This window comes from Nilaparvata lugens, chromosome 13, assembly GCF_014356525.2.
Source record: "Nilaparvata lugens isolate BPH chromosome 13, ASM1435652v1, whole genome shotgun sequence".
NCBI classification, from domain to species: Eukaryota; Metazoa; Arthropoda; class Insecta; order Hemiptera; family Delphacidae; genus Nilaparvata; species Nilaparvata lugens.
In genome coordinates this window covers 17,284,702-17,487,974 of record NC_052516.1, presented here as the reverse complement: position 1 = coordinate 17,487,974, position 203,273 = coordinate 17,284,702, and the positions used below count along the sequence as shown (strand labels likewise).

Sequence of the window (203,273 nt, the reverse complement as noted above, 5' to 3'; positions counted from 1 at the left end):
AACTCCACAAACTGAAAATCACAGGTGGACAGATCATGGGACCAGGAAACGCAGATGTTGCAGCGATCAATGAGGAATCGTCAACACAGATTTCAAGAGTGTATTCGTTCAGGAGGAAGCCATCTTGAAGAAGTAATTGTCAAAAAGTGATGAATGTTTTATCTATTTATTTATTCATTTTTATTATATGTTATGAATAATTCTCAAATTGCAAGTCTTGAGCTTCACATTATTTTGAACAAAATCATTTTTGCCCTTTCCACTAATGTTTTATGGCGTTTTCAAAAGTTCCCGTTATTCTGTGTCACTCTCTACATTCAATGTGCGGTGACAATTAAGTGTAAGTTTGACTTTGATTTGGTGTTACAATCTTACTAAATTCGAAATTTCTAGCTCGTATATATTTCTTAGACAAAAATTGAATGTGAACTTTCAAGCATAAATTATTTCTTGGACATGTTATTCATTATCTGGGAATAAAATAATTATTCATAAATTTGGGAATAGAATAGTATTGGGCCAAGCCTTTTGTTCGTTCAAGATCATATTTATATAATTCGTGATAGTTGTATCCACAAATAAATAAATTATAAAACAGGAAGATCTTTGCTTTGTAGCTCTGATATATGTTGTTTCGTGTGGAAATTGTGGAAACTTAATACTGTACACCTCTATCTCCTAAATAGAAAACTCAGAGTCACAGAGTGAGCAGTAGAGGGAAGTTTAGGTGTGTCATGATTCTGTGTCGATGACCTCGTCCTCAAAATAACTGAGAATAAATGAGATGAAAAACTAGGTTGAATATATCTTTATGGTTTATTTATTTATTCATTTAATCATTTAGGATTACACAACTTACAGAAAAGTAGCACCGGCTTATAAGCCCAAAACGGTTCCAATTCCAGTTTATACAAAAGTCCAAATGTAGCTAGGTTATGTGTCACTTAGCATTCTCCAATTACACACCTTTAACATAATTGTTGTTTCAGTTTGAGAGTTATTTAGTGAATTTCGAGAATCTCCGGCCACAATAACTCAAAAACATAATCATTTTATTCATCAGAATCATATCCATACAATGAATTATTGGGAGAGGACGACGACAACAGACTAATAATTAAAGAAGTATTCATATGTTGGATTTGAACTCTCATAACTGATGATTCTCAACTTTATAATTTGAGTTATGAAGAGTCGCATTTGCAGAATCCCTCCTCACAAACCGCGATGTTGCAGAATTCCCATTCCTCGCAGACATCATTGCTATCGCAGGCTGGAAAAAAACAAATTCCAAAGGTAGAAATCGAATGTGCAGAGAGAAATCCACGTCCAAATTATGAACACTCATCAAAATAGGAATAATGTAGCTTATTAATCAGAGTGGAGTCTAATTTTACTGCTAGAGGATGGAATTTATTAGAGTCTACTGTTTGTATAATAACATCAAAGTATTCTTTTTGAGAAGTTTTCAATATGGAATTTACTGATAAGAAAGTTGAAGAATTTTTTTCTAATATGACTTTTCTCGAAATCATGAGACTTTCCAATGCAGCTTTTAACATATTAATGCTGAATTATTGGGATGAATATTGTGACTCGATATGGCCACTCCATAATAGTTTACATTCGTGTCTTAGCCTCAACTTGTCCAAAACAAGATGATAAATTAACTATATATTGTCAATCATATATTTAGAATTGACCACATCCATTCTTCTTCATTATTTTTATTAATGCATTCTTATTCTGAAAGACGTAGCAAAACATGACTCTATTGCAACGCTGCATTCAAATGATCTTGCAAAGTTAGGAATAATACATTTTGTGCAGATCTCATGATAAATTTTCTATCGATTTTCTCTTTTTGAATAAGTATTTCCCACACACAGATATAAATAATTTATCTCTTCAAATCATTCATTGATAGAAGCTTTGGAAAGCTTGAAAACATTGCAGTGAAGATCAAGTCGTATGCTCTTATGAATCAATATGAGTTTGAAATGAGGAGATTCATGAGAATTATTTGTTGAAATTGAAATATAAAATGTGATATTTCTCCAAAAATGCATCAAGTTTTCACTCACGTGTGTTGCTAAGTATCTTCTCACGTGCTTGACTTGCAAGAGATGGAAGAGCATTTGTTGCATGCAATTGATGAGTCATCAGCCATATGAATATAAATAATTGTAGAAATGAGGATGATGATAGGAATGTCTGCAAGTACAAATAATTTTTCAGATTCTATTGGAAATCTCACCATCAATGATTCAATATCAGACGAACTACAAAAATTATATCATTTAGAAGGTTCTATATATTTTATTCTGTTACTACAGAATGTTTCATTTCATTCAAATTTATTATTTATTCATTGAATTCATCATTAATTCAAATTCATTCATCTTCCAAGAGAAATAATTTGAGAACTTACATCAACTATACTACTGTGAGTTTATTATTTATTAATTATTAATTATTTAGTGTCGTATGCCATTTTTATATTATTGCATTAATATAATTTATTGAATGTCAGATGATTTATTCACATGAATTTTCCCAATTCATTCAGGATTACTTCATTTTGAATTCTTCCAAACATAAAGTTTATTGACCGAGCGAAGTGAGGTCTAAGATTCAATTCGATGGTTTTGCATTCCTCTCCGTGTTTATATTTATGTTCATATGTTCCGCATTTACGGCAAAACGCAGCAATCGATTTTTATGAAATTTGATAGGCATGTTCCCTTTCAAATTGCACATCTTTGCATTGGAAATTTTGCATTTCAAGGATGATATAAAAGGAAAAGGAGACGCCTTCATACGCCAATATAAGAGTAAAAATTGGACTAAGGAATTATTAATCATAAATCAGCTGTCGAGTGGATTATAAATGTGATTCAATATCTCATTGTAACCTAATAAAAAAACAGCTGTTGTGTAGACTTTTAATTGCATGCAGTGAGGCATGCAATTGATAACTTAAAGTAGCGTAGTATTTTCTCCCGACTTTTCTCTGCTTTCAACTCGGTAAGCGTTTGATGATAGTAGCTGTTTACATCGAATTATTAGCATTGTCGATACAACAACCCAAACAGCCATTAGTCGTTCATACACCGATATCTAGCCGACACGACAGGATAGGACAGTATTTACTTCGATGGACAGTATTAGAGGAGACTGTAGTTTATAACTCCGCGAGGTCTACTGTTCACAGAGCTACTAGTCTATGAAAGTGACAAAAAAACATGTTTGAAAAAAGCCTTCCCATGATAAATACTCCATCCGTCATCCGCCATTCACCCATTGATATTGCTAAATTATATAGCCAATTCATTCTTCCAAAAATTATAAATCGATGTTGGAATGTCAACTCACCATTTTTAATAAACTTTTAAAAAAACTTTCTAGAAGGAGCAGTTTTCACATATGTTGACAGTTATTGCAATCTTCCAATGAATCTTCTCTCATTCAAATTTCTCTTGGAAGACTATTTCATTCAAGTGTGAAGAAAAATTGATTAAAAGTAAGATCTCAATTTTTCCTGTCAGTTGTTGCATAATACAAGTTGATGAGCTATTTGAAAGGAATGACATTTTACTGGAGTTTTCAATTACTTTTTGTAAAGCTCAATTTATTATCAGAGTTATTCGACCCAAGACTACAACCTTGTACATTCGATGTTCTAATTCAATTCTCCCCTCAAATCTTCAATTGAAAATTTTTTTTTAACTGTTTCATAAATCATTTTTTGAGTTTCACACGTGAATGGAACGACAAATTGTATGATTAAACAAATAAAATGGAATATTGAAGATTATGAATCACTATTCTTCCACATTTGATTGAAAATTTTATTTGACACAAATTGGAATGATGATGGTTTTCAATGTATTGTTAGTGTTATCATAAGTTGATAACCTTTTCAGAATGTGGTAAGAGATTATTGACATATACTCTTCAATTAAATTTCCTCCACACTTGATTGAAATCTTCTTTGTAGAGTAATTGGACTGAACAGGCTTATTGGCATATTTCCGCGGGACTGTCACCAGAAGTAAAAACTGCACATCCAAGTCTTATTCTGCTTATTTGGAACTTCATTAATAATGGTAAGTATACGTTCCATCATAAATCTATATTTCTTCAAGGAAAATAATTGACAGTATCACTTATCATGAATTAGTAATTGAAATCTTACTTTTAATCAATTTTCCTTCACACTTGACTGAAATGGTTTTCGAAGAGAAATTAAAATGAGAGAATACTCATTGGTAAATGATCACAATAACTGTCAACATAAGTGAAAACTGCTCCTTCAAGATAAGTATTTTTTGAAACTTTATTAAAAATGGTGAGTTGACATTCCATCATAGATTTATAATTTTTGAAAAAAATCAATTAATAATATGAATAGGTGGATGGCGAGTATTTATCAAGAGGTGGCTTTTTACAAACATTATTTATTTTTATCACTTTAATAGATAAACTTCACGTTTGGTAGAGTTTGAAATGAAGTAGTCCTGGATGAATAAATTAGAGAAATTCATGTGAATAAATCATCTGACATCCAATAAATTATAATAATGTAATAATATAAAAATGTCATACACTAAATGGATGAATAAATAATAGACTCACAGTAGTATAATTAAGCCCAGCACACACATAATGAGCTTTGTGCGTACGATATTTTGCGCATCATTATGAATATTATTCTATCAGATCAAACGAAGCTTGACAAAAAATCATCTGATTAACCTTATAGAATTTATAAGGACGGCAAAATACCGTACGAACAAAAATCAATGTCTGTGTGCGGGGTTTAAGCTGCGTTTACACCAATGTTATCAACAAAATGTTAATAACTTAATCCTTATAGATTCTATTGGATTCAACATAACTTATCATTTACATGATGATCATATGTGTTCGTCAAGTTCAGTTCAATCTAATAGAATCTGAAAGAATTAAGTTATTAACATTTTGTTAATAATTTTGGTATAAACGCAGCTTTATAAAATCTGGAAAATAACTTGTACTTTCAGATATTTCTATCATCATCCTCATTTCTACAATTATTCATATTCATATGGATGATGACTTATCAATTGCATGCAACAAATGCTCTTCCATCTCTTGCAAGCGAAGCACGTGAAAAAATATTTCGCAACATACGTGAGTCAAAACTTGTATTTTTTGAAGAACTATTACATTCTATATGTTAATCCCAATCAATAATTCTCATGAATCTTCTCAATTCGAAGTAATATTGGTTCTTAAGACCATACCACTCGATCATCACTGCAATGTTTTCAAGCTTTTCAAATCTTCTATCAATGGGTGATTTGAAGAAATAAATTATTTATATCTGTGTGTGGAAAATACTCATTCAAAAACAGAAAATCAATGGAAAATATTATCATGAGATCTGTACATCTGAACTTATATTAATTCATAAGAGCATACTACTTCATCTTTACTGTAATGTTTTCAAGCTTATCGAAACTTATATCAGTGGTTGGTTTGGAGAAATAAATTATTTAAATCTTTGAGTGTAGAATACACATTAAACATGAGAAAATCAATAAATGTAATCATGAGATCTGTACATCAAATGATAAATCATTCCTAATTTTGCAAGCTCATTTTGACTGCAGCGTTGGAATGCTACTCCTTTCAGAATGAAAATGGACAAATAAAAATAGATAATAAAAAAGAATGGATGTGGACAATGGTCAATCATATCAACAATATTTATATCATTTATCAATTTATTCTAAAAAAAAAACTTTGAAACATATAACTGAGGTCTGTCCTGTCAGGTTGTATCCCCATGCCGTTGAGGATTTTGTGAATGCTGTACCAGCAGCTCTTGAATGGTTGGCTGATTTGGACTTATAGCTTTATAATATGTCTAGTTTTATCTTTTGATAATTATGTTAATAGAACTACTGGTTCTCTCCATGTGCATAGTTTTATATTTTGACTTTTTTGAATTAATGACAATCAATTATTATAATTGAGCGCATAATTCATATTTGAGAGGTAAATGTGTCAAAATGCCATACGCTATATATAATTTATTCTGAACAAGGTTCATGAAAAGATGCAGATTTGGATTACAGTCCTCTTTTACTACTTCATCAGAATACAAAAAAATGGTTGAGAATGGATGTGGTAAATCAATTCTTAATGTATGATTGACAATATTAAGTTAACTTATCATCTTGTTTTGGACAAGGTGAGGCTAAGACATCAATGTTAATTATTATGGAGTGACCATATTGAGTCACAATATATATGCTCGCCGCAATGATTCAGAGTGTTTAAAGCTTCATTAATTTTTCATGAATCTGAGAAAATTGATACTCAGAAATAGTTATTTGTGCAACTAGTGCGCTGAGTGACACTTTCCTGCACGGAAATAAACGTTTACGCATGAACCGTAGGTGAGTGTGGAACAGTTTCTTGAGTGCAGCAAAAGAACTTTTCCTCTTTTTTATCAGTAAATTTTATCTTTCTACAGTAAAACTATACTTCACTCTGATTGATAAGTTATATTATTTCCATCTTGAACAACTTCAATTTCTATTTCTGAAATTTGTTTTTTTTCAGCCTGTGAAAGCAATGATTACTGCGAGGAATGGGAATTATGCCATGTCGCGGTTTGTGAGGAGGGATTCTGCAAATGCGACTCGCATTTATAGTCAGAACTAGAAATAATATAAAGTTGAAAATCATCAGCCAGTCTGTTATGAGAGTTCAAATACTACTTCACTTAGTCTGTTGTTCTCTCCCAATAATTGTATGGATATGATTTCAATTAATAAAATGATTATTTTGAAGAGTTATTGAAGCTAAAAAATGTTCTGTTCTCATAGATTGAACAGATCTCAAACTAGAATAACCATATAGATATATTCGATCAAGATTCCAAACTCATTAATTCTTAGCAATACTGAGGAGAAGGTCATCAACGCAGAACATACCTAAACTTTCCTTAACTGCTCAATCTGAGACTGTCTGATTTTTCATTTAGGAGGTAGAGGTGCTCAGTATCGAGTTTTCACCAATGTACCTAGAATGCATGTATTCTAGATACCTTGGTTTTCACAATTTACACAAGACACTAGATATACATACACATAGAGCTGCAGAGCAAAGATCTGCACTGTTTCATAATTTATTTATTTGTGGATACATTCATTACAAGTCTTATAAATATTATCGGGTACATAAAACACGCTTGGCCCAAAACTATCATATTCCCGAACTCTGGTAATAAATAACATGTCCAAAACATAGGTTATGTTTGAAAGTTGGAATTCAATTTTTGTCTGAAAAATATATACGAGCTAGAAATGTTGAATTCAGTAAGATCATAGAGAAACAATAGCATAAGTGGATATCCCATGGTATAGGGCGTTTATGTCGCAACTTTTACTGTTATCTCAAGCTGATAGTCCACGTAGTTCTTTCCTGTGAAGCTTTATGACGCTGGTAGTCTCTCATATTGTGCCGTTCATACACTCTTACCCAAACAAAACAGTAAAATCCGACAATAATCGACAGTAATCGGCTTGAGATAACAGTAAGAGTTGCGACATAAACGCCCTATACCATGGGATATCTACTTACGCTATTGTTTCTCTATGGTAAGATTGAAACACCAAATCATAGTCAATTATATATAATCACCAGAAATTTAATAAATTATGTAATTTGAAAAAAAATTAGGCCAAAAATACACACAACTTCTCACTAAACACCATAATCCAGTATTATTCCGAATCTGAAACAGTCACATTTTCTTAAACTGTCAGTAATAAGGATGAATAATGTGCACGCTTCTTTCTCAACTAATGCTGACAGTTATAAGTGAAATTCACTCTAGTAGATCATGAATATGTAGTGCAAGTTGCCTCACCAGCTCGCTGCAGTAATGGTTACTGTATCTTCTATCTATATAATTATAGCGAAATGGCACTCACTCACTGACTGACTGACTGACTCACTCACTCGCAGAACTAAAAATCTACCGGACGAAAAACGTTCAAATTTGGTAGGTATGTTTAGTTGACCCTTTAGACACGCACTAACAACGGAATTGGAAAAATTTCCAAAGATACGCCCAAAATCTGCGTTTTTCCAGCGTTTTTTATTGTTTTCTCAGAACAAATGATCAGAAAATGTTCAAATTTAGTACAGAAGCTCAGCTAGGTTGTATTAATGTTGTGTTAAAAGGAATTTGAAGTAACATCAAAGATACGCCCAAAATTAGCGTTTTTTGCTTTTTCTCAGATTTATCGAGAACAAATGAACAGAAATTGTTCAAATTTAGTACAGAAGCTAAGCTAGGGTGTTATAATGTTGTGTTAGAAGGAATTTGAAATAACGCCAAAGATACGCACAAAATTAGCGTTATCTTGCGTTTTCTTAGCTCTTTCATCAAGTAATAGACAGAAAATTTTCAAATTTGATACAAAGGTTTAGCTATGGTCTAAAAATTTTGTTATGAGGTAGGTGACTTTAATATTTCATCAAAGATACGCCCAAAATCAGCGTTTTTCCAACGTTTTTCTCAGGTTTTCTGCGCTTACTCAGTACTGTGACTTTCTGATGGAATGAAGCCTGCTTGAATGAAAAATGCAGGCGAGCGAAGCGAGCCCGCTGATCTCATTTTTGGACGATCCAGTCGGGGGTCAGGGGACCGAGCCCCCTGGCTAGACGGATATGGCGAGCGAAGCGAAGCGAGCCCGCTGATCTCATTTTTGGACGATCCAGTCGGGGGTCAGGGGACTGAGCCCCCTGGCTAAACGGATATGGCGAGCGAAGCGAAGCCTGACGGCTAGTTAACCTATATATTTGGAAAAGTGGCAATAATTGAGAGCTTTCATTCTTTTTAAATATTCCAATATAACTTTTTTTCCAGGGAACTGGTTATGCAACTAGTGCTACATAATCTGCAATTCTAAATGGCTTCAAAAAGACTATTAGAAACTATAAGAGACTCATGAGACTTCAATATAGAGACTATTAAGCTACTCTATGATTCTCAGTGAGTTTTCCAGTGGTTGTTCGAGCTTGAATATCCCGCACCATTTTGCATTCCTTCCCCTTCATTTGTTCACATGGATCTGTGCATTTATGAATGGAACAAGGCTTTCAAGTGGGACTGTGGCACCATATTTCGGATTGTGTTTTGACTGACAATACTATGAAAGATTTTCATGATTAAGTTGAAACCAAAAATTAGGTTTTCAGTTTTATTAGAATCATTGATACTCTAACTTGGAGGCTCCATATCAAGAAGCTGAAGCAGGTTCTCTTTCTGATGCTGCGGAAATTCACATAAGGCATCTGTTTCCCGGTAATGTTGTCTCTAATATGTACTATGCATTTGTGCAGTCCAGACTTGGGTATGGTATTTCGTGCTGGGCATCCACTTATATATCTCATTCCTTGCCTTTGATTAGGCTGCAGAAGGCAATTATCCGTGTTATTTGCGGTGAGGGTGGGCGGGTCCACTCATTCCCACTTTTTAAAGCAAGATCCATCCTGCCGTTGAGATATCTGTATGTCTTCAAGGTTCTGGCACTATTTTATAAGAAAAGTGGTAACCATGGACCTGATGTAGGCCTACCCTATTACACTAGGAATGCTGAGAGGGGGTTCATAACATTGCCTCGTTCTCATTGTACTTTGTTTCAGAAGAGCTTCGTTTTTTTGGGCCCGAAATTTTTCAACTGTCTTCCCACTGAAGTCAAAAATGTAGCTAGTATTGCTTCTTTCAAATCTAGATTAAGATTGTGGTTGATGAATCGTTCACCGGGAGAGATTGAGGATCTTTTTGGAATTTTAATCTGAACTTTATTCACTCGTTCTTCTTTTCTTTTTTTTTTGATACACCATTGGAAGGTGTAAGCTATGATTTAACAAAATCAGCTCCATGTTGTATGAGTGTGTGTGTGTGTGTGTGTGTGTGTGTGTGGTGTGTGTGTGTGTGTGTGTGTGTGTGTGTGTGTGTGTGTGTGTGTGTGTGTGTGTGTGTGTGTGGTTTTAATTATTTATTATATTTACTATTTGGTATCATTCATATTCATTATCATTATTATTTTATTCCCATTATTTTCAGTTTATAATATCTCATGTGTGTACGCTAAGCGAATTCCCTATTTTATTTTCAATTGTGAGATATGCTCCTGTTTGCAGACAAAGTTCACTCTTTAGCAAACAGTATTGTATTCATTGACTGTACACTAAGCATTTTTGTTGAATTCAATATTTGATTATTGTTATTCTGTAATGTACTTGTCATAGAATAAAGATTTATTTTATTTATATTTTCGAAATCAGACCAATTCAGGAATGAGAAATCAGACTCACAGCTACTATACCCGTTATGGCAGAATTTCTGAGACATAGATTAGACCTACTCGACAGGAAAACAGTTTTCAGGGGGGAGGTCATTTTTTACAAAATTCCCTAACGATTTAAGAATTTTGGAAGATATTTGAAAGTTTGCTATTGAATTGAAGTAATATTTGGTAGGCTTATCACTGTATTCGTTATAGGAAATTGAAAATCTGGTGTGGCATACTCACACAACTTTCCTTGCCGTTACAAAAATTGATTACCTGACGCTAGTGTTACCGCGCATCTAAAGTCTACTAATTCAAAGATCCAAGCCAGCTGGTGTCAGGACAATAACGCTGGAGACAAACGATGTCTGCTATCTCTCCATAGTGAATGATCAAAAATCGCGAAAAACCCTGTTTTTGAAGACATTTCCGCCTTTTTAGCCGCCATCTTCAATTGCATTTGATCGAGAATGTTCGTGTCGGATCCTTATAGTGTAAGGACCTTAAGTTCCAAATTCCAAGTCGTTCCGTTAATTGGGAGATGAGATATCGTGTACACAGACGCACATACACTCATACACACACATACACACACACATACAGACTAATACCTAAAAACCATTTTTTTTGGACTCAGGGGACCTTGAAACGTATAGAAATTTAGAAATTGGGGTACCTTAATTTTTTTCGGAAAGCAATACTTTCCTTACCTATGGTAATAGGGCAAGGAAAGTAAAAAAAAATTATGTGTATGACATTTGTTTGTAATTAGTATGCAGGCTACATAAAGTTCTGTGACACTATTCATTTGTATTTTTACATGTTTTATGAATAAATATTTTTTCAATTCACTGGGTAGTTTCTACATTTGCAGACTCCCTCCACACAAAACACGTCATCGCAGAATCCCACTTCCACGCCACAGTCATGATTGCTGTCGCAGGCTGAAAAAAGAAAAATCTATAACTAGAAATTGTATATTGTTCAAAGTGAAATCCTTGTCAAAGTTATGAACATGTATCGAAATAAAATTATAACTTGTCAATCAGAGTGAAATCTTTATTTGCTGTTGGAGGATTAAATCATTCAGAATTCACTGATGAAAAAGTAGAGACTTTTTTACTGAATATCACCTCTCTCAGAATCATGAGACTTCCCAATGAAACTTTGAACACACCAATGCTGAATGATTGGGGATAGCATGAAAATTGTGACTCAAAATGGACACTCTATAATAATTTACATTGGTATCTCAGCCTCTTTTCATAGACTTTGTCCAAAACAAGATATACATTTCAATTATATCTTTTGTCAATTATACATTTAAAATTGACAACATCCATTCTTATTCATTATATATTTTCATTAATCCATTACTATTCTGACAGAAGAAGCAAAAGATGACTGCATTCAAATGAGCTTCGGAAAATAGGAATGATTCATCATGTGGTCTATAAATCTCATAATTATATTTTTCATTGATTTTCTTTCTCATCTTAAATAAATATTCTTCCACCTACAGATATAAATTATTTATTTCTTCAAATCACCCACTAAGTTTCGGAAAGTTTGAAAACAGTGCAGTGAAGATTGAGTAGTATTTTCTTATGGATCAATCAAATTTTAATTTCAGAAGATTCATAAGAATTATTTGTTGAAATTAGTATATGAAATGTAATATTCAATAAATTCATCGAGTTTTAACTCACTTTTGTCGAGATCTTTCTCATGATATATACGTCTCGGAGATGGGAGAGCATTTGTCGCATACAATTGATGAGACATCAGCCATATAAATATGAATAGTTGTGGAAATGATGATGATGATGACAGGAATATCTGCAAGTACAAATAATTTTTCAAATTATATTAGAAATTCATCAATAATTCAATATCAGGCAAATTACCAAATTTTTATCACTCGAAAGGTTCTATACTTTTATCTTGTTACAATATGTTCTTTTCTATCATCTATTCAAATTCATTCATCTGTCTAGTGAAATTGATCAGGAGCATTAACATGAACTACTATAAAAGTCTATTATAAATGCATGTCAGATAATTCACGTGAATTTCTCTTATCTATCCAGACTTACTTCCTTATGGATCCTACCAAACGTGAAGTTTACATATGAAAGTGACAAAATAGGCGAAAAAACCTCCCCATGTAAAATATCTACTACTCGTCATTCACCCATTGATATTGCTAAATGATATTGTTGATTCATTCTTCTTGAGAAATTTTAAATCAATGATGAAATGACAACTTACCATTTTAAATGAACTTTTGAAAAAAAACTTTCTTGAAAGAAGCAGTTTTTACTTATGTTGACTGTTTTTTCGATTATATATACCAATAATCCTCCTAATCCAATCCCTCTGCAAAGAAAATTTCAATCAAGTGTGGAGGAAAATAAATTGAAAATGAGATTTTCATTTCTCCTTTCAACTCTTGCATAGCATAAGTGGAGGAGTTTTTTTTAAAGAGATATCATTTTACTAGAGTTTTCAATCACTATTTATAAACTATAATTATTAGAGCTATTCGACCCTAGATTACAACCTTGTATATTTTATGTTCTAGTTTAATTCTCTCCTTCAATTTTCAATTCGGTCAACTAACTCAACCAGAGATCTAGTTGGTTTGATTCTCCATTGAAAAAATAATTCAATTCAATTGAAATACTAATAAGCGTTACCATATCCCACTACTCTAAAGAGGAGTATTCAATCACTAGATACTCTTTCAACTGTCAAATCCATCAATTTTTTAACCATGCTGCTTGAGTAAAGAAATTAGAATACTATTTCGGATCAATAATATTGATTAAATAAGTTTATTGAAAGTTTTAATATTGCATCTTTTGGCGAGGCTAAGAATTTATACTGCGATGTTTATGGAATGATGGTTAGTATTCATTTATTGTCCCACTTGTCCCACAATTTCAGAATAATTCTTGATATCCTTTCTGGTCTCCTGTTTTTGGAAGATAATTCCAATTCACTTGAAAATACAAAAATGGTCATAACTCTGAATGAATTCTCATTCTTTGAATGATTTTTCACACTGAACGATGAGTCGCGAGTCTTCCAAAGCCATTGGAACAAGAATACGTTGAAACAATTCCAAAAATTAATATGCATGCTCGTCATCCTTCCATTATCGTGACTATACTGAAGTCCACGTTTTAATGGCACTGTTTGATTGGCAATGGTATTGCTATCCTTGTCTATCATTCACGAAAGCGGATAGCGCTATTAACAGAATATTTTATCTTAATTATGGAAATTCATTATGAAATTATTGAAAAATATAATATATTGTTTGATAAAATATAATTGATAATTTTAAACGAGAATGAACCGTTAATATTACATCAATAGACCTGTATTAGCGACCGTCTATAGAAGCATTGACAAGACATAGGATCGGCAACGTTTTTCTCCTATCTTTCTTTACTGTAATTATAACGTGGACCTCACTATAGGTGTTGCCAAGTGCACTGTTGAAAATATATATTATATTTAATATATTTTATATTATATTTTGTATATGGCACACTGTTGCCATATACATGCTGACAATAAGAACCTTTTAGAAGAAGTGGATGCATGACGGTCATAAAGAAATCAAATTCCATCATTAATTGATGGGACAAAAAATTATGGAAGATTGAATAATTATTATTCTTGAAAATTATTTTTAATAAACTTTTTTCAGGAAACAATAATTATGAATATCGACAACATGGTTACAACTATGGAGGAGGAAATGAAAATAATGGAGCCTATTCTCTTAGCGAAAACACAAAATTGGGACTTTTGGGTGGAGCTCTTCCAAAACTTAGTAAGTAGCGAGAGGAGGAGGAGGGGGAAAAGAAGGTGAACAAGGAGGTCAAACAGGGTTATCATTCTATTATTTTTAATTATTTAAAAGACTGTTGAGATAATTATCAGTTAATTCATTGACAACTATGAGATGTAAAAGTATGCAACAAATTTCTTGATGTTAAGCAATTTTCACTTTGGAATATTGTCAAAATAATTTCCATTATTTGAATTTCATATTATAATATCCGTCTAGCCAGGGGTCTCCGCCTCCTGGAACCCCGACTGGATTGTCCAAAAATGAGATCAGCAGGCTCACTTCGATCACCTGCATTTTTCATTTAAGCATGCTTCATTCCATCAGAAAGTCAAAGTACTGATTAAACGCAGAACAGCTGAGGAAAAACGTTGGAAAAAAGCAGATTTTGGGCGTATCTTTGATGAAATATTAAAGTCACCTCATCACAAAATTTTCAGACCCTACCTAAACCTCTGTACCAAATTTGAACATTTTCTGTCTATTACTTGATGAAAGAACTGAGAAAACGCAAAAATACCGCTAATTTTGGGCGTATCTTTGGCGTTATTTCAAATTCCTTCTAGCACAACATTATTACACCCTAGCTGAGCTTCTGTACTAAATTTGAACATTTTCTGTTCATTTGTTCTCGATAAAGCTGAGAAAACGCTAAAAAAACGATGGAAAAACGCTAATTTTGGGCGTATCTTTGGCGTTATTTCAAATTCCTTCTAGCACAACATTATTACACCCTAGCTGAGCTTCTGTAGTAAATTTGAACATTTTCTGTTCATTTGTTCTCGATAAAGCTGAGAAAACGCAAAAAAAAACCGCTGAAAACTCAGATTTTGGGCGTATCATTGGAAATTTTTCCAAATCCGTTCTCAGTGCGCTTCTTAAGGGCCAACTGAACAAACCTACCAAATTTAAACGTTTTTGGTCCGGTAGATTTTTAGTTCTGCGTGTGAGTGAGTCAGTCAGTCAGTGAGTGAGTGCCATTTCTCATTCATATATAGACTCAATACAATTCCTTTTTTTTATTGATAATGTTTCATTACTCGTCCTTGATTTTACTAATTCCATTATTATAAATGTGATAATTACATTTTGAAGGTATTACAGTAATTATTATTTGATCATTTATTAATTGATTGGTTGGTCATTTACACTACCTCAACTCGTAAAAATTACAGAAAATGGCTCAAATACATTGTCATTATCCGGTAATGATGTCGAATGCTTTGTTACTGCTATTATAACTTTATACCTTTCACCCACTGAAAACAATTTTATATAAAATAGTTTTATCTAATTTCACCCAAGCAATGAATGCTCAAAAAAGGGTTTGGAAGGAGAAGTTTGGAAGACAAGTTTCGACCCAGTAGTTCTGTTGAGGGCAGTGAGGAGTTGAGAGGTAAACATATCAAAAGTCTCCACCCCTACCCACTGTAATAAGGGGGTGGGTGTGGACCTATATTTCTATTTTGATAAGTGTTTATCGTTATGACTTGGATTTCACTCTCAATAATTTTTATAATTTTCAATTTTTCAGGCTGCAAAATGAGTGAAGACTGCAATGATGATAGAGTGTGCATGAACTTGTATTGTGAGGACCCATGCGAAGGCCATGATTGCGGCTTTCTTAGATGCAAAGTTGAAAATCATGAGTTAGATTGTGTTGACAGTTTCGATTAAACTATCTACAATAATTAATGAAAAGATAATGTTCATGATTTATTATTGAGGTCAAACATTTTTGTTTTCCTACATTAGTTTGTTTCCTAGTAGAAAGAATAATATGGAAATCTATATTAGTTTTGTTGTGTGAAAAACTGTTTCTGTTCATTTTTGTGGAGATTTTCCAAAAGCTTTGTAATCATACACTGTATGAAGCAATAAATAAATTCTTCTCTTTCATGTGATTGAAAAGTGTGACTGGCTATCGGCTATGATAATGTTCATAAGAAGAACTTGAGCTATTACAGTGACTGTAAATTGTAACCGCCCCCAGATGAGGGTTGAGATTGATTGATTGATTGAGTACTTTATGTAGATTACAATATATACTCGCCTATACACTTATATAAAATAGCTTACAATACAGCAAAATTATAGATGAATTTACATAATATAGACTGAGAAAATAATTATTGAACTGTACATGATACGAAAAAAGCAATTCGTAATAACTAAAGATAAGATTGTTATGCATCTACATAAATTGGCGGAGCTTTGGACATATCAATGTCCATTCTTCGGAAAGAATATTCAAGATATCCTTCCCACTAACTCTCTACCAAAACGTTAATTTCATCAATTCAACTGAAGATTTATTTATAAATGAAAATATTTTAAAAGTTTCAATTAATATGAATATTCAAGAGAAAGAAAAAGAGAAAATTAATAAAATAAAATAATTATATGAGAAGATAAGATCAAATCATTGATTAAGATTCAAGATTCAAGATTCAAGATTCAAGATTCAAGATTCAAGATTCAAGATTCAAGATTCAAGATTCAAGATAAGAGATAAGATGGGACGGTCGATAAATAACTTGTGTATAGGTGAAGACGTAGAGCTGGCATGCCAAACTGTTACTGAAATAATTCGAGAAGTAGGTCTATCTCTCGGTAACGGTCAAGGTCGAACAAAGTTCAAAAGAAAGCAAGAATGGTTCGACAATGATTGTTGGAGAGCCCGAAACAAAGTGTTATCTCTTTTGAGATTGTATAGGCGTATCAATAATGATCGTGCGAGAGAAATGTATATATGTGAGAAAAATAAATTCAAAAAATTGTGTGAAGAAAAGCGTCAAAGTTATCAGAAAGCTCTTTTGAACACTATCTCGTCAGCCTCAAACCCCAAAGTCTTTTGGCAGGCTATGAATAAATTAAAAAGAAGACCTAGAATATTGAATAACTCTATAAGTCCTAAGGATTGGGTGAATTATTTCAGAGACCTTCTTAACACTGAATTATTTGCGCTACCACGCTCATACGCAGAACATTACATTGTAAATAATCGCTTAGACTCAGATTTTATTATGGAAGAGGTGAAAAATGTATTGAGATCAGTTAAAGATAATAAAGCTCCAGGAGAAGATCAAATACCGTTCGAGTATTATAAGAATGCTCCAGACGTCATGCTAGATAAATTACTAGAGTTATTCAATATGATTTTCACATTGGGCAGAGTACCAAGTAGTTTCAAGTTCGCCATAATTTTTCCGTTGTTCAAGAAAGGTGCTAGCGATGAAGTGAGCAACTACAGAGGAATTAGTCTTCTTACAACTTTTTTTAAGATTTTCGCGGGTTTGATATTGAATAGACTCAATTAGTGGGTCGAAGAAAACAAGATTCTAAATGAGTTTCAGACGGGATTCCGTAAAGGCTACTCAACAATGGATAATATATTTTCATTGACATCTATCGCGAGTCTAAGATTAGCTAAAAAAAGAGGTAAATTGTATTGTTTCTTCGTCGATTACTCAGCGGCTTTCGATTCTATTGATAGGAAAGCATTATTTTACAAACTAAGTTGTTTAGGATTATCAACTAAAATGTTAAATATTATTAAAGCATTAAATGATAATAACTCGAGTACTTCAGCTGGCGTCTGGTGCTCTGAGAGGCTGACTCAAAGTTTTGAGACTAGGTCAGGCTTAAGACAGGGTTGTTTATTGAGTCCGTTGCTTTTTTCACTTTTTATGAATGACTTGCATGATGAGCTGGGGGGAGGGTTGTTAATCGCAGGTATGAAGATTCGAGTGTTGCTATAAGCGGATGATATTGCCATATTATCGGATTCTCCAACTGGCCTCCAATATATGATAAATAATCTGGAACGATATTGCGAAATGTGGAACTTGAAGGTCAATCTGAATAAATCAAAAATAATGGTTTTCAAAAACGGAGGAAAATTGAGCAGGTACGAAAAATGGTTCTACAAGGGAGAGAGAATCGAATGCGTGAAGGAATATAAATATTTGGGAGTAGTTCTGACACCCACCCTTAGTTTTGAAAAGCATCTGAGTGATAAACTGTCTAAAGCAAAATTAGGTTTGAATCTGGCTTGGGGAGGAATGCTGAATGGTAATGGGGTCGACTTTTCTTCTAAATGTAAATTATTTAAGGCATGCGCTAGGACAGTCTTATGTTATGGGGCTCAAGTATGGGGTTGTAAACAGTACGAAAATATTGAAAAACTGCAGCGCTTCTTCATCAAAAAAGTGTTTGCTCTACCCATAAATACGCCCAATTATTATATGCTCTTCATCGAAACAGGACTAACTCCTCTCTCTGAATACTGCCTCAGGTTGCATTTTAATTACATTTCACAAATCATGAAAATGGAAGATGAAAGACTACCAAAAATTTTAGCTCAGCAAGTAGTAAGAGATAAGTGCTTTTGGTTCAGGGAGTGGAAGGTCGTTTGTGATAGGGTAAACTTGAATATTAATCTTTCTTTGGAGAACGTGATAAGTTGGAGGGAGTCTTTCCAGAGCATACTGTCTGTTCTGCAAATGTTTCACAGAAATAAATTTATAGGTGAAGCACGAGCGGGACGGTTTCATGCGTTGTACAGGACTCTCGATTTTGAGCTAAGTGACAAGAAATACATTGGAAAGGACACCCAAATGTGGGTTATGAGGTGGATTTTCAAGGCAAGGGGTGAGCTAAATCCATTTGAACTATAAACCTTGGGTAGCTAATGGGAACTATATTTGCTCGATGTGCAATCTGAAGGAGGCTGAGGATGCATTCCATTTCATTGCTCGATGCCCTTGTTTGAAGGAATGGAGGAAGAAATGGTTTGGTGTTGTTGAACAATCAAGGGGAGAGTTTACTATGTACATGAACAGCAAAGATTGGAAGAAACTAGCCTCTTACTGTAGAGAAGCCTGGAATTACAGACATGTTCTCACCCAGGAATTTAATTGGTAGAGCTATCATTGGCTACTTTGTCGAGGCACTCACTACTTGATTTTTGGTATCACTTGTAATTGTTATTTTCTGCTCTCTTCAACATTCTGTTTATTTTAGTTCAAGCCTTGTTTTTTATTTTGAGTTGGTTTCAATTTGAGGATTCAACCTTTCTCATTGTATATTCACTCACGTTACTGACTAGATCATTACACTATACATTATATTGCTTACTGTGTGACTACTTGATTCATCATTATTTCGCATAATTTCTGTATTTTACTATACACTTGGATCATATTCATGTATTTTCCACAATCGCATGTTTTCCGACTTTCCGGCTGGCGATCGTGTGATCAAGCCGTAAATGTGTGTTTACTTATTGTATATTTATAGTTTAATGGAGAATAAAAGCATTTTTCTATTCTATTCTATTCTATTCTTGATTAATAAACTGGAGTAGGCTGAAAGTAGATCAGGGTAATCAACTTTTAGAAATATACAGCAGTAAGCAGTGAATAATTGAAATAACATGAGTTTATATAATATTTATATGTACAATTTATTCTATAACAGGTTTTTAGGTTTGTATTGGTGGGATGGTTGTCATGTGATCGTTCTAGGGCTGGACAGTTTCAGTCATTTGTTCCAAAAACAAGAGAGAGAGATCTCTAGAATATTAAAGTGCGAGACATGGGACTTTATTAATAAAAAAATTTTTGCATTCTAATCACTTCTAAATTTCATTAAATGAATCAATCCAATTTAAATTTGAAAAACAAATAATCTGTATCATTTCATTGCATCATTCTAAACTGTCTATAAGATTTTGCTAACTGTTTGTCTGGAATTCTAACTGTTTACGATGGTAGCGTGAACTTCATACATTTCTCTACTTCAAATAAATAATTGAGGACTCGGTCATTCGAGGGTTTTAAGCATGAGCTAGATAATATAATGGTACTAACAATCATACCGTACTCTGTGACTGCCCTTAAGGGTATGGGAATCACTCTCAATCGTCCGAAACGCTTTTAAATTAATAGTCAGTATGTCGACTATTATGAGAGGATAGAAAAGATTTTTCACAGACAGAGTCTGTAGAATAATATCGGGAAGACAACAGTCTGTCGTTGTCAGGGTAGGAAAGGAGTCTTCCCGGATGCAAAATAGCAAAATCTTAATGTGAGAAAATTCTGCTGAAAAGTAATTTTCCCACGATAGAAATTTACACACAAAATTCAGCTACAAGATCACTGAAGTCTCATCGTAAAGTCCTGATTCTACACTTTTTTTAATTAACCCAATAAATAGATTTATTTCAATATCATACCCATTACAAAATAAATGTTTCTATAGTCTCTGTACGAGCTATGAGCATATACTGCACTCTGTTGGATAATCATAGAAATTCAAGTCGTCAACAATAGGCCACAATAATTGAACACGTGAATTATTTATTTATTTATTTATCACATTGTGTACACATACTTAACATGAGGAAAGGCACTACAGGCTCATGCCCAAAACTGTCCCATTTCCAATTTATACTATGTACTGTCCAAATAAGAGCAAAGTACATAAAATCCCATTCATAATTTATAAATTCATTAGCAACCATGGATTTTTCATATATTCAGTGATTGAAGAATCAACTTCAGTATCTTAAATTGAAGTAAGCACATCTTAAAAAACATTTCTATAACTTAAAATTGAGGTTATTTAATCCATTTGACAGTTGTATTCCATATTATTTTGACCCCAAACTCAGATTATCTACGTATAATAATCTGATCTCTTCCTCCTCTATACTCCATGAAAATCTTCTTCAGACTCAGAGGAATTCGCGGCGCAGAGAAATGGAGAGAGATCAGCCAATTGCAGTGAAAGTTTGTGTCATAGGTGGAAGCGTAGTTGTCAATTTGTCCAATAGAGTCAGTCGAGTCTGTGATTGCAGAGAGGAAACTTCTTAAGCTTAAAATGAGCGCTTGAATACTCACTGGAAATTAGAGAACGCTGGCCGGTACACAACGGTAACATAGCCACCGTTGTATCCCTGCCGCTGTATGCCTTATCTGTTGCGCATGTCCATCCCAAGTCCGAAGTTTATTTGAACGGAGTATAGTGGGTATAGAATGTAACATACTATACTCATGTAATGTAAAGTAATATGTAACATACCATACTAATGAAATGTTTCATTCTATAGTCACTGGTAGCGACTAGTGAAGGACTCGGGGAAACGTAGCTGTATGCATGTGTTTCTTATGAAAATATCTTTCCATATATTCAAATACTAGCCGTCAGGCTCGCTTCGCTCGCCATATCGGGGCTCCGCCCCCTGGACCCCCGACTGGATCGTCCAAGAGGGAGATCAGCAGGCTCGCTTCGCTCGCCTGCATTTTTCATTTGAGGATTTTTATCATACATGCTAGGACGATCCAGTCGGGGGTCCAGACTAAACGTCTGGCTAAACGGATATGGCGATCGAAGCAAGCCTGACGGCTAGTAATATAATATTGAATTAATGCATTTTAATCTTCAACTTGGTGCCAACCTAACAAAGTCAACTCAACTTAATGCCAACCTGACAAAATTATTAATTTAGTTACCAGTTAACAACTGTTTCGAAGAGGTACTCTCTCTAGATTATAGTTCTATATTAACATATGGTATGGACATTTTTCAATTGTAATTAAGAGAATAAGATTAATATACATGCTAAAAGACGAACTTCAAACCCTTAAAAACCACACTTGGAGCTAAAATATTGCCAAAAGATTTCTTAGTGCGCCTCTAAAGGGCCAACTGAACATACCTACCAAATTTGAACGTTTTTGGTCCGGTAGATTTTTAGTTCTGCGAATGAGTGAGTCAGTCAGTCAGTCAGTGAGTGAGTGCCATTTCGCTTTTATATAAATTATAGATGAAAAATCAGATTGGCTTGCTTCGCATCAGCTGAGGAAAATCTCTCAGCAAGTGTTAGTGCGTGGAACCAGCGGTACTACCGCCTTCTAAGCGACCTCTGACCTGAATATAGCTGTTGATAAGACAGTGAGAGATTTTTGAAATATCGCGACGGTAGTGGAATCGATCTGACAAGGCCTTGGAGCATGGATTAAAGGTTGAGAAACAAACATAATATTATGCTTTGATGGATGGATTCCCGCTATCACTGCTATCATATTATTATTCGTAGATTTCTGATTTTGTATGAACAACCAGGCTGATTAAATAAACAGGGCAGAGCTTTGCTCTGATATTGGAAATTGTAGAAAGATGAACAAAGGTAATGATAATGGTTTCTTGATCCATTCCGAGCTGCGATGTAATTTAGCTATGTATTTCACACGACATGCAGTCAAATATTATAATTATTAATTATATTATATATTTATTATATCAAAAATAAATATTATATTATTAATATCTGACTGCATGTCGTGTTAGATACATAGAAATAGTGTTAACAGAATAATGTAGGTAGATTAATGTACAATATCGGGGACCGAGCTTCGATCTGGAGTACAAAAGCATAGAAAATTTATTACGAAAGAAGAAATTATAATAATCCTTTACTTAATATTATTATCAAACGAAAATCCCAATTTCCATCTGCAGACAAGCACTTGCTTGTTATTAATGATAACATTCATAGCTCATACAAAAATATTCTATCTAATCACAGTATATCGGGTTTCATTCCCAGAGGAATGCAAAATTTCCCACACAAAGGCCCGGTTGCACAAAATCCGGTTAAATTTTAATTCTGATTAATCTCGCGTGGACCAAATCAGAGAAGACCATTTCAAAAAGATGGATCTACTGGAATTAATCAGGATTGAAAATAACCCGGCTTTTTTGCAACCGGCACTAAGTACCTGATTGAATGATTACAAAAGTTCAACAGCTGAGTCATAATTTTGACACAGTCCCACACACATGAACTCGCTTACTCACTTCCAACAGACGACGAAATAATTATTATCACTTTTTGTGTAGTTGAGAAGTTGATATTGTGGTAATTATTCATATTGAATGAAAAAGACTAAGAAATTGTCAAAAAACCACTGATTTATTGATAATTAGAAAGACCGGTTTCGGTTATTACACCATTGTCAATCTCTGATAAACAGATCTCAATAAATCAGTGGTTTTTTGATAATTTCTTAGTCTTTTTCATTCAATAATTATTATCAGCTGTTTTTCCAAGGATGAATAATAATTATCCTTTTAGTGTCCTTCAGCGAGTTTTCCCAGGGATGAGGCCTAGTGCAATCTAATTTTTATATTATAAACCTACTATGCTCTGAATTTCGTGAGAATCGTTAGAGCCGTTTTTGAGATCCAAGATACAAACATATGAACATATAAACAGGAATTGCTCGTTTAATAGTATAGGATATAAACAGAAATTGCTCGTTTAATAGTATAGGATACACCTCTGGTTCTCAAATGGAAAAACAAGACAGTCTCTCTCAGAGTGAGCAGTTGGAGAAGCTTTGGTGTGTATGGTATTGATTCTCATGACCTCCCTCCAGCATTAGGTACTAAATGTAAATGAGTTGGGAATCTTGTTCAATAATATTAATATACTAGCATATATGGTTGTTTCAATTTGAGAGTTGTTTAATCTATAAGAACAATGTAAATTTTTGATCCTGATCACCCATGAAAATGATAATTTTATCAAGTGTATTTTAGTTCAGGATAGTAACACATTGGCTGATGATTTGTAGCTTTACTTTTTTGTTGGGCTTCGCCAAACGGTGTCCGGCAATTCATTAGTTGGTAGCTGCTTACAATACGATTGAATACACCATTCATCGTCTGCACATTCATCATCGATACGACACGCTGAAAAAAATCAAAATTCCAAAAATTTGTTGTCCACAGTGGAATCCATCTCAAAATGGTGAACACTTATTAACATGAAAATATAAGTTAGATTAGGTTAGGTTGGGTTAGGTTACGTTGATCTAACCCAGGTTTGAGACTACAGAATGAAGTCTGATTTTGTGATTGAAACATAAAATTTATCACACTTTCTTATAAAATTGTGAAAAATATTCTTTTTCTGAATATCACTTCTCTCAGAATCATGAGACTTCCCAATATAGAGGCACCATTTGATGACTGGAGCATGAAGCATGAATAATATTATGACTCAATATGGCCACTCCATAAAAATTAACATTGGTGATCTAAACTCTTTTCATAGACCTTGTCCACAACAAGATGATGAATCGGATATTATTTATTATTTTAAATTATACATGTAGAATTGACCACATCTATTTCTATTTTTATAACCTACTTTAATATTAATCTATTTCTATTCAGAATAAAGTAGCAGTAGGAAGGAGAAGTGCAGTCTAAAAGTATGAGCCAACTGCAAAGTTAATAATGATTCATTGTAATAGTTGGATCTCATATTTAATCTCTCATTTTTGAAAAGTATTTTTTCACAGAAAAAAATGTTTGATATGTGAGATTCTATATAAATTCCGGAAAGGTTGGTGACATCGCATTGGAGATCAAGTATATGCACTGATATAAATCTATACAGTTCAATTTTAGAAAATCCATGAGAATTATTTGTTGGAATAGGCTTTTTATAACAAAGATGAAGTATTTTGATATGGTTATGGTACCTACTTTGTCTAGAAAATGATAGTCATAGATAATAATCATAATATAATAATTAATATCGGAGCTCCGAGCTACGATCGTTATTTATTTTTCCTACAGTTACCTTGAAAAGTGGCAATTCCTGCACTGATTACAGAACGCAAAGAATCACTTTTCCGCTCTAGTGCGGGAAAAATTTCCCTGCACTCCACATTTGCAACATGGCAACACAAAATAGTTGGTGGGTTATATGGAGGATTAGTGCACGAAAACAAAAATTATGTTGGTAACAATGACTGTGGTTAGGTTACGTTGATCTAACCCAGGTTTGAGACTACAGAATGAAGTCTGATTTTGTGATTGAAACATAAAATTTATCACACTTTCTTATAAAATTGTGAAAAATATTCTTTTTCTGAATATCACTTCTCTCAGAATCATGAGACTTCCCAATATAGAGGCACCATTTGATGACTGGAGCATGAAGCATGAATAATATTATGACTCAATATGGCCACTCCATAAAAATTAACATTGGTGATCTAAACTCTTTTCATAGACCTTGTCCACAACAAGATGATGAATCGGATATTATTTATTATATCAAATTATACATGTAGAATTGACCACATCTATTTCTATTTTATAACCTACTTTAATATTAATCTATTTCTATTCAGAATAAAGTAGCAGTAGGAAGGAGAAGTGCAGTCTAAAAGTATGAGCCAACTGCAAAGTTAATAATGATTCATTGTAATAGTTGGATCTCATATTTAATCTCTCATTTTTGAAAAGTATTTTTTCACAGAAAAAAACTTTTTTGTTTGATATGTGAGATTCTATATAAACTCCGGAAAGGTTGGTGACATCGCATTGGAGATCAAGTATATGCACTGATATAAATCTATACAGTTCAATTTTAGAAAATCCATGAGAATTATTTGTTGGAATAGGCTTTTTTATAACAAAGATGAAGTATTTTGATATGGTTATGGTACCTACTTTGTCTAGAAAATGATAGTCATAGATAATAATCATAATATAATAATTAATATCGGAGCTCCGAGCTACGATCGTTATTTATTTTTCCTACAGTTACCTTGAAAAGTGGCCATTCCTGCACTGATTACAGAACGCAAAGAATCACTTTTCCGCTCTAGTGCGGGAAAAATTTTTCCTGCACTCCACATTTGCAACATGGCAACACAAAATAGTTGGTGGGTTATATGGAGGATTAGTGCACGAAAACAAAAATTATGTTGGTAACAATGACTGTGGTTAGATTTATATAAGAATCATTTCAATGGCTACCCTACATTTATGATAAGATCCCAATCTAGAAATCCAAAACAAGAATTCTGTTTATCTAAATCATAATTAAATAATAACTTATCATCATTTAATAATAAATAATGTTTATTTTCTATTGACAGTGATAATTATTTCAACTATAAGCAATGAGAAATGTAGCAAACACACATTATGAAATTCGAATTTTCAGGTTAAATAATTACCGTTCGAAATCCATGTCAATAAAATTAATAAAATAACATTAGAATAGACTACAATAGATATTTTCTGTTGTCTATGTTATTTAATGAATATTTTTTAGTTTACTTTATTATTTTTCGGTAATTTAGTATAAGTTAACCATGTCTAAATATCTGAATACTGTTTTTAGTTGGATGAAACGAAGTTAGGTACGATTCTTCCCGCTAGGTCGCGCGCTTGTCGGTTCAGCCATTCAGCCATGCTGTTGGCGTGTATTTTGAATGCAATTTTTTGTTTTATCTGTATTTTTTCTGATTCTTGAATGAATAAAGATGAGAACTTTGGCTGTGAATTTTCAACTTCAATTGGATTATTAATTTTTAAATTAATTTAGGTTGTTATTAATAACAGCATCACACACACACAAACATTTGATGGATTTCAGCCATCATTTTATCCATAATTACCCACTTTTCATATTCAATGGTAACTGTAGGAAAAATTAAATGTGAAATAGGTGCACAAAGTTCCTCTGCTGCACTCAAGAAACCAAGTAAACTTTTCTTTTGGTGCAGCAAACTGTCACTTTGCGCACTAGTTGCACAAATAACTATATTGATAAACAGAACTCAATTCTTCAAAATAATTGGGGAAGGACTAACAGGCACAGCCCAAAACTGTGTCTTCCCCGAATTTTTATTTATACACTAGACTATAAATAGGCCTATTCCAAAAAGTAGGTTATGTACCATACACTTGAATTCAGGTCAAATTTTCAGTCCAAATATTTGAAAACATAAAAGTTCTAATTTAGATTGTTTACAAACCAAATTGAATAACAAAATAACACTCACTAATCACTCAAAACTGTGAAATAATGATTGACTTTGAATGTTATGATATTCTCTAATTTAGAATGATTATCATGTCATGTCAACAAATCAGATTATTTTGATCAAGTCGATTAGAATTTCTAGATAATATTTCTCGCTGATTGATTACACAGCTGGAAATAATTCTGTTTCTCTCCCACACACGCATCTTCTGTTTCGACAGACGACGAAATTATCATATGTTTCTCCAAGGATGAATAATTGTTATCCTTTTCATGTCCTTCAGCGAGTTTTCCCAGGGATGAGACCTAGTGCAATCGAATTTTTTTATCATGAACCTACTACGTTCCAAATTTTGTGAAAATCGTTAAAGCCGTTTTTGAGATCCGTTGAGCATAAATAACCAGATATAAAAATATGAACTATAAACAGAAATTGCTCGCTTAATGTGATAGGATTATTATATTAATAATCATAGAAAATAACTGGTACCCTTGAAATTTTTGTCTAGTTTCGACTTGTATATCATTCTCAATTTCTTATTCTCATTTCATGATTTGAAAAGAGAACAGTTGAGAATGACAAGGATGTCGATAAGAGTTTTATTAATTTTGAAATATCTCTTAAATTATGTCATTAAATTTGAAAAATATCACTCTGACAAAATACTTTTTTAAATAGAAAATCAATTTCCAACTCACTTTTGTCAAGATTTTTCAGATCATCTTCAGGAGATGGAAGAGCATTTGTCGCAAACAATTGATAGGTCATCAGCCATATAAATATGAATAATTGCAGAAATGATGATGATGATGATAGGAATATCTGCAAGTACAAGGAAATTTTTCAAACTTAATTGAGACTCTCACCATCAAAGACTTATTATCAGTTGTGTTAGAATTTATATAATAGGAAAGGTTCAATGTTTCATTAGTTTAATCTCTTCTAATTCCTTCTCTTGCCAAGAAAAATACATTAAAAGCATTCAGCCTACATCAAGGGTGAATCTAGAGTTGAATATCGGAATTTACTTGAACTTCTCTCATCCATCAAAAATGACATCATTATTAATTTTTCGAAATGTAGAGTTTATCAATTGAAGTGACAAAAAAATGATTAGAAACAACAAATTGAAGAAAGAAATGGTCACTCCATGATCAATATTCTACTGCTCGTTATTGACCAATTGATATCGTCAATTCATTCTTCTTAAAAATTTTGAATCAATGATGTAATGTAAACTCACCATTATTTATCAATTTTCGGATAAACCTTCCTGAGAGGAGCACTGGGAAAACTTTCACTTATAGTGTTAGTTCTTGCAATTATATACCAAAATAAACCTTCCCATTCCAATTTCCCTCCATAGAAAATTATCAAATAAGTGTGGAGGAGAAATGCTTAAAAAGAAGATTTTAATTTTATTTTTCACATTTCACAAAGTTAATTCATTTATGATAACAGTGAAAATACACTTCGAAAAGCCTTTACATCCCAATTTAAGTCTAAACAAATTTTCAATCGAGTGAATCGAATGTGGGGAATTTTGATTTGATAGAGAATCCTTATTTCCCCTGTCAATTCTTGCAAAACACAAGTGGGGGGATAATTTTAAAGGAATCATATTTCAATACGCAATTGATTCAAGTTTTGAATTACTTCTTCATGAAGTTCAATCATTATAGTTATTCGACCCTAGATAACGACCTTTTATATTTGAAGATCCAATCTAATTATCTGCTTTAATTCGTAATTGAAAAATTTAATATTTTATTGCTATTTTTCAAATGTTCATTTTCTAGTACAAATTAAATTGGAAAATGAATCAAATAATATTCGTACACTTGAATGAAAATTTCTTCAGACTCAAATTGGAACAAAAAGGCTTGTAGATGTATTTTTAAAGTTATCAAAAATGAAATAACCATGAGGAATGTAGGGAGAAAATTGAAATCTTCTCTTCAATTGAAATCTTCTGTTCAATTTAATTTCCTCCACACTTGATTGAAATCTTGTTTAGAGAGAAATTGGGATGAGAAGGCTTATTGGTATATTTTTACAAGAGCTGTCACCATAAGTGAAAACTGCTGCTCGCTCCAGGAAGGTTTATCCAGAAATATTGATCAATAATGGTGAGTATACATTTTATCATATATTTATAAATTTAATGAAGTATAATTGGCAATATCATCCATCATGAGTTAACGATATCAACGGATAAATGACTAGCAGTTAAGTATTAATCATGAAGTTACGGTACCACTCTCTCATGAAGTTGTCGCTCTCACATGAAGATGCTGCTTTCTCATGAAGTAACCACTAACTCATGAAGGTAGCACTTTCTCATGAAGCTGCTGCTCTCTCATAAAGTTACCACTTTCTCATGAAGTTGCCACTCTCTCATGAAGTTACCACTATCTCATGAAGTAACCACTAACTCATGAAGGTACCACTCTCTCATGAAGCAACTACTCTCTCATAAAGTTGCCGTTCTCTCATGAAGTTACCACTAACTCATGAAGGTACCACTATCTCATGAAGTAACCACTAACTCATGAAGGTACCACTATCTCATGAAGTAACCACTAACTCATGAAGGTACCACTCTCCATGAAGCTACAACCCTCCCATGAAGTTAACATTCTCTCATGAAGTTACCATTCTCTCATGAAGTTACCACTCTCTCATGAAGCTTCATCTCTTTCATAAAGTTACCACTCTCTCATGAAGTTACAACTTTGCCATGAAGTTGTTGCTCTCTCATGAAGTTATCACTCTCTCATGAAGTTACCAATCTCTCATGAAGCTACCACTCTCTCATGAAGTTACCACTCTCTCATGAAGCTACCACCCTCTCATGGAGTTACCACTCACTCTTGTAAAGTTAACTCTCTCTCATGAGGTTAACACTCTCTCATGAAGCTACCACTCTCTCATGAATCTACCACACTCCAATGAATTTACCTCTCTCTCATGGAGTTACCACTCTCTCAAAAAGTTACCACTCTCGAATGAAGTTACCACTCTCTCTTGTAAATTTACAACTGTCTCATGAAGTTACCACTCTCTCATAAAGTTACCACTCTCTCATGAAGCTACCACTCTCTCATAAAGTTACCACTCACTCTTGTAAATTTACAACTCTCTCTTGAAGTTACCACTCTCTCATGACGTTACCACTCTGTAATGAAGTTACTACTCTCTGGTGAAGTTACCACTCTTTCATGAAGTTACTACTCTCTGGTGAAGTTAACACTCTCTTATGAATTTACCACTCCGTCATGAAGCTACCACTCTCTCACGAATTCGCGTCTCTCTCATGAAATTGTCGCTCCCTCATGAAGTTGACGCTCTTCTAGTGACAATTAATTTTCCCGGGGAAGGCTCAGTTGTTTGGAAGTCGTGCGAGACCCCTGACGTCTGCCAATTTCAATCTGGTCAATAATGTAGTTCTTATTCTTGTGTTCTAAGAGTTTTGGAAATGATAACATAGTTCGCGGTTGACTGTCTGCTCCTATAACGAAAGTTGAAATAATAAACTTTTCATTATGAAGCCTATCTTCACGTGTAAACTGGAATTAACCTGTCTTAAGTAATCAAACTTGTCTTCAAGGGACCAAAATTCATGGGGTCACATTTTTGATATCGTAGAGGAGGTATCAAGTAGCTATCCAGGATTTTTCGGCAATGAGTTGAGTGTTCAAAGGGGTGGTAGATGAGGATGAGGGATGATGACCTCCAGGCAGTGGTGATTATACTCTGTACAAAATAACCTCTGACTTGGGAGAGACATTAGCAGCAGAGAAGGCATACAGAGGTAGGGATACAACGGCGGCCAAGTTGCCGTTCAGCACCGGCCATCATTCTCTAATTTCTCGTGAGCATTCAAGCGCTCATATCAAACTTAGGGAGTTTTCTGTCTGGAAGCCTTCAGTCGACTGAGTCTAATCGACAAATTGGCATCTGCGCTTCTACCTATGACTGTATCCATCACAGTAATTGGCTGATCTCCCCTCCATTTCTCTGCACCGCATTTTCCTCCTAGTCAAATGGTATTTTGTATGGAGTATAGATTGGAGATAGTTTTTCGGTCACTCACGGAAGGTCAGCATCCGATATATCATGCCATATTGGTTGGAGAATTCATCAGCCCTTGTTCGACAGCAAAGCTTATTTACAACAAGAATACACGAAAACAAGGAATCTTCAACAACCACAGTGCAACAGAAGATAGAACTTCCATTGGATATTTGGAATAGTTATTATACAGTAGCCTAATAATATTCCAGTGTGATAAAATTACTTGGATAAGAATCGATATTGTAAAATTTCCCATAATTGAAAGAATACAGTTTTATTTTTGTCACATCCTCATTTATTAGAGTTGTACACAGGACTACAGTTTCGTGTTGATATCAACACATATCCAGCTGTAGATGAAAACAAACTACAGTTACTGGAGATGTGTTGATTTCAACACGTGACTGCAGTACTGTGTACAAGTCTAATAAATGTGGATGTGACAAAAATAAAACTTTGTTTTCTCAATATTCCAGCAGTTGGTAACTGCCATTTATAATGAATCTTCCATCTTGGATATGAATTGATGATACAAATAAAAAATTCTGTGAAAAATGAATAGCATAAAATCTTTCAAATCATTTATAATTTTGGTGATATTCCTGATATACTTGATGGAAAAAATACTTGTACTTGCAGATATTTCTATCATCATTATCATATCAACAATTATTTATATTCATATGGCTGCTAACTCATCAGTTGTATTCTACAACTGCTAAAACTGATGGAGATGATGAAACTGAGGAAACTGGAGCTGGAAAAAGTGAGTCAGAACTTTATTTTTATTTGAATAATTATATCCAATTTTACATATTATACAATAATAATGATAAAATGGCCTTTATTTAATTTCACAATACTGTAATTGCAATACAAAAGAAATCAATTATAAAATTCATTGTCAGTTTTTTTCTCCATGGCAAAGTGCCGTCTGCAGGAGGATATTATAGATTATATTCCAATTTTCATATAATTTATTTATTCTACATCCTCAAATACACAAATCATATACATAATCAGGAAAGGAACAACAGACCTAGCCGAAAACTCTAATATCTGGGCATTGAGCTGTAAAATACCTCGCTTAAGGAAAGTATCGTAATATTTATTTCAAAAAATATTTCTCATGAATCTTATGAAATCAAACTTTTATTGTTTCATAAGAGGATACTAAATTTTCACTGTAATGTTTTTTAAGATTTATATCAATCGGTGACTAAAAAAAAGAGTTTTTATATAATGTGTGTGGAAAAATACTGTTTGCAGATAAAAGAATAGGATATCTTAAGTTTAAAATATTGAATAATCAATCATTCCTAACTCTCTAAGTTAGCCTAGACTATTTGACTGCAGTGTTGGACTGCAGTCTCCTTATGCTACTTTTGTCTGAATGAAAATAAATCCATGAAAATAAATAATGGATGAAAATAGATTAGGACAATTCTACATGTATAATCACCAAAATCCATTCTGTTAACCACCTTGTTATGGACAAGGTCTATGGAGAGAGGCTAGGACACTAATGTTAATATTATGGACTGACCATATTGAGTCACAATTCTCAAGCTTCCGCAGTCGAAAAGCTTCAGTGAGTTCAAAGCTTTATTAGTGTTTCCCATGATTCTGAGAAAGTGATATCCGGAAGAAGAATAAGCAATTTTTCATTATTTTATCAGTAAGTTCTGTTAAATCTCATCTTCCAACCTTGAAATTACACTTCACTCTGAATTATTCAATTATGAATTACATCAATAAGAAAAATTACAACATATAGAGGCTTACACATAATAGGACACGACGCATTCACGTCAAGTATTCTGGAAGGTACAGTTGGACAGAGCAGTCGTGGGAGGCCCCAGCTACAGTATTTAAGACAAATGACGAAGGATCTGGGTGCTATGAGCTATTTACAATGGAAGAGAGTAGCAATGGACAGATTTAGATGGAAGGCTGCCAACCAAACAAACGATTCAGCTGAAAGAAGAACAAGAGACTTACAGCTTTATGCCAGAACAAGCCTCAGTGAAAATCAATTATTTACAAAACAGATATTTCTATTTTTTAAATTGTAATTTGCTATGTGTTTGTGAAGAGGAATCAATGAAAATTCCATTTCATATTTTTATTTCAATAAGTGTTCATAATTAAGACATGGATTTCACTGTGAACAACTTTCTATTTTTAGAATTTTCAATTTTCCAGGCTGTGTTAACAGTAACGAATGCGCGGAACATGAATGGTGCATGAACTCGGTATGTGAGGACGCATGCGGCAAACTCGACTGCACATCAGGAACGTTTCAATTCGAGTGTAAAGTTCAAAACCATATGCCAATCTGTCTGCTAGGGATATACTAGGCTATTGAATGGATTCATTTTAGGTTTAAATATGAACTGATCTGCTTGTTAAGAGCAAAGTGGACTTCAGAGTGGGAAAAAAGTATTCACGTATTCATATCTCCTCTGAAGTTTCATGAATTTGTCGATAAAAGATCATTAAAATGAATGAATGTGATAATTGACACATCAGAAAATAAACCAGGTTGCAATACTTGATTGATGATCCTTTCTTCCAGTCTATTATTAAAGGGTGAGGTTTTCTCAGGTTAGGATGATGAAACTTTGGAAACTGCAGGGCATTTCTAAACTGCTGTGGATTTTGATTTTCTCCTTCACAATTTACATTTTATATCGAAGCACTATTTTTCTGTTGAGATATTTTGGATTTGTATACTTTCAAATCAAATATATGAAAAACTAGGTTGTTCTTGATAAGCTAACTGTGATATCTTCAAAATAAAGATGGATTATCATACAACAGTATGATAAATCGTACATTATGATAAATACCTATAATTCTTACATAGATTGAATAAATGAGTACATGGATAATATAAAAGAATCCAAACTTTCAAATTTTACTTTTATAAGTGTTAGTTAACACTGAATTACAGTAGCATCCACCCACTTTGTACACAGCGATTTGATCTGTCAGTTTTTTAATGTTCTCATTTATTTCATTTTTGTATGATTTAACTTAATCGTACCCTATCTTTAAATGTGAATAACTTTGAAACGGTATGAAATTGTGATATGTGGTTTTCGCCATTCATTTTTTCGTGGAATTCTGCATCGAAATCATGTATTATAGGACCGACCACCTTCCGGGGAGTCCGGTCTCACAAGGTGTCTAACTATCAAACGATAAACCGAAAAACTTCAATAAATAACAACCAAAATGAACTTCTCATTCAATAAATGGAGTCGGATTTGATATGGCGGTTCCAAGAAGGCGGACCAAAATTTTTATGCGACAGAAAAGTAGTTTTTTCTACTCGAATAGGATTCTCAATGGACCCTATTGTCAAATATCCTTGTAAAGGAGATATTAAGCTGGTTCCATACTTTTAACCAACCTTGTATAAACATAATTTATTATGTAGTTCAATCCAATCAGAAGTGTCGTGTTGTCATGCACCTATCTTCTATTTGCATAGTACCATACTTTTATAATAGGAGTGAAAAAAGTCTTCACCGGATCAGCGAGATATGCCACTTTTGTGTGAATTGAGCTATAGCTCTCACGGCTTCGCAACAACACTACTGTTAAGGTGGGTTCATACAGATTTCTATTTAATCTTTGTTAAGAGCAAGCATTCAATCGTTTGATCTACAGTTACCATACAAATACCTATTACCTTTGAAGTAATAGTAAACCTACTTCTGAAGTGATAGTAGGTATTGACTATACTATAGTTAACCGCACGATAATATTCCAATATCGGGGACCGAACTTCGCTCTGGAGTACGAGAGCATAAAAAATTTATTACGAAAGAAGAAATTATAATAACATTCATAGTACATATAGAAATGTTCCATCTAATCACAGTTAATTGAGATTAATTCCCAGAGGAATGCAACAATTTCTCTCACAAAGGCCCGGTTGAACAAAACCCGGTTAAATTGTAATCCTGATTAATTTCACGTGAACCAAATCTGAGAAGACCATTATTTCAAAAAGATGGATCTACTGGAACTAATCTGGATTGGAAATAACCCGGCTTTTTTGCAACCGGCACTAAGTACTTGATGGAATGATTACAAAAGTTCAACAGCTGAGTCATAATTTTGACACAGTCCCACACACATGAACTCGCTCAATCACTTCCATCACCAACTGACGACGAAATAATTATTATCAGCTGTTTTTCCAAGGATGAATAATAATTATCCTTTAAATGTCCTTCAGCTAGTTTTCCCAGGGATGAGACCTAGTGCAATCAAATTTTTATATTATAAACCTACTATGCTCTGAATTTCGTAAGAATCGTTAGAGCCGTTTTTGAGATCCGGTGAAATATATACATAGAAACATCTAAACATATAAACAGAAATTGCTCGTTCGATATTATTTTTATATTATAAACCTACCATGCTCTGAATTTCGTAAGAATCGTTAGAGCCGTTTTTGAGATCCGGTGAAATATATGCATAGAAACATCTAAACATATAAACAGAAATTGCTCGTTCGATATTATAAGATTGGGAGTATATGAAACGATGCGAAACAGGAGTTGATCAACGTTGTCCACAGCTGCTGATTATAAATGAGAATCAATTAATAGTTTTCATAATACACCTGACGAATTGGCAATGTAACTTTTAGCATAGATAGCATAAGAACCACGTCTATGTTCCAAAATTCCACAAGCCGATTACTGTCGAATGTTGTCTATTATTACTGATTTGGCAGGAGGAGAGTGTAAAGGTGCTTACAGATATACGTGCCGCGAACATGAGCAATTCACTTTTAATCAGCTGATTATATCTGTATTTTTACAGAAACGGTAAGATACAGATATAAAAGCTTGGCATCAGCTGATTAAAAGCGAATTGCTCATGTTCGCGGCGCGTAAATATGTACGCACCTTTAAGATGGCACAGTATGACAGACTACAAGCGTCATTTATAGCTTCACAAAGAATAAAAATGGGACTATTGGCTTGAGTTAACAGTGAAATTTGTAACATAAACTCCCAATACCATAGAATCTTCTCATGCATTATATTAACTTTTCCCTATGGTACTATCTGTGGTGATTCTCAGTCAATCGTAGATCGTAGGAGATTCTAGGTGACATTTTCTTGATTGGTGGCTCTAAGGTGGCGACATTCTCTCCAGGTGACATTCTCCAAATGTCTTAGATACATTCTAGGACATTCTCGTAGTTTGTTAGAAAATAATCAGTGACCAGCTAGATAGTTATCAGCTATATTAATAGCTATATCAGTTATGTAGCTCAATGGCCAATACTGTAGCCAACAACTATATATCATCACGTACACCCTTAGTTCCTTCAGAGGTATGTGATTGATACCCAGGTGTTGCTCCTAGACGACTTAGCTCAGTCGTAATGTGGGCGGGGAAAGAAGGCAAGTCGAAGTTCTTCTTCTTTCTTCTCTGTAGCTTAGCTGGCGTAGACTGCACCTCCGGGTGCTTCTGACGGTGTGAAAGTCGCTCTCTGCTCTGATGGTACCAATTCGAGGTAATTTTGTATTGGCCTTACGGCCTCAGTTCCGCTCCAGTATAGTGGGAAAAGGAAGGATGAACGGCAGCCAACGGGCCGCTGTACCGGGAGAGGTTGGTCGGAAGGGACGGCAGCCAACGGGCTGTTTTGCCCAGAGAGGATGGACGGAAGGGACAGCAGCCAACGAGCCGCTGTACCGGGAGAGGATGGAAGGGAGGGACGGCAGCCAACGGGCCGCTGTGCCTGGAGAGGATGGCCAGAAGGGACGGCAGCCAACGAGTCGCTGTACCGGGAGAGGATGGAAGGGAGGGACGGCAGCCAATGGGCCGCTGTGCCTGGAGAGGATGGCCAGAAGGGACAGAAGCCAATGGGCCGCTGTGCCCTGAGAGGACGGACGAAAGGGACGGCAGCCAACGGGCTGCTGTACCGGGAGAGGATGGAAGAGAGGGACGGCAGCCAACGGGCCGCTGTGCCTGGAGAGGATGGCCAGAAGGGACGGCAGCCAACGGGCCGCTGTGCCCTGAGAGGATGGATGGAAGGGACGGCAGCCAACGGGCCGCTGTACCCGGAACGGATGGATGGAAGGGACGGCAGCCAACGGGCCGCTGTACCAGGAGCAGATGGATGGAAGGGACGGCAGCCACCGGGTCGCTGTGCCCTGAGAGGATGGATGGAAGCGACAAGGAGGTACAGGGAGGAGGAAGGTTGGGAGCAGAATGCTATGGTCTGGGGCTCGTCCGACATTTAAATACTCCCAAAGTAGAGAGGATTAAGATGCGCCGCCATCAGAGGCAGTGGGAATCCTCTCGATGCGCGGAAGATGGTGCGCCATCGGTACCTTCCTCATCTCCGCGGTCAGCTAGCTTGCTGATAGCCGAGCATCTTTTAATATTATCATTAATTATTTTTTCGTCACAATTTTACTTTGTGACAATATTCAAAAACAGTTTAAACTGCTCAAACTCCTTATTAATAACACAAACTATTCCCATTCAATCATTACTGACATTTCGACGTTAATCTCACAAAATAAATGTTAATTCACAAAATGATGAAGCTGACATTGAAAAGTCATGAATTTTCAATTCGAGAATTTTTCAATCCAAAGGATTCAAACTGGAACGTGAATAATATAGGGTCGTATATAACTTTAATAATTGAAAGTTAGAGAGAAGTAATTTGAAACTGTTGTGAAGTTTTGTTCCAATTGCATCTTGACTTGTGTTATGCAAGAATTGACAGGAAAATTAGAAAATCTCAATCAAATCAATATTCGTTCACACTCAATTAATAACTTCTTGAGAAACAAATTGGAATTGCAAGGTTTTCTTGATGTATTCTCTTAGAATGATGTATCATTGGAAACAATCATCATAAATGAAATAATCATGTTGATTGTGGAATTTTCTTACACAATTGGTTGAAATTATCTTCAGAGAGAAATTGGAGCCTTATTGGTGTATTTTCGCAAGAACTGTCAGCAACTGCTTCTTTGAGAGAGGTTTACAAATCAATATTTAAATGAAGTGAATATAGTGAATGAATAAATAAATATCTAAATATTGAAAAATTAATTGATGATGGTAAGTATAGATATATCATTTCTATAAGGGAAAGAATTGACAATGTTATTTACATTTTCCTAAAAGATTATTTCTTGGTAACCATAGATGAAAAGGGTGGACAGATACTGTAAGTAAAATAATGAAAATAATAAAATTATTTTGTAACAACAACAGTGCTACAGAAGATACAGCTTTCATTGGATATTTGAAATAATTATTATACCGTTATAATATTCGAGTGTGATAAACTTGTTGAATGAAATTTATATTGTAAATTTTCCATAATTGAAAAAAATACAGTTTTATTTTTGTCACATCCACATTAGACTTGTAGGCCTACTACAGGACTGCAGTTTCGTGTTGAAACTAATACATATTCAGCTCTAGATGCAATCAAACTACAATAATTACTGAAGATGTGTTGATTGCACACGAAACTGCAGTCCTGTGTACAAGTCTAATAAATGTGGATGTGACAGAAATAAAACTGTGTTTTCTCAATATTCCAGCATTTGGTAACTACAGTTTATAATGAATCTTTCATCTTGGATATGAATTGATGATACGAAAAACATACTGTGAAAAATGATAGCATAAAATCTTTCAAATCATTTATAATTTTGGTGATATTCCTGATATACTTGATGAAAAAAATACTTGTACTTGCAGATTTTTCTATCATCATCAACATATCAACAATTATTCATATTCATATGGTTGCTAAATCATCAGTTATATTCTACAACTGCTAACACTGTGGAAACTGGAGCTGGAAAAAGTGAGTCAGAACTTTCCTGTGTACAAGTCTAATAAATGTGGATGTGACAAAAATAAAACTGTGTTTTCTCAATATTCCAGCAGTTGGTAACTGCCATTTATAATGAATCTTTCATCTTGGATATGAATTATGATACAAAAAACATTCTGTGAAAAATGAATAGCATAAAATCTTTCAAATCATTCATAATTTTGGTGATATTTTCTGTTATACTTGATGAAAAAAATCCTTGTACTTGCAGATATTTCTATCATCATTATCATATCAACAATTATTTATATTTATATGGCTGCTAACTCTCAGTTGTATTCTACAATTGCTAAAACTGATGGAGATGATGAACTGAGGAAACTGGAGCTGGAAAAAGTGAGTCAGAACTTTATTTTTATTTGAATAAATATATTCAATTTTACATATTATATACTCCAATTTCCATAATCTTTATTCGTTCCACATCCCCAAATACACAAATCACATACGTGATCAGAAAAGGATCAACAGACCTAGCCCAAAACTTTAATATCTGGGCATTAAGCTGTAAAATACCTCACTAGAGGGAAGTATTGTAGGATATTTCAAAAAATATTTCTCATGAAATCAAACTTTAATTGTTTCATAAGAGGATACTAAATTTTCACTGTAATGTTTTCAACATTTTTCAAAATTTATATTAATGGATGATCGAAAGAAGGCATTTGTATAATATGTGGGTGGAAAAATACTGTTTGAAGATGATAGAATTGAATATAGAAATCATAAGTTACAAATATTGAATGAATGAATCATTCCTCACTCTCCAAGTTGGCCTAGACTATTTGACTGCAGTAATCTTATGCTGAATAGAAATAACTCCATAAAAATAAAAATGGATGGAAATAGATGAGGACAACTCTACATGTATAATCCACAAAATATTTATTAAAAATAATATCTATTCTATTAACCACCTTGTTATGGACAAGGTCTATGGAAGGAGGATAGAACACCAATGTTAATTGGGGAGTGATCATATTGAGTGACTACTCTCAAGCTTTCCGCAGTCAATAAGCGTCGGTGAGTTCAATGCTTTATTGGTGATTCCCATGATTCTGAGAAAGTTATTTCCAGAAGGAGAATGGGCTATTTTTCATCATTTTATAAGTAAGTTCTGATAAATTTCATCTTTCAACCTTGAATTGGACTTCATTCTGACCATTAACTTATATTTATTCATTACATCAATAGATAAACTACAACATATAGTGCCGGTTGCACAAAAGCCAGTTGAATTTCAATCGTGATTAGTTATCAATAATTCCGTTACAAACCATATTATTTTCCACAGTACATATTAATCATTGCTCACTTTTGTACATAGTGAAATGTAATGCATTTCATTCCCGATTAGAACCATATCATCGTAATTACTAATTCAGTGGTAGAGTAGTAATCCCTCAAGAACCAATCAGAGAAGCCGTCTTATGGAAAAGGCCTTCTCTGATTGGCTCTCGTGGAATTAATAAAGCTTAAGATTTAACCGGCTTTTGGGCAACCGGGCCATATAGGCTTACAGCTTTATGCCAGAACAAGCCTCAAATCGATTGTTTATACAAATCGATATTTATATTTTATTTTAATAAGTGTTCATAATATTAACATGGATTTTACTGTGAACTACTTCAATTTCAATTTTTTAGAATTTTCAATTTTCCAGGCTGTGTCAACAGTGAAGAATGCGCGGAACATGAATGGTGCATGTACTCTGTATGTGAGGACGCATGCGCGGAACTCGATTGCCTACGATTTTTGGATTCGAGTGTAAAGTTGAAATCATAAGCCAATGTGCCTGCTAATGCTAAAATATGATTGAATTCATTCTAGGTTTAAATATGAACTGAACTGCTTGTAGAGCAAAGTTGACTGTAGATGAGAAAAATGTATTCATTATCTCCTCTGAAGTTTCATGAATTTGTCGATAAAAGATTTTTAAAATAATGGATAATTGACACATCAAATAAACTAGGTTGCATAATTGATTGATGATCCTACCTTCTAGTCATGATTAAAGGGTGGGGTTGTCATAGGTTTGTATCATGAAATTTTGGAAACTGCAGGACATTTCTGAACTGCTGTAGATTTTGAACTTGTATATGTGATGAATTTTTCAAATAGATCTCATGAAAAGAGAGAAAAATTGTGATTACCTTTTAAAATGAAAGAATTTGCTAAAAGAATAGTTAGCGACCGAGCGATAAAGCTTACTTATCATAACTGTATATTTGATAAGAGTACCGTTCTGTACCGAATATTTTCTAGGAAAATTATTCAATAAAATTATAATTATTTTGCGAAAAGCACAATATTTACGAATGCTCACTGATTTTGAGGTTACACTTTGTTTACTATCGATCAGATGTTTTTAAAACAGTTCGAACGCAGCTGACTGATTCAAAGCATTGTCAAATATCATGCCGGTTTTCATGCAAGGTAAAATATCATCTCTAAAATTATAAAACTATCAATAAAGGATCAAGAATTTCAAATAAAAAAATAAATGTATGTATTATTGTTGAAATTATTTATTATTTAAGAAATGTATTATGCGTCAGGTCTTATTGTAACTAAATAGGTCATAGCATGAAATTCTATTATTGATAAAATGGCAGAAATTAATTATAATAATCTCAAACCTAATAAAAATTGTACAAGAATATTAATTTATTAATAATTTAATTCAACTGAACCACATGGTAATTAAATCTCTTTGGTAGGTCTAAACCAATCACAGTGCATAGAAGCTCACTGATTTTGAGGTTACACTTTGTTTACTATCGATCAGATGTTTTTAAAACAGTTCGAACGCAGCTGACTGATTCAAAGCATTGTCAAATATCATGCCGGTTTTCATGCAAGGTAAAATATCATCTCTAAAATTATAAAACTATCAATAAAGGATCAAGAATTTCAAATAAAAAAATAAATGTATGTATTATTGTTGAAATTATTTATTATTTAAGAAATTGTATTATGCGTCAGGTCTTATTGTAACTAAATAGGTCATAGCATGAAATTCTATTATTGATAAAATGGCAGAAATTAATTATAATAATCTCAAACCTAATAAAAATTGTACAAGAATATTAATTTATTAATAATTTAATTCAACTGAACCACATGGTAATTAAATCTCTTTGGTAGGTCTAAACCAATCACAGTGCATAGAATAGCACCAAGACGGTGTTCGTTTGAAAGCAACACATGTTAATCTATTATCAGACACCAACCCTGCCTTATCAGTTACACTAGCACGTGTACATTGTATGAGAGGAACTATGTCTATAAGATTAAGCAGTTTTAAGAATATACAAATTAAATTATTATTGTAATTAAAGGAATTGTATTCTACTACTTGCCACTGACGTCATGTTTACGTCACAAGCGTTCTACCAATGGCAAATTTTTATGCAAATTATTACATTGAGATTCCGAGAAGCAAGGTCTGGCCTAAAAGCTTAGAGAAAAGAGCAGCACTTCCCTTTTGAAATCCTTACCGTGTAGATCTCTTTCATAGTTACCAAAGACCTATTTGTAAAATTTCTTGTTCGATTTTTAAATGTTCTATTTGTGAGCCGATATTTTAGGCCAATTTATTTGTTATTCGTAAATTTCTGTTTTCATCAATCGATAAATTTAAAAGCTTAAAGTAAATTATCCCTTAATTAATTCGGTGAAGGAGATATTTAATTAAAATTCCCCACGTGCTGAAACTGAAGCCTGGATTGCCGCCGATCAAACGATTTTTGATCTAAAGAAGGAAACCACGACGACCAAGGAATTTCACGTGAGTTATAAGTCATAAGGGGCCCCAATCTACGCTTCGAAAATATTTCAGTGCAGAAAAACATAAATTTTTCTTCGTTAAATTATTGGCCACGCCGACAAGCGCTTTTAGTTATTAAGAGCCTAAATTTATTCATATTTAATTCCTAAGAATTTGTAGTTGATTAACTATCCTCCGCTGCCTGAACCACGACCCCGAACATTTTAAAATATTTATAATTCATTTTTCACTATTTTTCAAATTGTTCAATTTTATCAATTGTAAAATTCTGTTGAATCACGCAGGTATCATGCAGGCACAAGAAAATTTTTAACTATTCTATTAATGCTGAATTATTATCAACCTGTAAATCAAATTCTGAATCTGCACTGTATGATTGCATATTTTATTGTAATATATTTCAGTTTTGTTAATTCGCTTTCTGAGTTCGATTATTTCTTAAGCCTGTCAATTATTGTGTCTGATACGTTCTATATCATCAAGAACCAATCGAATACGATCATTGGAATAATTGAATTAAGCTGGATATGGAACAGGTCTAAGTGGATGTAGCGAGTGGGGTCAGATCAAGATATTTGTTCTTTGTCCTTACCTGCTCATATATCAGCTTTTATCTGTTACCTACCTCGACTTAGGAGCGAACTCATCAATTGTATAGCAGAGGCAGTCATAGATCATATAAATTCCTACAATAGAGCTTAAAACCCGACAAGACTCTGTTCTCGAAGTATATTCTGGACGATATTTGGTCCAAATACCGTATTTTAATCCTTCGGAATTTATTAGAGACGCAGTCCCGTAAATTATCTACATCGGGATTTTTGCTCGACCTGTATGATTTTGTATGCTCATTCTTCACAGGTAATAATAATTTTAAGGTATCCGTCTTCAGTGTTTAGCGATCGCTACACTACTATAAAAAATTTCATCCTATACATTTGTCACTAGAAGAATCAAGGGTGAGCGAGCGTTTAGGCCTCCCGCGATTCCGACAATTGTATTGAATCTTGTAGTGAATCAATCAGTCTGGTATACATTCAGCGTCCACGCACACGATTATAAAATTTATAGCCGCTACACCATTGACTCAGTACAAGATTCACTCTACATGTGTGAAGCCATTAAAAACGCACCACATGATTTGTCGGCCCAACGTGAGGCATTTAAATACAGCATTACATCACCCTACGTGTATTGTCCTATCCTTGGAGTGAGAGTGACTCCCCCAGGAAGAGCTTTACATGATTTGGCGCCCAACAGTGATAGGCATTGAAGAGGCGGATAATCGACTGCGAGGATTATTTAGTTGCTCAGTATACTATAGCGCTGACAACGGGAAAATTTGTGAAAAAATTCATGGTTGTGAATTTCTTCGAATTTAATATTAACTGTTCACTGTTATATAAAATAACAAGTCGTACCATACCCAATTTTTGAACAGAAAAGAAATTTATCGATTGATGAATTTTTAGAGAAAGAATCGAACTCAGAATTTTATTATCGTGTTATTCGAAAATTGGTCATATTATAAGTCATAGGTATAAGAAATACCATAAGAAAGGTCATATTATTTTAAGAATATTAGGTCTATATTGAAACAATTTATAAAAATTTACAGAAAAGAGGATTGAAGTTATTTATATTTTTAATTTTTAAACATAAAGAGGGAAGTAAAATTAAATCACGGATATATTGCGGAATAATTCAAACAGAACACTGCTGCTTTTATATAAAATTTTGCGAAGAATACTAGCCCTATATATAATTGCGGCAAGAAATTATAAGAATAAAATATTTATAATAATAATAATAATAAATTATAAGAGGCATACCTGTATTACTGCATAAGTGTTCATTGTGTATCCTTTATGTCATTTTCGTTTTATGTCAACGATATTGCTAATTTGATTCACTTCATCACTGAACATATTATTGAATCACACTTCTGTATTTCTTCATTGAACGAAGTTTTCACACTATTTCAATTTTTGATCATTCACTTATAATCATTTCACATAACCCCACATGTTTGCGGTCGTTTCAACACACTTGCATCTTTATATCATCCGATAAATTATGGAAGAACCACATCGCATCCTGGAGCCCACATCGGAGACTTCAAGGACGGAAGACGTCGCGCAGGAGAAACGCCCATGCACCGCCGTCCCAGAGGTCCAGACGTCTGTACTTCACACTACAGAATCCCCACCGCTGACCGAAGACCACACACTCATCCCGCTATATTGGGCAAACATCATCCTGGAAGTAGTAAAAAATTCATATGAAGGAAACACACGAGCAAATGAAAAAATAATTGAAGAAGTCCGACAGATGCGGATAGCAAGTGAACAAGGTTTCGAAAAACAGGAACAAAGGTTGAAGGAAGCAGCAGAGGAAAGCAGGATGGTAACACGGCAAATCGAGGGGATCATCAGACAATAAAAATCAATATTGGACCAGAGACTGAGCCCATGCATGCGAAGGCAGACACACCCAAGGAGGAGGTCATAAAACAGGCAAGCGAACATGACACATGTATGGAAACCAACCCACCGAGAATATCAAGACTGAAGTTGCACCGCACGCCGCCGAACGCCGAGAGGGACCGGACGACATCACCAGCCAAGCCGAGGACGTCATCCATGCATAGAGGGACAGCCCGCATCACCGCCCGCAGAATGCCAAGAGGAGCCGGACGACATCACCCGCCAAGCCGAGGACGTCATCCATCAGGTAGAGGGACAGCCCGTACCACCGCGCGCGGACACCAGGAGTCCAAGGACGTGCCCGCCAAGTGGAAGAGCAGCCCGGACCGCCGACCGCACGTATCTCCCATCCACCAAGGACAGCACTTGCAACACATCAAATCAGTATCCATCAAAAACAATCAGAAAACAACATTAGAACAATTAAAATCCGCATGAAGTCAAGACCACACACAAGCAGCAAAACAATTCAAGAAAGAAGAAGAATATCTAGGAGAACCTACAACCACCGCCGTCATGTTAGGCTAAAATCGTACATCAAGCTTCCTACCAGCATGCAAGAAAAAAGGAAGACGGTATCAGGAAGGACCTACAATCACCGCAGTCATGTCCGGTTGAAATCAAACAGGCTGTACACCGGCATGCAACAAGGAAAGGATTGTTTGAAAAAACCCACAGACACCACCGGCATGTAAGGTTTAAGGATATCAAACTGCATGTTACCGGCCAACAAAGAGGAAACGAGTTTGTAAGAATCGATCTACACCACCGGCACATTCGTTTTAAGCCAAGTTTTAATAAAACGGATAGTTGCAAATTGGATTGGAAACTTGAAACAAATACCGAAATCAAATTTAGATGGGGGCTTAAGGAAGAAATAATAATCTTTTAATCAACTGGAAGCTACGTTGTGAATTACACCAATTATCAAACACTTCATAATCACAGCCTACCCATTGAATCACATCTTTGCAGACTAGCATTTTTCTACTGCAGCCTAATCAACATAGCCTAAAATTCGCCGCATCTCAGCCAATAAGGAAATATTATTAATTCACTTCAAATGAAGAAAATCGAAATCAACTTTAATAACAGAAGAAATTAAAACTACGAAACAATTCTAAAAATTACCAACCTGATCAAGCCATCTGCATCATGTTACAGTCATCACAGAAGAAATCGCCTAGTACAATCCGCACAACTGAAAAACAGAAACAAGAGTTATATTATCAACGGAAAATAATTATAAATTAGAAATCAGATGAAGTTAGTAGTGAATAGGAAGAAAGAAAATAAACAAAGTTTATTTGAAAAAATGCGTAAATATAACCTCGAAATACAGAATCGATCAAGAAATCTATTCAGAACCAAAGCCTGTTCGATAATTTTCTTCGTCATCCCAGCCAATGTGTGCGAAATCACAGAATAAATCATTATGAATCAAAGCAATATCGTTAGTTAATTATTGTAACCTATTATTTAATGTGAAATTATAAGTAAAAAACGCAAACAAAAATATATATTTATGTTAATTTGCACGAAATGCGCATGTTCTGTGTTATATGAATGTATCTCTAAAAAACTCCAAAGAAAATGAAATTCTTACCTTCAAATGTGAAATTTATTACTGTTGCATCAAAAGATCATGAATTGTAATTCAAATTGATAAATATAATCTTAAGGACTTAATATTTGTAACCAACATTGATAAAAATCAAGAAAGCCATTTCAAGTGTAACCCTGTTTGTACGCAACGTACTAAGCGCAAATAAGAAATTGCTCGAGTCAAACGGTAGACGATTGTCAAGTCACCGAAGTAAAATCACACTCTCACCCAATTTATGTAAAAGCCAAATAAAGAGTCGAAACTTGTAATAACCATGAAAAATGATGAAAGTCTATATTTGTTGCAAATACTATTCAAATCTTAAGAAGTAATATGTGAAATCTTGTATATTTGTTATAGTTATGGGTCTGCTCATAAGCCACCCGTGAATGGAAGTTGTGGAGTTGTTTTAATGAAGGATCCAAAGAGACCTCATTAATTATTGTATTTCGATTGTATCCAATGAAAGGAACAATCAATTATTTATTTTTCGTAGCCAAAAGTGCACGATATATTGTTTTTAGTGTTAAGTGTTGAGTTTTCGTAGAAGTAAGGAGATGAAATAGTGTATTCATCACAATATCGGATTTTTCAAATAGTCATTGTTTCGACTCGTCTCCCAATTACCTATTTAAAATATCCTGGGGGCTTTTGTGTGATGAATTTTTCAAATAGATCTCATGAAAAGAGAGAAAAATTGTGATTACCTTTTAAAATGAAAGAATTTGCTAAAGAATAGTTAGCGACCGAGCGATAAAGCTTACTTATCAATAACTGTATATTAGATAAGAGTACCGTTCTGTACTGAATATTTTCTAGGAAAATTATTCAATAAAATTATAATTATTTTGCGAATAAAGCACAAATTATTTACGAATTGCTCACTGATTTTGAGGTTACACTTTGTTTACTATCGATCAGATGTTTTTAAAACAGTTCGAACGCAGCTGACTGATTCAAAGCATTGTCAAATATCATGCCGGTTTTCATGCAAGGTAAAATATCATCTCTAAAATTATAAAACTATCAATAAAGGATCAAGAATTTCAAATAAAAAATAAATGTATGTATTATTGTTGAAATTATTTATTATTTAAGAAATTGTATTATGCGTCAGGTCTTATTGTAACTAAATAGGTCATAGCATGAAATTCTATTATTGATAAAATGGCAGAAATTAATTATAATAATCTCAAACCTAATAAAAATTGTACAAGAATATTAATTTATTAATAATTTAATTCAACTGAACCACATGGTAATTAAATCTCTTTGGTAGGTCTAAACCAATCACAGTGCATAGAAATAGCACCAAGACGGTGATCGTTTGAAAGCAACACATGTTAATCTATTATCAGACACCAACCCTGCCTTATCAGTTACACTAGCACGTGTACATTGTATGAGAGGAACTATGTCTATAAGATTAAGCAGTTTTAAGAATTACATAAATTAAATTATTATTGTAATTAAAGGAATTGTATTCTACTACTTGCCACTGACGTCATGTTTACGTCACAAGCGTTCTACCAATGGCAAATTTTTATGCAAATTATTACATTGAGATTCCGAGAAGCAAGGTCTAGCCTAAAAGCTTAGAGAAAAGAGCAGCACTTCCCTTTTGAAATCCTTACCGTGTAGATCTCTTTCATAGTTACCAAAGACCTATTTGTAAAATTTCTTGTTCGATTTTTAAATGTTCTATTTGTGAGCCGATATTTTAGGCCAATTTATTTGTTATTCGTAAATTTCTGTTTTCATCAATCGATAAATTTAAAAGCTTAAAGTAAATTATCCCTTAATTAATTCGGTGAAGGAGATATTTAAATTAAAATTCCCCACGTGCTGAAACCGAAGCCTGGATTGCCGCCGATCAAACGATTTTTGATCTAAAGAAGAAACCACGACGACCAAGGAATTTCACGTGAGTTATAAGTCATAAGGGGCCCCAATCTACGCTTCGAAAAATATTTCAGTGCAGAAAAACATAAATTTTTCTTCGTTAAATTATTGGCCACGCCGACAAGCGCTTTTAGTTATTAAGAGCCTAAAATTTATTCATATTTAATTCCTAAGAATTTGTAGTTGATTAACTATCCTCCGCTGCCTGAACCACGACCCCGAACATTTTAAAATATTTTATAATTCATTTTTCACTATTTTTTCAAAATTGTTCAATTTTATCAATTGTAAAATTCTGTTGAATCACGCATGGTATCATGCAAGCACAAGAAAATTTTTAACTATTCTGTTAATGCCAAATTATTATCAACCTGTAAATCAAATTCTGAATCTGCACTGTATGATTGCATATTTTATTGTAATATATTTCAGTTTTGTTAATTCGCTTTCTGAGTTCGATTATTTCTTAAGCCTGTCAATTATTGTGTCTGATACGTTCTATATCATCAAGAACCGATCGAATACGATCATTAGAATAATTTAATTCAACTGAACCACATGGTAATTAAATCTCTTTGGTAGGTCTAAACCAATCACAGTGCATAGAAATAGCACCAAGACGGTGATCGTTTGAAAGCAACACATGTTAATCTATTATCAGACACCAACCCTGCCTTATCAGTTACACTAGCACGTGTACATTGTATGAGAGGAACTATGTCTATAAGATTAAGCAGTTTTAAGAATTATACAAATTAAATTACTATTGTAATTAAAGGAATTGTATTCTACTACTTGCCACTGACGTCATGTTTACGTCACAAGCGTTCTACCAATGGCAAATTTTTATGCAAATTATTACATTGAGATTCCGAGAAGCAAGGTCTGGCCTAAAAGCTTAGAGAAAAGAGCAGCACTTCCCTTTTGAAATCCTTACCGTGTAGATCTCTTTCATAGTTACCAAAGACCTATTTGTAAAATTTCTTGTTCGATTTTTTAAATGTTCTATTTGTGAGCCGATATTTTAGGCCAATTTATTTGTTATTCGTAAATTTCTGTTTTCATCAATCGATAAATTTTAAAAGCTTAAAGTAAATTATCCCTTAATTAATTCGGTGAAGGAGATATTTAAATTAAAATTCCCCACGTGCTGAAACTGAAGCCTGGATTGCCGCCGATCAAACGATTTTTTGATCTAAAGAAGGAAACCACGACGACCAAGGAATTTCACGTGAGTTATAAGTCATAAGGGGCCCCAATCTACGCTTCGAAAAATATTTCAGTGCAGAAAAACATAAATTTTTCTTCGTTAAATTATTGGCCACGCCGACAAGCGCTTTTAGTTATTAAGAGCCTAAAATTTATTCATATTTAATTCCTAAGAATTTGTAGTTGATTAACTATCCTCCGCTGCCTGAACCACGACCCCGAACATTTTAAAATATTTTCTATAATTCATTTTTCACTATTTTTTCAAAATTGTTCAATTTTATCAATTGTAAAATTCTGTTGAATCACGCATGGTATCATGCAGGCACAAGAAAATTTTTAACTATTCTATTAATGCTGAATTATTATCAACCTGTAAATCAAATTCTGAATCTGCACTGTATGATTGCATATTTTATTGTAATATATTTCAGTTTTGTTAATTCGCTTTCTGAGTTCGATTATTTCTTAAGCCTGTCAATTATTGTGTCTGATACGTTCTATATCATCAAGAACCAATCGAATACGATCATTAGAATAATTGAATTAAGCTGGATATTGGAACAGGTCTAAGTGGATGTAGCGAGTGGGGTCAGATCAAGATATTTGTTCTTTGTCCTTACCTGCTCATATATCAGCTTTTATCTGTTACCTACCTCGACTTAGGAGCGAACTCATCAATTGTATAGCAGAGGCAGTCATAGATCATATAAATTCCTACAATAGAGCTTAAAACCCGACAAGACTCTGTTCTCGAAGTATATTCTGGACGATATTTGGTCCAAATACCGTATTTTAATCCTTCGGAATTTATTAGAGACGCAGTCCCGTAAATTATCTACATCGGGATTTTTGCTCGACCTGTATGATTTTGTATGCTCATTCTTCACAGGTAATAATAATTTTAAGGTATCCGTCTTCAGTGTTTAGCGATCGCTACACTACCTATAAAAATTTCATCCCTATACAATTTGTCACTAGAAGAATCAAGGGTGAGCGAGCGTTTAGGCCTCCCGCGATTCCGACAATTGTATTGAATCTTGTAGTGAATCAATCAGTCTGGTATACATTCAGCGTCCACGCACGCAATTATAAAATTTATAGCCGCTACACCATTGACTCAGTACAAGATTCACTCTACATGTGTGAAGCCATTAAAAAACGCACCACATGATTTGTCGGCCCAACGTGAGGCATTTAAATACAGCATTACATCACCCTACGTGTATTGTCCTATCCTTGGAGGTGAGAGTGACTCCCCCAGGAAGAGCTTTACAATATATTTACTTGAATATTTTGGACTTGTATGCTTATAAATCAAGTAAATGGAAAACCAGGTTGTTTTTGATAAGCTAACTGTTATATCTTGAAAATAAAGCTGGATTATCATACAACAGTATGATAAATAGTATATTATGATAAATACTTATGAATCTTACAAAGATTAAATGAATGAGTGCATAGAGAATTATTCACATTTTACTTTTTTAAGTGTTAGTTAACACTTACAGTGACATCCACCCATTTTGTATAGAGTAATTTGATCTGTCAGATTTTTAATGTTCTCATATCTATTTAATTTTTGTATTATTTAATAGTAGGCCTACCCTATCTTCAAATGTGAATAACTTAGAAACGGTTGCAATTTCGATGTGCGGTTTTCGCCATTCATTTTTTCGTGAAATTCTGTATCGAAAACATCCGACCACCTTCCCATTCATAAAATGAAGTTGGATTTGATATGGCGGTTCCAAGAAGGTGGACTAAAATTTTTATGCGACAGAAAAGTAATTTTTTCTACTCGAATAGGATTCTCAATGGAACCTATTGACAAACTATCCTTGTAAAGGAGATGTTAAGCTGGTTCCATACTTTTCACCAACCTTGTATTAACATAATTAAGAATGTAGTTCAATATAATCAGTAGAGACCTGGTGCCATGTATCTTCTGTTTGCTTAGTACAATACCTTTATATAGGAGTGAAAAAAGTCTCCACCGGATCCACGAGATATGCCTCTTCTGTGTGAATTGAGCCATAGCTCTCTTGTCTTCAGAGTTGTTGAGGTGGGTTAATGCGGATTTCTATTTAATCTTTGTTAAGAGCAAGCATCCAATCGTTTGATCTAGAGTTACTATACCAATACCTACTATTATTTCTAAAGTAATAGTAAACCTCACTTCTAAAGTAATAGTAGGTATTGACTATACTATAAAGGTAGGCGCACACAGATCGCCATCGGACGGATCGGAAGATTAGATTTGATGCATTGTTCCCAATTGGAGTGCGCATACCTATCCGCATCGTACGCATCGTAGATCGGAAATGCCGTCAGGAATCCCGAGAGGAGCTTTGAAGCCGACGGCTCCGTTCGGATTTTTGTCCGGATTTTTGACTCAATGGCTCAATCGCACGGCGATAAGCTGTGTTCAGTTTAACTATTATGTTGTCTGAGGACATTCAAAAGCTCAAAAATCTGGTGTGGCGCACTCACACAACTTTCCTTGCCGTTATGAAAATTGATCACCTGACGCTAGTGTTCACGCACATCTCAAGTATACTTATAAAAAATATCTGAGTCAGCTGGTGACAGGACAATAACGCTGGAGACATACGAGGTCTGCTATCTCTTCATAGTGAATGATTTAATAGAATTAACAGTTGCCAACATTTTGTAATCACATTTTCTCGAATTTCGAGCTTATTTTCAATGTTAGATGAAAATGCTACTGAACATTAATTGTAGAGATTTTCATGCTCAATATTTTCCTCTTGAAATTTTTCGTTAAAATTGTATCTGAAGCCTGATAAAAATAGGAATCTAAATCAAACTTTGCATAGATGGGGTGAAGCTCCTGTGATTTTTACAAATATGGGACTTGTGGCAGTTGATAGAGCTTATCAATGTCTATTTTAGGTATGAATTTGATCACAATCGTTGGAGCCGTTTTTGAGAAAATCGCGAAAAAATTTTTTGACAATATTTTCTCCATTTTAGTTGCCATCTTGAAATGCATTTGATCGAAATTGTTCGTGTCGGATCCTTATATTGTAAGGACCTCAAGTTCCAAATTTCAAGTCATTCCGTTAATTGGGAGATGAGATATCGTGTACACAGACGCATACACACACACACACACCACACACACACACACACACACACACCACACACACACACACACACACACACACACACACACACCACACACACACATACAGACCAATACCCAAAAACCACTTTTTTGACGTCTGTGTACACGATATCTCATCTCCCAATTAACGGAATGACTTGAAATTTGGAACTTAAGGTCCTTACAATATAAGGATCCGACACGAACAATTTCGATCAAATGCAATTCAAGATGGCGGCTAAAATGGAGAAAATATTGTCAAAAACAGGGTTTTTCGCGATTTTCTCAAAAACGGCTCCAACGATTTCGATCAAATTCATAAGCTCTATCAACTGCCACAAGTCTCATATTTGTAAAAATTTCAGGAGCTCCGCCCCATCTATGCAAAGTTTGATTTTAGATTCCCAATTATCAGTCTTCAGATACAATTTAAAAAAAAACTTTTGAGTGGAAAAGATTGAGCATGAAAATCTCTACAATTAATATTCAGTAACATTTTCACCTAACATTGAAAATATAAGCTCGAAACTCAAGAAAATGTGATTATTCAATTGCAAACTGTTGGCAACTGTTAATGCTATTAAATCATTCACTATATGAAGAGATAGCAGACCTCGTATGTCTCCAGCGTTATTGTCCTGTCACCAGCTGGCTCAGATCTTTGTTTATAGGTAGACTTGAGATGCGCGTTACACTAGCGTCAGGTGATCAATTTTCATAACGGCAAGGAAAGTTGTGTGAGTGCACCACACCAGATTTTCATTGTTATAATAGGCCTACACCTGACGAATTGGCAACGTCTATTGGTACTGTTGGGGGGGGGGTTGAGTGAGGCTCAGCTCTTCCATTTTTCTGGGGACAATTTTCGTGCGGTTGACTAGAGTAGTTCTGTGAACAGTAGACGTTATCAAGGAACACATTCTCCTTATTAAGACCTCTACTATACGGGTGTCTCATTTTTTCGCTGGGTTAGTTGTCTTTTATAGGGTAAACTGAACGAGCAAAATAGACGACGCTTCCCGTGAGAAGTCATGCATTTTCTGAAGACGCACGACATAAGACTTCAAGCTTTCAAGTCTCATCGACATCTCCTACGATTCATACCAAATTTATCTCCATTAATTTTAGACGGCTGTATCTTCCAGAATGCTTGATTTTGAAGGCCATGCACATGGGATATCTATCTGTTGCTCTCTTATCGAAAAACCAACATATTTCTATAGGCTCTTTATTGAATCAATTTTCACATAATGATTAGAGTTTTGATAAAAACAATGCATTGATTAAAAAAATTGAAGGTGGGGACATAATTAAAATACTATAATTGGCCGAGCGAAGTGAGTTCTAAGATTCAAGTCGAGGGTTTTGGCATTTCTCTTAATGTTTACATCTTTATATGTTGCGCATTTACGGCGAAACACGGTAATAGATTTCCATTAAACTTGACAGGTATGTTCCTTTTTTAATTGCGCGTCGACGTATATACAAGGTTTTTGGAAATTTCTCATTCCAAGGATAATATAAAAGGAAAAAGGAGCCTCCTTCATACGTCAATATTAGAGTAAAAATCATACTATAGAATTATTCATCATAAATCAGCTGACAAGTGATTACACAGATGTGTGGAGAAACCAGTCTATTGCTGTATTTCCATAAGGTCTATAGTTTCAATCAGGTACTTGTGGATGAGAATACTGCGTGAGGTCTACTGTTCACAGAACTACTAGTAGTATTCTTCTGACCTTGGTATACTGTATTATAAGTACATTGGAAAATATCAAGTATATTGGAAAATACCAAGCAACTTTTAGCATAGAGGAGGGATAGCATAAGAAGATATCCTATGATATACCACGTCTATGTTTCAAAATTTCACAATCCCATTGATGTTGAGTTTTGTCTATTATTACTGCTTTGGCAGGATGAGACTGTAAGGACGGCACAGTATGACAGACTACAAGCGTCATTCATAGCTTCACGAAAAATAAAAATTGGGACTATTGGCTTGAGTTAACAGTGAAATTTGTAACATAAACTCCCAATACCATACAATATCTTCTTTTCATTATATTATCTTTTCCCTATAGTATTATTATATGTGGTGATTCTCAGTCAATTGTAGATGGTAGGAGATTCTAGTTGACATTTTCTTGATTGGTGGCTCTAAGGTGGCGACACTCTCTTAGGTGACGTTCTCTCAATGTCTTAGGAACATTCTAGGACATTCTCGTAGTTTATTAGAAAATAATCAGTGACCACCTTAATAGTTATCAGCTATATTTATAGCTAAATCAGTTATGTAGCTCAATGGCCAATACCGTAGTTAACAGCTATATTCGAATTCACTTTAAACTGCTCAAATTCCTTATTACTAACACAAACGATTCCCATTCAATCAATACTGACATTTCGACGTTAATCTCACAAAAAACTGTTAATTCACAAAATGATGAAGCTGACATTGAAAAGTCATAAATTTTCAATTCGAGAATTTTTAATCCAAAGGATTCAAACTGGAACGTGAATAATATAGGGTAGTATATATCTTTAATAATTGAAAGTTAGAGAGAAGTAATTTGAAACTGTTGTGAAGTTTTGTTCCAATTGCACCTTGACTTGCGTTATGCAAGAATTGACAGGGAAAATTAAAAATCTCAATCAAATCGATATTCGTTCACACTCAATTAATAATTTCTTGAGCAAAAAATTGGAAATGCAAGTTTTTTTATGTATTCTCTTGGAATGATGTATCATTGGAAACAATCATCATAAATGAAATAATCATGTTTATTGTGGAAATTTTCTTCCACAATTGGTTGAAATTATCTTCAGAGTGAAATTGGAGGCTTATTGGTGTATTTTCGCAAGAACTGTCAACAACTGCTTCTTTGAAAGAGGTTTACAAATCAATATTTGAATAAAGTGATTAAATAAATAGATAAATATCTAAATATTGGAGTATTAATTGATGATGGTAAGTATAGATATATTATTTCTATGAGGAAAAGAATTGACAATGTTATTAAATTTCTCCAAACGATTATTTTTTTGGTAACCATACGATGAAGTGGGTGGACAGATACTGTAAGTAAAATTGAAACAAATTGGTATATCAATATCAATACTTGTCATTCAGTTTCAATAGATTCACATTTCACGAATAACAGAGATTAGGAAACATTGTTTCAAGATTGAAAATATAAAACCTTTTGGATTAATCATTTTGTTAAATCTCTATATGAAATCCTTGATGGTGAGATTTCAAATTGCATTTAAGAGAATTGTTTGTACTTGCAGTTATTTCTACCATCATTTCAACAACTATTCATATTTTTATGGCTAATAATTCACCAATTATTCTCAACAAATGCTGTTCCATCTCCTGAAACTGTAGGAGGATTACTCGGAAAACGTGAGTCAAAACTTGAGTTATTTATTTGGAGATATATTAAAAGGTATTCAATATCAATTCCAGCAAGTATTCTCCATTAAACTTCTGAAATCAAAATAAATTGATTTTATACTGTAGTGCGGTATTTGATGGCTCGCCTCACATACGTAGAGAGATTTGCCAAATCATGTAGTGCTGTATCTAAATGCCTCACGTTGGGCCGGCAAATCATGTGGTGCGTTTTTTAACGGCTTCACACATGTAGAGTGAATCTTGTACTGAGTCAATGGTGTAGCGGCTATAAATTTTGCAATTGCGTGTGTGGACGCTGAGTGTACACCAGACTGATTGATTCACTACAAGATTCAATACAATTGTCGGAATCGCGGGAGGCCTAAACGCTCGCTCACCCTTGATTCTTCTAATGACAAATTGTATGGTGATGAAATTTTTATAAGTAGTGTAGCGATCGCTAAACACTGAATACGGATACCTTAAAATTATTACCTGTGAAGAATGAGCATACAAAATCATACAGGTCGAGCAAAAATCCCGATGTAGATAATTTACGGGACTGCGTCTCTAATAAGTTCTGAAGGATTAAAATACGGTATTTGAACCAAATATCGTTCAGAATATATTTCGAGAACAGAGTCTTGTCGGGTTTTAAGCTCTATTGTAGGAATTTATATGATCTCGGGCTGCATCTGCTGTACAATTGATGTGTTCGCTCCTAAGTCGAGGTAGGTAACAGATAAAAGCCGATATATGAGCAGGTAAGGACAAAGAATAAATATCTCGATCTGACCCCACTCGCTACATCCACTTAGACCTGTTCCAATATCCAGCTTAATTCAATTATTCCAATGATCGTATTCGATCGGTTCTTGATGATATAGAACGTATCAGACACAATAATTGACAGGCTTAAGAAATAATCGAACTCAGAAAGCGAATTAACAAAACTGAAATATATTATAATAAAATATGTAATCATACAGTGCAGGTTCAGAATTTGATTTACAGGTTGATAATAATTTAGCATTAACAGAATAGTTAAAAATTTTCTTGTGCTTGCATGATACCATGCGTGATTCAACAGAATTTTACGATTGATAAAATTGAACAGTTTTGAAAAAAATAGTGAAAAAAAAATGAATTATAAAAAAAATATTTTAAAATGCTCGGGGTCGTGGTTCAGGCAGCGGAGGATAGCTAATTAACTACAAGTTGTTATAAATTCAATAGGAATAAATTCTAGGCTCTTAAATGCTAAAAGCGCTTGTCGGCGTGGCCAATGATTTAACAAAGAAAAAATTTATGTTTCTGCACTGAAATATTTTTCGAAGCGTAGATTGGGGCCCCTTTTAAAACTTATAACTCACGTGAATTTCCTTGGCGGTCGTGGTTTTCTTCTTTAGATCAAAAATCGTTTGATCGGCAGCAATCCAGGCTTCGGTTTCAGCACGTGTGGAATTTTAGTTTAAATATCTCCTTCACCGAATTAATTAAGGGATAATTTACTTTAAACTTTTAATTTATCGATTGATGGAAACAAATTTACAAATAACAAACAGATTGGCCTAAAATATCGGCTCACAAATAGAACATATAAAAAATCAAACAAGAAATTTTACAAAATAGGTCTTGGTAACTATAAAAAGAGATCTGAACGGTGAGGATTTCAAAAGGGAAGTGCTGTCTTTTTTCTCTAAGCTTCTTAGCTAGACCTTTCTTCTGAGAATCTCGATGTAATAAATTTGCATAAAAATTTGCCATTGGTAGAACGATTGTGACGTAAACGTGACGTCAGTGGCAGGCAGTAGAATATAATTCCTTTAATTACAATAATAATTCAATTTATGTAATTCTTAAAACTGCTTAATCTTCTAGACATAGTTCCTCTCATACAATGTACATGTGCTAGCATATATGATAAGGCAGGTTTGTTGTCTGATAGTAGATTAACATGTGTTGCTTTCAAACGATCACCTTCTTGGTGCTATTTCTATGCACTATGATTGGCTTAGGCTTGCCAAAGAGATTTAATTACCATGTGGTTCAGTTGAATTAAATCATTAATAAATTAATATTCTTATACAATTTTTATTAGGTTTGAGACTGTTATAATTAATTTCTGCTGTTTTATCAATAATATAATTTCATGCTATGACCTATTTAGTTACAATAAGACCTGACATATAATATAATTTCTTAAATAATAAATAATTTCAACGATAATACATACATTTTATTTTTTATTTGAAATTCTTGGTCCTTTATTGATAGTTTTATAATTTTTAGAGATGGTATTATATCTTACGTCAAGCCAGCATGACATTTGACAATACTTTGAATCAGTCAGCTGTGTTCAGGCTGCTTTAAAACATCTGATCGATAGTAAACAAAGTGTAACCTCAAAATCAGTGAGCAATTCATAAACAATTTGTGCTTTATTTGCAAAATAATTATAATTTTATTGAATAATTTTCCTAGAAAATATTCGGTACAGAACGGTACTCTTATCTAATATACAGTTATTGATAAGTAAGCTTTATCGCTCGGTCGCTAACTATTCCTTTAGCAAATTCTTTCATTTTAAAAGGTAATCACAATTTTCTCTCTTCTCATGAGGTCTATTTGAAAGATTCATCACACAAAAGCCCCCAGGATATTTTAAATAGGTAATTGAGAGACGAGTCGAAACAATGACTATTTGAAAAATCCGATATTGTGATGAATACACTATTTCATCTCCTTACTTCTACGAAAACTCCACACTTAACACTAAAAACAATATATCGTGCACTTTTGGCTACGAGAAAATAAATAATTGATTGTTCCTTCCATTGGATACAATCGAAATACAATAATTAATGAGGTCTCTTTGGATCCTTCATTAAAACGACTCCACAACTTCCATTCATGGGTGGCTTATGAGCAGACCCATAACTATAACAAATATACAAAATTTCACATATTATCCTCTCAGGATTCAAACAGTATTTGCAACAATATAGATTTTCATCATTTTTCATAGTTATTACAGGTTTCGACTCTTTATTCTGGCTTTTACATAAATTGGGTGAGAGTGTGATTTTACTTCGGTGACTTGACAATCGTCTACCGTTTGACTCGAGCAATTCCTTATTTGTGCTTAGTACGTTGTGTACAAACAGGGTTACACTTGAAATGGCTTTCTTGATTTTTATCAATGCTGGTTACAAATATTGAGTCTTCAAGATTATATTTATCAATTTGAATTTCAATTCATGATCTTTTGATGCAACGATATAAATTTCACATTTAAAGGTAAGAATTTCATTTTCTTTTTTGCTTTTTCAGCAATACATTTATATGACATAGAACATGCGCATTCCGTGCAAATTAACATAAATATATATTTTTGGTTGCGTTTTTGCTTATAATTTCACATTAAATAATAGGTTATATTAATTGAATAACGATATTGCTTTGATTCCTATACATTGACTCTGTGATTTCGCACACATTGGTTGGTGGGACGAAGAAAATTATCGAACAGGCTTTGGTTCTGAATAGATTTTTCTATTGATTCTGTATTTCAAGGTTAGATTTACACATTTTTTCAAATAAACTTTGTTTATTTTCTTTCCTCCTATTCACTACTAACTTCATGTTATTTCTAATTTATAATTATTTTCTGTGGATAATATAATTCTTGTTTCTGTTTTTCAGTTGTGCAGATGATACCAGGCGATTTCTCCTGTGATGATTGTAACATGAGGCAGATGTTAGATGCTTGATCAGGTTGGTAATTTTTAGAGTTGTTTTGTAGTTTTATTCTCTTCTGTTATTAAAGTTGATTTCGATTTCTTCATCTGAAGTGAATTAATAATATTTCCTTATTAGCTGAGATGCGGCAAAGTTTAGGTTGTTGATTAGGCTGTAGTAGAAAGATGCTGGTCTGCAAAGATATGATTCGGTGGGTAGGCTGTGACTATGAAGTGTTTGATAATTGGTGTATTCCACAAATGTAGTTTCCAGTTAATTCAAATTTATTTCTTAAGCCCCCATCTAAATTTGATTCGGTGTCATTCAAGGTCCAATTCCGATTTGCAACTATCCGTTTTACTAAACTTTGCTTAAAACGGATGTGCCTACGAAGTAGGTAGATCTCTTCAGCCAGTGTTGTTCTTCCTTGTTGACCGGTGACATGCAGTTTGATATTTTTAAACCTTACATGCCGGTGGTGTCTGTGTGTTTTTCCGAGTAATGCTTTACTTTTCTGCATGCTGGTGTAATGTCTGTTTGATTTTAACCGGACATGACTGCGGTGATTGTAGGTCCTTTCTGATACCGTCTTCCTTTTTTCTTGCATGCTGGTAAAAGATTTGATGTCAGATTTTAGCCTAACATGACGGCGGTGTAGATAGGTTCTTCTTGACATTATTTTTCTTTTCCGTGGAGCTGCTATTTCACTTGGATGTTGTTTTGATTTGTAGGTTTTTACTTTCAGTTGTGACTTCGATTTGTTGTGGGTTTCTATTTGTCTTCTATTGTTTAGCGAATTATTCTCAGGAGTGCTGGGTTTATATGTTGCAGGTGCTGTTCTCGGTGGATGGACGGTGATGTGGGCAGTCGGCGGTCCGGGCTGCTCTTCAATGTGGTCGGCAACGTCCTTGGACTCCTGGTAGTCTGCGCGCGATGGTACGGGCTGTCCCTCTACCTGACGGATGTCATCCTCAGCTTGCAGTTTGATATTTTTAAACCTTACATGCCGGTGGTGTCTGTGTGTTTTTCCGAGTAATGCTTTACTTTTCTGCATGCTGGTGTAATGTCTGTTTGATTTTAACCGGACATGACTGCGGTGATTGTAGGTCCTTTCTGATACCGTCTTCCTTTTTTCTTGCATGCTGGTAAAAGATTTGATGTCAGATTTTAGCCTAACATGACGGCGGTGTAGATAGGTTCTTCTTGACATTATTTTTCTTTTCCGTGGAGCTGCTATTTCACTTGGATGTTGTTTTGATTTGTAGGTTTTTACTTTCAGTTGTGACTTCGATTTGTTGTGGGTTTCTATTTGTCTTCTATTGTTTAGCGAATTATTCTCAGGAGTGCTGGGTTTATATGTTGCAGGTGCTGTTCTCGGTGGATGGACGGTGATGTGGGCAGTCGGCGGTCCGGGCTGCTCTTCAATGTGGTCGGCAACGTCCTTGGACTCCTGGTAGTCTGCGCGCGATGGTACGGGCTGTCCCTCTACCTGACGGATGTCATCCTCAGCTTGCAGTTTGATATTTTTAAACCTTACATGCCGGTGGTGTCTGTGTGTTTTTCCGAGTAATGCTTTACTTTTCTGCATGCTGGTGTAATGTCTGTTTGATTTTAACCGGACATGACTGCGGTGATTGTAGGTCCTTTCTGATACCGTCTTCCTTTTTTCTTGCATGCTGGTAAAAGATTTGATGTCAGATTTTAGCCTAACATGACGGCGGTGTAGATAGGTTCTTCTTGACATTATTTTTCTTTTCCGTGGAGCTGCTATTTCACTTGGATGTTGTTTTGATTTGTAGGTTTTTACTTTCAGTTGTGACTTCGATTTGTTGTGGGTTTCTATTTGTCTTCTATTGTCTAGCGAATTATTCTCAGGAGTGCTGGGTTTATATGTTGCAGGTGCTGTTCTCGGTGGATGGACGGTGATGTGGGCAGTCGGCGGTCCGGGCTGCTCTTCAATGTGGTCGGCAACGTCCTTGGACTCCTGGTAGTCTGCGCGCGATGGTACGGGCTGTCCCTCTACCTGACGGATGTCATCCTCAGCTTGGCGGGCGATGTCGTCCGGCTCCTCTTGGCATTCTGCGGGCGGTGATACGGGCTGTCCCTCTACCTGATGGATGTCGTCCTCGGCCTGGTGGGCGATGTCGGCTGGTCCCTCTCGGCATTCTGCGGGGTGCGGCGCGACTTCAGTCCTGACATTCTCGGTAGGTTGGTCTCCCATACATGTGTCACGTTCGCTTAACTGTTTTATGTCCTCTCCTTCGATTATGTCCGCTTTCGCATGCATGGGCTCGATTACTGGTCCAATATTGACTCCCGTTGCATGACACTTCTCCTTAATTTGCCATCCTAATATCCTGCTTTCTTCCGCTTCCCTCAACTTTTGTTCTGGTTTCTTGAAACTCTGTTCACTTGTGTTCCGCATCTGTCGGATATCTTTAATTAGTTCTTCCCTTATTTGTTTATTGTCTTCTTTTAATTCTTCCTTCATTTGTTCGTTCATCTTGGTTATTGCTTTCAGGAGGGTGTCCATATCCATTGCGGGAGTGGGTGCATAGCTAATGGTCATCTGCTGGTTCTTCATCCGGGCAACGGTGCGAGAAATGGGAGTTCCTGTTTCTGGGGCGTCGTCGTCCGTATGCTCTCCCGATGTTTCGTCCTCCGGCTCTTGGGCTGCCGACGGATCTTCCACTAGGATGCAGCTCTCCTCCACCTGTGTCGAAGATAAATCATCCAGTACATTGGGATGGAAATCGGCGGATGCGGTGGCAGATGCGGATGGCGGCGAACAGTCGGGTGAGATGTCCTCGGTGTCTGACAGACTTGGGTTGACCTGGTCGTTTCCTGCCATGGTTTGTGAGAAAATAATGCGACGAACGTGTGCGGTGAATAAAAAACGTGAAAGTGTTGATGTGATATACAAAATAATTAATAAGAAATCCAATAGAAATTGTTATAGCTTCGTAGTGAGTGAAATACAGAAAAAGTGGTTTAGCAATGTGTTCAGTGATAAAATGAGTCAAGTTAGCAATATCGTTAACATAAAAATGACAAGAATATACAGGATACACAATGGACACTTATGCGGTAATACAGGTACGCCTCTTATAATTTATTATTGCTATTATTATAAATATTTTACTCTTACAATTTCTTGCCGCAATTCTATATATAGGGCTAGTATTCTTTGCAAAATTTTATATAAAAGCAGTGATACTCTGCTTGAATTATTCCGCAATATATCTGTGATTTAATTCTTCTTCCCTTTTTATGCTTTTAAAAAATTTTTTAAAATGTAGATAACTTCAATCCTCTTTTCCATAAATTTTTTATAAATTGTTTTAATATAGACCTAATATTCTTCAAATAATATCACCTTTCTTATGATATCTCTTATACCTATGACTTATAGTATGACCAATTTTCGAATAACACGATAATAAAATTCTGAGTTCGATTTTTTCTTTAAAAATTCATCAATCGATAAATTTCTTTTCTGTTCAAAAATTGGGTATGGTACTTCTTGTTATTTTATATAACAGTGAACAGTTAATATTAAAATTGAAGAAATTCACAACCATGAATTTTTCAAAAAATTTTCCCGTTGTCAGCGCTATAGTATACTGAGCAACTAAATAATCCTCGCAGTCGATTATCCACCTCTTCAATGCCTATCACTGTTGGGCGCCAAATCATGTGGTGCTGAATCTAAATGCCTCACGTTGGGCCGGCAAATCATGTGGTGCGTTTTTTAACGGCTTCACACATGTAGAGTGAATCTTGTACTGAGTCAATGGTGTAGCGGCTATAAATTTTGCAATTGCGTGTGTGGACGCTGAGTGTACACCAGACTGATTGATTCACTACAAGATTCAATACAATTGTCGGAATCGCGGGAGGCCTAAACGCTCGCTCACCCTTGATTCTTCTAATGACAAATTGTATGGTGATGAAATTTTTATAAGTAGTGTAGCGATCGCTAAACACTGAATACGGATACCTTAAAATTATTACCTGTGAAGAATGAGCATACAAAATCATACAGGTCGAGAAAAAATCCCGATGTAGATAATTTACGGGACTGCGTCTCTAATAAGTTCTGAAGGATTAAAATACGGTATTTGAACCAAATATCGTTCAGAATATATTTCGAGAACAGAGTCTTGTCGGGTTTTAAGCTCTATTGTAGGAATTTATATGATCTCGGGCTGCATCTGCTGTACAATTGATGTGTTCGCTCCTAAGTCGAGGTAGGTAACAGATAAAAGCCGATATATGAGCAGGTAAGGACAAAGAATAAATATCTCGATCTGACCCCACTCGCTACATCCACTTAGACCTGTTCCAATATCCAGCTTAATTCAATTATTCCAATGATCGTATTCGATCGGTTCTTGATGATATAGAACGTATCAGACACAATAATTGACAGGCTTAAGAAATAATCGAACTCAGAAAGCGAATTAACAAAACTGAAATATATTATAATAAAATATGTAATCATACAGTGCAGGTTCAGAATTTGATTTACAGGTTGATAATAATTTAGCATTAACAGAATAGTTAAAAATTTTCTTGTGCTTGCATGATACCATGCGTGATTCAACAGAATTTTACGATTGATAAAATTGAACAGTTTTGAAAAAAATAGTGAAAAAAAAATGAATTATAAAAAAAATATTTTAAAATGCTCGGGGTCGTGGTTCAGGCAGCGGAGGATAGCTAATTAACTACAAGTTGTTATAAATTCAATAGGAATAAATTCTAGGCTCTTAAATGCTAAAAGCGCTTGTCGGCATGGCCAATGATTTAACGAAGAAAAAATTTATGTTTCTGCACTGAAATATTTTTCGAAGCGTAGATTGGGGCCCCTTTTAAAACTTATAACTCACGTGAATTTCCTTGGCGGTCGTGGTTTTCTTCTTTAGATCAAAAATCGTTTGATCGGCAGCAATCCAGGCTTCGGTTTCAGCACGTGTGGAATTTTAGTTTAAATATCTCCTTCACCGAATTAATTAAGGGATAATTTACTTTAAACTTTTAATTTATCGATTGATGGAAACAAATTTACAAATAACAAACAGATTGGCCTAAAATATCGGCTCACAAATAGAACATATAAAAAATCGAACAAGAAATTTTACAAAATAGGTCTTGGTAACTATAAAAAGAGATCTGAACGGTGAGGATTTCAAAAGGGAAGTGCTGTCTTTTTTCTCTAAGCTTCTTAGCTAGACCTTTCTTCTGAGAATCTCGATGTAATAATTTGCATAAAAATTTGCCATTGGTAGAACGATTGTGACGTAAACGTGACGTCAGTGGCAGCAGTAGAATATAATTCCTTTAATTACAATAATAATTCAATTTATGTAATTCTTAAAACTGCTTAATCTTCTAGACATAGTTCCTCTCATACAATGTACATGTGCTAGCATATATGATAAGGCAGGTTTGTTGTCTGATAGTAGATTAACATGTGTTGCTTTCAAACGATCACCTTCTTGGTGCTATTTCTATGCACTATGATTGGCTTAGGCTTGCCAAAGAGATTTAATTACCATGTGGTTCAGTTGAATTAAATCATTAATAAATTAATATTCTTATACAATTTTTATTAGGTTTGAGACTGTTATAATTAATTTCTGCTGTTTTATCAATAATATAATTTCATGCTATGACCTATTTAGTTACAATAAGACCTGACATATAATATAATTTCTTAAATAATAAATAATTTCAACGATAATACATACATTTTATTTTTTATTTGAAATTCTTGGTCCTTTATTGATAGTTTTATAATTTTTAGAGATGGTATTATATCTTACGTCAAGCCAGCATGACATTTGACAATACTTTGAATCAGTCAGCTGTGTTCAGGCTGCTTTAAAACATCTGATCGATAGTAAACAAAGTGTAACCTCAAAATCAGTGAGCAATTCATAAACAATTTGTGCTTTATTTGCAAAATAATTATAATTTTATTGAATAATTTTCCTAGAAAATATTCGGTACAGAACGGTACTCTTATCTAATATACAGTTATTGATAAGTAAGCTTTATCGCTCGGTCGCTAACTATTCCTTTAGCAAATTCTTTCATTTTAAAAGGTAATCACAATTTTCTCTCTTCTCATGAGGTCTATTTGAAAGATTCATCACAATACAAAGAGCTACCAGTACCCTCTTTTCTATATTATTTTAGTCGCGACTTATATAGTTTATAGTCACGACTTATTATAGCGTTTGGCCGAATCTCTCGTCACAGATCAATATAGATTAAGGGCCGGTTTCCGAGCTCGGGATTTAGCTAAGTCCTAGACTTTAAACAGCTGGAGTCAGAAAATTAGCTTTCCAAAACTGGGCGTAGTTGCAGCTTTTATAACAGTAGTCGTAGTTTTCATTTTCACATTTCTAAAATTGGAAACGTTTTTCCTTGACGAAATTAGACAAAATAATTGCTAAATAATTGAAAATAGCTGAAACTTTACACTATTTTCTCTTTATTTTATTTTGTGTTCAATTTTCTAGTTTTTCGAAATTTAATTCAAACGTGACTATGACAATGACTGCGACTACGCCCCGTTTTGGAAAACCAATTTTCTGACTCCAGCTGTTTAAAGTCTAGGACTTAGCTAAATCCCGAGCTCGGAAACCGGCACTAAGTGTAGAAATGTTATATTTATTGATAAGAAGATAGTGAATTTTTACTGCGGTATTCTCAACCTTTTCAAAATTTGAGATTTTTTGGAAAATAATAATAATTGCGAGTTTTGAATATTGAATAATGAATCATTATTTGTAGCTGGCGAAACCGATTTGACTGTATTGAAATTTTGCCACTTTTGTCTTCTCAAGGTACAGTAATGGATGAAAATAGATACCAGTACAGTCGGCTATCGATATACAAAATCGAAACTCTTACCGATAATATGATAATACCAAAGAGAAAAGATAGTATAAAAAGATACCAAGTTTATGATCCAAATTTCACTGTTAACTCAAACCGATAGTCCTAGTTGTTATTTTTTGTGAAGCTATGTTACCCTGTTAGTCTCTCATACATGCCTTTCTCACACTTAAAAAGTGGGCTTGAATTTTGGAACATAAACGACCTATATACCATGCTATAATTTCATAATTTCTCCATGATAATAAGAAGGCCCCTAAGATAAATCAAAGAAAATCAATGTAATTTGATTCGCTTCTGTTCATAATATCAAAGACTAATAAATGAACAAGTCTATAGTCCGTATAAATTTACTTCAGACTTGGATGAACATGCAGCGCAAAGAAATGAAGGGAGATCAGCCAATTACAGTGATTAATAGTCATCGGTAGAAGCGCAGTTGCCAATTTCTCAGTTGTCTGACCGTTCAGACAGGAAACTTCGCATGTCTAGCATGAGCACATGAACAGTTACTAGAAATTGGAGATCGCTGGCCGCTTAAAAACTGCAACATCGCGTGTCTGTATCATAGATAGCATTATAGCATGTGTAGCATTAGCACATGAACAGTCACTAGAAGTTGGAGATCGCTGGCCGCTTAAAAACTGCAACATCGCGTGTCTGTATCATAGATAGCATTATAGCATGTCTAGCATTAGCACATGAACAGTCACTAGAAGTTGGAGATCGCTGGCCGCTTCAAAACGGCAACATCGCGCCTCTCTATCCCTCCCGCTGTATGCTTTCTCTGCTGTGCATGTCCATCCCAGGTCGGAAGTAATTATTCTGTACAGAGTATAATGTAAAAGCCTTGCATTTGTGATAATACCAAGTGAAATGCAGAATACTCAGCATGGTATTGTCAACAGTATAATAATTCATTCAAATATCCTATGAATGCTACATAAATAAAACTAAAGTGCGAGATAAATTACTTTTAACATGAAGAGGAGAAACCCATTTCTCCCTCCACAGTTTGTAGCGTAGACACAGACAGACATCCTGCACACAATTGGATGCGCTGTGTCATTTTGCTCCATGTTCTTGTGATGAAAACATCTCTGTAACATACACAAACCAATATACCTGCTGACCAGTACACTACTTGGAACATAGCCAGCAATAGATGGAGGGGAGTGTTGCCGCATCGCGTTACCTAGCTCTCTCACTCAGACACAAAAGAAGGAGAATGCTGCTAGGTTGTGGGAGTGATTAGTGGAGGATAGATCATCGGACCTCTCCATCTTCGATTAAGAGCCGTGTTAAAAGTAATTTATCTCACACTTTAGAAAAAGACTTTCAATCTTTGAAATCTACAGTATTTTATTCATCACATTGTTATAAAGTGTTTCCACAACATCCATGATTCCAGTGTTGCCTTTTTAGCATGTCACGGCAGCTTTGATTGCGAAATCGACCAATGGTGCTACGACAACCAATGCGACCTGCCCTGTCCCAGATTGCACTGTGCCGAGATCAAGCCACCAGATGGCGTTTGTGTCGTCAGAGACCACCAACCAGTCTGCAAAAGCCCAGCTGAGCTGGAGTTCGAGCAACAAGTACGAGAAAGTGGAGGTCTGGCAAGCAATACAAGTCATTATTGGCATAAGAGATGTATCGTTCAAATGGTTAATGTTCGAATGTTTTTGCTATGTTTAGTAGTGTCTTGAAGCTGTTGAAGGGGTAAATCGGCCCAGGAATCAAGTTATGAGTCCGTGAATTTTAAAGGCCTCATGTTCAATCTCGTTAAAAATAGCAAAAATAACAAGCATAACAGGCATAACAAGTTCCTTATTCAATCAATCAATAATCTTATTCGAATCAACACAATATATATGAAAGAGAACAAAAAAAATCACAATCAAAATTTTCTAATAAAATACAAAAAAAGGCTTCAAGGTGGGGTGTGCTGAAAATAAAGAAAGGAGGAAAAATACCTTGCCAACTAGGGTTTCCTATAAGGGAAGTATATGAGAAGAAAGTGGGAAAAAAGAGAAAAAAATGTGCATAAATTGTAAGCGAGTCCACTTTTAACAAAACGTATCTTAAAGAATTGGCCTTGCAAACAGTAGTTTGAGCAGAAATCTTGAGATTCATACGACAATCTTTTTGGAAGAAAAAGTTACTGTATGTCCAGGTTTTTATTTCTAGTTTAGTTTTTCGACTAATCTTGGAGTCAATGAGGAAGTGGATATTGAAATAATGGTTGATTAAATGTTTCTTCTATGCATAGTAGCGTCTTGGTGTAGTGAAAAGGGTAAATTGGTCCAGGAATCAACCCATGAGTCCGTGACTGTAATTGGGGTCTTGGTACTATCTCAGTTAAAACTGAGTTGGATTCCTTAGTGAATAGCTAAGCATGTAAAACACATTATGATAAATAATTAGTTTATCACTAAACCTCATGTAATCATCCTTATTTGAAGAGTTTGACAAATTTATGGAAAAAGAACGAAAAATTTAATCAAATCAGATCAGCGTTGACCCCTGCTAATTAACTTATATTTCTATCATCATATGACGATCAATTTGACTTGGATTTCACTGTGATTAATCACTACCTCCGTAAGCAAAGACATAGTGCATTCTCGTGACGTCAGCACAGGTAGGGCTACTCACCCATTGCCTTCTCTATACAGAGAGATGTATTATGGCAATGACTCACCACCTCCTCCTCAAATAAAAACACTAGCTGATATAGATCAGCTAAAATCAACAAATGTGAGTTAGGGTTTTTAATGGTGTAGGAGGTGGTGAGTAGCCCTACCTGTGCTGACGTCACCAGAATGCTCCATGGTTTACGGAGGTAGTGGATTGAGTCCAATTTATATTTTTAGAATTTGAAATTTTTAGGCTGCGTTAATAGTGATGATTGCGGGGAAAATGAATGGTGCATGTATGCAGTTTGTGAAGACGCATGCGCAAAGCTCAACTGTGCAGCTGAACAAGACGATTTTGACTGTAGAGTCCAAAATCATCATCCCAAGTGCTATTCGAAAGTGATTGAGGCTGGAGAAATTCCAGACGTATTAGTCACACAAGGTAAGAATCAAGACTTTTTGCCAAAAATTTTGTCTTTTTCTCCAAAAAACTTGACATTTTTTCAAAAAACACAACATTTTTCCCAAATGGGAATTATCTTTTTGGATGCAACATGTTGCTTTTGAGGAGATACAGAAGAGCATATGTTGCATATGGAAAGATAAAAATTTTCAATGTTTTTGAATCAATAGTATTATCAGGACATAATACTACCGGACCTGAGCCTAGAAAAAAAATGGCCGCCCTATGTGGTAGTCTTAGAAATTCCTACTGAGGAAAAACACTGATCAGCTGTTAAGCTACGTTTACACTATGTAGCTGGAGAGCTATATAAAATTTGAGCTACATATAGCTCTCTCAGCTACATCTAGCTCTGCTATAAACAAAAATTGACTTTCAGAATTTTTAAACTAGGTTGTGTTCATAGAATGCATGTAGTAACTACTTCAGCATAAGCAGGTGATGTTGTCTATTCCTCGATTATTTTTTCTAGATTATTATGACAAAAAGTAGTGTAAGTAACTTGGACGTGAATGTCTTTTGCAGTGCTCGAATGAAATTCTAGCCTCGGCTAACGCCTTGACTAGAAACATCATTCTCGCCTGCAAAAGGCCCCTTCCCATCCTTGCGACTTAAGATACTATTTTGTCATAGTCATTCAATGTCAGCTGTTTTTCATGCATGAAATCAAGCCGGTAAACAGCTGTTTGCAGAACAAATAAACATATGATTCTCATTACAGCATACTCTACTGTAATGAAATCATATGTTCTCTTTACAGTCGAGTATGTTCCCTAGTTCCGAATTGGGAACAGCAAAACTGGTACAAAAACCGCCTTTCAGCACTACAGGTGAGAGTTTTGTCAACTTCCACAAAATTCCTGATTCAGAATTTTCAAACCACGTTGTGTTCATAGAATGCATGTAGTAACTACTTCAGCATAAGCAGGTGATGTTTTCTGTTTCTCAATTATTCTTTTCTAGATTATTATGACTGAGAATAGGGTACGTTACTTGGATGTGAATGTCTTTTGGAGTGCTGGAATGAAATTCTAGTCACGGCTAACGCCTCTACTAGAAACATCATTTTCGCCTGTAAAAGGCCCCTTCCCGTCCATGTGAAGTAAAATACTATAAAGTTACTTTTTATATCATAATATGAGAGATGTTGCTGTTTTAGGAGGATACTGCAAGAGTAGTTTCCAATGTGAGAGCCACTTGAACTGCCTGAAAAACAAGTGCGAAGACCCATGTGAATCACTGGGTTGCTCCATATTCAAACTGGATGAGCCACCAGAAGACTTCACGGAGATACAGAAACTCTGGTTTCAGAGTCTCTGGTATATCTATTCCAGCAAGTACCTGTTTCCATGAATCTTTTGAAATCGGAATGAATTATTTTTCTACAAAGAACTATTATAGTAAGTAGGTACCCTCTTTTCTATTTTATTTTAGTCACGACTGGCAAAACATGTCAAGATATAGTTTCAGTCATTTTTGGCCATTATCAAGTGTTGTACTAGTGAATATTTACTACAATATTCTTAACCTTTTCAAAGTTTTATTATCCATATCTGTAGTAGGGAAAATGCTGTTTGAAGATGAGAAGATTGATTATGATCACGAGTATTGGATAATGAATCATTTGTAGCTGGTGCAACCTATTTGAATGTATTCTAATTCCACTACTTTTGTCTGCTCAAGGTGATGAAAAGTACTGTTTCAAATAAAACATGTAATGTCAACTTCAAATACACTGTTTGAGGATGAGGAAATTGATAGTAATCGCGAGTATTGAATAATGAATCATTTGAAGCTGGCATAACCTATTTAAATGTATTATTTTGCTACTTTTGTCTTCTCAAGGTGATGAATAAAAATACATACAGTTGACACTCGATAATACGAAGTTGATCCATCTGGCTCCTCCGATTAATCGAAGGAAATTGATCGATTGTATTTTGGTACGGTACTGTTGATAATACCATAGACTAATTAAACAAGTCCAAGAATGAGAAGAGATTGAAAAAATATACAGTCGACTCTCAATAATACAAACTCTCGATAGTACGAAGTAGATCCCTGGTGAATGTATAAAATCAATGTATTCTGGTACGGTACCTACTGTTGATAATATCATAGACTGAATAAAGAAGTCCAAGAATAAGTGGAAATTAAAATATATACAGTCAACTCTCAATAATACAAAACTCTCAATAATAGTTCGAAGTAGATCCCTGGTCCCTCTACATTTACTGGTACATTAGACTACCTACTGTTGATAATAATCATAGTCTAAATGAACAAGTCCAAGAATAAATCTAATAATAAGTTACCGTATTCAATTTTTAGGTGAGAGATGTAAAACAAATATAGTGGTATTGACAACATCAGGTCATCAACGTTTTATTCACTCAATCACTGTGAGGGTTACGTGTAATAGGCCGGCTGCGCCCTAACTTCGACCTCCCAGGATTTTAATAAAGGCAGCTAATCAATCAGTCAATCACTAATAATAAGTCTTGAATCTTTGTTAATACCAAGTAATGTGGAATGCATAGAACACTCAGCACGGTATTGTCAATATTGTAAGAGATTTTATTCGCCATCCCTGTTTCGGGAATGCTAGGTTTTAGTTAAAGGTCAAAAACAATAATTTGCAAACTTTTTAAAAGGAGGTTATGATGTCCGGAATCAAATTTATTTTTAAAATACAGGAAAATCTAATTAGGAAAATTGATATTATGTAGGATGATTGTGGATAGAAAGTAATTAGGTCTGGGAAGCATAGATTGAAGCTGGCAATGACAATTAATAAAATAATGTTTATCTTTGTACTCACCGAGAACGTTAATAATAGATTGCGTACATGCACACGGTTTTATCAGCGAACTTCATGTATTTGGATATTTTCGACAAAATGTGTTTTTTTTTTCGGCACGACACACGGCAACAGGAGAGACGATACGGCAACTCTCTACCGTAGATGAAGGATAAGTAAGTAAGTAAACTATATTATTCTTGTCTCTGTCTCTACCCAGCAGCTTCCGGGACCGCACTGTACACTTTCTCGTCACTGCCCATTTGTTTCTTGTACTTTTCTGTTATCATTTGCCAGTAAGGAATGGGGTAAAGGATAGAGGTGCCTAAATTGTTTTTTGAAATATTATCTCTTAGAGCTCGGCTACAGCTGCCTTATCTGCTACGGTAGTTGGCAGATAGCAGGGTTGCAACATTAGCTAAGATTTGAAAATTCGACTGTGACACTATTTTTATATTCACGAAAATGGATCGTTACAATATATACAGTAGGCCTATTTCCTCCATGACCTTGCTATGAAGTATTTCCACAAGATCTATGTTTCAAGTATTGACTTTTTCAGCATGTCGCGGCAGTTTTGATTGCGACATCGACCAATGGTGCCACGGCAACCATTGTGACCTGCCCTGTCCCAGGAAGAACTGTACCGAGATCAAGCCACCAGATGGAGAGTGTGTCGTCAGAGACCACCTTCCAGTCTGCAAAAGCCCAGCTGAGCTGGAATTCGAGCAAGAATTGCGAGACAGCGGAGGTCAGTCATTATTAGCCCTGCTTATTAATTTATAATATCGGGGCACAGAGCTTCGCTTGTTATTTTTATTTATTGATAAACAGAACCAGAGCCTACGATAGAGTAAGCCATGACAGAACACAATTCTCTCAAATGATCGAGTTTATATTTTACAGCTGGCTATATGTCAGCTTATTGAATTTCGGGGATGCGATTTTTTGATTTTCCACAGAATCACTCGCTCACTTTTTACTATCCACAGACGACGAAAGTCTCAGCTGTTTCAGCCAAGGATGAATTATCCTTTTAATGTCGATCAGCGAGTTTTCCCAAGGATGAGACTCTGTGCAATCGAATTTTTATATCATAAACCTACTATGTTCTAAATTTCGTGAAAATCGTTAGAGCCGTTTTCGAGATCCGTTGAACATAAATAACCAGATATAAAAATAACCAGATACGGTAGCCAGATATAAAAATATAAACAGATATACAGAAATTGCTCGCTTAATATAATAGGATTTCTATCGTCATATATGTTGATCGATTTGACTTTCGCTGTGAATAGCTTAAATTTCTATCTATAGAATTTGCAATTTTCAGGCTGCCTTAATAATGATGATTGCGAGGAAAATGAATGGTGCATGTACGCAGTTTGTGAGGACGCATGCGCACAACTCAACTGCGCAGCTCAACAAGACGATTTCGAATGTAAAGTGGAAAATCATCAACCAAAGTGTTACTCAACAGAGATCGAGGCTGGAGATATTCCAGACGAATTAGTTGGACTAGGTAAAAATCGAGACAATTGGGTCAATTGTCCAATTTCCAAAATTGGATCATTTCTTCGAAAATTGTGTCGCTTTTTCAGTAATCGCGACATTTTTCCAAAAATTGTGAAATTTTTCTCAATAGGTCGTGACATTTTTTCGAAAATTTGTAACATCTTCTCCAGAGATCGCGATATTTTTTCAAAAATCAGAAGTAGTGACATTTTTTCAAAAATCATCACATTTTTTCAAAAAACGATGGGTATGGAGTGGACTTTTCAGAAGCTTCATTACCATTCTAAAATTTTTGACAAGTCTTCAATACTCTAGTCATGGTACCGTACCCTACTTCGGGAACGCTAGAAACTCAAAAATTGAAGTGTTTTTGTTCAAATTTCCTATAACTTTTAAATATAAAAAAATGCTGAAAATTAAAAAAATATTTCAACAATTCTCCGACGTTGGTGCACGAAATGGCTCTTGGAGAGTTGAAACTAGAAGCGTTGCAATAAAATAAAGGGTACTTATTGATAGTTTCCATCATGATTTAACTCTATAATAATTATAATGATTACTCTTCATAACATAAATAACAGATTTTGCTGTTGTAGGAGGATCCTGCACTAGTAGTTTCCAATGCCAGGACCACTTGAACTGCCTGAAAAGCGAGTGCCAAAACCCGTGCGGAGCAGAGTGGTGTGACGAATTCAACCTGGACGAACCACCAGCTAACTTCACGGAAGGCCAAAAACTCTGGCTCAGCATGCACAAGGATGTCATATGGCAGTGCCTGGTGTGGATGCATCATGCCGAGTGTGTCATAAGAGACAATCCCGCCATTAGTGGTTTCAACCAAATTTAGCCACGCTGATTCACGTTGAATCCAGAGAGTACAGAATGTTACATAAAGTCTCCAGGCAATGAATGTTCAATGCTGTGCAAAGGCTAAAAGTAAACTTTGTACTCGTAATATTTTTCAAAGTTTTCCGATTTGAATATCATCAAGCATTCAAAATTAAAAAATTTTCTCAGGAAAACATTTTTTTTCGATCATTACTTTTTGAGATATAGCGCCTGAAGTTTAAAGTTTTGGGACAGAACATTTCAAATTCGGTAAGATATAAATCCATGAGATTTCGATGATGGATTCTTCATTGTATTGTTGATCTAGTAAAACGAAAATTTTCTGAAAATATCAATTTTTGAAAAAGTTATTCAATTTACCAAAAATAGCTCGACTAAAAGTTATTTTTGGTTATTTTTAGTAAATTGAATAACTATCTTAAAATTGATATTTTCAGAAAATATCTGATTTACTATATCAAAAATACGATGAAGAATCCATTCTCTAAATCTCATGGATTTATCTCTTACCGAATTTGAAATGTTCTGTCCCAAAAATTTAATCTTTAGGCGCTCATATCTCAAAAAGTAATGATCAGAAAAAAATTTCCTGAGAAAACTTTTTCATTTTGATAGCTTGATGATATACAAATCGAAAAACTTTGAAAAATATCACGAGTAGAAAATTTATTTTTAGCCTTTGCACAGCCTTATAAAAAGGTATAGCCTGGAAGGAAGAGTTTAGAACAGAATTTTTGACCCCGTAGTTCTGTTAAGGAAAGTAAGGCGGTGAACATATGGAAGTAAAGAATTGAAATATCAAATTGGAGATGTTCTATGAGCTACATATTGAAATTACTGAGATATTGCATTATTCAAATGCTAATGAATTAATAATTATCTATGAACTCATAATCAGTATGGATTTTTCCATCTATTTTCAAGAAATGATAAGAGCAAGAATAGTAAAAAATGGAGGCAAACGTTTTTTTTTTCAAAAATGTCATTCCTTCAAGAGATGATATCTCAAAAACTATAGAAGATATAGAAAATTTTGTGTAATGAACATTGTAGGAAATTATGTGAGCATCAATTTTGTATTAAAAGATACATAGTTTTCAAGTTATATGCGGGAAACCAAAAAACGGTACCTTTGAACTAACCTCAGCCCCTTAGCATAGGAGGTAGGGGTGGAAAGTTCTGTTATAACAGAACTAAACATAACTGCGGGGTCAAAAATTGTCCTCCAAGCTTTTCCCTCTATAACCCTTCCTTGACTGGACTACTAGAATGTACATTCTATACTTTCTGGTTGATTCACGTCATTGATTCACTTTCAAAATCCTGCTCAGTTCAGATCGCTAGATATAATAAGGTCAGAGACAAATTGGAGATATATAACCCATATTTTTGGACTACCTATTTATATTGTTTATTGTTATCTATTTATTCGACCCAACATATCACAATGTTGTAAAAAAACAGGCGCCAGCACAAAACTTCTTTTCTTCATTAATTTAGTATATCAATATTAGGTACCCAAAATAGAAAAAGGTATCAGTAGCTAAAACATGTGAAGAAATAATTTGAAAAGGGTACTTAGACACAAAGTAGAAGAAACCTTTCTTCTCTGTGACTTAGATCTATATTTTTATTTATATTCAAAAGTACGCCTGAAGAAAAAAGACAATACCCAAAATAGTGTTGTATATCAATTGCCATTTTTTATGTGCTCGAAGGAATAAAAGCATTCTTATTCTTATTCGTAATTGGAATAGGAAAATTTTTGGTTTTCAGCCTGTTGATCCTTTCTGCAAGTGAATTTACTTATTGTGATAAATTAATAAGATTCACACAAACATTCTTGTTTTAAAATAAAAATCAATTCAAATAAATGTTGTTTATAATAAATTAAAAGTTATATTATGTTAAATAAGACCCATACAAATAGGATATCTATATTTTTTAATACAGGTTTTATCTTTAGATAAAATTCATCAGACAAATTGAAGATCCATGCAAACATTATTATTGTTATGATAAATAATTTAATGAAAAGTCAATTATATTAGAGGTACAACTCTAAAATAAAGCAATATATAATATGAGGTTGAACAGAAGAAAACAATATACTAGCCTATAATGTAAAACAAAAGAGAACTAAAGAATCTAGATTGGTTATTTGTTTATTATTCCATAACTTGTTTTTTCTTTGTATTGCTAGGTTAGAGGTCATGATAATCAGTAAACAAACAATGGTTATCAGAGATTATGATAATCAGTAAACTAACCCATTTTGAAGTGTGTTTAGTTTTTTAAAATTTTTACATGAAATATGGAAGCACATATCAGCAAAGCAATTGAAAGATCTGCTCTGTTTCATTAAAATCAGCCACCTGCTGCTCTATAAATTATTAATTAATTTTTGTTGGACATATTTTTTCATCCCATCGTCATCATCACCAAGGCTTAAAATACTTCTAGAAAGTCGTCTTTGTAAAATAATAAATAATAAACACTATTTTATAGACGAAGTTCAAGAGACTTGTAATTTTTTCACCATCATTGATAAAAATATATTATTTTATTCGTTTCAGCACCATTTACTCATCCTATTCTATTTTTATTTTCTCCATAAATGTATATTAGTCCCATCTGGGAATAAATGTATTTGTTAATTTTATTAAAAACTCCTGCGTTGCTCTAGAGATTAATTAATTTTTTTAAATCCGTCATGAAAATATATTTTTTGTTTCAGCACCAATTACTCATTCTATTTTATTTTTATATTTATCCATTTTAGTCCTATTGGAGAATAAATAGAATTTTGTTCATATTTTATTACAGAATCCTCCTCTGCTTCAAAGACTTGTGAATCTTTTTTAGCATCATTAATAAAATCAAATTTGTTTTAGCACCATTGTATCATCCTATTATTTATTGATGTTTGTTCACACCCAATTGAAGAATTTTTTAGCGTATAGCAATTAAACACACATAAAAAACTCATGAGTTTTAAATACAGCTACATATACACTGTATATTTCCAAATTCTTTGAGATGTTGTGTAGTTTACACAACAATAAGCAATTACACACACATAAAAAGCTCATGAGTTTCAAATACCTACATATACAATGTATATTTCCAAATTCTTTGAGATGTTGTGTAGTTTTTGGTCAGGAGAACATAAAATTTGGCTGATCGCCATTATTTGCTATAGTGAGGTGCACGTTATAATGGCAGTGTTTGATTAGCAATGGTATTGCTATCCTTGTCTATCATTCAACAAAGCGGATACGCTATCTCTTTCTCGCTTTGGTCTGTTGCCAGATCGTCTCTTGACAATGTAGAATTAATAATTAACTAACAAAATATTTCATCTTAATTCTTTAAATTCATTACCTATGAAAATATTGAAAAAATATAATTCCTTCCCTAATCAAATATAAATTGATTACTTTAACTGAGAATCAACAGTTAATATATTACATCAATAAAGCTGTATCAGGTACCGTCTATAGAAGGCATTGACAAGACAAAGGATCGGCAACGTTGTATTCCTATCTTTCTTCACTGCCATTATAACGTGGACCACACTATGGTCCATTTAACGTTAACCAATGTGCACCATTTGGAGGCGAACTAGCGTTACACATATTTGAGATAAATATAAACTGAAACTGAAACAATTTTGAGGTTAAAGACGGTAAAATTTGGAGAATAAATACTGTAATAAACATTCATTCATTAGTGGTATGTTTATGTTTTTGGAGGGACGGATTCAAATATCCACACAAGTCAACCGAAGCTTATTGTGTAGTATCTCATTAGTGTTAGCTTTAAAATACTTGTGGTAGAATCGTAATCATTTTCTAATTTCACTAAAGACTCCTCCTCTGCTCGAGTGACTTGTGTATCCTCTTGAGTGCCCTGATAGTGGTATTCTCCTCATGCTCGCAGACATAGTGGAGCCTGGCCGAGCAGTCGGCGCCGTAATACTGGTAGAGCTTGCCGATGTTGTGGTAGGTCAGCTTGAGACAGCGGCCATTGCCCGAGCTGTGGACAACATCTGAAGGTCGGGACAGGTTGGGGTTTTTGGGCAGCACGGGCTGGGCGCTGTTTGACCAGATCCACAGCAGACCTGGGTTTAGGCCGCCTGTCCAGTATTCTCTGCCTGCGAATTAAAATCCAATTTGAAATTAAGTTATGTTATAGAATTGATTGATGTTGTGGAACTCCTTCATAATAAAAATAAGCTCTGTTTTTGTTGCAAATTATTGTCCGTCTGCAACCCAATTCAAGATTGAATTACGCTATAAAATTAATTGATAGATATTGATGTTGTGGAACTCCTTCATAATTAAAATAAGCACTGTTTTTGTTGCAAATCCACTTCATATCTTTCTTGCGGAACTGATATGTTCATATAAAATCAAATCAAAACCAAAATATAACTTTATTCCATAATGCACTCAACATAATATTATGAACTATATACTATTATACTATAATATTATGAACATAAAAGTCATGTAAAATACAGATTGAAGTGGACAAATATCACCTGCGTCGTATGCCACCAGCTCGTCTTCCACTACAAGCTTGGAAGCTGCAGTTGGATGGGAAAAGAGACGTCGGAAGACCGAGGAAGCGGTGGACACTGGAACAGGCTTTACGAGCCTAGTCCATGATGGATGATTATGAATATTATGAACATTAGGTACGGTACCGGAATAGCACTAAGACAAAGGCCAGTGTGTGAGGGAGGTTTCAAAACGAAACTGCAATTCTGCAAGCTGAATTATTATACGGTAGTGGATATTTGACAACAAAAACAGTGTCTCTCCACATATTTTAATTCAAAAGGATAATTATTTCTCAATTTTTTCATTACTTTATTTGTTATTGTTAAATTATTTTCCCTCACATTCAAAGACAAAATATTTGATAATTTAAAGATGTAATGAATCAAATCAAAATCATATTTTTATCCACAGCCACAAAGAGAATTCAGTGCTAAGAATAATAGAAATCGTAGTTAGCAATAATTTGTATTATTCTTCAATGTTGTTATCCATCACAAACTGCTTTCTATTGAATCACTTTTTTGTTACCAAATAGATCGTCTAGCAGTCAAATTTCTTCAATAAATTATTTTTCTATTGCCAAATACAAGAAATATTTTTACAAATTAAAATAATCATTAAAATAGAATAGTTTTTGGCTTGACTGGAAAAAGAAGCCTTGAGCTCCAGCCACGAGTTCTAAAAAATAAGAAATACATTTTTTAATCTAATAACAGCAGTACAAATGAAACAATTTTGTTAATGAATGATAATCTATGGATGTTGAATTTTATCAATAATCCAAGTACTTGATAAACAAAATATAAATGCACAGAAAAATAATATAAGAATTGCCGAGTTGTTGTAATTATTACACAATAATAATACTGCCAAAATTGGGTGATTTATTTAATTTATTAACTTATTACAGTGACAACGAGATCTAAAATTCATTTATTGAAGAATTTGACTGCTAGTTCTATTTGATAAAAATAATCATTTAATTTTCATAATTTGAAGTTGATAAATTAGTGGTTACCTGAATGAAAGTTGGTACGTTGGTTTCATCTTTTGATTTCTTGGAAGGTAAAAAAAGATCCTCTCATTTATGTACCACACACAAATAATTTCTGTATTATTCATATTCTATAAAATAATCTTCAGGGCAATTGATTATTAAATTAATACAATATTTATGCAAAAATAATTCATGTTGAAACATTCCTCTTAATAATTAATAGTTTTGGAAGGAATATTTTGAATTTGCGAAATAATTATAATCCTTCTACATCAAAAACACTTCATTCAATAACTTTCTCCAAGAAGATCCTTTATGAATTTTAGACTTTACCTGTTCCAAAAAATGGATGATTTGATAGCTTTTACATTGATCTATTACTGAATTAACGCCCCGACTGCTTTGTCCGACTAATACTGCGAACTTTCAAGTGATACACCGTAATAATAGAGATCAAAAGATGTATTCTTTGGTCTATAAAAAGTTATAAAAAGTAGATTATGCATACGTTATCATATTGGTATCAATAATCGTATCAATAATCATATCAATTAATTCTTTATTGATTCATACGATAAGTGATAAGTACATAATCAAAATGATAGGGAGAGAAAAAATAAGGTAACCTTGTGCTATTCATCTCTCAAATTTAGATAAGGTTACACATAGTCCGAAATGGTTTTCTTGTAGTTGTTTTAATTACCGTATTTCTTAATAGAGACGACAATCTAGATGTATAGATGCTCAAGAATAAAATAAAATAAAAAAGTATTTATTTATTTTTAAATCATTTGAAGATGGCATTAATGTCCGGAACATGTTGTGACAGAATAATTTAAAAAGGGTACTAAGATTTAGACCTCAGGCAGTATTCTCATCCATAAGATTAGTACCTGATTGAAACTGTAGACCTTATGGAAATACAGCAATAGACTGGCTTCTCCACACATCTGTGTAATCACTTGTCAACTGATTTATGATGAATAATATTCTATAGTCTGATTTTTACTCGGTTCCGTTCAATCTAATAAAACCTATATGGATTTAGTTATTAACAGTTTGGTTATAACTTAAATATAAACGCAGCTTTATATTGGCGTATGAAGGAGGCTCCTTTTTCCTTTTATATTATCCTTGAAATGCAAAATTTCAAAAAACCTTGTATATACGTCGACGCGCAATTAAAAAAGGAACATACCTGTCAAATTTCATGAAAATCTATTGCCGCGTTTCGCCGTAAATGGGCAACATATAAACATTTAAACACTCAAACATTAAAACATTAAGAGAAATGCCAAACCGTCGACTTAAATCTTAAGTCTTAAATCTAGTCGACTTGAACCTCACTTCGCTCGGTCAATTAAAAGTAGCCTTGAAGAAAAAAGAAAATGCTCAAGAATGTGTAAAAAAATGTATAATATGGAAGAATCTGGCTCTTGTTAATAGAAATATGTTTCATAATTGTTCCATGATTTATTTGAAATCTCACCTCTGAAATACGGATCGGATTGTATGTAGGTGACAAGATCTGTGTACTCCTCAGCAGTCTCCAACTCCATCAGATTGGAGCCCAGGCTTTTGCACATTGAAGACGCAGATTTCCAGTTGAATTGTCGGTCACTGAAGTGATAGCAGTTCTTCTGCACTCTCGTGAAGTTGGCTGGACATGGATCTGAAAATAGTTGTGAAATCATTTCATTTGAATTGGAAACAATCATCATATTTTTATTGAATGCATCACTTTTCTTTTGTTCGATTCTGGAATATTAGTAATTTTAATTTATTTTCCTTACATCTTCTGCAATTCCTCACATTTTTACACTAATATATTACTATGCATGTACCTTCTCTCTTCCTCTCAGTAGTGTGTTTACTTTAAGGTGAATAATATCGAAATTAATTTCCCCACAACTTGTTTGCAATTTGAAATGTTAATTTTTATTGATATTTCTCAAAATATTCTATTATATTTTATATTATGTTTTCTATCATTAAATCAATATTTTTCTATTGCGTAAATTCGCGTACAACACATCGCTGTTTTCTGTGTTGTGGATACCAGTAATTTCTATTTCTATTACTTTTTTAAAATTTTAAAATTTCTGTATTTTAACAGTCTGATTTAGTTCGACTCCTCCCTCCACACGGACAAATCATCCACGCAGGAGTATATTCTTTATATTTATTATTGTTACACTACTATTTTGTAAATATGTCTTTTTCGATGAATAAATTTGTAATTTGAATTTGGATATCCTTCTTTAGTATTGCTCATATTCCATGCAATTCTTCATATCTTTATTTATTCAGGTAAAAACAACAGGAATTTGCTCTAAAATGCTTTAAAACTTATTTATAATACACAGTCCAGAGTCTATGTAGCAATGATTACTTAATTTAAGCACAATTTTTAGTCAGAGTTTGAATTTGGATAACCTTGTTTTATATTGCTCATATTCTATGCAATTCTTCATATCTATTTTATTTATTCAGGTAAAAACAACAGGAATTTGCTCTAAACTGCTTTAAAACTTATTTATAATACACAGTCCAAAAATGTAACTATGTACTGAAATGTTGAATTTACAGATCAATATTAATGTTTAAAAATTAATACAAACAAAACAACTTTCATTATAATTGCAGAATCTAGGTATTGAAAATTTCACTTGAGAGCACGATAAAAATGTATTTTTGTCCTACTTATATTGTTCTTTTCAACGTTTAAATATTTTTAAAAAAATGATAGGTACCGTGAGGCTATGTTTTTCCACAGCTTACCTTCTCTCTGTGTGTTGACTGTGTTGTCCATAACATGATGGATAAGTTCCTCAGTTCTGCGCAGCCTCTTCTCCATCAGATCAACGCGGTACACAAGCTTCTCTATGGCACCTAGTAGATACAGATCCGTTTCTGATACCTAAATAACAACACTTTTAATATATTATTTGAATTATCATCGTGTAAAAACTTGATTCTTGATTTAGTCTGATATTATTCCAATATCAGGATAATTCAATCTTTTTTGAATTATTATTTGCTCAAACAATTGAATAATGCTATAATTGTAATATTCAAGACTATTTCAATACCGTATGTACCGTAAATATGTGATTATATCATTATTATATGACTCAAATTTTGTTTGTAAGAAATATAAAAGGATAAAAAAAATATAATTGGGATTTTCGTATAATAATAATTAAATATAAAAGCTTTTGATTCTGCTTGATTCTCCAAACATCATTATTCAGTCTAACATAATTTCTTTGAGTATATGAATAACTCTATATTTATAAAATAACATCATAGTACAATTTTTTTAAAGTTTTTAATATAAAATAAAAGATGACAAACCCTCAGTTCAGTAAAATAAAACCCTCAGTTTCGATGTTTCGCATCATCTTCAGGGTTTAAATGTAAGTTTCTAATCTGTTATTCTATATTAACAACTTTTCAAAAAAGGGTACTATGATGTTATTTTATAAATAAAAAATAAGTAACCCTGAATATATTCATTTTAAGAAGATATGGAATAACTCTTTATTAATATCTGAGAGCAGCTATATCACCTTTCAATAGTACTTCTTGTATAATTAAAAATATGAATCTCAGTACCGTACCCTTTTAAATTATGAAATTATTTTTAAATTGCCTGATAACATGAAAAGAAACATGTTGTGACAAAATAATTCAAAAGGGTACCTACTGAGATTTATATTAAACGTAGCCCTAAATAAAAAAGACAATACTTCTTGTATATTTGCTTGTTTTTGAAGAATAAAAATTATCAATTATAATAACATTCCCAGTACCTATGATTTTTTATCAAAATATTTGTCAACAAATGTAGAATTTATTCTAAAAAAAATGATCTTACCTCTTTATTATTGCTGACATGGTTGTGGTTGTTATTGTTGTTGTGATTGTTGTTTATGTTGTTGTTATTATTGTGTTGTGGAGGTTTGGTTTGAGTGACAACCCTTTCGGGTAGATTGATGGGTGTGATTGACCCATAGGCCTGAGGGTGCAGACCTAAGGGCATCTTGATGACTTTATTGTCTCTCAGCGAGATATCCTCCAGCATGGATGATAACCATGAGAGTTCTGGCATTTCGGGCATGAGGTCGTCATCTTAAACAGGAATATAATTAAAATTATTAAGTTTTATCAGGAAAAATACTATTATTGATCATGGAAATGATTGAAATTGTCAAGTTAAGATATTTATATGTCTTTAGAGTTTTAAGAATATTTTTCATTAGAGGAGGAAATGTTCAAAGTAATGCTAGAGTCTACTCTAGTCGTTTGAGATTTCAAAATAAGGTCATTCTGTTGAAGGCTAATGTTGAAGCTTTTCGTAGGTTTTTTACTTTTTGTGCTTTAAAGTTTTATAATTATCTACCTTTCCATGTGTCCTCTAGTTCAAATTTAAGAATTTTTCTCAAGGAATTGAAATCTTGGTTGTTTTCACTAGAAGATGTTGAGTTTCTGTTTAGATAGTATAGTTACTTTTATATTGTATTTTTGATATTATCATATTGCAGTGAATGATACATTTATGAAGGGACAGTTTATCTCTTAGTACTCTTCAACATATTTTTTTCTCTGTTTTATAAACATTTATCAAGTTTTTTTATATAATTTTAGCTAGGCTCTAAGCTACTCTTTCTTTATTTTCAGTGTGATGGTGCCTCAACACGTTTTTTCAAATGAGGTTACCTAACCACTTTATATTATTGTTTTGTAATGTTTTGTGTATTATTTATTATTGTAAATTGTAAAGTGTGTCAATAAATGAAAAAAAAAACTTTAAAAAGTTTCATCAGGGAAAATACTATTATTCATGATGGGAATGAATAAACTATCAGGAGAAATACTATTACTGTATTCATGATGGGAATAATCAAAACTATCAAGCTTCATCAGGAAAAATACTGATATTCACTATGGAAATGATCAAAATTATTGAGTTTCTTCAGGAAATATACTACAGTATTAACTACTATGGTTAATAGTTTTTTTATGAATCCAAATGTATAGTATTATCCTTAGTATTATTCAAAAATACAATGAACCCTGGTGATTTACAGCATTTTATTTGAGTTTTTGTTTATAATAATTGTTCAATTATTAGCAATTGAATAAATTCAACTTTCCACTAATCTCCATATGTACAATGAATCCATCATATTGAGTAAACGTGTTATTTTTGTAATAATAGACTGGAAGTATGCAGTTTTATCACTACGAATACCATAAAATATTATAGAATTCATCAATCTGAAGTATATTTCCATTTTACAGCAATGTGGAATGATATTAATTCATCCAAGCATGATAACGGCATTCATTCAAGCATAGACTGAAGGATTATTCAACAACTTGAACTTATACCCATAACTGATTTATGAGTTATAGGGAAGATGCATGTCAATTTTTTCCAAATGAATTTTTAAACGTAAAAAATGCATGCTTGCAGCATTGAGATTTTGATGAGCAGGCAGCTATGTAATACAATTACTATATTACTAGATAATTATCCTGACCAAAATTAATAGCTTACTATCTTCACTAGTAAGTAGGAGAGAACATGGAATAGAAGATATGTGAATAGACTTAGGATTAAAAAAATATAAGTTCATCAGCAAAGCAATAATTGTAGATATTTGAAAATATGCTTTCAAACGAGCAAGTTGTACTTTTGCTCGTGGTAATTTTCATTTTCATTGAATAGTTGATATTTATTCCCGTTCTAAGCGTATCATATCATGTATATTGTGTAAGGATGAAGAGTAAATTTGATTTGGTTTTGATTTGATGTGCTGCTATTCACATTAGAAAAAATTTCTTGCGTTCAAGAAAACTATTTTTACCTGAATTTTATGTATAATTCTATTTGAAATGGATAAATATATTCACCTGCACCGAGGGAATCAGACAGGACGTGGAGGAGAAGAAACGTCAACACAATCCATATTTTCATCATTTCTATTCAATGTTGAGTTTATTCCTGTCACATTCCAATCGTTTGTCTGTAAAATAGGACAATTATTTCCATAAATTTTAGATATCATTTCTCTTAATTGTATCATAGTTAAGTAGACTACATAAAAATATTCCCAATTAGCTAATTTCATGCTAAATTGTATTAGAATCATACCGTGCTAGTAGAACAATCACATTATAGATACATTTTACACAAAATCAACTTCTTCCATACTGTATACTTTTACAATTTCTCATTTCAGAAATTTGTTTCCAATTAAAAAATAAAACCAGATTTTGATGTTATTCTTTTACATTGATCCATTCTTATTCAATCATTTTTATTGTGAATATGTAATGCAAAAATGCTTATTGTTCAAAATGTAAAATATTAGAAGGTCTACATAGCACAAAAGTTTTATATCAATTTTTATATTGTATTATGATTTATTTATTGAGTTGCTTTTAATGATACGGTAATGATAATAATTATTATTGTCTTTCTTGATGAGAATGACATCTTGACTAAATTTCAAGCCTATACAATCAACAGAAATTATGAAATAAATAAATATCAGGAAATCCTTAAAATGTGCAGTAGTTCTTTCGAAATATTTGATGATTAATTAATGTGCTTCCTGCATACTCCTCAACGTATTTGTTTTAATTTTTTCCTGTCAATTAATGTTTATCCATGCATTTCGCTAATTAATTCATGTTTGTTACTGAAATTCCTTTTATATTCTACTGGAATTCCTCTTAGATTTACTTTAGATTACTTTTGATTAGGTACTTTTAGATTTCACTGAAATTCTTTTTAAATGATTCCTATTGTAATATCTCCTTCAGTAACCCGTCTTATGTATCCACTTGGTTTATACATCACTACTTATTACTGACTTGATTATTCATTTCTTTCTCAATTTCATATTTTAAAATACCTCTCTACACTAGAGAAAATAATATTTGTATATTTTCACTATTTTCCAACACAAATTCTTTCAGTTTCTTCAGATACTTTCTTCAACACGGAAATAATAAAAGAAACCCTCACTTCATTCAGAGTAAAATATAAGAATTATATCTAAATATATAAATTTTTCAAATTCTATCTTTTCCATCTTCAAAAATGAACATTTGTATCTTCTCACTATTTTTTAATAAAAATCCAGTCAGTTTATGAAAATATTTTTTCAAGTTCAGAATAGATAAAAGCCTACCTCCTAAAAATATATATTAATATGTATCCTCTTGCAGTTTTTTGAACTCTAATCCTGTCAATAGAAGTTATAGTGATTTCATTTCAAAAATATCTTCTCCATCTCCAAACATGACTATATTTGCACTCTCTTACCTTTTTTGAACACAAATCCTGTTAGAATTCCAGCCTACGAACCAAACTTTTTGGTTGTCAGAAAGCCTACCTACTGGAGGAAAGTGTCACACTTCTCAATGCTATGTCCGGTATCTCAAAATAAATGTCGCGTTTATTTTTCGCTGAAGATTTTCGCTTACCACAATAACTGTGCTATGAGATTTAATGCTCGAAATTATTTGAATAGATGAAACAATCCTGCTGGAAATTTTTTATTTGAACAAAATATTCAGGGATTTTTGAGAGAAATATTTTTGATGTTAACTCACAGACAGTCCGCAGACTACTGACTGACGAACGAAAGAGAAAGGATGGCAAAGATAGCGGCGATTGGAAAGTTGTCTCCTGGTGAGTCATCTCTTTTGGTGGGAGAGAGAGAGAGAGAGAGAGTGTGAGAGAGAGTATGTGTCTGTGTGTGTGAGAGAGTGAAAGAGAGAGAGAGTGAGGTTGTGTGTGTATGTGTGTATGTGTGTGAGAGACTGAGAGCGAGAGAGAGACAACCTTGCTATTGAAATCTCCGTCTTATCACCTGATAGTGATCTACTCTTCTCCCATTCATTCGGGGTTTTCCATACTGATTCTTAGAACTTGGCATACAAAAAAGTTGTTTAAAAAAATGTTCCTTACTCGACAAAACTGTTCAATAGATGCAGATTATTTATTTATTTATTCAGCTTCCAACGGTACAACACAAATTTTACAGGGAAATAACAGATACAAGCGAAAAAATATAAACAATATACCGTACAATATTATTTGAATATCAATATAAATCGTTTGATATCAATATAACTTGATATAGAATATCAAAACAATAATATTATTGGAGTAAAATATGATACAATTGATAATTTGATTGGATCAGTTGGGTACTACTTATTTATCCAATAATCAGAATCAATAACAATGAGCTGAACTTTAGTGTTTACAAGTTTGTGTTTCTTCAATAGTTCCAAATTTTCTTAACTCAATATTATTCGTTACAAATGGTGGAATATTCCTAATCAATTTATTAATTCTAGCCATATAAATTCAAAATGTAAAGTTCTCATATTCATTTTGGACTAAAATTTTATAAAAATTTTACACGTGAAATTCTAACCTTATCTTGGACTTTGTCACCTATAAATTTGAAGAAAAATAGCACAAGGACTACCTTATTATTTTATACCAATGTTATTACATTAGTGTCATTGGCACTGTGAATAAAAATAAATAAATAAAAACAAATATCATTTCCATTTCCGTCGATATGTATGGATAGGTTTATTATGAAGCTGTGATGCATCCTACATCCTTGTATGCTACATCCTATTTTGGAATCGACTATTTCTCAATATCAAGGAAACTCCAAATAAGCAAATTATTCTACTTTCTACTGTAGTGTTCTTGAATTGTATCAATGCCATTTTGTCTTGCATCTCTTTGTTTAAGACTAAACATTGAGACATGAATAATTGTGAATCTTGGTTTTACCAGATGAGTCAAAGCTCGAAGCTCTTGCAACACTCCATCTTCTTCTCTATCTTCAAAAGTCTTGGAGATCTCTTTGATTTGTAGCATTCCCTGCACTCTCAGCACCTTTTCAGCACTGAAACGTTTCTATTTATCACTTTTAAATTCAAAATTTTCACCTTACTCTTCATTATTTTTATTTATTCTCTTCAATTTCAAACTCTTCACACCTTGATCTTCTGCTCTCTTTCTCTTTACTCTAATTTTCTTATTTCACTTCTCTTTTTCTTCTCACAAATAAGTACCTTCTTCGCCTCTATAGGAACCTTCTTCTCCCTTCTACCTTCTTCGCCTATCCCTCTATGAGAAGGATTAAAGGATTTTCAAAGAAGAAGTGAAGTAATCCTTAAAAGAAGTTATCCTATAAGTGAGCCTACTTTGCTTTGAAATAATAAGTGATCTTCAAGAAGAATACCATTCTTACCACAACTAATAATATCTTTATTGTTTCCTCAATAAAAGTAACTATTTCTATTAGAGAATGGGATTGATGTGATAAAAAATATTGATAAGAAAAATAAGATTGATATAATGAGATTGATGAAGAATTTATGATTGATTAATAATAAATATCACTAATTGATTATTGATATAAACATCATTATACTCTCCCCACCTCTTCACCAATTTTCTAGTTTTTCAACCTTTTCTTTTAATTAGTAAATACATTAATACATTTTCAATTTTCTTTTCAGTAACTACATTTTAGCGCTATAGTTTTGTAATCAATTTTATATCACCATCTCAAACAGGTTTAGTACCTCGAGATGCAAATACTCAATTGGCATTGCATTTTATTTTGTAATAGTATTGACTCATGTTGTAGAATTTGTATTGCTTTTATTATGTATTTTCCAAGATGTTGTAATTTTATATTTCTGCCAATAAAACATTTTCATTTTCAATTCACATGAATTCCCATTTCTCTTTTTTAGAGCCTCTCAAATGAATTCACTTTCGATAGGCTATAGCAAGGTACCTAGAATATATGTATTTTAGGTACATTAGGCTTTAGCATACTAGACAGAGTTTTCCAACAAAATAGAGAATTTTAATAATGAAGGGTCACAATCACAATATCCCATGATCCCTTCCTCAAAATCCAGAAAACCTTTTATTATTTCTCAAACTGAACATTCCAATTTTCACAATCGTCAATAAAAGACATTATCACTTATAGTGACTGCATAGACAAGATTGTAGTCTACGACTATGATAGAGTGTCAAGTGGTGATCATACCACAATTATACTATTGTCACTATAATATCAACTGCCCATAAAGAAGACATTAGATTCTGTGGAGAATGGGCAGCGTAAAATTCTTCTCACGGCTGCAACTATTTTCTTTCTTCCTATTCTCTTTTTTGTCAATTTTCCTTTCATTTCTCTTTCTAGGTCAAGTGACTAGGTCAGCATGAAAGCGGATTCGGATATCAGACAGAGACAGTAATTGACAGACTTATTCATTTTAACGATCTGAGAACGAATTCAAATGTAATGTGAATTGGGAAACGCGAAATGGAATTGGGAATTCAATGATTTTTGGAGATAGTCGTTACTTTTTGAGTATCGCATTTGAAAATCCAACACATTCATGGGAATTGGAGCATCTGATTAGAGGAGAAACATTTTATGGATCAATAATAGATAATATGGTACTCGAATCTGATTGACAGGACCTTTTGTAACCTGTAAGTAGGTAGGTGTTAGTTTGCGTCAGTGAGTATAGAATGTACTCACTGTATGAAAGTATAGAATCACATTTGCGTGATGAACTGATGATCCTTCAATACTTTTATCGACCATTAGGCGACACCAGTCCACTACAGCTATAGTGAGTAGTGAGATACACTTTATAAAGTCACTAGCCGTCAGGCTCGCTTCGCTCGCCATATCCATCTAGCCAGGGGGCTCCGCCCCCTGGACCCCCGACTGGATCGTCCATGAGAGAGATTAGCAGGCTCGCTTCGCTCGCTTGCATTTTTATCATGTTAGGACAATCCAGTCGGGGGTCCAGACTAAACGTCTGGCTAAACGGATATGGCGAGCGAAGCGAGCCTGACGGCTTGTAATATAATATTCCCAGGATTGAAGTAGCAGTGCCCAATCAATTTTTCCGCGATAAATGCATTTAAATCTTCAACTTGGTGCCAACCTAACAAAGTCAACTCAACTTAATGCCAACCTGACAAAATTATTAATTTAGTTACCAGTTAACAACTGTTTCGAAGAGGTACTCTATCTAGATTATAGTTCTATAGTAACATATGATATGGAAATTTCAATTATAATTAAGAGATTGGGAGAAGAAGAATATACATGCTCAAAGACGAACTTTAAACCCTTAAAAACAACCCTTAGAGGTAAAATATTGCCAAAAGATTTCTTAGTGCGCCTCTAAAGGGCCAACTGAACATACCTACCAAATTTGAACGTTTTTGGTCCGGTAGATTTTTAGTTATGCGAGTGAGTGAGTGAGTGAGTCAGTCAGTCAGTCAGTCAGTCAGTCAGTCAGTCAGTGAGTGAGTGCCATTTCGCTTTTATATATTATATAGATAAGTCACTGAAAATCATAGGACGGCAGTTGTCTAGTTTCATTATCCACCGCCTTCTATTGTAGATAGTTGTAACCACGTCATCCCGGTATATCTGGTATGATATTTGAAACTGAAACTGATTGTCAGTTTGGTGTAAGGGTAAGCATGCCTGACTGGCAATTGGGAGGTACCGGGGTTCGATTCCCGGGCTGGCAACTAATTTTTGGATAGTAGTTCTCATCGAATTTCCATCTAGCTGTTAACCCTGTTGTCAATGTCTGCAGTAGCAGAAGTCTTCGGGGTGATAAATATACAGCATTTATTTAGGATTTTCGTTAAATAATAATTATATATTAATTAGCATTTGAATAAATGCATTCTCTATTTAATTCCATCTGGAATTACAATTATATCAACCAATAAAATATATTTCTCATTATTTAGTAACGAGTTTTCATTTCATTGTTGTTCATCACATTTCATGCCTCTAAGCAATTTGATAATAGAGCGTAGTTCCCTAGGAAAGAGAATAGAGCTCAAAAGGATGGATCTATCTTCTTAGTCTTATGACAGACAGAGATAGCAGACCAATGTTAATCAGTTGCTGACTTTGTAACGTGAATCTCATAACAAAAGAGTAAAACTGATGATAATAATTTTCTGTTGATATGTATAGAATTTACAATTTGATAATATATTCGGGACTCTTATATAATTTTCCCTCATCTATATCCATCATGTGGAGCTTATGTGAACATCATCAAGAGAAATTGCCCGGCCCGGGCAAGATATTTATCTCGGGCCACTCCCGTGTTTCGGATGGACACGTTAAGCCGTCGGTCCCGGCTGCCTAAGAAGCAGTCGTTAGGTCATGTCAGAGGCCCTGAAATTGATCAGTTGCGACCTGAAAACTCTTGACACCAGACCTGAGCCAGCCAGGTCACTCGATATTATTATATTAATATTATTTTCATCAAGAGAAATAAAAACGTATGGGAACATCAGAGCAAATAGAGACAGAGAGATAAAATAGACAGAGCAAATAGAGAGATAAAATGATTGAGATGTAATATGATTGAAAAGAATGTGATTCAAATAACAGATTCAAAGTGAATATCAGAGCGAGAACATAAAATAAATATGGAGAGTTCGCTGTGATTTAAAATCGATAACTTAAAAATAAATTGAAAAAGTGACATTATGATGTTCCAAGACTTCAAACATGCAAAACAAAACTGACGTCTCTCTAGGTTTTCCGTGATTTCTACCTTCTACGTAATTTTCTAAACCTCTTTTAGTCTAGGGTCTAGGTTACTGATTTTATATACAAAACAATTCATATAATTTATACTGTAGTCGGGACACTATGTGTGTGCAAATAACGTGTGTTCCGGGAAATGGGAACGTTCCAAGCTAAGTTAATGTTAACCGTCACTTTGCAACACACATCGAAATTTCGAGGTTTTGGAACACATTGTTTTGGAACTTTCAGGCATGGAAAAATCCATATTTCGTATAGATCGGTATAGGAATATTCATAATCTGATTGTAAATTTGGAATATTTCCTCCATGGTTCAGGTTTGCATTTTGAATTCAATTTGTCCAGTAGCTAGTTTACGAATTTAACACTTAATAATTCACTTACTTTAAACTTTCCTCTTTCAAAACTTACTAGAACTTCAGTGACGCTTGTAGTAAATCAGTAACCGCTACCTAATAACAGTTCCCGTTGAAGTAACGGTTACTGGCAGGTCGCAAATTTGAGGTTAGGAGCGCGATAATGGAGCGACGTAACGAGAGGCATCCGTCAAATATCGATTACTTAGTTCCCGGTTCCTCCGTTCACACCAGGCAACGACTTGAACTTAAGTTGCCCAGCCTGTGCTTAGTGCTTAGTGCTTGGTAAGTCCTAGTGCGTGTAAGCACGGCGGCAGCGAAGTATTGCTCCAGTATTCGGAGTAGTAGTCAATAGAGAAGTAATCGCCTCTCTAATGAGAAGTCTGTTGATCTAAGTTACAGCTCAGGGTAGAAATAGGTGCTTTTCTGTTGATATATAACATAAAACCGATTGCAGGTAAAATTCAAGTTAACTAGTGAATTCAGTTTTTCTTGATAGTGGTCTGTGTGGTTGAAGAAACGTTTGATAAGACATTTCTTAAATCGTTTTATACAGCTTCAAACAGGGATTTTATCACAGAGTCAAGGTAAGTCGGTGTGAAATTATATTACTCTAACATCTTTATTCTCATTCACAAATCAATCAATAAAATATGGAACTGCAGATTGAAATAAATTTTGGAAGATGCATTTGTTCAATAATGCTAATTAATGAATCCTATTATATTAAGCGAGCAATTTCTGTATTTATATATATCTGGTTATTTTTATATCAGGTTATTTATGTTCAACGGATCTCGAAAACGGCTCTAACGATTTTCACGAAATTTGGAACATAGTAGGTTTATGATATAAAGATTCGATTGCACTAGGTTTCATCCTTTGGAAAACTCGCTGAACCACATTAAAAGGATAATTCATCCTTGGCTGAAACTGCTGTGGTTAGTAAAAAAGTGAGTGAGCGAGAGAGTATGTGAAAAATCAAAATATCGCATCCCCGAAATTCATAAGATGACGTATAGCCAGCTGTGAAACACGATCATTTTAGAGAATTGTGTTCTGTTTATCAATAAATAAAAATAACGAGCGAAGCTCGGTTACCCGATATTAATATTATTATTAAACGAAAATCCCAATTAAATGCTGTAAATCACCCCGAAGACTTCTGCTACTGCAAATATTGACAACAGGGTAAACAGCTAGATGGAAATTCGATGAGCGCTACTATACAAAAATTATTTGTCAGCCCGGGAACTGAACCTAGTACCTCATAATTGCCGGTCAGGAATGCTTACCCTTACACCAAACTGACAATCTCTGGATAGCAGCGCTCATTTTATACAAAGCCATAGCGGCCTGCCAGTCAGCAGATGGAAATAAATTGAAAGTTTCATTTGTTCAAATGCTAATTAATGAATAATTTTTATTAAACGAAAATCCCAATTTAATGTTGTAAATGAATTTCCATCTAGCTTTTTACCCTGTTGTCAATATTTGCAGTAGCAGAAGTCTTTGGGGTGATTCACAGCATTTAATTGGGATTTTCGTTTAATAATAAATATGAAACTATTATCGCAGGCTATATATTTACAAGGGTAGAACAGTCAATTCAACGTATTGGAATTCTCAAGAAATTCAAATTAGTTATTCTAATTCACCAATGAGTCACGAGTCAATAAAATATGAAGCAATATTAGTATGGCAGGTAACATGTCGTTCTATGCTAGTTTAAAATAATTATTCAAGTCTCGACTATTGTCCAGAGCTACAAAAATGAAATTATATAAGGCACTAGTCAGGCCTGTAGTATGAGACTTGTAGCTCCGAGATTTAGGTACTCACAGCTGGGGACACAGAAAGGCTTCGAATCTTTGAAAGAAAGGTTATTAGGAGGATAGTGGGCCCTGTTTACGAAAATGGAATTTGGAGGAGGAGAAAAAATAGCGAAATCGAGCGCTTCCTGGGGAGTGAAGACATCGTCCGATTTATTAAAGCTGGCAGAATTAGGTGGATGGGGCATTTGGTGAGATTGGGTGATGAAAGGATTGCCAAATGTATATGGAGAGAAAGAATATATCATAGAAGAAGAAAAGGAAGGCCAAGGAAATAGATGGACAGATGACGTTGAGCATGATTTGAGAACGCTTGGAGTTCGAAACTGGAAAACGCAGGCAGTCGATCGGGAGAGGCTTTGTGAGGGAGGCCAAGGGTTGTAGCGACCTGTAGAGCTAAGGAGTAAGTAAGTATTATTCATAGTGAATAATAATGATATTATTCACAGTTTATAAGAAATTTATGCTTATAAGTGCTAATTATAATTATCTATATTACAATTAAGACGCTATATTTATTTACTATTAGGACTGAAAAATATTCATGCTAATATCTGGATATCATTGTCAAACTGGATACCTACAGTATCATTATCATTATCAATCAGGATATCATTCATTAGTGGATGGGTACCTTACTAACATCTGAAGGGAATTAATAGCCAATGTCACTGGAAACAAAACCTTCTTATCGTTTAGTTAATTGCTTAGTTCATTCTTAATTACGGTCGAATTTTGTTCCAATTTCCAATGTTGAATATTAATAGATAGTCGCATAGATCATAGTGACTGCAATAATGACGCGTGGATTTTCTCCATATATTTATGTATAATTTTTTTATGTATTATTATAATATAATAATATCCCTTGATATGTTTTTATGTATAAGTTTTTATGTATAATTTGGATTGTGAATACAAACGATAAACGAGTTATTATCGATCTACATGTAATCTATTACAAGTAAGCAATAATGTAAAATATGGCACTTGCGTCTCATATGTTTTGAGCAAGAGAGGAGATTTTATGATCTATAGATCTTGTAAATCACTTGATGAAACTTTAGTTATCTGAGATACAAATAAATAGAGCATTTTATTATAGCTATCCAATCTAGATCACAGTAGGATTCACAGAAGTATAACGTTATAACGTTGTAATCCTTAAAAAATACTTAGAGTATCAATACATTGTAATATCAAATCAAAGAGTGATTGATTTGAAAATTTTCGGACCTATAGTGAGGTCCACGTTATAATGGCAGTGGATAAAGATAGAAGAATAGCGATGCCGATTCTCTGCATTAATTAATTATATCTCTACACTGTCAAAAACATAATTGTCATCGTTGTGGACCTAGAAAAGGATAGTACCACCCGCTTTGTCGAATGATAGACAAGGATAGCAAAACCAAAGTTGATCAAATACTGTCATTATAACGTGGAACTCACTATAAGCAAGCAGGCTATCAATATCTAGTATATTGGAGGAGGATTCTTAGAGCTCATGCAGTATCTGTACTCAATAAAATACCGGATATGCTAGAATCTTTCTTGGAATATTTCAGTAGCTGATAGTTTGAGTTGGTATATAGTGAAATTCACTTTCAATTATCAGCATTCTTCGCAAATAACACTAACGCTTCCTATTCAATCAATGCTGACATTTTAAAGTGAATCTCACAGCTATATCTGATATTTATAATGAAAATGCTACGATTCTCTTAAAATATTCAACTACTTATCCAGTAGCTAGAATCTACCATGATGTTGTCCCATTTAGCAGCACAGGAAGAACGTCGATAATATTCCAATTTCTTATTCAAATGTATGCCATTATTCACACTATCACCCTTACTTCCTTCCTTCCTCCCAATTTCCATTTATAAACTAATGGAAACCACAGTTGCCGTTTTGAGACTATTAGCTGGCGTAAACCAAGTTTTGAACACAAACCTGGTTATAATGTTCATTCTATGCACGTTAAACGTAGTATTAGGCATATGGTCCTCAGAATCTAAGGGTCATATGCCTAACACTACGTTTAACGCAAAACCACGTTTACTTGTAGATATGGTTGCATTTATTATAATGTGTTTCATTCGGGGTTTAAACGAACAGCTGACGTTTCTCCATTGAAACCGAGTATCTGCATACGGGGCTTAGACAGATCTACAATCAAAATATAATATTGACAAAATTATCACACATTTTCAATAGAATAACTTGTTTGATTGTTCGATAAATTAAAATGAAATTATCTGTTGAAGTCACCCCATTAAAATAATTATGATAAACTACAAGTAAACGGGATTTAGCGTTAAACTTAGTGTTAGGCATATGGCCCTTAGAATGTATATACATAGAATGAACATTATAACCACGTTTGCGTTCAAAACTACTAGGTTTACGCCAGCTTATTGTGAGATTGTAATTTAATAAAAAACCAAAACCAAAAATTATTCAACTCGATTCCTCCACGAAGCTGTCATCTCTACTGTAATAAAGGAAAGAACTGTCTTATACACGTACAGGATAGGAAAATTATGTTTGACGTATCATCACGTCTCAACGTCTCGACTGATTAACGTGAAATTTTGCATTATTATAGTTTCTTAATTAACCGAGGATGGTTATAGGTATATTTTTCAAATCTTCAAGATTTCATTACAAGTTTTCAGTTTGTCAAGTTCCAAAATAGACCCTGGCGGAGCACGGGTTACCTGCTAGTCATGCATAGTAGTGTGATATGAGCTTTCTTAGCCTGAATACAATAAATAATATTCTCAATATGTACACCTCTTATCTAAACTCTGAGCTGTTCTCAAAGCGAACCCTGCTTTATAATGATTCCTATAAAAAATACGATACCACTAATTAGATTACATTAGAACACTTTTTCCGTGACAATACGAATTTATTTAAGTGTATAATTTTCAAGTTCACCGGCAAATATTTAAGGTGTACTTAACTAGAGCTATTGGAGTAGTAAGTATTACTCTTGTAGCATATAGCTCGTCTATGTCGATTTATTATTTGTTCAGATGTTCTTTCATTTATAAAAGTTGAAGGTCGCTTCGTCCCAGATTCGGATTCATAACTAGTTTTTATTCTAATCTAACCACAAAAGGCGGAAATTGTGCTGCATTGAAAAGTGAGATAATAACTACTACTATATTCGATTTTATACAAGCGTATTACATTATCTATACTACAATAAAGGAAAGAACTGGCTTATACACGTACGGGATATGAAATTAATGTTTGACGCATCATCACGTCTGAACTACTGGACTGATTAACTTGAAATTTTGCATATGGATTCTTGATTAACCGAGAATGGTTTCAGGCCTATTTTTAATTCTTCAAGATATCTTAACTCAAGTTTTCAGTTTGTCGAGTTTTAAAATGGACCCGTGCGGAGTTCACCTGCTATTTCGTAATAAGTAAATGGCATGTTTGAAAACGTAGACCAATTAGAAAAACCAATACATTTATATTCATTCAATTCATTACATTCAGTACATTCCATTACAGTGAGGAATTCTTTTTGCATTATGAAATGCAAAGATTGACGACTTATACGAATTATATTATAATTGACAAATCCTTATACCCCTTTCATAGGTGGTCAGTACATTCCATTACAGTGAGGAATTCTTTTCGCATTATGAAATGCAAAGATTGACGACTTATACGAATTATATTATAATTGACAAATCCTTATACCCCTTTCATAGGTGGTCAGTACATTCCAATACAGTGAAGAATTCTTTTTGCATTATGAAATGCAAAGATTGACGATTTATATTATAATTGACAAATCCTTATACCCCTTTCATAGGTGGTCAGTGAGATGAAAAATGAAAATGAAAAAAGAATTATGGGAATTGGATCATGTGAGAAACATTAATAAATCAATAATAGTTAATTTGTTACTCAGCTCTGATTGACAGGACCTTTTGCAACCTGTAAGTAGAAAGGTGATAATTTGTGTGGCTACCATACTGTATTATGGTAATACTACATTCAATGGGGAAGTTCTATGAATCTAATCACAGATTTGAGCCTAACATCTCAAATGTTTATGTAGTCTATATATATATATATAGAAAAGCGAAATGGCACTCACTCACTCACTGACTGACTAACTCACTCACTCGCAGAACTAAAAATCTACCCGACCAAAAACGTTCAAATTTGGTAGGTATTTTCAGTTGGCCCTTTAGAGGCGCACTAAGAAATATTTTTGCGATATTTCAACTCTAAGGGTGGTTTTTAAGGGTTTAAAGTTCTTTTAGCATGTATATTCTTCTTATTCCAATATCTTAAAATTTTATAATTGGAATGTCCATACCATATGTTAATATAAAACTATAATCCAGAGAGAGCACCTCTTCGAAACAGTTGTTCTGGTAACTAAATTAAAAATTTTCTCAGGTTGGCATTAAGTTGAGTTGACTTTGTTAGGTTGGCACCAAGTTGAAGATTGAAATGCATTTATCCAGGACTTCCTAAATACCAATATTTATCCAATTAGCCAAAATTAGCGTTTTCTCAGCTTTTCTGCGTTTCCTCACCTTTTTCAATAATTAATGGAAATATAATTAAAAAAATTCAGTACACAGGTTTAGCTGAGGTGGAAGAATTTTGTTCGCCAAAGATACGCCGATATAGTAACAGGTGTTTTTCGAGATCAAATTGACATAATAAGTTCAAATTCGGTACAGAGGTTCCGCTGAGGTCTACATGCAGGCCAGCGAAGCGAGCCCCGCTGATCTCATTTTTGGACGATTCAGTTGGGGGTCCAGGGGGCGGAGCCCCCTGGCTAGACGGATATGGCGAGCGAAGCGAGCCTGACGGCTAGTCTATGATATAATGCAGTGAAAATCGTAAGATGGATGAGGAGAAGAAGATGGGGAAGAAGAAGAAGAAGAAGAAGAAAAAAAAGAAGAAGACGAAGAATAAGAAGACGAAGAAGAAGAAGACTATTATTGATCTCCTATAGACAAATTCACAGAGCTGTCAGAATTTCTCATCGACATTATCAATGCTTTCCAATAATTCCATCCAACCAATGATGTCAGTTTGAAATGAATCCTACAGTAATATCAACAAACTATCACCCTTGAATGTAACACCACCATATATGACAATGAAAGGACTTGAGTCGGTTGTTGATCCAGGAATATAATTCAGGATTATAGGATCAGCCATGTCGGTTGGACGATTTACACCAGAGTCCCGGCGACAAGAGAGGGATCCACTCACTTTCAACTGACAGCATTATTTCAATGGTTAGCATTGAAGTTCCTTATAAGGAGTGGTGACAGTATGGAATGCACCTCATATATTGGGAGGTTCACTTAAAACTGTCAGCATTATTAGAATGGGAAAGCATTGATGCTATCCCTACGGGATGCTGACAGTTTCATAGCGAATCTCACTACACCCTGACATGACGGTCATGCTAAATTGCACCTGGGATTGGAGATCACGTGATTTGTATTCACAGAACGTCTCTTCACTCCCTCAGTTGCTATTCTGTACCACACTTGGCACAAGAGGGAAAACGAGCGTATTGAGGTGTATTCACACATTTTGTGGTCATGTACGAAATTTATCACTTGTAACGGCTCGGGTCCGTATGTTATCATTGGTACAAGAATTCTTGATGTACATAAAACCATGGATTGATTGAGTACTTTATTTATATGTAGATTACAATATATACTGGCTTATACACTTATATACAATAGCTTACAATACAGCAAAATTATAGATGAATTTACACAATATAGACTAAGAAAATAATTATTGAACTGTATATGATATGAAAAAGCAATGTGTAATAAGTATAATAACTATAGATAATTATATTGTTATGCATTTGCATAAATTGGCGGAGCTTTGGACATATCAATGTTAATTCTTCGGAAAGAATATTAAAAATATCCTCCCCACTAACTCTCTACCAAAACGATAGATAAAAGATAGCAAAAGAAGATATCCCGTGGTATAGATCGTTCATGTCGCAAATTCCAAATCGATTTTTTGTCAACTCTAAAACATTGTGGGCTGCAAGGTACCATAGAATGGTTGTTACAGGTCTGCTACAATTTTTATTTTCCTTGTTATGATTCTTCAATTTCAACCCTTACCTTTTGCTGTTCTTTCTACATACAAACGGATAGTCTTGTAGAAGATTCCACATATTACGTTCTATCATAGAAAAAATGTAGCATTAAACTTGAATTAAAAAAAAACCCCTTTTGGAGTGAAATGCACTTACTTTTGTAGTGACGATCGTTTCGACCTGTTGTTGGTCATCATCAGACTGTGGGAATTTACTCAGATGCCAAGGTTATGTGTGGTAAGGGATGAAGGTGGAGGAATAGGTTGTGGTGGGGGTTGGCGGATTCTTAGTGAGGCGGTAATTTTGAACTTTGGACTATTTTGTCAAAGACTCTTTGACAAAATAGTCCACAGCTCAAAACTACCGCCCCACTAAGTATCCACCAACCCCCACCACAACCTATTCCTCCACCTTCATCCCTTACCACACATAACCTTGGCATCTGAGTAAATTCCCACAGTCTGATGATGACCAACAACAGGTCGAAACGATCGTCACAACAAAAGTAAGTGCATTTCACTCCAAAAGTGTTTTTTTTTTTTTTTTAATTCAAGTTTAATTGCAACAGAGTAAATGTAGCATAAGAAGATATCCATAAGATTCTCAAGAAGATATAGGGCTTGTATGTTCTAAACTCAAGCGGATAGTTCCAGAAGTTATTTGTTGTGAAGCTATGTGACACTGGTACTCTCTTATACTGTTCCGTTCTTACACTCTCATCTTGCTAAAACAGTAATAATAGTCGACAGTAATCGGCTCGAGTTGACAAAAATTGGTTTGGAATTTGTAACATAAACGACCTATATCATGGGATATCTTCTTTTGCTATCTTTTATCTATGGTTTTATGTACGCCACATAAAGGGTCAAAATCAAAGTAGTATCCTTTTTAGATTTTTGACAACATGCAGATTAAAGCTGGGGTTACACCAAAGTTATTATCAAAATGTTAATAACATCATCCTTATAGATTCTATTAGATTGAACATAACTTATCATACACATGTTGAACATATGTGTTTGTCAAGTCCCGTTCAATCTAATAGAATCTATAAGGATTATGTTATTAACATTTTGTTAATAACTTTGGTGTAAACCCAGCTTAAGTACAAACAGAAAGGATACTTTTATTTCAAAGCTATATCATAGAGAAACAATAGCGTAAGTAGATATCCCACGGTATAGGGCGTTTATGTCGTAACTTTTAAAGTTATCTCAAGCTGATTATTGTCGATTTTAACTGTTTTGACCGGGTAAGAGTGTATGAACGGCAAAATATGAGAGACTACCAGCGTCATAAAGCTTCACAGGAAAGAACTACGTGAGCTATCAGCTTGAGATAACAGTAAAAGTTGCGACATAAACGCCCTATACCATGGGATATCTACTTATGATATTTTTATTTATTTATTTTATTTATTCATTTATTGTATAAAATACTATAATTATAATACAATTATTATGACATTGGAGGAAAAACTAGGCTGAGCCTGTACTATTTCTCTCCAAAGATTTTCATAAAATGTTAATGTTGTCCAAAAGATAAGGTTCTGTAATCACACACATCAGAATTTTAAATTTAATATTTTTGAAATTGTTTCTCTATGGTTATATGTAGGCCAAATATTAGTAGCCCTTAACATTCTTAACAAGAATGCATCCAGAAATTTCCCAAACTTAACTCATGTCAACTATTCACGAATGGAGTGAACCGTGGTCTAGTGGATAGAGTGCTTGCGTAGCAGCATAGAGATCCCGGGCTCAAACACTAAAAGTTTTTTAACCAGATCACTCCCGTGTTATCAGATGGGCACGTTAAACTTTCGGTCCCGGCTGAAGTATGACAGTCGTAAGGCTCATTGCCGGCTTAAATTATATATTCAGGCGGTGGACCTTCCCGCAAGGGACTCCCCACCAACAAAAGCCATACCAATTTACTATACTTTATTCACGAATGATATGAGAATACTAGAGAATTCAAATAGTTGTATTGACGGATGAAATTCTTTATTCTTTATTCTTTATTTATTCCATTGTCATTACAGATCATAATTATAATAAATATAATATGATTGGGAGAAGACAACAGGCATAGCCCAAAACTGTCTTCTCCCAAATTTTTACAAATAAGTTTCAAAAAAGAATAAGGTTAAGATTTCACTTTCACTTCAAAAAGTCCAATTTCCACTTCAAAACTAAAGACTAAACTAAAAATTTTTAAATTTGATATTTAAAAACTGATTAAAAAAAAAATATTTCACTCAAATCTCTACAGATTGGAAATTTTTGAGTAATTTTGCAAAATTATGAGCCAGAAAAGAAACACAACACTTCACTTAATTGACCAAGAAAATAATTTGAATTACAAACTAATGTCTACAATTACAAATTTCCAGATTCTACAAACTTTTGCTAAATACACGGATTGTAAAACGAAAAATTCTATTTGTCTAGTGCAAGAGTTCAATAGGAAGAAGAAGGTCTATTTTCCATTGTGTCAACCTGTCAACTTGACTATCATAAGGCATCATAGCGAACTCGTGCAAAGTCTATCATAAGTTAATAAGCATGGGAAAACTCCGTTCTGTTACAAGGAGTTGAGGACTGAACACCACGAGGCGACAAAATTATAAATAAGTCACTGAATACATAGAGGCGACGAACTTATGATTAAGAATATATTAGTCAGAAGACAACTTCGATTTTATCTCTTCTTCTTCTTCTTCTTCTTCTTCTTCTTCTTCTTTTCTTCTTCTTCTTCTTCTCTTCTTCTTCTTCTTCATCCTCCAACTCCTCCTCATTCTCCTCCCCCTCCTCATCATCATCGTCATCTCCCTCCATTTCCCTCTTCTCTTCCACTCCACCTCATCCACCCCTTCCACCATATTCATTCTCCTCCTCATCCACCTTCTCCTCCCACTCCTCCACCTACTCCTCCTCCTCCTCCTCCTCCTCCTTCTCCTCCTTCTCCTCACCCTCTTTCTCTTCATCCACTTCAACCTCCGTCACCTCCTCTTCATCCTCCTCCTTCTCCTCACCCTCTTTCTCTTCATCCACTTCAACCTCCGTCTCCTCCTCTTCGTCCTCCTTCTCCTCCCCCTTTGCCCATTCCTCCTCATCAGCTCCTCTTTGATCACTGTGGCATTTTTATTCGTTTCTATTTACCTTGTTGTTAAGCCTTGAAACGACAGTATATCTTGACAACTGTCTAAATAATCATTGCTATTCAAGTTCAATGACCTTCAAAGACACTAGAGAACAAGTAATTAAATCGTCTCAACTAGAAATTATTATATAGAACAATTTTTACAGCAAGAAATTTGTTTTTTGTAGAATCAATTGGACAATAATTTTGTCAGAGATGAAGAAACAACTGTTCCATAATGAAATACAGTCTATCCTTATTTTCTATGTTGTACAGATGGAAATAAATTGGAAATTGCATTTGTTCAAATGCTAATTAATGAATTATTTTTATTTACAGCATTTAATTGGGATTTTCGTTTAATAATAATAATTCCTGTGTTGTTGTGAAGGTGATGTTGTAGTAGATATCCATACTACATGGAAATGACTTGATCTTGTCAATATCAATTTAATACAAGCCTGAGTTACTACTACCAGTTGCTACACCATTATCAATCTCTAGTAAACTGAAACCTTAAACATTGGGAAACAGAATGATAGTATCATTTTGTGAAGCCCTCCGATTGACCATTAGCTGTCGACCAATCATGATTGAGCTTCACTGTAAACGTCTATTATGAACATATTAGGAATATGTGTGGGCATGTCTAGTCTTGACCAATCGCAGTAGAGCTCAACCTTCATTGGTTAATAGCTAATGGCGAATCGCAGGGCTTCACCCATGAATGATATCATTCTGCTGCTCAATATTGACTAAAGAATGATTGTTGATAGACGATAGTTGACTAATCCTACTTTCAATTGACTAGAGAACGATAATTTGTCTCAAATTACTTTGATAAATTCGTAGTTTTGAAAATATAGAGTCGTTCTTACTAAATAGAATCGCCTAGTTTCACAGAAAAAACTAAATATCATTAGAAAATTGAATTGTGGCATTGGATTCTCTGAAAATAATGGTTCTGATAAATTGAACTGTAATTAAGAGCATCCCTTATTACCCTAGTTATAGTCCGGGCGCAAATGTCATTCCGTGGTCATTTTTGAGTAACAGCCGTGGAAGATGTCTCAATTTCTTCGTTAGATCTAGCATAATAATGATCGTGATGATGATAAGTCGAAATCACAGGCAAAAACCTCGGAAACAAGATGGCCGCCAAAATTTCAGGGTTCTTCTATATCGCTTGTATTTCAATAACCGTTCAAGATATTCAACTGTTTTTTCAGACGAAAATATTGTTAAAATCTTCATCTACAATTTTTGTTCTATAAAATTTTCCTCTAAAACGCATATTTTCATAGTTATAACCTTCAAAAAACTTTTCCTAAATTTTTCAAATTTCATTGCATTATAACTTTTTTTGTACAAGAGATACAGATAAATTCTGAATCTATGAAATTTAGAGCGTTTTTTTAACATTCAAACGATATATCTTTATGCTAGATCCTTATTATGCTAGACCTAACAAGAAATTGAGACATCTTCCACGGCTGTTACTCAAAAATCTGGTGTGGTGCACTCACACAACTTACCTTGCCGTCATGAAAATTGATCAACTGACGCTAGTGTTCCCGCGCATCTCAAGTCTACTTTTCTAAGATCTCTAAGACACACAAAGTCTGCTATCTTTTCATAGTGAATGATTTGATAGAATCAACTGTTGCCAACAGTTTGCAATTGAATAATCTTATTTTCTCTAATTTCGAGCTTATTTTCAATTTTAGATGAAAATGCTACTGAACATTAATTGTAGACATTTTTATGCTCAATATTTTTCTCTTGAAATTTTTTGTTTAATTTGTATCTGAAGCCTGATAATTGGGAATCTAAAATCAAACTTTGCATAGATGGTGCAGTGCTCCTGAAATTTTTACAGATATTAGACTTGTGACAGTTGATAGAGCTTATCAATGACTTTTCTATGTATGAATTTGATCAAAATCGTTGGAGCCGTTTTCGAGAAAATCGCGAAAAACCCTGTCTTTGACAACATTTTCGCCATTTTAGCCGCCATCTTGAATTGTATTTGATCGAAATTGTTCGTGTCGGATCCTTATAGTGTAAGGACCTTAAGTTCCAAATTTCAAGTTTTTCCGTTAATTGGGAGATGAGATATCGTGTACACAGACGCACATAGACTCATACACACACACTCACACACACACACACCACACACACACACACACACACACACACACACACACACACACACACACACACACACACACACACACACACAACACACACACAACACACACACACACCACCACACACACACACACACACACACACACACCACACACACACACACACACACCACACACACACACACACACACACACACAACACACACACACACACACCACACCACACACACACAACACACACACACACACACACACACACACCACACACACACACACACACCACACACACACACACACCACCACACACACACACACCACACCACACACACACACACACACACACCACACACACACACACACACACACACCACACCACACACACACACACACCACACCACACACACACACACACACACACATACCTTAATTTTTTTCGGAAAGCAATACTTTCCTCACCTATGGTAATAGGGCAAGGAAAGTAAAAATGACCACGGAGTGCCTTATTCATGACATTTGTGCCCGGACTATTATTATCAAAGACCCTAAAATGTTAAACTGTCTGCTCTTCCGGTATCATTGAAATGGGGAAACATTCTGAATCCAAAACCCCACTCTCCAAACAACCCTTCTACCTTTAAACATAATTAAACGAGACCTTCTAGGTTATGTTGTGATGCCGAGATGAACTGAAACCTAGAGGAATTGGGACCCTCCCACATTACTATATGCGATCTCAAACGCAGTTCATGTAAAACAGCTCAGAGATTATGTAGATAGATAGATAGATAAATGCCTTCTTATTTACACTTTACAATATCAAAACAGATGTGGTCGAAGTTGAGTATGTAGAAGTTGAGTATGTAGAGCATGTGAGTGCAGGCTTCATGGAATATTAATATGTAGGTCAACGGGTCATGTATGCACCCCTGCAGTACACCACCATTCAAAGTAAGCGGGGTTTGTGGCCATTCTCACCCTCTCAAAGCAGCCTCAACTCGTTCAACACACAGTTAGTGCGTCAGGAGCTTACTTTCTGCAAATGTGTGTGGGAGTGCGTGATTTATGGTTCATGGTTTGACGCCAAATAGCGCGTGTTGAAAGGAATCTCCTCATGATACAATACACTGTGCTAGGATACAATAAGATTCGGCAACGTTGTACATGGTACAATTGATTTGCCATCCTCATGATAAAAAAGACTTTTGGATTCTCGTTTTGGAACTTGGATTTTCTCTTCAGTGATCAGTAGGGTTTAAGAAATCTTGTAACGGATTTGGACCCGGTTTCATAAGAGCCACTTGAATTTTAATTGTGATTAATTTGACGAGAACCAATCGAAGAAAGCTTTTATGAAAGCTTTTATAATAGCTCTCGTAAAATTAATCACGATTAAAATTTAACCGGCTTTTCTGCAACCAGCACTTTGACTGAGATGTTTGTATCACTACTGAACATTGAATCCTACTGGATAAAAATCTCATTTATTGGAGACTAGCAGGTAACCCGTGCTACGCAAGTATCTTTTCTTAAACTTGGCAAACTGAAAGCTTTACGTAATGAAATCTTGAGGAATATTGAAAACAGGCTATAACCATCCTCGGTTGATTGATAATCTATATGCAAACTTTCAAGTTAATCAGTCCAGTAGTTCAGATTCAGACGTGGTGATGCGTCTTCGAGAATTTCCTATCCCGTACGTGTATAAGCCAGTTCTTTACTTTATAGTATAAATGTCCTCCTGGAAACTGGATGGTACAACACCCTTGTATAATTCCCAGAAAATTTCTGATAATAGAAGTTAATCTGTAGGAGCAGTACATTGAAACAATGGGAGTGGCTTGAGTGCGATGTTTTCAGGTTGAAACAGCATATCAGGTAGATAGTACGAGCAGATTTCTCAAATCGAATTCAGAGATCCTCTATAAACTTTTCTCCATCTAGTTTTCTAATGAATCTGTTGTGTTCAATCGATTTATTTTGTAATTGGGGGAGGGAGAATGACAAAGTTGCTTTAGGTTCAGTCATCACGGGCAGATGTTTTCAGGTTGAAACAGCATATCAGGTAGATAGTACGACCAGATTTCTCAAATCCAATTCAGAGATCCTTTATAAACTTTTCTCCATCTAATTTTCAGAAGAATCTATTCTGTTCAATCGATTTATTTTGCAGTTAGATAAAAGAAGAATTTCGAAGTTGCTCATGTAGATTGAGTCACCCCAAGCTGAAAGCAGTTAAGTTTAAGTAGGGAGTCCAATACTGATTAAAATGTATTGTGTAAGGATTTTATGCTACGACTGATACAGGTAACTCCGGTTGACAAACCCACTTAGTAATATTGCTATTCCCCCTACAGAGCACGACATATAGGTGGCAATGTACCTAGAATAGGTACATTGATAGGTGCATTCTAGGTACAGAGATAGGTGGTTGTTGACCGAACTCAGTGAGGTCTATGTTCTATCTCGGATTTTCTTGCGTCTGTCTGTATGTATGTGAGGCATTAACTGCCAAACACGTTGATAAAATTCTATGAGATTTGGCTTTTCAGCTGCGCGTCGATGTATACACAAGGTTTTTTGAAATTTTTCATTTTAAGGATAATATGAAAGGAGAAGGAACTTCCTCCATACTCCGATATCACTTCATATATTATCATCCACTCTGAAGATAGGATTAATCAGACTATAGAATTATCCATAATCAATCAGCTGACAAGTGGATTATTCATTGCATGCATTACACAGATGTCTGGAGAAGCCAGTGAACAGGTGACACCAGATACTTGTGGAGGAGAAAACTGCGTGAGGTCTACTGTTTACAGAGCTACTAGTGATATTATAATTTTATCGTGCAACGCGTATCGTATTTTCTCTCCAGTTGCCTTCAGTAGCGTATCACATGAGCTTGCGATCCTGGTGTGCAGTTGGAAGTGGAATTAATAATAAAACGATTTTCCATCCGGCTAACATCTGGAAAATCCAAGGAAAACCCCTCTCCTGGAAAAGCAGTTGGCTAGAAGCCAATACAGACCGCGATTTCGCTATTTGGTTTCCACTGAAAGGAACTGTCAGTAGTTATATCTGCTCCAATAACTCTTGAGTATTCAATTTGATGCTTAGGCTTTAAGCACATCCTATAAGAATGAATCAATCTAGATTTGATTGTAGTTGTATATATAGGAAACTCCACAATAAAAAGGGCTATCAAGTACATTTAGGGCCGGTTGTTCAGTGAGAGCTCAAAATGAATTGATTCAGCTGGTGGTTTAATCTAAAAATGGAACACATAATAGAAATTGATTGATTTGATCGAATTCAAGCTGAGATTTCGTTTAAACCGCCACTCTGCAAACGGTCTTTGAACGGTCTTGTAATCATGGAATGAGAATGTATTTGTTATCTCAACATTGATTTGGTCCAGTCGAATCTGAGATTTCGTTTCAACTACCACTCTGTAAACGGTCCTGAGAATTATTTTAGCCTTATAATTATGAAACGAAAATGTACTTGTTATCATCGTATCAATAGCAATATAATTCTATTCCTGTCTCCATTGGGCTTCTAGTTCTGAAAAGACGGGGAGAAAGTATTTCAAGTGAGTTTCAACCAAGAGAAACTGTATTATTAAAGAATAATCATCATTTTTTAATGAGATTGGGTTTATCTAGCAGCATTTAAAATGCATTTTTAGATTCTCCTTAAATAACCACCTAATGACAGATCTGAGGTTCTTTGTTTTATGAAGTCCTGCTTCTCAATGATTACTAAATAAATGCTTCACTCTGTCTTTTTTTCTTTAGGGCTACTTTTAATAGAAATAGAAATACAGAGTGATTCTTAATTATGGTAAAATAATTTAATACGTGATAGTGGAGGTGAAAATAAGAAAAAAAATCTTATAAACATATATCCATAAACGCTTCATTAGCGAGCTATACAGAGTGAAAGTTTTCGCCCAGAATTCAGTTCCTCTGGTGAAATACACCGATGCTGAATTGTTTGGGGACTAGTTTTTGAAAAACGTATGCTAGATTCATATGCAAAAATATCTGAAAAATTGAATAAAACTAGTCTGGAAGCTGTAGTGTGAGTAGTATTTGAGAAAAAAGTTGAAATATGCAAAAACATCAAGTAGGAAAACACAGACTTCTACGTTTGATGCCCAATAACTCTCTTCAATGACCAGTAAACAAATAATTTTTCGCAATAAAAATTGTAGAGAATTCAATTCTGAAAAGAATTATGTAAGCAGTGTGAACTGAATTTCAATAAAAGTTTATGGATGTATGTTTATTAGAACTTTTTTCTTATTTTTACCTCTACTATCACGTATTAAATTATTTTACCATAATTATGAATCACTCTGTATAAATCTGAGTACCCTTTTTGAATTATTTCTTCACGACATGTTACAGCTACTAATGCCATTTTCAAGTTCTTGAAATTGAAAATATGTTCATTTTTGCTTCCCTCTGCTCTGCTGAAGAGCACCATTGGATCTTATGGAAGTGTTCATACATTAGCAGATTGAGTTTGTGTGAAAAATTCTATAAGAGCTAAAATGGTATTCCAGCATTCTCAGAGCAGAAATCCATAAGAAAGCAGTAAAACTATTGAATTTCATATCAGTTTTATAATTGCAATATCGGAGCACCGAACTTCGCTAGCTATTTTTATTTATTGATAAACAGAACACAATTCTCTAAAATGATCGTGTTTATATTCTACAGCTGGCTATACGTCAGCTTATGAATTTCGGGGATGCGATATTTTGATTTCCACAGAATCACTCGCTCACTTTTTACCATCCACAGACGACGAAAGTCTCAGCTGTTTCAGTCAAGGATGAATTATCCTTTAAAGTCGTTCAGCGAGTTTTCCCGAGGATGAGACCTAGTGCAATCAAATTTTTATATTATGAACCTACTATGTTCCAAATTTCGTGAAAATCGTTAGAGCCTTTCTCGAGATCCGTTGAACATAAATAACCAGATAACCAGACATAAAAATATAAACAGATGTACAGAAATTGCAAAGTTATCTTAATATAATAGGATATTCAGTTTTCATTAACTTCACTGTAAGTCATGTAGTTTTAAAAGTGTTGTATCAACTATTACTTGTTACCACCTGTCCCATTAGTTCAGTTTTGGATTTATATCGTTGAATTCAGCTATTCAATTCCCTAGAACTACTCTTCAAATATGAGGGTGCTTTTAACATTAGGATTCTTGATTTCAATTTAATAGAGATCTACTCTTGTACTTTGAATCCGCTTATACTGATTTGAGTGTAAATTCGTGAACACAATTTTCACGCCATCTATATTGGTTTCAACTAGTATTTCATTATTTTTATTTATTTTTTTTACAGAGAAGCACTGATTGGGAGAGAAAAACTAAGGATCCTCTTTGTACTATTTCTCTCCCAAATTTAAATAACATTTTAAAAGTCCAAAATAGGGTTATGATTTCACTTTACTAAAATTTAGTTCATTTTCACTCAAAAACAACGAGAACAAAGATGTTTAAATTTTGACGGGTGAAAACAGAATAAAATACAAAAATATCACACTGACAATCACCATTATCTCCTTGTATCGACCCAAACAGCATCCAATCAGCATTGAGCTAAATAACTACGACAGTAGCTAGCGTTACCTATACAGTTACATACAAATCTAAGGGTTTGAATAATAATAATACTGAGGGTGATGCCCACATAAGCTCTCAGGCTTGTGCATGGGTAATGAGTGAGAGGAATGATGATGAGAGATGACGACTACTTTTTAGGTAATCGGGACCGACGGCTTATCGTCTCCTCCGAAAAACGGGTTGGCCGTATTTATGTGATTGTGCTGTGGTCAAAAACTTTTGCCCTGGTCAAGATACAAACTCGGGTTCTATTCATTATTAGACCGGCGCGTTATCACTTACTCCAACGAGCCACCCTATAAACAATCTATGTATAGGTTTTTTCAGCTTCAGGGCTACCATATCAGACCATTGTTTCTTGAAATTTGTTTTGTTGGTAGTAAATTAAGGATACATTAAACGAGCCTTGAAATTGTTTTGGTTGATTTCAGTAAGTTGACAATTAGGAGAGGATATATTAAACAAGCTTGAGGTGTTTCATAATTGTTGTCCGAGAAAAGTGAGGTCTAAGATTCAAGTCGATGGTTTGGCATTTCTCTTAAATGTTTATATGTTTTTATGTTGCGCATTTACGGTGAAACGCGGTAATAGATTTTCATGAAATTTGACAGGTAGGCTATGTTCCTTTTTAAATTGCGCGTCGACGTATATACAAGGTTTTTGGAAATTTTGCATTTCAAGGACAATATGAAAGGAAAAAGGAGCCTCCTTCATACGCCAATATTACCGTAAAAATCAGACTATAGAATTATTCATCATAAATTAGCTGTCTAGTGGACTATAATACTACCCGTTCAAAAACATCGAACATCTTGAAAATGTATCTTTCCATCAACGTTAGTAGACAGTTGACTATTTATAATACTACCCGTTTAAAAACATCGAACATCTTGAAAATTTATTTTTCCATCAACGTTATAGACAGTTGCAGCCAGACCTGATAACAGCGCTCACACTCACATTCGGGGACGACACGTCACGGTACGATAGGACAGGAAGCTCTATATCTATTTAGGATTTTTTCTAGATATTCTAAATTGATAAATTATTCATTAATTTTTGAGAAAACATAACAACAGGTCAATGTGACTTACTGAGCGCGAGGTCTACTGTTCACAGAACTACTAGTTTAAGGTTGGCATCAAGGTAGAGACATATTGAACAAGCTCTATGAACAGATTACTTCTGCTTGGTTCTTCTTTTGATAATAAGCTCAACAATCTTTAGGACATATCAATCAAGCTTTAGGTATTTTATAGCTTTGTAAGGTTGCCACAGAAGTGAGAACATAAGTTTTTCCAAACAAATTTGAAAAATTATCTGGAATTCATTGGCCTCAAAATATTAGGCACAATCAGTGCTCTAGTCAGATTCACTGTGAATAGTCAGCATTCCTTGGAAACACCATTTAACCAATGCTGACAGTTTAAAGTGAATCTTCATATACCTCCAGTAAGCTCTGTTTAGAACAGTGCAGTTGGCAGCATGCTCTCACCTGTCTGGGTTATATTTCTCTGCCACTGACATAGTGACATGACGTGCTATCTATCAATCGGTTTTGAACGCTGTTAAGTTCGGGAAACTGCCGCCTAACAGCGCTAATGTCGCTTCACGCATGCGTCCTCACGCTGCAAGAAGAGGCGCGTTCCTCAGGAGGCATGCAATGGCGCATGCGTTGTTGGTATTGTACGAGATCCTTATCTGTAGCAACTATATTATCGATATTATATTTTTTTATTAAACATATAAACAAATTGAATACTGTCAATCACCTGGAAGACTTCTGCTACTGTAAATATTTACAATAGGGTGAACAGCTAGAAATTATATTTATCTTTCACTTCCTCCAGTATCTTATCCATCTAACTATTATAGTATAGTACTACCAACTTGCAAACTATCTATAAAGCTGGAAATTTGTTAGAAAGTAAGGGAGAAGAACAGAAGAAGAATGAGATGGAGAAGGTGGACGAGAAAGACTGAAAGAGAAAGGAAAGAGCTGGTGAAGAAGAAAGAGGAGGAGAAATCGAAGAGGGAGACTAATAAGGAGAAAGAGGAAGAGAAGGGAAATAAAATAAGGTGAACAATATGGAGAAAGAGGAAGAGAAGGGGAAGAGTTGGAGAGGGAGAAAGTGGAGGTGAAGGGGAATACGGTGAACAATAAGGAGAAGGAGGAAGAGAAGGAGAAGAGATGAAGAGAAAGAGAGAGGAGGAGGAGGAGAAAGGGAATAAGAAGAAATATGAAGAGAATGGTGAAAGCTGGAGAGGAAGCATTAGAAAGAGGAGAAGAATGAAGAAAAGAAGGAGGAATAGGCGGAGAAGGTGAAGAGGGAGAATAAGGAGGGAAAGTTTCCCAAATAGGTAATTGAGCGTAATCGTCCTGAATGATAATGTATTTTTTGTAAATTCTTCGTGTTATGTAAACAGTCTTTCAGCTTTATCGTCCTGAATTATAATGTAATATTTGTAAATTATTCTTGTTATGTAAACTTATGGGACAATGAAGAAGTTTCGACATTTAAAAATTATATAAGAAAAGAAGAAGAAAAAAAAGAAGGAGAAGAGGAGGAAGAAGAAGTAGAAGAAAATATATAAATAAAGAAGAATAAATTTTTTATATAAAAAAAGAAGAAGAAGAAAAAAAGAAGGAGAAGAGGAGGAGGAGGAAGAAGAAGAAGAAGAAGAAGGAAATAAGATGAAGGAAAAATTCTGATTCTGGAATTATTGTTTTTTTTTATACACTCTATACCCATGTCCAGTATCTATGAATATGTCTAATATCATCGGTATATTTAATCATCTCTTTGATGTGATCAACTTTAAATTGTTAGCATTCTTTATGAATACTGAACATCAATGCTCTCCATTGAACCAAGCTGGCAAGACACATAAATCCTCCAAAAATTGGACATCGTAAATCTCATCACTTCCTCACCCTCACACAGGTCTCATATTTATGAGGGAATCATCATCAGCAAATATTGAACGGAACTGTTGCACCCCAACAACGTGTAAACCTCGTTTGCAATAGCGCATGCAACAACTAGTTGAAAGCTGCAAGGCAGGTTGCAGGAGGCAAGCTGAAGGCGCTAGCTTTTGACCATGTATTGCAAACCCGTGGGATCAATAGACAGTTTCCAATTTTCTCCACCAGCTGCGCTAGTTGTCTGTAGTATCAGAAAATAATCTTCAGGGTGTCGGCGGAGTGATCAAGAACCGTATTTTCCTGGATTAGGTGTGAAAATTCATCTGAAACCTTTGTTAAATCTAAAACTTCAACAGTTTTCCCAATTTTCAAACTAGTTTTCCCCACAAATTTCATTCAAATTCTGACCTGAGTGTTGTAACATCTGAATAGTATCGAACCTCTACAAGGTAGGCTACCTTCAACTATTATACTACACAAATTATTTATAATAAATTATTCTCTCCCTAGATTTTCGTTTTCCATTGATAACTTACACTCTCACACGAAGGCTCCTCAAAAATCTACAGTCAACTCAATCGGAGATTAAGTAAAAGCTGTTGGGTTTAACTGGGGGTTAAGCTTACTGTGCTCTAATCCTGTGATTCGTGAGTGTGTCTTTTACTGATATGACGTATTGAATGGACTTCTGTAGACTGGGGGATGGGGAGTTTCCATTCAACATATTCTTGCAACTGTATTAGTACTAACATTGGAGAAAATTCTGGTGTTCCTTTCTGTTAAACTGATTAGTTTTAATGAAGTTGGATTGGAGAATTGATTTGATGGATTTTCAAGTTTATTGATTATTGAAAGTTACTAATAAAGGTGGGGATTCCCTTCAGTGTATCTTATAAAAGAGCTAGAGGAGTTTTGAAACAAAAAACTTAGATACAGAATAAACCGTTATAATAGAATAGATATAGCTAGAGAATTCTAATACACTGTAATCAACCATTATGAGATACAATATCTCACTACCAAGGGAGTTTAACTGGCTTATTCACGTACGGGATAGGAAAAGGACAAAATGTAATAAATAAATGTGTTGAAGAATCGTATAATTAATTCAAATTCAAATTCAAATTCAAATTCAATTTTTTTTATTTATTCAAGTAAGTTACAATACATTCTGGTTCATACACGAATCTACAATAAATTACAGTACAACAGCCAATTATGCAACAAATTTCACATATTATGAAAACTCATTAATTACAATGAAGATTGAATGCAACATTAGAATATTGATAATATAGTATTGTAATATAACTACATAAATCAGCGGTGTTTCAACAATGAATAAATGATAATTTCAATGAATAAATATACACCCCACTATATAAATTATATATTTAAAATTATAAATTATATATTTCAATGATTTTCTGAATTAATAATAGCAAATCTGAATTAATTGACTAGCTAATAATGTCACAGAGCTACTAGTATATATTTTTATTTACTTATTCACAAATTCTCACAGTAGCTGGAGAGAATTAGCAGTCGGCAACAACCAAATACATCGATTGTATCAAATGCGATCTTGTTCATCTATTTTTGTTCTAAATCGAGTGGATAATGTTTTAATCGGAGTTTCAATTATTGTAAAGAGAATTTTCAGTAAAATTCCTCACAAAGAAACTGAAATGAATAAACTCAACTTTCAAAAGATTGTTTTCGTCAGAAATTAATTTAAACTTCATATTTATATTTTTATTCACGAACTGGCAGGCAACCCGTGATTCACAAGGGTCTATTTTAAACTTCACATACTAGAAACTTGACTTAATGAAATCTTGGAAAATTGAAAATAGGCCTATAACCATCCTCGGTTAGTTAAGAATCTTTAGGCAAAATTTCAAGTTAATTATTCCAGTTGTTCAGACATGATGATGCGCCAAACATAATTTTCCTATCCCGTATGTGTATAAGCCAGTTATTTCCTTTTTTATAGTATAAATAATGAAATCTTTCAACTCCCTTGATAGTGAGATATTGTATCTCAGGATTGTTGATAATAGTGTATTAGAATTCTGAAGCTATTGCTATTCTACTATCACGGTTTATTCTGTATCTAAGTTTTTTGTTTTAAAACTCCTCTAGTTCTCTTATAAGATACACTCAAGAGAATCCCCACCTTTATCAGTAATTCCCAATAATCAATAAACTAAAAAATCCATCAAATCAATATTTTTCTTTCAATAATCTAAGCCAGTTCTTTCCTTTATTATAGCATAGATAACACTGAAAACGCTGATGTACCCTACAATACAATCTATAGAGAAACATCACATCGAATATTATGGAGTTATCCACCAATTTCTGAACAATAAAATGAATGGATGAGGGGCTCTTATTTTATTCATGGTGAATGTTTTACAAAACTGGAGTGAAAGGAACGGAATAAAAGAGAATCAAAACTCGATGTTTAGAAAATTATTCTCCGATACCGCTTCTCTTCTCTCAGTATTTACCGTACAACATATAATTTGCACTTATTATTCCATATAGGACCATAGAGAAAAGATAACAAACACATAAATGCTATCTTTCCTCTAAGTTAGTACTTGTTTGTGCTTTTATATAATATAATATATCATTATTATTATTATTATTATTATTATTATTATTATTATTATTATTATTATTATTATATTATTATTATTATATAAGTTATTATTTACATAACCTCTAGCTCCAGACCGTGTATTTCAAATTAAGGTTTAAAGCAGTTTTGGGCGAATGCCTGTTGTTTTTACCTGCATTGTATCTATTGTCTATGAATAAATGAAATGAAGTGGAATGAAATTATATGAAATACTACCAGATAATACAAAAGTTACAATAGAATTTCCCAGCCTAGGGAAAACAAGCGTATCATAATAGAGAGTTTCATTTTAAAATATCGGCAATGGTTGAATGGGAAGCATTGGTGTTAATCTAATGAATACTGAGGTTTTCAAATGAATATTATGAGAGCTTATTTGAATAGCGCATGAAGAGCTCTAATCGATACAACGTTATAAGCCACAAAAGAGCCCTTTACTGTGTATTAAGCCCCACGCACAATACAGCCTTTTGTAGCACTGGTGCAGAAGCGGTTTATAGAGTAGGATCACTGGGCTGAATACCATTCAGAATGTTTCAATACTTATAGCCTTGGGGATTATATGGTCAATGTTATTGAATAAAATATACTTACTAGAATAGATATAATTTAGCTTAGATAAGTTATTGAATAGCTTATTGAATAAAATATTAATACTAGAATATAATATAAATTAACTTGAATTGGTTATTGAATAGAGAGTTCACTCCACTATAGTAATTATCCCACTATACAAATATAGTAATCATTAATATAAGTAGCCATTTTGTGGCCGTACCGTTAAGTGGGAGGAGACTGTCTAGCTGGGCCAATGGCAGGTGTTCATGCCCTTGTCCAATATCAGTACTCGCCTACTAGTATAAATTCTGCTGCTCTTGCATTTAGTTTTAGTTTATCAGAGATTGACAATGGTGTAACAACCGAAACCGGTCTTTCTAAGTATCAATGAATCTGTGGTTTTTGACAATTTCTTAATATTTTCTTTTAATATAGTAATCGGTATGGTCGTACTTAATTTAGTGGTGTTCAAGAGGAAAATGAAGCTACTCTAATGCTCCTCTACAGAAATTGTTTGAATAAATTATCATTTAGGGTTAATTACATTCTGCATTACATCCTCAGTTTTACCCTATAAATTACATGTCGATCATTAGAGAAGAGTAAAATAGCATACTGAAAACAAATTCTAATATTTATTTATTTATACATTGATTGATTCATACCATATCATTCTCAATTATGAATGATTGGTGAAGAAAACAACAGGCTTTAAGCCCAAAACTGTTCCTTTCCCAAATTTAGATAGAAATTGTCCAAAAATAGGTTATGTTTACACTTAATGATTTTTGTCCAATTTTGAGACCACAATATACTATGAACTGGGAATATACGAATATAGTGAACTCCATCAAATGATTTTTATAATAATTACAATAAATTCATGACTAGGATAAAAATTAATGATACAGCATAACCAAAGTTACCAGGAGTGCAAGAATTTCTATGACGTTTTCGCTCTCCTGTTGGCACTGAGCACCCCTGAAGTTCATACATTCATCAATTGATTCAATTATACATTGTTATTATATATAAAAATGATTGGATGAGAACCAAGCTCGATTCAAAATGGTGAACACGCACAACTCAAGCTACGAATCACTCAATATTTTTATCATAATCTTAGTACAAACCTAAGGTAGGGTTTGGTAGTGTAAACTTTGGGAACTTCACAGCTCAGTGGAGCCCTCATTTGAAAAAATTGGGAAGTTATAATGTATCATTGAATCAAGTACCAAACCTATAATTATTGTTATGATAACAGCTCATTATTATTATTCCACTTACACTAAGATACCCGTAGCAAAACCATATACTAGGTACGGCTACGGAACTATTTACTGGAAGGTCTGTGACTTATAATTTGGCTCATCATTTATTAATGAATTCCATTGATAATAGCTGCCACGTAATAGATAGGCAGGTACCTATTATTCTATTTATGGTATTGCTACTGTTGGTGGAGATACCTAAACGTTTTTCAACCTCATCGTATAGTCTAAAAAGTGAAGTTCGAGATATTAAAAAAAAAATGTTTGTCGTAGGCCTATCTCATACAATGAGATGTTTGACGTTTCTTAGAGAATGACACATTTTTAGACAATGAGTGATAGATTTTTTTTTGGTAACACGAAGTAAGGAATGAAGAAAAATCCTTTTTCCATGGACTCAATAATCTAATATTACTAAGGTGAAACGACAGAAATGTTGGCAGTTCCACATAATTTATCTGAGCTAAACTATAGTTTCAATTCAAAGTCCAATAGTTTTAATAAATATAATCGAAAAGATGATGATGATGATGATGATGATGATGATGATGATGATGATGATGATGATGATGATGATGATGCCTTGAGTACATTTTTAAACAATAGTTTTGAATAAGCTATGTGGAACTGGCATTTCTTCCATTTCACCTTGATATTATGAAGAAATTATACAACCTCTCTATCTGTTCCTAGTGTAAAAAGCTATGATACCTCGACAGACAAATTTGGAAAATTATACTTTGGCACTCAGTTATGGTTTTGCAACCTCTTATATCGGTGAAAAATCTTATCAAATTATATTAGATGAGATGATCCAATTTAATTATTAATTAGAATAAGAGTTCAAGAGGAGAATACCTAGCAAGTTAAAGAATCAAGAGTATCATACAAAATAGAGGCAAATATCATTTTGGAGTGTATCAATGGCAAGAACAACAAGAACGGTCCGTTTATTTCATTCATCACTTCAATGACCAAAAAGTCTCCAAAAAAGTTTGTGAATTCAGCTGTAAACTTGCAGCCTGTAAGCTGAGTTTTAAGCTGAGAGAAGTATGCCACTTGTTATTCGTTCTATGCACTCAACCTTGGTAGCTCAAAGTTGTAAACTAAGTTTAGGAATTTCAAACTAACTTTCTACTGCAGAGCATAAATTAAAACAGTCTGTTTGTTCTATCCCAAGCGTTCGGTTCAAACGTGGAAATATTTGACGATTTGCTTCAAAGAAATGTATTTCGTGAAAAATGCTGTGTTTTTCCTCAAAGTATAGAAAATTTTGTCTGAATTTTTTGCAGAAAATTTTGTATTCTTTCTCAAACTATGAAGTTTTCTGTATTTTTCTCAAACTATTCGTCTATCTCAGTAAGTCTTTTGCAAACCACAGTTTTACCTTCGGACTATTTTAGCATGGGTTATTTTCGATTGAGGAACATTGAGATCGTATTCTTCCAGCCAATACTGAATTGAAAAATATAGGGAATGGAATTCTTTTGACATAAGCTAAGTTTCTTCTCAACACGAGTAAAAGCCTAGAAACCTCTTCCTATTCTACAATATTCTACTCTTGGTTTGAGTTTGTAATTCGCTACTTTGTGAAAATGAAACATCTGAATTAAAGAGTAGAATCACTGATTAATTTGATAAAGTTTATCGTCCAAAGTCACCAATGATAATGAAACTAGTTGTTGAAAACTAGTTGACAACTAGTTGAGAGTTTCTAGTTGATGGAAGAAAAGAGAATGATCGTCGATCAGAAGCAAAAAACGAAGAAGAAGAAGAGGGAAAAGAAAAAGGAGGAGAAGAAACGTAGAAGAGGTCTCTGCAACTTTCCAATTACTTCCTACACCGAAATTGGCAGACAGATTGGTGGAGAATAGTTCAATTAGTTTTAGAAGAACAGAGAGGGAGATATTGAGGATAAGAGTGATTATATATGGAGTGGAAGTAGAAAAGAATGAGATGGAAGAAAAAAGTTTGAGACAGAATGAAGGAACGATGAACCGACATTATTTATAAGGAAGAGGTGGTAATCACCAGAATTCTTTTTTCGCGCTTAATTCCATTCTAGCACAATTGAGAGAGAGAGAACATTGATCAGTTCCTCGAGAGTTTGATGAATTTCCTGATGGTTTATCAGTTTAGCAATCACTCATTCATAAAAGCATTTAAATATAGACTTGTATCATGGCCACCTCTAATACAAGGCCCTGGCCTACGATATTGCAACGTCGCAGTGTAGGCCTAGAATCTAATACATGATTCGTGAAAAAGATCAGCTGGTATTTTTTTTAATCTTTTCCACCAATCATGTATTAGATTCTAGGCCTACACTGCGACGTTGCAATATCATAGGCCAGGGCCTTGTATTAGAGGTGGCTATGCTTGTATACATTGGGCCAGGTGGGAAAAACGAGTAGGACTGATAAATTATCGATCTGCATCAAGAGAGTGAACGAGTACAATTTATGAAATTTCTCTTCATAGAGAAATCTCTTATCAAGAGTATAATCCAAACTGCTCACATGTATGTAAAATGTAATATTATGTGTAGTATTGGAAACATCAATTTATTATATTTAATTGAGGGATGATTGTAGCTACATGAATCGTACGTCATAATGATAAATGGAGACTTGATTATCATGTCTCTTATTATTGATTCTACATTATTTCAGCAAAATCATTACCAAAGAAACTCTCTTCTCTCTTGATTCTATCGCTCGATTCTTGAAGCTATCTTGAAGTAACTATATGCTATTTCAACTGAAATATCTTATCTTAGATCTGTTCTCAAAGCTGTATGGAATTACTTTCTATTTTTCATCTAACCCTGTTCACATAATTGGCTTTAGAAAGAGCAACCAAGTACTAGAGAACGCGACGGTAATTAGAGTGGACCTTTCAGAAGATACAATTTTTTTGTAGAGGAATTTATACAAATTTCCATCTGTAGACATTAAATTTGAATGGCGTTGCTCATAGTGAGGTGATAGCAATTCAACTATCGCAAAATATGTTGATTTTGTGTACTATGGACACAAAAAAGGTCAGGAATAGAGAGGAAAAAAGAAGATAAATAGAGAAAAGAAAAGAGAAACATTACATTTTTTTCAGTAATCCGTGCTAAGAAGTTACTCCAGTACAAGTTTCTATCTCGTTGTTATTACCCGATTGCTTCACTATGAAGCAAGTTCATGTAGAATAGAATAGAATGACTGTCTTCATTTTTGACCTAGGAGGGCGAAGTTAGGGCGCAGTTGGCCAACTCTTACACTTAATCCCCTATGTAAATAGTGTTGGAGAGAAAATAGAAAGAGACTTGATAAAGCATTGAGAACAGATTCGAGATATTTAAAATCTCGAAGATTGCTCTCTGTGCATAATTAGCTTTAATGTCTATTCCCATTCCAATATTTGACATTGTAAACACCAATAATTTATTATTATTTCTCGAATTTATAATGTATACTGTCTTAACAATTATATTATTTTTTATGTTGTAATATTTCCAGGGCTGACATGGATCCTGTAAGACACAATTCTATAAAACATATATTTTTGCAATTTTCTGATAATTTTTTTTACCATAGATTCGCTACCTAAATACTTCTTGCTGAGATTGATGCGTAACATATAGAAATTATACTGCTTTTCAATCAATATATTGTAGAAAATATGTTCAACATATAGCCTACTAGCTATGAAAATGATAACATAGCTGTATATAATTTGTATGCTGTAAGGTATAATAAAGTGACATAATATTCACATCCAAAGACCTTGAAGATATAATTATCTTGAAGGTCTTCGTTCAAATCACAAAGCCAATTTCATTAAAATACAAAATTATGCTTCAGCTGTAGCTAATGCAAAAGATTACAAGTAAAGTGTATCGCATAAAGTATTACATTTTAATAGCAGTACAAGATTTTTTTCTCAAATAAGTCTTCATTCAGCTTTCTAGATACCGTACTTAGACAAGGCTTTACAAAAGCATGTCAAATTTCACGAGAACCAATCAGATAAGGTTATTCTAAAGGTGCGTACAGATATACGCGCAGCGAACATGAGCAATTCACTTTTAATCAGCTGACTATATCTGTATTTCTACAGAAACGGTAAGATACAGATATGAAAATCTTGGCATCAGCTGATTAAAAGTGAATTGCTCATGTTCGCGGCGCGTATCTGTACGCACCTTAAGAAGAACGTTACTCTGATTGGCGCTCCTGACATTTAATAAGGAAAGTTAACAGACCTTTTGTCACCGGGTGTCAGTCTACAGAGTTTTTATACATTTTAAACTTTTGCTGAGCTATTAAAGTAGACTTCTTAAATTGAGTACCGTACATTTTTTCAATAGTAATTTTATTCTCAACAATGCAACATACCTGAAAGCATGATACGGTTTTGCATGACACCAATTTTATAACAAGGAACTTCACATTATACATAGACAATAGTAGGTACACAACTTTATTTAGGCATGATAAAAAGCTTCAAATTGAGAGAAATAATATATCTTCTACCTATCTATGCTGCAGCATAAAATATGTACAGATTTTACTTGAATTTTAGACATTTTATTTCTTTGCAAAATTAATTAGAGCTGCATTGAACAAGCTGAATGCTGCTAGATTCATTTAGCATCAAAATGTATTAAAGCTTTATCATGCCAATAATTAATATTATGAGATCTCATAATTTGAAAAAAATTACACCAATTATAATGTAGTCAAAGTTACTTTCAATGATGCAAAAAGTGAGTAAATTTTATCATGGCTGAACTGCACATATGTCAAAAGTTTTTTTTTTTAGAAAACAGTATTTAAAATATTGAATTGCAGAGTAACTTTGCCATTCAGCTTTCACATTCACAATAACGAGTTTAAATTTTGAAAAGAGAGTATTTTTATTATATTTTCTGAATACTTTGCATGTTATACAATTTAATTAACCCACATAAGTTTTGCATTGAAAATTCTATTTCGGTACATTTTATTTGAAAAGAATACTGGAAACTCAACTAGATTCGATTAAATTGATTCATTTGAGAACCCAATTATGAGTAGTCTAGATTACATTTTCATTGAAGTGCAGTTTCAGTACAAAACACAATAAAACTGAATTTTAAAAAATCAAACACACTCCTTGAGCTGCGTTTACACCAAAGTTATTGATAAAATGTTAATAGCTTAATCCTTATAGATTCTATTAGATTGAACATAACTTATCATACACATGATAAACATATGTGTTTGTCAAGTTCCGTTCAATCTAATAGAATCTATAAGGATTGAATGATCAATAACATTTTGTTGATAACTTTGGTGTAAACGTAGCTTTAATCATATCAAATCAGAGACGTCAATATTCCACAAATTTATTCAACTCTTAAAAAATAATACATCAACTCATGAATCTATCAGATCACTTTCAATTCAGTATTTCCTGAAAACATAATTTGCTCTTTGTCTTGTACGATTGTATTTGCTTCTAAGAACTTCTCTAACACACATAGGATCCGAATTATCACCAGAGTCTGAAATGGGATTTTTTAATTCTTCAATCAGTTTAAAATAATTCAGTTTCAATTTAGAGTATTCTTCAACTATTGTAACAACACTGGGACTGTTATCCTCATCCATTAAATCCAACTTCCATTTTATTTCGTCCAAAGTTTTATTCACTCTTTTGATGGAGTAGTCAAAGCTATTAAGTGCATCCTCCATTGATTATAACTGAACGTGTCCTCTTGGATAGTGAGCACTTAAAATAAAAGTAGTTGTAATATGAGTTACAATATTCAGATATATTCACCAGAGCAGATTACTAGAGAAAAGCTGGTTAAATATCAAAGATTTCTGTAAATTAACACAATAGGATACATTCAATCACAAACTCATTTGTTGATTCAGATATTCACATTATCACTACTTTTTACTATGATTGGTTGAGTTTAGTTTATTTGTCAGCTGTTCAGAAGCCATAACTGGATAATAAACATTGTAATTCAAAATTATTTATTTTCAAACAAAAATTAATAATGATATTTTGAAACCATTGATATTTCTAGTACCTGTTTCTGGACTTGAAAACACTATTTTCCATTAAATTATTAAACAGTTTAATGATAGATACTTACACCTGGCTGCACAACAGCCATTTAAATTTTAATCGTGATTAATTTCACGAGAACCAATCAGAGAAGGCGTTTGTGAAAAGATGACTTTTCTGATTGATTCTCGTGGAATTAATCACGGTTAGAATTGAACCGGCTTTTGTGCAACCGGCACTTACTATCATTCATATCAGTCAGAGAGCTTCAGAAGAATGAGATGCTGAATTAATAATTATAATGAACTTTTCACGATATGATAAACCTTTACTTATATGTGTACAGTATTTGGGGCGTATTTGTCTCATACCTTTTTCTAGATTAAAATGTCTCTCAACATTATAGTTTTCAATCTGTAATCTTCCTGAGTTACCCTAATCTTGGGCCAAGAGTTTTTCAATCTAGTTTTTTGAACCATAAATAAATTGTTGACTATGGAATTTGAGGCTTCTTTAATCCACCTATAAAATTGCTCAGTTAGGGCCAAGCTACACGAAGTGTTTATTCAGGCGTTTTCAGATGAGTCGGCAGGTCAGGAAGCTCTCCAACTGGATGATTAGGTTGGCGCTCGGGAATCAGCTGATAATCAACTAATCGGAGATCTTCCTGTCATGCCGATTTGTCCAAAAACTCCTGAAAAAACTCCTAATCTTGGGTCAAGAGTTTTTCAATTGAATGTTCTGATCTAATGTTGTTGAACAATATATTGTTGAATATGATACGGTTGAGAAGTTCTTAAAAATTATTTTTTCAAAATTAATAAAAATTAAAAATAAATGAAAAAGAAAATTTGAACTAAATTAACAATAGCCTTTATAATAATTTTTCAACTTGTTTTGCAGATGTCAGGAGCCACAGAACCGAAATGGCAGAAAGACGCTGCAGACCAGAACTTCGATTACATGTTCAAACTGCTGATCATTGGAAACAGCAGCGTTGGCAAAACTTCGTTTCTGTTTCGGTACGCCGACGACTCGTTCACGTCTGCATTCGTGTCGACGGTCGGCATCGACTTCAAAGTCAAAACAGTTTTCAGGCACGAAAAACGCGTCAAACTACAGATTTGGGTTAGTTCTTTTCCAAAACTTATTTCAAAAATACTCATGTAATTTTTGATTTAGTTTCAATAGTTGATATTTATTTCGATTCTGTTTTTCTGAGGGTGATGCCCACATGAGCTTTAGGCCCGCTGCAAAGTAGACCCACGCTAATCCACGAAAAGCAACACACGACTTGAGATGTTTTGTGAACCATTGCTAGGCTTCTCCAGACGTCTGTGTAATACATGCAATGAATAATCCACTTGTCAGCTGATTGATTATGAATAATCCTATAGCAATGGTTTACAAAACATCCCACGGCGTGGGTTGCTTTTTGTGGATCAGCGTGGGTAATGATGCGGATGATGATGAGAAGCTGTTAGACTCAACTTTACTCATACTTACGCGACTCAGGTCGAGAAGAGAATCGACTCTAGTCGAGAGCATAGTGTTTTCAAATGGTGACATCGCGGAGACTAGAATCGACTGGTCTGAGAGTCGAGTCTCTTCTCGACTTGAGTCGCGTAAGTGTGAGTTGAGCTTTACACTACTCATTGTAACTGTTACACTACTCGTTGTAACTGTTACACTACTCATTGTAACTGTTTCACTACTCTTTGTAACTGTTAAACTACTGATTGTAACTGTTTCACTACTCTCTGTAACTGTTAAACTACTCATTGTAACTGTTACACTCCTGTTAAGATGGAGACACATGTCATGCAGTGTTCCGATCTCGCAAAAATCTGGTGTGGCGCACTCACACAACTTTCCTTGCCGTTATAAAAATTAATCACCTGACGCAAGTGTTCCCGCGCATCTCAAGTCTACTTTTCTAAGATCTAGCCAGCTGGTGACAGGACAATAGCGCTGCAGACACACAAAGTCTGCTATCTCTTCATAGTGAATGATTTAATTGAATCAACAGTTGCCAACAGTTTGCAATTGAATAATCTTCTTTTCTCGAATTTCGAGCTTATTTCCAATTTTAGGTGAAAATGTCACTGAACATTAATTGTAGAGATTTTTATGCTCAATCTTTTCCACATAAATGTATTTGTAAAAATTGTATTTGAAGCCTGATAGTTGAGAATTTAAATCAAACTTTGCATAGATGGGATGGAGCTCCTGAATTTTTTACAAATATAAGTTAAGACTTGTGGCAGTTGATACAGCTTATCAATGACTATTTTAGGTATGAATTTGATCAAAATCGTTGGAGCCGTTTTTGAGAAAATCGCGAAAAACTCTGTTTTTGACAACATTTTCGCAATTTTAGCCGCCATCTTGAATTGGATTTGTTCGAAATTGTTCGTGTCGGATCCTTATAGGGGAAGGACCTTAAGTTCCAAATTTCTCATAAGTCATACCGTTAATTGGGTGATGAGATATCGTGTACACACACACACACACATACACACACACACACACACACACACACCACACACCACACACACACACACACACAACACACACACACACACACACACACACACACACACACACCACACACACACACACACACACCACCACACACACACACACACACACACACACACACACACACACACACACAACACACACACACACACACACACACACACCCACACACACACACACACACACACACACACACCACACACACACACAACACACACCACACACACACACACCACACCACACACACACACACACACACACACAACACACACACACACACACACACACACACACACACACACACACACACACAACACACCACACACACACACACACACACACACACACACACACCACACACACACACACACACACACACACACACACACCACCACACACACACACACACCACACACACACACACACACCACACACACACACACACACACACACACACACACCACACACACACACACACACACACCACACCACACACACACACACACACACACACACACACACCACACACACACACACACACACACCACACACACACACACACACACACACACACACACACACACACACACACACACACACACACACACACACACACACACACACACACACACACACACACACACACACACACACACACACACACCACCACACACACACACACACCACACACACACACACACACACACACACCACACACACACCCACACACACACACACACACACACACACACACACACACACACACACCACACACACACAACACACACACACACACACACACACACACACACACACACACACACAACACACACACACACACAACACACACACACACACACACACACACACACACACACACACACACACACACACATACATACCTTTTTTGTACTCAGGGTTGGTGATGGTGGGACAGATCACATGACGGACATGTGTGGCATGCACCATTTCACATTAGATATTGTCATCCGTGATAGGATCGGAGTGGGTACAGTAACTACCGTATATTGTGTAATGTAGTTACATTGTTAATTAGTTACATTTGAATGGGATACTTCAAAAACGTATGTGATCGGAACGATGCATTACTGGTACAGGTGTGTCCCCAGCTGTATATTTTCACAATATTTTAAATCTCTACAACGAATATGAATTTCGAAGATATAAGACAACGATGACAGTGTGAATGAAGTTGGGAGAGCATTTTCCAGAAGTATATCGAAAATTAACAGTTCTAGATGTAGAATCAGTGGTTCTAAAGTTCCTGATGAGTTGAAGGTCCAGGGTGATCTCTCCCTAGAACTCTTATTATTGAGTTTCTATAAGCATTTTCCGTGTTCTTCTGACGAAAATACATTATTTTTAGTAGAACCTTGAAAGAGCATTTTTGCAATTCCATTTATTTTGACATTTCTATGAATTTTTCTCATTCCTGTCAAGTAGACCATTTCGAAACAATTTTGCTCCAGAGAGTGAACTGTTCAAAATAGCTCAATGTGAATAATAAGTATTGTTATAACTTATCAGGAACTGTAGAACTAGGTACTGATTCTGCATCTAGAACTGTCAATTTTCAATGGATTACTTCTGGAAAATGCTCTTCAAAGTTCCAACCTTACACTAGCGATAGCATTCACTGCTCTGTGTGAATCATAGAGGTGTATTCATTATTAAAGTAATCATAAAACATTTCCCGGGCATCATTATTATTTTAGTGGATGTATCCTACAGCTACATGCAGAGTTCAAGTTGAGAGTATGTGCATTGAAGTCTCTCGGTTGGAAGATTACCGTTTTCCAAAATCATTTCAAATCAAAATCATTGATGGCCGTTTGTGGATTTGTATGTTCGATGATATTGAGAGAAAAATGTTCAGAAGAATTTGGAGACCAAATTGTGACGGAGGAGTGTAAAGGGAATCCCCTTCATGGCTACCATATCATGAACGAAAGTTGCCTGGCAGCCATTCACAGAAAAAGTTGTAACCTTGTTGGTATTTTCTTTATGTTTAGTCAGTATTGATTGAATTTCCATTCCTATACTTTCTTTTCCAGTAAAGCGTTGCTTTTATTCTGTAAATTTCATCTGTTTCCAATTAGATTTGTTTTGACTGGAGCTGTAAACTTCTATATCCGTTGTAAGATTGATTTTGCAGTTATTGTAAATCGTGATAATTTTTTTTTCAATTTGACAGGTAAATAACGTTTTTTTCCATATTTACAGGACACAGCAGGACAGGAAAGGTATCGAACAATAACGACGGCGTATTACAGAGGAGCAATGGGATTTATTCTAATGTATGATATCACAAATGAGGAATCATTTAATAGCGTTCAAGACTGGTAAGTTTGCTTCAAATCTGTTCCTAACAAACAAAGTTTCAGAGTCCCTAAAAATGGTGTAAATATTGAAAGGATTGAGAGGGTATTTCTTATATGTATATGCGAATTTTTCTCTAATTCATTTAATTGCAAGGTTTTGAATGTTGACCTAACTCTAATCTCTAACTCCCAATGATTCCTAATTTTAATTGCATAACTTAACTGACAAATTGAGTTTTAACAAACTAGAAATTCATTATATTTGTCAAAGATGTTGCTCGTATACTCAACAGTGCTTAATAAGCAGCAAAGATGCTTGGGAGTCTCTCACTTTCGTAGATCATACAGGTTCTGTCACTCCACCTCAACCTTAGTCTTATTCTTAGTATTACCATAGAGAAACAATAGCATAAGTAGATATCCCATGATATAGGGCGTTTATGTCGCAACTCTTACTGTTATCTCAAGCCGATAGTTCATGTAACTCTTTTCCGTGAAGCTGTGTGACACTGGTAGCATCTCATATTGTGCCGTTCATACACTCTTACCCCAACAAAATAGGTAGTAAAATTGGACAATAATCAACAGTAATCGGCTTGATATAACAGTAAAAGTTGCGACATAAACGCCTTATACCATGGGATATCTACTTATGCTATTGTTTCTCTATGGTATCACTCATCTCATACACCATGTAAGAAAGTTTATGTCTTGAATTATGAGTATTTCTAATGAAATTATAAATTATGAAGCGTTGAATCCTCGTTGAAACACTCAGTGTATTCTCCTAACATTTCTAGTCATTTCTCTAACAGTGTTGCTTTGTGTGTTCAGTCTATTTTCCTTCCTGTTAATTCCAAAATTATCCCTCTAAGGCCCGGTTGCACAAAATCCTGTCAAATTTCAACCGTGATTAATTTAACGAGAACCAGTCAGGGAAGCCGTCTTTTCTAAAAGGCCTTCTCTGATTGGTTCTCGTGTAATTAATCACTGTTAAAATTTAACCGGTTTCTGTGCAACCGGGCCTAAGAGTGTTCAGTTTTGTGTGTTCAGTACTATTGTTCTTCCTGTTCATTCAAAGGCATCAATCTAAAGGTGCGCACAGACTTCGGCGCCACGAACACGCACATTTCAATTTTCATCAGCTGATTATAACGCATATTATAACGGTTCTGTATTGTTTTTGTGCAAATGCAGATATAATCAGCTGATGAAAAGTGAAATTGGCGTGTTCGTGGTGCTTATTATTATTATTAGCGTATGGCTTTGAATGGTGGGAGACCCAAGGGTAGTTCCACCTCGCCGTATATAGTCCAAAGTTCCCTAATGGGAAACCGGACACTAAGGTTATAGTGAACACAATACTTTAAATTTACACTTTTCACTTCGGAATTAAGTTCATTTTGATATTAAAAAGTTCGTGGTGCCAAAGTCTGTACGCAGCTTAGGGTGTGATCACATTGAATGCGTTTATTATCTGCAAGTGCACGTCAGATCATGCATGAGCCGAAAATCAAAATCTGGAAAGTGCCATTGAAACACTTGAGGCTTGCATGTGCAAGTCTGAACGCAACCAGCAAGTGCACAAGGTTAAATTTTAACCGTTATTAATTTGTATTTTACAGAACATTGTATTTTGAAAAGTGAAAGTGACATAGCCAACATTTTGATTTGGCCAGTATAGTATAAATTGGAAATGGGACAGTTTTGGGTATGAGCCTGTTGTGCCTTTCCTAATGTCAAGTATTTTTACACAATGAATTAAATAAATAAATTCCACTAGAACCAACTAGAGAAGGCCTTTTTGATAAGACGGCTTCTCTGATTGGTTCTCGTGGAACGAATCACGATTAAAATTTAACCAGCTTTTGTGCAACCGGCTTTGCGTGTTACATTGCATGGCAACTTTGTATGTTCAGTGTAATCTCCTCTTGTTCATTCCGAATAAATAATTTCTTAGCAACAGTGTTGCTTGATGTGTTGTGTTGCGTTGCAGGGTAACACAAATCAAGACGTACTCGTGGGACAACGCGCAGGTGATCCTGGTAGGCAACAAATGTGACATGGAGGACGAGCGAGTCATCTCGTTCGAGCGAGGGAAGCAACTCGCCGAGCAGCTCGGCATTGAGTTCTTCGAGACCTCCGCCAAAGAAAACATTAATGTTAAGGTCAGTAATCTCACTGGCATTCAGGTGGTAATGGTGTATCACGAAAGATGTAACAGCCGAAGACCATAGATTCGACATTAAATTTGCAACAAAAAATATCCAGTGAAATTTGTTTATTTATCGACCTCAGTTTCCGAGATAAATCGATTTGAAAACTACAAGTTAAAATCCAATTCTAAGGATATGGTTGAAAGAGGTAGATATTTAACATTCATATAATTTGTTCCTTTGACGTTTTTGAACTTTTTATGAGCGCTCAAAGTTGGAAAATGTATATTCGTTGGATTCAAAACCTAATTTTACACAGTTTGGAATAGGTCGGCTGTTAACCTTTTTTGAGACATAATGTATATTTTCTTGATGACTAAAATATATTTTAAGGTATAATTGATGATTACTAGCATGGATCAATAACTAATATTAGATCTGGTATACCGAGATATCTTGAATCATAGCCAATTTCTATCAGAGACGAACAATTATTAATAGTACTGGTATAGTAATAAGAAAATAGTAAAATAATAGTAAATAGAGACAAATCTCTATTCTACTATACAATCTCTATTCTATTCCACATATCTCTATTCTACTATAAAAAGCTGAGGTAACATAAAACTACCTTATGGTAAACGTTCAGTGGGACGAAGGATGTCGTGGTTGAAAAAACTAGAGCAGCATTGAATTGCAAGACACATCAACTTTTTAGAGCAGCAGTGAGCCAAGCAAAAATTGCAATGATGATAGCTAATCTCCGCAATGGAGAAGGTACCTGAAGGGAGAGAATCGCCTTGAGAAACCCCTTGTTATAGAAAATGTAGGAACAAATGCTATATTTTTATTGATAGGCCTGTATTCGGGAAAATTTGGGAGAAAGACAGTTTTGGGCTATGCCTGTTGTCTTCTCCCAATCATATTATAATTATTGTAATAATGATTTTTGATTGTAAATAAATGAAATGAATATGGATAGGATAGAATAGAAGAAACGTTTATTGAATAAATAAGCTGGATACTTCAAGCGAACCTTGAAATAAATGAAATGAGTAATGATGAATGAAATGAATAATGATGAATGAAATGAATAATATTTCTTTTTTTGGTTTTGTGATGTTGTAGGCAGTATTCGAGCGACTGGTGGACATAATCTGTGACCGAATGTCGGAAAGTTTGGACTCTGACGCGAACAACATGTTGAGCGGCTCAAAGGGCACCCGACTCACCGAGCAGGGGGGACCGCAGGGGGCGAACAACCCCAACTGCAACTGCTAATACCCCTCATGGCCCCCCCACCACACCATCTCTCAATCTGCGGCCAATCTCATCGCTATTGCTGTATTGGTGTGCGCTCGGTGAGAATAAGAATAATTTTATTCCATTAAGACAATATACAATGCAATAGAAAACGTCAATAGCTATAACAAGAAGTCAAAAAACATCAATAAAACTATTACAAGAAAAAAATAACAAACATTATAAAAATATGAATTTGGGGATATGAAGAACTATGAGAATTAATAAAAACAGACCAAAAACAAGAGAAATTACATAACAATTCATAAATCTAAAAATAACCTAACACGGGCAGATGAATGAACTCAGAAAAGGAATAAATGGGATTCTTTAAAATGAGATTCTCCAATCTTTTTTTGAATGAAGCAAGTGGTAGTTCCCTAACGGAGGATATAGAAAAGTCTCAGATATAAGTGGCCAGGACTTGTCAATATTTTACTTAATCATGTGTAGGGCACGTCTATCCTGATCTTGTATTGTAGCTGTGAATGTCTTCTCTGCAATGATGAGTGTCAATATTCTTCCTTACATTCATTAGGAGTTTGAAAGCCACCATCCCATGAAAAGTGAATCCACTTATGAATAGTGGCTTACTGTGCTCTAGATAAGCTGCACCAGAATAATACGCAATGCCTTCTTCTGCAACAGTTGCACCCTTTGAACTTCTGGAGCACAACCCCACAAGACCAATCCTCAAGTGTAGACACTCTGTAATCTATTCACATTCAAATTAAAGCTATTTGCCAAAAATACATGGAATTTATTTGCAGATATGATGACCCAGCATCTGAGTGTGGTCTTATTTTTTGGAATTACTTTTTATGTTATCATAATCGCCTGATTGATTGCTCACATGTTACCTCTCGTAACAGAGGTTTCAAAAGGAATTTATAAGTAATCCTCAATTGTCTACCGTAGCCTATATATCTTATAGTCAAGTCAAGTTAAAATATTTTATTGCAGCACCTAATTGAGAACATCAATTGCATTACAAAAATGTCAATGATAGATCGAATCCTAATTACAAACAAGAAGTCATCACAATAAATTACAAACATAAAAATAGACTTATTTCTATAAAAATATAAAGCTGCGTTTACACCAAAGTTATTAACAAAAAGGTTAATAACTTAATCCTTATTAATTCTATTAGATTGAACGGAACTTGACAAACGCATATATGTTTATCATGTGTATGATAAGTTATGTTCAATCTAATAGAATCTATAAGGATTAAGCTATTAACATTTTGTTAATAGCTTTGGTGTAAACGCAGCTTAAGTATACCACACAGTCATAATACATAATCATATGACTGGTTCACTCATAAGAATAGATGCTGATCAAGCATATTGTTAACTCTATGACTAAAGAGCTCTTCTATTTCATAAATTGGATTCATCAACAGAAATTGTTTAACTCTATTCGTGAATATTTTTAATGGTATTTATTATATTAACAGGCAAGGCATTGAAAAGTTTCAGAGAAATGTGATAGAAAGTTTCCTGAGTATTTGCATAGGGGCAAAACTTCAAGACTAGTCTATTACTACCTACCTCTTGTGTTATAGTTGTGACCATACCCTGCTGAACATAGGAGTTATAATTTACCTTGACATGATTGACACATTGATAAACAAACACGGGGTCGGTCGAGACCGACGACAGTCGAGGCCTACGACCGTAGAGGACTGGAAAACAGTCCTACTGTCGTCTGGCGCAGGTGACATTTAAGGACTCTTTTTTAGGAGACCTCTGCGGTCGCAGATCTCAACTGTCGGGGCTGTTCAAAAATTAAAGAAACCTCAACTGTCGCCTGACACAGGCGACATTTGAGGACTCTTTTTCAGGAATCCTCTATGGTCGCTGGCCTCAAATGTCGCAGGTCTCTACCATTGCTGGCCTCGACTGTAGCAGACCTCTTTTGTCGTTTGCCTCGTTTGACATCGACCCAACAAACACAACAGGAAGTGTCATAATTTCAAATTTTCAATCAATTTGAAGCTATCCCTACAGTGGTCTCTATACGTGAATAATTGTGAATCATTTATTGTTAAACTCATATCTATTTGTTGCTCTTTTATTACAGTTTTCACTGGACAAGACTTCAAAGGACGAAGACTACCCACCTCTAACAGACGAATTTCTTAAAGATTTATTATGTAACAGATAATTAAGGAAATGAAATTATCACATCGATATAATTGATGTGATTTCAACGACATGTTACCAACATAATAGTTACTTCAACTTCCAATTTAATAATTTATTTTACTATCACATTTTATTGATAAGATCAAAATTCTTTGATCCTGTACAATCCTCAATACTTTATTTTAGTTCAAGTGTCTAGTCAACTGAATGTATCCGTACATGTTGTTATCAATAATCTTATCAATATTATCTATATGACTATTGTCAACCAGTAGTAATCTCTCTCAAAGAGGTATGAACTCCTCTTCCAAAAAAAAATATTTTTCACCAACAATTTCCCACTAAGACTTTTGATTAGTGATTCAATTATCAAGTTATTCGTGAATTTTTGAACAAATTGATAAACTATTCAAAAGAGGTTGCTAAACCATTTGAAGGGAAAGCTCTAGTATCCAACTTTGAGTGATACCTTTGACAAAACCCAAAAATACTCTAGATGATCTAAAACTCTGGGTACGGAACTTTCAAAAATCACTGATTAATGATCACAAATCATTGATGTATAAACAGAATAAATCGATTTCAAATCTTGATGAGTCAACAATGAAGTTTGCTGAAATATGCATAAAAAATGTGAGCGTACAGTCAATGATAGAGATTAAATAGTAAAACTATTTTTATTATTCGTAAGCGCAAAGCCCGTTCATTCACTAAGTTGTTGATGTACTTGAATAATGAATCAATTAATGTAGATGTGACTTATTTATATGAAAAATATACATACATTGTAAATCTTCTTGAATGCCTCACAATAATATAAAAACTTAGAACTAAGTGTGTTAAAAAATAATAGAAAAGAAATTATTATGAAAAAATTATATTGTAAATTGTAAATAAGGCTCTTGAAATAATAATGATATTAATTATTATTGTAAAATGAATGTAATTAACGTAACAGATAAAAATCTTCTAGTTTTGAAATCATTATAAATTTTTACTTTACAACTGAAACAGAAACTCTGTCAACATGAGACCTTTTTTTATCTTGGAACTTGATTAATAACTGTTATTACCGTACCATAAATAACTATATTATTTATTTGTAAATCTTGCTGGAAATATTTGTGTGCAGAATAATAATTATAAATGGTGTGTTAACAATCCTGTATGTTATATATGGATATATTATAAAAAATAGGGTAGAATGAATTTAATAAGTGTGTGAATTTAGAATGGATGACGAATGAGTGTTGTACATACCGGTCACCTATGAAAATCATGATAATTATATGTCAAGTAGATTTTGAATGTCTTAGTTGTGTTTTTACTTAGAAGAATGGTTCTTCTGTTTTTTTTTTTTGTACACTAATTTTCTCGTTAGTCGATAAAAACTTTTAAACTTCCTTGTCAGTCAGCTTGAAATAGTTATTATTTTGTGTACAATGTTACAATCGGTATTAATAAGGCAATAAGAAAAGAAATTTATTGCTTTCTAATTATTGTCTCTCACACTAATCATCCTTCTTTGATCATATTTTTATTGACTAACTTTCAACAATTCAACAATCAATATGAATAAATTCAAATAATGCAGGAAGCATTATTGTATCAAATTATGTAATTTCATAGACTAATAAATATTCTGGTTGCAAACTCATTGAAATGTAGACTAAAAATTGAAACGTTAATTTTGAAACTAATTGAAATCGAAAATGTAAATTTTTTATTTAATTTTAGTTTTAATGAAATCGAATGAGGGTTGTCTGATAGTGAATATTTTTAACAATACAAAATAAAAGACTATAAGAAATGTTTTCTAATAATAAAAACAGTCGACTAAACAAAGAAAACAGGATTAATCAGGTAAAACAGGCAAAAATCTTCTTTTTTCTATGATATTCGAACTAATATTTATATTTTCTCTTACATGTCCTGCAGCACAAAAATACAATACCTTTTCAATTGAAAGTGTGTGACCAATAGTATGTACTCAATTTATTTCCTTTTTCTTCTCTTAATTTTTAATTTACCTAAATGTACGGACGGCTCACTATTTAGACATTTCATAAGTATTTTGTAGACAAAACATTTCTCTAGCTCTATGAAGTCTTTTACACTGTCAAAATTATAAATTCTACAGAATCCATGAATTAAAAACTTGAATGGGTACCGTACCTAAACTTGAAAAGTTGAAATTGAAGTATTCAATTGTATCTCTACTTCAAATGAGAAGGAGGCTACAAAACCATTAAAGAATGTTGAATACGCTACTTAATATGGGTTATATGCTACATGCATAAAAATATAAGTTGCTTTGGTTATTGGTTTAAAATAAATGGATAATTTTACTGAAACTTTAAAGTGAAAATTGGAAGAGCCAGTTTGATAATTATTAATAATTGAGGAGAATAGATAACTCTTGAGCAGGTAACTATTTTTCATGTATTCACATAATAAGTACCTATAGGAATAAATGGGAATTTGTCTGATTTGTAAAATAAAAATCGAATTTAGAACCTGTCTTATGTTCATGATAGTATCGATGACTAATTTATTATAAAAATCATAATTATTTCAGTTTTAATCTATAAACTCAGTTTTGTGAATAGAATTGTGTTTCCACAAATAAAATTAACAAGCACTAACATTAGCTCCATTTTTTAGAAGTTAGTATTTTTCAAATGTATAAATAATAATTACGTTCGATACCAAAAACTCAGTTCTCCCACCATTTAGGGTGGGGGATTATTTTCCTAATCGTCTAACAATATAACAAATTGTCAATGTGTCAAAATTGGAGCTTACTCTGTGTTAAAAGGCATCTATCTCAATGTAGCTTATCTGTATCCAAATTGCAAAGCTGAGTAGCCTTAAAAGTAGGATAAATATATTTATCAATCCCTTCCTATATTTTCATCCCTCTCTGTCCAAAAATATATTGTCACCCGAGCTTTAAATATGTATTCAATACTTCCAAAACAGAATTATATTGTAATACATTACTTCAAATGTGTGACTTTTTTGAAACTATCATGTAAACCAATCTTCATGGCCTAAAATCTGAACCAAATAAATATTCTGCTATCTCAACTTCAGCTTTGCCTTTCTTCACTATTCTAGTCAAATTTCACTTCTGATTTTGCCGTGAATAGAATAAATTGTATGTAGTAGATAGGATAACGTAGGGTATTAGAAAATTGATAAATTTTAATAATAATTGAGAGCGAAATCTTCAGATTAAATGGACATGGAGTAAAATTGTGAGATCTACAATAAATTTGACAATACTTTCATTTCTCCTAAATTCTCATTTCGCTCGAAACAAACCAATGCACAGTTTTTATTAGAATTTTATAGTGTTTCAGGAATATCTGCATCAAAGTATTCAGCGCATGTGCTCTTTCATCATAATTGAGAAAAAAATAAAATAACTCAGGGTTATTATAAGCATTGTGGGTGTAGTGGCGGTCCCTTCAAAATTACTTGAAAAACTGAATTTTATAATTCAGTATTTCTATAAAAAAAATTGAAAAATGTTACTAGTTTGTTAGGTAAGTCAGTAATCTAATTACTGGAAGAAACTCAAAATTCAAATAAAATAGAATATAATTCAAAGTGAAAGCTTTGTGTCATAAGTTGAATTTTTCGTGAAGTACATAAAATTGGACCACAACCTTGTATTCACCTCAGACGTCTAGAAATCAATCTATCAGTGTACTGTATCTAGGAACTCCTAAATATTCTACTTCTAATATCTAAATGGTGGATGTTTGGAAATCTGCTAACAATATTATTTGAGCATCCCATTTAAAAATGCAATTGTAGAAAATTTCAAATTTGATTAAGAGATTAATGACAAAAATATTGTCAAATTCTCATATCATGAGTTGAGTATTGTAATGAGAATGATAGAGTCATAAATTCATAATTCATTTAAAATTCAATGATTCACAATAATAATTATTCATCAAGTCGAGTGGGAAAGGACCAACAGACACATCCAAAACTATATTCCTCCCCAAATTTCGATTCATAATACTGGTGCAAGAAAAAGGTTGATGTCATTGTATATTATCTCTCATGTCGTTTTTCACGAGAGACATGAGGTTTCCATAATATTTTATGAGACACATAAGCTCACTCAGTCTCGAAACACTCTGTATTTTTTTTTTTTTTTTTTTATTTGATAACTAAGCATATTATGTATCTATATTACGTATGGTGTAAAGTAAATAATCCGATTAGCTAGCTATATGTACATAAGTAACTAGGGTAATTTGCAAACAATATTATGATCTGTTTGTATTTTACATGCAAGTACTCGTATATGCAGTATGAATGTGTAAATAATGAGTAACTTAGATAAACAAACAAAAAGACAAAGAAATGAATACACGTCAGGTAGTTGTCATTGTTCACACTACACTAAATTGATCATTGTGTTTAAATATTATTAGTTTATATAAATGTTGATAGAGTTGTTTATATATATATTATAGAAATTGTTGTATCGATGGAATATCTGCAGAAATATCTACCAAAGCTCTGTTTAAATGTTTATGGAGCGCTGTAAAAATCTGTTGTATTTGTATAGAACTTTTCTTCGTTTACTTTCAAACTATAGATTCTTATTTATTTTTTATCTTCGACTAGAACTGATATTTGTTGTCAGTTGAATAGTTAATTGGTGAATTAAATATATCATTATGTATCTATGTAATTATTTTGTTGTACATTTTAAATAACCCTTCAATCACTGCATAATTAATAGAATACTGGTCTAAATGTGGTACCATCTTACATATTGAATAGTTTAAAACTTTCCCATAAGTGAGAAACACTGATTACTTTGTCAATTCCATTTCATTCAAAATAGAATTGGCAATTCCACTGAATTGTCTCTCAATTAGACCATTAGGTTGGGATATTGAAAGTTTTTAAAAACTTCAGCTTAATAAATTAAAAGCTATATCATTTTCTGCTTTGAAATACCGTAGTTGAATTTGTAAGATCTGTGGGAGGCCATAAATATGAACGTTACTTGAGGATAACTTGAACCACATATTATTTCTTGGTCAGCATAATTCTCAACTATATACTTTTATGCTATAATTTTATAGCAAACAACTCAAATCCAAGTAAGATTGATAAATACAGTCCTAGTTTTTGAATAACTAACTTCCAACAAATAGCTAGGTCTTTATTTATCCAAATGAATATCAAATTGCTAGGATACTAATTACAACAAGGAAATAAGAAGAAATTAATAGGAGAATGATAAAAAGAGGAATGAGGTGGGAGACAATCCAGAAAGAATTGAATTTGACGAGGAAATAATTAGAAAGAAACTGTGGAAGAAACACACTAATACAAAGTAGTGAAAAAATCAACAAGGATTGGAAATAATTGGAAACAACTATGTACGGTAGTTATATTATTAACAAAGAATTAATAAAACTTTATATCAAGAAGTTGAAACCTTTCCAATAGAATGGAAAAAAAATACTTTTTATAGATAAATTTTGTTTCTTTTGCACAAAGTTCAGATTTTGACGCTTAAAACATCAAGTTGAAGGTTGATTTGTTTGAGGGAAAACTTGTCACCTAATATTTGTAAGTTCTAGCTCAAAATAAAACCAATTTGTGAAGAGGAACAGAATATTTTTGTTCTTCCGTACCGTACATTTAAAAAAATTTACATGACAAACCATAAAAAAATCTACAGATGGAGATAGTTAGGAAATTTCATTTTTTCAAATGCTAATAAATGAATAATAATAATTATTATTATTATTATTGAACGGAAAACGAAAATCTAAATTATGAATAAATGCTGTCAAAGTTTGACAAGGGTTCGGGAGGTACAGTAGACAGCATTTAATTTGTTTTCTCATTTAATAATACCTAATTGAACAGTCTTACATCAACAACAGTAGGTAGTGTTGAACTCAATTTATGAGACAATCATCTCAAGACTTATTATCGAGAAATTGATGTCTTTCTCAAATGGGATTTTGATACTCCTCTTAATCAACAACATAATGAATTAATTCATAAATTATAGTGTCTATTCATATAGTGTTATTTTATAGTATTCGAATATTCTTATAGTGTCTCTGAGACAAATTCTAGTACATTTTCTCCCAAACAGCAGCCTTCAGTCCATATAGCTTGAAGTTAGTAGACTGTCTTCTAACGTTGCATAGGCCTATAGCCTACTACTTATAATATTACAATTTCGAAGCATCTCTTAAAACTACTTTTTTATGGATTCTAGGGATATTAAAAGATGACTTTGATAGTTTCCAGTTGTTTGAATAAATTCAACTGCCAATGTAAATGTGAAATACAATTCATCACTTATAAAATGACGCTGTGTAATTTTTATGGTTGAAGTCGCTCGCAGTCTATTAAAATTTGAATGAGTACCATGACACATTTGATACCTGATAATGAAAAAAAAAACTTCACAATTCAACTACGGTTCTAGAATTTTATATCAGGCCTAGTGAACCATTCGTCTAATTATATTGTGTTGGATGAACGAAAATGGTTGGCTGCAAGCTAAACATAGTTTCATTATTGTTGGAAAACTTAGTCGAAAAAAAATGAATAAAAATTTTAGAAATCATAGTGGAGTCACAAGATGAAATCTTTAAAACTAAACTATAAGATCTGGCTTCACAAAACATATATTTTTAATCATGCATAAATACCACGAGAATTGCCTAATCAGAGAAGGTTTTTTTGAGAAGAAGGCTTTTCTGGTTGGTTCTTGTGGCATTTAATCGAGATTAAAGGTTAACAGAATTATGTGCAACTGGCTATTTAGTAGTTAACTAGTTAGTAGTTGATTAATTCAACTAATCAGTCAGCCTACTTGGAAGTTATTTATTTATTTATTCAAAAATCAATACAAGTTTGGAAACAAAAAGACATGATAAGTTTAGCTCAAAACTGTTTTCTTCAAAGTAAAATTACGAGGAAGAAATTCTTATAGAAAAATACTGATAAAAGAATTAAGAATATACGGTAATAGAAAACCAAGAGAGCAATGACAATTGAGTTATGTAGGTAGTCAATTCTCTAATAGGGGAATATTCCAATTTTTGGGCAATATTCCTCAGTCAGTCCTCATGCATTGCTCATAAAACATTTTATTGAATTTATGTTCATCTCTAAATGATGTACGGTACGGTAGGTAAGTAAAATAGGTACACTGTGCACATACTACTTAGGTGAACGAAGCGATCTACCCAGATAATATTTGAAGAATTTACGACAGGAATTGAGCATGAAGTAACAGCAAATTGTAAGAGAAAAGTCGAAAAGATTTTGTAGGGTGGTAGTAGCATGATAATAAATTGCAGAAGAAAGAATAATATTACTTTTTTGATGAAGAAAAATTTTTATAACAAGCAATTTATTGAAAGTTCTGATTGAAATAACCGTAAACATGACAAAGTAGTTTGATCCTTCAAGTTGGATTCTTTAAAAAAAATACATTACATCCCCAGGAAGGAAAGCAATATATTATTATTAGAAAGTGGAAAGAATAAAAATTGTACTAACTTAGTAAAATACGTCGTAACTCACGGTCATATATTTTGGTAATTTTTTATATAAATCTACATTGAAGAAAAACATTTATAGAGATACCGGTATAGCTGAAAAACTTGAATTTGAATAGATTTTATAGAACTTCTATTATTTATGATTTTAATTAAATGTTAAATAATCTTAATTTTTAGTTGGTGGGCTACTATAATTATTATAATAGAAATAAATTACGGTATTATTAGATCATTTTTTTTAATAGGTAGGTACCGGTGTTTGTGGTACCTACCTACCCTACTTGTAAAGAATTAGCTACAATATCGTACTTTTTATTGGATGATTCTTGCTCAAAATATGTTCTTCATGTAATAAACCCAGTATATAGCTTGATTTTTTGATATTTTAATGCGAAAATAATTATAAACCCATAAAATAATTTATGCATCTAGGTAATGCTCAATTTTGAATTTGAATCGTGTACACAATTCTACAAAACCACTTCTCGGCTTTCTATTGGTAGATCGACTCCAAGCGTAGCCTTTCCATTGGTCAGTTTTTATGCGTTGGTAGGTTATGATTGGTGGAGACCAGCTACAGATGACAGAACGAACATTCTAGTTTGGAGGTGTGCGACGATCATCATTCGCTTTGTCAGTTTATCTGAAAGCATTTTGTTCTTTCGTTCGATAAAAATTAATTTACTCTTAATAATTGTTTAAAAACATTGTGTCTTGAACTTTTAGTGTATAGTAAAATGAGGTACAAGTGGATCCTGCTTTTAGGAGCCGTTCTGTGTTCAGGTCTGTATTCATTCCAAATCATAACCTAAAATAGCGGCTTGCTGTTCTGTTTCCCTTTAAATTTTTATAGTTTGCTGTAAAATATGAAAAAAATATTATCATAACATATTTTTCCAGTTTCTGTTTATCATAAAATGCCTTTTACAAAGTAGTTTAAAGTAAATCTTACAAAATTAATCATGATCAAACATCAACAAAACCATATATTTCTAATCTAACGGTACCTAACTAAAACTTTTTTTGTACAAAATAGTAGTAACTCATCAAGTATTAATTTATTGTTTCTAAAAATTCTTTCTTTTTGTTCTTCTCTTGAAAATATAAACAAATTTTGGGCTTTGCAATAGCCCAATTCTTTCTAGGCCTGTAACTTAGTTTTTGATTGAATTTGCCTGGTTGTAGCTTGTAGATCTTTTGTAAAATGAAATGTTTTTATAATAGGGGTGTGTCATAAGCTTTTCAGGATAAAAAATGCTTTTCGTTACATTATTTTATTTGCAGTCCAGTTTTATGTTAACTACCTACATGTCTTTTTTATGTTGACTATAGGTAGTAAATTATTTATTATTCTCAATCAATTCTACTATCTACTTACCGGCATTAAGTTAAATAAGATACCTATATAGGATTGACTAACAATCCTAAACTACTCTATAGAATTAATAAGATCAAGTTAAGTTAGTACGTTTCAATGAAAGTAACATAAGGCTACTCTATTTTTATTATCTCTCATATATTTTTTTTTTTGTCAAATCCTAAATATCTGCATTAGTTAATTTCCCTCCTACTTCTGTTTTGCTAGAGGGAAATGTCTACTTTTTTATGTTTGTGTTACTCAAAAATAAAATTATTTATTACTGGTACGGTAACGATCTTGTGATATCGCAAAAAATTTAGAACTTGTATCTATCTCAATTTGTTACCAATTACTGTCTAAATTTTATATAAGCAAAATTCTATACATATCACTTATATATGTAAGCTATAACTTTTTCTGTTTTCAACATGGGTCTATAAAAAAGTTCTTGGAAAGATTTTATTTTCCTCATGGTTTTCCTGTAATCTGTTTTTTGTTTTTGATTGTCATTATCGGTGCATTCTGTTTTTACTTGACGTAGTGAAACTGCATGCAAGATCTACTTATCACTTTTTCTTCAACCTTGGTGCTTCTTGTATTTATATATTTAGTAAATATAATATTTTTAGATGATCCGGTATTCTGAATTTCAAATTCTTTCTGAAGCTTAATGCTCAGTCATATGACAGAACAAAACTTACAAAAAAAATCATAAATAGACTAAGCGTTCTAAAATTGACTAAAACGTTTTTAGAAGAGGGTGATACCCACATGGCATGAGCTCTAGGCTTGTGTGTGGGTAAGGACTAATGAGGAAAAAAGTAAGTAGGTAATCAAGTAAGAGACGGATGATGATGAGAGATGATTGAACCCACAGCTGTATTTAAAAAAGATGGTTTCGAACCACCCGGAAGCGTTTTTTTTTTAACTCTGGAATAATGGTCTCTTAAATAGCAAGCGCAGGGTTCCCATCTTATTTTTACGATAACTTATAAGCCCTATCAACTAGCATAAGTCTCATTTCTGGGAAAATTTCAGGAGCTCCGTAATATTCTTGAAAAAAATGGCGGAAAATGACTAAAAAACATGTTTTTCACGGTTTTCTCGAAAACGGCTCCAACGATTCTCTTCAAATTTATACCATGGATAGCTATTTTTAAGCCCTATCAACTGGCATAAGTTTCATTTCTGGGAAAATTTCAGGAGCTCCGTAATATTCTTGAGAAAAATGGCGGATAATGACTAAAAATCCATGTTTTTCACCGTTTTCTCGAAAACTGCTCTAACGATTTACTTCAAATCATACCATGGATAGATATTCATAAGCACTATCAACTGGCATGAGTCTCATTTCTGGGAAAGTTCCATGAGCTCCGTAATATTCTTGAGAAAAATGGCGGATAATGACCAAAAACAGGTTTTTCACGGTTTTTCTCAAAAACGGCTCTAACGATTTTCTTCAAATTCAAGCCATGGGTAGCTATTCATAAGTCCTATCAAATGACATGAGTTTTTTCCTTGGAAAATTGCAGGAGCTCCGTAATATTCTTGAGAAAAATGGCTATAATTACTAAATAACCATGTTTTTCACGATTTTTTCAAAATAACTTGACCGATTTTTTCAATTTCATACTCACTATAGTTATTTATCAGCTCTATTAACTGGCATGAGTCTACTTTCTGGGAAACTAATGGGGGGTCCACCCCATCCTTGAGAAATGGACTTTGTAACTCCTTCTCGTGCATGAGGTAGGTAGGTAGAGCAGTTCATAAAAAAACAATAGTCGAGATATTTATCTGTAGAACAGCTGTTTTGACGACTTTAAAAAAATGACGACTAAAAAAATCATTGAATTTCACAATTTACACAAAGGAAAAGTACTCTGAAACAATTATATATACACATATACAAAAAGTGATCGTAGTTTCGAATATGAGCAAGGAAAGTTGTGTGAGTGTACCACACCAGATTTTTTATGTTTGTGTTACTCAAAAATAAAATTATTTATTACTGGTAACGATCTTGTGATATCGCAAAAAAATTAGAACTTGCTTCTATCTCAATTTGTTACCAATTACTGTCTAAATTTTATATAAGCAAAATTTCATACATATCACTTTTATATGTATATTTTTTCCGTTTTCAATATATGGGTCTATAAAAAAGTTCTTGGAAAGATTTTATTTTCCTCATGGATTTTTGTAATCTGTTTTTTTACTTTCCTTGCCCTACTACCATAGGTAAGGAAAGTATTGCTTTCCAAAAAAAATTAAGGTACCCCAATTTCAAGTTTTCTATACGTTTCAAGGTCCCCTGAGTCCAAAAACATGATTTTTGGGTATTGGTCTGTGTGTGTATGTGTGTGTGTGTGTGTGTATGTGTGTATGTCTGTGAACACGATAACTCCACTCCTAATTAACCGATTGACTTGAAATTTTAAACTTAAGGTCCTTTTACCATGAGGACCCGACAGTAAGAAATTCAATAAAATTCAATTCAAGATGGCGGAAAAAATGGCGGATAATTACTAAAAACCATGTTTTTCACGTTTTTCTCGAAAATGGCTCTAACGATTTTCTTCAAATTTATACCATGGATAGCTATTTATAAGCCCTATCAACTGACATAAGTCTCATTTCAGGGAAAATTTCAGGAGCTCCGTAATATTCTTGAGAAAAATGGCGGATAATGACTAAAAAACCATGTTTTTCACGATTTTCTCGAAAACGGCTCCATCGATTTTTTTCAAATTTATACCATGGATAGCTATTGATAAGCCCTATCAACTGACATGAGTCTCATTTCTGGGAAAATTTCAGGAGCTCCGTAATATTCTTGAGAAAAATGGCGGATAATGACTAAAAAGCCATGTTTTTCACGGTTTTCTCGAAAACGGCTCTAACGATTTTCTTCAAATTTATACCATGGATAGCTATTCATAAGCCCTATCAACTGACATGAGTCTCATTTCTGAGAAAATTGCAGGAGCTCCGTAATATTCTTGAGAAAAATGGCGGATAATCACTAAAAAACCATGTTTTTCACGATTTTCTCGAAAACGGCTTCGACGATTCTCTTCAAATTTATACCATGGATAGCTATTTATAAGCTCTATCAACTGACATGAGTCTCCTTTCTGGGGAACCAATGGGGTGTCCACCCCATCCTTGAGAAATGGACTTTGTAACCTCCTTCTCGTGCATGAGGTAGGTAGGTAGCGCAGTTATTAAAAAGAACACATAGTCGAGATATTTCATCTGTAGAACAGCTGTTTTGACGACTTTAAAAAATGAAGACTAAAAAATCAACGAATTTCACAATTTTCACAAAGGAAAAATTACTCTGAAACAATTATATATACAGAAATCTGATCGTAGTTTCAAATATGAGCAAGGAAAGTTGTGTGAGTGTACCACACCAGATTTTTCTTGATAGTCATTATCGGTGCATTCTACGGTGCAGTTTTTACTTGACATAAACTACATGCAAGATCTACTTATCACTTTTTCTTCAACCTTGGTGCTTCTTGTATTTATATATTTAGTAAATATATTATTTTTAGATGATCCGGTATTCTGAATTACAAGTTCTTTCTGAAGCTTAATGCTCAGTCATATGACAGAACAAAACTTACAAAAAAATCATAAATAGACTAAGCGTTCTAAAATTGACTAAAACGTTTTTAGAAGAGGGTGATACCTTCATGTCATGAGCTCTAGGCTTGTGTGTGGGTAAGGACTAATGAGGAAAAAAGTAAGTAGGTAATCAAGTAAGAGACGGATGATGATGAGAGATGATTGAACCCACAGCTGTATTTAAAAAAGATGGTTTCGAACCACCCGGAAGCGTTTTTTTAACTCTGGAATTATGGTCTCTTAAATAGCAAGCGCAGGGTTCCCAACTTATTTTTACGATAACTTATAAGCGCGATCATAGGACCAAATGCTTCCCTCAACAGGGAAATATTATATTTGTGAAAGCATTGTGATTGGATTAGAAAAAGTCAATTTTTCAGATTTTTGAATGCACTTTTGATTATTAAGTGACACATCATTTTACTTTCAAATTCCATTTTATTAATAATCTAAAATGTTCAAATAGGTATGGACTGATTAAATTATTCAAAGGATCAATTCAACCTTCTTCAATAATACATGATCCGACATTGTCCAGTATTTCAATGAACACTCCATACACAATCTTTTCACAAGTCTTATGTGGGGTTTCGGCCAATTTTGATCAAATCAATCATCTTTCTCTTAATATTTGAATAGGAAATGATCTATGCATAAAGAAAGAACTGTATTGGCCCATAATCTTCTACATTGTAAAGACACGTTGTAACATTGTAACACGTGTCAAATTCTTCTTAATCCAGTATTACGATTGTGAATTATTATTCTCAATTACGTGTTATATTTCCAATGCGTTACTAAAAAATAGGGCACTAAATTTACAATTCTATGCAAATTATTTGAGTCACTTATAATTTTTTACCTGCTCCATACATAGGCCTATGGTAGGTTGATAACGTACACAATTTATTCATAAACGTGACTTGGAAACTGAACAATTTATAATATACTGAGAAAATAATGTTCAAAAAACGTAAGCTTATTCACATCAAAGAAACCATGTCAATATTCCTAATTGGAAAATGTAGAAAACAATGTTTCATTACAACTAGTTAAATGTTATGAATTGAATTCTTTATTGCCATTAAACACATAGTGCAATAGACATAGTCATCAGGAACCATAAAACATACAATAGTCACACAGACTACAAAATGAAGCGTTTCACAGAAGTCAATAAGGAGTCGGTTGTAGAAAACAAAAAACTTGCCAAATGAAAATAAGTTGAGTAGAGTAGTTATTTCCCATGAATATTTCGGTCAAAAGATGCAGTTAATAATACATAATTTTCATAGCTTGGAGCTTTCCATCATAATTTTCAATATAATTTGAAAATATAAGTTACCTTCAATTAATTCGCTCAAAGTAGAACAGTCTTTCAATTTCAATGCTATATTCTTGCAGCATTCAATTTTTATCCAGGTCAATAACTACCGTACGCTAGTTAAAATTCAATCAAAACTGTTTACATAAGCAGAAACAATGCAGTAATTAATATAGATCACTTTTATGCTTTACAAACGATGAACCATCTTGTCCCTCTTTCAATAACTGTGTCAATTGTTTGCTATGTTATGACATTTTAAAATTATGAACTAGATATTTTTGGATATCTTGAAACTCCAAGCACAATTATTTTAGAGGGAAACAAGTTTAATTAGTGTAATGAAATGGCAAATTTTAGGCTAAACACATCAGATTGTTATATCCTTGTGAAGAAAAATTGTTTATTTATTCATATGCAAATACAATCAAGGTAAAAACTTGTTATATGAATGAATAATACGTCATTGATTCACGTTATTAAAACAAAAATATTATAGTTTTTTCAGTTATCGTATATGATGAGTTTTTAATAAAAAATGAGAATGCAAATACAATCAAGGTAAAAACTTGTTATATGAATGAATAATACGTCATTGATTCACGTTATTAAAACAGAAATATTATAGTTTTTTCAGTTATCGTATATGATGAGTTTTTAATAAAAAATGAGAATGAATGAGAAATAAAATGAAAAACTGTTTCTCTTAGAAAATCTGAAACAGGTCGTTCAGTGCCTGTTGGTTCTTCCCGAATAGTACATTTTGTCAATAAATAAATTAATATATAAATTAATCTTCTTGACAGCGTTTAACGAACCTTTCATTTCCCTATTATTTCAAAATATTTGTTGTTTGTTATCCCCTTGTGATTTTCTAGCTTGGTATCCTTTCTAATCCTTCAGCTTTTTCTTCTCTTTCAAAATTTGTTTGATCATTCTCCTGTATTTTAATGTTTTTGTAGTTTTCATTGTGTTTATAGTTAATTGTATTTTAAAATTAATTTTAATTTTTTGCCATTTTTCAGGTTGGGTTCAAGCTGACGCTGATGCCGACCCAGGTAGCGATTTTGTTGAAGCAACCGTAACGGATGATCTAGCTAGTGTGAAGAGAGGATCTAAGACTGGTCAGTATTTTTTTTTTTTTTTACTTCTGATTCCATTTTCAAATATTAATTGTAATTATACGGCCGGGGTATCCTATTAGAGGTGGCTGTGATTTAGCAGTTCTCGCAATTTCCAAATAAGTGCAAAGCTATATTCTATCAACCACCCGAAAGACTTTTTAGCTGTAATATTAACAACAGCAAGAAGGAAATTCGATTATGGCTACTATCCAAAAATGATTTTCCAGCTGGGAATCGAATCCGGTACCGCAGAATAGATACAGAATGGAAACTCGGCTAGTACCCTGGACACAAACATCCGCCATCTTGTTAGAAAGTTCAGCATTGTAATAGTATAGATGGGAAGTTCGGATCACTTTACTGATCCGGATCAATAGATCTCGTTCACTGCCACGAGCTAATCAAAAGACCAGGATTTTGATTTCTAACAAGATGGCGCAGTCACGTGACGTGTCTTGGTGCACTCAAGTATTTACGACATGTAAAAAGCATTGGTTGGATAGGCGTTTTATTGCTAGCTTCCATTCTGTATCTATTCTGTGCCGGTACCTTAATTGCCAGTTCGGCGTACTTTACCCAATAACACCAAACTAACAATCTCTGAATAGCAACACTCATCCTTTACTAAACCATAGCGGCCAGGTCAGTCTACAGATGAGGTTTCATATATTGGATATCAGCATTTGAACAAATGAAGTCTCCCAATTATAGAAAAAATTTAGTACTTACCCTTGAAATATTTTTAAAATAAACATATTTTTTGAAAAATGACTCTTGAGAATGACATAAATGTCGAAACTAGTGTGTTTAATTTGAAAACATTACAAAGGTACTAGTTATTTTCTTAATTGAACATTCAAGTAGCACTATTAAAATATTTTAATATCGGGGACCGAGCACAAAAGTTTTGCACTCTCGAGTACAAAAGCAAAAAAAAATTATTACTAAAGAAGAAATTATAATAACATTCATGCAGAAATGTTCTAATAACAGTAAATTTTTTAAAATATTTTATTAGCAATCTTTGAAATATTCACATCTGTCTTTACAGCAATCTTACATTCATCTATTTATTCTAAATTTCATAATACACAAATCATTTGCATGATCAGAAAAGGAGCATCAGGCCTAGCTCAAAACTGGTCCCTAAAAACACGATGGAATGTCATTTATATTATAAAATACAGTACAGTACCGTTGGGTAACTTATTGAAGATTTATTTATTTATTACAGAACAAAGAAGACTACAGGCATTGAGCCCAAAACCGTCCTCACTACAATTTACAATCGTATTAAGCAAATTATTTCTCTTTTTGCAGATGATGAGTTAGTAGCGCGCTCAGAGGAGGCGATTCTCCTCGACGAGTTGAATGTGTCTCAGATGAAGGAGCTGAGGGAGAAAGCCAAGGTGTTCGCTTTTGAGGCTGAGGTCAATCGCATGATGAAACTCATCATCAATTCGCTCTACAGGAATAAGGAGGTGATAATTATTCATTTATTATACAGTGAAAATGATAATTAATTTCTATTCTGTATAACAAATAGGTTTTACTCTTTATTTCTAGAAGTTATCTACTCATCTACATATTTATTTTCTGTTCTGAATATGTTAATTGTTCATTTGTTTCCATTATAATGTAGTGTTAGTATGCAATGGGTCTTGTAATACCTGGCAATACATTGTCATTTGTGATGAATCAATCAATCAATTTTGAAAAAAGGAAACTTGAAAATGGTCATTCATTTATTATTTAGGGAAAATAATAATTCATTTTGAAAAAAAGGATACTTGAGAATAGCTTCAAAGCTGAAACTAGTAGTGTTTATAAACTAGTAGTAAGGGTTCTATGTAATTATTTCTATGTTAATACACGTATTGGGGTTTATAATCTTGAAATCCCAATTTAGAAATGCCAAATACTACTTTGGCCTATGTTCTTTGGAATAAATTGAAATGGGTTCCATATTTTTAAATTTTATAAGGTTCATACTATTTCATGATTGCTCCGGATAACTCAATCTTTTAATAGGTCTGAGGTATGACATTATAAATAGGCTATTAATTCATACCATAATACTCAAATCATATGTATGATCAGCAAAGGACCAACATTTCTAGCTCAAAGCTGTTCCCTATCCGAATTTTGATAGAATTAGGTCATTATTACAAATTGTTGTTTATTTGTAAAAATAAGATTCATCGTTGAATTGGATGAGAAAATGAAGGCTGACAATCGGTTACTTATCTCCCCAATTTAGCTAAAAATCCAAAATTAATTGAAGTAACCTCTCTTATAAGTACGAATTGAAATGATTGGAATAGAAAATAAAGGCCAAGGTGAATGATCATTCTTTATTTGTGAAAATAACACTCTTCATTGAATTGGATGAGAAAATGAAGGCTAACCATGAGCTATATATCTCCGGAATATCTAAAACGATCAAAATATCTACGATTTATGCACTATCTTGGTTTAAACTGAGAAAGATCATTTATTTATTTATTTTATTCATTTACAATGGAGACAACGGGTTTACCCAAACATGTCTCCTTTACAAGAAAATGCAAAATCTTAAAATATAATTGATCATCTGTCAGTTTAAACCCAGAATGAAACACATCATAATAATGTAACCATCCCTTCATGTAATCGTAGATTAGCGTTGAAATTGTTTTATACTGCACTTTATAGAACAGAAGTGCAGTATGTGGGCTTTTACCAACTCTCGATTGCAAAACAAGTCATTGTTCAACTAGAAACTGTTCGCAAAACAGCTGATTCCTGCATACCGTGCGCAAAACATTTTGTGTTTTCCGCACGGTTCTAACCGATAACATCAATCTCAGTAGCCCTACAATTTCCAAAAAAGAATATCAAGGTTATAATAACTTGAGTGTTTGGAAAAATAGTGTGTGCTCATGAACAAGATTTATATCAATTTGTATTGATTTAAAAGTGTACTTTTCTTTATTTCAGATCTTCTTGAGAGAATTGATTTCAAACGCTTCTGATGCTCTGGATAAAATCAGAATCCTGTCACTAACAGATCCAAGTGTTCTATCAGCATTACCTGAGCTCGTCATCAGGATAAAGGTAAAATAACAACACAATTAATACCTCTTTTAGAGTTATTAATTTCCCCGTTTTATTCATGTTGATGTGTGACGGAGGGTGCAGGATTTATATCTGGGTGGCAGGAGGAGGCGGGGAAGGCCAAGGATGAGGTGAAGAGACAGAGTGGAGGCTGATCTGCGGGAGAGGGGTTGGAGACACGGGGAGGAGAAGGACAGGATTTTGTGGAGGGGACGGCTGAAGGGGGGAAATGCCGACCCCATATGATTCGGATAAGGCGTAGCCAAAGAAGAAGAAGAAGATTCATGTTGTGTAAATGAGTTGCAATGCATCTTATGGGAACTATCTTACTGTGTTGCAGTTTCTATTTTATTACTGTTTTGTCATAGGCATCTGCTGTAAACCTTCTGGTTCAAGACAACCCCCCATCATTTATTAATTTATTGATCTAGTTCCACAAAACTACTTTTTTTTAATCAGAAGATATAGTGTGATGATTGTAGGTGTGTTGAAATATGATTCATGCTAATGTAAGCAATAAAATTTGGTTGATTGATTGCTTGAATGATTGATAGATCACTTGATTGATTGATTTTTTATATTTATTGATTGATAAATTCGTATGGCTTCTGTTGGTGGGGAGTCCCTTTCGGGAAGGTTCCACCGCCTGAATATATAATTTAAGCCGTCAATGGGCCTTACGACTGTCATATTTCAGCCGGGACCGACAGTTAACAGTTTATTGATTGATTGTAGGTTGATAAGGAGAAGAAAATCCTGCACATTGCTGACTCCGGTATTGGTATGACGAAGAACGATCTGGTGGCGAATTTGGGAACTATCGCCAAATCGGGAACAGCCGAGTTTCTGAGCAAAATGCAGGAGGCTGGGTCCCAGGGCCAGGACACCAACGATATGATTGGCCAGTTCGGTGTTGGATTTTACTCGGCTTTTCTTGGTGAGTAGAATAAATGGGATAATTTTTAAATTAATTTTTGAACGATTTCGAAATGCAATTCAAGATGGCGGCTAAAATGGCGAAAATGTTGTCAAAAACAGGGTTTTTCGCGATTATCTCGAAAACGGCTCCAACGATTTTGATCAAATTCATACCTAAAAAAGTCATTGATATGATCCGACACAAACCATTTCAATCAAATGCAATCCAAGATGAGTCTAAAATGGTGAAAATGTTGTCAAAAACAGGGTTTTTCGCGATTTTCACGAAAACGGCTCCAACGTTTTTTATCAAATTCATACCTAAAATAGTCATTGATATGCTCTATCAACTGCCACAAGTCCCATATCTGTAAAAATTTCAGGAGCTCCGCCCCATCTATGTAAAGTTTGATTTTAGATCCCCAATTATCAGGCTTCAGATACTATTTAAACAAAAAATTTCAAGTGGAAAAGATTGAGCATAAAAATCTCTACAATTAATGTCCAATCACATTTTCACCTAAAATTGAAAATAAGCTCGAAATTCGAGAAAATAAGATTATTCAATTGCAAACTGTTGACAACTGTTGATTCTATTAAATCATTCACTATGAAGAGATAGCAGACTTCGTGTGTCTGCAGCGTTATTGTCCTGTCACCAGTTGGCTCAGATCTTAGAATAGTAGACTTGAGATGCGCGTGAACATTAGAGTCAGTTGATCAATTTTCATAACGGCAAGGAAAGTTGTGTGAGTGCGCCACACCAGATTTTTTTTGGTTTGAACCATTAGCTTTTCACTAAGCATTGAAAATATCGCTAAAATGAATTTTAATTTATTCTCCAGTGGCGGACAAAGTGGTGGTAACCACAAAGCATAATGATGACTCACAACTGATTTGGGAGTCTGACGCTGGCAGTTACTCTGTGGTCGAGGATCCCAGGGGAGACACTCTCAAACGAGGATCTGTTATCAGGTAAATCATTTCATCAAATAAGATTCGGCCATCTTTGAGATTGGATATTTTGTCAATTAATTATAGTTCTACTTTGTTATAAGATTCGGCCATCCTTGACATTAAATATTTTTCAGTTAATTTTAATTCTACATTGTTAAGAAACGAACTGACAACGTTTCAGAGGTAGAAAAGGATACCGCAATCTGCTTTGTCGAATAATAGACAAGGATAACAACTCCAATTTTAAAGCACCCAGTGACCTCCTATTAGAGGGGTATAAGGACTTGTCATGTCAATTTTAAAGTTGAGTCATTTTACTTTTTTATTGATAAAAGCATTGGAGGTTGAGTGATTGCCGTTGAAATGCTCATTAAACTCACGTATCGAATAGAAACAACTTTTAATTAGCTCTTTTTTTAATTCACTTCTAAGGGCCGGTTTCCGAGCTCGGGATTTAGCTAAGTCCTAGACTTTAAACAGCTGGAGTCAGAAAATTGGCTTTCCAAAACGGGGCGTAGTCGCAGTCATTCTCATAGTCACGTTTGAATTAAATTTCGAAAAACTAGAAAATTGAACACAAAATAATGAGAAAATAGAGTAAAGTTTCAGCTATTTTGAATTATTTAGGAATGTCTTATTTCGTCAAGGAAAAACGTTTCCAATTATAGAAATGAGAAAATAAAAACTACGACTACTGTTATAAAAGCTGCGACTACGCCCCGTTTTGGAAGGCAATTTTCTGACTCCAGCTGTTTAAAGTCTAGGACTTGGCTAAATCCCGAGCTCGGAAACCGGCCCTAAAAGTTATAAATTCTAAAATTGTTATATGCTCAGGCAAGGTTATAAAGACTGATGCCCAGACTCCTGCCCCTCTAGCGAAAAGAGTAGTTCGATGATGATCATCTCTAAGATGATGGCGTCTCCTTGTTTCATATAAACGTATTGCCGATCCTCTTGTCATATCGCTCTCATTTTTCTTATTCTTTATTGATTCATACGATAAGTACATCATAAAAATGATAGGGAGAGAAAAATAAGGTAACCTTGTGCTATAAGGAGAAACATTCATAAATGAAAAGACTGGGAGTAGGAAGAATTCTCAGCTCCTTGAAGAATGGCCGGCAGCTTGTTTTCACTGTTTTTTTTTTTAGATTTCTTCAATGATGCAGGGACTCCCCAACCATATGTTTCACCTACCATAACTCTAATAGCCCACTTTGAACTCTAAATATTTGAATAGATTCTGTAGAGTTCCCTCAGAATGCCACTCCATATGATACATGGGAATGAAACATAGTAGACGCTTTTTACTTTCCTTGCCCTATTACCATAGGTGAGGAATGTATTGCTTTCCAAAAAAAAATTAAGGTATCCCAATTTCTAAATTTCTATACGTTTCAAGGTCCCCTGAGTCCAAAAAAGTTGGTTTTGGGTATTGGTCCTTATGTGTGTGTGTGTGTGTGTGTACACGATATCTCATCTCCCAATTAACGGATTCACTTGAACTTTGGAAGGTCCTTACAATATAAGGATACGTCACGAACAATTTTGATCAAATGCAATTCAAGATGGCGGCTGAAATGACGAAAATGTCAAAAACAGGGGTTTTCGCGATTTTCTCGAAAACGGCTCCATCGATTCTCATCAAATTTATACCTAAAATAGTCATTGATAAGCTCTATCAACTGCCACAAGTCCCATATCTGTAAAAATTTCAGGAGCTCCGTCCCATCTATGCAAAGTTTGATTTTAGATTCTCAACTATTAGGCTTCAGATACCATTTTAACAAAAACATTTAAGTGGAAAAGATTGAGCATGATAATCTCTACAATAAATATCGAGTAACATTTCCACCTAAAATTGAAAATAAAATCGAAATTCGAGAAAATGTGATTATTCAATTGCAAACTGTTGGCAACTGTTGATTCTATTAAATCATTCACTATGGAGAGATATCAGATCTCGTGTGTATCCAGCGTTATTGTCCTGTCACCAGCTGGCTCAGATCGTTGAATAGTTGACTTGAGATGCGCGTGAACACTAGCGTCAGGTGATCAATTTTCATAACGGCAAGAAACGTTTTGTGAGTGCGCCACACCAGATTCTTAAATTCTGATTATTCAGAAACCTCTAACACTTCGAATTACGGAAACAGCAGAGTTCAGTCTCCTTCTCAAATAATCGATAAATCAAATACTGCGATTATAACGTGAACCTCACTATATGATAGAAATCAACTACTATTTATAGAATGTTTGCTAATCGATTGCAGCCTGCACCTGAAGGACGAAGCAACCGAATATTTTGGAAATCGATTCTCTGAAGGCGATTATCAAGAAGTACTCTCAGTTCATCAACTTCCCCATTTTCCTGTGGTCGAGTAAGACTGTCAAGGTCGAGGAGCCAATCGAGGAGGATGAAGCCAAATCCGAAGACGAGGACAAACCTGAAGAGGTATTCATTCATTTATATATTCATTTATTTATTCCTTATTCGTATAACGTATTCAGTCCAGTGAATATTCAATAATTATCAAATAACTTCAAATAGTCTCACTACAGATAGAGGATCACTGCTTCACGCCAATATAAACATGATAGAGAAAAGTTTGTTTTCAAAAGTAGCAAAGCTTTAGTAGGTTTCACGTTATCAAGTCAGTGGAAATGATAGAACATCAGTGTTGCCGATTCTCTTTTTCCAACGCCTACTATGTTAGATAGTTGTGATTCAAGTTATCTCATTACCTCTGATCTAATATTAATTGTTGATTCTTGTTAATAATAATCAAATTTCTTACTTTTATTCGTAAAAAATGTTTCCTAATGATTGATTATTGATGATTCTTATTGAGAGAGGACTACAGTGTTCCAAATATCTGTTACCGACGCCTTCTAGATTAGATAGCTGTGATTAAAGTTATTCCGGTATAGTATGATTCTCATTTATTTATTTATTTATTTATTCAATCATTCAGAATTATAGGCCTACAACGTACAGAAAAGTATCACATGCTAACTTACGCCCAAAACTGTTCCAATTCTAATTTTTACAACAGTCCAAATGTAGCTAGAGGTTATGTGTCACCTCTAAATTCTACAATTACACACTCAATTCACAATCCATAAACACAAAAATCATTTTTTAATCAAAAAAATACTTCTAAATTGAATTACATTGATTACAAATAATTGAAAAATTCCAAAATTTGAAAAAAATACAAAATTTTGGGACCGAAAAGACAAACACACTATTTAGAACTTATCACATGTTTGACCATGATCAGATCTATCTCGAATATATCTCGTCATCATACAGCAAGTCCATCATAAAAAATGATAGGGAGAGAAAAATAAGGTAACCCTGTGCTATTCCTCTCCCATATTTAGATAAAGTTAAATTATACGTATTTTATAATATTATGTATTGAGCTCAAAATTTATGTGTTTTTATAGAATTATTTTGTAAATTTGAAGTTTGTTTTTATATTTTTACGGGAGTTTTATTAATTATCTATCTAAATTTAAAATTGCTTGTTTTATTCTGATTTGTATATTCAGATTGATGATTTAGTGTATAAATTGAAATGGACATAACCTACATAGTATTTGGACAATTTAAGACAAAATTAGGAAATTGAAGAAGTTTTTGGCAATAGCCTGTTTTTTCTTTTCCGACTACTGTATTGTTTACTCTATCCAATAAATAAATATTTAGGCTATTAATTATCTATTTTCTCATTATTTTATAATACATTCTCATAACTGGGATAAACTTTATTGGTAGTTTATTAAATATTTCTTCATATCCAAAAAAAAATTGTCAACAGTGCGAAGGTAGAAAAGGATAGAGCTATCTATCTGATTTGTTTAATTACAGACAAGGATAGCAAATTAATTTTAATCAGGAGCTGACTTTATACCGTGAACCTCACTGAACACTGATTAAAGAATAGCAAGAAAATTGGTATGTTACAAAGCGTATTCGAACGTAATTTGAAAAGTAGATGAAATGTAATGTGAGGAAAATCTTTATTGATTGATGCAATAAGTACATCATCAAAATGATAGGGAGAGAAAAAATAAGGTAACCTTGTGCTATTCCTCTCCCAAATTTAGATAAGGTTACACATAGTCCGAAATAGGTTAAGTCTTGTAGTTGTTCACTTCACAAAATTTTCAGATTAGTGACTCACATAATCTATAAGCGTTAATCTCAATAGAAGAAGGCACAGTCAGTTCAATTTTGTATCGAATGTGATAATTCTATTGTAAAATTTAAATTTTATTGTGAAATTTATTTTAGGGTGATGAAGACGAGAAAGAGGATGCGGTGGAGGTGGAAGAAGACAAGGACAAAGAGGACAAACCGAAGAAGAGAGAAGTAGAGAAGACCGTCTGGGATTGGCAAGTGGTCAATGATAGCAAGCCTATATGGACTCGCAAGTAAGTACTCATTTTTATTGAGCGAGCGTAGCGAGATCCTACTTTTGATTTAAGGCTAGAGTTGTTGTTCGTTTGTGGGTATGCTCGTCGATTACTTGCTGAGAGCAATCGACTTCAAATTGATTACAGATTGATTTCGTTGGCCAAAGAAATTGAGTGTCTCACTCCGTCCTTTTAGAGGATAACATTGAAAGTGCATATGAAAAAAGTAGTACTTTATAATTACAAATCACAAATCTGACATCAGTTGGATCATTGATTGCATGCAATGACCCGGTTTCACAAAAGCCTGTTTAATCTCTATATATAGAAATTAATGTCTGTGTGTTAGTTGGTTTGTTTGATCCCTATAGACTCGAAAACTACTTGACAGAACGGCATGAATCTTCGGGAATGTGTTGTGTGAATATTGGGGATGGTTTCTGACCAGAAATTTTAATAGGGGGCCTAATGATAATTATATATTGATCCATTTTACAGACCTATGTTTTCGAAATTGTCGGCCGAGCGGATAACGTAGAACGGGAAGATCATCATGATTCAAGATCATGTTGTGATAATATGATTTAGCATCTAAACTTACCAGCTGTAATAAACACTCTGTGATAAAATTGTTTACTGGTATTAAAACGGTAGTTCTAAGCACATAGGAAGTCCGTATTGAGATGTGAATGAAAATATTGATTGTCAGATAAATTTCATGATTCACCAAAAAAGTCAAGTGTGACATGAGATACTTGACTTTTTGGCGGTACATAGTTCGCCGGGTAAGCTAGTCAATATTAAATATCACGAGAACCTATCAGAAAAGGCTTTTTCATAAAGAAGTATTCTCTTTTTGGTTTTTGTGGCATTCAACCATTATTAAAATTTAACACCATCAAAACTACTTAGAAAGTGAAACCATGGAGAAAAGATTGCATCAGAAGATATCCCATAATATATATATATCCCAAAACATATACATAATTGTTATATTATACATACAAAATTGTCATCATAATTAGAACTAAGTTTAGTATTAGCAATTTTGTATGTATAATATAACAATAATTATGTATATGTTTTGTCAATAAACTCCTCTAGTTGCAATTCAGTGGCAATCAGAGAAATTATTATTATTATATGTAGTTTATGCTCCAAATTTCAAGCCGATATTTTGTTAATTCAAATCGACTACTAATTGTCTATTAATACTGCTTTGGCCGGGCGAGAGTGTAAGAACGGCACAGAGACTACCAGCGTCACAAAGCTTCACTAAAGGAAAGTACTAGGACTATCAGATTGAGTTAACATTGAAAATTGGAAAATAAACGCCCTATACCATGGGTTTAATGCTGGTAGTCTCTCATACTGTGCCGTTCTTACACTCTCGCCCTATCAAAACAGGAATAACAGATAGTGCTTAACAGTAATCCGCTTGAAATTTGGAACATTAACTTCCATTATCATGGGATATCTTCTTATTGTGCTTTATTTTCTCTATGGTGGAATCATTTTCAGTTTGTTTCCACAACAGTCACTGTAAATTCCTGATTTAGTAATGAGTTGCTGAGGAGAAATAAAATACCTCTGGTTTCTATGTGATTATTCGCACAAGAATTGTCCTCATGATCGATTAATTGATTGATTGATTGCAGGCCAGCAGACGTTGTTGAGAAGGAATACAACGAGTTCTACGTGGCACTGACCAAGGACCACCAGACACCACTGGGCAAAATCCACTTTGTGGCCGAGGGAGAGGTGACTTTCAAGTCGCTGCTGTATGTGCCCCGGGTTCAGCCCAGTGATAGCTTCAACCGATACGGCACTAGCACTGACAATATCAAGGTACAATATCAAAACATAGTGGAGCTGAAACATTCAAGCATGCTACAACTATATAAAAATCACACACATTCAAATGAATTATACAGGAAATTCTACGTGGGAATTTACCTACCTAAGGCCCCGAGTATACTCTGCGTTTGTGGATGTTGTCTTACTCAAAAAAGCTGCAAATGCGCAGCCTCAGTGTATGTACAATGTATTAACATTGCCTAAGAATCAACACTACAAATCAAGGAACGAATTTCAATTGATTTTGCTACATAAAGAAATAGTCTATTTATTTTTCATTCATTCAAATTTGAGAGAAGCACCATTACTTAGTCGGCATAATATGATACTACATTTTTAAATGAGTAACTCCATTTATTTTTGCTTTCTTGGTGAATTTACACAAAATGTAGTAAATTTGTGTAAATTCACCAAGAAAGCAAAAATAAATGGAGTTATTCATTTAAAAACAGAGTAAGAAATGCTCTGTATCCTCTCTTATATGAATATTATAAAAATTTACGAATTATATTTTTTTATAATTCTTTACAATGAAAGTATAAATTGAAAAATTCTAATATTTTGTTGATAGATTTACGTCAGACACGTGTGGGACAACATAATTCTAACATTACAGACGAGTTAAATTGGGGTTTTCTTTCAATTTTTCAGAACGATTAACTATTGACACCATAGGTGTTGAACATATTTGAATTTTTCTCCAAATAAAGTTTATGCTAGCTGCTCTATAGCCCGGTTGCACAAGAGCCTGTTGAATTGTAATCATGATTAAATCCACAAGAACCAATCAGAAAAGGTTTTTTTTGAAAAGAAGGCTTCTCTGATTGGTTGTCTTGGAATTAATCACGGTTAAAATTCAACCAGCGTTTGTGTAACCGGGTCTCAGAGTTGTAAATTTGATGAGCATTTTTCTTATTATATCTATTCTTGGAAGTTTTTGTTGAGCATGAGACCTTGGTTTATGAAGAAAATTAAAAAATATTTCATCTGTTGATTCTAATCATTTTAGAAAAGTCTTCAATAGAGTTTAAAAGTCTGTGTTCTCTTGGAATTAATCTCGGTTGAAATTCAACAGGCTTTTGCGCAATTGGCATTTTGTAATTTCATTTGTATTATTACTTCTTAATTCTTTCGGAAGTTGTACGTTCGACGAGTGTTCATCAGAGACGAGTTGAATTGTATTGTTTTTTCTAATATTGATTTATTAGTTCATAACTATTGCCAATCTACTATTAATATTCTGTGCTATGTTGTTGGCAGTTGTACGTCCGACGCGTGTTCATCACAGACGAGTTCGCAGACATGTTGCCCAAGTACCTGGCGTTCATACGGGGTGTGGTCGACTCTGACGATCTGCCTCTGAACGTGTCTCGTGAGACGCTGCAGCAGCACAAACTGCTCAAGGTCATCAAGAAGAAGTTGGTGCGCAAGGTGCTCGACATGATCAAGAAGTTGGAAGACAAGGACATGGAGTCGTTCTGGGCTGAGTATTCTACCAAGTGAGTGTCTTCTATTACAAATCTAATCTTACTGCCGGTTGTACAAAAGCCGGTTGAATTTTAACCGTGATTAATTTAACGAGAACCAATCAGCGAAGGTTTTTTTGAAAAGACGGATTCTCTGATTGGTTCTCGTTAGATTAATCATTATTGAAATTTAACCGACTTTTGTACTACAAGCACTCAAAGTTGTAAACCTTCTCTGATTGGTTCTCGTTAGATTAATCACGGTTAAACTTTACCCGGCGTTTGTGCAACCGTGCCTCAGAGTTGTAAATTTGATGTACATTTTTCTTATTTTATCTATTCTTGAAAATTTTTCTTGAGCATGAGACCATGGCTTATAAAGAAAATTGAAAAATATTTCATCTTTTGATTCTAATTATTTTAGAAAAGTCTTCAGTAGAGTTTAAAAATCTGTTTTGTTAAGGATGTCACCTGGGTTTATGAAGGAAAATCATAACTTGAGAATCTTTCGATTCTAATTTATCCTAGAAAAGTCTTCAGTAGAGATTAAAAGCCAGTGTTGTTAAGGATGTGACCTGTGCTTATGAAGGAAAATCATTACTTGAGAAGTATCACCTTTCGATTCTAATTTATCCTAGAAAAGTCTTCAGTAGAGATTAAAAGTCTGTGTTGTTAAGGATGTGACCTGTGCTTATGAAGGAAAATCATTACTTGAGAAGAATCACCTTTCGATTCTAATTTACCCTAGAAAAGTCTTCAGTAGAGTTTAAAAGTCTGTGTTGTTAATCCATTCTTACCCACTATTAATTTCAACTTTGAATTAAAAACACTTAACTTTTTAGCAATGAAAACGTGTCGAGCTGTTGTTGGTGATCTTCAGACTGAGGAAACAGTCTGAAGGCTATTAATCAATAGAAAGGTCTTCACTGAAGGCTATTAATCAATAGAGAAGTCTTTACTGAAGGCTATTAATCAATAGAAAGGTCTTTACTGAAGGCTATTAATCAATAGAGAAGTCTTTACTGAAGGCTATTATCAATAGAGAATACTTTACTGAAGGCTATTAATCAATGAAGAAGTCTTTACTGAAGGCTATTAATCAATAGAGAAGTATTTTCTGTTAGAATGAATTTGATGCTATGAATTCAATTATGTTATTCTTTTATCAACTTCCACCTATGAAATTCTGCTGCAAAAAAAAAAATTGAACGAGATTACCGTGTTCCTTACTTTTGACTTGAGGCTCGAGTTATCCGTTTGTGGCTTTGATTGTATTTTTCAACGATATCTTTCTTATTCTTTCATCAATCAACTTTGAATTTTCAACTATCGTAAGATGAACTATTTTATTGAGAAACTTCATTAGTTTTTGAAGTAGATGAAGTTTAGTCAATAGTAGATGAAATTTATTGAAAAACTTCAATAAATATACAGATTTAGCTCGTTGGTCAACAAAATTGACTCACTCTGTTACATACAGAAGTTCTTCAATAAACTCAATCTACTATTGAGTAAACTTCATCTACTACAAAAACTATTGAAGTTTTTCAACTTGTAAAATAATAACATTGAAAGTTCAGTTCAGTTACTCCTTTAGATGCGTGTAGTATAGACTTGGGACCCGAATTCACCTGAAAATAAAACTAGGTTTAGGCTGCAATTGGGTCTAGTAAACTGATTTTAAACTCGTTTTGTAATATGATTTCTTGTTAGTTCAGAATTGACTGTCGCTCAAACCAAGTGTTTGTTTTGGTGAAATAAGGTCTTAGGCCCGCCGCAAAGTAGACCCACGCTAATCCACGAAAAGCAACCCACGCCGTGGGATGTTTTGTAAACCATTGCTAGGCTTCTCCAGAAATCTGTTTAATGATAATAATAATCCTATTATATTAAGCGAGCAATTTCTGTATTTATATATCTGGCTATTTTTATATCTGGTTCTTTATGTTAAACGGATCTCGAAAACGGCTCTAACGATTTTCACGAAATTTGGAACATAGTAGGTTTATGATATAAAGATTCGATTGCACTAGGTCTCATCCTTGAGAAAACTCGCTGAACGATATATTAAAAGGATAATTCATCCTTGGCTGAAACAGCTGTGGATAGTAAAAAAGCGAGTGAGTATGTAAAAAATAAAAATATCGCATCCCCGAAAATTCATAAGATAACGTATAGCCAGTTGTGAAATATAAACACGATCATTTTAGAGAATTGTGTTCTGTTTATCAATGAATGAAAATAACGAGCGAAGCTCGGTGCCCCGATATTAATACATTCAATGAATAATCCACTTGTCCACATCACTTTTATTGTAAAGTGTAAATAAAAGTCATTTATCTATCTATCTATCTATCTATCTATCTATCTATCTATCTTGTCAGCTGTTTGATTATGAATAATTCTATAGCAATGGTTTACAAAACATCCCACGGCGTGGGTTGCTTTTCGTGGATTAGCGTGGGTCTACTTTGCGGCGGGCCTTAGAAAAATCATGTGACTGAACATCGCTGTGCTTTTACCTGTGGAATCTTGTGGTAATGAAAACATTTTCACCAATTTTCAGTGTCAAACTGGGAGTTATCGAAGACCCCAGCAACCGATCTCGTCTCTCGAAACTGCTTCGCTTCCAGACATCGCACGGTGAGAAGTTGGTAACACTGTCAGACTACATTTCCCGTATGAAGCCCAAGCAGGACATCATCTACTACATTGCTGGTGCTAGTCGCCAAGAGGTAAAAACTAATTCTAATTGCAGTTCATTTGTTTTATGCATTATTCTACAGCCTCTTCTTATATTTTTATTCATTTTTTTCAATTAAAACTATGTGGATTTAGTTTGAAATGAATTTTAAACGAAATTCTAGATTAAATGCTTTTTATCTCCATCTGAATTTAATTTAATTTCATTTAATAAACGCAATACCCTTGAAAAAATGCAACGCTCCAAATAGTACTTTCAACTGATCAGCCCAAGTTGAGATGCAAAGTTTCTTTTTCCATCACTTTGAATAGTAGATAGCTGTGATTTACGTCACATGACTGATATAATATTAATAATTAATTTTTGTTAATAATGATAATTTTATATATATTATATTCATTAATAAATATATCTTTTCATGATTCAATAATACATTTTCATAATAGACTAAATATGATGGTAGCTCATTATATTATTGCTTCATAGCCTCACAATGATTTGGTAACGGTGCAGAGTTGGAAAAGGATAGAGGTATCTGCTTTGTCTAATGAAAGACAGTGATGAAACAGTGGTAGCAAACCAATGTTAATCACGTGCTGTCTTCATATTTATATAATAACTTCATAGTAGCATAGAGAAACAATAGCATAAGTAGATATCCCATGGTATAGGGCGTTTATGTCGCAACTTTTACTGTTATGTCAAGCCCATAGTCCACATAGTTCTATCCCGTGAAGCAGTGTGACGCTGGTAGTCTCTCATATTGTGCCGTTCGTACACTCTCACCCGGCCAAAACAGTAAAAATCGACAATAATCGACAGTAATTGGCTTGAGTTAATAGTAAAAGTTGCTACATAAACGCCCTATATCATGGGATATCTACTAACGCTATTTTTTCTATGATAGTAGTAAATTTCACTGTCAACTCAAGCTGATAGTCCTAGTAGTTATTTCTCGTGAAGTTATGTAACGCTGGTAGTCTCTCTTAACCAAGCTCCGCAGTGCAGGCTGGATGCTTGTCTGACTCGGACTACGCGCTGAGACAGCAAATAATAGCAGCGTTGTTGGGAATGCGAGCGGCCGCAGTAACGTCTTCCACCCAGCAATGGTCGGCGTAGTTCCGCCTAGCGGACAGACGAAAGATCAATCCAGTCGGTTATTTGATCCCTCCAGCCAGGCTCAGCCAAGCAGCCGAGACAATAGAACAATGGAGTGACGGTCTTATTCGCGTTCATCAGCAGTTTTCTTTCTCATGATTATTTTGATTTTTGTGTTATCTATAATCAATAATAACTCCTGTCACCAGTAAAAAGTTTCCAGATTACTACCATATTAATGACTTTTTATGATGATTTTTAATTATTTAAAAACATTATTGACATTCTGAGCCTTCAGGCTAAACTTGGGGTCGCTGAGAACGAATCTGCAATCAGAATTTCTCTACCCAGCTGTTGATCTTCCGGCAACCGTTAACAGTCATCCTGCAATGCGGCCGAAACACTTCCAAGCCAGACACCCATCTCAAATGACAACAACGCCAAGCTGTGAGAAACCATCTTGCACTGCGGCGCTAGGTTTACTGTGCCGTTCTTACACTCTTACCCAGCCAAAACAGTGATAATAGACAGTAATCAGCTTGAGTTAACAAAAAAATTGGAACATGAACGACCTATACCATGGGATGTCTACTTATGCTATCTCTTTTCTATGATATGACTGTTTAATTAGCTGATTTTCCCTCACCATAAGTTATTCGAAAATGACTGGTTGACGATTCTAACAATCTTTTTCTTGTTTGGTACAGGTGGAGAAATCGCCGTTCGTCGAGAGGCTGCTGAAGAAGAAGTACGAGGTGCTCTACCTGGTGGAAGCCATCGACGAGTACACCCTGAACGCCCTTCCCGAGTTCGAGGGCAAGAAGTTCCAGAACGTGGCCAAGGAAGGATTCAAGCTGGCCGAGGAAGAGAAGAAACTGGAAGCGCTCACCGACAAATTCGCGCCGCTCACAAAGTGGTTGAACGACAAGGGACTGAAGGACAAGATCTCGAAGGCCGAGGTTTCAATGCGGTTGACAGATTCGCCCTGTGCTTTGGTGGCGTCCATGTTTGGATGGACTGGTAACATGGAGAGGCTGGCGGTCTCCAACGCCCACCAGAAAACTGACGATCCTCAGAGGAAGTTCTACCTCAACCAGAAGAAAACACTCGAGATCAACCCCAGACATCCTCTCATTAAGGAACTGCAGAAACGTGTTGCCGACAACCCTGAAGATCCTCAAGCAACGGAGATCGCTTTAATGATGTTCCGCACAGCTACACTGCGGTCAGGGTATCTGTTACAGGACACTGCAGAGTTTGCTCAGAGTGTGGAGAAGATGATGAAGCAGACGTTGGGAGTGGGTGAGGATGAGGAGGTGGAGGAGGAGGAAGAGGATGAGGCGGACGAGGGGGAGATGGAGAAGGCGGAGGAGGTGGATGCCAATGAGGAGGAGGAAGAGAAGGAGCATGATGAGCTATAGAGAGGGAGAGAGGAGAGGGGCACTATAGAAGATGATGATGATAGTGTGGAGTAGATGAGGAGGAGGAGGAGGAGGAGAGGAAGGAATATGAAAAGCTATAGAGAGAGAGAGGGAAAAGAGAAAAAGAGGAGTATAATAATGTGTAGTAGGAAGGAAGAGAAGAATGGTTGAATGAGGAAGTAAGCAATTGGAAATGAAAGAAAAGGGTGAAAAAGAGGATAAGTAGTAGAAGAAGTGTTGAATATTGAAGTAATATGAGTAAGTAATGAATAGAAAATAGAAAAAGAGAAGTATAATAATGTGTAGCAGGTAGGAAGAGAAGAATGGTTGAATGAGGAGGTGAGATAGAATAAGAAATGAAAGAGAAGGTTGAGAAAGAGAAGTGTGGAAAATTATTCAAGTAATATGAGTAAGTAATAAAGAGGAGACACAAAGAGAAGAAGATGAGTAGCTGAAGAATGGAGATGAGAGGAAAATGAGTATAAATAGGAAGAAAAGAGAAAGGGGAAAGAGGTGAAGTGTATGAGAAATTCATGATGATTATAAATGTGTGTAGGAGAAGGAAAATAAATGTAAACGAATTAAATCGAATTTGTATTGCTGAAGAATGATAGAGAGAAGAATATAGATGAATTTAAGATAAGGTGTGCCCAGGAGAATGTATGTATCTGAACTTATATGTGAATTTGTGTATTTTGTATGATTGAAAACTAGTGGTGAACTATTACTACTAATTATGAAAGACTCACTCGCTTTGTGATATTGTTTGTGTGTGTGTGTGTGTAAGTGTGTGAATGAGTGTAAAAGTCACTTGAGTGACACCAGTCACTTATAAGTGATCACTTCAATAAGTGACACCAAATACGTTGAGTACAATAATTACACCAGGTGATTACAATTTTGAGAGACTATTGTTTTGCTAAAATAGTTATGTGTGTTCTATTATGTCGATAGCCTTGAACCAGAATGTAACCATTAGGAATTTAATGTTACAATAATTCTATTATTTGTTGAGAGCTTTATATTATACCTATAAAATCATCAAATGATTAAATGATAAATACTAAAGTAAGTTCATACTGTATTAATAACAGTCTGATTTCAACATAGATTATTCCTAAAATATGAATTCTATTATTAACAACAAAAATCTTAGAAAGTTTCACTGTTTATAAACCTGTCATATCAGTAGTACATAATTCTTCTGTTTCTAAAGGTAAAAAATACCTAAAATTTCAAGATGCATAGCTTTAATTTCATGTCAATTCAATTTATAGTAAGTTTATTTCATTTGAACATAAGTAACAGTTCATAACTAATTTTTTGTTACATTCTGGTTGATAGTTATTGATAATCTTGTCAATTCGATTTACAAAGAATTACAAGTAGCGCTCCCTGCGGCTTGTATTAATTTTTATCGGTGTCTTTAAATATTGATTCATTTATTATAATTTTGAGAACTGTTATTTATTGATGAATTTCCTTCTTTGTCCATGCATGTCTGGAATTCTAAAAAGTTTCGATAGAATCTCTTGGAGAGTAATTTGTAAAATTCCAGACTCATTCCATGTAAATGTGTGTGCTTGCTAGCACAGTAAATGTTTTGATTAATAAATTTGAAATTTGAATAGTTCTTAGTTTTCTTTTGGCTACATTCTAGTTTTAGGTGTTTTCGACATTTGAAGAGTGCTATGGCTAACATTGATAAAATCTTGGTGCTTGAAAATAGAGAGGATACTTCGAAACCTTCCAAAATATTGAAGGAATACTCAAACCTGAAGCCTTCAGGGTATTTTATTACTTTTTGTACCAGGGAAAATAATAATTGGAATGTGGTAACTGGATCATTGTTAGCGCCTTGCAACATGATGATAGGCAACCCGCAATACTGATCAATCTACCTCTTCAATACTTCTGCTGCCCTGGTAGAAGAAATTCAGCTGGTTAAACGTTTTGTACCAGGGAGTCAGAACTCATTAAGAGGTAGCTGAATAGTTTGCGCCTTGCAACATCATGATAGGCAACCCGCAATACTGATCAATCTACCTCTTCAATACTTCTGCTGCCCCAGTAGAATTTGGGTTGGTTAAACTTTTAGTACCAGGGAGTCAGAACTAATTAAGAGGTAGCTGAATAGTTTGCGCCTTGCAACATCATGATAGGCAACCCTCAATACTACTGATCAATCTACCTCTTCAATACTTCTGCTGCCCTGGTAGCACTTTAGTTGTTAAACGTTTTGTACCAGGGAGTCAGAACTCATTAAGAGGTAGCTGAATAGTTTGCGCCTTGCAACATCATGATAGGCAACCTGCAATACTGATCAATCTACCTCTTCAATACTTCTGCTGCCCTGGTAGCATTTGGGTTGGGGTTAAACTTTTAGTACCAGGGAGTCAGAACTCATTGAGAGGTAGCTGAATAGTTTGCGCCTTGCAACATCATGATAGGCAACCCGCAATACTGATCAATCTACCTCTGTATTGTAGCAAAACGTCTCATATAAAGTGTAGTTTATTTCACAACACCTTCTAGGTGTCTATCCATAGCCCTAATATCAATCAAATCTGGGAGATTTGCATTTTTCATGAAATCCATGAATAAAAACAATCATCATAAACATAATAAAAAACCATCATCTTATAGAAATCGCATAACTTTATTAGGTACTGAATGCATTTTACAAGAATAGGCCTATAGAATACAATTTTCTTGTCATATATTTTACAAAACATTCAAGATGTGAAATTTATCAGAACAATAAAAATCAACTGAATATTGAGCATGATTCAAATGCAATTTGATATGAATTTTTTATGTAAAGTAACGTCAGAATACATGACAGTATACAGCACACATTAAACTCAACTTAAATCACACAACTATGACAAAAATAATTTTGTATTTTATATAATTTATAGAACATTTACATTGCATCGAACTAATATGAAAGCAAAAAATTAGGGTAAATAATATTGTCGTTAAGTCATCAGTAAAATTAAAACAATATCAGAATTACAATACTTAAGTAATAATTATAATTATATAACAAGGTGATTAATAAGTTATATAAATCGTAATGAGAGAGAGACAACAGTCTAATATAGAATGACAGAAGTGTATAAAAAATATCTAAAAAGTAAATCAAAGAAAAAATATTACAGTAAAAAGTTGTGCAGACTAAAAGGAATGATAGTATAATTATGACAAAATGTAAATAGTGTTTAAAATAATGCAAAGAACACTTTGGTCAATTTGAACAAATTTTGAAACTATTTGAATTTTGAACTCTACTACCGAACACAATTTATAAGTATTGTTTTACTTTAGAGTATTTAAGGACTTGGAAAAATAATTTATTTGTTACATGATCAGTAATTTCAGAGTTGATAAAACATACTTTTTTTAATAATCCTGTGGTAGGGATACAGGAGACAATAGTTTTAACACGAATATTTTGTACTAATAGTACACGATGACAAGTCTTATAAAAAACCAATGAAATCAAAAAGCTGGAGCAAACAATAATAATATTAGATAAATTTGTTTTATTTCACACTTAATTGGGGGAAGTTAATGGTTCAATCATCCTCTTTATTCAAGTCTTTCAACCATGGTAAACCATCAAATTTTGGCAAGCAATAGCAATATTGTTATTATAATTATTAGAGATAACAAACTTGGTTTATTATCGATCATATTTCTCAAAAGTTTAACCCACGTAACGGAATTTAAACTAGGAAATCAATTTTGTGTCCAATTTTAATAAAATTTCACAAATGTTGACTTAAATTTAAGACTATCATCACATATCAACGATTTCATTACACGTTTTAAGGTAGAAAATTATATTTAAATTATATCTCAAAAATCGACTCTAATAGAAAAATAACAACTCAAGGGGCAATTAATACTTATCTATTTCAATATTGGAACCTTCAACTTCATCACATTTGAGACACTTTCATTCAAGAATTTTAAAGATTTTTTCGAAATTTCAAGAGAAAGTTAGAGTGCAAGCTTACAGGATTTTATCATGCGCGGTATAAATAAAGAAATGAATAGATTTTTAGTACGAAAAGATTAAAGATGAATTGCTAAAATTCAATCGATAATCAACTAATTGGGGAGATCAATACAAGCTGGTTTGGCATGTGGATACCAAGTCAAAAATTTCTATCAATACAATTATTAGCAGGAGGGAACCTATACTTTCATCCTAATTACAGATAATAAATATCGTGACAATTGAAGCACATTTTTACACCTCATGCATCAACAGTAATTTTCGGAAACATTTATCAAACATACATTCAGAAACTGATTTCAGAAACATACATTCAAACATATTTACAATAACAAAGGCACATTCATGATAGGCAAACCTTCTTCCAAAATCCTCAGATTGCAGGAGAATTTCATGAAATGCCTATGGAGGTTACAGGCTATCTTCTCAGGGCAGCTTTGGAATGAAGGATGTACTAACAAATGTTCTAGTCTGTTTAGGTTTCTGTGGACAAAAATAGAGAAAGAGTTTAGTCTCTGGTCATATAAGTCTCAAAGGGCCGGTTTCCGAGCTCGGGATTTAGCTAAGTTCTAGACTTTAAACAGTTGGAGTCAGAAATTGGCTTTCCGAAACTGGGCGTAGTCGTAGTCATAGTCAAAGTCATGTTTAAATTAATTTCGAAAAACTAGAAAATTGAACACAAAATAAAATAAAGTGAAAATAGTCTGAAGTTTCAGCTGAAGTTTCATTGAATTATTCTACAATGTTTCATTTCGCCAAGGAAAAACGTTTCCAATTATAGAAATGGGAAAATAATTTTTTTCTGCAACTATTTACTGTGACTAAACCCCGTTTTGGAAAGCCAATTCTCTGACTCTAGGTGTTTAAAGTCTAGAACTTACCTGAATCCCGAGCTCGGAAACCAGCCTTAAGTTTTAATATTAGTTCTATAATTTAATCTATTTTCATAGATACAGACAGTAGACACAATATCATTCTTAAACCATTATCATCGTCATTTATTATTTCACAATAAATCATGCAATTGAAATACTGTATTAAAAATGGAGAGATACATTTTCATTTATCATTGTTAACAAGAATCAACAAATAACACTGTGTTTCAAAAATGACTTCAAAACGTTGATAATTATTCATAGAAAATTATTCTAGAAGTATAAATAGAGCTATTTTCTAATAATAATATCGAGGACTTGGCTGGCTCAGGTCTGATGTCAGAGATTTCAGGTCGCAACTGATAAATTTCAGGGCCTCTGACATGACCTAACGACTGCTTTTTAGGCCGCCGGGACTGACGATTAACGTGTCCATCCGAAACACGGGAGATAAATATCTTGCCGGGCCATTTTTCTAACGCAATATTGTTTCATAGGTAACCACTAGACGTAGAATATCGCGAATAAAAAACCTGGCCATCCTAACATTTCCACTGAAATTAAAAACGTAAAGCGGGATGCACACCGGAGAAACGCGTTTCGTGAAAAAAGTTTCAAGAAACGTGAAACGAAAGTTGCTCGCAATCGACTGATAAGATTAAGCAGGGAACGTTTCTTTTGTATGCATGCACGAGTGAAACGGATTACATGAAACAAGTTTCATGAAAGAGGGCTTCACGAAATGCGTTTCTCCGGTGTGCATCCCGCCTTAAGTTCAACATAGCATCGTTATTTCATTGTATTTGATGGATTCATTCTACTCATTTGTGTCATTGATAGAGACTAATAACTGATCTTTTCGTTCTGTATGATGATCAATGTAATATTCCATATAATACATAACCAACAAAATTATGTTTAATAAACATTCGTTAAATGATTTCTTCTTTATGGAATATTTTAGAGAGATGAAGTGGAAGTAGTGCACACTTCTCTATAAGGTAACTTTGTAAAGCAGCCTTTGTACATTCACGCAGATAGTAAACGACACTTTGGTGGAATCAACTTCAAAAGTGCGCGCCAAAAGCTTGAATCAAAGATTGTGAAGTGGCGTTTCATTAAACAAGTAGTTTTGCACCAGTCACATGATAGTTAGTTACGTGACATGGAACAATTTACCATTGGAACTGGAACAATTTAACAATTATTACCATGACAATTTACCGTGTTCCCAGAACGAGAGCCCAATGAAATATCGCTTTTTCATTAAATTTCATGAAATGAATATACTCACTAGTGTTACCGTGTTCCCAGAACAAACCCAATAGAATCCAGCTTTTTCATGCAATTTCATGAAATAGATCTACTCACTAGTGTTATTTAGTGGAGACTAATGGCCGATCTTGTCGTTCTCCATGATGATGAGGGATCGCAGCTTCTTGCGTACATAGTCGATGCAGCCGAGCAGCTGTCGACTGCAGCCCTTCTGCTCGATTGTCTCCAAGCTGTAGGTGCGGAACTGCTTCTCCTCATTGATGTGCGTCACTGCCTGCATCAGCGGGCAGATGATCAGCTTGTTGTGGTCCATGAAGTTCACCTAAAAACACAAACAACCCGGTATTTGAATTCAAATAATAATTATTATTCAATGAGTTTAAAGAACACAAGTACAAATTGATACGAATAACTTCCCAAATCGATCATTAATTCAATGTTTTGTAACAATGTAATTGTAACTAGAATAAGTTCACAATCATTCAAGAATGTCTGCTTTTTTATTTTCTTATTTTTTACTTTCCTTCTTTGTAAATTTCATCAAATTGAGATGTTAATAGGAATCCACCCATTTTATTTATTTTGGAAATAATTTTGTTTTAGTAACACTCGGCCCCTGCGCTCAGGTTTTTAACCTTTACAGGGACTTTCCGTTTTTATTTTAGTTGTGTTTTTCCTGGCTCTAAATTTTGTAAAATTACGCAACAATTTTTCAATTAATGGTGATTCGAGTGTGATATTTTTGTTTTTTATTCTGTTTTCAACCGTTAAAATTTAAAATCTTTGTTTTTGAGTGGAAATGGACTAAATTTCAGTAAAGTGAAATCATAACCCTTTTTTGGACTTTTAAAGTGTTATCTAAATTTGGGAAAGAAATAGTACAAGGAGTATCCTTAGTTTTTCTTTCCCTATCAGTGCTCCTTTGTAAAAAATATAAATAAATAAATGAATGAATTATAATACTATTTTACTTCTAACTTATTTTGTTAAACTGTCAATTGTATTTATATAATTATAGACACACATGTATGCAGTGTATGGAGGAAAAATAAACTATTGATTGAATTAATTGCAACACTTTTATTGGCCTCACCTGCAACGTGCCGTTAGCGAGCAGCATAAGCACGCATTTTGAGGAGCGATGCCAGAATGTGACATAGGGGATCCGACTGAGCCGGTCGCAGTCCCTCTGCACCGATTCACCCGTCTTCATCAGGTGATCAGTCATGTAGCGCAGGAAGTACGACAACAGCTTCATCTTCTTCTCCAGGTGACTGGGCGTGTTGGTCTTCGTGTAGTACGACTCGATGCCGTTCTGCTCAAAGTAGTGAACGTTCCTACAAAAAACATACAGCAAATTGAAATAAATAAGATAATATTTTTATTCAACACAGTACATTTTAGAATCTACAGTTGAATAACGACAAAACAATGGCAGGTATTAATAAGTAACAATTAATTAATTAATTAATATCGAGTGACCTGGCTGGCTCAGGTCTGGTGTCAGAGTTTTCAGGTCGCAGCTGATCAATTTCAGGGCCTCTGACATGATCTAACTACTGCTTTTTAGGCAGCCGGGACCGACGGTTAACGTGTCCATCCGAAACACGGGAGTGGCCCGAGATAAATATCTTGCCCGGGCCGGGATTAGATATAATTAACAATAATAATCACAATAAAAAAGCACACATGGAAGACTATAGTGAGGTCCACGTTATAATGGCAGTGAAAAAAGATAGGGGAACAACGTTGCCGATCCTCAGTCTTGTTAATGCCTTCTATATTTGCAAAATTACTCAAAATTTTCAATTTGTAGAAATTTGAGTGAAATATTTTTGTTTTTAATCAGTTTTAAAAAAATCAAAATTCTAAATTTTTAGTTTAGTCATTAGTTTTGAAGTGGAAATTGGACTTTTTGAAGTGAAAGTGAAATCTTAACCTTATTCTTTTTTGAAACTTTTATTTGTAAAAATTTGGGAGAAGACAGTTTTGGGCTATGCCTGTTGTCTTCTCCCCAATCATAGTATATTTATTATAATTATGATTTGTAATTGTCAATGACATAAATAAATATATACGGTAGCTGATACAGGTTTATTGATGTAATATTAACTGTTCATTCTCGATTAAAGAAATAAATCATACTTTATTAAGCAATAAATTATATTTTTCAATAACTTCATAATCGATTTTCATAATAAAGATGAAATATTTTGTTAGTTAATAATTAATTCTACATTGTTAAAAGAAAATCTGGCAACAAAGCAAAGCGAGAAAGAGATAGCGCTATCCGCTTTGTTGAATGATAGTCAAGGATAGCAATACCATAGCTGATTATACACTGCCATTATAACGTGGCTCTCACTATAGAGTTCTTACAAACTACACTACCTTCTACCACCAAAATCCTTCCCACTGCAGTAGGCTTTTGAAACAAGAAGTTTATACACTTTACTCTTGAATATTCTGATATCTGACAAGGACTGCAGCTCGGTAGGTAAAAAATCATTAAACAACTTCGCTCCAATATGATACAGTTATAACAATATTTGAACAAGAACTGTTATTCACTAAATATTTTTGAGAAGAGAACAGCTAGACATGAAATTAAAGAAGATGTATTGGCTTCTTGGGAGGACATAGAAGTTATCAAGATGTCATTATTGGTGAAATAATATACATGCATTATTTATTCATTTTAGTCACCAGGTAGTAAATATACCTAGTGGTTAATATTGAAACAGGGAATATATCGATGCATTTCTGTGCTAACTCAATTTGAATCAAGTCAAATGTATGATAATCTTATCTCCTACTCCCACTAGCAAACAAGAGTTATCTTATGCCAGTGGTTTTTTCACTTACCATCTACGTATTATTAAATCTTAGTTAACTTACTGTATTTGTCATGCTAGACTCTATTTTGATTTCTGTACATTCATGAGTGCGAAATAAATTTTAATTTGAAATTTTGAATTTGGAGGGGTTATTTCTCCTATATAACCTAACCTAACCTACTCAGTTCATCACGTGCCAGTTAGGTCAGTGGGATGTTAACATCAAATATAGAACATAGCTTACTATTGCATGAAAAAATATTTTGGAATGAATAAAAATAAGAAATAATAGCATATTTTACTATTTGAACAAGAGAGTTTGGGTTGAATTTTCAGTAAGTTAGATGTGTTGGACATTAAAATAGCTATTCAAGTCACTTGGCTGGGAAGTGGCCATTGCAGGGCAAGCATGAAATTTCCAGTCGAGGTGTTAGCCGAGACATGTGATCCCTACAAGATACATTCACAGCCAATTAACGTACGATATTTTTCGCAACACAATCATCAAATACTAAGGCATGGTTGCAAAAAAGCCGGTTTAATTTTAACCGTGATCAATTCCACAACAACCAATCAGAGAAGCCGTTTTTTCAACCTTTTCAGGCTTTTTGAAAAGATGGCTTCTCTTATTGGTTTTCGTGGAATTAATAGCGGTTAAAATTTAACCGGCTTTTGTGCAACCGGCACTATGTAAATGAGTAAACAACAAATAATGATTGAATACATGACTTCATGTAACATAGCCAATATTCAAAAGATCAAAAGTTTTGAATAGAAACAGCTGATCAGACTTCTTATAAATTGTTAATGCCATCTCTATAGTGAGGTCCAAGTTATAATAGCAGTGGAGAAGGATAGGAGAACAACGTTGCCGAACCTCTGTCTTGTCAATGCCTTCTATAGACGGTAGCTGATACAGGTTTATTGAGGTTATATCAACTGTTCATTCTCGTTTAAAATAATAAATCATACTTTATTAAGCAATAAATTATATTTTTCAATAATTCCATAATAGATTTTCATAATAAAGATGAAATAATTTGTTAGTTAATAATCAATTCTACATTGTTAAAAGACGATCTGGTCACAGATCAAAGCGAAAAAGAGATAGTGCTATCCGTTTTGTTGAACGATAGACAAGGATAGCAATACCATTGATAATCAAAACACTGTCATTATAACGTGGACCTCACTATAGTTAGCGCACTATCCGGGAAGTGGACGTTCTCTGTGCAGTGCAGCGAAAACATAAAATAAAGATTATGTTTTATCGGAGATTGACAATGGTGTAATAACCGAAACCGGTCTTTCTAATTATCAATAAATCAGTGGTTTTTTGACAATTTCTTAGTCTTTTTCATTCAATAAAATAAAGAGCCGACGATTGAATGAATTAATATTTGAATGAAGTACTGACTGTTGGTCCTGCAGCAGAACGATCTTGGAGCAGTCGTTGAAGATGACACCGACACTGTCGTCGCACAGCTGGTAGCCGAAGCCATACTTGTCCGAGTAGTCCACCCACTTGCTCACCCAGAACAGCGGCTGCAGAGCCGGGTCTGACTGGTCCTCTGCAACGTTCAACACACACCGTTATAAACATTATCAAAAACAATGAAGAAGGTAGTAGGATAGACGCAACAACCACACATTTTATAAATTGTTGATTTGAAAAGTCACTAAAAAAGTTATAAAAGATACTAGATAACGGCCCTAACAGATTCTGTAGAATTGCAACTTCATCACATTTCTAAATCAGTTATAGAGGGCACTAAACATGGGCGTACAGATTGTGTTGTGTGGAATTGCAAACTCATTAAACATTTCTGATTTGAATTCAGATCTGTAAGTAAACATCATAAGAATGCAACTTTATTGTACTGTATTTATAAAGTTCAAAGTATTTACACTTTATTAAGTTATAGTATAAAGTATTTATAATACTTATAATTTTAACTCAGATCGGTGTGTAAAAATTCATTCCCAACATTCCAGTAGCCTATCTATTATTGGTAAAAACGTTTTAGGGTTGAAGGGTTGGAAGAAAATTGATGGAAAGCTTTTCCTTTTAAATTTTTAAATCGCAAGAACGTGTTTCTTTCGAATCTCAGAAAGAGTTATGTACCAATAACTTTGTTGTTCAAATCAAATGAACCAGTTATAGTTCATTTAGTCATATAATTCAGCCTACTTACTTTCTAGACAATTTACTAATAATTTTCCAGCTGACAGATAAATTTGTTAATGTAGTCAATATTACTAGAAGACATGAAATTCTCAAAAAGGGAGGAACGTTTTCGCTTCAAAAAAGTAGGTAGTGAAAGCGACAAAATTATTCAGAAATAATGGAATGAAACTATTTCACACGAATGATCTAAGTGTAACAGAGGGCCGACTGCGCCCTAACTTCGTTCTCTAGGAAAATAAAGGCAGTCATTCAATTCAATTTACTTTTTTGAACATACTAAATTATTCAACCTTTCATATTTTGGCGTTTACCACACATAGTGACATTTTTCAATATGAATGACAATGAATATCAAACAATGTCAAATTTGTATATTCAATAGATGGAGAATTGAATGAATGATTAACAAATTAATGATTGATTGATGACTTATTTTAATGATGATCAATTATCATTTAAATGATTATATCATTTTTTATTGATTGATGAAACGCATCGACGATTGATTTATAATTAATTAATTATTGATTGTTTGATGACTGACCAGCAGGTGAGTCAAGCACAACATTCGGGTTGATCTTGACCAGTTGGCAGAGAATCTTTTGCATGTGATGCAGTCGCTCCTCGTGCATGTTGCGGGGTGGCATGCGCGCTACGCTCGGCGAACCACTATTGCCCTTGTTCGGAGTCGTCATACGGTTGGCGCCCGCTAAACAACCACAATAACACAACATTAATAAAATAAATTGATAATAAAGTTAGTAAACTGAGTAATTTAAATAGATTGGAGCTCGGTTTCTAGGACACGTATTAAATCGAATGTACCATCATTTATTTATTGACAAAGGCAACTGTTCACGAGTATTTTAAGCCCAGGTAATAATGAGGGGATGAATGGCAATGCCGCACAAACGCCTCCATTTGTGATGATTCAATGAATGAATGAGAGATGACGAAATGAAATCTGAGAAAGAGCACCCGATCGTGATTAAAAATCAAATTCAAATTTCATTTATTGCCCGAGACACATTATATAAAAAATTGAACAGGCACTGTCAATATACATAAAAATCACACTAAACATAAAAATTATCATATCATTCTATGCTGTCCAACTTTAATGCTAGAATACTGTTCTGAACTAAATAAACATTTTCTCAATAGGAACTTTTCAATTTTCTGTTAGTATTCCTTCACAGGTAATTCTCTAATATCTAATGGTAGGTGGTTATAAAATCTGATTACCCAGGATTTAAAACTAGTATGACTAGTATACTATCTATAATAGTAAAATTAATTTCGGATGTTTAATCAATTCCGTGTGTAATGAGAGTGAAAAAACTTGCAGATCAATATAGATTTAGTAAGTGCCATAGAAACTGGGCTCAAATGAAATTAATGTAACTTTTAAAAAACTATTACCCGATCTAGACATGAATTACTAATAGATTCAATAAAATATTCATATACATTTGTTAGGTCCAAAACATCACAATATTGGAAAGAAAACAGAGGCATTAAACCCTAGAACTAGACGTACTGAAACTTTTTTGTAGGAAACTATTTGTGACCAAAATTTTGTTGACAACTTTAGTGAAATCGCAGCTTTATAATGTAACTTTTTATGTACATCAACCGTTGAAGGTGTAGAAAGAACATTCTTCATTATTATTATTATTATTAAACGAAAATTCAATTAAATTTTAATTTTCTATTGAACTTTATATCAATTTTCTTTCTTTTCTCTTGTTTATATTAGCCTACTCTTCTTCTTGTTTTGTTTCTTATCTTTCTTATGGTTATCATAAATGACTCTGATGAACTGATTTCTCTTGAGACTTATAATACTATTCAAATAGATGATATCTTTCAATGTCATGAAGAGTTGTTTGGCAATATCGATAGTAAATCTTACCTAAATGTTATTCATATAAATATCAGAAGTCTTAATAAAAATTTTGATGAGTTTTCATATATAATAAGTAATTGTACTGTAGATTTTCATATAATTATATTGAGCGAAACTTGGGTGGTTGAGAATGACAACTTTAATTTTAATTTGAATGGATACACAGTAATTAATAAGCCAGGTAAAATAAATAAATGTGATGGAATCTCTGTTTTTCACAAAAGTGATTTGATAGTGGATGAGTTGAATTATGAGATAACAGAATCAAACTCGATTGTTTTGGACGTTCAGGTGCCCACTGTAAAGGAAAAGATAACCCTTATCGCAATCTATAGATCACCTTCAACAAATACAGATATATTTCTCAATGGTCTAAATGATTGCTTGCATTCTATTAGAAACCGACCCAACATAATTTTTGCAGGTGACTTAAATATTCATTTAAATAAAAATAATTTAGTTGCAAACGAATATTTCGAAATTTTATCTCTTAATGGTTTGAAATCCTTTATAAATAAACCTACTAGAATTCAAAACGAATCAGAATCATGTATAGATCACATATTTTTCAAAAATTCTAACTTTAATAATGTAATAAGTTCAATAATAAAAACAAATATTACCGATCACTTTTGTGTCAGCATCCACATAGATTTAAACACAGACCTTACTAGTACTGTAAAACCTAATCATTCATTTTCAAAAATAGACTATAATAAATTGCTATTATGTTGGAAGACGTATTATTATTTATTAGTATTATTATTAGACGTAGTATTGTATTATTTTGGAAGACGTTGCCAAACTGTGATGAGGGAGGTCAAGTAAGCTGTTATGTTTAATTGCAAGGTGACGATTTATGTTTTTCATTTTATATATTAATATTCATTAATATGTCAACTGACTAATGAGTTCAATAAGTGATGATTCATTAATATCTTACCAAAATATAGATGACTCTTTTATTTTGATGAATTATTTTCTTTCTAATACGTGCGCAGATGGGCTAATTATCATGAATCAAAATATCAGAAGTCTGAGAGAAAATTTTGGTCTTTTTTTAATACACCTAAATTCTTTAGATAAATTACCAGAAATTATAATCTTGTCGGAAATATGGATTGAAACAGCAGAACTAGGACGATATATGATTGATGGTTATAATCAGTTTTCTAAATGTAATGAAAACTATAGAGCTGGAGGTGTACTTGTATTTATATCACAAAGATTCTCCGCTATTGAAAATGATGTGACTATGACAACAGCCGATGGGGAGCAGACCAAAAAATAATCCCATAAGCCGTAATGTTAACTTATGTACCTTTTTCTAGAGATCTATCCACCCGATCGATGTGAGATTTTGAACACAGACTAACATGACCTTTTTACATTTTACTTTTCACAAGATTTTTCGTTTTTGACATTTTATTTACCAAATATGATTTTTTTCCTGAATTACTGCTCGAAAACACCGTATTAGATCACAAAAAGTTGTATAAAATGGGATTTTTTAATTAATTCTCAATTATCTCTCGCTAAAGTGTATATAATGGTCCTAAAAAGTACTGTACAAAATTTCAGACGTCTACCTTGAAGGGTTCCTGAGAAAAAGGTACATAAAGTGAAAAAATACTGTTTTTAGAAAATTGACGAAACGCGAACCGATGTAAACAACTTTCGATAATCAAACTAAGATGATCATGGTATTCCAAAGCCTTCTATATCAGCATTACAGGTGTAGTAACATAACAGACTGTAATGTACAAGAATTTTATAAAAATTTCATCAGAAATTGAGTAAGAGTAAAACTGGGAAATGTACAAAAAATGACTGAAAAATGAGCAACTGGAACAGAAAAATCTGTTACAGCATGACAGTAAATAATTTTTTTCTCATCAGTGGATGATCGGATCCTTTCATATGATACATCGATTTGAAGCAGAAGAATGGAGCTATCGATATATGACAAAATCGAGAAATTGAAAAAAAATCGATTTTTTTGGTCTGCTCCCCTAAGGTCAATGTAGGTTCAGACGTTGAAATTACCTTTATCGTTCTGTATCGATTACATGCTTACTCAGTTATAGATTTCTTGAGTGAGTTGAATGGTGTTTTTGCGTGTGTAAGAGATAATAATGTTGTTTTTGCCGGCGACATTAATATATGTACTTTGAAACATTCTATTAATACTTTTGAATATCGGTCTTTATTGGCTAGCCATGGTTTCTATGAATTAATCAGCAAGCCAACTCGTGTTTTTGGAAATAGTAGCAGTTGTTTAGATCATATTAACGTAAGATCTAAACACAACGTTTTTTTGTTTGATTCAGATGTTGTGTCCTCTGGTCGTAGTGATCATGATATTTCCATTTGTAGTATTAAGCTGAAAGATCATTCAACTGATAAACTTAATAATCATTCTGTAAATAACAAAATTAATAGAAAGAAATTAAATTATGAACTGTTAAAAAATAATCTTAGATCGGTGGACTGGTCGTCAGTTTATTCCGAGGGTGATGTAAATAAAGCGTTTAATATTTTTCTTGATGTTCTAAACGATAATATTGATAAAGCTACTGAATTGTTGGAATGCAAAAATAATTACAAGCACACCATTCTGAAACCATGGATGACACAGTCGCTGTGTGAAAGGCAAAGATATAGGAATAAAATGTATAAAAAAGTTAAGAAACGAATAGGTGATTTAAGATTTCAGAATTATTTTAAACGCTATTGTGATCGATTAAAAAGAGATATGGATTATAGAAAAGAGCAATATTACATGAATTTATTTAGTGTAAATAAAAATGATATAAAGAAACAATGGAAGACTATAAATGAGATATTAGGAAAAAAGTCAAAAAATAATAAAATTATAAAGATCAAAGCAGGGGTAAACCCTAGTGTCATTTTGGAAGATGAAAATAGGATTGCAGAGGAATTTAATAGCTTTTTTGTTAGTGTTAGTGATCAGCTGAAACTTAAATTAGATCCGCCAGATGATGAGATAAATAAAGAGTATAGGACTTTATTCAAATTGAAACGAGTGATGAATTTATTCTTTCTATTTCTTTGAGACTACTGTTTCGGAAGTAGAAATGATTATAAATTCACTGGACTCGAAAAAATCTTCTGGGTTTGACAGAATATCTGCTTCTATTATTAAAGAGATTAGTAGTATAATTTCTCCAATACTTTCGTATTTGATTAATTTTAGTTTTATTAATGGCATTTTTCCGGAATCACTAAAAGTTGCTGTTGTGATTCCTCTTTTTAAAAAGGGTGACATTTGTGATTTGAACAATTATAGACCGATATCATTGCTTAGTGTTTTTGCAAAAATCTTTGAAAAGGCTATTAAAAAACGATGTATTAATTTCTTAAAAATAAATGGTTTTTTCTCTGAAAAGCAATTTGGTTTTTTGGAAGGAAAATCCACAGAAGATGCGTTATTGAATTTCTGTGCAGATTTATATCAGGGCCTTAATAATAAATTGAGCGTAGGTGGTCTTTTTATAGATATAACCAAGGCTTTTGACACTGTGGATCACAGTATGTTACTGAATGTAATGTGGTTTGCGGGCTTCAGGGGTTTTGCTTGGAAATTTTTTAAAAGCTATTTGAATAACAGAGTCCAATGTGTTAAAATTAATAATGATGTATTTAGCTCCTTCAAACCAATAAACTGTGGTGTTCCGCAAGGATCGGTCCTTGGACCTATTCCTTCAACATATTTTTTTCTCTGTATTATAAACATTTATCAAGTTTTTATATAATTTTAGCTAGGCTCTAAGCTACTCTTTCTTTATTTTCAGTGTGATGGTGCCTCAACACGTTTTTTCAAATGAGGTTACCTAACCACTTTATATTATTGTTTTGTAATGTTTTGTGTATTATTTATTATTGTAAATTGTAAAGTGTGTCAATAAATGAACTTGAACTTGAACTTGAACTTATTATCAATAGAAACTGAAAAGTGGGATGACTTATTAGAAGCTAATTTCCACGTTAACGAACTAATGAACATTTTTACAAATAAAATATATGATCACATTGAACGTGCTACTGTCAGAGTAAATATCCCTCATAGATTCCAACCTCTTAAACCTTGGATCACACGTGGTCTTATAAACTCAATTAGAAATCGTGACAGGATGTTTAAAACACTAACCAAACAACCTTTCAATACAATATTGAAGGAGGAATATATAGCTTATAGAAATTTTTCTCAATAAACTACTAAAACAAAGTAAATGTGATTACTATAAAAGCAAAATTAATCAAAATAAAAATAATACTAAAAAAAATTGGGAAACTCTGAATGAAATGTTAGGAAAAAAAGAAGTACTAAATCTCCAAAACTCGATGCCGATGTACTTAATCAACATTTTGCACAGGTCGGAAAAATCTATGCTGAAAATTTGAAAAATAATAATCCCATCTCAACTGCAGGTAACAAATTCAAAGATTCATTTTAGCAGAATTCCCATGAATCATTTTTCCTAACACCTACAAATGAAGAGGAAGTCTCCACCACTTTGAAATCTTTGAAAACTAACGCAGCTCCAGGTGTGGACAGAATTAATAATAAATGCTTGATAATTATTTGGCCATTTATTGTCAGACCTTTGACAATAATAATAAATCGTTGTTTTTTGGAGGGTCATTTTCCAGATAGTTTGAAAATAGCAAATATTCTACCCTTACATAAATCGGGTGACCCTTCAAATCCATCAAATTACCGTCCTATCAGTATGTTGAGCAGTTTTTCTAAAATATTTGAAAGATTAATTAAAACCCGTCTAGTTACCTATTTACAAAAACATAATATCATTCATAAACATCAATTTGGTTTTCAATCAAATAAAAGTACAATAGATGCAATTTCTCTACTAACCCAGACGATTTCTAATAATTTTAATAATAATATGAAAACCATAGCCATATTTTTAGACCTTGCCAAAGCTTTTGACACTGTCCCTCATTCTAAACTTCTAACAAAAATAGAAAAGCTAGGCATTCGTGGAGTACCCCTCACACTTTTCACCAGCTATCTAAACAATAGACATCAATTCCTCAAAATTGACAACAAAACTAGTTGCAAAGAACTCTCTGAATACGGCCTACCGCAGGGTACAGTACTATCACCAATTCTTTTTCTTGTATACATCAACGATCTTATCAAACTAGAAATAGAGAATTGTGTGACAATCTCCTTTGCGGATGACACGTCATTGTTATTCACTGGAACTACATGGGAGGAGGCCAAGGATAAATCAGAAACTGGTCTTAAAATTATAAAATCCTGGCTTGATAATCATATCTTAACCTTGAATATAAATAAAAGTAACTTTATGACATTTTCACCAACTGCTGCTGGTCAGCCACATGCTCTTGACAACATCATTATACATAATTTAAATTGTCCAGACACTAAATGTTCTTGCTCCAAGTTGAAAAAACAGAAACATGTCATCTTGGCATAATTGTTGACCAACATTTACGATGGGATGTTCACATAAACACCACTTGTAATAAACTTAAACATTGGATAAGTAAATTTCGCAATATCAGCCAAGTTAGTGACAAAGAGGTTTCAAAGCTTATATATTTTGCTTATATACAATCTTACCTGGGATATGGGATAAGAATATGGGGTGGATCTTATTCTAATCATATAGATAAAATTTTTGTTATTCAAAAAACCCTAATCAAAGCCATACTAGGAAAACCTAGACGCTATCCAAGTGAAAATATTTTTCTTGAATTCAAGGTTCTAACAGTAAGACAGCTATATATCAAAATTCTCATAACTTATATAAATAAACATAAAGATCTATTAAATTTGCGTGAATCTACTTATAATCTTCGTCCCTCATCCATAACTTTTCAGGTTGCTGACACTAATTTGTCCATTTGCAGAAAACAATTTTCATACATTGCATCTAAACTCATTAATAAAATCCCTCATCATTTCATCACCAATAAATTGAGTAAAAAGCTGATAAGAGATATAAATGAATGGTTATCTTCGAATGACATTAGTTTTTAAATATCTGCTACTAAAACTAAGCCAATTTTATCCATTTTTTTTCTCTTGAGAAATAGATTAATTTAATTCTATTAGGTATCCCTCTTCTTTCTTTCCTGTCCTTTCTGTTCTCTCTTTTCCTTCTTCCTTTTCCTCTCTTTTTTCTTTTTAAGTTAAGTAAATGTGACTTTTTTTCTTTTAAGAAGTTTAATATTTTTCTATCAGTTATTATTTTTCCTTTCACTGTAATTAGTTTAATATTTTTTATTAATTAGTTTATCTTTTATCCTGAAATTTAAAATATCTAGATTTTTAACACTCGGCCCCTGCGCACAGGTTCTTTAACCTTGCGGGGACCTTCCTTATATTCATTGTATAATTTAATTTTATACTGTAATACATCATTCTAATGTAATTCTATTTATATGTTTCTGATTTTCTGATGATGTTATTATTATTAAGGATAAATAAACGATTTTGATTTTGATTTGATTTGAAATGCTGTAATTCACCCCGAAGACTTCTGCTACTGCAAATATTGACAATAGGGTAAACAGCTTGATGGAAATTCGATGAGCGCTACTATTCAAAAATTATTTGTCCGCCCGGGAATCGAACCCAGTACCTCCCAATTGCCGGTCAGGAATGCTTACCCTTACACCAAACTGACAATCTCTGGATAGCTGCTATATATATCTCTATATAGCTGCGCTCATATCTGGATAGGTGCTATATATATATCTCTATATAGCTGCGCTCATATCCAGAGATTGTCAGTTCCTGACGGCAATTGGGAGGTACTGGGTTCGATTCCCGGGCGGACAAATAATTTTTGAATAGTAGCGCTCATCGAATTTCCATCAAGCTGTTTACCCTGTTGTCAATATTTGCAGTAGCAGAAGTCTTCAGGGTGAATTACAGCATTTAATTTGGATTTTCGTTTAATAATAATAATTAATTCATTAGCATTTGAATAATTGCAATATCTCGGGAATTTCCATCCGTAGACTTCTTTATTAGATTCATGTAAGTATAAACACTTTTCATTCATTCATTTATTGTATAAAACACTATAATCATAATACAATCATGACATTGGAGGAAAAACTAGGCTGAGCCTGTATTATTTCTCTCCAAAAATTTTGATAAATTTTTTAAGACTGGATGTTCTAAGTTGAATGTGTTTTCCAAATCATACAAATTATTCATCCTAATTGCTCATTATGACATCAATGAATGTATTCAGTCAATGGTTTGATTTTTTGAACTCAGGTCATCATTTGATTATTTTCAAAATTAACTTTTTTATAATACCAACAACTATTATTTATTATTTTTGACGTGACAACGTCTTATAAATTGGTTTGCCGGGTGAAACTTCAAGAAACTGCGTTACGTTCCCACGTTATGCGCTCACAATGAGAGCGAGTGAGAGCGTTCGTTTCGGTTAACGATCGTCTGGAAAGAGCACGAATAGGAGCAGTGGCGAGCAACGCAGCAGCATTCACCTGGAGAGAGAGTGAAACGGAGCAATCTCCTGCGACTGCGCCACTACTTAGTGAGTAGGTTATGTGAATAAGTATAAGTGAATGGGTATAAGTGTAAGTATAATAGGTATAAGTGAATAGGTTATGTTGTAGTAATCACAATGTTGTGGTAGTTTTCAATCACAAAAGTAGTATAAATCGTTTCTCAGCCAATAATAATTTGTTTAACTTGAAAAAATGAGCGCGACTTGCTATGTAAAAAATTGAATCGAGCACAGTTAGCCCGCCTAAGAGCGAGAGAGACAGAGTGATGATTTTGTTGAGGATGTGTGAAGGTAAAAATAAAATTTTGTTAATATGAAATTCAGTGTGAGATTCTTTGTATAAATTAATGTTTTAAATATAATTCTTTGTATAAATAAATGTTTTAAATTGTTACTATTATTTCATCCTTCTTCCTACTATAGGAATGAATATTCACATTAAAATTATTTTACCACTCAAAGTCGTTGTCACGTAAAACTTTCGCCCGTATACCAACTTTACAGGCAACCATGCAATTTTTTTAATATTGAATTGAAGCATCTATATCCAACTATTTAAATGTTTTCCAACCATGAACGAGTAAAATATCAAGGAGTATACTAACAGTTGAGTTCAGTGAGGGGCTTCCTGTGTAGCGAGTCTTCATTCTCAATCACATCAAATCTGGGAGTCATCGTTAGACAGGACACTGGCAAACTGGATGGCATGTAGCCTGCAAGAAAACAACAATCAAATTTTAATTCATCCTACAGAACTATTACAACCAACTGAGCAAAATACAATATCTATCAATCAATCACACTCATACCAGTGGCGAAGCTACCTATAAGGGGAGTCTAGGAACTCTAAAGCTTACCGCTTGTCTTTCAAAGCACATTTTTATTCAACAGTCTTTTGAAAATAAGAAAACTGAGTTTGAAGCAAATACTTCACCAGATAATTACACTCATCCATTGTATGATTATTAAGAAATAAGCTATTATGCTAAAAGTTCAACAAATTAAAGATAAAATTCCAAAATTGAAAAAGTATTTTGTTTCATTATTGTTGAGTAAACCAAAGCAAACCGCAAAACCGAGTTGTAGGTTAAGAACAAGCCAAGTGTTACACGAGCCACAAACCAACTGATACTGATTTATTTGAAACTGAAATTTTCAAATTTTGAATAGCATCGATGTTTGAAGACGATTACTTCGATGTCAACCATTTGATACATCGAGATCTAGACATCGATACAAGCTGTAGTCTAGGCTTGGAGCCTAGACTCAAAGTCCTACTACATATCTATGGTGCTACGTCACGTTGTCATAGCAACCATACAATACGCCACGCCCATTATGAATGAATTGAGTCTCCTAAGTAGGAGACTCACCATGCGAATGAATAGATAGCCAGTCGGCTGTCGGCCGGACAGAGAGCCACATAACAGTTTGGAAGGCGGTCTGGCCAGCTCTTATCCAAATTTGCAAAGAAATGTATGCGTGCTAATAAAAAATAATATTCACAACAATCAAAATTAATTTTGGGGAGTCTCAGACTCTTAGATTCCCCTTCAGCTTCGCCACTGACTCATACATTATCATCCTTTCATGATCTAAATAAAAAATGGATGAGTTGAAAAATCGTTTCCAGGTGGTTTAGAACCCACCTAAAGCTGTAGGTACATTCATCTCTCATCATCATCCGTCTAATTACCCATGTACAAGCCTCGGTGTCTAGATCATATGGGCATTATAGCAAAAGAAACCTCCATAATAGTTAGTTTATCATGAATAAATATTATTATAATAGAATACATTGCAGTACTTCAGTTAGTAGCAACTATATACCTTTAACTGGCATATTAACACAAACATTTCCAGCTGAACAAAGCATCTACTGAAAATTCACTGATTTGTTAGTAAATTTCCACTTATTTACGATACTTTCAGACTTAGTTTCTGACTTTCACTGGAATTTAAAAAATCACTGAAATTTTTGCTGAAAAATTTCCTAATTTACAACACTTGAAAAAAGTGTTCCATGACTTTTTCTGGCATTTACAAAAGTCCCTCATGTTCCAGAAGCTGTGAACAATAAAATGAGTTACATAATGAATATTGATTATTGAGCCTGAATACTTGAAATTCAAAGATGGCTTTCATAACATTATTGTTTCAACAGTATTGATTCATAAACATGTGTTTATGATGACCCTGTTTTCTAAATTTAAATATTTTCAAAATAAGAGGATTCTTTATGTTAAAAAAGGGAGCAGAAATTTGAATGCTGATGTCTTCTAAATTACATGACTCTTGATTATTAAAAAGGAGGAGGGAGGAAACTATAACTTACTTATGTTCCCAAATTAGAGGGATTTCGATGATTAAAAATAGGAAGAAGAAACTACACTAATGTTTTCCAGATTCGATGATTTGAAGAATTATTTTGATTGGAAGAAGATGAAAGTATATACTGACCGCAGGAGAAGAAAGGATGGTTGAGCAGTTCTTTGACACTGGGCCGCTTGCTGGGTTCACCCTGTAGCATGGCCATGATCATATGAACGGCCTGCTGTGACCTGCGCAGATGGGTCGGGATTCGGTACTCACAGCGCTTGATCTTGCCGTAAGTGTCTTTCAACGATTTTGTCTCGAATGGCGGCTTGCCCACCAGTAGTGTGTACCTGTTGACCGTTCAAAATAGTTATTTACACACAAACTACACATCTTTTGTACCTGTTCATAGCTCCAAGTAGATGTTTGAGTACTAACTTCACTTTACTGCACTCAGGAAATTTTACACACTCGCCTACAGCTCGTGCGGAATAGTTCCTTGAGGGCAGCAGTTTCTCAGTTACAAGGTACAAACATGAAGATCATGTGAAGAAACATGAAGAAGAATTTACACATAGGTTAGATGAGATGAATAATGAATTTATTGCCAAGTACAAGAAATATTTTTACAAATAAAATGATCATTAAATTACAATAGTTTTTGGCGTGACTGGGAAAAAAGCCTTGAGCTCCAGGCACGATAATGAATAATTTACTATTTTTCCACACTTGCATTGTACAAACAATGAAATATACAGGTACTGTAATAAACTTACATATTATAAAAAAGTGATTTACAATAATAATTTTAATAGAAAACAATAATTTAAAAACACTCACATGATACATCCCATTGACCAGACATCGACTTCAAAACTGTGGCCTTTCTTGTTCAGAATTTCAGGAGCAATATAATTCGGAGTACCGCACAGTGTTCTGAAACATAAATAGAAATATTGACGAATATGAAAGTTATTCTAATGTTTAATAGCTTAGTAATAATAATAATTACAGAGTTATGGGACATAACATACTGAAATTATAACACTCTTACAGCAGCTGATATTAATGAAGATATAACGGTGACACAATTCTTTTTTCTATCGATTTCATTTCATAAAAATAATTACATCAAAACAAATTTTACTCCAGTTCATTATAGCCTACTCTTGAGGAAACATGAGGATTATTATGAAGATTACTAGCTAGCACAGACTTCAAAAGCAATATAGTCGTAATTGAAGGTACATTTACAAGATTATTACTTGGTTGATCCAAATTCATGAAATCATTTCGTTTTGTTAGATAACCGGATTATTCTGAGATTCATGAATCTACCTTCCGGCTGTTGTAAAAAGTACAATGTTCATAGGCGTAAAATAATCCAAGAAGATGGAGAAAGTAATTATACAATTAATATGTTTTGACAGTAAACAGAGAACACATAACATTTGGAAAATTGGATGTTGTACAAAATTCAACACACGACTGCTCGTGTGATTGAGTAGGGCACGACTACCGGAAGGTTGAATTAGTTAATATACAAATAATTCTTAGATTGATGGATTAAATTGGTTAATAAGCAAATAATTCTAAGACGGATTAATTTAGTCAGAGGTCAACTAAGAGATAAGTATGTCAAATAAAACAAAGATTAATTCGTGTGTAAATGAAGATGATATAGCTTACCGTTTTCGTTGACCTCTGTATTCAATACGGGCGGCCAGGCCCAAGTCTCCAATCTTCACCTGAACATCGTCGTTCAGGAACAAATTTCCCAACTTCAAATCTCGATGAATGATGTTCTTTTCATGGAGATAGAGCACTCCGAGCATCAGTTGCCTCATGTAGTAACGTACTTCAGGCTCTGTCAGTGTTTTTCTACGCCTGAAGAAATTTGAAAATTATAATACGGTAATTATCAAATGAATACCTAAATACTTTTTAACAACCTTAACAATCTATCAACAAACCTCAAGTGTAGAAATTTTAAAAAGTTGAAACTAGTAATGAGAGTATTGAAACAACCCTGAAGTGTTGAAATTCCATAAAATCTTTTTGGCTGAAAAGGTGTTGGATAATTAATTTAGGCTACCTACGGAATCAGACGTGAAACAACTGACAGCGTGGTGAATACAACTATTGCTCTTAAAAGTCTAATTGGGAAATGAATTTTATTTTTATTGAAGTTCAAAAAAAAAGTTGAATAGACTTTAGAAGATTATATTAAATGACAACTACTGACATAATTTTCAATGGCTTTGCATTGAACTTATCGTCAAATTTTGACAACAGTTTCAAAACAAGGCAAGTTACTTTGAGTATTTTGATGCACACAAGGTGAATATGGTTTGACCTGTCATCTTGCTTTTTTTGACGCCATCTATCCAGTTAACTGGTCATTGATATAGGAGAAATTAAGGATCAATTTTACATGTAAGATAAAGAATAAGAATACGGTGATAAATAAAGTTGATCATCTTACCTATGAAGTTCCATCATTGAACGTTTCCTACACAATTCCAGCACAATATATACAAAATTCTGATCGTCAAAGAACCCGTAGAACTGAACAATGTTATCATGATGCAGACTGCGATGTATTTCTATTTCCTGCATCATTTTCTCTTTCTGATTGCTTTTCAACAAAAGTTTCTTGGAAACAATTTTGCCGGCGAAAACCTTGTTTGTTTTTGTGTCTGTTATTTCGTAACATTTTGCAAAGCCACCCTGAAAAAATAAGAATTGAAAAATTGAAATTCAAAGTAATAGTTTTTTATTAAATAATATCTAATGAAACATAATTTATTGGCAAACCACTATGATAATGTTTATGATAACCTACAAAATTATTGAGTAACATGACAGAGGTAACATGGAATGTGGGAATATTTGTCTACAAACACTAGAAATATTGCATTATTAAATAGGAAGAAATAATTTGGAAAGTCAACAAATTTAGTTATGAAATAAATTATGAAAAGGAATTAACAAAAATACAATTAGTAAAACAAATTGGATAGGCCTATTAGCAAACAAAACCTTTAGGTGTAAAACTGATAAAACTAAAAAAAAAATAAAGCGTTAACAAAGAAAATGAAACCCATATTATAAGCTGAGGATTTGATTTACATTAAAAAATGAAAATAATCAAACTGTCTGCCTATAGCTAAAAATGCGAGCGAAAATAATTACAAGAGTTCAACTATTTTGGAATCTTTCAACGAACTTTCTAATAAGTGTATTATTACAGTATTTATAAACTAAAGAATTTAACAGAATAAATTATTTCTACAAACAAATTTCAAAACAAAAACACTATTTATTTTACTAATCTAAAATGTAAAAAACTATTGTCTGTACAGACATGTTGCTGGCAAGTGACGAATCAATCAAAGTGACCAAGACTGCACTTAAATAAATACCTAATGAAAAATAGGCTAATTTACTTTCGGTACTAGTAAACAAAATTGTAATGATTGTAGAAATAGGCTCAACTTTTCAAATTGGAATGCATTATCTAGAAAAAAGGGAACAAAGAAGATTGTCAAAATTGTTTGTCAAACAGTAATGGCGTAACTTAGGTATCTCTACACTTTATTGGGAAGTGACAGTAAGATTGGAGGTTGAAATAAATAGTTTGATAGATAAAATTTTTAGATAATAATCACCTTTCCAAAGAACCTTCCTTTCATATAAGTTGTACCAGTTGTATTATCCACAATAATATCGGGTATTTCTGGATCAGCTTCCTTGGGTTCGATGGAAGTCATGTTGGATAAATAAAATCTAATCACTCGCGAAACAAAATCGATTGAAGGTAAAATATTTACGACTATCTATATTACATAAAATGGTTAAAACAATGTCAGAAAAGTTAAAAATTGATAAACATTAAAATCTTTTAAAAGGCATGTCAACGAAACAGCAGAGCCTATGAGTGTTGATCATCCAAAATATCAGCCGTCTCTGCCTCTGCGGCATTCAAAACACACAAAAACGTACGTTACATGTTTGAAATGATATCAACCAATAGCAAGCGCGTATTCACTAACGTACTATTGTGAGCTCACAGGTTTGCCAGTCCTGATTAAAAACAATATAGAATATAAAATGAATAATTCTCAGGGAATAAAATCGAAAATATTCAACTAGAATAAAAAATTATGTATTTTGATACGTGAGAATAACTCACTTCAAGTTAGTATCAACCTAGCTTCACACAGAACTACACATTGATAATTTGAAAGAATTATAGATTGAATAAGTCTATTTATAAAATTAAAAGGTGAATTATACATAAATATCTATCTACAATAAATATTTTTCAACCAAAAAATCGTTATTTTCTCTTAATTTTTGAATTTAACTGAATTCCCATCATCTGGCAATGCAATGCCAATCAAGCTACCCTTGAAAATATAGCGCCAAGATTTGAAACGTCTTTACTGGCGGATAAAATTTATCACCTATTAAACTTAGGTACCTTCTCTATTAATATTCTATTATAATGTTTTTTATTCATCTTATTCCATTCACTGAAACTCTCTCTTCATAACCTATTGATATCAATCACATTTTTCTATATTTTATTCTTACACCTGATGGAAACTGATCTATAGATTTTCCTGATATCAATCTGATAGCCATTATGAAAATTGGTTCTAATAGTTTTAAAAAGTTATAATAAAACAAGGAAATAGAGCACAATTATATCTTCTCAAACGTACAAGTAGGTGAAAGCTTGACTGATCCAAGTGTCAGGTATGAATTTACTCTCCAGGTCAGAATAACAGGGTTTAAATGCGCAACTCCAATCGATACGGCTATAGTGGAGTCACTTGAAACTTTCAGCAATCCTTATAATAACATAATATTGCTTTCTATTCAACCAATTCTGACAGTTCGAAGTGGTTTTCTCTATAGAACATTATTTTTGAATGCCTGTTGGTATCAGTAGGATGGTTGGTACTGGATTCACCTTATTTCCTAGTCAAATCCTCCCCATTGGTCGGTGAGAGATATTCTTTATAGAGACAGAAGAGGTTCGCAATAGTAGGTCTACAAAAAAGACTCAAGTCACGCTCATATCTATAAATAGAATGCACCAAATAACTGTCGGGAAAGGGGATGAAGGTTGTTGATCCCAAAGACCAACATGCCTAATATTATTATTGTGACACATTTTTATCGTAGTAAAGTGGACCACTTTTATAGTGGTAGCTACTCTTTGGTCTACAGTAGAGATGATTAATTTGGAAAATGCAAACCACAATAATATTATGAATATTGATTAACGTTGAAAATTAGCTGCCATAATATTTTATTTCCCGGTAGATTCTAATTAGGGTACCTACCAGAATCCAGACCAATATTTGGACGCGTTTCCAATAGAAAATTTAATGAACTATGAAGAGGATGAAACAAATTTGAATTTTAAAAGGCAATACTCGAATATCAAAGCATTTTTGTGAGTGAAATACATTTGAAATAATGAATAATAACATTTATTATTATAATAGAATAGAACCAGTAATGATAGAAGCTATTATTTCACATGTTGACTAGTACCAGTAAGTGACAGATTATAATATTTATAATAAGACACATAGACTCTATAATGGGATGCTACACGATAGTTTAAGGGAATTAATGAAAGTATGTAAAGGTATTTTTTCCATATTGTAAATGTTTTTTCATGTTTAATAAATACCTCTGACATGGGTTACAAGACAGAGAAAAAATAAAATAATGATAGTAAACTGACACATGTTCTTGCAGATAGCTCCAACTAGAAAAATCTAGTTCAAAAATCGGAAAATCATAGTAAAAGGCTTGGAAATCAAAATGATTTATATGATTTTAGTATGATACTATGTTTAATTGAATAACATTGTTTCCAATCTTATTGAATTCTTATAGATATTGCCTAATAATTATTTGCCCTCAAAAGAGATAAAATTCATCGGTTGATTATTATTTTATAGAAGTTTTGTTCAAGAACAAACGACCTTGAACCATGTTCTCAACCTGAATAAAAAATTAATATAGCTGACATGAAGTATGGCAACTGAAATGTCAATTTTCATACATTCTGATTTCTGAGTGAACACAACATGGTAAACATTTTATCCTTCAAGAACATTCTACAGTCAGATTCACTTCAATCTGTCAGCACTAATTACATTGAAGTTATTTATGTACGTTATAATATAGATGAATATATTGTTGAAAGTATAAAGATAATCTCACCATAGTTGCGACTATGTCGAAGTAAATAAGGAGTCAAGAACTGTCACACAATTTTATTTTTTATAAAACTTTATTACAGAAGTCACTACAATGATTATGACAATTATTCGATTCTATTACTATTTACATTTACAGTAATTACAAGTAGATCACTAAAATTAAATAAAAATAATTTACTTATGTAATAACAATTTTTAGTTTCTTCAAAGAAGCGAGAACTAGATTATCCTGTTCATAGTATTGTGGTAGAAAGGAATATACTTACTACAGGACAGCTATTAGTGTTAAATCATTTTAAAATAGCTTATAAATTCCTTATAAAGCTACAATTAATAAATATTTTTGAGAAATTCACTAGAACATTTTAGTTAATTTTTAATTAGAGAGCATAGAAAAATTCAGTCTCAAAAAATTGTATCTCAATGTTTAATAAAGTTAGTTGAGTGGGCTTAATAATCTACTCGTATTCAATTAATTTGGAAATATATTTAGTCAGTTTAACGCTTCAAATCCACAACACAAGCTTCAATAAAAATTTTAGCACCAATCGATAAAGATCGGAGATCGAACCAGACCGAAGATGAAATTCGATTGAAAATTTATTCAATTCTATTTGTACATAAGCCATGTTAATTCTTATGTAACTACTTTATTGAAACAGAATCTTAGAGTGTGACTTTATATAAGTTATTAAAATTCCACCATGCAAACACATTGATTGGAAATTTCAAATCTTAGATTTATTATTGAGAATTTATAATACTCCTAATTCACAAACAATCACAAATGTTACAAAGTACCCACAATTTTACAACACCGATCTTAAGAGTTTTCTTAACAATTATTGTTCATCGATAAAATACCCTTGATTTACAACCTATCTATAATAGCCTCAATTCACAAATAATAATTTAATGAGTTAATGAAAGCAATATTTCTATAGACTACCCCTGATATAGAAACCTATCTTATAAGTTCTTAACAGTTGTATATCCTGAATAACCCTGTAACAGACTATCTAGAGAGTATCTCCAATTTACAATCTCATAGAGTTCAAACTGTTTTACATCTAGAATGAACTTATATGAGTTTATAAAGGTTGTAAGTCTGAAGTGGGCTTATCCACAATTTACAGCCAATTTCATGATTTTTCTTATTAGGTAACTTTTTAATCAGTTGTTGATAACAGTTGTCTATTTATAATGTCCCTAATTCAATCAACCTCATTATATTAATAGTAGTCATGCGTCCTCAATTTACAACCATCTCATAAATCCATTCATAAATTCAGGTGTAAATTCATTCACAACCTATTTCATGAGTACATAACAGTCGTCTCTAGAATTACCTCAATTTACAATCTCATGATTTTATTATGTTTGTTCATCAAGAATACTCCCAATCAAACCAATCTCATAAATTCAGTTGTAAATATTATTATTAACTCGTTCATCCCAACTAATGGGCCAATCTTTGCAGAGCTATAGTAAGCCGAAATTGAAAACTGTTGTATCATGATTTCATAAGGTTTGATTATTATTTATGGATTTTCTACAGATCTATTTACTACTTACAGATCTCTGATTTACTAATACAGTCACATGAAATTTTTGCGAGTTTTTTAAATGTTTTGAGTCAACTTGTAGTTCATTATAGTCGGTACAAAATTACTTTTGACTTGGAGGTATATGCGGCGCAGAGAAATGGAGGTAGTTCAGTCAATTTCAGTGATGAGGCAGTGCTTCCAGACAGGAAACATCGATGTAGCATGAACACTTGAACACTCAATAGAAATTAGAGGACGCTAGCCGGTTTAGAACGGCAACATCGCCGCCGCTGTATCCCTACCTTTCTCTGCTGCGCATGTACCTCCAAGTCAAAAGTAATTCTGTATGAACTTTAGTTGTTGATGAGAATTGTCCATCTACAACACCCCCAATTTACCTTCAATCTCATGAATTCTTAATTCTCAACAGTCCTTCGTCTAGAATACCCTGAATTTACAATCTGTTTCATGATTTTATAGTGTTCTTATGTTTAAAATATTCCAAACGTACAACCTATCCCATTAGTTTACTTGTAATCAACTCTCTATTTCATGACTTCATAGTGGCCGTATATTTAAAGTACACCAAACAACCTATCTCATAGGTTAACTTGTAATTAACTCGTGATTCATCAGTTGCTCATGAAGGTTGTCCATATAAATATACCGGACAATCAAAAAGTCTCTCCGCAGTACCTGCGTTCTGTTTTAGCTGAAGATTGTGTTCTGTTTAGAAACCCATTCGACAAGTTACTCCCACTTTCCTCCCCCTCTACAGCAATGAATGAACACGTAAATTCAATAAATTAAAACTTGCTATTGTAATAAATACTTGTTTTTGAATGATGGAGTGTTTTTTAGTATATAGTTCACTGCGGAGGGACTTCTTGATCACCCTGTATTACTACTCATCCCATGACTTTTTTATGAATGTCTTCAGTGAACTAATAAGAGTTGTTCATATAATATCGTACCACCAGTGACCTGTTCCATTAGTTTTTTCATGAATGTAATTAGTCAAATTATTGGTTCAAAAAAGCGAACGCACACAGCAGCGGACTGAAGTCTGCAGACAGACGGAGGAAAAATCCATGTGTGAAATAATGTTGAAACGCACACAGACATCGGTCTGCCTCCATATGTCTGCTCACTTCTGCATGCTAAGGTTTGAGTTTTTTCTCCATCTACAACTGCTGTTGTATGTTTTTCGTCTCAGGTTTGTCAATATATTTAGTACCACCTGCCCTATGAGTTTTTTATACATGTCTTCGAGTCAATTTATTGTTCATAAGGTTTATCCAATTTCCACCGTAAAGAGTTAAGAATCTATCGTGTTACTTTCGAGTGTAATGTCATGTTTTCAGATTTTATTGATGACTGTTTCCATATAAGTATGAGCTGCAACTGACATATTATTTATTAGTTTTTATATATTATATTTTCACCATTTTTAAAATTATCTAGTCTAACTTTGTATATGAATGTTAAAATTTTAATGTTTTTAATGTACATGACTATTGTCAATGCATACTATTGTTTAGACTGTGACAAATAATAGATTGAATTGAATTCACTCCCTATCTTAAAAATTTTCACTTTTTGTGTAGTTGAAAAGTTGATATTGTGGTAATTATTCATATTGAATGAAAAAAACTAAGAAATTGTCAAAAACCACAGATTAATTGATACTTAGAAAGACCGGTTTCGGTTATTACACCATTGTCAATCTCTGATAAACTCAGCAATAAATCTGTGGTTTTTGACAATTTCTTAGTCTTTTTCATTCAATCTTAAAAATTCGTTACAGCCGTCCCTCTAGAATACCAACTTGCTAACATGAATTTACCACCTATTACCTGAGTTTTTCATGAATGTCCTGAGTCAACTTATTGTTCATGAGGGTTGTCAATCTACATAGTATCAACTGTCCCATGAGGTTTATCATGAATGTCCTGTTTGAATCATAAGGGTTATCCCACATCCACAATCTACTCCCTATCCCATGAATTTACAATAGTCATCACTCCTAGAGAGAGGTCCACGTTATAATGGCAGTGTACAATTGACAATACTGTTGCTGTCCTTTTCTATCATACAACAAAACAGATAGCGCTATCTCTCTCTAGCTTTGCAATGTTGTCAGTTTGCCAGAATATTTTATTTTCACTTTTGACAGTGACTGTACAAAAGCAAGGCAAATAGACAAACTATTCTCAGCCGCCATTTTTTCTCTTTATTATATCAAAATACTTGAGTACACAAGTCGTATAATTGATTTAGAATGTATTTTTGAAACAATGAAATAATTTTTAGAGATTACCGTAAGAGAAACACAATTAAAAATACCTGAAATGACATTTTAAAACTTGATAACTAAACCATCCTGGACTTTATCCATGCTTCAGTTAGCCTACACGTTTAGGTCAGACCTACTCGTACTGGTATAAATAATATTGAAAGGTTATTTCAGAATTATTTCCAATGAAATTACTTATTTTAAAAAGGATTTCTATTTTTCTATAATTTTTGAAAGAAATTGGAATAGAA

At 33.7% G+C, this 203,273-nt stretch overlaps 8 protein-coding genes and 1 long non-coding RNA gene across 12 annotated transcripts; 6 read left to right on the top strand and 3 right to left on the bottom strand.

Annotated features, from left to right (window-relative positions):
• The first annotated feature begins 13,161 nt into the window (after window positions 1-13,161).
• Window positions 13,162-33,719, top strand: LOC111047878. Its single transcript, XM_039439958.1, has 4 exons — window positions 13,162-13,269; window positions 14,083-14,208; window positions 31,806-31,932; window positions 33,372-33,719. Exons 1-4 carry the CDS (start codon window positions 13,264-13,266, stop codon window positions 33,524-33,526), a joined length of 414 nt encoding a protein of 137 aa, XP_039295892.1. The 5' UTR covers window positions 13,162-13,263; the 3' UTR covers window positions 33,527-33,719.
• Window positions 33,720-38,024: 4,305 nt separating this feature from the next.
• On the top strand, window positions 38,025-40,840 carry LOC120354108. The gene is made up of 4 exons (XM_039440375.1): window positions 38,025-38,279; window positions 38,931-39,039; window positions 39,281-39,405; window positions 40,733-40,840. The coding sequence occupies exons 1-4, from the start codon at window positions 38,274-38,276 to the stop codon at window positions 40,838-40,840; spliced, it is 348 nt and encodes a 115-aa protein (XP_039296309.1). The 5' UTR covers window positions 38,025-38,273.
• A 3,993-nt stretch (window positions 40,841-44,833) lies between these two features.
• On the bottom strand, window positions 44,834-45,504 carry LOC120354040. Its single transcript, XR_005572789.1, has 2 exons — window positions 45,413-45,504; window positions 44,834-45,118 (listed from the first exon to the last, which is right to left on the bottom strand). It is a non-coding gene; the product is annotated as an uncharacterized LOC120354040 (long non-coding RNA).
• A 10,461-nt stretch (window positions 45,505-55,965) lies between these two features.
• LOC120354107 lies at window positions 55,966-71,700 on the top strand. Its single transcript, XM_039440374.1, has 5 exons — window positions 55,966-56,166; window positions 56,490-56,604; window positions 68,671-68,859; window positions 70,138-70,326; window positions 71,507-71,700. Exons 1-5 carry the CDS (start codon window positions 56,161-56,163, stop codon window positions 71,698-71,700), a joined length of 693 nt encoding a protein of 230 aa, XP_039296308.1. The 5' UTR covers window positions 55,966-56,160.
• Window positions 71,701-72,064: 364 nt separating this feature from the next.
• On the top strand, window positions 72,065-77,255 carry LOC120348911. Its single transcript, XM_039440373.1, has 4 exons — window positions 72,065-72,113; window positions 73,710-73,898; window positions 74,481-74,669; window positions 75,259-77,255. Exons 1-4 carry the CDS (start codon window positions 72,065-72,067, stop codon window positions 75,507-75,509), a joined length of 678 nt encoding a protein of 225 aa, XP_039296307.1. The 3' UTR covers window positions 75,510-77,255.
• A 1,776-nt stretch (window positions 77,256-79,031) lies between these two features.
• LOC111047879 (C-type lectin domain family 12 member B-like) lies at window positions 79,032-88,727 on the bottom strand. Its single transcript, XM_022333733.2, has 6 exons — window positions 88,419-88,727; window positions 86,999-87,111; window positions 84,957-85,210; window positions 83,858-83,996; window positions 82,566-82,748; window positions 79,032-79,667 (listed from the first exon to the last, which is right to left on the bottom strand). The coding sequence occupies exons 2-6, from the start codon at window positions 87,063-87,065 to the stop codon at window positions 79,375-79,377; spliced, it is 936 nt and encodes a 311-aa protein (XP_022189425.1). The 5' UTR covers window positions 87,066-87,111; window positions 88,419-88,727; the 3' UTR covers window positions 79,032-79,374.
• Window positions 88,728-94,374: 5,647 nt separating this feature from the next.
• LOC111047884 (ras-related protein Rab-3) lies at window positions 94,375-140,573 on the top strand. 4 transcript variants are annotated; one of them, XM_039439955.1, is made up of 7 exons: window positions 94,394-94,697; window positions 123,941-123,956; window positions 127,389-127,613; window positions 131,271-131,389; window positions 133,365-133,536; window positions 134,653-134,885; window positions 136,915-140,573. In XM_039439955.1, the coding sequence occupies exons 2-6, from the start codon at window positions 123,948-123,950 to the stop codon at window positions 134,803-134,805; spliced, it is 678 nt and encodes a 225-aa protein (XP_039295889.1). In that variant the 5' UTR covers window positions 94,394-94,697; window positions 123,941-123,947; the 3' UTR covers window positions 134,806-134,885; window positions 136,915-140,573. The 4 variants fall into 4 exon arrangements, with proteins under 4 accessions (XP_039295891.1, XP_039295889.1, XP_039295890.1 ...); XM_039439954.1 differs by lacking the exon at window positions 94,394-94,697 and adding an exon at window positions 116,188-116,401; XM_039439957.1 differs by lacking the exon at window positions 123,941-123,956 and having other exon boundaries at window positions 94,375-94,697.
• A 4,564-nt stretch (window positions 140,574-145,137) lies between these two features.
• Window positions 145,138-171,569, top strand: LOC111045552 (endoplasmin). The gene is given in 13 exon segments (XM_039439952.1): window positions 145,138-145,336; window positions 151,899-151,997; window positions 153,318-153,478; window positions 154,977-155,093; window positions 155,829-156,030; window positions 156,857-156,986; window positions 159,242-159,272; window positions 159,274-159,423; window positions 161,272-161,411; window positions 163,052-163,241; window positions 164,511-164,749; window positions 167,283-167,451; window positions 169,226-171,569. Coding segments are annotated over 13 exon segments (2,388 nt in total). The 5' UTR covers window positions 145,138-145,290; the 3' UTR covers window positions 169,940-171,569.
• A 1,010-nt stretch (window positions 171,570-172,579) lies between these two features.
• Window positions 172,580-196,959, bottom strand: LOC111045553 (serine/threonine-protein kinase polo). Its single transcript, XM_039439951.1, has 11 exons — window positions 196,600-196,959; window positions 195,414-195,658; window positions 194,618-194,815; window positions 193,769-193,864; window positions 193,073-193,278; window positions 191,218-191,325; window positions 181,686-181,850; window positions 180,371-180,524; window positions 177,210-177,453; window positions 176,213-176,438; window positions 172,580-174,449 (listed from the first exon to the last, which is right to left on the bottom strand). Exons 1-10 carry the CDS (start codon window positions 196,699-196,701, stop codon window positions 176,232-176,234), a joined length of 1,725 nt encoding a protein of 574 aa, XP_039295885.1. The 5' UTR covers window positions 196,702-196,959; the 3' UTR covers window positions 172,580-174,449; window positions 176,213-176,231.
• Window positions 196,960-203,273: the final 6,314 nt, after the last annotated feature.

Coding starts and splice junctions, on each gene's coding strand:
- LOC111047884 (XM_039439955.1), top strand. Junction 131,390..133,364: donor TTTAATAGCGTTCAAGACTG/GTAAGTTTGCTT, acceptor GTTGCGTTGCAG/GGTAACACAAATCAAGACGT. Junction 133,537..134,652: donor AAGAAAACATTAATGTTAAG/GTCAGTAATCTC, acceptor GTGATGTTGTAG/GCAGTATTCGAGCGACTGGT.
- LOC120354107 (XM_039440374.1), top strand. Junction 56,605..68,670: donor AGGAGGATTACTCGGAAAAC/GTGAGTCAAAAC, acceptor TTGCCTTTTTAG/CATGTCACGGCAGCTTTGAT. Junction 68,860..70,137: donor ACAAGTACGAGAAAGTGGAG/GTCTGGCAAGCA, acceptor TGAAATTTTTAG/GCTGCGTTAATAGTGATGAT.
- LOC120354108 (XM_039440375.1), top strand. Junction 39,040..39,280: donor GGAAACTGGAGCTGGAAAAA/GTGAGTCAGAAC, acceptor TTGTACTTGCAG/ATATTTCTATCATCATTATC. Junction 39,406..40,732: donor GGAAACTGGAGCTGGAAAAA/GTGAGTCAGAAC, acceptor TCAATTTTCCAG/GCTGTGTCAACAGTGAAGAA.
- LOC111047879 (XM_022333733.2), bottom strand. CDS start 87,065: ATGATGAAAATATGGATTGTGTTGACGTTTCTTCTCCTCCACGTCCTG. Junction 85,211..86,998: donor GTCTGATTCCCTCGGTGCAG/GTGAATATATTT, acceptor TTCCTGTTTAAG/ATGACGACCTCATGCCCGAA. Junction 83,997..84,956: donor ATGTCAGCAATAATAAAGAG/GTAAGATCATTT, acceptor GTTGTTATTTAG/GTATCAGAAACGGATCTGTA.
- LOC111047878 (XM_039439958.1), top strand. Junction 14,209..31,805: donor TGGAGCTCTTCCAAAACTTA/GTAAGTAGCGAG, acceptor TTGTACTTGCAG/ATATTTCTATCATCATTATC. Junction 31,933..33,371: donor GGAAACTGGAGCTGGAAAAA/GTGAGTCAGAAC, acceptor TCAATTTTCCAG/GCTGTGTTAACAGTAACGAA.
- LOC120348911 (XM_039440373.1), top strand. CDS start 72,065: ATGTCAACTTCAAATACACTGTTTGAGGATGAGGAAATTGATAGTAAT. Junction 72,114..73,709: donor TGAGGAAATTGATAGTAATC/GCGAGTATTGAA, acceptor TGACTTTTTCAG/CATGTCGCGGCAGTTTTGAT. Junction 73,899..74,480: donor AGAATTGCGAGACAGCGGAG/GTCAGTCATTAT, acceptor TGCAATTTTCAG/GCTGCCTTAATAATGATGAT.
- LOC111045553 (XM_039439951.1), bottom strand. CDS start 196,701: ATGACTTCCATCGAACCCAAGGAAGCTGATCCAGAAATACCCGATATT. Junction 193,279..193,768: donor TGGTCAATGGGATGTATCAT/GTGAGTGTTTTT, acceptor AACGGTCAACAG/GTACACACTACTGGTGGGCA. Junction 191,326..193,072: donor CCATCCTTTCTTCTCCTGCG/GTCAGTATATAC, acceptor GTTTTCTTGCAG/GCTACATGCCATCCAGTTTG.